This window comes from Taudactylus pleione, unplaced genomic scaffold (assembly GCF_031769625.1).
Source record: "Taudactylus pleione unplaced genomic scaffold, aTauple2 ptg000647l, whole genome shotgun sequence".
Lineage (NCBI taxonomy): Eukaryota > Metazoa > Chordata > Amphibia > Anura > Myobatrachidae > Taudactylus > Taudactylus pleione.
This window is the reverse complement of record NW_028285049.1, coordinates 4,377,501-4,660,438: the sequence shown is the minus strand read 5'-3', so window position 1 is coordinate 4,660,438 and position 282,938 is coordinate 4,377,501. Positions and strand designations below refer to the sequence as shown.

General features: G+C 45.1%; 1 protein-coding gene across 1 annotated transcript; it reads left to right on the top strand.

Annotated features, from left to right (window-relative positions):
- Positions 1-137,167: 137,167 nt before the first annotated feature.
- PLCXD3 (phosphatidylinositol specific phospholipase C X domain containing 3) lies at positions 137,168-244,785 on the top strand. The gene is made up of 3 exons (XM_088455237.1): positions 137,168-137,285; positions 203,914-204,622; positions 242,484-244,785. The coding sequence occupies exons 1-3, from the start codon at positions 137,183-137,185 to the stop codon at positions 242,635-242,637; spliced, it is 966 nt and encodes a 321-aa protein (XP_088311363.1). The 5' UTR covers positions 137,168-137,182; the 3' UTR covers positions 242,638-244,785.
- Positions 244,786-282,938: the final 38,153 nt, after the last annotated feature.

Below are 282,938 nucleotides of genomic sequence, written 5' to 3'. Positions count from 1 at the left end.
AAACTCTGGTATATGAGGGTGCACACTCTGGTGTATGAGGGTGCACACTCTGGTATATGAGGGTGCACACTCTGGTGTATGAAGGTGAACACTCTGGTGTATGAGGGTGCACATCATTGTATGAGGGTGAACACTCTGGTGTATGAGGGTGCACATCACTGTATGAGGGTGAACGAAGGTGAATGAAGGTGCACATCACTGTATGAGGGTGCACATCACTGTATGAGGGTGCGCACTCTGGTGTATGAGGGTGCACATCACTGTATGAGGGTGAGCACTCTTGTGTATGAGGGTGCAAACTCTGGTATATGAGGGTGCACACTCTGGTGTATGAGGGTGCACACTCTGGTGTATGAGGGTGCACATCACTGTATGAGGGTGCACATAACTGTATGAGGGTGCACACTCTAGTGTATGAGCAGTGGCATAACTAGGGTATTTGGAGCCAAGGGCAAATTGAAAAATGGAGCCCCACCACCCGAAAAAAAATGGGCGTGGTCACTGAAAAATGGGGCATGTCAACATGACACACACCCCTTTCTCATCACTCTGGGAACAGTCCCTTCCGTTCCATATGCACCTTAATGCAGTCCCCCCTATGCAGTGCCCCTAGTAGTGGTCCCTCTTATGCAGGCCCCCAGTAGTTCCCATACAGTGCCTCCAGTAGTGGTCCCCCTTATGCAGGCCCCCATTAGTGCCCTTTATACAGTGCCCCCAGTAGTGCTCTTTATACAGAGCCCCCAGTAGTAGTCCCCCTTATGCAGCCCCCATTAGTGCCCCTTATATGGTGCTCCCAGTAGTGGTCCCACTTATGCATACCCCCAGTAGGGATCCCCCCTATGCCGTGCCCCCAGGAATGGTCCCCTTATGCAAGCCCTCCTTTATACAGTGCCTCCAGTAGTGGTCCCCCTTATGCAGGCCCTCAGTAGTGATCCTCCCTATGCAGTGCCACCAGGAGTGGTCCACCTTATGCAGGCCCCCAGTAGTGCCCTTTATACAGGGCCCCCACTAGTGGTCCCCCTATGCAGGCCCCCAGTAGTGGTCCACCCTATGCAATGCCCCCTGTAGTGGTCCTCCATATTCAGTGCCCCCAGTAGTGGTCCCCCCTATGCAGTGCCCCAGGAGTGGTCGGTCCCCCTTATGCAGGTCCCCAATAGTGCCCCTTATACAGTGCCCCCAGTAGTGGTCACCCTTATGCAGGCCCCCAGTAGTGATCCCCCTATGCAGTGCCCCTTATACAGTGCCCCCAGTAGTGGTCCCCCGTGTGCATTGCCCCTTGTGCCCCCAATAGTAAGCCCCTTATATAGTGCCCCAGTAGTATACCCCCTATGCAGTGCCTCCAGTAGTGGTCCCCCCTATGCAGTGCCCCTTATATAGTGCCCTCAGTAGTAGTCCCCCCCTATGCAGTGCCCCCAGTAGTGGTCCCCCCTATGCAGTGCCATCCCCTATGTAGTGCCCTTTATATAGTGCCTTCAGTAGTAGCCCCCCTATGCAGTGCTCTTCCCTATGTAGTGCTCTTTATATAGTGCCCCCAGTAGTAGTCCCCCCCTATGCAGTGCTCCCAGTAGTGTTCCCCCGATGCAGTGCCCCCAGTAGTGGTCCCCAGATGCAGTGCCCCTAGTAGTGGTCCCCCCCAGTAGTGCCCCCAGTAGTGGTCCCCCGATGCAGTGCCCCCAGTAGTAGTCCCTTCTAGTATTGCCCCCAGTAGTGGTCCCCGATGCAGTTACTCCAATAGTAGTCCCCTTCCCAGTATTGTCCCCAGTAGTGGTTCCCTTAATGCAGTGCCCCCTGTAGTAGTCCCCTCCCCAGTAGTCTGCCCCCCAATGCAGTGCCCCCAGTAGAAGTTCCCCCCAAGTAGTGCCACCGGTAGTGATCCCCCCCGATGCAGAGCCCCCAGCAGTAGTCCCCCCCCTCCTCCAGCAGTGCAGAAAACACACATGTAAAAAAAAATAAAAAAACTCCACTTACCTGGATACCCGCTCCCGCTCCTGCCGCCGTCCGCATCTCCGTCCTCCTGGGCTGGCCCGCTCTGCATTATTGGAGAGACATAATGACATCTCTCCTATTACCCACTGCGGGAGCTGGAAGATGGAGCTCATGAGTGAGCTTCTGCCCGGCTCCGGCAGTGGGCGAAGCAGTCAATGAGAGTCTGTCTGACTCTCATTGGCTGCAAATTAAAACAAACACACAGCCGCCGGCACGAGGATGCACACTCTGGTGAACGAGGGTGCACATTCTGGTGTATGAGGGTCTACACTCAGGTGTATGAAGGTGCTTGCTGAGGTGTATGAGGGTGCACTCTACGGTGTATGCAGGTCCGTAGAGAGCCCGGCTGGGTCCAGGTAAAGGAGGGGGCGTGGCCTAATCAGAGGCAGTGTGGCCACGCCGCCTTGACAAAAAAAACCCTTTTGCAGTGCTGCGTAGCGGCGCTGTGCGCTGTGTAGGGGGGCTCCGGCTGCTGCTGCAGCCACGAGTAGTCTTGCACTGCAGCCCAGCACAAGCTGTGTGCTGAGCTACTGTGAGGGAAGGGGGGGCAACGCCCCTCTAGCAAGCTCGGGCCCGGGTAAACTGTACGTCCGCAGCCATCATTATTAGGATTGAAACCAATGCTAGGTGCAAAAGATCTATCAGAAACAGGCGGTCTACAGTATCTGCGCCCGCAGGCTACAAGCGAGCATCTAGGACAGCTTACACGCCCGTGACCCTCTCATGGATGCCACCCAGTTACCAATCAATTTCTCTGAAAGAATGCTCCATCAACAGACTGATCGATCTGTCTGTGAGCCTATGCCCCTGTATAAATACCCCTAGTAATGCCCCTCGAGTATTGCCCCCAGTACTAGTGCCCTCTGTAGTAATGCTCCACCGAGTAGTGCCCCAGTAGTAAAGCCACTTGCAGAAATGAAAAAGAAAACCGAATACTTACCTTGAGCCCCGCTCCCGCTGCCGACTGGTCCGCTCGGCTGCTCCAGCTCCTCTGCACTATGGGAGAGACGTCATGACGTCTCTCCCATAGTGCACTGAGGGAGCCGAGAGCTGGAGCTCACGAGTGCGGGGAGGGAGCCGGGCTCCCGCTGGTTACAAAATCTCAGCAGGCGCCCGGCACATAGAGCCTCCTTGCGGTGCCGGGCTGAGGTGGGCCGGAGGAGGCAGAACTGGTTCTGTCTCCTCCGGCCCTTTATGTGTAGGAGCCCTTTACGTGTGGGGGCCCAGGGACGACCACCCCTGTTGCCCCCCCATTAATCTGACCCTGTCCCTATAGCTTCAACCCTGCTCCTCGTGTCTCCCTATAGCCTCAACCCTGCCCCTAGTGTCTCCCTATAACCTCAACTCTGCCCCTAGTGTCTCCCTATAGCCTCAACCCTGCTCCTAGTGTCTCCCTATAGCCTCAACCTTGCTCCTAGTGTCTCCCTATAGCCTCAACTCTGCCCCTAGTGTCTCCCTATAGCCTCAGCCCTGCTCCTAGTGTTTCCCTATAGCCTCAACCCTGCCACTAGTGTCTCCCTATAACCTCAACTCTGCTCCTAGTGTCTCCCTATAGCCTCAACCCTGCTCCTAGTGTCTCCCTATAGCCTCAACTCTGCCCCTAGTGTCTCCCTATAGCCTCAGCCCTGCTCCTAGTGTTTCCCTATAGCCTCAATCCTGCCACTAGTGTCTCCCTATAGCCTCAACTCTGCCCCTAGTGTCTCCCTATAGCCTCAACCCTGCTCCTAGTATCTCCCTATAGCCTCAACCTTGCCCCAGTGTCTCCCTGTAGCCTCATCCCTCCCCCATGTCACTATCAATAGCTGCAGACCTGCACCATGTGTCTCCCAATAGCCTCAACCCTGCCACTAGTGTCTCCCTATAGCCTCAACCCTGCCCCCAGTGTCTCCCTGTAGCCTTAGCCCTCCCCCATGTCTCTATCTATAGCCGCAGACCTGCCCCCCTGTGTCTACAGCCTCCCCTTACTCACTTACCTGGATGATGAATCTTCTACTTGTTCCTAAAGAGTCCTCCTCATTGCAGTGACGATGACAGCAGGCTCAGCTTCTCACAGTCAGTTTCTCTGTTCTTCTTCAGCGCAGTGACGTCATGACGTCACACGCACAATGCAGAAAAAAAAACGTTATCGTTCCAGCCGGGTCACGTGATCCCGGCCCCATCCAGTACTCAATGCCTGCGTCCTGCTGATTACTGCAACGGGGCAGGCACCGACCAGGGTCCCCTTGAGAGAGGGGGGCCCGGGGGTACTCACCCCCTGAGCCCCTTCCTTAATCTGGCTCTGCTGCCACACTCACTGCAGCACCGACCTTGCTGCCCCCACCCAGAGGGAATAGCCAGAAAGTTGGCAAGCCTGATAAAAAAACTTTCCTTTATATATGCTAAATAAGTTGTCAAGTTTTACCTGTGCTACTGTACATCAGAGCTTCTTTCATTGATATGTAGTGAAACACGAATATGTTATATAGTGCTAGTCAGCATTTTAACTTAAACTGGACCACTGCTGTTTCTGAGACTATAAATAACGTGGAGAATAAGGGTGGAAATCAAAGGGATGGATGGTAAATTTTACACACAGATAAATGGTTTAATTTGGGATGTCATTGATCTGCCATATAAAAGCTGCAACCTTCAACCAGGTCCAGCTTAGGAAAATCAATGTGTCTGTAGACTGCTGCCATGTTTCTATATGACTTATATGGGTGAGACAGAATGAAGAGACAGTTCTCTTCAACATGTTTGATAGATTTTTAAATTGTGTTTCTTATTCCTTACAGTTATGTAATTTAGGAGCAAATTTACTAAGCTGCCGATTTGTATTCGATGTCATCCGAGATCAATCTCGGATGACATCGTCCGTATTCCTGTATTTCATTTTTCGAACAGGTTACTGAATTTACTAAGCTGCCAGGTTGCTGTCATTCGTGTTGTTCGATGGTGTATTCATTCGATATCATTCGTATTATTCATTTGTATTTAGAATTCGAGCTTGACTTAATTTAACAAACAGATGCAAGGATGGTTCAGGGAGATCCGTGACGCATGCATCTGTGTGTCAAAGAATAAATACAGATGCACGGACAGATCAGTGAGACCTGTCTGTCTGTGGTTCTGTGTTTAAAAAAATGAAAACCTGTGTAAAAATAAAATAAAAAACGGCATGGCCCCCTCCCCAAAAGAACAACCAGCACCGGGCTTTGGAAACCCAGGTACTGGTTGTGCTAAATACAGGGGACAAACAATGTAGGGTTCCCCTTTATTAAGCACAACCAGCAACAGGCTATTCAGAGACAGCCCTGGTTGCCAAAATATAGGGGACAAAAGATGTAGGAGTCCCCTGTATTTAGCACAACCAGCACTGGGCTCTGATCCAGTCCTGGTTCTGGAAATACAGGGGACAAAAAGCGTAGGGGTCCCCTGTAATTTCCATAACCAGCACCAAACTTTTTCTAGCGGGGGGATAATGCCACAGCCAGGGGAACCCTTTCACCGGGTCCCCCAGCCAAAGCTTTCTGAGGCCGGGATGTACTGAATGGAAAATGTGGTAAAAACTCAGTTATCGGGGTCTTACCACATTTTCCATATGAATTATTGGCTGGCCGTTGGGGCTCCGATGTGGAGGGTAATGCCAGCATTTGCTGGCGTTACCCTTTAGAAGCCTATGGGCTTCTACCGCATCGTGCTGGTATGAGGGATTCAATCAGATCCCTCCCAGCATGCCCCACGGCTGCCGCGTCACTCTGCGCATGCCCAGATAGACTCCCAGGTCATAAACTTGGAAGTCCATGGCGCAGCGCTGATCGCAAAGGACATTTCTTATCAGAAGAGCTGTCCTTTGCGGTACTGATCGTATATGTTAGTGCATATGTGATCAGTAACAATGCGATACCTGGCGGGATGTACTGCGCAGTGTTAGTACATCTCACCCTGAGAGAGAAATAGAGATGTTGAAAAATGAAGTGCGCTACTAGGCAGTCTCCATGATCCTCCTTTAGGGAAGCATCAGTACCTTACTGAGACGCCTGCCATTTGGTCTTCTGCGCATGCACAATGCCATCTTGTCACTGTATTAGAGTGGCACCATGGGGCACTGAGACCCTGCAATATATCCACTGAAAACCTGCTGCCAGCACTTGTACTGTATATGCACTGATGCCTATACACATCACCGGCTAGTTCTCTGAATGTCCCGCTCAAGCTCCACTTCATCCAGTTACTGCGTGTATGTAACAGTGAGTACAGCTGTATAAACGTATTACCACTCAATAAACCTCACTACTGGTTAAGTCCAGGGCTGTTTGGTGACTTTGAGGATCCGCTGGTGTACACGATTACTCTGCTTATACCATTGACAAATAGTACATTCATATTCAACAAGAGACAATTGTGGAGATCCCATAGCAGTTCATTTATATAATATAACAGTCAATATTTGCAGAAAAGAAGATTATCATTACTTCTCCATATGTATTAAGGGGCAGTCTGGTAAGATATCAGAGATTTCTTCTGGGTTTTTTTCTTAGTGACACCATTGCAGTAGCCAGCGATGGTTGGGGAGTGTGCTGGCTACTTATCTCTCTATCTAATTAAGCTTTTCATCGTTTGTCACGTGACACATGATGACATCTGAGTGTCCTGAGGATTACTGAGCCTCAGGATGCACTTTTGCATTTGCTCGCTCATGCGCAGTCTTCTCGCATTAACAGTTGGCATTTTCTTGAAATCTTGCGCAACAGTGATGCTCACTATGCTGATGCTATACAAGGATAGAGATCGCCGGAGGGGTGAGTTTACGCAACACTTTTCTTTTTGATAAGATAGATTGATACATTGACATGTTAGTTTGTTCCAGTTGCCCTATTTGCCAGCATTAGTTTCTTGCAGCCACTTGTAATTAGTTTCTGGTTAATACACCTAAGATCACCCAATCTTGGGTAAATGGGATATAGTTGACTAAATTTTTTAATAGTTACATGTTCATCAATATGAAACATTAATTGAAGTGGATTATTGTTATCGTTATTTTTTTCTATGATGGTGGCAAATTCATTTTCATTGTATGCCCAAAAGATCAGAAGCTCATCAATGACAGGTTAGTACATAACGATAGGCCACAGGATCTCCAAAACATAATTTCATGGAGGTCATATATAATAGGGCCACCCTGAAAACCATTGCTAATAATTGCCCCCATTATATTAGGAAAAACAAGGAAGAAATGTGTCCAATATATGACTGGCAATTGAGGGTATTAGTTTAATACATTATATGAATATATTTAGAATTATATAGCTTGAAAAAGGGGTACAGTATCTGTGAGCAATATATAACTGGCAAAGGGGTTTTAGCTCTGCAATATATGGTTGGCAATGTTGTTATTATTATTATTATTATTATTATTATTATTATTATTATTATTATTATCCTTTATTTATATGGTGCCACAAGTGTTCCGCAGCACCTTACATAGTACATAAAATTAATAAGTGAACAAAAAAAAACAAAAAACAAACAAGTAACTTACAGTACAGTGAAGGACATTATATACATTGCTGCAATAGCGATTAAAACACTCACAATAAGCAGCAGGGAGTTGGCAGTCCCGTGTTAGGTGCCCTTATGGGGTGAAAGGAGTAGAAGAAAGTGTAAGGAGAAACACATGAGGGAAGAGGTCCCTGCTCGTGAGAGCTTACATTCTAAAGTGTAGGGGCAGACAGACAGGCGTGACACAGAAGGGGAAGATACGGAGGAGAGAGTATTATGTGGGTTAGGATGAGAGTTGGAAGGTCTTGATGAAGTAGTGGGTCTTGAGAGCCCGTTTGAAGATATGCAGTGAGGTGGAGAGTCTGATATGGAGAGGGAGAGAGTTCCAAAGGTGGGGAGCAGCATGGGAAAAATCTTGGAGGCGGGAGTGGGAGGAAGTAATCAGTTGGCAAGAGAGGCGGCGTGCATTAGTTGAGCGAAGTGGACAGGTGAGAGTGTGAAGGGAGAGAAGGTCAGAAATGTATGCGGGAGAGAATTTGGTGAGGGCTTTGTAGGCGAGTGTAAGAACCTTGAATTGGAATCTGAAGGGGAAGGGGAGCCAGTGTAGGGCTTGAAGGAGAGGGGAAGCAGATGTAGAACGTCTGGAGAGGAAGATGAGCCGAGCAACAGCATTGAGGACCGATTGTAGTGGAGAGAGGTGGGAGACTGGGAGGCCAGCTAGGAGAAGGTTACAGTAGTCCAATCTGGAGATGACCAGTGAGTGGATGAGGGTTTTAGTGGCAATCACTGTGTATATCAGTAGCAAAAGGAGGGGGATTTAACCCCCTATTGTACCTCAGCACACTGAATAATACCTGCAACAATATATGAAGACTATATGGTCATAGAAATTCAGAGATATTAGTAGCATGCATTTGCAAATGCATGGGAGGCTGCTGGGCCACGTCATGGCTTCTCTGTTACCAGCAGTCCCTAACACTAAGGGGTTCACGTCCAGGGCGCAGTGCACCCCAAAAAACGTCCAGCCCAGGACCCCCCCAGGGCATCACACGAAAATGGAAAAAGAGTGACAGTGCAGTGTAAAGTATAGCTGTGTGTGAGTAATCATTAAGTGTGGAATGAGAGGTTAAAATATATGTGAAAAAATACATGAATAATAAACAAACATAAAAGGTGATGTGAAAAGCAACTATGTGTATTAAGTGGTGATGCCGGGAGGAGGCCCAGCCAGACCAGTCCCACTTAATACACATAGTTGCTTTTCACATCACCTTTTATGTTTGTTTATTATTCATGTATTTTTTCACATATATTTTAACCTCTCATTCCACACTTAATGATTACTCACACACAGCTATACTTTACACTGCACTGTCACTCTTTTTCCATTTTCGTGTGATGCCCTGGGGGGGTCCTGGGCTGGACGTTTTCTTGGGGTGCACTGCGCCCCGGACGTGAACCCCTTAGTGTTAGGGACTGCTGGTAACAGAGAAGCCGTGACGTGGCCCAGCAGCCTCCCATGTATTTGCAAATGCATGCAACTAATATCTCTGAATTTCTATGACCATATAGTCTTCATATATTGTTGCAGGTATTATTCAGTGTGCTGAGGTACAATAGGGGGTTAAATCCCCCTCCTTTTGCTACTTAGTATAACCCCTCCCTTTCATGCATCTGATTAGTACTGCTAGATTGATTGAGCAGCTGCCATTTTTGTTTTTTTGTTCACTGTGTATATCAGTCTGCAATGTATATTTGCCAGTATAGGTGCACAGATTAAAATAGGTCACACCTATTCCAAGCTTATAGTCTTGGAGGATGTATTTTTTTGTTAGTGAAAATATAGGTCTACAGAGCCTTACAGATACCAGTGAAGGACATGTTAAAGTGATACAGTATACGGGTATTTTATAAAGGCTGAGATTTGCTTTTCAGCACCAGATTTTGCTAGGACAGAATATATGTGGTACACGAGAAACCTGATTGATTGCTAACAGCTCCTATCCAATCATGTATCCCATAATCCCATTCATCGATAGAGCTTTGCATTACCTGTCGATGTTCAGTACCAGCAACCAAAACTCCCTGTTCCTTCTACTTGTATCCGTGGCTGTGCTCAAATGGTTTGAGGTTAGAATAACATAAGGAGTACGGACAGTTGGTCATAAAGTGAACAACCGTGCTAAGTTAAAATAAGATTGTAGTTATAGAAGTGGCTGTCAGCATTGACCAGCAATAATTAATTATTATAGAAATGTAACTCCTTGTCTTCACAGTAGCATGTATATACTAGATAGTGGAAGCCAGTGCTAGAGTCAACCATTCAGTGAACCAGAGAATGCAATGGCAAACAGGCACCTATGTACTGTGGGTATAGATAAGAATGGCCTTATAAGGCTATCCACAGGGCCATTGAGACATCTAGCTTGGCCGTCCCGGGTGCTGTGGGTCGTTGCCACTGGAGGGGGAGCGGTGACCTCCTGTCGTGATGTAAATTCCCATGGTGTACATGCACCAAGGGGGCGTGATCATGGCATCATAGGGGTTATGTCACCCCTGCACTCTTGCGATCACCCGGTTGATCGAGTAAACGCTCCCAATCAGCCTAGTACTGTGTCCCCAGCTTAAACCCATGTGAGCCACCTGCGAGCCCTGTTTACACTGTTCTAGAAATAGCTTAGTGTGCACGAGCTTCTATGGGATCGGGAGGTCGGGCTGATAAATAGTAAACAGCACATAAGATGCGACCTCTTGATCCCGACCGTTGCAGGAGCGTTATAAGCCGTTTATCGGACTAACGCTCGTGCAAAGGTCCTGCATACACACCTAAGATTGTATAGGTGTGTACCCAGCTTTAGGCCCATACAGATGCCTGTCTCTGGGTAATTTGTACCCCCCACACGCTTGGCATACCCTGCTATCCAAGCTACAAGAAGCACAAAATTAAATCATCTCTTCATTCACAATATCTAAATATATCCCTCAATTATCTTGTTCTTTGTGGACATATTTAACTTTTTAACATTGTGCAAGAACATTCACTAATTAAATTACTATGCTATGTATTTATTGTTCTATACAATTCCCCATTTAATAGGAAGGAATAATTAGATACAATGTTTGTTTGTGGTTCCTTTTACTGGATGAAGACTGGGTACAAGTGGATTCATTGTTTTGAAAGTGTCACTTTTTATAGCATTAATTAAAAATATAGATAAATAAATGGTAAATGCAGTACATGAGGAAAGCAAATTGTTGCTATAGCAATTACACCATGCCATTAAAACCTTTAGGTCGCCTGTTTAATGAATATGCAAAATGTAGCGGTGATTTTGCTGAAAAACTCATTTATTTCAGCGAAATAATTATTTCCTGAAGAATGTAAAAAGCTGTCTAATCAGAGTCTCAGTCAGATTCTAAATCCTGGAATTCTTTTATGTTGCGTTATCTTATAAAACCAGGCAACACAACTCAGAGAGAAAGTAATGTACGTTAGGAATGTATCTGCTCATTGAATAAATGAAGTTTGCTAAAAAAAAAATAAAATAGTTTTATAGAAGAACTATGGAAACGACAGAGGCTTATGATATTATGATAAATGATATGTTGTCGAAATGTATTTCTCTTATGAGAACCCGCGGGTAATTTGTTGGTAATTTAGCCAACAAAATGGCCGCCACGGCGAAGAAACATATGGAGGATAGTAAAACATCACTCACAAAATGGCCACAGGATTTCAGAATCACAAGTGCAGGTTGATAACATAGGACAGGGGTCTTCAACCTATAAGACAGTGTGGGCCACATTAAAAAATGAAACGAAGCCCGAGGGCCACTAAGCTATGATGCAGTATTTAGACTCTGCCCCCTCCTCACACAATTATGTCCCATAACTTCCCCCTCCTACAATTTTAATTAGGTCCCAGGACGGCACCCTTACTCCCACAATTATAATTATTCCCCATAACTGTCCCTCCTTCTCCATTAATTATGTCAGATAGTTGCCCCCATCCTCAAACAATTATGTCCCATAAATGCCCCCCTCTGCATTGCTCCCAGTAGAGCCCCTTATACAGTGCCCCGAGTAGTGGTCCCCATTATGCAGTGCCCCCAGTAGTGGTCCCTATTATGTAGTGCCCCCAGTAGTGGTCCTCATTATGTAGTGCCCCTTACAAATACACAGACAACAAGAAAAAACTATACTTACCTGAATCCCCACTCCTGCTCCTGTGCCCGCCACCGTCCGCTCATCTCTTCACCCACTACGGGAGCCGGAAGACGGAGCTCATGAGTGAGCTGCAGTCCAGCTCCGAACACGGGTGCAGCAGCCTATGAGAGTCTGTCTGACATTCATTGGCTGCTAAAACAAACACAACGCTGCCGGGTAGTATGAGTGTACTACCTGGCGCCAGCGGTGGTCTGATTGTTACTGTGTAGTGTGGACCACACTACACTAACTGAAACGGACCTGGACCGTTCAACTGGTGAGGGGGTGACATTAGGGTGTGCCTATGCACACCATTGGTGGGCCACGGGGAGCAGCTCCACGAGCCACCCGTGGCCCGTGGGCCACGGGTTGAAGACCCCTGACATAGGACAACAATAGGAGCTCTAGTGTCCAGTTACATGCATGCACAGTTCCGACATAGATGCCGACGCATGCGCACTGTACACACCCAGATGTCCCTAGGATGCAACCACCAGAGGTTGTGATCAAACAATTAACCAGGGTGATGGATATATCAGGGGTAACAGGATATGGGGCACCCCTTGAAAAATTTGCAGAGGACAAAACACGTTGGGTCACACAAACATTAGCCACCAATTGGACTTTTATATTATTTGCTTGTAAACCCCTTTTGGACCTTCTAGTTGTCCATATGCCCTATGCACTCCCGCAGAGGACACTGCAGACAAATCTAAGACGAGGTGAGGGCGTGGATAAAGACATAAAGAGTATGTGGGACACTTTTAAGATACAGGACATTACAACAGAAGAGCAATGCTAGTACCTTATAGCTAGTACCTTAGAGCACCTGTCGTCTTTTCCTATATTGGGTTGGTGCATCTGTGTTTATGTGACCCAGCTTTGGAGATTCACACATGCCCTTTGAACTTGAAGAGATTACATTGGCATCCAGTCCCACTTCAAATAAATAAATAAATACATTAACAATACTTAAAAAAATAATTTTATATATATATATATATATATATATATATATACTGTGTATACACTGAGTCCAGTATGTAGAAATGCTTTGATTAAATTAATATGGCCCTGTCTCAGTTTCTTACTGTCCCCATACTTGACAAATAGGTTTCCCCATTGTGGAAGTTTACACCCAGAGATCCACAGAAAATCTCTTAAACAAAGGTGACTACTTCCAGTTGTAGCACGTTAGCATTCCTTGATAGTCAGGGAGAAGCCCTATCCAGCAAAACCACCAGTTTTCGAGTTAAATAAATGTAAGAAACTTTATTTATATCTCCTCCCCTGCACTCTTCAGCATGGTTATAAAGTTGCAAACAGTTGAATGAACAAATGTAACATTCTCTGTATCTTTCCCAGCACAGGCTTTTGTTGCTGTAAATCAGGGATGGGGAACCTCAGGCCTGGGGTCTGTATAAGGTCCGCGGAACCATTTGATCTGGCCCTCTGAGCTTTTTTCTGCTAGCCTCATCTGGCTAGCAGGGTGAATGGCACCATGTAGCCAGAATCTATGCAGGACGCTGCAGATGGTCACACTGCTGTCCTTACAGCATCCTTAGTAATCACCGGCGATTGTGACCCCACCCTCGTGTGACGTCACACGCGGAGGGGGCGTGTCCTGTACCAGGCCCGTGAATAATGTTAAATATATATCAAAATGGCCCTCAACAGAAAAAAGGTTCCCCACCCCTGTCAACTCACATCCACAAGACTCCCTGGTTAACTCTTTGTACAAGCATCCATGGTCATCAGTTACTTCACACCCCAGTCTGATGTTTAACTCTTCACCACAGATGGGGGATAGTGCCCAAACCTGCACCTTGGCCATGCCTCCTGAAACCCTTAGGGGTTTATTTATCAAGCAGTGAAAAACTTAGTGAAGAGGACCAGTGGAGAAGTTGCCCATGGCAACCAATCAGCTTTGAAGTAACATTTATTAAGTACAGTCTATAAATAATAGGTAGGAGCTGATTGGTTGCCATGGGCAACTTCTCCACTGGTCTACTTCACTAAGTTTTTCACTGCTTGATAAATAAACTTCCTAGACTGTAATGTTCACCTACAGGCCCTTAGGAAGCATGGCTTCTTCCTCCACACATAGGGGTCTATATACTAAGAGGGGTATTCAATATGAAAGGTTAACTTACCTGGGGAAGTTAACGTTTCATATCGGAGTTTTTTTCTGCGTAAAGGTATGGTGCGCGCTCCCGCTTATCCCCGTATTCAATATCAAATTAACGAAAACGGGAAACTCCAAAGTTGGATTTGCGTAAAGTTACAAATTTTTCCTTAAAATAATTGTAAGACCCCCCTAAAGTTGTAAAAACATGGGGGATCACTATGGGTACCCCCGTTTTAGCCTTTAATTGAAAGTCGGGGATTTAAATAGCCGCAGCAGGTGCTTTTTTCCCGACATTGAAGAAGTGATACAGAAGAGCACTTAGATAATTTTTTTAGTTTTTTTAAGTGGTCCCATCAAATTTGGGGTACATGAAAATGGGTACTAGCATATTTTGGTGTCCCTAAAGTAATTTTTTAAAAATTCTGCATTTGTGCACCTGCCGCTATAAATCTATTCTAGAAAACATCTGCCGCATCCTTGCAGAATAGCCCTGAACCTATTTCCCTATTGTTTAACAATTTTTTCCCATTTTTTTTTTGCACCCCAATTTTTAAATTAATTTTTTGGGGTATCCCTATTTTTTTTTTAAACTTTTTTTGACACAGTTCTTTTTTAAATGTCAATCTCAGGGGTGCAGGCTATTTTTTTTAAGCCTGGACCCATAAACCCCAATTCTGCACTTTTTTTCGACACCTATTCAATGGTGAAAAGTTATCCCCGTTTTTTATCAAAGACTTTTCAAAACTGCGATAAGTCTTTGAAATTGAATAGGGTGTAAAAGTAAAACAAGTGATATTAACGCAAAAACGTTAAAAAGTGCGATATTAACGCAAAAAACAATGTTATTGCACCCATATTGAATACCCCTATAAGCCTTGGATGGAGATAGAATGAACGGAGATAAAGTACCAGCCAATAAACTTCTAACTGCCATGTCGCAGCTGTGTTTGAGCAATGACATTTAGGAGCTGGTCGGCTTGTACTTTATCTCCGTCCATTTTATCTCCATTCAAGGCTTAGTAAATAGACCCCTTAGTATCTATATCAGGCTATCCTGATTACATATGTGGTACCCCCATAGTTATGGGGTTACCCCTTTAAATAGTTAGGGGATATAGTTACCCTGCAAGCCCCTGTCAGTTTTTTTTTAATAAGTTTATTGCACCATTGGCCCCATAGGATAATACAGTGAACTTTTGCTGACCCTACTCGCTCGGACCATACTGAGCATGTGCAAACAGGGAGGTGGAAAGTGCCCCTTGGTCAGCGACCCATTTTTGGAGGGAAAGGATTGGTAGCCTGGGTGTCCAGGCAGATATCCCTGTAGGCGGCCTGTTGCTGGGTCTCCCCCGTCCACTCATAGAAGCCGAACTGACAGGGAGGAGAGAAAGGGAGAGTTTATAAAATAGCAAGAGATGCCCTGATGGGAAGCAGCTGGGCAGTAGGAGCTGCCATGTAGTTAATATGGAGTGTAGAAATCCTGCACTAGGGGTATACAGGCTTGCCTCTCTGTCACGGTGTGTCCTATCTTAGCTACAGGGAAATCGGCCACTGGAGCTTTCCGAACACACCTGAACCTGGTGCTAGTGGTGCACCACTGTACAAACTTTCAGAGCATCACACATACATTACATAGTAGCACAAAGAAAGATTGGCTACTGAACACAAAAGTTAAAAAAAGTATTTGTTCATATACGGTGGCATGTATAAAGTTAGCATACAAGCTGGTACCTGAATATGGGTAAGAATCCCCGATTTAACTTTACTGCCCCCTAGATTCATTTGCCGATCATGGAGACAGGAGCATGACGTCTTTTAATTTGCCAAGGAGACTTCAAGGACCTCCCCACCCTACTATCTTCCTATTGCTTTTCAAGAGATTATTAGAATGTAATACTATCATTAGACAGTAGTATTTCTTAAGCTGCATGACTTTGCCATAGTTGTGGATTTACTGTATGTGCGATCATTATAATTATCTCTGCACTAGTTAGGTGAAGCATGACGAATACACTACTTTAAAGTCTTCTGTTGGATATGATCTTAACATCACTTTATCATGTCACAAATATAAATGTAATCTCTCTACCATTTGCGAATCACTGTAGTTACTTATTTAATTAACTATATACACAATTACCCACATTCCAGTTATTGTCCTTGAGAGATGGAGCAAGTAGTTGGCAACACACAGATGGACAGGTGAGTGAGAGTGCGAGGGTGTTTCAAGTGACACAGGGGGAGATGTACTAAGTTTTGGAACGTGATCAATTGGAAAGTGATAAACTACCAGCCAGTCAGCTCCTAACTGTCATCTTGCAAGCTGTGTTTGAAAAATGACAGTTAGGAGCTGATTGTTTGGTAGTTTATCACTTTCCTATTTATCACTTTTCAGAGCTTAGTACATCTGCCCCACAATGAGACCCGGTGTCTGGTACCTCAAAGGTTAATAAAGAGTGACAGGGGAGGTCCCCTAAGCGCTATCACTAACGCACTGTTGAATTAATCACTGACGGGCACATCACTCAATGCTCATCCAATCGGGGCAAGTGGAGGAGGAAAGAATGTTCGGCCACCAGTTTCTGCTCTGAATAATGCAGGGTTTGGATGAGCCAGGAGCAGTGGCGGGCTGGGCCGGGTGCCATGTGCCCCCCGGGCCACAGCGCCATGCGGGCCGCGGGCAGCCTGTGTCTATGTGACACAGCTGCACCGCGTGTGTAGCGCTGACCGGATGGAGTTCGGTCAGTGCTACACAGTTACAAACACACAGCCGCTGGCTCCGGCAACTGTGTGTTTGTTTTGAGTGGCAGCCAATGAGAGTCAGTCAGACTCTCACTGACTGCTGCTGCGCCCACTGCAGGACCCGCTCCATCTTCCGGATCCTGCAGTGGGTAATGGGAGAGACGTTATGACGTCATATGACGCCTCTCCCATAATGAAGGGCGGTCTGGCCCGGGAGGACAGACGGAGGAGCGGATGGCGGCGGCGGGAGCGGGGATTCAGGTGTTTTTTTTAATTATTTATGACGTGTGTGTACTGTGGGAGGGGGGGGGACCACTACTGGGGGAACTACAAGGGGGAGAACACTACTGGGGGCACTACAAGGGGGAGAGCACTACTGGGGACACTACAAGGGGGATTACTACTGGGGGCACAACAAGGGGGGCTACTACTGGGGGCATTACAAGGGGGGGTTACTACTGGGGGCATTACAAGGGGGGATTACTACTGGGGGCACTGCAAGGGGGAGAGCACTACTGGGGCACTACAAGGGGGGGACTACTACTGTGGGCACTACAAGGGGGGGACTACTACTGGGGGCACTACAAGGGGGGGGACTGCTACTGGGGGCACTGCATAGGGGGTACCACTACTGGGGGCACTATATAAGGGGCTTACTACTGGGGGCACAAGTGGCACTGCACAGGGCGGACCACTACTGGGGACACTATATAAAAAGCTTACTACTGGGGGCACAAGGGGCACTGCACAGGGGGGACCACTACTGGGGGCACTGTATAAGGGGCACTGCATAGGAGGATCACTACTGGTGGCCTGTATAAAGGGGTCCTCTCCTAGGGCACAGGGGGCACTGCATATGTGCACCACTAAAGGGGGCTGCCCCATATCTTTATTTTTACTTTACATTATTTCCATATGGACCCGCCTCCTCCCTGGAACACTTGAAGGGGGGGGGCGCCTAAGCACGCAAGTGCTCCGGGCACCCTGGCTACACGCTACTCCTCTGCCAGGACCACCTGCATGCATTTGCCCCCCAGGCTAAAAGTTGCCAGCCAGCCCCTGGCCAGGAGTGGCTTAAACCAGAAAGCTGGGGGCTGGCTTGGGTGATGATCACATGCAGTCAGTTAACCTATTACACAGTTAGGGGTGTGGTTTTTGCAGAGTTTATTTAAGTTTTGGTTTGCAGGCTTTAGGTCTCTTTCCTGAAGAAAATGTGCCCGCCCACCCATCCCTGGTGCTTGTTTGTTGTGTTACCTATTGTTTTGGGCTTGAAAGTACGGCTTATCATCAGCTCGGGTGCAGTTGGTGTATTGGGTGCTCTCACCTTCTAGTAATTGTGGAAAATACTGTACCACTTTTACGGGGGGCCATCCTTTCTAGTCACCATACAATATTTTAAAATTAAAATGAAATTCTTCACAGAAATAGTTGGCCTTTTTTTAAATTCCATTTCTGTCTCTGTGTGTTTATTTTAGATAAGTTTTGGTTATGTATGATCGCACACCCATGGCACACCTCAGCCGTTACTAAATTTATTGCTTTGCACAGTGGGGGTCATTCAGACCCGCTTGCGAGCGGCAGGACGCTCGCAAGCGGGTCGATGTTCCCCACTGCGCATGCGCACGACGGAGGGAGCTCCGTCGTGCGCATGCGCGAGACCCGGCGAGCGACGGGCTCACCATCGCTCCAGGTCTCGTACCAAAGGAGGCATGCTGTTGATGTTGATTGACAGCATGCCCCCTTTGGTGGGCGTGCCGGGGGCGTGCCTGCCAGACGGAGGCATTCCCATGGGAACGCCTACCATCTCAAGCCGGCCCCACTGACATCACTAGACTCTGATAGAGCCAAAATCACTCCAGGGCTTGCGTCAGCGAGACCCTACTGCAGGGTCTACATCGCAAGCCCGATGGTCGCGATGGTCAAGAGACCATCGCGACCATCATCATGGACGCTCGCTATAGCTGTGGGTGGTAACCCACAGCTATGCGAGCGTCCATGAGGACGCTCCAAAAATAAGTAGGAGGGCCCTGATTCAGAGCAAGCGCTCTGGTCAGAGCGTTCAGCTCTGAATCAGGCCCAGTAAGTGGAAGAGATGTGAGAGGCCTTTTGGAGAGGGGCTGTGACATAAGAAGCTGTATGTTGGGACGTGTTGAAATTATGAGCATTTATGAATGAAAGCCATCTGCTGATTGGAGTAGAGACCAGAGATCTTTTATCAGGAGAGCAGAGGGTGGATTTGGGAACGGTTGCTGCTATTTCCAAGTTGGAGAAAGGACCTCTGTGACGTAGACACCACGTGACCGCTGCAGGAGGCTGGACAGCTCCTGCGTTACCATCCACTAGGGCATAGAGGGGGAATAAATATCTGTGGCGTGCGCAGCGAGCCACCGTGCCTGAAGTGTGGCGAGCGGAGCGAGCCCGCAAGGGGACACTTTTGGTCCCCCGTTACCATCCCCGCCCCTCCCCGTTTCAGGCCGAGTCACGTGGGTGTGACGTCACAGGGCCATCAGCCCTCTATAGTCTAGACCTAACCATTTGGGAACATTACTGTCGAAAGTTACAATACCTTATAATTACAACAATTTTCTAACTTTGACCCTCATTCAGAGCCGCTCGCTATTTGCGGTCGTTCGTTCTAAAACAAGGGGGGGCTATTCAAATGAACCGTTCGCTAATTGTGGTCTGTTCACGCCTCTAAGTCTGAACGAGCGAGCAAAACATGCGGACGTTTATTTGAAAAAAACGCCCCCTGGCCGCTCGCATCATACGTCATGTCCGCTATTTATTAGATTAATCGAGTACATCGAACAGCGTATGAACTGCTCGCTATTCTTGTGGTTGGTTTTTCCTACCACTATATTGCGAGCAGTTCTGACTATAAAACAACCAAGTGACGTGGTCAATGACGCTGCTGTATTAATTATGCACACCCATAAAACGCCCGCTTTGACCTTTAAGCACGCCTGCGTTCTGAATTCCACTCCCCGTTTTCAAGCATCTTCCCCTGTTACCACCCACATACGCCTCCTCCTGTCACTCAAAATAGCAGGCATTCGCTATATAGCGAACAAACGATTTTCGGCCGCACTGACTGGTTCGCGCATGCGTATTAAAAACCGAACGCATGCGCAGATGTGCGAACATCGCTCAGAACGAGCGTACTGCCGCTTACGAGCAGCTCTGAATCAGGCCCTTTGCCTCATAATATTAGCCATTAGAAGAGAAGCAGCAATAGATACTGTAGGTTGGCAGAGATTTTGATATAAATGCACTCAAACTGTAGTCAAGGTCGTTTTAAGACTGTAGGAGGCCCGTGGGCAGAGGTCCATGGGCTCCCTCCCACTTTAAAAAATAAAAAGGCGTCGGCTCGCATAAGATGGCACTATCTTAGCGTCTCCTGTGCCTAAGCATTATCTTCCGAAATATGGCATTGACGCGATATTTTTGGTGATTACTCCGGAAGTACATGCCGCAACATATTTCTGAAGATATCAATGCAATAACGGTGCGAGGCAGGCAGGGGGTAAGGAACCGAAATGGGTGCAGGCTCTGCTTTCCCCCCCTGGGCCCAGTGACCCATGTGCACCACACACCCTGCACTCGTTCTAGATATGCCACAGTGTGTAACTACAGGGATTTTGATTAATATAAGGCAGTTTTTTTAACAAGTGTTACTCTGGTCGATTTCAGGTGGATTTTGAACAAAGCTTGTTGTGTTAAACTACAGTCTGCAGGATTTGGTTGCAATAATTCTTCTTTGTAATGCTTATAGCAGGAGGAAAAGATATAAAAGAGCTCAGTTGGATCACCAGCCGTGTGGAAAGACAGATGCTTGCTGCCGAAAATATTATTTCTCCAAAGAAACGCTGGGGAGTTTTCAGATGGAAGAGCTCTCAGCAGGATCTTCTGTTCACATGGCAGGGGGTTTCGCTGCCGCTCAAAGGCCTCTGGGTAATCAAAACCAAGACATGAAGAACTACTGAAATCTGATGAAAAGCTTCATGGAGAACATGTTTGAAAAGTACTTTGAGGAGGGCCTAAAAGACAAGCTGATGTGATGTGAAAAATGTACAGAACATAACACAAGTAAGGAAACATGCTTTATTATGTGCTGTGCTCATGTGGGCTAACTGAATGCTATTCTGTCCAGTATTATTCCATTTTGCATTTCTGTATCTCCAGGTGATGGTTTTTAATAGACATGAATAGTAAATATCATGTCACTATTGTTCATAGACAAAAACAAATTGATTAGTGTCAAGGCAACATAAATTACTCTGCCTACATGAAGTACTGTAAAAACTTTATTGAACACAAGAGAAGCAGGACAGAAATATCGAGCCAAGCATATAGTGAAAGTCACATCATCTGTACATTGATTATACATTGATCAAGGATCTTCATTGCCCTTTCTATATCCAGTGGTTTAAAAGCTGGTAATATTAGATAAAAAGCTTAATTGTTCATATATCATTATTATTATTATTCAAACATGTAGTGACTATTTTATTTGAATTCATACAAAGCATATATGATACACAGAAGGCTGCAAGCCTAGAACAAAGACTTATAGGGGTATATTTACTAAAGGTCGATTTTAATCCATTTTGATTTAAAATCAATGAAAATTTATGAAAATCGATCAACATTGATGTTGTGTTTATAGGGCTAAATCACACATTACTAACAGATTTTTTTTCTTTTAAGTATTAGTAAATGTGTGATTTAGCCCCAGAAATACATCGATGTTGATCGATTTTAAATCGATCAAAATTTATTACAATCAACTTTTAGTAAATATACCCCATAAAGTTTCTGTATTTTGTTCACAAGAATACAATTTCAGCAATGTTCTAAATCCGGGCATAATCCTGAGCTGGTGGGAGCTGACAAAGGAGCATACAGGAGTCCAGCGTTTTGAATCCTTGTTAAATTTAAAAATCATCCAGTCAACTTTGAATTAGGGGTGTGCACCGGCCACTTTTCGTGTTTTGTGTTTTGGTTTTGGATCTGGATCTTTCTTCGTGTTTTGGATCTGGATTGGTTTTGCCAAAACCACCCTTCCGTGTTTTGGGTTCTGGGTTTGGTGTTTTGGATCTGTATTTTTTTGAAAAAAAGCATAAAAACAGCTAAAATCACAGAATTTGTAGGTTTTTCTGCTCCTATGCTATTATTAACCTCAATAACCTTAATTTCCACTCATTTCCAGTCTATTCTGAACACCTCACACCTCACAATAGTGTTTTTATGTCCAAAAGGTTGCACCGAGGTAGCTGGATGACTATGCTAAGCGACACGAGTGGGCGGCACAAACACGTGACCCATCTAGGCGTGAAACTGCAGTGGCAGACAGGATGGCAGTTTGAAAAACTAGGCCCCAAACTGTACATAATGCAAAGAAAAAAAAGAGGTGCAAGATGGAATTGTCCTTGGGCCCTCCCACCCACCCTTATGTTGTATAAACAGGACATGCACACTTTAACAAACCAATAATTTCAGCGCCAGGGTCTGCCACACAACTGTGGCTGAAATGATTGGTTCGTTTGGGCCCCCACAAAACAAGCTGGCAATTAATGTGTCCCTGCACAAACTGGCTCTACGGAGGCAAGATGTCATCCTCATCCTCCTCATCCACCGATTCCTCACCCTCTTCAGTGTGTACATCCTCATCCTCACAAAGTATTAACTCGTCCCCACTTGAATCCACCACCACAGGTCCCTCTGTACCTTCTGGAGGCTGGTCTCCCTGGAAGAGCTGATAATTCATTTTGATGAACATCATCTTCTCCACATTCTGTGGAAGCAACCTCCTACGCCTTTCGCTGACAAGGTTCCCGGCTGCACTAAACACTCTTTCGGAGTACACACTGGAGGGGGGGCAACTCAGGTAAAATAGAGCCAGTTTGTACAGGGGCCTCCAAATTGCCTCTTTTTCCTGCCAGTACAGGTATGGACTGTCTGACATGCCTACTTGGATGCTGTCACCGATGTAATCCTCCACCATTCTGTCAATGGTGACAGTATCATATGCAGTGACAGTAGACATGTCAGAAATTGTTGCCAGGTCCTTCAGTCCGGACCAGATGTCCAAACTTGGTCCTGCATGCCCTGCATCACCGCCAGCGGGTTGCTTAGGATACCTAAGTTTTTTCCTGGCAGCCCCAGTTGCGGGAGAAAATGAAGAAGGAGCCGTTGACGTGTCACGTTCCGCTTCAGCTGACAGTGTGTTCACCAGCAGGTCTTTGCACCTCTGCAGGCTTGTGTCGGCCGGAAAGAGAGACACTACATAGGCTTTAAACCTAGGATCGAGCACGGTGGCCAAAATGTAGTGGTCTGATTTCAACAGATTGACCACCCTGGAATCCTGGCAAAGCGAATGAAGGGCTTCATCCACAAGTCCCACATGCCGAGCGGAATCGCTCTGTCTTAGCTCCTCCTTCACTTTCTCCAGCTGCTTCTGCAAAAGCCTGATGAGGGGAATGACCTGACTCAAGCTGGCAGTGTCTGAACTGACTTCACGTGTGGCAAGTTCGAAGGGCTGGAGAACCTTGCACAACACGGAAATCACTCTCCACTGCGCTTGAGTCAGGTGCATACCCCCTCCTTTGCCTATGTCATAGGTGGATGTATAGGCTTGTATGGCCTTTTGCTGCTCCTCCATCCTCTGAAGCATATAGAGGGTTGAGTTCCACCGCGTCACAACCTCTTGCTTCAGGTGATGGCGGGGCAGGTTCAAGAGTGTTTGCTGGTGCTCCAGTCTTCGGCACGCAGTCGCTGAATGGCGAAAGTGGCCAGAAATTTTTCGGGCCACCCAAAGCGTCTCCTGCACGCCCCTGTCGCTTTTCAGAAAATTCTGCACCACCAAGTTTATTGTGTGAGCAAAACATGGGACGTGCTGGAATTTGCCCAGATGTAATGCCCGCACAATATTGGTGGCATTGTCAGATATCACAAATCCCCAGGAGAGTCTAAGTGGGGTAAGCCACTGGGCGATGATTTCCCTCAGTTTCTCTAAGAGGTTGTCGGCGGTGTGCCTCTTACTGAAACCGGTGATACACAGCGTAGCCTGCCTTGTAACGAGCTGGCGTTTCTGAGATGCTGCTACTGGTGACGCTGCTGCTGTTGCTGCGTAAGGTGATACATCTACCCAGTGGGCTGTCACAGTCATATAGTCCTTAGTCTGCCCTGTTCCACTTGTCCACATGTCCGTGGTTAAGTGGACATTGTGTACAACGGCATTTTTCAGGACACTGAGGACACTTTTTCTGACGTTTCTGTACAGTCTCGGTATCGCCTGCCTAGTGAAGTGGAATCTAGACGGGATTTGGAACCGGGGACACACTACCTCCATCAATTGTCTAAATCCCACTGCACTAATGGCGGATACCGGACGCACGTCTAACACCAACATAGCAGTCAAGGCCTCAGTTATACGTTTTGCTTCAGGATGACTGCTGTCGTACTTCATCCTCCTCACTAAGGACTGTTGGAGGGTCAATTGTTTAGTAAAAGTAGTGGTGTTCCTACTTCCTCTCTGGGATGATGAACGACTCCCAGCAGCAGCAACAGCAGCAGCGGCAGCAGTAGGCGTAGCAATGCAGGATCCTCCGGAGGAATCCCGGATAGGAGAGTCAGTCATGCCAGTGACATGGCCTGCAGGACTACTTCCGATCCTGACTAAGGAGGAAATTGACGAGGAGGGAGTTGACGGTGTGGTTTGCAGGCGCTTGGATACAACAGGACAACGGGATTTAGGTGTCCCTGGACTGCTTACGGTCTTAGCCAAAGTTTCTGAACTTGACAGTAACTTTTTATGAACGCGCTGCAGGTGCCGTATAAGGGAGGATGTTCCTAGGTGGTTGACGTCCCTACCCCTACTTATTTCACCTTTACATATGGTACATATGGCAAGACAGTTGTTGTCCGGATTTGGATAGAAATATTGCCAGACCAAAGCGGTGGAATGTTTGGTCTTCTGCCCAGGTATGACCGTGATGGGCTTTTTCATCCCACGGACAACAACTGTCTCCCCCGGAGCCTGATTTAAACAAACCACATCACCATCAGAATCCTCCTCGCCAACTTCCTCCTCAGCGCCAGCCACACCAGTATCCTCATCCTGATGTACTTCAACAGTGACATCTTCAATTTGCATATCAGCAAGTGGACTGTGGGTGCTCCTTTCAGCACTTGCAGGGGGCGTGCAAATGGTGGAAAGAGCCACCTCTTCCCGTCCAGTGCTGGGAAGGTCAGGCATCGAAACCACCAACACACTTGGACTCTCCTTGGGGATTTGTGATATCTTCTTAGAAAGCACAGTTCTTCGCTGTGCTTTTGCCAGCTTAACTCTTTTGATTTTTTTAGTGGGAGGAGGGCTTCCATCGTCATGTGAAGCTGAACCACTAGTCATGAACATACTAGGGATCGACCTTAGCTGTTCCTTGCCACTCCGTGTCGTAAATGGCATATTGGCAAGTTTACGTTTCTCTTCAGATGATTTAAATGTTTTTTTCAAGGTCATTTTCCTGAACTTTGTCATTTGGGATTGTATGTGCCCTCTACTATGACATTGGGCATCGGCCTTGGCAGACGACGTTGATGGCATGTTATCGTCTATGTCATGACTAGTGGCAGCAGCTTCAGCACTAGGAGGAAGTGGTTCTTGATCTTTCTCTATTTTATTTTTATCGGAGAAAGTTTGGTCCTCCATTTATGTTATATCGATTTGATATATACGTGCGGCTAAACACAGAAAATATTTTTTTATTTTTGCTGGAGAGTAGTGCACTTTGTGGGTTACACCAGCCTTTAAGAAATGAGCCAGCCGGCTCTTTACTTATGGGACACAGGCGCACGCTTTGCGCTGCTCCTTTGTTGATGCACGTGCGGCTACTGCGCACACAATTCACAAACACAGAAAATAATTTTTTTTTTGGTTTGGACTGGAGTGTACTTTGGGGGTTACAGCACCCGTTAACGGTCAAGCCAGCCGGCCCTTTACTTATTACACAGGCGCACGCTTGGCACTACTTTGTTGATGCACGTGCGGCTACTGCGCTCACAATTAACAAACACAGAAAATATTTTTTTTTTTGGTTTGGACTGGAGTGTACTTTCGGGGGTTACAGCACCCTTTAACGGTCAAGCCAGCCGGCCCTTTACTTATGACACAGGCGCACGCTTGGCACTACTTTGTTGATGCACGTGCGGCTACTGCGCACACAATTCACAAACACAGAAAATATTATTTTTTTTGGTTTGGACTGGAGTGTACTTTCGGGGATTACAGCACCCTTTAACGGTCAAGCTAGCCGGCCCTTTACTTATGACACAGGCGCACGCTTGGCACTACTTTGTTGATGCACGTGCGGCTACTGCGCACACAATTCACAAACACAGAAAATATTTTTTTTTTTGGTTTGGACTGGAGTGTACTTTCGGGGGTTACAGCACCCTTTAACGGTCAAGCCAGCCGGCCCTTTACTTATGACACAGGCGCACGCTTGGCACTACTTTGTTGATGCACGTGCGGCTACTGCGCACACAATTCACAAACACAGAAAATAATTATTTTTTTGGTTTGGACTGGAGTGTACTTTCGGGGGTTACAGCACCCTTTAACGGTCAAGCCAGCCGGCCCTTTACTTATGACACAGGCGCATGCTTGGCACTACTTTGTTGATGCACGTGCGGCTACTGCGCACACAATTCACAAACACAGAAAATAATTTTTTTTTTGGTTTGGACTGGAGTGTACTTTCGGGGGTTACAGCACCCTTTAACGGTCAAGCCAGCCGGCCCTTTACTTATGACACAGGCGCACGCTTGGCACTACTTTGTTGATGCACGTGCGGCTACTGCGCACACAATTCACAAACACAGAAAATAATTTTTTTTTTGGTTTGGACTGGAGTGTACTTTCGGGGGTTACAGCACCCCTTAACGGTCAAGCCAGCCGGCCCTTTACTTATGACACAGGCGCACGCTTGGCACTACTTTGTTGATGCACGTGCGGCTACTGCGCACACAATTCACAAACAGAAAATTTTTATTTTTTTTTGTTTGGACTGGAGTGTACTTTCGGGGGTTACAGCACCCTTTAACGGTCAAGCCAGCCGGCCCTTTACTTATGACACAGGCGCACGCTTGGCACTACTTTGTTGATGCACGTGCGGCTACTGCGCACACAATTCACAAACACAGAAAATAATTTTTTTTTTGGTTTGGACTGGAGTGTACTTTCGGGGGTTACAGCACCCTTTAACGGTCAAGCCAGCCGGCCCTTTACTTATGACACAGGCGCACGCTTGGCACTACTTTGTTGATGCACGTGCGGCTACTGCGCACACAATTCACAAACACAGAAAATTTTAATTTTTTTTGGTTTGGACTGGAGTGTACTTTCGGGGGTTACAGCACCCTTTAACGGTCAAGCCAGCCGGCCCTTTACTTATGACACAGGCGCACGCTTGGCACTACTTTGTTGATGCACGTGCGGCTACTGCGCACACAATTCACAAACACAGAAAATAATTTTTTTTTTGGTTTGGACTGGAGTGTACTTTCGGGGGTTACAGCACCCTTTAACGGTCAAGCCAGCCGGCCCTTTACTTTTGACACAGGCGCACGCTTGGCACTACTTTGTTGATGCACGTGCGGCTACTGCGCACACAATTCACAAACACAGAAAATATTTTTTTTTTTGGTTTGGACTGGAGTGTACTTTCGGGGGTTACAGCACCCTTTAACGGTCAAGCCAGCCGGCCCTTTACTTATGACACAGGCGCACGCTTGGCACTACTTTGTTGATGCACGTGTGGCTACTGCGCACACAATTCACAAACACAGAAAATATTTTTTTTTTTGGTTTGGACTGGAGTGTACTTTCGGGGGTTACAGCACCCTTTAACGGTCAAGCCAGCCGGCCCTTTACTTATGACACAGGCGCACGCTTGGCACTACTTTGTTGATGCACGTGCGGCTACTGCGCACACAATTCACAAACACAGAAAATAATTTTTTTTTTGGTTTGGACTGGAGTGTACTTTGGGGGTTACAGCACCCGTTAACGGTCAAGCCAGCCGGCCCTTTACTTATGACACAGGCGCACGCTTGGCACTACTTTGTTGATGCACGTGCGGCTACTGCGCACACAATTCACAAACACAGAAAATAATTTTTTTTTTGGTTTGGACTGGAGTGTACTTTCGGGGGTTACAGCACCCTTTAACGGTCAAGCCAGCCGGCCCTTTACTTATGACACAGGCGCATGCTTGGCACTACTTTGTTGATGCACGTGCGGCTACTGCGCACACAATTCACAAACACAGAAAATAATTTTTTTTTTGGTTTGGACTGGAGTGTACTTTCGGGGGTTACAGCACCCTTTAACGGTCAAGCCAGCCGGCCCTTTACTTATGACACAGGCGCACGCTTGGCACTACTTTGTTGATGCACGTGCGGCTACTGCGCATACAATTCACAAACACAGAAAATAATTTTTTTTTTGGTTTGGACTGGAGTGTACTTTCGGGGGTTACAGCACCCTTTAACGGTCAAGCCAGCCGGCCCTTTACTTATGATACAGGCGCACGCTTGGCACTACTTTGTTGATGCACGTGCGGCTACTGCGCACACAATTCACAAACACAGAAAATAATTTTTTTTTTGGTTTGGACTGGAGTGTACTTTCGGGGGTTACAGCACCCCTTAACGGTCAAGCCAGCCGGCCCTTTACTTATGACACAGGCGCACGCTTGGCACTACTTTGTTGATGCACGTGCGGCTACTGCGCACACAATTCACAAACAGAAAATTTTTATTTTTTTTTGTTTGGACTGGAGTGTACTTTCGGGGGTTACAGCACCCTTTAACGGTCAAGCCAGCCGGCCCTTTACTTATGACACAGGCGCACGCTTGGCACTACTTTGTTGATGCACGTGCGGCTACTGCGCACACAATTCACAAACACAGAAAATAATTTTTTTTTTGGTTTGGACTGGAGTGTACTTTCGGGGGTTACAGCACCCTCTAACGGTCAAGCCAGCCGGCCCTTTACTTATGACACAGGCGCACGCTTGGCACTACTTTGTTGATGCACGTGCGGCTACTGCGCACACAATTCACAAACACAGAAAATTTTAATTTTTTTTTGTTTGGACTGGAGTGTACTTTCGGGGGTTACAGCACCCTTTAACGGTCAAGCCAGCCGGCCCTTTACTTATGACACAGGCGCACGCTTGGCACTACTTTGTTGATGCACGTGCGGCTACTGCGCACACAATTCACAAACACAGAAAATAATTTTTTTTTTGGTTTGGACTGGAGTGTACTTTCGGGGGTTACAGCACCCTTTAACGGTCAAGCCAGCCGGCCCTTTACTTATGACACAGGCGCACGCTTGGCACTACTTTGTTGATGCACGTGCGGCTACTGCGCACACAATTCACAAACACAGAAAATAATTTTTTTTTTGGTTTGGACTGGAGTGTACTTTCGGGGGTTACAACACCCTTTAACGGTCAAGCCAGCCGGCCCTTTACTTTTGACACAGGCGCACGCTTGGCACTACTTTGTTGATGCACGTGCGGCTACTGCGCACACAATTCACAAACACAGAAAATATTTTTTTTTTTGGTTTGGACTGGAGTGTACTTTCGGGGGTTACAGCACCCTTTAACGGTCAAGCCAGCCGGCCCTTTACTTATGACACAGGCGCACGCTTGGCACTACTTTGTTGATGCACGTGTGGCTACTGCGCACACAATTCACAAACACAGAAAATAATTTTTTTTTTGGTTTGGACTGGAGTGTACTTTCGGGGGTTACAGCACCCTTTAACGGTCAAGCCAGCCGGCCCTTTACTTATGACACAGGCGCACGCTTGGCACTACTTTGTTGATGCACGTGCGGCTACTGCGCACACAATTCACAAACACAGAAAATAATTTTTTTTTTGGTTTGGACTGGAGTGTACTTTCGGGGGTTACAGCACCCTTTACCGGTCAAGCCAGCCGGCCCTTTACTTATGACACAGGCGCACGCTTGGCACTACTTTGTTGATGCACGTGCGGCTACTGCGCACACAATTCACAAACACAGAAAATAATTTTTTTTTTGGTGTGGACTGGAGCGTACTTTCGGGGGTTACAGCACCCTTTAACGGTCAAGCCAGCCGGCCCTTTACTTATGACACAGGCGCACGCTTGGCACTACTTTGTTGATGCACGTGCGGCTACTGCGCACACAATTCACAAACACAGAAAGTATATTATTTTTTTAGCACTTGGGGGGAGCACCCCTGATGGACAGAGCACCCCCTGGACAACACTACAGCACCCCTTTAGGACTGGGACACTGCACAGGACTTTGGAGTGGACACAGCCCCTATGGAGAACTGACTGCACAACACAGTCCAGCCAGCCCCTATGGACTTTGAAGTAGTGGACACAGCCCCTATTAACAACAGCAGCACAGCACAACACAGCCAGCCCCTATGGACTTTGAAGTAGTGGACAACAGCAGCACTACACTACACTACACTACACAGCCCTAACTCCCACCCTCCCTCTTCACTGTCCACAGCCGAGTGAGAAAATGGCGCCAACGCGGGTACCTTATATAGGATCCAAAACCCGCGAGACTCGGAAGGCGGGATGATGACGTTTTGCCTCGATTTCAGATCCGAGTCAGGCGGGAAAAGTCGAGCCTGACTCGGATCTGCATCAGATCGGGGGGCTCGGGGGGGTTCGGATTTCAGAAATCCGAACCCGCTCACCCCTACTTTGAATTAGCAATTCCCAATTAAATTCTATACATTGATAGGTAGACACTGATTGGTTGATATTGTCTAAAAGTTACCTAATCAAAATAAAACTATTGCAAACCTTAGTACATGATACTCAAACCAACATATTAGTTGAAAGGTTAAATAAACAAATTGACAGGGATGGCAAAAGATAGGATTACTTTTTGAACTTTTTTCTCTCCCTTGTTTTCTGTTTAAGTTGTTGTATGGCAGTTTCTCCAGAGTTCTACAAAATGTAAAAGAACCAGTGATGCGCGGTGAGTTAAATGGCTGGGAAGGCACTGGCTGGTATCAGAACCCGATTTACATAATCATATATGGACCCAAGGGTTCATGTGGGCATTATACAAAGGTGCATCAGTATATAGTGATGGATATGTGGTGAGTTTTGATCAGCGATGTGTGGAAAATGTAGACAGGGGAGGCAGTGTTCACCTGCCATACACTTTTTACTCCAGAGTTTTGACTATAAAAATTATTATAATAATACACATTTTTTCTTATCATTTTTATAGTCAAAACTCTGGAGTATACCTAAGTATAACAGGAAAGGCTCTGCCTCACCTGACCACACATCACTGAGAAGAACACAGATCAACCTAAAATTTCCCCATGCTGCAGTGTTGGGGAACATTGGTTACAAATCCAAGAGCGTACCTGTCAGTATTACAGTGGATCATTTCCAAAGTCAATTTTCCTCATTGAATTACCATAGCAGGAATGCCAGGCTCAAAGAACTCTTCTGTGTAAAGTAAATGTTTGTTTGTATTGATTCCAGCTGTAGACCTTAACAATTTTGTCATATTAATCTGTTACAGACCTGGAATGAAATCAGACAAACCTTGTAGAATTAAATGTGGTTAGTCCATTGTCAAATCTTCATAGACAGGTAAGTTAAGGAATTTCTTCCCCATAGTGTCTGTAATGTCAGTATTTGTCCTTGTTGCTGAAAGATTATAGACTTTAAAATGACATTGAACCAGAGCATGTTGTACATTTAAAACCTTCCACGGTGTCACAAGCCAGGAAAAGGCAATTTGTGATGAAGTTTACAAAGCAATTCTTGACCTTGATGTTACTGGAAAGTCTTTTAATAATTGGTTCAGTCCTATAGTACTAATACAGAAACCAGATGGCTCGGTACATTTCTGTAATGATTTTTAGGAGGCTGAATTGTATTTAGAAGTATGATACAATTGTTTAGCCAGTGGTAGATAAGTTAAAAGCAATGCTATGTATGATGTACTAAGCCTTGGAGAGTGCTAAACTACCAGCCAATCAGTTCCTAACTGTCATTTTACAAACTATGGTCTATTTACTAAGCCTTGGAGGAAGATAAAGTGGATGGAGATAAAGGGCCTGATTCAGAGCCGGACGCTATTTGTGCTCGCTCGTTCAGAAAAAGGGGCTGGGTATTTAAATTAACCGTTCGCTCTTTGCGGTCTGTTCACGCCTCTATGTCTGAACGAGCGAACAAAACATGCAAACGTAATAGGCCGCTCGCATCATATGTCATGTCCGCTATTTATTAAATTAATCGAGTACATCGGACGGCGTATGAACTGCTCGCTATTCTTGTGGTTGGTTTTTCCTACCACAATCATGCGAGCAGTTCTGACTATAAAACAACCAAGTGACGTGGTCAATGACGCTGCTTTGTTAATTATGCACACCCTTAAAATGCCCGTTTTGACCGTTTGGCATGCCTGCGTTCTGATCTCCACTCCCCGTTTTCAAGCACCTTCCCCTGTTACCACCCACAAACGCCTCCTCCTGTCACTCAAAATAGCAGGCATTCGCTATTTAGCGAGCACACAATTTTCGGCCGCACTGACTGGTTCGCGCATGTGTATTAAAATCCGTACGCATGCGCAGTTGTGCGAACATCGGTCGGAATGAACCAGCGGCCGCTTACGTGTGGCTCTGAATCAGGCCCAAAGTCCCAACCGGTCAGCTCCGAACTGTCAATTTTCAAACACAACAGAAAAGATACCCTTGTGCTAATTAATAAAAGTAAGAACTAGTATAGAAAATGTCATAAGTTTCAAAAATATATAAACACAATTATTATCATATGTACTTAAATATGTTTTTCATTGACTGGTCAACAAACAGCACGTTTAACACTAAGATAACACATATAGATCAATCTCTCAATAATATGGAAAATAATTAATATGTTTGAAAAAACAATATAAACTCAGTATACAAATATTATTAATAATAAAATTGTAGGAGGTGGATATATATATAAAAAAACAAAAACATTGATAGCAAATGATCACTGTGCCCACACTAAAAATCATGTGGTATTTGTGAAAAGTGTTCTTTTCTTTGCATGATAACGAAAGTTTTTCAGTCTGCGTGGATACACACAATACATCTAAAAGGTAACAGCATATAAATACATATAGCATACTGTAGGTGAATCTATAGCCTTCTACCAGAAAATGGACAATGCAGGGAACATCATAAACAAAACAAGTCTTGGGAACATGTGGTATCTGGTTCCAGAACACAAGGTACACAAAGTCTTAAAGCTGATATAGGGGGTGATCCAAAGGTAGAAGGATTTGAAGAAGATCTCTCAGGAGTCCCATTTGACGCGTTTCGAACATTTGCTCTTTTTCAAATGCGGAAATTTTCCAATCAACTTCGAGGTAGCATTGCTCAATTGCATTCTATAAAATGATAGATAGAAGCTGATTGGTTGCTATCATGGGCAACATCTCCACTGTTTAAAGACTTGATATATTTTCCCCCTTAATTTCTATGGTAACTAAGATGAACAGATATATCCAAATCCAGGACTCATCCAGGTACACTTAGGAGAACGATCTAGTCCCACTCATCATCAATAATATATATGCTAATAACAGTAATATATACTAGCCTACTTTGCTGCCTTCTCCTCTGGATGTGCATGTGCGAGCGGCTGGCGGGGGTGTGCGGACGGCTAGATGGGGGGTGCAGGAGACCTGCCCACTTTATCCAATATGAATATCCGTAGGTCTAATGTGGGGGTTTGTGCATCGGGAAGCAGGATGCCATGCAGCTCATTGATTTTTACACAAGCCACCGCAACCGTCATAATTCGTATTGGCACTTTCACCAGCCCCGTGCTAGGTGAAAGAGCTCCATCAGAAACAGGCTTTCCTGCCCCGTATGCACGACTTAGAACCACACAAAGATTTTGATGCACGCACATGACACTCCAATGGCACACCCACAAGTCAGGGCAGTTCCATATGCTGGCATTATTGTGGCCCATTTGGCACCCCAAAACTCCCAATTCACAGACAGATAGATCGAGCCAAATTTTACCAGACTCACATTAGGACAGACATAGAAACCTATAATGTCATCTGCACAGGCAGTGTGTGCTAAAACCCTCCGTTTGCGCCCTTGCAGAGAGATCCGTCAGACTGGTTGAGTGCTGTTGACATTAAGGACAGCTATTTTAAGTCGATGAGTAACCATGTGTTTCAGTGCCTTCACGTCAGAAAGGTGCCAGTTTGTGGTTGATTCTTTTTGTCTTTGGTTTGCTGTTATTTGCTTCTTACTGTTTTACAGCAGTTACTGCATTTTTTTGTCTTTTTTTTTTTTCAAGAGAGCAATACTTTTTTCCGCCTTTTTCCTTCCTTTCGTTTTGCATTCAAACAGTTGCAGAATCCCCATCAATTGTTCTCTGTCACAGGTGCCCATTATCTTGCACGTAGCTTTTATCACATTTAAGTAATACTTTTGTTTACTTTTTGACATTAGGATTCTTTGGGCACAATGATGGTTTGGAGCTGTGGGACCTCCTCGTCATCGGCCTCCAAGCCCAGCAGCTGCAATGACATCATCAGTCCGGGGAGCATATCCAGCAGTCGTGTCTTATCTGGGAGTCGAGATGATGAGGTTGTGCGGCATTTTTAGGCTGTCACTTCAGGTCATCCTTGTCACGACCAGGGTTTCCTGGTGATAAATCTGTTATTAAGCTATCTACATAAGACTCCATCTTGTCACGAGATGGTGTGTTGCTTTAAGTATTCATAGCTTTAAATGTGTAATATTGCACAAAGACTGATTTCTGCTGAGCTATGAGCTGAAGAACCTTGAATGTATAAACATGCAGATAGTGTTATGAATAAGACTGTGTATCCTTACCCCCCTAACAATCCCACATGTACAAATAACAATGACTGCTATAGTGATATATAATGTGTGAAAATTCTGATATGTTGCAATTACAAGAACACTGCTTTATATTATTGTCTACACGCAAATATAGTCAGAGCAATCTTTGAACACACGACTGATGGATGTGTCTTGATTTGCCTCTCCTGAGATCTCAGTAATGCAAGGGTCTGACGTACACTAATGAACTTGGGCTGGTAATTAATTACAGGCTGATCTATCACCGGCATACAGGCTGATCTATCACCGGCATGGGGGACGATGGGTATTACCTGTAAGGGTGCTGCGACGTGGTCCTTCTGGCAGAGGAGCTGCTGTTTGGTGGCAGGCATTGGCTGTGCGAGGTGTTCTGCAGGCACTGTGTCATTCTGGCTGGGGTAAGCCTGCTGGTGTTTCCATTCCGTTCTGGTATGGGCACTGCCATCTTGCTTCTGGTAATGTGACTTAGTTACTCCAATCCTGGCGTGTCACATGCTCTCTCCGACCATTCACGATCCTGCACTGAGTACTTAAGGGAGTTCAGAGCTCCCCATAGTTGCCAGTGCAACGTGTCTCACAGCGTATGCTGTGAGAGAGTTCTGCCGGGGAGCTGCCTGGGAAAAGTTCAGGGGAAAACGTACACATCGTGGGTTCGTGTGCAGATCGCTATGTGTGTGGGCACCTTAAGAACTGGAGTCTGAACTGGATTTGGACTTTGGCCTAGTTTTGAACCTCAAATGAAACAATTTCTCAAACACTGCAGCTCAGGAAAGTTACTACTCCACCTTCTATTCAACTCCCCTGAGACTGGGTTTGGCGGCAGACTCATGATGCAGCCGATTTGCACTCAACAAACTACTGGATGAGACAAGATCGCACACTGGAGCGAGGGAAACGCTAGGCGCAGGCTGAGTCACAATGCTTGATGCAGTTTACTCCATTATTTTCATTTCTGAATAACTTTACCTTAGTCATTATCAGTAGTGGATCTTACATAGGGACTGCGAGGCTGCAGCACCCCCTGTAAGATCAGCCACTTCGGTGAGCCAGTGCAGTCCGTGACTGCACTGGCTTCACTGTGACTGGAGGTGGCTTTCACCCATTGGAAGTGCCACCTGCCAGTCACACTGAAGACAGGCAGCCCCAGGGGGAGATGTCTCCTCCCCCTGGGACTGCCATTCCGGGCTGCAATCAGGAGAAGCCGCTGCTCTGCCTATCGGGCAGCCCTAACGGGCTTCTCGGGGCTGCAACCAATGCAGCCCTGAGAAGCTGGTGTTATGCGTGCCCATGCGCAGCGCTACCGCCACTCATGCGCAGGTGCCGGTCCCGACGCCTGCCAGAATCATTGAGCAGGGGCCAGGACCCAGGCCAGCAGCAGCGGTAGCCCCCTCAGGTAAGAGGGCAGGAGCCGCTGCTGGTCATTATTATAATGATGTTACTATTCTTTTACTATTGCCATTTTATGTCTTTGTATTCAGCTTCTAATTTTTATTTCTTCTCTATGCCTGGATGTTATACTTCTGCTAATTGAATACTCTGCCAGATGTAACCTACGCAGTGCACCCCAGATGGCTGCCTCCGATGGTTCTTTCTTGGGAGGGATGAACAAACACGTGGATCTATTCATTCAGTGCGTATCATACTACAAACGTTCCAGTCACCCGTATACGTCTTATGATGGGTATGATTCATTATGGATCGCTATAGTGATTACGCACCCAGACGGCCAATTGTTACGTACTGCGCATGCGTATGCATTGCAGTGCGTGAAGGCTCCACTGCGATCGTGCTGAGACTACGCAGACCCATCGAAGAGTGATTGACAGAAAGTGAGAATCTGGGGGTGGTGACGGGGGGGGTGGTCGGCGAAACGCAGACGTGCCTTCTCCGTTTGAACGAGGTTACATGGGCGTGCATAAATTAGCCACTGCGGCGGCATACGCGGCATGAGTACTCACTGTGTGCGACGAGGTTACCAATTTCTGAGTAAGGTCAGACCTGTTGTAATTGTGTGAGGCGCCGATGTTACTCGATGTTCCCAATGTATATGCAGGACTGCAATGCATTACGTATGTGGGTGTCTCTATGCTGGCTATAGGAGTCTGTATAATAGCTTTGTGATTGCAGTCATTAGCATATTATCGCAATGGACCTGTGTGCGTAATTGCAGCTGCGATCACAATAGTGATCCGTAATTAATCAGGCCCACTGTGTCGATGCCGACGGATCCGCTGATGCAGTGGCTGATCGGATAAGCTATACAGACTTACCGATCGGCCGCTCGATGTGTGTTCACTTACTGTACATCACGACGGGCACAGTTGTCAGTCATTGGCAGTCCCTGTCAGCTGATTGCCCGTACACACAGCCAGATGCTTCGATATATCTGCAGATATATCGGTCTTCTGCTGTGCTGTAGAGCAGATGCAATATGTCTGTGAATGAAGTCATTCACAGACATATTGGGGGTACACATCCACCGGCCTGCTTGCGATATATCGGCCTTTCGATTGAACGGCCAATATATATATTGCCTAGTGTGTACCCAGCTTAAGTTCCTTGTATAGCTTATCTTGCACAATGAACCTTGGTAGTGCAACCAAGATGGCTGCCCCTGACTGGTACATTCGTGGGTGGGATGAAAAATATATATGTTATAGCATTATGATTAACTGACAAGACTTAGATACTGTTTATGGTCTAAATTTATACAACGTCCAGGGCATGTGGGTGTAGTAAGCTGGAATTGTGCTGAGGTTTTGTGCCTCTGAAATACAGAGTCTGGCCTTAGCTCACATCACCTGGAGAACAGGGAGGACCAGGCCCAATTTATCAGACGTCTGCTGTCTGGCAACCACTGTGTACATCATCATTCTAGTAAATGTTCTAATAATCAGCCGTCCCCTATTCCCTCCAGCTGCTCCAAAGGACACAATGATTTATTTTTACTGGAAGATCTGTTTTCCCCTTGATTTAGATGGATTATAGTATCCTGTGCATGTGATTATTTCCCCGAGACGTTCAGCAGCAAGCATGTTCTTCAGCAACCAGATCATCATCTGTCAATGAGATCTACAGGTATTTTATTTTCAGAGAACAATTTGTGAAGTGATAAATGGGAATATTATAATAAGGAAACCTTTTCCTTCCTTTTTCTGTAATCAATAGAGAATTACAAGTGTCTGATTTGGTGAAAGTTGGAATGCAAAGTTATTTCCACAGCTGTGTCTGACAAAAAGGGGACTAGAACCCCCAAAGAGTCAGCTGAGGAAAGATTATAGAGTATTTGTCTTATCTCTTCTGGTCTAGTTGCAGTTGTTGGAGTTGCCAGCAGAGCTGGTTCAAGAGGTGCAGTCTGCGTGCCCCCGCCACTCACCATAGTATGCACTAGGCAAACTGTGTGCATGTGAAAATCTCCAAGACAATGGAGCTGGCGCCATTTTACAAGTGAATTTTGTCTTGCGCATGCCCATTCCTCAGAGAAAATGGCTCAGACGCCATTTTCCAAATGATTTCTGTGCAGTGGCATCATGAGGGAGGTGCGGGATGCACCCGGGTGTCACCCTCAGACGGGGCGACACCAAAAATCAACTCCTCTGCAGTGACAGGAGCCGAGTAGTGCAGTGTCAAATTCTCCTGCAGCACCTGACTACTGTCATAGAAGAGCAGCCGACAGTGCAGACTTCCCAGTCTCCGGGGGCAGCCCAACATCTATGGTGAAGCTGGGCTGGCCCCAGAGTGATGATATCAGGATCCCCCGTCAGGGCCGCCGACCGCCGCGCCGGACCCAGGTGACAGGGGCGTGGCCTAATTGCGACAGGCGTGGCCACGCCCACTTAGAAAAAAAAAGAAAATGTTTGCAGCGCCACGAAATGGCGCTGCACGCAGGGGAGGGGGGTGATGTGTGCCCCTCAGCCCGGGACACAGCCAATGGGGGGTGCGATCAGCATGATCGCTCCCCCCATAGGCATAGTAGACTGCTCCGGCTGCTGCTTTAGCAGCCACGAGCAGTCTCCCAGTGCAGCCCAGCACACAGCAGCGTGTGCTGGGCTGTTGTGATATTGGAGGAGGAGCTGTGCCAGACCCGGGTGCCCGCCGGGCCCATGCAGTAATTAGTACCCACTCCCCCCCCTCTGCGCGGCTGTCCCCCATGAGGCCATGCCCCCTTTATTTAGGCCATGCCCCCTTTAGGTTGGGCACGCGCCGGGGGTATCCAGAGTGCGCACCAAGTGTCACCGGACCCAGTGAAGCCTCTATTTCTGTGGCACTCAGGGGATTGGTTAGAATAATCTACTGTAGATACACCCAACGCTGCTCTGCTAGAAGGGATTGAAAGTTAACTGACAGCCCAGCTCTAGAGTATAGTTCTCACTCTGGGCCCAGCTCTAGAGTATACTGTAGTTCTCACTCTGGGCCCAGCTCTAGAGTATAGTTCTCACTCTGGGCCCAGCTCTAGAGTATACTGTAGTTCTCACTCTGGGCCCAGCTCTAGAGTATAGTTCTCACTCTGGGCCCAGCTCTAGAGTATACTGTAGTTCTCACTCTGGGCCCAGCTCTAGAGTATAGTTCTCACTCAGGGCCCAGCTCTAGAGTATAGTCCTCACTCTGGGCCCAGCTCTAGAGTATAGTTCTCACTCTGGGCACAGCACTAGAGCATACTGTAGTTCTCACTCAGGGCCCAGCTCTAGAGTATAGTCCTCACTCTGGGCCCAGCTCTAGAGTATAGTTCTCACTCTGGGCACAGCACTAGAGCATACTGTAGTTCTCACTCTGGGCCCAGCTCTAGAGTATAGTTCTCACTCTGGGCCCAGCTCTAGAGCATTCTGTAGTTCTCACTCTGGGCCCAGCTCTAGAGTATAGTTTTCACTCTGGGCCCAGCTCTAGAGCATTCTGTAGTTCTCACTCTGGGCCCAGCTCTAGAGTATAGTTCTCACTCTGGGCCCAGCTCTAGCGTATAGTTCTCACTCTGGGCCCAGCTCTAGAGCATACTGCAGTTCTCACTCTGGGCCCAGCTCTAGAGTATAGTTCTCACTCTGGGCCCAGCTCTAGAGTATAGTTCTCACTCTGGGCCTAATTCAGAATTGCTCATACTTACCTACTTGTTTCATCTCCTCTCAGGGCACAAGTTATGCCTACATTTTTTAAGTATACTGCGTGGAACTTTATATCAGCCCCTTTATATAGATTTGCCATGCAGCTCAGTGCCATCTTTTCTTTTGACATCAGCCCATAATGCTGCAGAAAGGCCACTGGAAATCTTCTTAAATAGGATACATAATATAAGTTAGATATTTTCCACAATAATTTGAGAGCATTTTAGGGGAGCCGCTAGTTAGTGCCGTCGACAATATTATTATTTCTCTCTCAGCCAGATGTCAATGCTTTTCCAGTGTCATCCGCATTTTCCATTGCTCCGCTCTTATGAATTTTGACATCCCTGGACCTCAAATTGCAGCTAGAATTTGAATTAGGAAATGATTTATGTATGCAGTCTCTGTCTATAAATTTGATTAAAATTCATTTTGTTTTTTGGCTTTCGCGTTCCCATAAGGTGGCTAAGGATATTTTTCAAATATAGGAAAATACAATTTGCATGGCATATTTAATGCGCACTATGCAAGCCAAGCAATCCAATTTATCTAGGGTTCATTTCTTGCAGATCTCCTCAGTCTTACCAGGTCAAGAAACAGAGAAAAAGTTTTCAAATACTTTGCAGAGAAATTGTTTTCACCACTCTTGACACTTATTTATATACAGTATTTGATTTTTCAGAGATAATTGTCTATACATTGACCACGGCAGATAAGTACAGAATCACCATACCATGTCTACAATTAAATACATTTATGGTTATGTATAATGAACCTCTTTTGGGACATAATTATGTCACTCTAATGTTCCAAAATATTGGTTTAACTGTCGTATTCTGTCACTGGTTTATTGCCCCTTTAAGCTTGGCGCCCTAGGCAACCGCCTAAGCCTGACTAATTTTAGCCCCACTTTGAGGAGATTGCACAAATCTTTTAACTGTTTGTTTGAAAACAGTGGTTGGTGCCAGGATTATTTAACTAGAAGTTGATACATTTACCATGGGCAGCAACTTGAGTTGGACAGGAGATGCACATATAAATAATGTATGACTCGACTCCATGTAAAATCAGTTATTCTACTTTATTATTGATCTTCTGATATTCTCATTAGAGAGACTTAGCAAGGACCCTTTTAAGCAGACAGGCGTTAAAGTTATACCATACTGGCCGACTGAAAAGCACATACCCTGGAGGTGGTGCTTGAGCTCTAACCATACTTGCCTACTCTCCCGAAACCCGAAACGGCCAGGAGTCTCATGAATCTTGGGTGGTATTCCTGGCTGCCTGGAAGACCATTCAAGTCTCCTGCAGCTGCCTACAGTCCGCAAGCAAAGTGGGAGGTCTGGGCGGCCGATTACATGATTTGTGCTAAATCCTGACATCATAGATACTAGCTATGCCCCCTCTTTACAATGCCGATAATCTCGGCACTGTATAGCGGGGGCAGGGCTATGAGGATGTAATCGCTCCATCACAGACCCCTCGTGCCACCCACCTATGACACACCATGCCCCCTGCATGCCTCCTGCTCTCCCGGAGGGGGCAGCCAGAAAGTCAGCATGTATGGTTCTAACACTACAGTCGTTTAAACTTTTCCATATTTATTAAACAATGTGCTGTAACTTGAGCTTTTATATGATTGAGAGGTGTGTAACTGGATTTACCTGACATCACAGACAAATGAGAAGAAATAACTTAATGTATAAGTGTATCTCTGTTGCTGAAGCAGTGTAATATGGCAAAAAAATTAAGACACTGACTTTTATGATGTTTGGTGTCCATCATCAGGTATTGGTCTGTATGTCATTCTGTGACACTTATCGGTCAATTGAGCATTTGTTTTGACCCCACGTAAAAGACAGGCATGATATTGACAACTACATTCTCTTATGAAAAAGTTGGCTTTAAACCTCAGGATTTCTGTCTGTGTCAGTGTGTGTGTGTGTCTGGCTGAATGGGTAGATCCAGTTTGCACACAGGTAGCAAGTTTACAGGAGCTGAACACTGCACAGTGGTAATCAAGAGTCACAGGAGTGCACACTGGCTATAAAGAGCACAGAAGCTGAGGACTGCAGAACATCAACAGAATGCCAGGCATGTGTGAGGAATTACTGTATGTCACAAGTCAGAGATTGGTGAAAATTGTAGAAATCTTTATTAAACTTGAAACAACGGTTAGGAATTATTTAAGCTGAACAGTTAGAATCTGCTTTGCACACAGATAGCAAAGTAATGGTAGTGAAAGATTGCAGACTAATTGCATAGAATCACAGAATTTGAGGATTCCAATCTGATTGCAAAACGTCACAGGAGCTTAGTACTACACACTGGTTCAGAGTGACAGAAACTGAAGATTGCACACTGGTTACAAAGAGTAATAAGACTTGGAGATTCTACCCTAGTTACAAAGAATCACAGGAGCTAAGGATTACACAATGGTTGCCAAGAGTCCTAGGAGCCAAGGATTGCATATTGCTTTACCAAGCATCACAACATAAACAGAAGAGGCTGTACCTTTTATAATCAAGTATATTTTATTGTTTTGACACTTTTATAACATCAACAGAGAAAAATAAAAAAATTAAAACAAACACATACCTGACATATTTGAGAAAGAAACTCAGATAATACAGAGTACATAAAGTGCAGTGTACTGTTTGGAAATTACGAAGCTCCTACAAAGCAAGACACAATAGAAGAAAAATTATACTACAATATACTATAGTATAATTGTATTAAAATCAAGTGTAAAGTGTGTTGGCAGCCCTCCATTTAATGTATAGCACTTGACTGTAGGGTACCCTCAGCACAACGACCAAATCTAGACTTGTACCACCTAGACCAGAGCTTATGATACTTGGGTAACATCTTTTTGCTCGTATAGAGGTATCTCGTGGTTAACAGTGTCATTAACTAAAGCTATCCATTTATGAAAATCTGGGGGGTCCTCCCCCAGCCAGGCTCTGGCTATAATGACCTTGGCTAGGATCATCAGCTTCAAAACATATCTGTATATTATAACATTAAACAACTCCTCTAAGGGAAAACCAAAAAGGTATTTTATAGGTTCAAGAGGGGGCAGACAGATACAGTACTTTGAGCACAAGCCCAGACCTGAGTCCAGAAGTGCAACACCTCCCGACATTCCCAGAGGAGATGCCAGAAAGAGGCCTCGAGCAGCCTACACCTTCTGCATGCAAAATCCGTCCTGAGTCCCATATTAAATAAACTATGTAGTGTATAGTATAACAGGCTGTACCTCTTCATAATAGAATATATACAATAGGGCAAATTAAAGAAACAAATACACTGTAAAGCAACATGATAAAATAGTTAGCAGTATTGTTGTCCAAGGTCAAGGGATTCAGATTCAGGAGGATTTTACCACAAGCAAAGGTCACACACAGAGAGGCAAACACAACAAAACAAAGGAAAACCAAAAAAGCTCTAAGTTCAATTAAAATACTATTTCAATAAACTGCTAAAAAAAATTGTATCAGGAATCAGGATGACACACAAATGGTAAGAGTGTCAGCAGGGCATCAGGATCTGTGGAATGCACTACAAAGTACACTGTCGGGAATCAGTGCCATGTGCTGCAAAGGGGCACATTTGTCCACCCCAGCGATTGGCCTGGGCCCCCACCGGGTCCCTTCAACATAACCAGGTCTAAGCAATTAGTACACCCCCTTCTTGGCAACCCTGATTACAACTGTGAAATAGAATAAATTCAACAATGATCTGACCCTGATTGTGAGAGAAGCCAGAGTCTTTAAAGCCAAATAACAGGTGTATATTATGTATTGCTAAGCAGTGCATCAGATCTTAAGTCCAAGATATGCAGCACCTCTGGTGGGAGTATGGTATTACAAGTGCAACACCCACAGCCAATAGAGATACAGAGTTTCAAGTCCTGACTCAGCGATTGGTTAGTAACAAATATGTATTTACAGTAGCTATAGGTGTAACAGTGTTGCTTAGTCATAAGAAGTGCACTGATTGATGAGATTAGATATTTGCAGGGCTGGATTAAGGTCTGTGGGGGCCCCTGGGCAACAAACTTGTGGGGGTCCCTATCAGTGATCCATATATAAATATATATACACACACAGTGTGCCCCCCCAACCCCACAATCAGCAGCACCACACTTAGAAAAAAAAAACAATATTAACTGACTCACCCTCAGGCCGAGGCAATAACACAGGAGCAGTGAGTCCCGAGGCAGCAGCTGCAGCTCCTGTCTATTCAACTCCGTGGGCTTCAGATGCGGCTGTTGAGGGGGTGGGCTGGTGTGGGGCTGCGCTGTGTGACCTCTGATGTCACGCCTGCATTGCCGTACAGTCCCACAGCACAGCCTGCCCACTGGCCGGAGCAGCGCCACGCTCTGAGCCCAAGTGCTCAGTGAGCGCTGCCTGGCTGCAATCACAGAAGACCACAGCGGAGACAGCTAAATGCTGTTGGAGGCTGGAATGTGACCATATGAATTGACCTGTGAACTGAACTGTACTGTAACCAGAAAGAAGAACCAATGGAATCATGCCAACCTGTTCTATTGTATTGCCTATCCCTGTTAGAGTATATATGTGGGCTCTCTGAAACTAGATGCCAGTCTTCTTGCTTTGCTGTTGACGGAGGTTTCATCTTTGATGCCGGGATCTGGATCCAGAGCGCGTGCGTATGTAACGACTGTACCTTGTGACTGTATGATATATTTTGCACTAATTGTATTTATATCACGCGTGTAACTATCTGTTTTTATTGTGAATAATAACCTTTTGTGCTTTGGAACCACAATCAAAGTCTGAAAGCAATTATTTCTTGTGTGACTCATAACGCTAAACAGCGGCAATTTTAGAGTGTATAGATAGGTAGGAATTGATACGGCTTAGAAAATAGACTCTTCAGAGAGAGGAGTTGGGGAGATTACATTACAAAACATAGATATGTCAGAGAGCATAGGAGGATGCTGCCTATTGGGGAATGGAAAGTAATGCAAAGAGGAATTTTAAAAGGCAAATCAAGATCTCAAGGAACATAGTTGAAACCACTAGCATGGTTGAGAACACATTACAAAATATGGAGGAGAGAGAGAACAATATAATACATACAGATGTGCTTTGTATTGTATGTAAGTCACAAAAATTTGTCTCTGTATTGTATGGCGGTCACTGCGATGTTCTGTGTACTGTATGGTGGTCACTGCAATGCTGTATATACTGTATGGCAGTCACTGGATGTTGTGTTTACTGTATGGCAGTCACTGGGATGCTCTATTTACTGTAGTGTGATCACTGAGTTGTGGCTGTTGTAGAGGAATCTTTTATATTATATTCATACCAGGGGTGCCAATTATTGAAAAAGGAATCTTCAATAATATATATATATATATATACTATATTTTATATATACTAGGTGGCTGATATATATATGTAGTAGTCATACGTAAGAATTATGAAACTATGGGCCTGATTCAGAGCCGCTCGTTAGCGGCAGTACGCTCATTCCGAGCGATGTTCGCACATCTGCGCATGCGTACGGTTTTTAGTACGCATGTGCGAACCAGTCAGTGCGGCCGAAAATCGTTTGTTCGCTATATAGCGAGTGCCTGCTATTTTGAGTGACAGAATGAGGCGTATGTGGGTGGTAACAGGGGAAGGTGCTTGAAAACAGGGAGTGGAGATCTGAACGCAGGCGTGCTTAAAGGTCAAAGCGGGCGTTTTATGGGTGTGCATAATTAATACAGCAGCATCATCGACCACGTCACTTGGTTGTTTTATAGCCAGAACTGCTCGCAATATAGCGGTTGACAAAACCAACCACAAGAATAGCGAGCAGTTCATACGCTGTTCGATGTACTCGATTAATCTAATAAATAGCGGACATGACGTATGATGCGAGCGGCCAGGGGGCGTTTTTATCAACTAAACGAGCGTATGTTTTGTTCGCTCGTTCAGACATGGAGGCGGCAACAGACCGCAAGGAGCGAACGGTTCATTTGAATAGCCACCCCCTTTTTCTGAACGAGCGAGCGCTAATTGCGAGCGGCTCTGAATGAGGGCCTATGATTCCAAAGTGAGTTCAGACGTGGAGTTATCCAATATTTATTTACAGACAAAACATATCATACAGAATAGGATATACACAGTAGTGATATATATACTAAGTATATTTATGCTTCCTTAAAACATACATAACAAACAATTTAACAAACTTAGGGCCTGAGTGCCTGATTCAGAGCCGGACGCTCTGACAAGAGCGCTCGCTCTGAATTAGGGCCCTCCTACCTAATATTGGAGCGGCCTCCTGGCCGCTCGCATATGCGAGCGGCCAAAAAGATGGTCGCGATGGACCCTGCAGTAGGGTCTAGCTGCCGCAAGCCCAGGAGTGCTTTTGGCTCTATCAGAGCCAAAAGCACTCCCACTGACATCACTAGTGATGTCAGTGGGGCCGGCCCCAGACGGTAGGCGTTCTCATGGGAACGCCTCCGTCTGGGCAGCAACGCCCCCGGCACGCCCAACAAAGGGGAAGTGCTGTCAATCAACATCGACAGCACGCCCCCTTTAGTGTGAGACCCATAGCAACGGCTTGGCCGTCGCTATTCGGGTCTCGCGCATGCGCACGACGGAGCTCCCTCCGTCGTGCGCATGCGCACTAGGGCACCATCAACCCGCTTGCGAGCGCTCAGCGGTCGCGAGCGGGTCAGAATCAGGCCCTGAATCAGCAAGCAACGCAAAGGAGAGAACGCACTCATTTGGCCGATGTTTTTGTACTGCGCATGTGCAAACTAGCCAGTGCGTTTGAGTAAGCGTACTCAGACTACACGCAGCGTGCACGCAGCCCCTTACCAAAATTGATTGACAGGAACTGTGGGTGGTGACGGGGGGTGGTCAGGCGAACACAGGCATTCCTGTGCTTTAGGACGCCATTTTAGGGGCATCCATAAGTAAGCCAGTGCGGCGACGGACGCAGTGATGAGACTACGTGCACACAGGAAGTTGCCAAGATCCTGCGCCAGGAGGATCAACCACTGGTCAACCACTATTATGCAAATGTGGTCGATGGTTCTCGATATTACCGATGTTAACACTATCTTGCGTACTCATCAGGCTTTGAGTAAAGGGAGATGGGCGACTTAATATAGGGCTGGGCGTCTGCATCTGGTGCTGCGATCTCCGTGCGTATGCATTGATTAGCATATTCCTGCAGAGGACGGGTGCGTGCGTTCTCTCTTTTGCATTGCTTGCTGAATCAGGCCCTTAGACAATTACTAACATGAAATTGTAGACTTGCAAGTATATAGTTACCTTCCTTTAGATCAAGCTCTCTGTGTTTATTCATTTCTCCTTAGCATCCTCCTCCTGCACCAAGCTTATGTTCCTTTGCTTTCTGTTCCTCTGTACTTTCTCTATTGCCAAGTGACTAATATTTCTACCCCTAACTGATCTATTGAATGCAATAGTTAATGATAGGTTTGCCTGAACCAGATTCCAAGGTTTCATAAACAATAAGGCTTGTTGTTCCCCCAGCAGACAGTGTTTTATAAAATGTGAAATTAATATTCATTAATACAGTAATTCTCTTTTGGTTGTGTTTGATGTGTAAATAAGTCTGTTATGCCTGGGGTCCCAAACACCAATATATATGACTTCTTGGTAGAAGCTAACTTATCTACTGTTATCATGACCCCTGTTCTAACCTATACTGGACAATAGAAAAAAATCAGTTTTATAATTAACCAAGGTTTGATTCTGATCTTAATTGTATGCATTTCCTATTTCATTACTGTGGCCAGATGGCCTCAGCCTCCACTCCCGATCACAGCTTGGGTGTGATCCCCACTGGGTCTTGGGGTATCAGGGATTCCCAATTACTGTCAGTATCTGCCTGTCACTGACTCCGCCCACTGCGCCGTGGGCGTGTAACAATCCTGCCACCACCAAACTCTACCATCGGCATTTGGAACCGCTTCTTATGTACAATCAGGCTCCTACCTCCGGCACCTGGAACTGCTGCTGCTGCGTATGCGTCGACTAGCTGTAGCCACACCTCCTGATTGGTGTTGGCTGATTCCTAATGATCCCTCACAATGGTCCAGGCTCTGTACTGTAGCTGGCAGAGGGCTTGAGCTTTGGAGGCGCTTGACTCAACCCAGAACAGCAGGAGAACGGAATAGCGTTTTGCACAATTTTGTTGATCGCAGGATGCAGATTCAGTCATAGTCAGGCAAAGATGTTTATTGCTCGATAGTCTTGAAAAAGACCCTTCCCCTTAGCTTCAAGGGGGTACAGCATACAGAGATGTTCAGTAGTCTTGATATTCAAAAGATACACACAACCCAGGCTCGCAGGCCTGGTATATATGCCACTCCAATACACATTACTACAGGGGGTAAATCCACCCTGTGTTCCTTTAGCCAATAATGCTGGCTCACAAAATATAATTAAGCACTTCTTACATTTTAAAGATACTAACATAATTTCCTCTTCACCACCCAAAGCAGTTGGTTTTCCTAAGCACAAACTGAGTTAGCATACACTGTTTCTGAAAAGGTAATATGTCTATTAAATAACGAGACTGATTAAATAACTCATCTTTATTTATTGGTATTACAAATTTAATGTTTGTCCCCTTCAATATACTCCCCATTTGCGCTAATACATCGCTGTAGTCTTGTTTTCCTCTGGTGGAAGGCATGGAGCAAATCAATTTCTGTTAGTTGTTTCAACATATCTGCCGTTTTCTTCTTTACAGCATCAATTGATTCAAAATGTGTCCTTTTAAGCCAAGGGTGGGGAACCTCCGGCCCGTGGGCCGTATATGGCCCACAAGGTGAAATCATCCGGCCCAGCCGGCTGTCAGTGGCAGCAGCAGAATCAGCGTAGTGTAGCGGCTGTCAGCGGTGGCAGTTAGCGCAGCGGGAGAGCAGGGATGTCAGGATTGTCATCGGCGACAGGTTGCGCAGCGGGGGAGAGGGGATGTCAGGATTGTCATCGACGGCTGGTAGCCAATGACAGCCCTGACACACCCCTTCCCCCTGCTGCACTATCAGCGGCGGCAGGTAGCACAGTGGTGGGAGGGTGTGTGTGTCAGGGCTGTCATCGGCTATCGGTGGCGGGAGGTAGCGCAGCGATGGAGGGTGTTAGGGCTGTCATTGGGCGGATTAGTGCAGAGGCTATCTCCCTATCAGCGGCGGCAGGTAGCACAGTGGTGGGAGGGTGTATGTGTCAGGGCTGTCATCGGCTATCGGCGGCGGGAGGTAGCGCAGCGGTGGAGGGTGTTAGGGCTGTCATCGGGTGGATAAGTGCAGAGGCTCTCTCCCTATCAGCGGCGGCAGGTAGCACAGGGGGACTTCAGGGTGTCAGGGCTGTCATTGAGTGGCATGCAGGGCTCTCTCCCCATCAGCGGCAACAGGCAGGCAGCGCACAAGGGGGGGGGGGGAATCAGGGCTGTCATATGGCTGCCATTGAGCTGGTTAGTGCAGGGGCGTGCAGGGTCTCACCCGAACAACACGGGCAAAGCAGGCAGTGGTGGCACAGCAGGGGGTGTGTACAGTCAGTGCTGTCATCAGGCTGGTTAGGACTGAGAGGACCCCAGGGCTGCCTTATCAATCTGCCTGTCACACATCCATAGGGACTGCCCCTCCAGACTTTGCCTGGCAACATACCAAAGAGAAGCAGTTACTTACAGCCATCGCATTAAGGGTGAGTTAATAACGTTTTTAACCAAATATAGGAGGCAAATTTTAAGTTAATAATTTTGTATGGCCCCCGAATGATTTTCTAAAAATCAAAATGGCCCCTTGGCAGAAAAAGGGTCCCCACCCCTGCTTTAAGCACTGATTTAACTTTTGGGAAAAGATAAAAGTCGCAAGGTGCTAAATTGGGCGAATATGGAGGATGTTCAAGTGTAGTGATGTGATTGTCGGTCAAAAACTGTTTCACAGAAAGTGCTTTGTGATCAGGCGCATTGTCCTGGTGAAGAATGAAACCATTTTCCCACAGTTGCGGCTGTTTCTTTCTGACTCTTTCTCGCTTTTTCAAAAATTCCTTATAATAACGCTGGGTAACTGTTGTGCCTTCTGGAACCCATTATTGCAAAATTACACCCTTGATATCGAAAAAAACAATGAGCATTGCTTTGAATTTTGACTTGCTTTGACGGGCTTTTTACATTCTTGGCGATGACAGTGTTTTCCAGTGCATTGACTGTCTTTTGTCGCTGAATCTTTTGTGCCACTCAAACACACGCGCACGAGACAGGCAGTCATTCCCACAGGCCATAGTAAGCATTTGAAAACATCCTGTTGGTGTTTTGTGCAATTTTACTAAAAATTTCAAATTGACTCGTTGTTCAACTTTTAAACTTAGCATTTTTTCGGCACAACAGAAAACACAACCAAATTAAATGGCGACTCACAATCAAATGAACGTCATAGAGTGTTGCTGCTTGTCATGCAGGTTCAGACAAGTTCAAGGTTACTACGTATGCAGTTAGAACTAGAGATGAGCAGGTTCGGTTTCCAGAGATCCGAACACACCCGAATTTAGCAAAACCGAGTCGGATCCAAGCAGGCTCGGATGTTCCCGCCTTACTCGGATCTCTCAAATCAAGGCAAAACCATAGAGATGAAATCTCGAGGTTCGCGAGCTTTAGTCTCTATGATCAGTGTAGTATATAAGGGACCAGTAGTGTAGTGTAAGGCTGGGAGAGGTGCTGGTGCTGTCTGCTGTGTCCTGGGCTGGTGACTGCTGATCCATTCTGCGCTGGTGCCTGTGACAGATGTCACTGTGCTGTCTCCTGTGTCCATCTGGGCTGTTGCTGATCCATCTGTGCTGTCCGCTGTGTCCTGGGCTGGTGTTTTTCATGTCTGCTGTGTCCATCTGGGCTGGTGCAGAACTGCAGATATATCTGGGCTGGTGCTGTGTCCATCTGGGTCCAAGTTCTGGACTAAAATAAATAAATAAATAAATAAATAAATATATAGTCAAAATAAAAAATCAAAGTGTCTTTTATATTTTTCTGTGTGTTTGTGTGTGTGTGTGCGTGTTAGGCTTAACCGCAGTCCCGCACAAGATCCAGCCAGCAACGCAAGTTGCAAGCTAGTGCTGCCGGACTCCAGTCATGATCAATCTGTGCTCTGGGCCCAAGTTCTGGAGCATAAAAAAAAATTAAAGTCAATTGTCTTTTTTTCTAATAATTTTCTGTGTGTCTGTGCGTGTTAGGCTTAGCCACACAAGATCTAGCAAGTCGGCAACGCAACCTAGTGCTGCCCGACCCCAGTCGTCATCAATCTGTGCTCTGGGCCCAAGTTCTGGACCCGAAACCCCCCCAAAAAATAGTGTCTGTTGTCTATTTATTTTCTGTGTGTGTGTGCGTGTTAGGCTTAGCCACACAAGATACAGCAATGCAACCTAGTGCTGCCCGACTCCAGTCGTCACCAATCTGTGCTCTGGGCCCAAGTTCTGGACCCGAACCCCCCCCCCAAAAAATAGTGTCTGTTGTCTATTTATTTTCTGTGTGTGTGTGCGTGTTAGGCTTAGCCACACAAGATACAGCAATGCAACCTAGTCCTGCCCGACTCCAGTCGTCACCAATCTGTGCTCTGGGCCCAAGTTGTGGACCAGAAAAGAAAAAAAATAGTTTCTTTTGTATATATTATTTTCTGTGTGCGCACGACTGCACGTGTGTGAATTTTGTAACCACACCTTGGCTACACTATTGGCGCTTGTGACACTGCTTCAAGACCGCAGAAAATATGGAGGGCTGTCACATGACAGGAGAACAAGGCCAAGAACCACATGTTGTAGCTGCCGCCAGCAGTCATCATGAGTATCCCAACCATCATCTTTGCACAGTCCTCAACTCTATTAATAATAATTATAGCAATCAGTTTTGAGCCAGCAAGCTGGATGCAACCTTTTGGCCCTTTAACTAGCTGAAAAAAATCAATATTGTGAGCTCTGAGGTAACCAAACTTGACTGGAAACGAGTGGAAATAAATGTTATTGAGATTATTAATACTGTAGGAACAAAAAAAGGCACATTTTATGTGATTTTAGCTGGGTTTTTTTTACTTTTCAAGAAAATAAATCCAGATCCAAAACCAAAACACGAAAACAAAACACCAAGGAAAAATCCAAAACCAGATTCAGATCCAAAACCAGGGGAGATCCAGATCTAAAACCAAAACCAAAACACGAGGGTCAGCGCACATCTCTTGTTAGAACCAGTTCTGACTGCTTTGTTACTAGGTGGAATCACGGGCCCTGATTCAGACCCACTCGCAAGCGGCTGTCCGCTCGCAAGTGGGTCGATGGTCTGCACTGAGCATGCGCACGACGGAGGGAGCTCCGTCGTGCGCATGCGCCAGACGCGACGAGCGAAGGAAAGTCCTTCGCTAGTTGTGTCTGATCAAAGGGGGCGTCCTGTCGATGTTGATTGACAGCACGCCCCCTTTGGTGGGCGTGCCGGGGGCGTGCCTCCCTGACGGGGGGGTTCCCTAGGGAACGCCTACCGTCAGAAGCCGGCCCAAATCACTCCGGGCCTTGCGGTTGAAAACCTCAACCGCAGGCTCCGGCTCGCAGTTTCGATGGTCGCGATGGTCACGACCATCGCGGCCATCAAACTGCACGCTCGTATAGGCTGTGGATGGTGAACCCACAGCTATACGAGCGTCCAGGAGGACGCTCCATTTTTATGGAGGGCGGCCCTCATTCAGAGAGTGCGCACTGCTCAGAGCGTATGGCTCTGAATGAGGGCCACAGTCTCGTTATTTTATAGACATACCTGGTATAAAGCAAATTTTCAATGGCATTCGTCCTTTCACATGTCTGTGACTAAAACCAGTTTTGGCTTTCTGAGTCTTAACACCTACAAGTTCTTCCACACAATAGAAGCTTCTTAAATAGAAACAAATTGCTTTCCCCAAACTTGTTGGGTATTGTACACAGAGACACACAGGAGCCTTCTGCAGTGTATTTCAATGAAAGTGCTGTAAACGAATGGTTTGACCACTTCGTCAGTATAATTAACATATCACTAGGTGGGAATGTCTGAAAAGCCATTTATTTCTAAATGTTACAGCCCTCTAAAACAAAATAACTGCGCCTAAAGGTCCTTTTAAAAATGGTGTCGCAGCATGAGGGTTCATCCCTTCAGTGCCGTGGCAGCAATTTTAATCACGTGTAGTCGGGCTCCGGCCACAATTACTTTATGGCCTAAGCAGGAAAACCTGTTCAAACTCCCCTTACTACAATAATATATTTGATGTACATCAGACGGAATCAGTATGGAATCCCGGCTTCCGCATGGCCGGCAGTTCGATTCCCGGCAGCCCGACAGATCAGCAGAGCCCAGCAGCGGAAGCCCGACAGCGCTGGAAATCCCGATCGTCCCTAAGGTAAGTATAACCTAACCCCCTAACCCTCCTTAGGGGTGCGTAACCCTAACCTCGCCCCAAGTGCCTAACCCTAATCCCCCCTCTAAGTGCCTAACCCTAACCTCCCCCCCCGCTGCCTAAACCTAAGTCCCCCGGGGGGGGCGCCTAACCCTAACCGCCCCCCATGGGTGCCTAACCTTAACCCCCCCTTCCCCTAGCTTAGCCCTGGCCCTCCCGGGGGGTGCCTACCCCTAAGAGCCCCCGGGTGCCCTAAACCTAACCCTCCCCCCCGCGGCTATCCGCTCGTGGCGCCCGGCATCCCTTCGATCGGGATGCTGGGTGCCGGTCTCCTGGCGTCGGGTAAATGACAGGCATCTAGATATAGACGCCGGTCAATTATCCCATGCCAGGATAAAGCAGCCAGGAAGCCGGCGATCGGTATTAAGGCAGCCGGTTTCCTGACTGCATACCCATCAGACATATAAACATGATTATTTAAGTAATTCCCTATTTGATACATGTATACTGTACATATAAACTAATGTAACACATCTGAACTTCTTGCTGCAATATATATCTAAATATACTATTCACTATGGTACAAATCACATTCAATTATTAATGTTATTTTAATCTAAACTATTTCCCCTTATTCCTAATTGCCCTAAATTATGGATAAATATATATATGGCAATACTGTGCTGCTTTACACTGTTACTTTATGTGTTTGGATGCAAATTAGGTATTTAAATGTTGATATTAGAAATAAGGTGTGTGAAACATTCTTTTCTTCCAACAAATATCAATAACTCACAATACTAATTTACTCTCTGATTTAAACACTTTATTAAAAAAAATAACATTAGCAACCAATTTGAAATAGTATAAGTGTATTATCTAATTTGGGACCTAAAAGGAAGCAATACTTTAGCTGGCCATACACCAGACCAACTTTTCTTCAACCATCCAACCACAGTAGTTGGCATGAAAATCTGGTGCAGTAACGGATTGGAACAAATAACAATCAGCCATTGACTCCTAAAAACAGGAAAACAGACGGAAACGGTCCTTCAGACAAGTTAGTTAAATCTATTCTCTGAACAATAATTTATTGTCTGTTTTCCTTTGTTTGGGAGCAAATGGCTGATTGTTATTTGTCCCCATACATTACCAGATTTTCATTCAAAAATTTGGATGGTTGGAGGAAAGTTGGTCTGGTGTATGGCCTACGATTTATGGCCTTAAGATCTATGGGCCTCATTCAGAGCCGGACGCTATTTGCGGCCGCTCGTTCAGAAAAAGGGGCCGGCTATTTAAAGTAAGCGCTCGCTCTTTGCGGTCTGTTGACGCCTCTATGTCTGAACGAGCGAACGAAACATGCGCTCACTATTTTGGAAAAACGCCCCCTGGCCGCTCGCATCACACGTCATCTCCGCTATTTATTTGATTAATCGAGTACATCGAAAGGCGTCTGAACTGCTCGCAGTGCTTGTGGTTGGATTTTCCTACCGCAATCATGCGAGCAGTTCAGGCTAAGAGACAACCAAGTGACGTGGTCGATGACGCTGCTTTGTTAATTATGCACACCCTTAAAACGCCCGTTTTGACCGTTTGGCACGCCTGCGTTCGGATCTCCACTCCCCGTTTTCAAGCACCTTCCCCTGTTACCACCCACAAACGCCTCCTCCTGTCGCTCAAATTAGCAGGCATTCGCTATTTTGCGAGCACACGATTTCTGACCGCACTGACTGGTTTGCGCATGCGTACTAAAACCCATACGCATGCGCAGATGTGCGAACATCGCTCGGAGCGAACAAGCAGCCGCTTACGAGCGGCTCTGAATCAGGCCCAATGACCCATGCAAATGGGAGTTACCTTTTTAAAATGATGGTATTCCTATTCATTGTTAGAACTAATTTTCTAGGCGATATCCGCTCGCGGCGCCCAGCATCCCTTCGATCGGGATGCCGGGCGCCGGTCTCCCGGCGTTGGGTATATGACAGGCGTCTAGATATAGACGCCGGTCATATATTCCATGCCGGGATAAAGCAGCCGGGAAGCCGGTCGTATTAAGGCAGCCGGTTTCCCGACTGCATATCCATCAGACATATAAACATGATTATTTAAGTAATTCTCTATTTGATAGGGCTGCATACAAAAAAAAAATCACAAATCTGGGGCGCGATAGCACCGCAAGGTGAGGGGGGGCGAGTTCCAATGCTGTTGCCGGTGTTTACACAAATTAATTGGATTGAGCCCTTTGTGTTATTGTAGCCAATAGGATACAATGATTAATGCCATTAAATGATGCCATTAGCGATGTGAGGTCGCTTCTGGTAAAGCTTAGCTTTTCAGAGCCTGCTGCATATGGGAAGATTGCAGTCCTCATACAATTAAGAAAACAGAGTGACTGTGGTAGGTATCCTCAATATCTGCTGTGGATACCTGATCATACATATTGGGAAACCATTAACAGGTACGGGAAGGTTTCCCCTCAAAACAACAGTGAAACATCTTGCCTTCAGAGCTCTACCACAACTTTTAGCCAGTCAGATAATAGAACATTAACATGTCTAGACCAAATTGCACCCAATCAGTGCAGTAGAACATCCTCAGGGCTAGAACAACCTACAGCCAATCAGCGCAGTAGAACATCCGCAGGGCTATAACAACCTGCAGCCAATCAGCGCAGTAGAACATCCACAGGGCTAGACAAACTTGCACCCAATCAGCGCAGTAGAACATCCGCAGGGCTAGAACAACTTGCAGCCAATCAGCGCAGTAGAACATCCGCAGGGCTAGAACAACTTGCAGCCAATCAGCGCAGTAGAACATCGGCAGGGCTAGAACAACCTACAGCCAATCAGCACAGTAGAACATCGGCAGGGCTAGAACAACCTGCAGCCAATCAGCGCAGTAGAACATCCACAGGACTAGAGCAACCTGCAGCCAGTCAGCGCAGTAGAACATCCACAGGGCTAGAACGAGCAGCCAATCAAAGCATTATAAAATTCTTAGATATAAAACAACCTGCCGTCTACAAAAGGGCCATTCAGTGTGTCAACATGGACGTTATGTCGACATGTCTATTGCACAGTGTCTACATACTGGCCATGCCAACAGGAATTGGTATGAAATACCGCAGGCAGCATGGTTCCCGGCAGTGGCAGCCCGACATCAGCAGAGATCCCGGCAGCGGAAGCCCGACAGCGCTGGAAATCCCGATTGTGGATAGGTAAGTATTGTCTAACCTAACCCTCCTAACCCTAACACTCTTTAGCGGTACCTAACCCTAACCTCCCCCCCAAGTGCCTAACCCTAATCCCCCCTCTAAGTGCCTAACCCTAACCACCCCCTTCCCCGCCTCCTAAACCTAAGTCCCCCGGGGGGGTGTCTAACCCTAAGTCCCCCCCAGGGTGCCTAACCCTAACCCTCCCTCCCCCTAGCCTAGCCCTAACCCTCCCGGGGGGTGTCTAACCCTAAGTCCTCCCCGGGAGCCCTAAACCTAACCCTCCCCCCCCGCGGCTGTCCGCTCGCTCGTCTCTACATCTAGACGCCCGGCATTTCACCCTTGTCGGGATATGACAGTCGGGAAGCCGGCTGCCGGTATTTAGGCAGTCGGCTTCCCGATTGCATATCATGCCAACATAATGTCCACGTCAACGCTGTGAAGGTCGACATTTTCACTGTTTACATTTCAACCATGTCAACATTCAGAATTGCGATATAACTACATATCCATTCGAACATTGATATAAGATATATTAAAGTTTAAGTCAAAAAAGAGAATATTAGAATATGTATAGGACAGGTACAACGTGTAGCCAATCCGGGCCTTAGAACTAGCCTGTAGCCAATAAGAGCATTAGAGACTTAGAAAATAAACGGCAACAGAGCTAACCGCAACAGAAAGAGCAACAGAATGTTGTGTTAAGCACATCTCTATGTGAACTTAATAAACGATACATGATAAAGGACAAGAACTTTCACTCAAAGTGATGATAAACTTTTATTCACACATATGTAAATAATACATCACACTTTGTTATACAAGACATCTTTTCATATTGAGGTTATTTTTTTTTTAGATTTAAGTATCTGTATTTAAAGATATTTTTTTTTATACACCAGGCTTTTGTTCACTAGTTTTGATCGCTCAGGGCACCATGGGATATTCCCTCTGTGATTAATGCTTCTATTTACAAATCTAAACATCTCTAGTACTTTTTTTTAATAGCAAATGTAGGCGTCGTTATACTCTGCAGATTCTTGTAACTGTCTGTAATTATGTATAATTTATTTGTGCATTCATTGCACTCATGCAGAACTGTCTGGTTTGTTTATGCTGCAAAATGAGTCAGGTAAAGACACTTTAACAACGTGCTTTAGATCTTTGTACGCTGCAGATTACATAGATTATAGATCCATGTTAAAAAGTTCCAAATAACTTCTACAATTATAGTTAACATTTTAGACACCTGTCATCATATTCGTTTGATGTTTCCCATTTATACTACATTTTCATTAAACTCTTTATTTGGAACAGACAAATGTGAGGAATATGAACCAGACTTTTGCCTTGTGTAAAACAAAGTGACATGGTGAAATATTTAAGTGAACAAATTGGGGCAGCATAGATGGAGTAATGGTTAGCATTACTGGGTTCAATTCCCACTACAGCCCTAACTGTGTGGAGTTTGTCTGTTAAAGCGTGGTGTAACCTCCAAAGTGCACTACAAAAAAATAAAAAATTCTTCGTTTCTGTGGTTGTGAATTGTGTGGGCTGTAGCCGCACGTGCATCAACAAAGGAGCAGAGTGAAGCGTGCGCCTGTGTCATAAATAAAGGGCCGGCTGGCTCATCTCTTAAAGGGTGGTGTAACCCCCAAAGTGCACTTCAAAAAAAAAAAAAAAAATTTTCTGTGTTGTTAATTGTCTGCGCTGTAGCCGCACGTGCATCAACAAAGTAGCAGCGCCAAGCGTGCGCCTGTGTCATAAATAAAGGGCCGGCTGGCTCATCTCTTAAAGGGTGGACTCCAAAAAAATACAAAATTCTTCTTTTCTGTATTGTGAATTGTGTGCGCTGTAGCCGCACGTGCATCAACAAAGGAGTAGCGCCAAGCGTGCACCTGTGTCATAAGTAAAGGGCCGGCTGGCTCGTCTCTTAAAGGGTGGTGTAACCCCCAAAGTGCACTCCAAAAAAAATAAAAAATTCTTCTTTTCTGTGTTGTGAATTGTGTGCGCTGTTGCCGCACATGCATCGACAAAGTAGCAGCGCCAAGCGTGCGCCTGTGTCATAAGTAAAGGGCCGGCTGGCTCATCTCTTAAAGGGTGGTGTAACCCCCAAAGTGCACTCCAAAAAAAATAAAATTCTTCTTTTCTGTGTTTGTGTGAGACTTAGTCGCACGTATATATCAATATAACATAAATGGAGGACCAAACTTTGTCCGATAAAAATAAAATAGGGAAAGATCTAGAACCACCTCCTCCTAGTACTGAAGGTGCTGCCACTAGTCATGACATAGACGATAAAATGCCATCGACGTTGTCTGCCAAGGCCGATACCCAATGTCATAGTAGAGGGCATATAAAATCCCAAATGACAAAGTTCCGGAAAATTAACTTAAAAAATCATTTAAATCATCTGAGGAGAAACGTAAACTTGCCAATATGCCATTTACGACACGGAGTGGCAAGGAATAGCTAAGGTCTTTCCCTATGTTCATGACTAGTGGTTCAGCTTCACATGAAAGCACAGCGAAGAACTGTGCATTCTAAGAAGATATCACAAATCCCCAAGGAGAGTTCAAGTGTGGTGGCAGTTGCGATGCCTGACCTTCCCAACACTGGACGGGAAGAGGTGGCTCTTTCCACCATTTGCACGCCCTCTGCAAGTGCTGGAAGGAGCACCCACAGTCCACTTGCTGATATTCAAATTGAAGATGTCACTGTTGAAGTACAACAGGATGAGGATATTGGTGTAGCTGGCGCTGAGGAGGAAGTTGACGAGGAGGATTCTGATGGTGATGTGGTTTGTTTAAATCAGGCTCCGGGGGAGAGAGTTGTTGTCTGTGGGATGAAAAAGCCCATCACTGTCATGCCTTGCAGAAGACCAAACATTCCACCTCTTTCGTTCGTCTGGCAATATTTCTATCCAAATCCGGACAACAACTGTCTTGCCATATGTACCATATGTAACGGTGAAATAAGTAGGGGTAGGGTTGTTAACCACCTAGGAACATCCTCCCTTATATGTCACCTGCAGCGCGTTCATAAAAAGTTACTGTCAAGTTCAGAAACTTTGGCTAAGACCGTAAGCAGTCCAGGGACACCTAAATCTCTTTGTCCTGTTGTATCCAAGGTCCTGCATACCACACCGTCAACTCCCTCCTCGTCAATTTCCTCCTTAGTCAGGATCGGAAGTAGTCCTGCAGGCAATGTCACTGGCATGACTGACTCTCCTATCCGGGATTCCTCCGGAGGATCCTGCATTGCTACGCCTACTGCTGCCGCTGCTGCTGCTGGGAGTCGTTCATCATCCCAGAAAGGAAGTAGGAACACCACTACTTTTACTAAACAATTGACCCTCCAACAGTCCTTAGCGAGGAGGATGAAGTACGACAGCAGTCATCCTGAAGCAAAATGGATAACTGAGGCCTTGACTGCTATATTGGTGTTAGATGTGTGTCCGGTATCCGCCATTAGTGCAGTGGGATTTAGACAATTGATGGAGGTAGTGTGTCCCCGGTACCAAATCCCGTCTAGATTCCACTTCACTAGGCAGGCGATACCGAGAATGTACAGAGACATCAGAAAAAGTGTCCTCAGTGTCCTAAAAAATGTGGTTGTACCCAGGGCCAGATTAACAATGGGGCGGATGGAGCTACAGCTCCAGGCCTCCAAATAAAAATGGGCCCATCATCATGACAGCATGATGTTGACTGACCATCTGCTGTCCATTATAGCGGGTGTATATGCCCATGTTGCTCTGGCCACACCACACAGCACTGGTCACACCTCATCTGCTTTTCAAAATAGGCCCTTAATCATTTTCAGCTCCAGGCCCATGTGGCCCTCAATCCGGCCCTGGTTGTACCCAATGTCCACTTATCCACAGACATGTGGACAAGTGGAACAGGGCAGACTAAGGACTATATGACTGTGATAGCCCACTGGGTAGATGTATCACCTTACGCAGCAACAACAGCAGCGTCACCAGTAGCAGCAGCTCAGAAACGCCAGCTCGTTCCAAGGCTACACTGTGTATCACCGGTTTCAGTAAGAGGCACACTGCCAGCAAGCTCTTAGAGAAACTGGGGGAAATCATCGCCCAGTGGCTTACCCCACTTAGATTCTCCTGGGGATTTATGATATCTGACAGCGCCACCAATATTGTGTGGGCATTACATCTGGGCAAATTCCAGCATGGCCCATGTTTTGCTCACACAATAAATTTGGTGGTGCAGAATTTTCTGAAAAACGACAGGGGCGTGCAGGAGACGCTTTGGGTGGGTCGAAAAATTTCTGGCCACTTTCGACAATTCAGCGACGGCGTGCCGAAGACTGGAGCACCAGCAAACACTGTTGAACCTGCCCCGCCATCACCTGAAGCAAGAGGTTGTGACGTGGTGGAACTCAACCCTCTATATGCTTCAGAGGATGGAGGAGCAGCAAAAGGCCATTCAAGCCTATACATCCACCTATGACATAGGCAAAGGAGGGGGTATGCACCTGACTCAAGCGCCTTGGCGAATGATTTCCGTGTTGTGCAAGGTTCTCCAGCCCTTCGAACTTGCCACACGTGAAGTCAGTTCAGACACTGCCAGCTTGAGTCAGGTCATTCCCCTCATCAGGCTTTTGCAGAAGCAGCTGGAGAAAGTAAAGGAGGAGCTAAGATGGAGCAATTCCGCTCAGCATGTGGGACTTGTGGATGAAGCCCTTCATTCGCTTTGCCAGGATTTGAGGGTGGTCAATCTGTTGAAATCAAACCACTACATTTTGGCCTCCATACTCGATCCTAGGTTTAAAGCCTATGTGGTGTCTCTCTTTCCAGCCGACACAAGCCTACAGAGGTGCAAAGACCTGCTGGTGAAAACACTGTCAGCTGAAGCGGAACGTGACACGTCAACAGCTCCTTCTTCATTTTCTACCGCAACTGGGGCTGCCAGGAAACAACTTAGGTATCCTAAGCAACCCACTGATGGTGATGCAGTGCAGGCAGGACCAAGTTTGGACATATGGTCTGGACTGAAGGACCTGGAAACAATTTCTGACATGTCTACTGTCACTGCATATGATACTGTCACCATTGAGAGATGGTGGAGGATTACATCGGTGACAGCATCCAAGTAGGCATGTCAGACAGTCCATACCTGTACTGGCAGGAAAAAGAGGCAATTTGGAGGCCCCTGTACAAAATGGCTCTATTTTACCTAAGTTGTCCCCCTTCCAGTGTGTACTCCGAAAGAGTGTTTAGTGCAGTTGGGAACCTTGTCAGCGAAAGGCGTAGGAGGTTGTTTCCACAAAATGTGGAGAAGATCATGTTCATCAAAATGAATTATCAATTCTTCCAGGAAGACTAGCCTCCAGAACGTACAGAGGGACCTGTGGTGGTGGATTCCAGCAGGGACAAATGAATACTCTGTGAGGATGAGGATGTACACAACACTGAAGAGGGTGAGGAGTTGGTGGATGAGGACGACATCTTACCTCGGTAGAGCCAGTTTGTGCAGGGACAGATTAATTGCCAGCTTGTTTTGTGGGGGCCCAAACGAACAAATCATTTCAGCCACAGTCATGTGGCAGACCCTGGCGCTGAAAATATTGGTTTGTTAAAGTGTGCATGTCCTGTTTATACAACATAAGGGTGGGTCGGAGGGCCCAAGGACAATTCCATCTTGAACCTCTGTTTTCTTTGCATTATGTACTGTTTGGGGCCTAGTTTTTCAAACTGCCATCTTGTCTGCCACTGAAGTGTCACTCCGAGATGGGCCATGTGTTTGTGCCGCCCACTTGTGTCGCTTAGCATAGTCATCCAGCTACCTCGGTGCAACCTTTTGGACTAAAAACAATATTTTGAGGTGTGAGGTGTTCAGAATAGACTGGAAATGAGTGGAAATTAATGTTATTGAGGTTAATAATAGCATAGGAGCAGAGAAACTCACAAATTCTGTGATTTTAGCTGTTTTTATGCTTTTTAAAAAAAAAATACAGATCCAAAACACGGAAGGGTGGTTTTGGCAAAACCAGTCCAGATCTAAAACACGAAGAAAGATCCAGAACCAAAACACAAAACACGAAAAGTGGCCGGTGCACACCTCTAGTGTGCATGTGGTAGGGACTATCAGGGCCGGATTACCAATGGGGCGGATGGAAAATAGGCCCACAGACTCTGCAGGGCTGCTGGAGACAGGGAAAAAATACTTCCTGTTACACACTAGCTGCAGCAGCCACCGAAGACCCACCCATTGAATCTGCAACACCCCCGCCTGCACACAAACCAGCAGTTAAAGTACCGCTGGGCATAATAGCAGACCCTCCAACATGACCCATTCCATTAGATACAAAATGCTCTGCTCCTTGACTTCCCTCTAAATTGATGTTTGCAGTCACCTGTGCTGAAACACCTGTCTCATCAATTACCTAGTTCAACACAGGTGACTGCAATCATACATTAGGTGGGAAGTCCAGGAGCTTTGTACCTCATGGAACGGGTCATGTTGGAGGGTAGGTAATACAGGCAGTGCAGTGCGCTTCATAAACCCTCCCTGAGCTGCACACACACCTTCTCAGGCTCTCTTCCGCGCCATGTAATGTCACGCCGTGTGACGTCACACAAGCGCCACTGCACCAACCCGCACAACAAAGCCTAGTGGTTAGCTCAGCTCCGTGAGGACGGCTGAGCTGTCCAGTTGCTGCGGCTGATAGGGGATGGGCTGCTGTTACTCCTGACCAGGGATGTGGTGTCCATGTCCTGGAGCCTGAGTCTCAGTGCAGTGCTTGTGAAAATCATATGCTCCCTCCGTAAGTGCATGGCCTCTGAGCATTTTAATAATTGTATTGTGATTTTTATATATATATTTATTATGACAAAACATCATTTTGAACAGTGAATTTATACACAGAAATGGCAGCAAAGTTACATAAATACAAAGTTACATGAATAAAATTCAGATATAAAACACAGAGAAAAAAAATCTTAAAAATAGGATAAAAAGGCGAATTTTTCTAAAAGTAATGCTTATCTGAATTGATGATAAAAAGATTTCAAAGTCAGTCAGGCAAGAAAAGGCAGCTTCCCAATGCGTTTCGTCCTTCTGGGACTTTAATAAAGTCGAAATATCGGTTTAATTAGCAGACACCTATTATTTTAGGGAGTGTGGTTGTGATATATGTCATATGTGAATATTGCATAGAGGAGAGTTGTGATAGGTTGGCGCAATTACCATACTATAATTATATATAATATAATTATATATATATATATAATGTGTTTATGTAATATATATATGTCCACAACAGGCGGCACTCTGAGTCATGGAAGTGAGTGAAACAAATGCTGATTTAATCAGTCATGCGTGCTATATATCAACGTTTCGGGGCCATCTACCCCTTCATCAGGATGACATATGTCTTATGGACATATACTGTGGGGATGCCGATCCCTGTAAAGGAGGGCGCTGGAGGTAGTATTACAATTTTACCTTGTGATTGCCGGATCACTGCTGTTTTATATATATATATATATATAATAACCTGATATATATATATATTATATAATAACCTGATTGCTTACTATAGATACATTGATGACATCATTATAATATGGAATGGTAAAATAGAAGACTTTGAAAGTTTCATGTTGTATCTAAGGGATAACGATTATAATTTAACATTTACACATAAGATAAATACCAAAGAAATTGAATATTTAGATTTGGTACTGAGTGGAGAGGGGAAGAGTGTAATTAGTCGGAATTTTGTGAAGAAAGTGGATACTAATAGTTACGTCCACTATAAAAGTGGACATATGAGAAAGTGGAAGACTAATATACCCTACTCCCAGTATTGTAGGATTCGCAGAAATTGTAGTTCAGATATGGAGTTTAAAGAACAACTACGGATTTTTTCAGATAGATTTCGGGGTAGAGTCTATCCAGACACACTCATTGCAAATGCAGAAGAACGAGCAAGGGACATTGATCGCAAAGATCTCCTTATCTATAAGAACAAGATTTCAAGTGATGAAACGAACGAAGTCATTTTTGTAACCCAATATAATGAAAAAGAAAAGGAGATTAGGAACACTCTGATTAAACTTTGGCAAATTTTGAAAACTGATCCAGTCCTGAGCTCATTCTTGCCAGAAAAACCAAAAATAGCCTTTAGAAGAGCTAAAACCTTAAAGGATCATCTGGCACCAAGTCTTTTAAAACCTAATGTTAACAGTATTAAATCTTGGCTTGGTAACTCAAAAGGTTTTTTTAAGTGCAATATGTGTAATGTCTGTAAGCATGTGAGTCAAAATAGTTATCAGTTTTACAATTTTAATAATACTAAAGAGTACAAAATAAAGAGTCACATGAATTGTGTTACTACTTGGGTTATATATCAGATGGAATGTCCGTGCCATTTGAAATATATTGGCAAAACTAAGAGAGTTTTAAAATTACATTTACAAGAGCACATAAGAGGTATCAAAAACAAGGTGGATAACCATTCGGTACCTAAACATTTCTCGAAGTATAATTCTGATCCCTCTTTTTTAAAATATAAGGCAATAGAGCATGTCCAACTAGGCTCAAGAGAGGGAGATCAAGAGAAAAAACTCTCTCAAAGGGAGATGTTTTGGATATACTCCTTAAATACTATGTGTCCACACGGACTGAATGAATCATATGAAATCACACCCTTTTTATAATTATTACCTAATTTTCCCTTTTTCTTGGATCATACTGACTAGTTTTTAAATGGTGTTTTATTTAACTTCTATTTAAATGTATTTTATGTATTGGATTTATTAATTATGAGTCCTTATACTATGCATTTTTATTAAGGTTTTAGAATGTAATTTATTATATCTCCATTTATTGCAAGTGTAGAACTTATATGGATTATTTAGTAATCGCAATGTTATTAATGTTAATATTGTTTTATTACATGATTTTAAGCATGCACGCATCTATGAGAAAATGGCGCTGCCTATAGAAGTTGCTGGGCTACAAGAAAATGGCAGCCGACATTAGATGTATTGTAGCACAATATTGAAACATATAACACCTGCTTTTCATGTTGTGAGGACATGGGTCGGTCTGTTTGAACATAGGAACGGAGGCGCTTGTTCACTGTGTCCATTTGGTTGTACAGGAGCTTAGCGCATGACTAGTGCCGGGTGTCCTCTATGTTGTCGCGAGATTTGCTGATTTCGCGCATGCGCAGTGACATCCAAGATGGCGCTGTTCGGCATTTGTTGCCGGAAATACCGTAAATGGGTCTGTTATTAGGTTCTACACTATAAAAGGGGCTCACAGTGAGCATTTCCTTTATCCTCCTGACGAAATCCAACCCAGTGAGCTGGGTCTAAGTGATGAAATGCATTGAGGTGCTGCGCGGTTATCCCATGCCTACTGTCTCTCTAGAGACCCACCTACTTTTAATGTAAGAACCTTATTGTCTTTCTGTTTGTTTTTTATGTCACAATAAAATCTCAAAAAAGTATGGCATTTTGAGAGCGCAATTCCTTCTATATATCTGCATGTTACACCATTGAATGTACAGGGAGGAGCAGAACCAAAGTGATTGTTCAGAATTCCGAGGCACATCTGATAAAGTTATCTGCCGACATTGGGATTCATATTGAGAATGAATACACGCTGGCTCCATAAAAAGACCCCTGATGTGCCTGTTTATTAATTGATGAAGGTACTTTTAATACTTATCCTCAATATTCAGATATTTCCTAAATACTACACCAGAGAGCGCCTTTTCTCACCTCCTTTTTAAAAAAAAAAAATATATATATATATATACATATGCCAGGTTACCTCATTTTAAGTGGGCACACCCTGCACCCATTTCTTTAATACTTACCTCTCCAGAGTCCCGGGTCACCGGCAGCAACGCTGCACAAATTTCTGGGAAAATGGTGCAGTGCCCATTTTCCTGCTGTTTTGTGCATGCACAGTAGGAAAATCTACGGGAAAATGGCTACCTCACCATTTTCCTGGAGACCTGCGCATGCGCAGTAGATGCAGAGTCTATTGTGATGCCAGATAGAGAGGAGGGGGCCCCGGATAGAGAGTGCACACTGGCCCCCATCCTCTCTCAATACACCCCTGGCATCTGCAATGTAAATGTAGATTATATATTATATATACATACATACACATATATGTATATCTGTATATATATATATATATATACTGTATGCATATATGTGTATATGTATGTATTATAGGTGTGTTGTAGTGACGTGTCTATCACGCAAAGGACTCCAATGCTAAAACTGAGATTGGCATGGTACCGACAAGCTACGGCTCCTGTGAGCTCAACCCCTGGCGAGGTGTGTGTGCCCGGAACAATCTGGAGCATGCGTTGTGAGCCTACCTGGTGGAGTATATCTCATATCGGGCTCTATTTACTACAATCCGCATTTGTAAAGCAAATTGTAGTGTGATATTACCGACTGAATTTGCATTGCGAATTCAGCCAATATTACAGGGATTTACTACAAATCCCTTGCAAGGACAAAGCTTGCGATAAAGCTCTGTCCCTGCGAATCCCCTCCGCACACTTATCACAGTATTTTCGCAAAAAATACCGTGACAAGTGCCGACGCATGTGCCAACCGACCATCACTAAGCACCGCCCCTTCCCTTAATTACACTTACCTTCAGTCAACGGTACTCCGGTGATGTCCTCCGGGCTCCAGTCAGCTGACATCCCATACTGCACTGGGACTTGGTCAGGTGGCGACTGGGTCCGAGTGCAGGCTGGGAGACCAGCTGACCGGAGGGAGGACATCACCGGAGTACCAATGACTGAAGGGTTTTTTTAACTATTTTTTTTTTTTTTTTAGCAGGGATCAGCATGTGGTCTGTTTAGACCACACAGCTAATCATGGGGCCGGCTCCGGGCTCTGCTCTGGAGTCCGGTAACCGGGGGAGACCCTGGATAACGCCACCTCCAGGTGGTGTTATCATCACAGGGCTTTCCCTTGTATTTTTTCACAATTTATTTTTAATAACTTTGGTCAGATCACATTTCCCATTACAATTATGGGAAATGCCATCTGTTTACTAAAAATAAGTGATATTTAGGGCTTGGAGTAGAATTTTACGAATTCTACTCCAGTAGCCCTGTAATAACTATAGGTGATACTAAAATAATGTGAAAAGGGTGTGATAACACCCTTTTTCACTTTATTTTAGTAAAAAATAATGTTAATAAATAGAACACACATTGTTTTACACTCAGTACAAGTTGATTTCTACCACTGTTTATGGTTGCTTTAGTGGTTTTATAAATAAATTAAATAAAACTCTTAATGTATGGAGCGCCCCCTGTTTGTCTTTTATTAAAGATATATATTAAATAAATAAGCACATATATGTGTGTGTTTGTATACACCCCCACCCCCTCACATCGCTAGCCACACCTTTCTATGCTGGTCACTCCTCCTATGGCAGCACACAAGAGGCCCTTCTTCAATTTCAGCTCCAGATCCATATGGACCTTAATCTGGCACTGGGGACTATACAGTAGATTGTAAACTCCACTGGCGCAGATACTGATGTGAATGGCCAGATATTCTCTATAAAGCGCTGAGGAATATGTGTGCGCTATATAAATATCTGGTAATAAATAAATAAACAAGTTGATAAGAACTAGGGGTAGGGATGGGGAGGACCGGCTGGCAATGCAAAAGATCAATTGTACAAAGGCAGGGGCAAACGCAGTATTTTTACAGGGGGGTATACACGCACACATATATACTGTATAATACATAATACATACACATACATATAAATATATACACATACATACATTTGTCACATATACCTTAAAACACATACACACACCCTATACTAGACTTTTTGGTTGTGGAACCTGGCAGGCTGGAACCATGTCATTAGCCCCTCCCCCTAGCGACAAAATGCCGCTATTGGCGGGTCAATCAGGAGGGGGTGGAGCCAAATGATGTGTTCTAATGGAATCACATCATATTGGCTCTGCCTCACCCCGAATGACCAGCGAATCACGATATTTTGCCATGAGGGGACGGGGCTTAAGAAGATGGTGCCTTCTCTGTCTGTCAGGGGAGTTTCTGGGTACTCAGAAACCCCCCCTGCATGCGCTAGTGCAAAGGGTACTAAAAAATAGTGGTGCTATTAAGGCAATGGGGCATATTCAATTGTCTGCTAGGATTTAACCACAAAAAACCTTGAGGACCTCGCTCCCATTTTTTAATTACCACAGGTATGCGCACAAGTGAGGTTTTCTGTTTAGAAAACCCTGCAGTGTGAGAAAAAATGAACAGAAAAAAAAACTGTCCTGGGGCTTCCGGTGGTCTCTGCGTCTACCGGTCATTTCCCCTCCATCTTTGTAATGGGGAGGGCGCTGCTGGGAGGCCAGGGGGCTGCTGGGAGGGGAGGGGGCTGCTGGTAGATGTAGTTCTCCCTGCTGCTGCCTTCGGGGGCGGGGGTCACAAGGAATCACACATACTCACACACACTCACCAATACTTACACACACTCATGCTGTTGCAGAAGTCCGGAACGCGACGCTGGATGAAGACAGCACTTCAGAAGGTCAGTAATTACTGACTAATTAAGCTAATTGGAGACTTCCAATTGCGTAAATAGTCATTGGGGATTAGCGCTGCCTCAGGGGCCCCAGAGCAATTCCCAACCATTTTTCCTAAAAATCTTGATTTTAGGAAAAATTGGTTGTGCTCGGGGCCGCGAGATAAAAAACCCTCTCGGGGCTCAAAAAAACCGCAACGATTTGAATAGCAAAAATCCCACACCTAATTGAGTATCAAAATCCAAGATTTGGGATTTTTGCTATTTTCGCATCTTATTACACATGCCCCAATGTAATTTCATGTAGGCTGTGGCAGAAAGAGACAGTGAATGGAGCTTTAAATGCAGAGATAGCTAAAGAATGGTTTGGTCCTTCCAAAAACAGCCAAGGAGCCCAGACCTCACTGAGTGGGTCTGCTCTATCGTGAAGAAAGATGTGATGTTTTCTGCACATGCAAAGAACCAAATGTGTTTTTAAACCTATAAAAAGGATGGGGGTTCTAACTACTTCCAATAAGAGGCAATATCCTCTTTTTGGGGAGTGGGAAAGGGGCTGCTTAATAAAGCAGAAAAATACAAAGATCTTTGGGGAACTGAGATTCAACCAAAGAATTTATGAGGTCCATTCTTCATCCCTTAATAGCCCGTTACACATGCGGAATCGCTAGCATCTGCATAATTAAGGAAACGGGCCATTCATCATCAGAGGGCTGATAGTCAGCAAACTCTGAAAACTTAAAGCGCCATCTTCAGATGCCACTTGTTATCGGAACCCCGCTCCTTCATATAGGAAGGAGGTCCGGGAATGCGAAGAGGGATCGGTGCGGATCCCTCCACCGCCTCCTCACTGCCTCCCCAGCGACTTTGTGCAGGTGTGACCTCAGATGAAGCCGTTGACAGGGACAGGTAAGTAAGCAGGCTCCAGTGGTAGCAGCGCATTACTGATTGTGGGGACAATACTACTTCAGATGTTCTAAAGATTTATGAATGCAGTCTTATGAATGTACTTAAGCTACATGTTAGCTATAGTGCCGTGGAGTCATGAGGGGGTGTCCTTCTCGGAGGGTGTGACACCAAAAAGCCGGCTCCTCTGCATTTATAGGACCCGGGTGCTGCAGGAGAATGTCACATTCCTCTGCAGCACCCGGCTCCTGTCATAGAAGAGGAGCCGACAGTGTTGACAGCCCAGTCTCCAGGGGCAGCCCAACATCCCCGGCTATGCTGGGCTGCCCCTGGGGTGATGTCACCGGGATCCCCCGTCAGGTCACGCCCCTTTATTTTACCACGCCCCTTTTCATGTCAGGGTTGCTTAGGGATAGTCAGAGTGGGCACCAGGTGTGATCAGACCCGGTGACGCCTCTGCCACAGTGTTAGCTAAATTGTTCACATGGCTAAATCACATTGACAGTATCTGTCTGCAATAATCTCCGTATCAGATATCAGTCCCCCACCATGATACTGGAGACATCAGGCAGTATAACTGTCTCCAAATACCGGAATACATGGGCTACTTGGGGCTAAAGCCGTTTCACTACAATTTTTTTTTAAAAAATTACTTTTGCTTAAAATGTTCTCCAAAATGTCTTTTTTAAAAGAAATTATGAAAAGTCTGGTAAGGCATTATGAAAATTGATTTCTATATGTAACTTGCAGTTCAAGTTACACCTTCCTGAAGTTAATTATTTTTGCTGATCTGTGTTTATTCATTTCTATTTCCAGATTCTCTTTTGCTTTCAATTTCTACTGTATATTTTTTTATTCGGACAGCCGCTCTCACTGATGCATTATCGCTAAGTGACAGAATGAAGACTATGCTCTGAGGTGAGTTAAGAATAGAATTCGGTAAGGGGAACTCATTAGCAGTTTACGCAGCTGACAGCAGCTAAGAACTTCGATGGCTATTTAAAAATGGAGAGATCTAAAGACCCGTGCTGGTTATTATTTTCCATCTTTAGATCTGAGTTCCAAGAATGTCATTCCTAAAAACAATTGCATTATAATAGCAGAAATCACTGCAAATCCAGACATCGTATGTCATTAGGCTATTTTCACAATAATCTAGAAATGCGGTCTTGACAGATTTGCAGCATAAACATATTTCAATCTTGAAGAATTAGAATTTAGAAAAATACCAGGGTATATACTATACCAGGATATTTATTAGATTCAGAGTTGTACACAAATCCGATGGTTTATGTAAGTTGTCTAAAGGTGCCTATCCACTTAAAGACATCAAAACGTCTGCACGATTACGACATTGTAATCGCTCAGTCGTTTGTCAGTCTGTGATGAGCCTGCACTGAACGAGCAGTCATTCCGTGTAGGCACAATCAATCATCTGCAAACATGCTGAATTTGACGTTATCGTCAGGTTGTCCAGCATGTTTGCCCGATGATAGATGTCTAAACGACACTGTCATTAGTACTGGGCCGCGAGCCAATCAGCGGCGGCTTAACATTAGCAGCCGCTTATCGGCTGGGATCCACGTGGACCCAGCCAATGAGCGGCTCCTCCATTGAAGTCAATGGAGAGCCACAGGTAACTAAAGTTTACTTTGTGGTTCCCACGATTGACTTCAATGGAGGAGCCGCTCATTGGCTGGGTCCACGTGAGTCCCAGCCAAAGAGCGGCCCCTAATGTTAAGCTGCCACTGATTGGCTCTCGGCCCGGTACTAATGACAGCTAATTTCCATGAGCTGTCTTTCGCATACTGTAACAACATGTTGAAGCGTGTTGTTACAGTGTGTCTGTGGCCCTTATTGGATTTCTGCGGAGAACATCGTGGGACAAAAGGTGAGTATTGGAACATTTTTTCAGGTACTTCCATAGGTGACAAGGGAACGTGAACATCTGGCAGCAGGTGAGTATGTGTGTGTGTATGTACAGTATGTAATAAAATTTTATTTTCACGATGTGTGTGTCTTGTGTTTTTTACACAATTCTTTAGAGGTGAACTACAGGTACCAGTGGGCCCTTAATGCCCCACATGCTGGTACTTGTGGTTCTCCAAGTACCAGCATGCTGGGGAGGCTTGCTGGGACCTGTAGTTCCACTGTAAAGACCATGTTATTAATTCTAATTTTTATACACTACATACACAACCTGCCACCCACCACCCTAGGGTGGCGGGGATAACCCCGGGCTATCAGCCTAGGCCAGGGGAGCCCTGGAGAGGGGGACCCCTTTATTGGGGGGTCCCCAACTCCCCAGGGATCCCTGGCCTGGGCTGACTAGCGGTCAGAGCTGATGCTGCTGCTGGAGCATGCAATGAAAGGGCTCCCCCGCTAGTAAGGGTCCGGAGCTGGTTTTAAATATAGGGGGAACCACACAATTTTTTTTCTCCATATATTTAAAACCAGGTCTGGCCCTGCAGCTAGGTGCTGGTTCTTAACGGTGGAACCCTACTCATTTTGTTCCCTGTAATTTTAAGAACATTGACAGGCTGGCAAGTCCGGGGCTGGTTAAGCTTTAGGGGGGGGGGACCCTATGTTGTTTTTTTTTTTATAACATTTAACCCGTTTCTTACAGGTCTTGACACACAAGCAGCCAACACGTATCTCACTGATATGTGCAGGCTGCTAGCTAGGGAGAGATTTGCAGAGAGAAAACACTGCAATCTCGGGGGAGTAATCTCATCTTCACTTGCAACTCTGGGGAGATATCTCGATCTTCTTCACCATCGGTCAACTCACTTTCAGCTAAACTCACTTCTTAGTAAATTGGCGATATGAAAAACGGGAAAATCACCCGAGATTCGGCGATGCAAATCGAGATTAAAAAGCTAAACTCAACCTATCTCGATTCTTAGTAAATTTACCCCTGGCAATCTCCCTGATTGCACCTTACCCCCATTATGGAGCTTTTATAAAAATTACCCCCAAATATATATACATTCAAATTGGATCTGTCAAAGCTGGATAATTGGCTGAGACAAGATCAGTTTAAAATTGAAGCATGCGCGACGCCATCTTGCGAATGGCAGCTAGACTCCATTTTAGAAACAAGAATCTGCAAGACGCCATTTTGCGACCAGCGTCACTTTAAGTTACAACTCACGAGCTAAGAACAGATGGCAATGTTTTTGATAATCTAAATAGAATAGACAATGCACCAGAAACTGTGAGTGTTCTACATACAAATTGGGAATCCCTGTTGGCAATTGTAATATAATCCAGGCATTGATCTACACAATTGGATTTGTCTGAATCCAAACAGGTTTTAGTTTCATACCTAGACAGGATGGTTTAGTCTCACAGCTGGAAGTCACATTTGCATTGCAGTCTGAAACTGTGAGTGAGGAATGATATGTGTGTGTATGTATGTATGTATATATATATACATATATATATATATATAAATATGTTAAGTCCATCATAGATGGAATCTCATGCATAAACACCGCACATTACGCACAATTGAGCTGCTAACATGACGCCCAGTAGTGAATGCACAATTATTACCATCATGCATCTTTCACCATTTCACATACACACATTATGCTTAAGACCCCGAATGAAAATACCGTTTATTAGCTTTATGCGCACGCATCTGCCCCAAGTTAACTAGCGTCCTTATATCAAACCCTGAATACTCACACATTACATATTCACACATAAGGTTTAATAAGCTTTAAAGTGTATGATTTAAGTTGGTTCAGTTAGTTTAAATGCTGAGAAATAAAGATATTTGATAACTAAGGTATTATACATGCTAAACAAGTCGTGTTTGGTTTTGTACTGAAGCGTACTCTTTTTACAGTATTCCGGTGTTATCGGTGGAGAGATCGCATCATGCATTCTCGAGTTATGGATTGCAGAGCCTACAAGCAACAAAATGTATATTTCATGAACAACTGTTAGGATGTTGCAGGGGGTGGGAAGGGAGAGATCCCCAGCTGTTAGAGGCAGGGAGAGTCTATTTGAACCAGCCTGTTAAATGCTCTGTAACAGATGCTTCTCCCCTGGGAACCAATGACATCAGCAACAAACTTCTCTATTGTCCTGTTTATTCTGGGGGGGTATAAATATGTGTGCTCAAACACTGGGTTCTTAGTCCTCGTGCTGAATGCTGAATGACGAGGGGTCTCTTGCTGATGCCTATCTTCGGGTCCGGAAGCGCTGCGTATGTATACTGTACTTGGGTCTGTATAATTTTCTTTGCGCCTAAATTGTGTCTGGATCAATTGCGTGTAACTGACTGTACTTTTACTTGTATAATACTTTGTGCTTCGGAACCACATGTTCTGAGTCTGGAGTCTCTATTTATTGTATGACTGCATACACAAATTAGCGTCATCCTTAGAGGTTTATAGGAAGGATTTTAGAAGGTACAGGGTACAGTACAAGGTACAGTATATAGAGGTTCATTTTAATATTCTCAGATCATTAGTGTCATTTCCCCGCATTGGTTATAAGGCACAATGATCCCTATGGCTGCATTTTCTGAAAAGTATTAGTGTGTTTTCAATCATCAACAATTAGATCTTATTAGCTGCTTTGGGACTACTGTAGATTACATGTGGATGCAAGTCAAATTTATGACACACCTCTCAGATGTAGCTGTGCTTCAGGGCTGTAACTAGGGTAGTGTGGCCTGTGCCTTAGCACAGGGGGCGCTGTTTGGGCCTGTCAATTTTCCTGTTTATTATCATTCTTACTTGTAGCTTCCTCTTCTTTTATCCCCAGCATCTCCTGGCCTCCCCTATCTCTTCCCTGGCCCTTCCCCATGAGACCATGGCCATTTCTGAGGTGCATTATGTCCCTATTTTAAAAATAGGGGGGGCGAAAATGCTTTCTGGCACAGGGCACCAAAAAGTCTAGTTACGGCTCTGCTGTACACGTCCACGTTACCGCCGCTCTCATAGATGTTGCATTCACAGTCTCCCTGAAAAGCTTTTTCAAAAGTAGGCAAGTATGAGCTGACATGGTTGCAAAGGATCACATCACATTACATGTCGGCATGCTGGGCTCCACATAACACAGTCCTCAGGGGCATTTTAGGAGAGGAGGGGGCCTGTGTGCAGCCCATGGTTGCCGACTTTCTGGCTGCCCCTTTCAGGAGGGAGCAGCCAGATCAGCATGACAGGGGGCGTGGCTGGTGCAAGGGGGTGGAGCCAACCAGATTGATGTAATTTGCGGGTGGAGCCACATAACCGCGTAATTTTGGCCCTGTCCCCGATACACAATGCCGATATTATAGGCATTGTGAAGCAGGGGGCGGGACTAAAATGACGTCTCCTCCCAATACAGGGATTTCTCAGGTAATCGCGGAGGGGTCAGTGGCCTCCAGGAGGCTTGCCTGCCTTTTCGCATTATTTTAGTATCACCCAAAGTTACTAAAGGGCAATTGGAGTAGAATTCGTAAAATTCTACTCTAAAGCCCTAATATATTTTTATTAAGTAGATCCCATTTCCCATAATTGTAATGGGAAATGTGATCTAGCCAAAGTTACTAAAAATAAATAGTGAAAAAATACCGGGGAAATCCCTGTGATAATAACCCCACCAGGAGGTGTTGTTATCCAGGGTCTCCCCTGGTTACCGGACTCCTGCTCCACTCTAACATGCAGAGCAGAGCCTGGAGCCAGCCCCAGTGTTCAGCTGTGTGGTCTAAACAGATCACACGCTGATACATTGTAAAAAAAGGAAAAAAAAAATAGGAAAAAAAACTTACCAGAGTCCAGGGACCGGTGATCGGGCAGCTGGTCTCCCATCCTGCACTGTGACCTGGTCATCAGCTGACCGGGTCCCAGTGCAGGATGGGATGTCAGCTGACCGGAGCCACGGTGGACATCACCGGAGCACCAATCACCGAAGGTAAGTGTTATTAAGGGAGGGGGGGTCGCGGGGGGCAGGCTCAACGGTGGGGGCGGGGCTTAGCAGCGGACGGTCGGTGCATGCGCGGGCACTTGTCACCGTATTTTTTCAGCAAAAATACCGTGATAAGTGTGCAAGTGTGCATAGGGGATTCGCAGGGACATAGCTTTATCGCAAGCCCTGTCCCTGCAATGTGATTTCAGTCGGTAATATCACACTACAATCTGCATTCAAATACGGATTGTAGTAAATTAGAGCCCTAGGTGAGAATCGCAGAAGGGAACAAGGAAGATAAATAAAGTGATTTAGTAGAAGTTGCAGGAGGTCAGGTATAACCAGTGTCTGGGCTCCTGGCTCTGCAGCTGGTGCGCCTGTGCAGCCCAGGGAAGAATGATTGACAGGCAGGCTTGCATGCATGAGAGTCTGAGGTTAGGTAACCACTTTAAAAGTGTATTGATCACATAAATGATATGTAAATCAGGGATTTCAAACTAGAAGTGCGCTGTGGGATATCATATAGAGATTTAGGGATATGTTCTGACCACTGCCTGTTCTCTGCAATCTGCCTGGCCCTGCTGCTAGTAGGTCATCATGACCCCCAGCTATTGCATTGTGGGAGGATTGTCAAACCTTCGGAAAACCGACAAGAGGGCTCTGGCAGAAGATAAAGGGATTATGGTGAAAAGAAGGTACTGTAAACCGCATTTCTACTGAGAAGTGCAGAATGATCTGGAAGCAGATTTACAGCGTCATAGACACAAGTTTACTTTACAGTCACCATATTTTTATATTTTTTATATATCCATCCTATTATTTTCCCTTTGCATTTGTCTAATGCACATAATAAATACTAGTATGAAATACATTTTAATGTTTCCCTCAGCAAATCATGTTGTGCCATGTATGAAACAACATTGCACTGTGTTAGGGATGGACATCAATGATCGATGGTTACAGACCATTTACGTTTTTCTTCCGATGTTAGTTTTTACTATTCGATGGTGGCATTCCGATGGTTGCCACCATCAAATGGTAATGATTTGATGGTGTTCCGATGGTTACCTTATTTTTAAATGCTGCCGCCCCCGGCTAATACCTGGCTGCAGCTCTCATCATAAGGGAATCTTGGTCCATTGGAGACTGTCTGTTTCTGTCACGAATCCTGTGGGTGTTGTTGTTGGAGCCTCCCATCCCATGCAGCAGCAAGGGGGCGCAGCGACGGGTGACGGGTCATTTTCCCCTCTTGGGCTGCTGTAGTTTGGTTAAAGATTATTTAGGGGTCTATTTACTAAGCAGTGTTAGGAGACAGAGTGAAAAGTGGTAAGAAAGTGATAAGGTGCCAGCCAATCAGCTCCCAACTGTCATTTTTCAAACACAGCCTGTGAGATGACAGTTGGGAGCTGATTGGCTGGCACCATATCACTTTCTTATCACTTTTCACTCTGTCTCCTAACACTGCTTAGTAAATAGACCCCTCAGTGTTCAAGACTTTTGGTACCTCTAAGATAAGCATATAGGGCTTCATTCAGAGGCGGTCGGAGGATGCAAGCGGTCACTAAGAAACTGGGCGGCCGCTTGCATCCTGACCGCCCGCCTCTGTTTCGGTCGTTAGGCTGTGGGTTTACACCAACAGTCTAACGACCGCTACGGTGATGGTCGCGATGGTCAAAGACCATCGCGACCATCGGGGCTTACGACGAGACCCTAGGGTAGGGTCTCACTTGTCGTAAGCCCCGGAGAGCTTCTGGCTCTGTCAGAGCCGGAAGCTCTCCACTGACATCACTAGTGATGTCAGTGGGGCCTCCCCCAAATGGCAGGCGTTCCCAAGGGAACGCCTCCATTTGGGCTGCCACCCCCCCGGCCCGCCTTCCAAATGGGGCAAGCTGTCAATCAACATCGACAGCTCGCCCCCTTTGGAAAGAGACCCGATACGACCAGCGCTGTCGGTCGTAGCGGGTCTCACGCATGCGCACGAAGGAGCCGGCTCCCTCGTGCGCATGCGCACTGGACAAACATCGAGGCGGCCGTGGGGTCGTAGACCGTACGGTCGCCTCTGAATGAGACCCATATTCCTTATGAATTATTATATTCATACGTGTTTAAGAAGGCATTTGTATAGATAAGAGCCATAGCTAGGAGTGGGCGAGCAGTGTCGTCTCCCAGGGCGCTGGTCCCGGCAACGGCACATCGCAGCAAGTAGCGCTGCTGCAGAGTTGCCCGGAGCATCCATTGGACAATCCTGATACGCACCCTGCAGCCTGTAGATGCTCTACTTCATAGGCTGGCGGCCCCGCCCCCTCTACCTGAAATGTTAGTGATGACACTGTTTTATTATATATTTAGGTGGCAAGTTTTGTGGGTTTTAAACAATTTTTAGACAGGGCAGGTTGTTTTGTTATAGTTAAACCTTTTCCACCCACGTGTCACAAATGCCCAAGTGACTCTTAGGGGTAAATTTACTAAGATGGCAGTTCTATTAAGAAGTGATGTTGCCCATAGCAATCAATCAGTTCCCAGGTATTATATTCTAGAAGGTGCTAGATAAATGAGAAGTAGAATCGGATTGGTTGCTATGGGCAACATCCTTTCTTAAATAGAACTCCCATCTTAGAGGTATATTCAATTGGGCGCGAGGTTTAGCAAGGCTAAATCCTCGCGCCACTCGCACCCAATTTCAGAATCCCGTGGGTATGCGCGCTCCCGATACCCGTGGGATTCAATTAAAAAAACAGTGGACGCGGGTTTTCATCACTGAAAACCATGCGCCGTGTAAATTAAATTTTAAAAAAAAAGTAACTTACCTGCCCGGGTCTCCACGGCTCCTGGTGGCATCCATTCTCTCTTCTAACGGGAGAGGGGGCTGCTGGGAGTCCCGGGGGCTCCAGGGAGGCTCCAGGGGCTGGTGGGTAGGGCAAGGGCTGCTGGGAGATGTAGTTCTCCAGCACCCATTACGGGGGGGGCCACAGTGACACTGGTGGGGGGGCACACTGACACCGGGACATACACACACACACTTATGCACACACAGTCACTCATACACACTTACAAACACCACACACACTCACATAATCAAACCTGCTGCAGAAGAGCCGGCTCCCGACGCAGGATGAAGAAGACAACGCTGCCAAAGGTAAGTAATTAAGGACTAATTAAGCTAATTGGATACTTCCAATTGCTTTAATTAGTCCTCAGGGGGAGGGGTGCCGTGGGGGTGTCACAGCAAGTCCCGGTGATTTAACCTCAAATCATCGATTTTAGGAAAAATCACGCTTGCCCAGGAGGTGCGTAAAAAAATACCTCCCGGGACGTGTTTTAAAACAAAACACGCACCTAATAGAATAGCAAAAAACCCGCACCTGATGGAATCTTGCAGGTGCGGGTTTTTTGCTATTCTCGCAGCCTATTGAACATGCGCCGTAGTCATACTTGCCTACCCTCCCGATTTGGTCGGGAGCCTCCCGAAAATCGGGTGCTGCTCCCGGCCTCCCGGGAAGGCAGGCAAGCCTCCCGCAAGGTGCCGACCCCTCCTGCCCCCCCCCCCAGCGATGAATGAGAATACCCGGCAGCGGGGGGCCTGTGACATGATTCATACCGAATCGTTTTCATTTTGGCCCCGCCCCCTGCTTCACAATGCCGGGATTATCAGCATTGTGTAGCGGGGGCATGGCCAAAATGACACGCGCACGTGACCAATCCCCCCGCTCCGTCCACAACAGCCGGCCACGCCCCCCTATTTTGCCCGGAAGGGGCAGTGAGAATGTCGTTATGTCTGTAAATTAGTAAAATTACCCCTTATAGTGAAAAAAACAAAACTGAAAATTAGGGGTGTGCACCGGCCACTTTTCGTGTTTTGTGTTTTGGTTTTGGATCTGGATCTTTCTTCGTGTTTTGGATCTGGATTGGTTTTGCCAAAACCACCCTTCCGTGTTTTGGGTTCTGGGTTTTGTGTTTTGGATCTGTATTTTTTTGAAAAAAAGCATAAAAACAGCTAAAATCACAGAATTTGTAGGTTTTTCTGCTCCTATGCTATTATTAACCTCAATAACCTTAATTTCCACTCATTTCCAGTCTATTCTGAACACCTCACACCTCACAATAGTGTTTTTATGTCCAAAAGGTTGCACCAAGGTAGCTGGATGACTATGCTAAGCGACACGAGTGGGCGGCACAAACACATGACCCATCTAGGCGTGAAACTGCAGTGGCAGACAGGATGGCAGTTTGAAAATCTAGGCCCCAAACTGTACATAATGCAAAGAAAAAAAAGAGGTGCAAGATGGAATTGTCCTTGGGCCCTCCCACCCACCCTTATGTTGTATAAACAGGACATGCACACTTTAACAAATCAATCATTTCAGCGCCAGGGTCTGCCACACAACTGTGGCTGAAATGATTGGTTCGTTTGGGCCCCCACAAAACAAGCTGGCAATTAATGTGTCCCTGCACAAACTGGCTCTACGGAGGCAAGATGTTATCCTCATCCTCCTCATCCACCGATTCCTCACCCTCTTAAGTGTGTACATCCTCATCCTCACAAAGTATTAACTCGTCCCCACTTGAATCCACCACCACAGGTCCCTCTGTACCTTCTGGAGGCTGGTCTCCCTGGAAGAGCTGATAATTCATTTTGATGAACATCATCTTCTCCACATTCTGTGGAAGCAACCTCCTACGCCTTTCGCTGACAAGGTTCCCGGCTGCACTAAACACTCTTTCGGAGTACACACTGGAGGGGGGGCAACTCAGGTAAAATAGAGCCAGTTTGTACAGGGGCCTCCAAATTGCCTCTTTTTCCTGCCAGTACAGGTATGGACTGTCTGACATGCCTACTTGAATGCTGTCACCAATGTAATCCTCCACCATTCTGTCAATGGTGACAGTATCATATGCAGTGACAGTAGACATGTCAGAAATAGTTGCCAGGTCCTTCAGTCCGGACCAGATGTCCAAACTTGGTCCTGTCTGCCCTGCATCACCACCAGCGGGTTGCATAGGATACCTAAGTTTTTTCCTGGCAGCCCCAGTTGCGGGAGAAAATGAAGAAGGAGCCGTTGACGTGTCACGTTCCGCTTCAGCTGACAGTGTGTTCACCAGCAGGTCTTTGCACCTCTGCAGGCTTGTGTCGGCCGGAAAGAGAGACACCACATAGGCTTTAAACCTAGGATCGAGCACGGTGGCCAAAATGTAGTGGTCTGATTTCAACAGATTGACCACCCTGGAATCCTGGCAAAGCGAATGAAGGGCTTCATCCACAAGTCCCACATGCCGAGCGGAATCGCTCCGTCTTAGCTCCTCCTTCACTTTCTCCAGCTGCTTCTGCAAAAGCCTGATGAGGGGAATGACCTGACTCAAGCTGGCAGTGTCTGAACTGACTTCACGTGTGGCAAGTTCGAAGGGCTGGAGAACCTTGCACAACACGGAAATCATTCTCCACTGCGCTTGAGTCAGGTGCATACCCCCTCCTTTGCCTATGTCATAGGTGGATGTATAGGCTTGTATGGCCTTTTGCTGCTCCTCCATCCTCTGAAGCATATAGAGGGTTGAGTTCCACCGCGTCACAACCTCTTGCTTCAGGTGATGGCGGGGCAGGTTCAAGAGTGTTTGCTGGCACTCCAGTCTTCGGCACGCAGTCGCTGAATGGCGAAAGTGGCCAGAAATTTTTCGGGCCACCCAAAGCGTCTCCTGCACGCCCCTGTCGCTTTTCAGAAAATTCTGCACCACCAAGTTTATTGTGTGAGCAAAACATGGGACGTGCTGGAATTTGCCCAGATGTAATGCCCGCACAATATTGGTGGTGTTGTCAGATATCACAAATCCCCAGGAGAGTCTAAGTGGGGTAAGCCACTGGGCGATGATTTCCCTCAGTTTCTCTAAGAGGTTGTCGGCGGTGTGCCTCTTACTGAAACCAGTGATACACAGCGTAGCCTGCCTTGTAACGAGCTGGCGTTTCTGAGATGCTGCTACTGGTGACGCTGCTGCTGTTGCTGCGTAAGGTGATACATCTACCCAGTGGGCTGTCACAGTCATATAGTCCTTAGTTTGCCCTGTTCCACTTGTCCACATGTCCGTGGTTAAGTGGACATTGTGTACAACGGCATTTTTCAGGACACTGAGGACACTTTTTCTGACGTTTCTGTACAGTCTCGGTATCGCCTGCCTAGTGAAGTGGAATCTAGACGGGATTTGGAACCGGGGACACACTACCTCCATCAATTGTCTAAATCCCACTTCACTAATGGCGGATACCGGACGCACGTCTAACACCAACATAGCAGTCAAGGCCTCAGTTATACGTTTTGCTTCAGGATGACTGCTGTCGTACTTCATCCTCCTCGCTAAGGACTGTTGGAGCGTCAATTGTTTAGTAAAAGTAGTGGTGTTCCTACTTCCTCTCTGGGATGATGAACGACTCCCAGCAGCAGCAACAGCAGCAGCGGCAGCAGTAGGCGTAGCAATGCAGGATCCTCCGGAGGAATCCCGGATAGGAGAGTCAGTCATGCCAGTGACATGGCCTACAGGACTACTTCCGATCCTGACTAAGGAGGAAATTGACGAGGAGGGAGTTGACGGTGTGGTTTGCAGGCGCTTGGATACAACAGGACAACGGGATTTAGGTGTCCCTGGACTGCTTACGGTCTTAGCCAAAGTTTCTGAACTTGACAGTAACTTTTTATGAACGCGCTGCAGGTGCCGTATAAGGGAGGATGTTCCTAGGTGGTTGGCGTCCCTACCCCTACTTATTTCACCTTTACATATGGTACATATGGCAAGACAGTTGTTGTCCGGATTTGGATAGAAATATTGCCAGACCAAAGAGGTGGAATGTTTGGTCTTCTGCCCAGGCATGACCGTGATGGGCTTTTTCATCCCACGGACAACAACTGTCTCCCCCGGAGCCTGATTTAAACAAACCACATCACCATCAGAATCCTCCTCGCCAACTTCCTCCTCAGCGCCAGCTACACCAGTATCCTCATCCTGTTGTACTTCAACAGTGACATCTTCAATTTGCATATCAGCAAGTGGACTGTGGGTGCTCCTTTCAGCACTTGCAGGGGGCGTGCAAATGGTGGAAAGAGCCACCTCTTCCCGTCCAGTGCTGGGAAGGTCAGGCATCGCAACCACCACCACACTTGGACTCTCCTTGGGGATTTGTGATATCTTCTTAGAAAGCACAGTTCTTCGCTGTGCTTTTGCCAGCTTAACTCTTTTGATTTTTTTAGTGGGAGGAGGGCTTCCATCGTCATGTGAAGCTGAACCACTAGTCATGAACATACTAGGGATCGACCTTAGCCGTTCCTTGCCACTCCGTGTCGTAAATGGCATATTGGCAAGTTTACGTTTCTCTCCAGATGATTTAAATGTTTTTTTCAAGGTCATTTTCCTGAACTTTGTCATTTGGGATTGTATGTGCCCTCTACTATGACATTGGGCATCGGCCTTGGCAGACGACGTTGATGGCATGTTATCGTCTATGTCATGACTAGTGGCAGCAGCTTCAGCACTAGGAGGAAGTGGTTCTTGATCTTTCTCTATTTTATTTTTATCGGAGAAAGTTTGGTCCTCCATTTATGTTATATCGATTTGATATATACGTGCGGCTAAACACAGAAAATATTTTTTTATTTTTGCTGGAGAGTAGTGCACTTTGTGGGTTACACCAGCCTTTAAGAAATGAGCCAGCCGGCTCTTTACTTATGGGACACAGGCGCACGCTTGGCGCTGCTCCTTTGTTGATGCACGTGCGGCTACTGCGCACACAATTCACAAACACAGAAAATTTTTTTTATTTGGTTTGGAGTGTACTTTGGGGGTTACAGCACCCTTTAACGGTCAAGCCAGCTGGCCCTTTACTTATGACACAGGCGCACGCTTGGCACTACTTTGTTGATGCACGTGCGGCTACTGCGCACACAATTCACAAACACAGAAATTTTATTTTATTTGGTTTGGAGTGTACTTTGGAGGTTACAGCACCCTTTAACGGTCAAGCCAGCCGGCCCTTTACTTATGACACAGGCGCACGCTTGGCACTACTTTGTTGATGCACGTGCGGCTACTGCGCACACAATTCACAAACACAGAAAATAATTTTTTTTTTGGTTTGGACTGGAGTGTACTTTCGGGGGTTACAGCACCCTTAACGGTCAAGCCAGCCGGCCCTTTACTTATGACACAGGCGCACGCTTGGCACTACTTTGTTGATGCACGTGCGGCTACTGCGCACACAATTCACAGACACAGAAAATAATTTTTTTTTTGGTTTGGACTGGAGTGTACTTTCGGGGGTTACAGCACCCTTAACGGTCAAGCCAGCCGGCCCTTTACTTATGACACAGGCGCACGCTTGGCACTACTTTGTTGATGCACGTGCGGCTACTGCGCACACAATTCCCAAACACAGAAAATAATTTTTTTTTTGGTTTGGACTGGAGTGTACTTTCGGGGGTTACAGCACCCTTAACGGTCAAGCCAGCCGGCCCTTTACTTATGACACAGGCGCACGCTTGGCACTACTTTGTTGATGCACGTGCGGCTACTGCGCACACAATTCCCAAACACAGAAAATAATTTTTTTTTTGGTTTGGACTGGAGTGTACTTTCGGGGGTTACAGCACCCTTAACGGTCAAGCCAGCCGGCCCTTTACTTATGACACAGGCGCACGCTTGGCACTACTTTGTTGATGCACGTGCGGCTACTGCGCACACAATTCACAAACACAGAAAATAATTTTTTTTTGGTTTGGACTGGAGTGTACTTTCGGGGGTTACAGCACCCTTTAACGGTCAAGCCAGCCGGCCCTTTACTTATGACACAGGCGCACGCTTGGCACTACTTTGTTGATGCACGTGCGGCTACTGCGCACACAATTCACAAACACAGAAAATATATTATTTTTTTAGCACTTGGGGGGAGCACCCCTGATGGACAGAGCACCCCCTGGACAACACTACAGCACTCCTTTAGGACTGGGACACTGCACAGGACTTTGGAGTGGACACAGCCCCTATGGAGAACTGACTGCACAACACAGTCCAGCCAGCCCCTATGGACTTTGAAGTAGTGGACACAGCCCCTATTAACAACAGCAGCACAGCACAACACAGCCAGCCCCTATGGACTTTGAAGTAGTGGACAACAGCAGCACTACACTACACTACACTACACAGCCCTAACTCCCACCCTCCCTCTTCACTGTCCACAGCCGAGTGAGAAAATGGCGCCGACGCGGGTACCTTATATAGGATCCAAAACCCGCGAGACTCGGAAGGCGGGATGATGACGTTTTGCCTCGATTTCAGATCCGAGTCAGGCGGGAAAAGTCGAGCCTGAGTCAGATCAGACTCGGATCGGGGGGGTTCGGGGGGGTTCGGATTTCAGAAATCCGAACCCGCTCACCCCTACTGAAAATGGAGTAACAGGTCAACAGATTTTATATATATATAGTTTATTTTTATATCTTATCATTCTGCGCCCATACTTTTTATTTTTTTATTTTTTTACAGCAAGTCAAGCTGTTTGTAAGGAAGCCAAGAGGGCAAAATAAAGTGAAAGGTGAAATTAAAAAAAGAAGGCTAAGGGTGATGATAAAACTAATTAGAGAGTAAATTGGAATAGAGGTGATTAAAATAACTATTAGCTAAGGAACTGGAATTTGGTAATTAAAATAATAATTGAGGCAGATGGGAATATGTAAATATTGTTTTGGGCAGGTGGAAATCTCCCACGCTTGAAGAAAGCGTTAACCTTCTGTGTCTCAGGAAAGAACATCACCCTTTTCCAATTAAGAGGAGATCAGTCAGGGGGAGATATGGGTGTGTGCACCTTTGGCACCTCTCTGTGTACTGGATACTGCATACCCTGACTTCATACTTGCCGACATTCCTGGGCAGCTTTCCGAGAGCAGCAGGAGGGGACCTGCTGCTCTCCTCTTCGGGGGCGGGGCCAGATGATAGATTGCATTAGGCCCTGCCCCCTTTACAGAAAACCCACGCGATTCGCGGGTCCGTGAGGAGGGGGCGGGGCTAAATGTCACGGTTTGCAACGTTTAGCCCCGCCCCTTCCCTAAGGACCCGAAAATTCCAGGTTAAATCTCCCCATCCTGCCCACTTCACTAGGAAGTGGGCGGTATGCAGGAGATATGCCTACTCTTCCGGGGGTGCAGGAGGCTACCCAAAAAATCGGGAGCCTCCCGCGACTTACCATGTTGCTGTGTCCTTATGAAGCTACATTGCTGCGTTTCTAAGTTTCCCGTTTATACTCCTGTGTAAAGGAGGGTACACATTAGAGGATATGTCGCCTGACCCAGTGGATCGGGCCGACATATCGTCCCACATCGGCAAATCTGTACTCACTATGGACGACCATGCACGCTCCCGCAGGCCGTCTTTCGGGGCCGTTCCGTCGGCCTGCATATAGGACCGACAGAACGACCCAGCTGCCGACACCAGGCAGGTAAATGGAGCTGGTGTCTGACATGTCGGGCGGTCGGGCATCAGATCGTGTAATGTGTACCGGCCGCCCGATATGTCGTCCGTCGCATCACCGGGTACACACTTCGATAAGTGTGTGCCCAGCTTAAGAAGTTACTGCACTGGCTGTACCTTTCTGCTGGAATAAAAGCCTATTTGTTTTGAAGCACCTCAGTCTAGTAGTTTGTACCTTAATGCTGGAGTGGTGAGGGAGTGCTCATACTGTAAGTGCCAAATTAAAATTTTTTTCTTTTTACAGATATTGTATGAACACTGAAAGCAGCAGCCTTCTACACATCAGGTTGTGCTTGAAATTAGAACCCCCCCCCCTCCCGTGTTTTGGTTTTGTCAAAAGCACCCTCAAATGTTTTTTTTTTTGATAAAGTGTTTTGGTTTGATTTAACATTTGGTTTTGCTAAAGTGTTTTGGTTTGGTTTCACATTTGGTTTTGGATTTCTAAAAACAACTAAAATCATGTAACTTGACCTGTTTTTGTTCCTTTACTATAATTAACCTCAATAACATTCATTTCCAGTAAATTTTGACCACCTAGCAGCACCTGAAATCACGAGCAGTGGCGTAACTAGGGTATTTGGAGCCCAGGGCAAATTTGAAAACGTAGCCCCCCCCCCCCCCCAACACACCGACATGCGCGGGAAAAAATGGGCATTGTCACTTAAAAATGGGGCGTGTCAACATGACACACCCCTTTATTTTCACGCTGAACATTCCTATCCATATGCACCTTAACCCCAGTAGTACCCCTTATACAGTACCCCCAGTATGCAGTTGTGGTCCCTCTTATGCAGGCCCATAGTAGTGCCCCTTATACAGTACCCCCAGTAGTGGCCCCCCCAAATGCAGTGCCCCACGTAGTGTTCCCCTTATGCAGTGCCCCCAGTAGCAGTCCCCACAATGCAGTGCGCCCAGTAGCAGTATCCCCTTATGCAGTGCCCTTTATATGGTGCCCCCAGTAGTAGTCCCCCCCCTATGCAGTGCCCTTTATATAGTGCCCCCAGCAGTAGTCCCCCCCATGCAGTTTTCCCAGTAGAGGTCCCCTTATGCAGGCACCCTGTAGTGATCCCCCCTATCCAGTGCCCCCTGTAGTGGCCCTTCCTATTATTGCCCCCAGTAGTGGTCCCCCGAGTGCAGTGCCTCTAGTAGGCCCCTTTCATAATGCCCCCAGTGGTAGTTCCCCCCCAAGTAGTAGTCCCCAGTAGAGTAGGTGCTCCCAATGGTCCCCCCAGTAGTAGCCACCCCTCCCCCAGTAGAGGTCCCCCCAGTAGTAGCCACCCCTCCCCCAGTAGAGGTCCCCCCAGTTGTAGTCACCCCTCCCCCAGTAGAGGTCCCCCCGGTAGTAGCCACCCCCCTCCCCCGTTGTGCAGATAGGTTACAAAAATATATATATATATCTATAAAAATATACTTACCTGAATCTCTGCTTCTGCTCCTGGTCCTGGTGCTGATCGCAACACCGCTCCCGCCCGGGCGGGCACGCTCAGCATTATGGGACAGACGTCATGACGTCAGTCCCATTACCCACTGCAGGAGCCGGACGGAAGTCCGGCTCTTGCAGTGGGTGCTGCAGCAGTCAATGAGAGTCTATCTGACTCTCATTGGCTGCTGTTTAACACACGCATCGCCGCCAGCGCTGGCGGCGATGCGTGTGTTATGCACAGCCTGAGCCCGCCTCCTGGGGGAGGGAACGGGCTCAGGCGTGCAGCACAGGACCGGCGCTGGAAGCCTAGCGCCGGTCCTGTGTAAATGTGTAGCGCTGACCGCACTCATTGCGGTCGGCGCTATACTGGCTAACTAGGGCGGGCGGGCCGGTACCGTGGCCGGCGGTGCCCCCCCGCGCCGCCGGTCCAACAGCACCCAGGGCACGAACCCCGCCCGCCCGCCCTGCCCTAGTTACGCCACTGATCACGAGGAAGGGACTTAAATGCCATCCAAATGACTCGAGATACGGTTTTTAGATCCGAGTTCCAAACTTGGCGAGAAGACCCGAGTTGGCAGTCGGTTCTACTCGGAACTCCCGAAATTCGTGTGTGTTCGGTTTTCAGCAAAACCAAACCGCTCATTTCTACTTAAAATGACTGATTTATAATGTGACCGCATTTTCAGCAGCCATTAATCCAGTGTCACAATAGCAAACTCTCTTATGTGGAGTGCAGAAATATGCAAGATGCCCTCTGCAAACAGGCATATGTCAGCTTTGGCTCAAATTGTTTCACCAATCAATGGTCATCCCTGTTCTTTGACTGACTGGCCCGTGGGCCAATCAGAACCTGGGGGTGGGGCTTTGCAGGTGTCGTGGGCGGGGCTATGTTCCGTGTCTTGGCACCTTGCAAAAAAAAAAAAACATTCAGTAATGCTTTACCATCGATGGAGGGAAACCATCATCAATGGTAAAAGCATTCGACAAAGGCCATAAACCATCAATGATTATGGCCATCCCTACTTTGTGGAGTTCTAGCAGAGTCTTACAAGGGTAAACCACCCTCCCATATCTCTTCCCCTTCAGCAATGAAGTGGGTGGAGCCATGATGTCACAATTTGATGCAAATTGTGTCATAATGCTAGCGCATCCCCCAATGCACAATCCCTCAAAATGTTGCATTTTGCAGCATGGCAGACCGAGGCTTAAATTACTTAATTGATCACTGATTATGAGCTTATATATGTTCTAATCTATATACAGTGATTGGCCTGGTGCTCCAGTGATTGTTATTTAGTAGGTACATTGGGCCTTATCCAGGTTGGATCATAAGGCTGCATTTGCACGCAGCCGGTCGTTTTTTGTGCTGTGCGCATGTGTATGGATCCCAGTGCGTGTGCGCCAACCATCCGCTGCGATCGGGAAGTGATCGTAGTGAGCACGCATTCCCATCTCATAGTGATTGACAGGAAGTGACCATTTGGGGGTGGAGAGGGGAGTGGTTGGCAGAATGCAGCCGTGCCTTTGCGTTTGAACGCCGTTACAGGGGCGTGCATAATTAAGCCCATGCGATTGCATACGCTGGCAGAGGTCTAGATGGCGACAGGAAGTTCAGCAGATTGTGAGGTAGGTTCAGGTCAACCACAACTGTGATGGGTGTCTTGGTATAGCGCTGCGCTTGCCGTGCGATTGCATTCATTAGCATATTTTTACAGCAAGCGGGGTGCGTGCGATCAAGTGACTTTCCCTGTAATATCACACGCTTTGGTTTGTGGCTCCAAACAAATCTGCTCCACAAACTATCGCCTGATACAGATAAGTTCTTAGATTTCTCTGCAGAGATAACTTTGTCCTGCAAATGGAATTTCCGTCACTCACACACAGGATAGATGGGTGCAGTTGAGCAGAGGAATTGATATTGATTTACCGAGGAACATGGACTGAGATTTATAGTAGAGTAGATGAAGTATAGATTGGAGAACTAGAAGTAAAATACCTGGGATTTAAATGGAACATTTGAAACAGTGCTGACATTTCTATATTGTCAGCGGTTTATTCCACTTAGGGCCTGATTCACTACGGATCGCAATACTGTGTACGCACGCAGTTCAACGGTGATAGCAAGCCAAACCACTGCGATCGCAATGCAAACTCGGCACCACATAAGGACGCCCACTTCACTATACGCACATCCGTAATACTTAGCAGAATAGCGAAACCATCGGTACAATCGAGTACCATCCAGTACCATAACAGCCACGAACGCTATGAGACCTCACACTGGCATGGCTTCGCAGTGGATAATTTATGCACGCCCCTGGAATGGCGTGCATACGCACTGGCAAGCCTGCTTTCTCCCGACCCCCCCCCCCGTTACCACCCACAAACTGCACTTACTGGGTCTGCGTAGTCCTAATCACAGCGGCCGGTTTGCGCACGCGCTCTGCGATGCGTGCGCAGTGCGAAACACTCGGCAAATTGTGTGAGTATTCGCAGTTGCATCCAGTAGTGAATCAGTCCCTTAATCTACATGTTGTAAATATTATCTGTTCATTTTTTATTTAGATTTATTTTATTTGCACCAGGGTAATTTCTGAGTAACAACCAGGAGAACAGCAGGTTAATAAAATCCATTCTGCTATAACTGTGGCTGGCCAGCTGTCAAGGAACTACAAATCCTAGCCCATTCTGCCAGCCACACACCCAACAATCATACAGCAGTGAAATGGGCCAAATTTGGGTTAACCCATAAAGGACTAGTTGGGTTTCATTAAATAACCATCTTGAATGTCATTCTAGCAGCTGGGCACTGGAAATGCTGGGAGGTCCCACACCCCTCAAACATCTTAGAGGATACTACTGTGGGACTGACATACAGTGTTGCCTATGCATATACTGTAGCCTCATATACTGTATATTGTAATAAGCGGCAGAGGGAGAATGTGGGGTTGTGACAATGCTAGCTGCGAATGATCGGTCTAAGGCAGGGCCGGCTCCAGGGGTCGGAGCACCCTGTGCCGACCCTATCTTCACCGCGCACGGGCGAAAATGGGGGTGTGGCCTAATTACCATAGGCCATGCCCCCTACGTGACGTTATTAGGAGGCGTGTCCACCTGCAGATAACGTCAGGCTGGGGGGAGCCTACTAGCTGGGCTACCTCCAGCCCTCTCCCGTCACTGAATGGATGCCACGCACTTGCACGCAGCATCATTCAGAGTCTGCGGGGTCCGGCACCGCTGCATAGCTGCGGCAGTGGGGGGTCCCCAACCTCCGGATTTAACTTCCTGCAGGCCACTTCGGCCCACGGGTGGAACAGCGGGGTGTGGCCTCTATGGGTGGCGCCCCTGTGCGACCACTCAGGTCGAACACCCCTAGAGCCGGCCCTGGTCTAAGGGGTCTCTGTTCTGTGTTTTGGATGGAGATAAAGTACTCAACCATTCAGTTCCTAACTGTCATTTCTCAAACGCAGCTTGTAAAATGACAGTTAGGAGCTGGTTGGTTGGTACTTTATCTCCGTCCACTTTCTCTTTCCAAGGGGTCAATCCAATTAGGTACGAATTGCGAGTTGCTATTTTCTTTTCGAATTCGCCTAGCGAATTAATTTTGCAATACAATTAGCAACTCACACTGAACCAGTCAGACAGAGGGCCTGATTCAGCAAGGAACGCACGGATGCGGACGCATATGGGTCCGATGGTTCTCGATGTTACCGATGTTTCCGCTGTCTAATGACTAATTAGGCAATTGGAAGTTTTCAGTTAGCTTAATTAGTCCAATAATTACGTAATTTTTTGGGGGAAGGGGAAATTGTCCTCAAATTGCCCCCAAATCAACTTTTTCATTAGTTTAGGTACCCCAAATTTAATTTAAATATTTTTAAATTGAAAAATAATTACATTTTTTTTTTTTTTTTACAATTTTACAAGGTGCTGTCAAAGTACCCCAAAATCACCTGTTTTCCCTTACATTTTTCATTTAATTTGTTTGAGATTAAACAATTTGGCTTTTTATAATTTTTTAAATGGTGTCAAATCAGACATTTGACACCATTTAAAAACCTTCCTAATGCAATCAAATAGCCTTCTATATGGTCCTGCTAATGAAATTATTAATTTTGGGGGGTCCAGGATGGTCTCCCCACTTTTTCATGCACTTCTCTCACATCGCATTTGGCAGTCAATTTGCAAACCTCCGCTGTGAATACCATGAATAGGCATTTTTAATTGGATTGGAGAATTCTCGGGAGCATGAACTCTTGCGAGGTCTGAGAGTTTCAGGAAACAAACTCGTAATTCGCACCTATTTGGATTGACCACCAAGACTTAGTACATAGACGTTTTGTAGCTCCATGAAAGGAAAGCACATAATCGGAATGACATCAATATAATAAAATTAAGCTATGCGCATGTTGGACCGGAGAATTAAATTGTCGGCAAGTGTGATGCATATACTCAGTCTGACACATCTAACAATGCGTTCCATCAGAATCAGCAAGCACAGAATCCACGAGACATGGTTTGGCAGTGTTAATAATAAAGTCACATTACGCTATTTGTATACTATATAATAATATAGTGCTAATTTTATTTATTATTATTACTATTACTATTAATAATATGGTTTATACGAGAAAGTATGTACCAATCAGCTCCTAACTGTCAATTTACAGCATGTGTTTGAAAAATAACACTTAGGAGCTGATTGGTTGGTACTTTATCACTCTCTGCTTTATCACTCTCTGCTTTATCACTCTCCAAGGTTAGTGCATCTCCCCGATGGAGAGAGATAAAGTAGACAGAGATAAAGTACCAACCAATCAGCTCCTAACTGTCATTTTGCAGGCTGTGTTTGAAAAATGACAGGAGCTGATTGGTTGGTACTTTATCTCCATCTACTTTATCTCTCCAAGGCTTAGTACATAGACCACAAAGTGTCATAACCAGAACTGAGAATGGTGTCTGTACAGTAATAGTAATAAAAGTGATAGCTTTTGAGATCACTGTGACTCTCACTGCCACAACTCCTAGATGGGTAATGGATGCAAACCCGTATTTGGGATTGGCGAGACTTATTACTGAAGCGCGGAGTCTGACAGGCCGGCGGTGTTCACCAGGGACCCCTGTAAGGAGGTATGGATTTGGCTGCGTCTGACACGCAGGTCACGGCCCTTAGGCTACGTTACCCAATACAGGTGCTGGTGAGCTCTGGATGGAGCACAGTATGATGACAGCCCCGGTCAGAACCAAACGGACAAGACGGTAGCGGGGAACAAACTTATACAGGTCACGGAGGATAGCCAAGGTCAGAACCAGAATACCAAGCGCAGTACCAGGGAGCAGACGAAATCGGGTCACTGACAAAGCCAAGGTTAGGAACGAGCACTAGGAGGTCATACACAGGAACGCTGGAGTAAGGTATGGGAGCCTATACTCTGGCACAGTAATGCTCCCAAGGACTTCCGTTATAGGCGTTATATTTAGGCGCCTCCTGTGATGTCACTAGGGAAGTGTCTGGCCCTTTAAATTTAATTCAGGTTGGCGCCCGTTTGAGGAAGGAGATTCATGCAGCAGCAGACGCCGGGGACTCCCCAACCCGCTGCCCTGCCACAGACCAGCACCGCCGGACCCGGTAAGTGCGTACCGGCTTCCGGAGCGCTGTGACACTCACTACAACATTAACTCCAATACATCCCCCATTACTCCTATGTGGTTTAGTCCAGCAGTCTCCCTGGGTTTCAATCTCATTAGCTTTTTTTCATGGATTAAGGATGGCGTTAGGGTGGTATCTGATCTCTTCGAGACGGGTGGGTGCACCTCTCTGGGTTCCTTACAGAATAAATTTGACATACCTTCTATCAATACTTTCGCTTACATTCTAGTCTGACACTTCATTAACTCCCTCTCCCTTAACTCAATTGATAGATGTCTAACCTCCTATGATTCTTTGTGTCTCCACAATCCTCTCATGAAAGGTATCATATCTGTTATTTATAACCTCTTGCTCTATGTTAAACTACCGGACACACCAGGTCAAAAACTCAGGTAGGAAAAAGATCTAGGGAGCCCACCTGCTGAGGACACATGGTCTGTGGTGCGGGAGAGGGTATCTAAGTCCTTTATTTCCTCCTTAATCGAGGAGAATGCCTACAATGTTTACTCTAGATGGTACCCGGTACCTGCCCGTTTGTACAGAATGTATCATTCAATCAATCAGCCTCTGACCGGTATTGAAGAGGTTGTGGCGAGATGGGTACTTACATACATAGTGGTCATGCCCTAAAATAGCCCAATTCTGGGATGGGGTTGCCGGTCTCCTATCAGACGTTCTTAAAGTACCACTGACTAAGTCTCCCTGGTCTTTCCTCCTTGGCTGTCCACTTGAGGGCCTTAACAAATATGCTGATAAGCTCTCTTCACATATTTTAAATGCAGCTCGATGTGTGATTGAAAGACAATGGAAGGGTATTGACCCTCCTTCTCGCCAACAACTTGTAAATAAAATTTGGCATGTGGCGGCCATGGAGAAGGTATCGGCTTATCTCGACAATACTTCTCATAAGTTTCTTATGGTTTGATGTGACTGGTTCTTATATAACAACGCCATGCCACATGGGACCCTGCCCTCAGGCATTTTTGGATCTCCTGCTTTAACGATTACAATTTTTTATTCTTCATCCTGCCATGGTGATTTTTGTTTAGGCTTTCCCAATGTGTAACATAGACCCGGATTAGGCCTCCTCCTACTTACCCTGCCCCCCCACTCCAATACCCTCCTCTTCCTTTTCTTCTTCCTCTCTCTCCATTTTCCTCTCCTCTTTTCTATGGTCTTACGATTCCCATTTGCTCCCTTCTTATGCTTTGTAATGCTATTTACAGTTTATTTCAATATTTGCTTTGTTATTTAGCAGTTTTCATTTCTCTGTATTTTATTTTTCAGATCAGTCTATTGCTATATATGTGCCTATACGTTACTATGAAATTCCATATCTTTTGTTTTTGTATTCCCGATATCTTCTTTGCCCATGCACGTATTGTACTATTTTACTTTTGCAAAATTCAAAATAAACTTATTAAAAATAAATAAATGTGATAGCTGTACTTATCATGTAAAATATAATTAAATACAAACGCAAAAAAATTCAAGTACAAATATAATTTAGCTGAATTAACTGGTATTAAATTACACACTGTGCAAACATCTATTATTTTCCTCTCTAAAAACCGCAGTTCATATGCAAATATCAGTTAAGTAACACGAATAGAAGAGCATGGGGTAATTGTAATAGCCTGCAAATTGCTGGCATCAGTGAGATCCCGGCAAGTCGGGCAGACGTTTTAAAAGGGCAGTCATTGAAAAGGTAAAATCAGGTTGGTTTAAGTAAGGGAAGAAAGTAGTTATTTCTGTTATTTCATATGATTTCTTAGTAATTATTGAACCATAAGTCAAAGAATATGAGCCCTCATTCAGAGGCGCTTGCAAGAAACGGGCGCTCGTTCTGAATGAGGGCGGCCACTTGTGTGTTTTAGTGCGGCCTCCTGGTCGCTAGCTAAGCTGTGGGTTACCACCCACAGCTTTAGCGACCGACCAGGTTGATGGTCGCGATGGACAAGACCATCGCGACCATCGGGGCTTGCGAAGAGACCCTAAAGTTGGGTCTCGGCAACCGCAAGCCCCAGGGAGCTTCCTGCTCTGATCGAGCAGGAAGCTCCCCACTGACATCACTGCTGATGTCAGTGCAGCCGCCCACAAAACGACAGGCGTTTGTGAAACCACCCCCCTGCCCCGCCTACAAAACAGGGCGAGCTGTCGATCAACATCGACAGCTGCCCCTTTTGTAGTGAGCTTCGGAACGACAGAGTTTCTCTCTCGCTCCGGGGCTTGCGCACGTGCAGTGCGGCCGCTGCGCATGCGCAGGGGATAAACATTGACCCGGTTGCGAGCGCTCAGCGCTTGCGACCGGGTCTGAATGAGGGCCATAATGTGTTGAGAATGCCTCAAAAAATAAAATTTAATTGAGACAACACCACTCATTCTACATGTCATATGGAGCATCCTAGATTACAGAACTTGAGAAACCTAATACAGAAAAATGTTGTAGCTCTGCGAGCAGAGCTGTAGACCATCAGAATATCTATAATGGGTGCAGGGTGTGCGGCGCACAGGGGCCCCTGGGTCCAGGGGACCCAGACCACTCGCCCTGCTCCCATGCTTAATACTTACCTCTCTGGAGTCCTGCATCGGCACTGCAGCAGTAGTGCAAATCACTGGGAAAATGGCACGGTGGCCATTTTCCTGGAGAGTTACACATGCGCAGTATTGGTGTCACCAAAACCATTGCACGGGCACCATGTTACTGGAGACGGGCGCATGTGCAGAGTCTACTGCGCAGCTGGAGAGGAGGGGCCCACATGCAGTAGTCTGCACATGGGCCCCCTCCTGTTACACCGCCCCTGCCGTAGACATATATATAAACCAAAGGGACACAGGGCCTGATTCAGACCCGGTCGCTATGAGCGTACGCTCGCATGATGCGTATGCAAATATTTGAAAGTGATGCGGCGGGGTGCGATCGCTCACCAAGGCATAAGCACGCCCATCGTACCTGTATGAGCGTTCACTTTGTGTATGCAGACTCCCCTTAGCAAATGCAGAGACGCCCACTGCCCCACGTCATCTCCTGGAAGTTTATGAAAACATTGGTACATCGACCACTATCGGATGTGAATGCAGTGCTGTGGTAGCTTTTTTCTACCGCAATCATTGTGTGGAAAACTGAGGAAAAAAATGGCTGGTGACGTGTACTATGACGCTGCCTGTTAATTATACACTCGGGCACGCCTGCGTTCGCATCTCCAACCCCCCATTCTTACTGGACTGTCCCTGTCACCACCAACAAATGGCCTCTCCTGTCACTCACTCTGCTGGGCTGGCTTTGCTTGGCGAGCGAGGGATCTGTGATCACCCAGTGTAATTCGCACATGCGCACTGCGATGCATACGCATGCGCAGATTAGCAACCATCGGCAATTGCGAATGGACTGCAGATACCGTCCTGGTCTGAATCAGGCCCACAGTCCGAATACAAATCTCCTTTAACTACTACACTGATGGTGCGTACACACGGTACGATCAGTCAGCGATAACGATATCGCTGAATGATCTCCCTGCACATTCCATCAATATCGATCATCCAGCACACCACCAACCCACCAATGACGGGGGTCCCTATGTAACCTGGTTGATATCGACCAGGTTGGCCTGCATGTATGGGCGATGGTTGATATATCGTTATCGTCCATACTTGCCCGCGCATCGCTGGTCGTTTGAGGGTTGGTAGGCACACAAAAATTTACAATTTGAACGATAACGATATGAACGAGATCGTTATCGTTCATATCGTGCATTTTTATCGTATCGTGTGTACGCACCATTAGATTCTCATTTGCCCTCATAGCTTCTTCTATATATTTCTACTCTATTTGGCAGGATGGCAATCTGCCAACGGAAATGTGTATTGTGGTTTTCATTGACCCAGAATAAGATTTCTTATTAACTCATGGTTGAGTAAACACAAGCCAAAGATCAAATTTAACTTCATCACTTGTAATTTGATCAATTGTTGAAACATGCAATTCAGCAACATTCTCCTCAGGCACAGAGACAACAGTACATAAACCTGCATCTTTGTACATCTCCATAACACCTTGTTACAGAAATCAACAACAATTCCCACTAAACTAAGGGCCTGATTCAGAGCCGCTCGTAAGCGGGCGCTCGTTTGCTCTGAGCGATGTTCGCACAACTACGCATGCGTATGGTTCGCAATGCGAATTTGCAAACCAGTCATTGCGGTCGGAAATCGTGCACTCGTAAAACAACGAGGGACTGCTAATTTGATTGACAGAATGTATCGTTTGTGGGTGGTAACAGGGGAAGGTGCTTGAAAACGGGGGAGATGACGTGTAATGCGAACGGCAAAGGGGCGTCTTTACAAAATAGCGAGTGCATTTTTTGGATGTTCGCTCAGACATAGAGGCGTCCACACACCGCAAAGAGCGAGCGCTCAATTTAAATATCCGGCCCCAAATAGTGTCCGGGTCTGAATCAGGCCCTAAGTGCATCAAATCCCAATATCCCAATATTGTCATATCAAATTATGGGCAAATCCAAAATAAACACTGAGAACCTCTTAACTTCGATGTTCTCCTCGATGGACCTCTTAACTTTGGGTCCAAAGGGCAGGGCCGCCAAGACATTGAGTAGGCCCCATTGAGTAGGGTGTGGCAAAGTGTGGGGGTATGGTCAGCTTCCTGAACCCTTTGCATAAGCTGTGCGTAGAGTAGAGATGAGTGGTTCGTTTTGTACTCGGTTCTTTTCGCCAAATTAGTGCAAGCTCGGATTAGTTCGGATTTATCTTATTGGCTATCCAAAACACGTGAGAGCTGGATAGTCTATATGACAGCGATTTTGAGATCTGAACATGACCGAGTAAAACCGAACTTCTCATCTCTAGAGTAAAGGGGATGTAGCTGTACCTTCATGAGGGCATGGTTACACAGCCTTCCTTACAATCGCAGACCCAAGGGGGGTTCGTGCCTCCCTAGTGCCCCTGCCGCGAGGGGCGATGTTCTGGATATTCTGTGTACTCGCATGCACACGCTTCATTCTGCACGTGCGCGAACTGCATTCTGCAATCGCAACCCTCTCGCTCACCCAGCAAAGGCAGCCCAGGGTAATGAGTGACAGGAGAGGCCGTTTGTGGGTGGTAACAGGGGCAGGACACTAATAGCGGCGTGTTGGAGATGCGAACGTAGGCGTGCCTGAGTGTTTCAACGCTGTTTTAGAGGCGTGTATAATTAACAGGCAGCGTCATAGTACACGTCACCTGCCTTTTTTTTACACTGATTTCCTTGCAATGCCTGCGGTAGGGTAAAGCAACCGCAAGCACTGCGTTCACATCCGATGGTGCTCGATGTACCAATATTTTAATACACTTCCTGGAGATGACATGTGCTGGTGGGTGGCTCTGTCTGTGCGATTGGGCGTACGCTCAAAGTGGCCACTCGCTAAGACATGGTGGGCATGCTTATGCCTTGGCGAGCGTTCGCTTCCCGTGGCGTCACTTTGACAAATTTGCATACACATCCAGCAAGTGTACGCAGATAGCGAGCGGGTCTGAATCAGGCCCTCAGTTCTAGCTTTCCATGGCTTATATGCTGCTGTTTGTCCTTCCAATCTGTACATCTGATTATAATAGAAGTATTAAAAGGGGCTTCGGAACACCCAGGCTGGTACCCGCCAGAGTACAGCAGTCATCAATGCTTTCTTCGTATTCAATGCCCGACTCCTATGCCCAGGATTTCCTTCTTGATCAATATTTCCATTACGACATCAGTATTGGCAATAGCCACTGCAGGTGGTAGCCCTTGATAAACAGCACAAAGTCCTAATTCATTTTCATCGGAGTTAGGGGTTTTTAGGGGTCTAACAAAAAGACCCTTAAATCTGGATCTGTTAAACTCTGTTTAATAGATGACTCTTTCAGTGCAGTATAACAATTTTTCAAATATCCTCTGACAGCTCATCTATCGGCACCAAACTTACTTTTGATTTACAACCGTTGTTACTGTCATCATCTGGATAGCGATCTCTCTCTTTCTTTGTCTCTCTCTCCAGCTCTCTAATACATTGATGACGGTGTTTGTATCTTTTTTCATTTCTCCTCTCCTGAAAATTAATAACTGCCATAAAACATTTGCTACCTATTATTAATGTAACCCCCTACTCAGTGGTTACCATTATCTAGGTAGTTGGTATAATCTCTGTAATGTACTACTTCTTTTTGCCAAACTAGCACAAGTTCGAGAGACTGTGTAAGGCTCTGTGCATGGGCTCCAGTGAACCACAGGGAACTCTTGTGCCTGAGGGCCTGATTCAGCAAGAAACGCATCTGCTAATACGCACGCAATCGGTAGATTTTGCACTGCGCATGCGTGAACTAGCAATTGCGTTTGCAGAGGCTACGCAGACCCAGTGCAGGTTGTGGGTGGTGATGGGGGGGGCGTGGTCGGGTGAACGCAGGCGTGCCAGTGCGTTTCAATGCCGTTGCAGGGGCGTGCATAAATTATCCACTGCATGGCCATAAGCAGCCATAGCACTGATAGCGTGCGTGGCTGGTAGCAATTTCTGAATGAGGTCAGGGCTTGTGCAAGTGTGCATACAGTATGGGTCCGATGTTACTCGATGTTACCGATTGTTTCGCTATGTTGCCCTAGTATACGGTTGTGAGTAAGGGGAAGTTGGCGTCCTTATGTCTGGCTGCAATCGCAATGTGAATGCAAACATTTAAATAGCACCGCTCATATTAGCAACTGCGCTGCGTGAGTGTAATCCGTAGTGAATCAGGCCCTGAGTTGGATAACGATACACCCTCTTCAATTCTTCTGGATGCCCTTTGTGCCACTGCCTCAGGCGGAAAGAGAGGGACTCGAGACAGAGGAGGAGAGCAGCGTGGGCACCCAGGGGCCAGAGGATAAAAAAAATTGAGAGTCCCGTCTGAGGTAACAACGGCTGACTACCTTCTACTGAGTTGCTGTAGTGAGCAGAGGATTGCGGGGCCCCAGTCTCCATTGGTGAGGAATAGTGGTGTCTGCTTCCTGAAGCCCCGTGCATGCTGGGTGAGCATATTTGTAGTATGGGGAGAGCGATTCATAGAAGCATGGAAAGCTCAGCTTTCCTTTTCGCTTCTAAAGCTGGCCACACACTAGACCAACTTTCATCCAACCAGCCAACTAGTTGATTGGTTGGAATGAAAATCTGGTAACATATGGGAGTAAATGATGATCAGCAATTTGCTCCTAAATGCCAGAAAACAGATGAAAAAGGTCGTCAGACAAGTTTGTTAAATATATATGATCAAAAAAATTTGTTCAAACAACAGTTTTTAGTCCATTTTCCCACGTTTGGGAGCAAATTGCTGATTGTCATTTGCTTTCATCCCTTACCAGGTCTTCATTCCAACCAATCAACTAGTTGGATGGTTGGATGTAAGTTGGTCTAGTGTGTGGCCAGCATAAGAATAAATTTGCCACCTCAGGATAGTATAAAGAGCTTTCTGAGGGGAGAAGAGCAGCGAAGACCCCCGTCCAAGAAAGTTGAAGACAGGATCGCAAGCTATATATCTAATCATTGCCGTGATGCGCACATAGCATCATGCATTGCGGCATAGCAGAGCTCTCACCGGGCTGAGACTAGGAGTGCCCGGCGCACGCCATAGACATGGACATGCGAGTCGCGCCATCCATGCCGATGAGCGTTGCTATATCTGTGTATAGTGAAAAGTAGCAATTCAGGGCCTGATTCAGACCTGCTCGCAAGCGGGTTGATGGTTGGCCAGTGCACACGTGTGGCGTGTGCTATGCGCATGCGTGAGCCCCGGAGCAAGTGAGATCTTCACTCACCCCGGGGCTTGCTACAAAATGGGGCGGCTGTCGATGTTGATCGACAGCTCGCCCCGTTTTGTAGGCGGGGAGGGGGGGGTGGCTGGACAAATGGAGGCATTCCCAAAGGAATGCCTGCCATTTGTGGGCGGCCCTACTGACATCATTTGTGATGTCAGTAGTGAACTTCCTGCTCTATTAGAGCAGGAAGTTCACTTGGGCTTGCGGGAACTGAGGCCCTGATTCAGAGCCGGTCGCTCTGACAGAGCGCTCGCTCTGAATCATGGCCGGTCTTTTTTTTTTTTAGAACGGCGTACTGGCCGCTCGCATAGCTGTGGATGGTTAAGACCATCGCGACCATCGGGCTTGCGACTAGATCCTTGTGGTAGGGTCTCGTTGCCGCTAGCCCTAGAGTGCTTTCGGCTCCAACAGAGCCGAAAGCACTCCCACTGACATCACTTGTGACACAGACAGTTTGGCTGGTTTCACTGATGAAGTCTGGTTGAGTCCTTTGCAATGGTGGAGGGTTGCTGCTAATTTTGGAGACTTGATGGACATATTCTGAAATGCTTTGCAGAGAATCTTGGTATCCAAGCTCTGAGCCAAGAACTGTGATTCAGCTATGGTGCCTACAGCTCCCTTTTCTACAGCGAGAAATTCTGTAATTGCCTCTAAGAGGTTTTTTTTCCATATCTTTTTCTGCCTCCAGATGTGACTTTTGTAACCATTTTCCACTTCACATGATTCTATGTCAATCAATAGTCATGTACTAAAGTGTAGGTTTTTAGAAGTGGAGATGTTCTTCATAGCAACCAGATTCTAGCTATTATCTTCTAGAAGGTGCTAGATAAATGTTAGGTAGAATCTGATTGGTTGTTATGGGAAACATTTCCACTTCTAAAAACCCACACTTTAGTAAATATACCCCTGGCACACAGTATTATATTAAAATATAGAGTTACAAGCTCTCTGGGACTTGCGGCCACGAGACCCTACCACAAGGGTCTCGTCGCAAGCCTGATGGTCGCGATGGCCTTGAATTCATTGGTCTGCGCTTAACAGTGCAGATGGACAATGACCCGAAGCATACTGCAAAAGCAACCAAAGAGTTTTTTAAGGTTAAAAAGTGGAATGTTATGCAATGGCCAAGTCAATCCCCTGACCTGAATCTGATTGAGCATGCATTTCACTTGATGAAGACAAAACTGAAGGGAAAATGCCCCAAGAACAAGCAGGAACTGAAGACATTTGCAGTAGAGGCCTGGCAGAGCATCACCAGGGATGAAGCCCAGCGTCTGGTGATGTCTATGCGTTCCAGACTTCAGGCTGTAATTGCCTGCAAAGGATTTGCAACAAAGTATTAAAAAGTGAAAGTTAGATTTAGAATTGTTTAGTTTGTCCCATTACTTTTGGCCCCTTAAAAAGTGGGAGGCACATATAGAAACCGTTCACCTGATTTGGATGTAATTACCGTCAAAATAAATCTGAAAGTCTGCAGTTAAAGCACACCTTGTTTGTTTAATTTCAAAGCCATTGTGGTGGTGAATAGAGACCAAAATATGAAAATTCTGTCAATGTCCCAATATTTATGCACCTGACTGTATGTTGCATGGCTTTCTGTCTTAGCTGAGTCCTGATAATACATAGAAGAAGCCTGTAAATTCTGCTTACAGAGCTTTATTTCTGCTATTACTCCCTATAGTCTGGCTCTAATTGTACCCAGATAACACCTGTCTTATCTTCACGGTCTGTTTGCAATTCTGGTACAAAATACAAGGATTGCGTACAGACTGTCAGGTCAGTGCCAGCTCACGGGCATTACCTGTTTGGGCGTGGTGATGCAGTGGCGTGGAGCACAGAGATCCGGTGTGAGTCTGGGGAAGACGGCGGGGGTCCCAGCTGTAGCACCTGGGAGCTAAGGCCGGCGAACTGGGGTCTGGATTTTATCTGGCTGTGTCTCCATGTGGCCAGCATTCCTGTGTGCCTGAGGGGTCTATTTACTAAGCAGTGTTAGGAGATAACGTGAATGGTGATAAGTTGCCAGCCAATCAGCTTCTAACTGCTTTGTCACAGGCTGTTTGAAAAATGGCAGTTAGGAGCTGATTGGCTGGTACGTTATCACCATTCACTTTATCTCCTAACACAGCTTAGTAAGTAGACCCCTGAGTCTGTGGGCACTGCCATTTTGGAGACCATCAGCTGACTGCCAGGGATCCAATGGGTGGCCAGAGGGAACTCTAGGACCAATCAGCATGCTGCTGCACCTATAAAGCAGGTTGGATCCTAAGAGAGGGTGCCAGTGCAACAAGTCACTAATCCTAGTTAGCAGCTTGTTACTGTGCTCCTCAAAGTGGTCTCTGCGTGGTCCTAACCTGGTGTGGTGTCCTGCCAGCGCTCAGTTAGAGATTCCAGTTCTCTTTGATCAGTACTGGGTTCTTGTGTCATTCCCTGCAGCCTGTGCCCAGCACCTCCTGTATAGTTGGTACTGCCTTAGCAGGATAAAGACCTCAGTCCAATAAAGGTGAGCCAGGGTTACATTAACATACACATCAATCTGACGGAGAACAAAAGTGTGGGCACTATCTTTGCCTATGGACAGAGGTTGGCTGGAAATTTGTAGTTTGAGGAGCAACTGCAAGCAAGTGATCCTGGCTTTTTAAACAGAGCACCACAATGATAACATTGGCACCTAGGGTCCAGGAGCTATTGGGCAGCACCATGACCCCCTTTGGCACCAGCAGGGTTGCCATCAGAAATTGTGATGCCCGAGACTGACAAAATTGGCAGGGCCCCCACCCACCCTTCCACCTCTATCTTATTCCTACAAAAAAATTTAGCCAAAAAATATCAAGCCTGCACTCTTCTGTGTCCAGCCAGCCCTCCCCTTATGTGCATCCAGCCAGCCCCCCTTTCTGTGCATTCAGCCAGCCCCCCTTCTGTGTGTCAAACCACGCCTCTTATGTGTATCCAGCCAGCCCCCCTAATGTGTGTCCAGGAAGCCCCCTGTGTGTCCAGCAAAGGCCTTTTATGTGTGTCCAGCCAGGCCCCTGATGTGTGTCCAGCCAGGCCCCAGATGTGTGTCCAGCCAGGCCCCAGATGTGTGTCCAGCCAGGCCCCAGATGTGTGTCCAGCCAGGCCCCAGATGTGTGTCCAGCCAGCTGTCACAAGCCACCGATGCGAACGCCGGGTGACCATTCACTGAACTCCTCCTACCAACTGTCCATCATCCCTGGTCTGTTGTGGATTGGCTCCTGCGGCTATTTCCTTCTGGTGCGAAGGCTGCTCTGATGCCGGTGATAGCGTTTTCATGTGTTTCCGTTTCTGGCTTAGTCTCCTGTCTTCAGTCGAGTATCCAGTTCTCCTGTCGGTCTTGTAATTCCTGCCGTTTGTGTCATCCAGGCGACACGGTCTGCATACCAACAACCTGACATTTGTGTCATCCAGGCGGCACGGTCCGCATATCAACTCTCTGCCGTTTGTGTCATCCCAGTGGCACAGACTGCACTCCTGTGTCCAGAGTGCACAATCAAGCGTCCAGCTGCTTGTGGCAACCCGGTTGCACAGGCCGCACTCCAGCGTCCAGAGTGCGCACTCCAGCGTCCAGCTGCTGGTGTTAACCCAGCGGCACAGGCCTCACTCCAGCGTCCAGCGTATGCAATCAAGCGTACTCAAGCATACCCCTTGTGTCAACCCGGCGGCACAAGCCATACACCAGCGACAACTAGCCACGGCTTACCAGCCCACAAGGCTGCTTCACGGACCAAAGGCCACATCTTGTTCTACAGCTCACAGGCCACAACTAGCCAAGGCTTATCAGCCCACAAGGCTGCTTCACGGCCCAAAGGCCGCATCTTGTTCTACAGCCCACCAGCTACAACTAGCCAAGACTTACCAGCCCAAAAGGCTGCTTGAAGGCCCAAAGGCCGCATCTTGTTCAATGGCCTACTGGCCACAACTAGCCAAGGCTTAACAGCCCACGGGGCTGCTTCATGGCCCAAAGGCCGCATCTTCCTCTACAGTCTCCTGGCCACAACTAGCCAAGGTGTACTAACCCACAAGGCTGCTTCACGTCCCAAAGGCTGCATCAAGTTCTGCGGCCCACGGATCACAACAAGTCAAGGCTTACCATCCCTGAAGTCTGTTGAGGGACTTCCCATAATATTATCCCTGTCCTTAACACCAGGCCCCTGATGTGTGTCCAGCCAGGCTCCTGATGTGTGTCCAGCCAGGTCCCTGATGTGTGTCCAGCCAGGCCCATGATTTGTGTCTAGCCAGCCCCCTGATGTGTGTCCAGCCAGGTCCCTGATGTGTGTCCAGCCAGGCCCATGATTTGTGTCCAGCCAGGCCCCTGATGTGTATCCAACCAGGCCCCAGATGTGTGCCCAGCCAGGCCCCAGATCTGTGTCCAGCCAGCCCCCTGATGTGCGCCCAGCCAGGCTCCTGATGTGTGTTGAACCTCCCCTATCTCTCACAGGCACAGCCTAGCCTGCAGGCAGCTCATTTAAACTTACCAGCTTCAGAGCACTGCCTTCTGCTCTGCTGAGTACCGGCATTGCCGTGCCTGTGCATGCATGTTGCTGCGGTGGGTCCTAGTGCCTGCCAGCTCAACGGCTCAATCTAAACTGACGGAGACAGAGCTGCTGTTGCTCTCCATAAAAAAAAATTACAGAAACGAAGGGGAGGGGGCGCGGTGGGAGCGTGTGGAAGAAGCAGGCCCCCCCTTTTCTGCTAAGTGTCTGGGCCCGGAACTCCAGTGCCGGCAGTCCCCCCCTGATGGCGACCCTAGGCACCAGAATTTGTCTTGTAGGGTGCCTGGAACAGAACCTTGTAGCCTAGAGAGCCAGCCAGAGTGTCCTTAGGAGGATGCTCTGGTCATCCAGTGTCTTCTTGGTCCCTGTGGCCCTGCTCCCTTTCTTTGACATCATGATGTCACAAGGTTGGAAGAGAGGTAGGCACAGGGTGGAAATTTGCCCTGCTACGGCCCTGTAACTACTTTAGGTGCAATCAAAACATCTCTGTCTCTGATGAAACTGCCTCTAAGTACTGTAGATGGAGAAGCCAGTTAAAGTTGTGTTGCCTGGATGTCTGTAATCTAATGATTTGAACAGCCACTCGTTCCTTTCTAAACATATGTGAAAATAACTGACAGCTATAATATCATAGTCAGACTTGCATTCTGCAACCACTGGGCAATTATCCTGCTCCTTACCAGGTAGAATTATTTTTGGCTGCTTTTATTAAATATCCAATTCCATTGCACAAAATGGTATTTAATAAATGGTCTTTATTGTATGAGTGGATAATATACATACAAGCATCCCATCTTAGCCATTGGTTATTTATTGCAATTGGATTATTATATTTCATTACAATTTAATTTAAAAAAATGTTCTATGTTGATAATCAAAAAAAGTAAACAACTGATAAGCCATATGTCTTTTTTTAATGTGAAACTTACCAAACCCTATAAAAAAATAAATATGCAAATTATTCATAAAGAAATAAATCTAGTATGAAGTATTATTTCCGGTGGCAATTAAAATATTTTGCATGTGGTGATACTGATAAAAAAAAAAATATATAGTCTCTATTAATGCAACTCTCTTTCCCCTAAGTAAATGTATGTGCAATTTATTTTTGTTGCCTAGATACGAAAAAAAAGATTTGCATATAATGCATTTAAATGGTGTGCCTTACCTACAACGTACCTGATTGTTGCTACGACAACATTACTGGATTAGCAAGAGGATCATAAAGCAGGCACCACCATTAACCCACATTACAGCTGTGTTTATAATGTACAATGAATCAGCGCTCACACTACTCACAGCCATATGAAGCTGTATTATGTGGTGGATACGTTTATAGATGTAGGGCTATATTTATCAAAGTTCGTTTTTACTTTAGTTTTGATGTTCGATTTAGCTCACCTCAAATCGAATCAAAACCAAAGTGCCAATCCGTCTTCAAATCCCACATTTACTAAAATTTGATTTTAGAAGCATTTTCTAAATCAAATTCGATTTGGTTCGTTTTGAACAGTGATTTGCTGTTCGTTTTTGCATGTTCATGAACAAATAGAACAGCAAATCCCACTTCAAAATGAACTTCAAAGCCCTGACTGAATAGAACTGCTTCAAGCTTTTAATTTTCATCATGAGCAATTTTTTTCACACAGATACGTGCATACATCAGTGAGATGCCCGCATGTATCTTACTGTAAAAAGCTTAGAAAGAGTTAAAGTAAAAAAAAAATTACGTGGGGTACCCCCCCTAAAACAAAACCAGCCCCAGACTTTTCACAGCCAGTCCTAGTTGTGTAAGTACAGGGAAAAAATTGCATAGGGTTCCCCTGTACTTAGTACAACCAGCACTGGGCTGTGTTCCGGTCCTGGTTCTGGAATTACAGGGAACTTCTCACTATCTAAGGACTTGTGACTTCTCCTGTTGCTGACTACAGCTTGGCTTGGAAAAAACGGGAGGTTTGCTTCCCCCACCGCCAGCTGGCGGCTTTACCATCTACGTTTATCACTGGTTTTAACAGACGGGAGACACATCTATCCACCATCAGCTGACGCCTTCAGTAAACAGCGTCCACTGCGCCTTCCATAATAGGAGAGACGGGAGTTAATATTCTTCAATATCAGCTGGTGACTCTGACATCGTGTTTGGCTTCGGCAGACGGGAGGTCTATTCCCCTCACTGCTATCCGGAGCCGCCGTTTAAACAGCTCCCACTGCCGACCTCCTAGTGAGCGGTGTGTTACACGTGGATCCCAGACGGAGTGCTTATACCGACCAGAGAGGTTAGCGCCATGCTGTACGATCACTGGTGTCAGCTGCCGGCTTTCTACATTGAGCCACACAAGGATCATTAGTCTCACCAATAGAGACTGTGTTGCCTTTATTACAGGTACATTATCGACCTTGATACAAGTTGTCTACAATATTGCAACTGATGCTGGTCAGCCAATTGATTTTTATTAGTACTTTTGGTTGTCATTTGACATTTATTTATTATCAGTTCCACCGGTACAACAAGCTGACCACCAATATTTGTGACTCTACTATTGGTCGGAATATTTAATGTGATGGGCATACAACACTAAGTCCTACTACAAATAAAGAGAAGTCCAGTTAATATGCCTTTTTAAATTGGTATTATCAGTATACTGCATGTTATAGCCTAATCAGGCTTTCTACATACATTGTTGTTATTTCTAACACAGCGTTATTGGAGATTTTTTGGAGCCTGATCAACTCCTTATGTCTCTCCATACTGTGTTATTTTAACTAGATATTGTGATATGTGCTATTTACTTTAGCGGAGGCACAATTTGTGTTTATCTTTATGTGTATACATAGTACTTTCTTGTACTGTGTAAAATAGATAATAAACTGGTATATTGACTTACTACACGCTTGTGTTGCTCCTTGTCGCAACTGTAATTTCAGAGCGCAGTATATTTTATTTCTTGGTATATTTAGTGAGGTTGGCAATCACCTCTATACATACTGCTGCACTGACTTTGAGACTCTGACTGGTTAGCGCTAAGGGCTTTTTTGTGTCTGGAATTACAGGGGAAAAATGCATAGGGTTCCCCTGTACTTAGTACAACCAGCACTGGGCTGTGATCCGGTCCTGGTTCTGGAATTACAGGGGAAAAATGCATAGGGTTTCCCTGTAATTTCCACAACCAGCACTGGACCGTTTCTAGCGGGGGCTGATGCCACAGTCAGGGGAGCCTTTCACCGAGCCCCCCAGCCGAAGCATCAGCCCTGACTGCTAGTAAGCCCATGCTAGGGATCCCTGGGGAGTTGGGGACCCCCCCAATAAAGGGGTCCACCTCTGAGCATTCATTGGCTGAGAGGTCAGCCCCTGCCTCTCTTAGCCAATGAACGGCTTCCTCCATTGAAGTCAATGGTGGGAACCGCAGAATCAACTTTAGTAACCCTGCGGCTCTCCATTGACTTCAATGGGGTGAGCAGTCTTTTCTGGTGCATAATGACAGTGATAGTAGTGCCTTATTTGCTCCTAAATTTACAAGAGCCCCCTGGTGTGAAGACATGCATTCAGGTTGATGCTATTTGTTCCTATGGGCGATTGTAGGCTGTTTGTCTTTTTGCAGATTGGGCCTGATTTGTGTTTATGTGGCTGTGGTAGGGAAAATTAGATTGTAAGCTTCACAGACAGGGACTTGAATAAAGTCCTGTGATTAAACAATATATTGGTTTTATATAAGAATGATACTACTACTACGGGTGTAGTATGATATGTAGACAATCTAATGTCGGTGTTGACCATGTCAAAATTCATCTTATAGACACTGATGAAATGACTACATGCTAGAATGTCAACATATCATCCCTGATGGCCCAGCGGTCACTTACCTGCACCTGGCGACTGCAAGCTTCCAGTACAGCTTCCGGGTTCCAGCGGCAGGGGCGGATTGGGATGCCGGGACGCAGGGCCAGTTCCCACTGGGCCGGTCCTTTTGGTGGCCGCGGCCGCCCAGCCTATAATTCATTGATTGACACCCCCCCTCTCCCCTGGACCTCCGCTCCCCCATCCCACTGCCGCGACTGGAGCTCATCTCCGATTGGGCACTTGTACAGCTTCTGCTCGGCAAGTTAGCTCTGATGTTAGAAAGAAAAAAAAAAGCCGACGGTGCAGCTGCTGCCCATAAGCCTTTGCGGAGCCGCCTCCAGCCTTCTGCATTGATGTTATACTGCACAGGCGCAGTGAGCATGAATTGAGCAGACGTAGCAGCGCAGTGCGAACAGCGAGTATCTAAACCAGAGGAGGTGACACCGGCGGCCGGAAACAGTAGCAGACGCTCGGCTCTGAGTATATTCTGCCCACTCTCCCAGACTTAACCTGCCCCCCATGTGACATACAGAACTGCCCCCCACCCCTGGGACATGTGCTACCCGCCCGATGCTGATCTGCCCCCTGACCTAGTAAGTATAATGATATGTAAAATAGATGTTTGCCATGCCAATATGACCCCCCTGCACAGATACATGTACTACCCACCCAATCCTGGCACCCCCCCCCCCCACCCTCGGCCAAATATAATATGATATATAAAATAAATATGTTTTTCATATAAGCCCCCTACCCAGGTACCTGTACTGCCTGCCCGACACTGATCCCCCCCACCCCAATAAATATAATATACAATACATTTAAGTTTACTTGCCATGCCCATATAACCCCCCAGCCCGGATGCATGTAGTACCTGCCTGATCCCCCCGTCTTAATAAATATAATATATAAAATAAATATGTTTCATTGTCATGCCCATTTAACCCTCCTGCCCAGGTACATGTATTACCCCTCCCCAATCTCCTCCTCCCTAATAGATATAATATATAACATAAGTATAAGTTTATTTGTTAAGCCCAGTGAGGTGATGACATAAGAGAGCATATACTACCTGCCCACTCCCCCAGCCTATACTAAACAACTATCCCCCCCTGACCACATAAACCTAAACTATCCCTCAGGGGCCATACATTCTCCTCCCTATGCCCTCACCCTCACCCCTGGCCCAAGAGACATACACTCCAACCCTCTCTCCAGCCCCAGATACATACACTACCTGCCCTACTACCACAACCCACCTCTCCGGCCCCAGGGACATACACTACCCCCAAGCCCTCTAGACGCCGTCTTCCCTCCCAACCCAGGTTACATACAATGGTACTGCTGCCAACCTGGGCACCGCAGTGATCACAATAAACTACAGTGCCCAACACCTCTTGTACTAGGAGCTAAACACACATCGTTCTAGGGGGCAGGAGCCAAGCATGTCAGCAAGTGCTGCAGACAGGTCAGTCTCTTGTGGGGGACTGGCATAGGCAAACGCAGGGGGGGGTTTCCGTCTGCCTGGAAACCCCCCTCCCCAGCCCCACACCATGACCACAATAGAAATGGTAGATTGTTACTAGTGCTGCATGTTCTCAGTATCACAAATGAAATAATTAGCACCCCCTGTGGATCTTTTAACATGTATCAGCCAGTAATAAATAACTTGTGCACCGCCACCAACTAGAAGATCTGGAAAACATGCACTGTTAGAGAAGCACTGCTATAGAGCCCAATATGTACATATATGTCCAGGGCAGTGCTAGGTTCTTCTGCTGCTCCTCCAGGCTTCCAGACTTGCTCTAATAGTCTGGAAGGTGCCCACATCTAAAATAAATACATTCAGCTCAGGCAAGATGGCCCTACTGCCACATCTAATGGCTTACTGTGATCACTGGTCCTGTATATGCTGGAATTATTACACTTTGTATGACACTTATTAAAGCTGGTTAAGTACTAATTCTGCCCTCTTCAATAACAGGCCGCACTCGCTCTAAAATTAAGCATTTGGAAACGCCCCTCTAGAAATCCTGCGTTTGCCACTGACTGGGGCAATGTGTTTTACCTTTTCCTGTTGGGGCCAATGTGTGTTATTATTTTTCTGTGGGGTAGTGTACTTATTTTTATTTTTTTTCCCTGTAGGAGCCTATGTGTTTGTTTTTCCCTGTGGGGCCAATGTGTTTTTTTTTTTATGTTGGTGGCCAAAGTGATTTATTTTTTTGTTGTGCGTGCTAGTGTTTTTTTCCCTGTGGATGCCAATGTTTTTGTTTTTTGTCTGTGGGAGCCATTGCATTTTATTTTTTCTTATGCTGTGTTTTTAGTCTGAGCATGCGTCTACGTTGTACCCAGGGCCGGATTAACAATGGGGCGGATGGAGCTGCAGCTCCAAGCCCTCCATTGGAATAGGCCCACAGGATCTACAGAGTTGCAGGAGACAAGAAAAAAATATTTTCTTATTTCAGCCTGGCTGCTGCCGGCCACCCAATACCCGCCCACTGAAAGCGCAACTCCCCGATTCCCCATCTGCTTGCCTTACAGTTCAAGTACCGGTGTTGGGCATAATTCGGCAGTGCAGTGGGAGGCTTGATAAGGTTCATAAGCTCTCCTTGCACTGCACACATGGTTTCCCAGCTCCTCTTCCCCCTCCACACCATGTGACAAGTGCCACCGCACCCTCACACCCGACAGTAGCTGAGCTAAACTCAGTCATCTCCATGAAGGCTGCCCAGCTTCTGCTTCTGATCGGGGACGGGCTGCTGCTGCTAACCGGGGACAGGCTGCTGCTGAGCCTTATTAGGAACATGATGTCTGTATCCTGTAGCTTGAGCCTCAGTGCAGTGTCTCTGAAAAAGGTATGCTCTGCTCCCTATGGGCTCTATTTATTAACATTATTTTTACTAAAATAAAGTGAAAAAGGGTGTTTTCACACCCTTTTCACATCATTTTAGTTTCACCTGTAGTTATTACAGGGCAATTGGAGTAGAATTAGTAAAATTCTACTCTAACCCCTAGTATCACTTATTTTTAGTAAAGCAGATCGCATTTCCCATAATTGTAATGGGAAATGTGATCCGACCAGGGTTGCTAAAAATAAATTGTAAAAAAATACCGGGGGAAGCCCTGTGATAATAACACCACCTGGAGGTGGCGTTATCCAGGGTCTCCCCCGGTTACCGGGCTCCCACTCTGCTCTAACGGGGAGAGCAGAGGCGGGAGCCAGTACCAGTAATCAGCTATGTGGTCTAAACAGACCGCAAGCTGATTGCTGTAAAAAAAAATTAAAAAAATTGAAACCTTTTTTTTTACTTACCTGAATCCAGGGACCGGTGATCGGGCCTCCGGTGATGGCTCCTCTCCGGTCAGCTGGTCTCCCATAGTGCACTGTGGCCCGGTCATCAGGTGATCGGGTCCCAGTGCAGTATGGGAGATCACCTGATCGGGAAGCCCGGAGAAGATCACCGGAGGCCAGTAGGATGCAGGTAAGTGTAATGAAGGGAGGGGGGGTCGCGGGGGTCTGCGATCGCAGGGGGTGGGGCTTAGTGTCGGTGGGAGGTAGCAGCGACGGTGGGTCGGCGCATGCGCGGGCTCTTAGTCGCGGTATTTTTTCCAAAAATATCGCGACTAGAGTGCGGATGGGATCCGCAGGGACAGAGCTTTATCACAAGCTCTGTCCCTGCAAGGGATTTATAGTAAATCCCTGTGATATTGCCTGAATTCACAATGCGAATTCATTCGGTAATATCACACTACAATCTGCAATCAATATGCGGATTGTAGTAAATAGAGCCCTATGAGTGCACTGCTACGTACTGTGAGTGATATATATTGTGATGTAGGTATAGATATGTACAGTATGTATATTTTGATACATATAAATATATATATATATAGATAGATAGATATACTGTGTATATATATATATATATATATATATATATAAATAAAATAAATAAATATATATATATATATACACATATACATATACTGGAGTACCTGAATCTCTGTACTGCCCTCTGCTCTGGCTGGCCACACCCCTTATCTGCTGTACCGACTCTCTTTGCTTTGTCCTGACACCACCCTCATTGCTCTGTCCCACCCCCCTCCCCGTTTGCTCTGTCCTGCCTCTCTACCCCTAACTCCTTCCCACCCACCCCCCAGCTCCCATACTTACTTGTTCCCAGGGGCTGGTCGTCCTCTTTCAATTTCTGTCCTCCTTGCCTGGTAGCCAATGGGGTGAGAGCCGAGGCTTCAACTGTGCCCGCACTGGGGGACTGGGCAGACCTTACACAATTATTGTGTGTGTGTGTGTGTGTGTGTATGTGTATACAGAGACAGATATAGATATATCATTTTTTAAATATACTCACAAACACACATATATATATATATATATACGTGAGTGTACAATAGGCCCTTTCTCAATTACAGCTCCAGGCCCATGTGGACCTTAATCTGGCACTGGTTGTACCTCACATTTGTATCAATAGTGTTTGCACAGATTTGCAGTAAAGATTTAGATGTACGAACCAAGAAGTGTATTAGGAATGTGTTGGGTGTTCCTAGACGATTACAGGGGGTTGGCTAATCAATCACAGATATAGCTCAGTATGGGCGGGTTATTGTTGTGACATGGGCATGTTGCTGATACTGTGTGCGTATAGAGATGCTGAAATGCTCACATTGCAGGCCATACTAAGATGTATGATTTGCACCTAGCATTGGGCTGTTGAAAGTTTCAGTGGTATGACCGATGGACAAAGCATGATTGCAGTGTCTGTAGAAACTGACAGTGGGTTTCTCAGTCCTTGGATGCATGGATGTACACCAGGGAAGGGCATTGTAGTGGTATTAGCATAAAGTTGCCAACGTAACAGCAGCAAAAGACACCAGGAAGGCCGCAACTGTATCCAACTCAGAATCAGGCCCTTGAGGGATCCCGCCCCCCTCAACAGACCACACCCCCTAAAAAGACTCTGCCCCCATTAGGGCTGCTTCCATTAAATTTCCTGGGCTGGTTTTTCATCCCAATCCGCCCCTGTCCAGCGGTCACGTGACCTTGACCGCTGGGTTATACCTCTGATGGTTCAGGGTTCCAGTGAGTATCTTTCCCCTATTGCTAACTCTAATCCCTAAACCTAACCCTATTTATAGTGGCTAACCCCCCCCCCACCATATCCTTCCCCTGCAGCCGCCTGCTTGCAGCCAAACCCTAATGTCGACATTCTGACAATGTCAACATTTCACATGTAGGCACTCTGGTCAACATTGTGATGTCGACATTATGAATGATAATAATAAATTTGGGTAGAAGTGACCAGGGAGTTAGTACAATGAACAAGGATTTAGTACCATTGACACTTACCCCTTGGCCTGATGATTTCCTCCACAAGTTAAGCCCCATCCCTTGAAACTCAATTGCACCTTGATCTGCCCAGAAACGTACACTTTGGGGGCAAAACGCTGACCTTTTTGACTGTCTCATTAAGTCTGGACAGTTGAGAATAATGATAATGGATAATTATAATAATAATAATAATAATAATAATAATAATAATAATAATAATAATAATAAACTAAACCCATCTTGGAGTACTTACTGTATGGTGTTTCAGTTCTCTCCTAAGTTCAGCACTTCGAGTGAAAGCACACACCATATCACTTCAATTCAAGCAGGGCTTATAAATATACAAGGGCTTCTTTTGTGTAAGATATTCAGGAATGGCCGTCTAACATTCCCTCTCACACGTGTAAATAACAACACACAAAGGGAATGTCATGAAACAGATTATTGACAACTGTCAGGGTACTGCTGTAGAGAATGATAAACACTAGTCCTGTTGGAGAGCTGAGCCTGCTAAGCTGCAGTGTGTTTATAGAGTACAGACAGTGCTGAGCACCTGCTCTCCACTGCTTCCAGACACCTGTTTTTAGCTCGTGGTTTAACAGTGGAGATAATTTACGAAGAGGATTCCATATTGTGAGAGAACTCTAATGAATTTTCAGAGATGGAGGGTGTACATTTTTTTTTAAGCATTTATGTGTCGGTTGTTATCTACAGACCCTTTTTGCTCCAAAGTATCCAACTGACAGAAGATCAGGCACTTGGGGAGATGTATGAAGGGGCGTTATGGGGTTTAGCGGTATCAGCGCAAGGTATGTGTGGTGATACCGCTTCTCCCCCATGTATTAATGTGGGGTTGAGTGATAATTGGCTCTGCTATCTAAAAGTTTTCATCTCCTCGGTTCTGCTTCCTGCTTCGCCTTGGTAAAGAGGCGAAGCAGAAAGAGCTAAAACGGCATGATCCGTGCCATTATATTACATCTCCACCATTATGCAGACCGGATTCAGTATGATTTACCGCCGTCCGCACTGGAGCAACACTGAAGTCCGGTGATAAGTATCCCCAGCGGCGAGTTGGATACTTAATCGTCCAGCCCCCGATGATAATTAGACCTCCAAGTGTCTCCGGAATCATCTGAAAGGAAAAAAGGATGTTACCTCCCCAACATGATCCCACCCCCACTCCTATAGTATGAACTTCCCCAGGACCTGTCACTCCAGCATTCACTATAAATATCAACCAGTGTCAGATTTTACACCTAAGGCCTTCACCCCCCCACCAGTAAAACCCGCCACCTGCAACAGGCAGGGGGCGTGACCAGCCGGGGAAGTGTGGTCAGACCCACTCAAGAGTCCGGGCCCGGGTAAATAGTACCCTGCTAATCACCACTGGACAGGCAGTTTCCCCCTGGAACTACCAGTCCAGTTTGCGATAGCAGAGAGAATGCTTCCTATTGGAAGCCACTCCCCTGCTATTTCGACAGCCCTTCCATGCTTCTAGGGGCTTCAGCCGATGAGGTCCATAGAGGCCGGCCACTTAGCTAATTTGTGCGCAAGCGTGCGATTGGGATCTTGGACCTGCACACAGTTGCAGACCTCTGGCCAGACAGCTAAGTAGCCGCTGCTGTTATCAACCCTAACCTAACCAAGCCATTTCACGTCTCTCTTTCACAAATCAGATGCCTTCACTCTTATGCTGGGTACACACTGACAGATACATTGGCCGATCAATTGATCGGCCAAAGTATCTGCTGCCTGTCGGTCAGTGTGTACCTGCCATATGTTGGTGAACATCGCCGTTCACAGATATATCGCATTGGCTGTGCTGCACAGCCAATGGACAGATATGTCTGCAGAAATATCTGTCCATCGGCAGGTGTGTACCCACCTTTACTCAGCTTTCCGTTATCTAAATATCCTTATATAACAGAATCTAAGCCAATTTACTTTTTTTCTTTCTTTGTACATATAAAAAAGAGAAATCACATCACAATTGGGGGATCATTATCCACTATACGGATCAGATACCATGTAGTATATGAGAGAGAACTGTGGATCTGAGATTTAATAGCAACAGATAGTGTTGCTATGTAACTTTCCCAGACCACAAAAAATTGCACAACTTTCGTCTCCCTTTCCAGTGTGGTTCCCACCAACTCCATTCTAAAGAGGTAAAAAAGTTTAGCCTTAAAAAGGAATACAGAAGGGAGTTCAGGATGCGACCAAGTTTTCAGAATAGCTTTCCACGCCGCTGCCCTCACTGCTAGCGATAACTTCTTACACCCCTTATGCTGGCCATACACGGGACGATAGATCACACGATTTGGGCAGTTTCTACAGGTTGGACAGACCAATCATTTGAAAATAGTAGTATTTTGAGTCTTCTGCGACCCCGATGCGCGCCCCTGCCGTTGTCTAGTTGGAATCGCAGATCAGATGGTTTTGCAGAGAGATCTCAACTGATCGTGAAGGAATTGACACACACGTTATGTGATGTGATTGATCAAATCGTATGGTCTTATGTGAAACAGTTGCATTTTAAATACAAATCGTCCTGTATCTGAAGGGATGAATTTTCAAGGGAAATCGTACAACTGATCTGACCAACTTTTGAATCTCACCGTGTATGGCCACCTTTAGTTATGTGCAGACTCTGTGGAAGAATTCCGGTGTTAGAGGTAGATAATTAAGGGCCAAATTCAATTCGGTGTGATATAGAATAGCCGCGGGAGGGAGCTCCCGCAGCTATTCAATACACCGCGCTGTTTGGCAGGCTAAAGGATTCTTCTCACACCCCCCTGGGGATGCGAGGAGACATCCGACAAAAGTGCCGACTTAGCGCGTCGCTAACAGCCGCACGCCCAGCACTTTAGTCAGAGAATGCCGGTTACCGCGCCTTAACACCCAGGTTAAGCCGTGAGAACCAGCATTCTCTGACTTAACCAATTCCCGACCAGGCAAACAGCGCAGTGTACTGAATAGCTGCGGGAGCTCCCTCCGCGGCTATTCATCTTTGCACTGAATTGAATTCGGCCATAAGTGTTCTACAGAATAAGTGCGTATTTGTACTTGGCGGATCAGGGGATATGCCCAAAGGCAGTGCAACAAATCAGCTTAAGGTGCGCCACACTTAAAACATATTTAATCAGCTTTTTAATATTTTGCAGGTCTTACAGTAGATTAGGAAAAAGCGAACACCGTATAGACTGTGAGATACAGAAAAAAATAAGTAAGGTGGCTGATAAAATTAGAATTAAATATATTTATCAGGCTCATCCCAAAGTCTTAATGAGGACAAATTACATTATACAGCAAGTTACACATGGCGACCATGAGTTTGAGCACTGAACAGAACTAGTATAAATTCAGCAATAAAACACTTTCATAATAATTTATTTTTAATAAAACAAAATGTATAAATAAAAATAAACCTTAGGCAGCTGGTGCTAACCGTTCCATGATAATAAATGGCACCCTTCACAGTGGCTCAGTGGAGGTAGCGCTCGGCTGGGACTCAGACAGGAGTCATTTCTTTATCTGATTGGCAATTTGATAGGGTTTTGTACCAAATGTTTAAGACACTTTCTTTATCCCTCTGGAACTGTCTTGTGTTGTTCCTTAATACCCAGTTTATTATAGTTTGAACACTACTTCCTCGCTTTGGAAGCGGCAATCTCATATTTTGGCCCCCAAGGGAATGAAGCGACTTCATATAATTTGTTTTTCAATTAAAAATACAGGTTTATATGTTTCAAATGATGGATCATCCTATCTCACCGAGAGCATGAACAACAGGATTTATAACTCTACAAGAAATGCTTTTCAATTTAGATAATCTGCTTTTAAATGCATTGCCAGGGACCTTAGGGCCTGATTCATTATGGATCACAACTGCGAAGGTATGCGAATCTCTGCGATCGGGTATGTAGCCAGTAATGCATATGACAAAAGGACACTGGAAAAACAGTGTACAGTGCGACTACTATACACATGAAGTCAGAGCTGGATTAAGGGGTTGCTAGGATCATCTTGGTGGCAGGTCCCAGCTATAGTTGTAACTGGGATACTGCATTTTGTCCTTATCTATGTTCCGGCTGTTGCAGGCAGCCGGATTCCTGTCTTGTCTGTATACAGCTCTAGCTGTTTGTCTGTGTGCTGGATACAGCTGCACACTAATTAATAATGTCTTGTCTGTGTGCACAGCTCAAGTGCACACTAGCAGTCATTAGCCAAGACTCTCTGCAGGAAATGCCTTTGATTGGATCTTGCATCGCATAAGTTACAGCCAGCCCTTCACTCTATTCTGGCTATAGCGTTTGTTATGACTTCCAGTTCTAGTGAGAGGTTCATCCTCCTGTATGTTCCAGCTCCTCATTTGTAGTGTCTGTGATCTCCCTGCAAGTTACATAATTCTAAGCAGTGGCTGCCACTTCCTAGCGTGTGTGTGAACTACCTGAAAGTGACAACAGAGCAGAGTCTGCCACATTTCAGTGTCCGTGTGGATTCCCAGCATGTACATTAGCAGTGTCTGCTGCACTTCAGTTCTGTGAACTTTTGTTTATTTATTCCAGCACTCTCAGCAGCTTCTCTGTGTCTGTGTGGACAATCAGCTAAATAAACACCCAGCTGTCTGCACTGCTATTCAGTGCTATGTGCACTATCTCCAATTTGTAACTCCTCTGTTTCAATCGCAATTCATTGTCTGTACTGTATATTCATGCAAGCAATAAACTTTTACAGCAATTTCTGATATCCCTCCGTGTATACCAGCTATTCAGGCTGCAACTAGCCAAGTGCATACCAGCTCTCAAGGCTGCAACCACCCTCAGCCCTTAAGGCCACATTCCAGTCAGGAGCCATGAAATCCTCACAACTCCTTATCAATCGACTCTTTATCAATTGACTCTTTAAGTATCTATTAACAATTGACTCTTGATCAACCAATTCACTATACTCACCTGAGCTTCATATTCCTGGTATGATTCAATTGTGAATCTTCTCTGAGATTCATAGCAGTGGTCTATTTATCAAGCAGTGAAAAGTGTGGAGAAGTGGACCAACCAATCAGCTCTGAAGTAGCATTTATCAAGTACAGTCTATAAAATAATAGGTAGCAGCTGATTGGTTGCTATGGGCAACTTCTCCACTGGTCCACTTCTTCACACCTTTCACTGCTTGATAAATAGGCCCCTAAGGCTGTGAGAGGCTTGAGGCCCTTAATTCCAGGGAAAGCTAAAGCAGATTTGCTTACACTGGGCGAAAAGCTCCAAAATCTCGAGTGAAGTGGATGGTCCGGATGGCCTGTGGTGTAATTTGTGCAGAATCATGTCTTTGTAGCACTGTCCCCCACTTTACAATGCTGATACGCATGTGTCATCACACCGGCTCTGCCTACCAGAACGTATGAAAGTATGAACTAAAGGGGATGTGATCCTTGCGCTTTTGGTATGAAAATGGCCATGGCAGGGCAAAATGTCACACCCCTGTTTCACAGGGGGGGCATACACAGTGCTTCCCAGCTGCTGGGCTGCCTGTAGGTGTGACAGCGGGATAATTCCCGTAAAGTGGGACTGTTTTGATAAAATCGAGTGGTTGGTGAGGTATGCATACATACTGGACCTCATTCAGTGGCGCTCGCAAAAAGCGAGCGCTCACTCTGAATCAGGGCGGCCGCTTTTTTTTTTTTAACCGGGCCTTCTGGCCACTCGCTAAGCTGTGGGTGACCACCCACAGCTTTTGCGAGCGGCCAGGTGATGGTCGTGGTAGGGTCTCATCTGCCGCAAGCCCCAGTGGTAAGGGCCCCTGTAGTGCCCCCAGTTATAATGCCCTTGTAGTGCCCCCAATAGTAATGCTCCCTGCAGTGCCCCCAGTAGTAATGCTCCCTGCAGTGCCCCAGTAGTAATGCCCTCGTAATGCCCCCAATAGTAATGCTCCCTGCAGTGCCCCCAGTAGTAATGCTCCCTGCAGTTCCCCCAGTAGTAATGCCCTTGTAGTGCCCCCAGTAGTAATGCTCCCTGCAGTGCCCCCAGTAGTAATGCCCTTGTAGTGCCCCCAGTAGTAATGCTACCTGCAGTGCCCCCAGTAGTAATGCTCCCTGCAGTGCCCCAGTAGTAATGCCCCTTGAAGTGCCCCCAGTAGTAAGGGCCCCTGTAGTGCCCCCAGTTGTAGTGCTACCAATAGTGCCCCCATATGATGCCCCTGTTGTGCCCCCTGTAGTAAGCCCTCCCATGCACACACATACACACACACAAATAAAATACTTACCTTAAACCACGCTCCAGTGCCTGCTGCCGTCTGGCCCCGGCGCTCGCTCCTTGGAACTATGGGAGTGACGTCATGACGTCACTCCCATAGTGCACTGCGGGACCCGGAAGCCGGAGCTCAGGAGTGCGCTCCATCCTCCAGCTGCCGCTGGCACCGGGGGGGGAGAGAAGGGGCCGGGCACCTGCTGGTAGCACAATCTTAGTGGCCGCCCGGCAAATGGAGGGTGCAGGGAGAGCGATCGCTGGGCCGGTGAGCCCCTTAAACCACCGGGCCCCATAGCAACCGCACCCCCTCCACACTCCATAGTTAGGTGGACTCAGAAGTGCCCTCTAGTGGTCGGCGCCCCAAGGTAGCTGCCTAAGCTTGCCTAGTGGTAGCGCCAGCCCTGAGTGACACACATACAGACAGACAGACAATATAGTGTTTTCCCCTCTTTCCTTATAGGCTAGATAGTCCTCATCGCTCTGGGTATGCTGTCTGCAGCAGCTCCTGCCCTCCTCGCTCTCATGCTGCTTGCATTGACTGTACAGTGCCGTGTAGCCACACCCTACTCATATTCCACATTTTTGTTGCTCAAAATGTGCATTTTATTCGCACAAATAGAACAACTGGGAGCGACAAAACTACATTGCTGGCTCCGATGTGAGTGGCTGTGGCTTTCTCTCACACCAAGTTCCTCTGTGCTTCCTCTTCGACTTTGTACATGTTAAAAATTAATTCCTGTGAGGTTAAAGTAACAGCCCTGTGTCCGTACTATACTGTGATCGGCTTTTCCCTGCTTCTGGAAACGAAATCAAAGACAAATACAGTACGCTACTCTTCTCAGCGTCTCAGTCATGCCAGGTGTCTTGTGCTGTATGGTTAGATGTATGTGGACATGTCTGTAGCATAAGATGGTATGCCGCAGTCACCCGCATTTGTCCGTGCGACCCAGAATCAGGCATACTGTATATGTTAGTATTCTGGAACAGACTTAGGAGTATATTTACTAAAGGTCGAAATGAAATCGATGAACAAATGGTCCATTGTCATTTGTAGCCATGCATTACTAGATTTCCATTCCAACCAGCCAGATTGGACAGGTAATCTTATAGTGTGCACCTAGCTTAAGACTGATCAATTTAACTGTCCTTCCTTAAGCTGTAGAAAGTAACAAGCATCCATTGAGAGCTGTATAGTTGCTCGTTTATGTTATGGATCAGTAACATGCCTCAGTACAGGTGGGCTTACTTGTGGCTCTTGGTGGATCACATATATCTTGTGTACCTGCTTATACAGATACACCTGGGGGGCTGCTTACACTACTTCTTTCCCTTTGGGTGACTAGAAAATTCCAGTCTGCACTTCTCAGTTACACATAGGATAAGCTGCTTGCTGGAATACATTTTTTAGTCCTATGGGATTTACATGTTAGAGTTGCCCAGGCATGAAAAATAGGATCATGGTAGAACAGGAGTATAGGATAATAATGATGTCTGTACATGTTTTTGAAGGTTATGGAATGTAGGTAAATTTGTTAATGTTCAATCTCATGTCATGTGTCATTATTCTGCCCTTGATACAGGATGAGTTAATATCGGGATGTAGTCAGCATCCTGGTGGTCAGAATACCGGCGCCAGAATACTGACCGCTGATATCCCGATGGTAAGTATTAGGATTAGGTGGAGAGTTAGGTGTAGCATTAGAGGGGTTAGGGTTAGGTACAAAGGGTAGGGTTAAGCTGCAAGGGCAGAGTGTTAGGGTTAGGCTGCGGGATGGGAGGGTTATGTTTAGGCTGCGGGAAAGGTGGGTTAGGGGGAGGGTTAGCAGTTAGGGCATTTACCAAATTTTGTCGGGATTCTGACCACCATCATCCTAACTGCCGGGATCCCGTACCCAACCCATTAATTTCTAACGGTGTGTCATGCATATGGTGTGCATGTTGTAAATGTACCTAATATATTGTGTTGGGAACAGGCTAGGTGGTGCTAGTTGGCCAACTGTTCCGGTTTTAGAGTTTAGTATCCTCCCTTACACAATAATAAGAGATGCAACCACCCAGTACAGAGCTCGGTAGAGGGCTCAGACAGCACAACAGAGAGAGAGAAAGGATGGTAAGAGGCCAAGCTGTCCAATTATTAGAGAAAGATCAATCAGATATAGTGCCCTGCATAGGTGCTACGTATTTAATGTTTTCAAGTGTGGTAGAATTTGTTGCAATTCAGAATATTGACATGGACAGGAGGTTGACATGTCAAATGTCAACATTCACAATGTAGATGTTGCTAGAGAGTCGACATTGCGAGTGTTAACAGGTGGCATTGTGACCATGCAGATTTCTAGTCCGGAGGTGAGTAGGCTTAATCCTAACCCTAAACCTAACACTAACCCTAAACCTAAATCTAACACTAACTCTAAATCTAACACTAACCCTAACACGAACCCTAAATCTAACAGTAATCCTTAATCTAACACTAACCCTGAACCTAACACTAACCCTAAAACTAACCCTAAACCTAACACTAACCCTAAAACTAACCCAAAATCTAACACTAACCCTAAAACTAACACTAACCCTAAACCCCTAAACCTAACACTAACTCTGACCCTAACACTAACCTTAAATCTATCTCTAACACGAACACTAAATCTAACACTAACCCTAAACATAATACTAACCCTAAGTCTAACACTAACCCTAACATGAACAATAAACCTAACACTAACCCTAAATCTAACACCCTAAACCTAACACTAACCCTAAATCTAACACTAACCCTAAACCCTAAAACATAACACTATCCCTAAAACTAACCATAAATCTAACACTCACCCTAACACGAACCCTAACCCTAACACTAACCCTAAACCTAACACTAACCCTAAATCTAATACTAACCCTAAACCCCTAAACCTAATACTAACCCTAAAACTAACCATAAATCTAACACTAACCCTAAACCTAACACTAACCCTAACACTAACCCTAAACCTAACACTAACCCTAAATCCTTCACTAACCTTAAACCTAACACCAACTCTAAACCTAACAATAACACTAAAATTAACCCTAAATCTAACACTAACCCTAAACCCCTAAAACTAGTCCGGAGGTGAGTAGGCTTAATCCTAAACCTAACACTAACCCTAAACCTAAATCTAACACTAACTCTAAATCTAACACTAACCCTAACATTAACCCTAAACCTAACACTAAACCTTAATCTAACACTAAACCTTAATCTTACACTAACCTTAAACCTAACACTAACCCAAAATCTAACACTAACCCTAAACCCTTAAACCTAACACTAACCCTAAACCTAACACTAACCCTAATACTAAATCTAATACTATCCCCAAACCTAACACTAACCCTAACATGAAACCTAACTCTAAACCTAACACTGACCCTAAACCTAACACTAACCCTAAATCTAACACTAACCCTAAACCCCTAAACCTAACACTAACCCTAAACCTAACATGAACCCTACATTTAACACTAACCCTAAACCTAACACTAACCTTAAATCTAACACTAACCCTAAACCTAACACTAACCCAATATCTAACACTAATCCTAAGTCTAACGCTAACCCTAAACCCCTAAACCTAATACTAACCCTATATCTAAAACTAACCCTAAATCTAACACTAACCCTAAACCCAACACTAACCCTAAACTCCTAAACCTAACACTAACCCTAAAACTAACCCTAAACTTAACACTAACCCTAAAACTAACCCTAAATCTAACACTAACCTTAAACCCAACACTAACTCTAAACCTAACACTAATACTAAATCTAACACCAACCCTAAATCTAACACTAACCCTAAACCTAACACTAACCTTAAATCTAACACTAACCCTAAACCGAACACTAACCTTAAATCTAACACTAACCCTAATCCTAACACTAAACCAATATCTAACACTAATCCTAAATCTAACGCTAACCCTAAACCACTAAACCTAATACTAACCCCATATCTAAAACTAACCCTAAATCTAACACTAACCCTAAACCCAACACTAACCCTAAACTCCTAAACCTAACACTAACCCTAAAACTAACCCTAAACTTAACACTAACCCTAAAACTAACCCTAAATCTAACACTAACCTTAAACCCAACACTAACTCTAAACCTAACACTAATACTAAATCTAACACCAACCCTAAATCTAACACTAACCCTAAACCTAACACTAACCTTAAATCTAACACTAACCCTAAACCTAACACTAACCTTAAATCTAACACTAACCCTAAACCTAACACTAACCCTAACACTAAATCTAATGCTAACCCCAATCCTAACACTAAACCTAACCCTAATAACAGTAATATAAAATAATGGCTGCTCAGATCAGCTCCTTCGCAGCTGCTTGAAAAGGGAGAGGTTTACTCCAGACTGCTTAAAATATCTTTGCAACTGCAATTATCATGTAGTATTCAAATAATATTGTTGGTCTTTTGCAGTGAGCTGGGGGAAATTTATTTTATTTTTTAGAGTCTAAAGTAAAAACCTCCCTTTCCAAGCACCTGTGAAGGACCATTACGTTTATTTGAGTAGCCACTATTTTATATTACTGTTCTGAGAGACATAGATGGGACCAATTTTTCAAATAGAGGCATAAGATGCGCACCCTAGAAAGGGCCATGGCCTCATGGGGAAGGGCCAGGTCTGAGATAGGGGAGGTCAGAAGATGCTGGGGATAAAAGAAGAGGAAGCTACAAGTGAGAATGATAATAAACAGAAAATTGACAGGACCAAACAGTGCCCCCTGCCCTTCGGTGCCCTGTGCCATGGCACTGGTCGCACTATCCTAGTTACAGCCCTGGTCCCTGTAGTGCTATTTGGGGGATACTGGGGAACCTCCAGGTGAGTTGGCTCTCAACTTAGATATATTTATGTATGTGCTATTAACATGTGGAGTAATATCCAAAGTGGGTTTCTATTATCATGCATCTTAGGGACACTGGTATAGAGAAGTCTTGAAACTCCCCGGTGCTTAAATATATGCAACAAAGATCTCTGGATTTTTATTATCATGTAGTATTCAAATATTATTGCTGGTCTTTTGTAGTGACCCAGGGGGATTTTTTTTTTTTCTAATAACAACCTAATCTTAACCCAATGCCTAACCATAATTGTTTTAATATGTGTGTACTATTTGTGATATACACAAGTTGAATAAATGTAGACACCAGTGGAATCAGTATTTGAGACAGATCAGGCAGTGAGACTTAACCAGAGGTTAAGGTTTATTGCAGTGCACAAATTGTACTCACAGTAACATCAGCAGACAGCAGAGTAGGAGCGGAACATACAGCAGACCATCTGGTTGTGTATGTACAAAAGCAGTATAGGATAAAAAAGGGGTCTCCCTGAAGATGAATGCTACATGACCGTGCAATACTGTGGTGCTCAAATACAGTGACAAGATGGTGTCGCAATTGCACAGTAGCGCTGTCGGCGCCCGTCTTAGTAAAGGACTGATGTTTTAGTAAAGGAGCATCATGAAGATAGCACAGGAGCGCACTCCACATATCAACAAATCGCAGCCTAAGACTTAACTGATCCAAAAATAGTCTATCGATATGCTGTTGTCGACATTCACAATGTCGACATTATCTCATATCGACATTCTGTCATTGTTGACATTGTGAATGATGACATTATGACCTTATACCAATATCTTAAAAGCATTTCTTACAATGAAAGAGTTGTGAGGCTGATACAGATGTATTGTAAATACGATGACAATCTGTCTCGCTGTGAATTTTCTTTGCATGTGCTAATTTTCTGACCATGCACAATGCGAAAATATGCAGAACTCTGCACAAGCCCACTTGTGTTCTAAATATCTGAGTATGTCAATGGGTGACCCTTATTGTGCACCAAAATCAGGACTGCTACCTGATCTAGTTTCCTGATCACAAAATATATGTATGGTATGATTCAAATAATTACAAAGAAAAATATACAATGATGACAATAGATCTGGTCAACATAGAATGATAATTGTGTGATGTTTAGGTGATAATCATGTTATGAATAATTAATGTGCTAAAAAAATAATGATGTAAAAAATAAACAAATGTGACAATAAAATAATAAAAAAATGATGATAAAATAATAAATATAAATTAAAAATAACAGTGCAAATATAAAAAATGAAACAATATAATAAATCATTAAATTAAAATAAATATAAAATATTATTAGAATAATAGCAAGGAAAATGCCTGAAAATTGCAGATGGAGGTATAAACAAAGAACAAAGTGTCTTCCAAAATTAACTTGTGTTCATCATTTACTTTTTACTTTTTACACCAATTAACCAGTAGAGAAACCTATTATCTTATGATTTGCTAGTAGAGAAACCTATTATCTTATGATTTGCCAGTAGAGAAACCTATTATATTATGATTTGCAAGTAGAGAAATTTATTATCTTATGAGTAGACTGTCTGATCCTTCACTATGTCTGCTCCTAAACTAACAGTTATTACTTATTATGTATTATTTATGCACTCCTCAACTCTTTATCCTGCAAAGAGACAATAATAACAACCACAAAACAACAATAATATTAATAAGAAAAGAATAATAAAAATAATATTATTCATAGAATTATTATTATGATTATTATTATGATTATGATTATTATTATTATTATTATTATTATTATTAATATGTGTACCTATTATCATTATTAGTAGTTACAGTAGCAGGAGTAGTAGTAGTAGTAGTGTTATATAGATTACTGATCTTTTAAGTGGACCACATATTTTCCCAGAGGACCTGACAAATGACCGTAATTACATGCCACAGTGATGTCACTGGTTTTTAGTAAATGTTTAATTCACATTCTTTCTTTGCAATGAGTCCAGAACCCAAAACATCCACAATTGGTACCATAACAGTTAAATGACTAATACAGATCTGGATATACATAGTCTTCTATTTTACTATTTGACAAATAAGCGACCACTATCCTGTCTGAATTATTTTTTGCTATAAAATGTGATAACATATATATTCCTTGTACATTAACTTTTAAACTGGACTTTGACATACTGTATGTGTCAAGAAGCTGTATCCATCACCAACACAGTATAAAATATATGCACACTCAATGGATATTTTACAAGTGACCAATGTCCTACTGTAGGTTCCCCACAGTCACTGCTTTATCAGTAAGTCTTCCCATTGGTGTTTTAAAATCAATCTCTATTTGTAACATCTTAGGAGGTGATTATTATAACAGATGAGGATTCCAGATGGCTGCAGTGTGGAATATATATCTTATCAGCATGCATAGTAGTCTATTTCCAGCTTAGGTTATTTGCTTATTTTGATAAGTGTTTTTTCTTGATGTGCACTATAATTATCACCATATGGGGTCAGCTATCATCATAAAGCTTTATTAAAATGTATTGAATGAGAAAGATATGTTGATCCAAGATATAAAATCCAGTAAATTATTTACATATATCCGTAAAAGGCAGCAAATCACAATATTATGCCAAAACATTTCTACAACAATTTTATGCTATAGATGACTGCTATTTTTTTTTATTATTTAAAATTTAATTTAAACTATATTCTGTACAATTACACACAAACAGTGAAAAAATACAGGTTACTTAACTTTATACTCAAGAACTTACAATTTACTGCAGATAACAATGAAGAATTATGTAGAAGTGATAAAGGAATAGTATATTGCAAGTGGAATTGTTTTGTTTAATTTTATTTCATTTAAATATTACCATAAATTAGTAAAGAGTGAATAAAGCTTTTGCACTTCCATTTTTTTTTAAAAGCAGATTGATGTACTAACTGAAAGTATAATTGTGGAAATCCCCATACCGTACTTAATGAAAACCATTCTGGGGCTGATTCTGAGTACGCACAAAGATTTGCTAACCTTAAGCTAATGCCAGTATCTGTACGGCTTCATCTTTATAGTCAAATTGTCCGCTGTTTTCCGTCTAAAGTCGCAACGGTCATCATTAGTATCGCCACTTATACCTACCCCATGCTAGATGCAAGGGATCTGTCAGAAATAGGCATCCCGATGGCATACACACTTCTCAATAGCACAGAACTCTGGCTACCAGAGTCGTAACAGGCTACGGTTGCGCCCTGTGCCGGCCCTGCCCACTGAATGCTCAAAGTCATGACATTGTGTGCATGATGTCATTACATCACACAGAAGGGGGCGTGACTGGCAGCTCCAGTAAGTGCAGTGCTGTTTATATTGTGCATGGTACCCGTCTGAAGTCCTGTTGGCTATATGCTCGCACAAAACTTCTTTTGTGTGCGTTTGCAAGGTAGCTGCACAATTGACACCCAGAAATGCTCTTTCACAAGGTGTGTTTGCTAAGAATCGCTAAATGTGTATGCTTTTGAACATGCATTTGACTAAGAATCAGGCCCTCTATCTTTAAAAACTATTGGTCCGATACCCAAGATCCTAGGCATGTGCCCCCTCACCCTTAAGGCAGCCTCAGCCCCTCCTCCCCGCGTATGAGCTAGTTCCCAGGTAAGAGGCAGCCTATTTTTAATCCAACATGGCCGATGCAAAACTGCAGCACAGATGGTGAAATGGATAGCATTACTGCCTCACAGCACTGAGGTCATGGGTTCGATTTCCAACGCGGCCTGTGTGGAATTTCTATATTCTCCCCGTGCACCATGGGTTTCCTCTGGGTGCTCCGGTTTCCTCCCACAAGCCAAAAATATACTAGTAGGTTAATTGGCTCTTGACTAAGAAATGAACCCTCGTGTGTGTGTGCATGTACATGTGGTAGAGAATAGATTGTAAGTTCCACTGGAGCAGGGACACATGTGAATTGCCAAATATTCACTGCAAAGCACTGTGGAATAACTGGTAATAAATAAATTAATAAATATCCAATAGAGCAGTTTCACATTGGCCATCTTTGATTCAAAACGAGGCTGTCTCTTCCCTGGGAGTCGGTTGAGATGCAGGGAGGAGATAAAAGCATTGACTGCTGCCCAGGTGAGTAATCAATGTCTTGGCAGGACAGATAGGGCAAATTGTCTATTTCCTGGGGGTTGTGGGTGGGGGGGTGTAGGGTGATCAGCATATGTCCTTAGGAGGGGGGGATATCGTAACACACCACTTGTCCTGAGCCTGCACATGCCTATGCCCAGGACACCCATAGCTTTGGGGCCTGGATTTGTCAATCTTGAGAATTTTTAATACAAACAATGCAGTGTGAAGTTGTCAGGAATAATCTGATTGGATAGACTTGAGTATTATGTTTTTAAAACAAGTCTGTTCTATGCGCCTCATAGTGTAACTCATAGGCAAACGCAGGGGGGTTTTCCATCTGCCTGGAAACCCCCCTCCCCAGCCCACACCATGAATAGTAATATAATGGAATTTTACTAGCGCTGCATGTTCTTCTCAGTATCATAAATGAAATAAATAGCACCACCTGTGGATCTTTTAACATGTATCAGCCAGTAATAAATACACCTGTGCACCATTTAGGAGATTTGGAAAACATGCACCGTTAGTGATGCACTGCTATAGAGCCCAATATTTACATATATGTTCAGGGAAGTGCTAGGTTCTTCTGCTGCTCCCCCAAACTCCCGGACTTGCTCCCATGCCCTGGAATGGTGCTCACATCTAAAATAAAAATATTCAACGCAAGCAGGATGGTCCTACTGCCGCATCTAATGGCTTACTGTGATCGCTGGTCCTGTATATGCTGGAATTATGACACACAATACACTTTGTATGACCGCATATTAAAGCTGGATAAGTGGTAATTATACCCTCTTCATGGACTGGCCACACTCACTCTAAAATCAGGCATTTGGAAACCCCCCTCTAGAAATCCTACATTTGCCACTGTAACTGCAGGTATCCTGGGGTCCAGTAGGAATAGACAACAGAGATGGCATTGCAGACAGATGTCCTCTTTGGGCCATTGACCTTCCTGACTGTGAGTAAAGGTGAAATCCCTCTATTTCCTGCAGCCTGAAGGATAGCAGAGTAAACAATTGGGAGAAGCGTAAGGAGATGGGCACAGATCAGACACTGCATGTTTGCCATGTGGACTCAATGTTAGAGCCTTTACCCATCCGTACCTTACTTGCAGAGTAAGGCTAAGCCTCTAGTTATAATAGTGTGTCTGTGTGGTATATTTAATAAGTTGGGCTTTTCCCATAGTTTTGGTGATAACAATATTTAGCAGATGTTTTTGCTGTGCTTTGGAATCTGTTGTCGATGTCCATCAGTTTTTAAGCCCCTATCCTGTTGCTTATCTGTTCCAAATCCGACACAAACCCAATGCGGTTTGTAAGCACAGCTTCTTACTGTATATGAACACCGGCTTTTACAGTATATGAAAAAATATGTATACATTTGCAAAATTAAAAAAGATGGTGTGGGCTCCATCCAAAATCATAACCAGCCCTAGGTCTTTAACCTTAGGGTGATAGCAGGGCTGAAACTAGGATTTTTGTCACCCGGGGCAAGACAGTAATTTGGTGGCCCCCCCCTGGTAATTCCCCTATAGTATTGCCTCCTGCAGCAGTGCCCCTATAGTAATGCCCCTTTCAGCAGCGCACCTATGGTAATGCCCCTTGAGGTAATGCCTCCATAGTAGTGCCCATATAGTAATGACCCCATAGTAATGCCCCTGTAGTAGTGCCCATATGGTAATGCCCCCATAGTAATGCCCCTGTAGTAGTGCCCATATTGTAATGCCCCCATTGCAATTCCCCTGTAGTAGTGCCCATATGGTAATGTCCCCATAGTAATGCCCTTGTAGTAGTGCCCATATAGTAATTCCCCCATAGTAATGCCCCTGTAGTAGTGCCCATATAGTAATGCCCCCATAGTTATGCCCCTGTAGTAGTGCCCATACAGTAGTGGCCCCATAGTAATACCCCTGTAGTAGTGCCCATATAGTAATGCCCCTGTAGTTAGTGCCCATATAGTAATGCCCCCATAGTAATGTCCCTGTAGTAGTGCCCATATAGTAATATGCCCCCATAGTAATGCCCCTATAGTAGTGCCCATATGGTAATGCCCCTGTAGTAGTGCCCACATGGTAATGCCCCATAGTAATGCCCCTGTAGTGCCGCTTGCACACACAAAAAAAACATTACTTACCTTAAACCTCGCTCCCAGATCTCTCCCATAGTGCCCATGGGGAGAGCCGGAAGCTGGTGTTCAGGAGAGAACTCCAGTCTCTGGTTACAGCGGCGCTGCAGGGAAGAAAACGGGCACCCACTGGTAATATAATCTCAGCGGGCGTCCAGCTTGAAGCCCCCCTGCGGCGCCGGGCTGGAGTACATTTGCGGTGGGTGCCTCGGCGCACCAGGTACACGTGCACCTCCAGTCCCCCCCTAGTTGCGGCCCTGGTGATAGTAATAAAACCAAGGGACATGCGCAGAATGCAACAATCGGCCATTCTCTTGCATAATCGCAATTGCAATCGGTAGTGAATCACGCCGTATGCTCGCAAAGGAAAGCCAACTCATTGAATGAATGATGATTATGACCTCAACTGATGAAGATTATGACCTCTACCTCTATTATGTAGAGATTACATTGTTTCAGCACCACAGTGTGGGACAGTGCACATCAGGGACTGGTTCCTTCTGTTATACTGTGTAGTGGAAACAGTCACTCCATCCACATCATTATCTCACAGATGGCAAACATGAACTACTGCATACAACCTATTAATTAATAGTGGAACAGTTTAATAATTCCTCTCAAGCAATTCACATGTCTAGCGTATTAGGCTCTGCTTATCTAGCTTGATACCAAGGACAATATATTAAATAAAGAGAGATGTAGTTTCCCAGTAGTGAGACTTTTATATTACCCAACAACAGAAGCATGTTCAGCACTGCCTAGGAACCACAGGCTTAGATTGCTCCCTATGAGTGAGGATGTGCTGTGTGACATGTAATGGAGATTACGGCAGCCTACAGTACAATGTCTTCATTAACAACAGGGGTTACTTTGCTATGTTGTATTTTATTGTATATAATGCAAATGTAAAGACAATGCAAGTCCATGTGACTGGCTGCAAATACAGTACTTTGTCAGTATGTGACATTATAACTTCATAATGGATAGAAAATAGTAACATGTTTGCATGGTATTTATAAATAAATGAAAGGCAGACAGTGGTATGTCAATTAACACAGAGTAGTAATGATGATATTATACATGGAAAATTAACAGGGAAGTGTATGCATCAGCTGTTACATGTCATTGTTCATTAACGTGACTTTCATGTTGGGTGATCACTGCCTTGCAAACTGCAAATTCTACTCGACCAGGTGTTTAATGTAGTCTATTCAATAGTGTGAGGCAGAGCCAAGGAGCTGTACAATCTGCATGCAGCGTAGACATAGTCAACCTGTAGCTCTACGAGCTGTTGCTGCACTACAAATTTCAGCATGACCTGCCAGCTTCTGCAGCAGCTCACCTAAGCCTGGCCTGTACTTCTCAACCAAGATGATAATTCTTCTGAAGAACTTAATTGTACTGTATTTCCTTTATTCATCTATACATTGTTATCGCTAGGATCCATCATCAACATGCATTCACAATATAGTGTATCATAGTTCACGGATTATATTGTTTATCATAGTTTACACAGTATAATGTATCATAGCTCACGCAATATAGTGTATCATAGCTCACACAGTATAATGTATAATAGTTCACGCAATATAGTGTATTATAGCTCATGCAATATAGTGTATCATAGCTCACGTAATATAGTGTATGAGCCTTAAGCTCCAAAAACCCTGTCAACGTTTCACCGATGGTCCTTCCATGGACTACTTTTGGTAGGTAATAACCAACGCATACCGGGAACACCCAACAAGTCCTGCTGTTTAGGAGATGCCCTGTTGTCTAGTAATCAAAGTTTTGCCCTTGTAAAGTCGCTCAGATCCTTATGTTTGACCATTTTTCCTGCTTCCAACACATAAACTTAAAGGACTGAGTGTTCACCTGCTGTCTAATATATCTCAGCCCTTGACAGGTGCCTTTATAACAAGATAATGTCAATCACTTCACCTGTCAGTGCTTTTAATGTTATGGATGAATGGTGTATATATATATATATATATATATATATATTACCCACACAATGCCCAGCACTCCAGTGTGCTGTAAGTAACAGCTGCGCCCAGGTGCCCTTTCTGTATAGTAGCATACACCATAAAGCAGATGGACGGCACTCACAGCTAATGACTAATAATAAGCACGCTTGGACTACCGTTAAGTCATCAGCTGGGATTGCCATCCATCTGCTTTATGGTATATATATATATATATATATACATATATGTATATGCCCTGCTATTTTTCAGCAGGAGCAAGCAGGGACTCAGGACCTTATTCAGAGTCGGTCGCGAGCGCCGAGCGCTCGCAACCAACTCGATGTTGGTCCACAGGGCATGCGCACAACGGAGACTCCTCCGTCGTGCGCATGCGCGAGCCCCCGCTAACGACGGATCACCCGTCGTTAGCGGGCTCGAAGCAGACGGAGCAAGCTGTCGATGTTGATTGACAGCTCGCTCCATTTGCTGGGTGGGCAGGGGGCGTGCCCGGCCAAACGGAGGCGTTCCTTTCGGAACGCTTGCCGTTTTGTGGGCGTCCCCACTGACATTATCAGTGATGTCAGTGGGGAGCTTCCTGCTCAAACAGAGCAGGAAGTTCCCTGGGGCTTAAGGTTGACAAGACCCTACCCTAGGGTCTCGTCGTAAGCCCAGATGGTCGCGATGGTCTTGACCATCGCAACCATCTCCCTTAGCAGTCGTTAGAGCTGTGGGTGTTAACCCACAGCCTAATGACCGACAAGGAGGCGGCCGTTCAGGATGCAAGCGGCCGCCCTGTTTCTGAGCGACCGCTTGCATCCTACGACCGCCTCTGAATGAGGCCCTCAGTATCTGAACCTCTCATTAAGGCCGGTATGTACGAAGGGCAAAAATGATGTTTTCAGGGGTTTTACTGCATTCCCCAAATGCACCGAGCACCAGAATGCGATGCATTCCAGCGCTTTGTCCTGATGGGTAACACCACTTTCAGGTGATGTTACCCAATAGGAGCCTATGGACTTCTTATCGGGACGCTCCAGGTGGGGAGGGATCAGATCAGATCCCTCCTATCACCCCCCGGGCCCACGGCCTTGGACACCAGAGGGACTTCTGGGTGTTAAACCTGGAAGTCACTCTGTCCGGGGCCAGGGCAAAGGACAAGCCATGGCAAAGGACAGCTCTTATCGGGAGAGCTGTCCTTTGCGATATTCTTGGTACATACCACGGTCATGAACAGCGGTATGTACCCGAAGTCAGGGGGGATCTACCGCATTGCGAATACGATGCTTAGTACATCCCGCCCTAACTATGGACTAATGTCCTGGATGAAAATGCATTTTCCATAAGATAAGTTTAATATTAAAGTCCCTTTAGAGTGCCTTCTTTTCTAAGTACTACATATGTGTATAGATAATATATATAGATAATAGATAGATAGATAGATAGATAGATAGATAGATAGATAGATAGATAGATATAGAATAGACATCTCTCTCTCTCTCTCTCTCTCTCTGTCTCCCCCCTCTCCCTCTCCAATACAGTGCTCTCCCAAACATTAATCAATGGTATAGACCGGTGTTTTCCAAACCCATTCCTCAGGGAGCACTAACAGTGAATGTTTTCCAAATCTCCTCACAGAATCACAAGTGAAATAATTAGCTCTACTTGTGGATCTTTTAAAATGTGTCAACCATTAATGAATACACCTGTGCACCAACTAGGAAAAATGGAAACCATGCACCTCTAGTTCTCCCTGAGTGAGTTTGGGAAACACTGGTATAGACTATAGGGTTGGGTACGAGTTCCTGACGCATGCACGTAATTACCATAACCCCCTAGCCCTCCCCCTAAACCACCCTTCCTACAGCCTAAACCTAACCCTCCACCCCCACCCGCATGGCCTAACTTTAACCCTCCCCGTAGTGCTGGCAGTCGGGATTCTTGAGCCAGGATTTCAACTGCTGTCTGGATTTTGGCGTCGTGATCATGACCGCCGACATCCAGACCGCCAAGATGCCGACTACCTCCCTAAACTGTAGAGTAGTAATGAGCAGTGTAGCTGACCAACATGCCAGAAGTTCTATTTATATGTTTAATTCACAGTTCATAGTAATTAGATGAATAAAGTCCCATTATGTAACAACATACTGTGTTAAGTCTAATAGTTTGGCTTTAATACCATACAACATGTAGTATATCAGACATCAGACACGATATCACTGATTTATTATTAGATACAGTAGTTGGAAGTGAGTAATGTGTTTGTTATCCAGCAAAACATCGAGGCTGAGCTGCCTAAACCTGTAACTGGGAGCTTAACACCTACATATTGACAGTTACCTTATTGTTACTAATACAGGAGATACAGACACAGTAGGAGCACTCAGGTTTATATTGATCCATATAAAGCCATGTGTGCAATGTGCATTTACAGTAATATTATACTATGCATGCCAGGTATAGGCTATATATGAGCTATAAAGCAGGTATTGCACACAGTCATAATGTAGGATGCACTGTACAGGAAAGCTACAGAGTAATGATAATGGGGAATAAGCATGTGTGTAATGTGCATTTACAGCAATATTATACTATGCATGCCAGGTATAGGCTATATATGAGCTATATAGCAGGTATTGCACACAGCCATAATGTAGGATGCACTGTGAAGGAAAGCTACAGAGTAATGGTGATGGGGAATAAGCATGTGTGTAATGTGCATTTACAGCAATATTATACTATGCATGCCAGGTATAGGCTATATATGAGCTATATAGCAGGTATTGCACACAGCCATAATGTAGGATGCACTGTGAAGGAAAGCTACAGAGTAATGGTGATGGGGAATAAGCATGTGTGTAATGTGCATTTACAGCAATATTATACTATGCATGCCAGGTATAGGCTATAGGCTATAGATGAGCTATAGAGCAGAGCCTGCACACGGCCACTATGCACCCAGCACCATGGACAGGGGTACGCTACTGAGTGATAATGATGGGGAATTAGCATGTGTGTGTGCGCCAGCATCCTGTGGGTGTGGTGCAGAGAGCAGGCTAGACTCCGGAGCAAACACTGCAAGCCGAAGGAACCAGGCAGGCAGAAGAGTCAGACAGACAGCAGAGCCAGGGAGAGAACGAGAGAGCACAATGGCTTCATCCCAAGGGAAGAGCGACATGCAATACGCTGAGTGGATGGCAAATTTGCCAGAGAGGATCTATAGGGTCCCACTTACAAGTTTAGCTATCCCAGGTAGGTCCTTGCAATGCTTCCCACTTCGTATTCTGCAACTTTGTCTCACCCCTGACTGTCACCGCAGTAGAGGATGTGATCTTGCTAAATGATTATTGTGCCCTTCACAGTCTGCTGTCTATAGATGCAGGAGGCTCTATATCTATATATGCCTATAATGTGATTGCAATACTATTAGATACTGCCAACATCGTTCTGTATGAAGTACCTGAAATGCACCTTTATATAGTACTATGATTTTCTCACTCCTATAGACTGCATTGCACGTGGTTACAGGAGCCAGTACACAGGTATTTGGATGGGGGAATTAGGCAGCATGTGCTTTATTTTTGGAGTATCACCTGGTCTGGTCTCCCACTATAGCTGATTTTTGGTTTTGTTGGTCCTTTGTCCTCAGATCTGCAAGGGCTCTTTGCACCAGTTGTGTGATTGTGTCTGTATGATGCTTTGGAGAGATGAAGCAGAGGAGAGTAAAGGGCTGCCACATGATTTGGACTAGAGTGTGATTCATATAAAGCACCTTCTAAGTTGAGTGACATTCTCATAATGCCTCTGCAAAGTCATATATATATATACTATTGTGTTATAGCATTACATTTTCTGCCAAGCGAATAAACCTGCAGTTTGTGTGACATGAGTCCTGTCTCCTGTGTGCTGGGCTGAGCTCACATAACGATTTTTGCTGCACCTTCAGACTGTCTGTGAATCATTAATATTCTCCTCAAGTCTCAGCTAAATTGAAGTTACACACAGCTCCATGTTAGTCCGTAAGCAAAGGTTGCATTACAAGAAAGAGGCTCTGGCTTTGGTGTATTGGGTCAAGCATGAGCAAGGTAAATAGATCTGACTCCAGTGGCTGCACATTGGGTATTTATTTCTAAGTACAAAAAAATCCCATACGATATGAAAATGAATCCAACACAGCCCAGGATCCTTGGGGTTCATAACACTCTGCAAAAAAGTCTTCCTGAAATCTGAAATCAACAATTTATGGCTGAAGAATAAATTTATGTGAAGCTGTTGCCTTGGGCTTTATTGCACTCTGTGTAGTCCTTCCAGTGACTTGCACACTAGCAGCGAATCGCTGACTAATTTGTAGGATAGTGAAGGTTACGCTAGATTACTTGGGGTTTTTCTTATACAGTCTTAGGTGTTAACCAGTTAGCTGCTATTGATTGGGGAATAATGGATTTTTAATGTATGTCTGAGCATTATTACACATACATTATAGATGGCAGGAAGGAGATATTTGCATTATAATATGGGTTATTGCTTTGTGTTTTTAGGTTTTTCTTTTTATAGTAGACAGTTTCATTATATAATCCTCACTTGGCTGTTTTGTGATTTTAATCCTGGCAAATGCAATACAGACGCATTTGTACCCAAGGAGCACTGAATACAGTATCTGTTTCTGGAAGTCTGCTGTTAGGAGTCAGATGTACTGTCTGGCATAGATTAAAAGGAGATCTGCCAGCTAAAACAGGCAAAGATTGCATTTTAAATTAGCAGAATCTAAGAATGAATAAACCAAATGGAATAAGCTGAGTAGCTATATGAAAGCCATAAAAATAAACACACTGGTATATCATGTTAAAACCCCAGAGAGATGGAATTATACCCCTTTTACACACAGTGCAAAAACCCGGGATTTTGCACATGAACCCACATTGACCCGGGTTTTTGCTATGTATAAATGCAAATGACCCGGGTCAAAGTCCCAGGTCCACGATCCTGCTCTGTACCATGGTCAGGGACTGAGACCAGGGAAATTCACAGGTTGATAAACCCGTGTTATTTCCCGGGTTGTCAGACCCCTTTCACACTGCCATGAAATAACCCGATACTGCACATGAACGCGCAGCAACCCGGGTTACTGCGCAGTGTGAAAGGGGTCAGTTGAAATAACCCGGGTCGAGAGACCCGGCATTTCAACTCGGGTAGCTAGCAGGGTTGAAGACAAGTTCAACCCGGCTTGCGGTGCGGTGTGAACGGGTAACCCGGGTCGAGGTCCCGTTCACTGTATAGGGAGAGCCAGCACTTGGAGATGAGATCATCTCCAAGCGAAGGCTCAGCAGCCATGGCGCCAGTCTGAAAGGGGGCTCAGGCGGGTTGCACCCGGGATCCACGTGTGCACAAATCCCGGGTGCGACCAGCCAAATGCGATGTGTAAAGGGTGGGCACTGAAACTTTGCTAATCGTTGTGTGTTAAAGAAAATGTGTGTGTATATATATATATATATATATATATATATATATAATATATATATTTAACAACATTATGTTAAATAAAATCCAAGAAAAATAGCTCGCCTAACTTTTTATAAGATAAGGTGGGATAAAGACATCCTCTTATACTTAATAAATATGGTATTTTTATAGACATACTAGCTCACCTAGAGGTCACTTCCCATGCCTCCCGATGTGCCCCCCTATTTGTGTACACTCCTAAGGAATATGGATTGTAATTATAATGTTATTAATAATACTTTTATTTCCAAACTGTAAAATAATCCATGTTATGCGCTGTCATTTTTATTGTCATTTAGCTATATTTATGTGATAAGCAATAACTATATCCAAAATAATTAATCATTCATGTCTACTTTCTTTACTGTCATCATTCATTATTAAAATTTTGATACTTTACAACAATCAGAACCAGATGTATTGGGTAAGAGAAAAAAATGGGAACAATGTATTCTTGTTTAACATTGTATTCACGGAAAGATAATTGTTGTTTATTAAATATATGGTGATAAGCTTGATAAGCGTGATGCTCTGAAATAACAGCTGGAAGATGCAGATGCTGATTTATTTATTTACGGTAACATTACTAACTGATTGTAAGATGCAGATTTTTCTCTCTGCTTTCTCTGGGACAATAACTAACATGATAATGACTGAATGCCTTTCTTGACCACCAGCCTATACCAAAGTGTCATACAGTTATATTAATATGCAATATATGCAAAACTTTCTGGAACTTAGAAAAAGGATATCTGTGATAAAGCTGTGACCATGGAGATACCGTTTATTCCTATGCACTGCAGATTTAGTAATAGGCATTTTAGGGAACATTTAGAACCTAATATTGCTGATAATAGTTAATGATTTCTTGAGCTCAGCCGGTGCCATTGCTGCCATTAGGGAAACTCTGGCAGTGGCCTAGATAATCAATATTCTGGGGCTCCCTAAAAACTGAGGTCCTGATTCTGAGTCACACGGAATGCCGATGTCGATGGAGTTTATAGATTTTTTCGTTACTGCGCATGATTCTAAATCGCAACGTGCATGCCTCCTGATTGTGTTCCCAAAGAGTTGTAGTTGTGATTTCAAATCTGCACACACTAAGGGATTTGAGGTGGTGACAGTGAGGTGACTAAACAGATGCACTTATGAGCATGTTCAGGCCTGTAAAGAGCCGGCCAGGGCCCCAGTAATATAGGGGGTGTGGCCTAATAGTGGGAGGCGTGCTCAGCGGCAGCAGCCTCCCTGACCCCACTGCAGCCCAGCACACAGCAGCGCGTGCTAAGCTGTAAAGACACAGGCTGCTGATAAGGTAAAATGGAGGGTGAGGGAGGGGGCAGTGGTGGACCCGGGCTCCCACCGGGCCCTTCCATCATGCCCGGGCATGGATTATTAGTACCTGCTCCCCCTCTCTCAGCGCCCCTGGGCATGTTATGGGAGTGTCGCGGTGTGTCACTGAAGTGTCAGTGTACTCGGATGTCCACATTGGAGGCTATACTCAGAAGGAAAATCTGCATCTGCTATAGGGCTGGTGCAAGTTTTGATGGTGCTACCGATGGTGGAGTCTAAAGACACATAAGATGGTAATAAAGCATCTACCGACAGCGAAAGTGGGCGTCTCAGACCTTGCGCATTCATACTCACCGCTGTACACCAGGGAAGGGCGACCGCCTTCGGGTCAGGCCCTGAATGAGTGATATGTCGCCATACCATAGTTGCCTACTCTCCCTGTAGGCAAGGCCTTGTAGGCCGGCCTGCACTGTGTTATAAACCTCACTTCTGTCTTGGTATCTGCAGTGCCAATTCATTAAAGAGACTGGATTCTACTATGATTAAGTGTGGTCACCGTGCGGGCGCAGCCAGAATTTCATTTATTTAGTTGTACAAATGATTGTACAACTCCTGGGATAACGTGTTGCTGTGATTATTTAATTTCTCCATGCAGATAGGGAAGCTCCTCTGTTTGGAGTCTTTGTACGTCCGTTCCTCACGATTTTTCGGGGAACCGCCCACCTCCTAGTGAAGCGGGCAGGATGGGGAGATTTTCCAAGCAATTTGCGGGTCCGTAGGAAGGGGGCGTGGCTAAATAAAGCAAATTGCAACATTTAGCCGCGCCCCCTCCTCACAGGCTTTCCTGTAAAGGGGGCAAGCCTAATGATGGCTATAGTCACACTCCGCCCCCTGAAAATGACAGCAGCCAGGTCCCCTCCTGGAAAGGTGCAGCAAAAAGTCGGTAAGTATGCGGCATACATTGCTCAATAAAAGACAGAATGGACGTTTTTGCCCATATGCAGAGTTGTACACATATGGAGATGGGTCTGTGCATGTAGCATCTGCACCTGGTTTGCTGCTAGGTATGATTATTAGTGTGCACTTGCACACGCCTCCAACAGACGTATTCACATTTGCATAGCCAGCATTTGCCCAAACATGCCCTAGCTCAGTGGTCAGGGAACAGGGGTAAATTACCCCACATGGGGTAAAAATTAATTTCCTGGGGGTAATGGACGGACAGCCGGGCATGCAAATGAATCATTCTATAATATAGAATGATTCATATGCATGCCAGGCTGTGCCGCAGGGAGACTTTAAGCCGGACAACCGCTGAGATGTTATTACCAGCGGGCGCCCGGCTCCTTCCCTGCAGCGCTGCATTAGCCGGAGGCTGGAGTTCTCTTCTGAACTCCAGCTTCCGGCTCTCTCCATGCGCACTATGGGAGAGACGGCATGATGTCTCTCCCATAGTTCCGAGGAGCAGCCGGGGCGGACAGGACGGCGGCGGATGCAGGAGCGGGAATTAAGGTAAGTGTTTTTTTTTTGTACAAGCGACACTACAGGGCCATTATATGGGGGCACTACTACAGGGGCTTTATATGGGGGCACTACTATAGGGGTATAACTATGGGGGCACTACTACAGGGGCATTATATGGGGGCATTACTACGGGGACATAACTATGGGGGCACTACTACAGGGGCATTATATGGGGCGCTACTACAGGGGCATTATATGGGGGCACTACTACAGGGGCATTTTAAGGGGGCACTATTACCAGGGCATAACTATGAGGGCACTACTACAGGGGCATTATATGGGGGCACTACTACAGGGGCATTATATTAGGGCACTACTACAGGGGCATAACTATGGGGGCACTACTACAGTGGCATTATATGGGGGCACTACTACAGGGGCATAACTATGGAGGCACTACTACAGGGGCATTATATGGGGGCACTACTACAGGGGCATTATAAGGGGGCACTACTACCGGGGCATAACTATGAGGGCACTACTACAGGGGCATTATATGGGGGCACTACTACAGGGGCATTATATGAGGGCACTTCTACAGGGGCATAACTATGGGGGCACTACTACAGGGGCATTATATGGGGGCACTACTACAGGGGCATAACTATGGGGGCACTACTACAGGGGCATTATATGGGGCACTGCTACAGGGGCATAACTATGGGGGTTCTACTACAGGGGCATAACTATAGGGGCACTACTACAGGGGCATAACTATGGGGGTTCTACTACAGGGGCATAACTATGGGGGCACTACTACAGGGGCATAACTATGGGGGCACTATTATATGATTTCCTTCCTTTCAAATCAAGGGGGTAACATCGGCGTATCTAAATATATTTTGGGGTAAAAGGTAAAAAAATTCCCCGACCCCTGCCCTAGCTGAACCTTCCCTTTTTGAGTTTTGGACTGCACTGCAGCCCCACCCCTGGAACCACCACTGCATTTGACTCTGCTTTACCCATCTTGCGTGCACCCATTTTCGGAGCATGAAATGTGCGAATTCACCCAAGATACAACCAATGTTCCACAATAAAATGATAGGAGCTGATTGGATGGTGCTTTATCTCTCTCCTCTTTTTCTCTCACCAAGCTTTGATAAATAACCCCCTTAGTGTTTTTATTTTTCCCTTGCAAATGTTGGCCTTCCATATCTTTCCTTTTCTCTCTTGCAAAGCTGTAACATTTTTTTATTTTAATTATAGAGGTGAACCCCCTTCCCGTAATAAAATGTCATATTTGCGACACCCACAGTTTTCGAGTGCCAACAAAGGAAAAGTGACCTTTATCAGCAGCAGCAGAGGGGTGATTCTTGGGAAGTGCTGGTGAGTTTCTTGGGGATCCTCAGGGTTCAGTCAGTTGAAGAGAGAGATACCTGATGTGCCTAGATTACCAGAATTATAGTTCAGATAAATTGCCATTATCATTTTACATGGGAGCTGAGCACCAGTACTGGGGCCCACATCCTGATCCTAATGTCTTTCTAAGCTATTAACATGTATCACATAGTCAGTTAAGCAACTGAAATGCCTGCTAAATGTCTCTTCCAAAATCACTTTTGACCTGTGGAGGATTTAACTAGGGGCTGGAGGGCTATAGGACCCAAGTACAATACGCCATCCCCCAGGAGACAGAGGCCCTGATTCAGAGCCGGACGCTCTTTCAGAACGCTCGCTCTGAATCAGGACGTTTTTTTTTGGAGCCGGCTTCCTGGCCGCTCGCTAAGCTGTGGGTGACTACCCACAGCTTTTGCGAGCGGCCAGGTGATGGTCGCGATGGTCACGACCATCGGGCTTGCAACGAGACCCTTGTGGTAGGGTCTCGTTCCCACAAGCCCCAATGAGCTTCCTGCTCTAATAGAGCAGGAAGCTCAACTACTGAGACATCACGAGTGATGTCAGTAGGGCTGTCCTCAAACGGCAGGCGTTTGGCCTCTGTTTGGCCAGCCACCCCTCCTCCCCGCCTACAAAACGGGGCGAGCTGTCGATCAACATCGACCCGTTTTGTTGTGAGCCCCGGAGTGAGTGATTTCTCGCTCGCTCCGGGGCTCGCGTGCGCAATGATCGGCCATCGACCCGCTTGCGTGCGCATAGCGCTTGCAGCGGGGCGGGTCTGAATCAGGCCCAGAGAGCCTTATGGCAGTAGAAGGGATTTCCTATTAGAAGCATTCCCTGCTAATCACAGCAGGACAAGCAGCCCCAGGGGGAGGTGCTTTCTCCAAATGAGAGACCAATAAGAATAGCGTTTTCCCTTTGTAGGCTTGTCTTTTATTCAGTGACTGTAATGCTTGTTTTAAACCAGGCGTTTTCAGAGAATGCCACTTTATCGCTTTCTGACAGATCACATGGGACACGTAGAAGCTTCGGTTGGGAAACACAGTTTCCCTCCTTTAAGGAGAGATTCTTCAGTTGGTTTCAGCTGTGACACATGTACAGTATGCCTCTACACAAAGGGAGGGACTGTAGACTGGGAAGATACTGGACTCAGGCGTGCTAGATGAGGCATGTGTGGAACATGCTTCTGGGTTTGTTGAAAATGAGAAGGAGAAAGACGTCATACGTTTTCCCAATGACACAATCCTTCCTCTAGGACCCACTACCAAGCCATTGTTTATAAAATAAATATCACACATAAATTAGACTGGGAGATTAATTCTGGGGCAAGATGGGTAAATGACACAATTCAGCATGTAAGATCTCATGAAGGTCCCTCTACCCTCTTAAGCTGCATACACACGTAAAGATTTTCTGTCAAACCATCCAACTAGTTGATTGGTTGGAATGAAAATCTGGTAAGGAATGGGAGTAACTGATGATCAGCAATTCGCTCCTAAATGAGAGAAAACAGATGAAAATGGTCGGTCAGACAAGTTTGTTAAATGTTTGATCTAAATAATTTGTTTAAACAACAGTTTTTGTCCATTTTCCGGCGTTTGGGAGCAAATTGCTGATTGTCATTTGCTTTCATACCTTACCAGATTTTCATTCCAACCAATGAACTAGTTGGATGGTTGGACAGAAAATCTTTACGTGTGTATGCACCTTAAGTCTCCCTCTATCCTTGCCAGCAGTTTTCCTTGTTTTTTGTCTCCTTGTCCCCTTCAGCAACTCCGAAACTGTTTGCTCCCCCATGCGATGGGTACAGGATCATTGATGAACAGTTGCTTGCTCATACAGGCAACAAGAGGTTGACTTACAGTTGCTCCTATACTTGTCCTTCCCTTGTCGGTAGATTTATTGTAACGTCTTATTTTCATTCTATTTACTAATGCGATGGTTAGCCGTTATGTATTGTACTTGTACTGTGCTATTTGTTTTTATGTATTGCCCCATGTGCAGTGCTATATAGACTATAGTGGTAATTACTAATGCGATGGTTAGCCGTTATGTATTGTACTTGTACTGTGCTATTTGTTTGTATGTATTGCCCCATGTGCAGTGCTATATAGACTATAGTGGTGCCTAATAAACAAAATAGCATAATAACAATAATAATATCCTGCATTTATTTCAGAATACTTCCAGTGATCAAATGGAAAAGGGAAAATGTGACTAAATACTTTATATTGCCTTTTCATTTGCTAAATGTCTCTTATATGCATGATATGTTACTGTTTATTAGGTTTTTGGTGTTACAAAAAAAATTGTGGTACTGTAGTACACATGTGAGCTTCACTTAACATAGGCATTCAGTGATGTTTAATAAATGCTTTTCTAAGCCGCTATGTCTTCAGTGGTTTCAGCAGCTGGATTTAAAGTGCCAATAATATTAAATACAAAATAAGCTCGGTTTTGTATTTAGTATTATTGCCCATTTAAATCCAGTGGCTGAAGACGCGGCTGCTTTGAAAAGCGCCGCTGAGTAAATTTATCCCTAGGAGGCGAATAGGAATAAATCACGGAATTTCAAGTGTGTTTGCTGAATCTTCTAAATATATTCATATATCCTAAGGAAATGACTAAAACATCAAAACTGGTATTTTCAGTATGAAGAACGTAAGGTGGAATACCCAGAGAAGTCATCCAGCCACAAATCATTTCACTAGGACATTTCAACACAAATTATTCTTTACAATTCATTCACCACAATGACCCTCAAAGTGGATCTTCCAAGGTTGCAATTTATGATTCACTTAGATGCATCTAAGTAGAAAATATGACTTGCTAGGGACATCTTTCTCAGTTGGAAAAATACAGGATTTCTAAACAAGAAGCCATTATTTTATTCATGTAGCTGAATTTTGGGCATACGTTTAGGAAGCCGGCGGCCGCAATACTGACCGCCGGCTTCCCGACTCCTCAATCCCGGCTAGGGTTACATGACAGGCATCTAAAATCTAGACGCCTGTCATTACCCCTACGCTGGGAGACCGGCACCCGGCATCCCGATCGAAGGGATGCCGGGCGCCGCGATCGGACAGCCGCGGGGGGGGGGGAGGGTATAGGTTTAGGGCTCCCGGGGGGGACTTAGGGTTAGGCACCCCCCTGGGAGGGTTACGGTTAGGCTAGGGGAAGGGGGGGTTAGAGTTAGGCAACCCCCGGGGGACTTAGGTTTAGGCAGCGGGGAAGGGGGGGTTAGGTTTAGGCACTTAGAGGGGCTTAGGGTTAGGCACTTGGGGGGAGGTTAGGGTTAGGCACCCCTAAGGTAGGGTTAGGGGGGTAGGCTAGGTTAGTTAGTACTTACCTGGGGATGATCGGCATTGGCATCATTTTTAATAGAACTTACCTCTTACTATCCTAAATCAGGTTGTTGATCCAGGAGGCCACTATGTAATTTTGGATGTAGTCATCCACAGTATTAAATTTAGACTCATAAACGTGTATGCTCCTAACACAGATGCTTTTTCTCTTTGTTTAGTGCTTTGCTTCAACTTCTGGCCCAACAGGACAATTTCCCATTAATAGTTGGTGGAGACTTTAACACCGTATTGGACCCTCTTCTTAATAAATCTCCACCAGCTGTTAGACCACTCTCCCCAACCTGGGGCACTATGCCTACTATAACCATGACTCTCAAATTATCTGACCCCCTGCAGACTGCTCAATTCCGCAGATAAGTCTTATACTTTCCATACAGCTGTTCACCAGTCCTTTTCGAGGCTAGATTATCTCTTGAGTTCTGATCCCCTGGTGGATGAACTGGTTTGTTCCTGCCTCCATGACATTCTTATTTCGGACCGAGCACCAGTTTCCCTCACTCTTGGATTCCCTCTCCCTTGGACTCCCTTAGTTGATTGCCTTTGGAGATTCCCATCTCATTTTACGGCATCTGATGATTTCAAGTAATTTCTCAATGCCTGCTGATCGTAATTTGTGGATGACAAAATTTGAGCATTGGGATTCTCCTGTTCTGTTTTGAGAATTCTCGAAGGCAGGCATGAGAGGCCATATAATCAGTCGCGTATAGTCAGGAGGCTGTGACTGTTTACCGTTCCCTTAGGGAGGAGGTGTCATTGACGTTTGAGGCTTAATCTTCCTCCCCGAGTGATAGAAAATTAGCTAGCTCCACAGTATGTCCCCAATGTAATCCAGGCCTTTATGGCTTTTGATTAGGATAATCTGAGTAATAAACTGCTCCTACATAGCCCTGTGACTAAAAAGGGACCTATTCATCAACACTAAAATAACGTTTTTAAGGACATTTTCCTTAATTACCATTATTTTAGTATTCATGAAGACAATTAACACAGGAGATATCACTGACATCTCCTGGTTAAGTCCCCCTGTGTTAGTTTCCACACTCCCCATACATTAGAACATTAGTATGGGGATATGGAAATTAGGCTATTCATCAAATTCCGAAAATTAGGTGTTACTATACGTTACTCTCAGGTGGCGTATAGCAAGTTACACTTACCTGCTGTCAGCTGGGCAGGTCTTCCGCCGGCTCCCTCCGTCACTCTGGTCGCTTCCCAGGCTCCGTCTGCTGAGCTGACACTGTGTTCTCCCGGCAGAACACAGTAAAGTTTAGAAAAAAGAAACGTCAACGTCATCACAGCAGACAGAGCCTGAGGCGGCTGCAGCGGCCAGGTAAGTGGGGGACAGGGAGGTGAGTGGAAGGGGGAGTTGGGGGCAACAGAATTAGCGCAGCAGTAGGCAGTGCTACGCATGCGCTGCATTTACGGATGTAAAAGTAGCACTGATTACAGCTGCGGTAAGTTAGAGCAGATAGGGAAAAGTATCTATTTCCCAAAAAGTTGTCATCGCAAAAATGACAGCTTTTCGGAATAGAAATGTATAGGGATGAGGAATTGTGAATTCCTCCGGTAATTAGGTAGAACTCCATGCGAGTTCTAAACCTAATTACCTCCAGATAATTTTTAGATATGATGAATAGGCCCCTATATCTTACTTCTATGTTTTCTCAAGGCAGCTTGTAGGAGGCCAATCCCGGGCTTTTTTTCAATCCTGGTATTGGTTTAAAAAAAAAAAAAAGCCCCCCTCCCAGACCCCATAGTTACTTACCGGCAGGGCTTGAAGCAGCGGCGGGGCTTGCGGCAGGTATGGTCCAGCCGGTGTCAGGCTGCGTAGCGTGACCTCGCATCACGCTGTGCACAGTGCCAGCCGGGGGAAGGGGGAGCCGAGAAGCGTCTGAGCACTCCACTAGAGCTGTTCAGTGCTGCCCGGCCTCCCTAGCAGCCTGTTGACCACAAATCATACTTGCCTACTTTTGAAAATTAGTTTCAGGAATATTATAGTCGTTGGTAGTATGTGCCATCGAGGGGGTGTGCCATGCTCCACCCAAAGGGCATGTCTAGCTTTACACATGGGCGTATATATTGCTACTCAGGGGGTGGGGTGCCAGCAATAATGGAAGATCAGGATTGGATACTGCGGAATGCAGGTCCTTGGGGTTGTGGGTAAGAGTCGCTGCTGTCCAGTTGCTGTGTGTGGGCTGTTGTCTCACTGCTGTTGCAGCGGTGCAGGATGTGTATAGTCTTCTCATCTCAATATAATAATAATACCACATATAGTATGTGCTGGGAGCTGTTTTATTACACCTCATATAGCACTAAAATCCCCTCTCCTCTGTATAATAGTACCCCATTTCAGTGTGTGCTGGGAGCTGTGTTCCCTCCCTTCATATATCACTATATAGTCCTCTATATTGTAAATAATAAAAATAATGCCCCATGTCAGTGTGTCCTGGGGGGTGATGGTTAATACGGACTCCCTCAACTAAACCATCTCAGGCCAGTGAGCAGTCTCCACAGTGTGTTACTCACCGGTTCCTCATGACTCCGGATCTCACTGCTCCGTCAGTTATAGTGTGGCTGCTGCCATAGAGGAGGAAGCAGGTCCTGCAGCATTGTGAACAGGAGCCACCAGAGAGGAAAGGTAACCATATGATATGAGAAGCGCTTGCAAAACAAAAAATGGTGTATATCTGTATGTTGTCTTGTGGTAGTTAAAATATCTTTTGGTCCATTGGCTTTTTAAATTTTGTAATTTTATTACTGTTTAAGCAGTGGTGAACGTCCCTCGACATGTAGCGTCTAATCACATCTCCTCCCCTTCAGTCATATTTCAAAATATAGTTGTAGTTGGGAATCGAACCTGTTACTTTATGCTTCGCAAATCAGACAGCTTACCAATGAGCCATCTGCTATTTCAAGGGAACACTGTGAATTCTAACTATATTAAGCTACTTCACATTCTTATTAATCTAAAATATAGTCTTATCTAGGATTTGAACTTAGCACCTCATGCATTGCAGTCAGTCACCTTATCAATTGAGCCACCTGCTACTACAGTGAAATCCTGTGAATTCTAACGATATCAAACTATTTCACATTCTCCATAATCTAAAATACAGTCATGCCTGGGATTCAAACTGCAATGGAAAGGAATGTTCCCAGAGTGACAAGAAACAGTGGCGTGTCATGTTGACACCCCCCCATTTTCATGTGGCCACGCCCCTTGCGGCATGTAGCCACGCCCATTTTTTGGCACAGTTGGGGGGGGCGTCATTTTTCATCTTGCCCTGGGTGCCAATTACCCTAGTTACGCCTCTGCTGTTAACTTTTCATTGTTAATTCTATACAGAATGTATTTATTGTAACAGTTGATTGATCTTCCACGCTTAAATAAAAAAAAAGAAAGAAAGAAAAGGTAATTCAAAATTAATCAACAAAAACTTTTCTGTAATACATCCTATAGTTACCATAAAAGGTATTCCAAATAAATACTTCCCCAACGTAAGTCACGGAACCCTGCAGTTCAATTACTATTGAAGATTCCAAAATGAATGTAAAACCATAGAAATTATTTAAAAAATGGCAACAAATGTTAATATAAAATAGTTCAGCCCCAATAAACATCAAACGTATATGTACATATATATATATATATATATATATATATATCAATGTCTCTCTATATATATATATGTATATATATTTATATATAATAAAAATATATGTGGTTATATACACTTTATAGACAAAAGTAATTGGACTGTGACAGCAAATAGATCAGCAAGATTTTATTGACGTCAGTACTTTGTAGGTCCACCACGTGTAGTGATTACTGCAGACACCCTTCTTGGCAAACTGTCCACAAGTTCCAGGATAACAGCAGGCGGTATGTTTTGCCATTCTGCCTTAAGTACAGTGACCAACTGTCACACTAAAGAAGGTCGACCTGTCACTCCAATTTGTCCCAGAGGTTCTCAATAGGGTTAAGATCTGGACTCTGAGCTGGCCAGTCCATCCAGGTTACCCAATTTTCTGTATACCAGTCCAGCGTTGCCCTGGAACTAGACAGATGGCATTGTTGTCCTAATGAAAACATTTGTTGTTTCCGTAGTTCTGCAAGTACATGGGCCTCCCTACGAAGTGCTCTTGTGAAAACATTAGTGGCCATTTGCAACTCTTGTGCAATGGTATGCATGGGACTATTTTACTTAAGCAGGGGTGTCCAATCACTTTTGTCTACATATATATATATATATATATATATATATATATAAAATCAGATGTCCTGACTCACTGACTGACTAACTCATCAACGCCCAGTCCAAACCCCTGGATCTAGAAACATGAAAATCGTGGAGTATATGCCTTCCATGACGTAGGTGTCCACTAAGAAGGGCTTTTTTTTGAAAATTCTACTCCTAAGGGGGTGTATAGTGGTAGAATGTTTCTCCACCTGTGCAATGTCCTGACTGACTGACTCATCGTGGCTGTAGCACAGTTCATATTCTAACACCAACTGTCATCCCAAGTGCTGCCAAACATCATTGGCAGTTGGTGTGGTTCCCCCATTTGAATAGTGAGGGAATGGAATGTGTTACTACAAAGATGAGAGAGGAAAATGTGTTACAACAGCAGTGAGGAGAATGTGTTACTATAGAGGTGAAGGAGTGGAATATGTTACTACACAGATAAGGAAAGGGAATGCGTTACTAGAGAGGTGAGGAAAGGGAATGTATTGCTACACAGATATGGGAAGGGAATGTGTTACTACACAGGTGAGGGAGAGGAATGTGATACTACACAGGTGAGGGAGGGGAATGTGTTACTACACAGGTGAGGGGAAGGGAATGTCAAATGTGTTACTATGGGGTGAAGGAGGGGAATGTGTTACAACACAGGCGAGGGAGGGGAATTTGTTACTACAGGGGTGAGCAGGGGTAATGTGTTACTCCAGAGGTGATGTAGGGGAATAAGTTACTATAGGTGTGAGTGAGGGTAATGTGTTAATTTGGTGTGAGGGAGGGATTGTATTTCTACACAGGTGAGGGAGAGGAAAGTTGAATGTGTTACAACACAGGCAAGGGAGGGTAATGTATTACTACGGAGGTGAGGGAGTGGAATGTGTTAGTACACACGTGGGGAGGGTAATGTCTTACTATAGCAGTGAGGGAGGGAATGCATATAGTAGATTTGTGGCCGACTTGTATGTGACTGCGAATCAGCCCCACGTTGAGAAGGTGAGGGGTGGCCTAGCATTGCCAGGGCCCTTTCACTGCAGGTCCTACAGTAGCTATAAGTAAGCGTTTGCATTGTTAATCAATAAATGCAGAGCCAGCCCTAGGCATAGGCATTCTAAGCAAATGCCTAGGGGCGACTGGAATGCCTAGGGGCATTCCAGGGCTCTGCCGATGCCCTTCACCCCCAGTGTTCGCAAGTACGCGCTATAGCGCGTATTTTACCCGATATTGGGCACTGGGGACTCACTTTTTTAAAGAACCTGGGGACGCGCTGTGCTGTGGCCAATCCTTGACAGCTGGCTGCAGCACAGCGCGTCCCCCTGTAGAGACAGACATAACGCTGTCTGTTAGAGCAGCCAATGAAAGTCAGATAGACTCTCATTGGCTGCTGCTGTGGAAAGCCGTGCTGGGATCAAGTGTCTGATCCCAGCATCAGCACAGTGTCCATGCCCACTGCTGGGACACTGTTTGTTCCCAGCGCCGGGTAAGCCACCGCGGCTGGTACCTGGTGAAGGGACCGCCTGGTCCCTTCCACCAGTGGCAGCAAGAGAAGCTTGGCTCCGGGCGCGAGCTGAGTGGAGCTCGCTGCCTGGAAGCCAAGTAGCGGCGGCGGTGGTTTGGCACTGGCCGCGAGCTTTTGACTCGCGGTCTAGCAGCCAATAGGAGGCAGACGTGACGAGCCAATCGCGGCTCATCACGTTATAGCCCCGCCCACTTGCGGCTTCTTGAATAGACGCTGCTGAGCGGGAACGTTCAGTTTGTCGGAAGAGGGGAGGAATGAAGACCTCCCGAAGACAAGTGAAGAGTGGCGCGGCACAAGAGGCCAGAAGACGGCGTGATCAAGAAGGAAGAGGTGGCGCTGCTGGCCAGGACGGGCCTGCGGCAGAAGACTGAAGCTGAGGACCGGAGAGGACTGTGGGGGTGGAAAGTAAAAGAGCTATTGAAGCTCCTCCCCGCAGCCACTTCCACCGTGGGCCACCATTATTTACCCCTCCCTAGACCACCAGGGTTGTCGGGCACTAGGCCCGTGGCATAAATTCAGGCAATAGGCCTGTAGGTATATAGGCAGGCACAAGGCCCAGGCTACATAGGGGGCATTAGGCCCAATTGAAGGAATCTGCTCCCCCCAAATAGGTGTGTGACCTGGGCATTAGGCCCAGGTCACTAAAGGGCAAATAGGTGGATCCCCAGTAGTTGACCCACCAATTTGCCCTTTAGTGATCTGAGCCTAATGCCCAGGTCACTCCTATTTAAGGGGCAGCTACCTCCACTGCATAGGGGGTTTGAGAGGCATATGGGGGACTCCTGGGAGCACTGCAGAGGGGAACTATTACGGGGGGCACTGTAGAGGGGGCTACCACGGGGGGCACTGCAGAGGGGGGCTACCACTGGGGGCACTGCAGATGGGGGCTACTACTGGGGGCACTGCAGAGGGGGACTACTACTGGGGGCACTGCAGAGGGGGACTACTACTGGGGGCACTGCAGAGGGGGACTACTACTGGGGGCACTGCAGAGGGGGACTACTACTGGGGGCACTGCATATGGGGACTAAAGGGCATACATGTGTGGCATCATTTGTAAGGAGTATTACTGCATGTCATAATGTGTAAGGGCTGGGCATTGCTGTGTGGCATAATGTGTAAAGACCGGGCATTAATGTGTGGCATAATGTGTAAAGGCTGGGCATTTCACTGTGGCATAATGTGTAAAGGCTGGGCATTGCTGTGTGGCATAATGTGTAAAGACCGGGCATTAATGTGTGGCATGTGTGAAGGCTGGGCATTGCTGTGTGGCATAATGTGTAAAGAGCATTAATGTGCTTCATAATGTGTAAAGACCGGGCATTTATCCTTTGATATATATGCTTATTACCTAAAGCGTTATTCATAGGCTAACCATACTATCACTTTAAAACAGGACAAATGAGTTAATTACAAAGGTTCTGTGACTGGCTGACTTCATGCCTGGATTTCACCTGGTTTAATGAGCCACAGGACCTGTGTAATCCATGAGTGTCCCAGTTTAAAGTGATGATATGGTAAGCCTACTTATTCACTATGGGTTTTGTGAACAGAAAAGTCATATTACCTGAAAGATCGTGGAGACATTAAACCATGCATTTAAGGGGTTTGTGGGGATATCTGATGCTATTTGGGGTATCAGATGGGCATTTTAGGGGGATGTGGGGAGGTCTGAGAGGCATATGGGGAGCTCTACAGCATAAATTATGATGGGATCCAGAAATGGTCAGACAGGACCCCATTTTTTTAAAGTGGTGGGTCCCTAGGAACCACAAATTTTGTCACTCACCGCTACACCATCCCCCAGAGCTGGGGGAGCACTGGGGTTAAGTACCCCCGGGCCCCCCTGTGAGGGCCCCCCGCCAGAGATCGGATCTCTACAGTGATCCGATCACCAGCGCTGCGCACACGTCGCGCAGCGCACCTGCTTGACGGTCACACCCGCCGGGGCCACAGAGAGGTACTGGGCAACTGAGCGATGGCTCAGCTGTCCAATGGCTTGTGCAGCCTGCGGCTCAGTGACTGGCAGGCTGCAGGAAGAAGGGGGCGGGAGGAAGGAAGCTGTTTGTCCTCTGAAGAGAGGAACGTGGCCATGCAGTCTGCCGGCTAGAGAAAGTAAGTCAGGCAGCTTTTATTTTTTTTTTACTAATTAAATTTGAAGGCACTGGGACCTGTGTGTGTGTGTGTGTGTGTGTGTGTGTGTGTGTGTGTGTGTGTGTGTATATAATATGTATGTATATTTATAGGATATGTATGCATGTGTACAATACATTTGTGTGTACATGTATATGTGTATATATACAATATATATATATATATACACACACAATATATATATATATATATATATATATATATGGGATCAGTATGGTATGCCGGCGGCTGAATAGAAGGAAGCTCGATCACTGAAGACCCCGACAGAGGAGATAAATACCCTCCCCCTCTCCCCCCCTCCCTTAGTGATGCCTAACCCTGACCTCCCCTTTCCTGCACCCTAAACTAACCCAACCCTCCCAGGGGGTGCCTAACCCTAACACCCTTCCCTGTAGCCTAACCCTAATACACTCCAGGGGGTGCCTATCCCTAATCTACCCCCCGGGAGTTCCTAAATCTAACCCCCCATTCTGGGGAAACTTAACATACTTACCCAGGTATGGACGTTAGGGGTTCTTGCATCAGTATATGGACAGCTGGCATCCCATCTGCCAGCAATATAACTACATCAGCCAGTGGCGTAAGTTCATCTCATTTAGTGACCCCCTACCCCACATATTTACAGCCCTAAGAGGAGTGAATATATTGTGGGTGATGGAGGAGGTGCCCCTTCAGTGCTGGCGCCCGGCGGCAGGTGCCTCCATTGTCTCCCATACTTCTGCCCCTGACATCCGCATATAAATACTTAGATTGCTGGTGGGATTATCTGCTAGGGGGCACCAGTCAAAATTTTGCGTAGGGCGCCAAATTACCTAGGGCCGGCTCTTGAGTAAATGCGTGTTTTTAAATATCAGTAGATCCATAAGTAAAATTGGGGTTTGTTCACTTATAGTTGCTTTGAATGAAAGATATGATTTAAAAAAAAAATGTTTTACACATTTATGAAAAACATCCTAAACATGAGTAGTGTACGGAGAGAGAATACAGTAAATGAAAGGGTAAAACCCATTTCTTAGCAGGAGTACAGATTGTAAAGATTTTTGTACTTATAAGTAAAAGAAGGAAAAACCAGGTTAGGCTACAGGTACTGTAAGGAAAAATGTGAAGTTATTTAATAGTCTCTTCATGTCATATAAGAACATTAAATATAGAGTGAAGTATTGGCATGCGAGAAAAACGAGAGTATATCTGTCCCATCCAATCCTAACAAATATCCTGCTTACATTTTTTCTTTATTTTCTGGGTATAATAAAAGATCAAACCCCCCAGAAGCAGAGACCAGCCGCAGAAAGTAAAGTGCCACAATGTAAAGAAATACTAATGATCTAAGTATTGTATTCTTCCTCACGTGCTGCACATTTCAACTCCCTTTATGTCTTTTGCAAATCAAGACCAAAGGCTAATATTGTGGCTTCCCTTCTATTAAGCAGCAACATTTTACATTTTGATTTTTTCTTTATACATTTGTGTAATCCACACATTAATGTACTTCCTGTATAGCATTCGTTACTCGAGACGGAATAAAATGAAACCTTTATGAAAGTAATGGCCAAGTTCTGATTCTCTAAAAGGCTTGGGCAGGGGTGTAGCCAGAACTTTGTGGGCCCCATAGCAACATTTTTAAGGGGCCCTTGTCCCAATGCTTTCCGAGAGTCACCTTTCTCTGCAGCGGTTGTTCATTTAATGAACTATAGTAGTGCCCTGGTTGATGTTATGCCCCTTAGTAGTGTAGTGTTTCATTTTATGCCCCATGGTACTGTAGTTTCCTAGTTCATCTTATGCCTCATTGTAGTGCCCTAGTTCACATTATGCCACACAGTAACCCAGTGACCCCAGTTCATATTATGCCACACTGTGATCTCAGGGCCTGATTCAGAGACAGACGCTCTGAAAGAGCGCTCGCTCTGAATCAGGGCTGTTTTTTTTTGTCCGGCCTCCTGGCCGCTCACATTGCTGTGGGTGGTCACGCGAGGGGCTTGTGACGAGACCCTTGTGGTAGGGTCTCGTGGCCGCAAGCCCCAGAGAGCATCTGGCTCTAGTAGAGCTGGAAGCTCTACCACTGACATCACTGGTGATGTCAGTGGGGCCGCCCACAAACGGCAGGCGTTCACATGGGAACGCCTCCATTTGTGAAGCCACCCCCTTGCCACGCCTACAAAACAGGGCGAACTGTCGATCAACATCGACAGCCGCCCCTTTTGTAGTGAGCCACGGAGCAAGAGAATTTCTCTCTCGCTCCGGGGCTTGCACACGCGCAGTGTGGCCACTGCGTGTGCGCAGAGCACACCATCGACCCGCTCGCGAGCGCTCATGCGCTTGCGAGCGGGTCTGAATCAGGCTCTCACTTCACATTATTCCACACAGTGCTCCCAGTTCATATTATGCCACTCTGTAGTGCCCCAGTTCGTATTGGTAGACATCTATATGACCTGGGTGAAGATGAACTAGGACAGCGAAACCTCTGGGGCCCATAGCAATGGCACCCCCTGCAGACCTGCACCCATTCTCGCTATGCACATGGGCTTGTGGAATCCTGCTAAATCGTGTATGTATCTAAATCTGAGCAATATCCACCCCCATAACTATTGGAATATACCATCCCATACAATGAAATATCATTTTTTAATTAAAAACCTTAATGGCTTATGTCGGCTATGTACCACTAGGCAGTGCAATAACAAACTAAGGGCTCTATTTAATACAATCTGCATATTGAATGCAGATTGTAGTGTGATATTACAGAGTGAATTCGCATTGCGAATTCAGTCAATATCACAGGGATTTACTACAAATCCCTTGCAGGGACAGAGCTTGCGATAAAGCTCTGTCCCTGCAAATCCCCTTTGGAGCCTTATCACGGTATTTTCACAAAAAATACCATGATTAAGTGCCCGCGCATGCGCCGACCGGTCACCGCTGCTACCCCCCCGGCACTAAGAACCGCCCCCCAGCGCTAAGCCCCACCCCCGCAATCACGGACCCCCCGCGACCCCCCCTCCCTTAATTACACTTACCTGCATGCTCCGGGCCTCCGGTGATGTTCTCCATTCCTCCGGTCAGGTGATCTCCCATACTGCACTGGGGCCCGATCACCTGATGACCGGACAGCAGTGTACTATGGGAGACCAGCTGACCGGAAGGGAGTAATCACCAGAGGCCCGATCACCGGTCCCTGGAGTCAGGTAAGTGAATCTTTTTTTTTACTATTTTTTTTTTTCTTCTTTTTACAGTAATCAGCTTGCGGTCTGTTTAGACCAGACAGCTGATTACAGGGACCTACTCCCGGCTCTGCTCTCCCCGTTAGAGAAGGGCAGGAGGCCGGTAACCGGGGGAGACCCTGGATAACGCTACCTCCAGGTGGCGTCATTATCACAGGACTTTCCCCAATATTTTTTCACATTTTATTTTTAGTAACTTTGGTCGGATCACATTTCTCATTACAGTTATGGGAAATGCGATCTGCTTTACTAAAAATAAGTGATACTTAGCGGTTGGAGTATAATTTTACGAATTCTACTCCAATTGCCCTTTAGTAACTATAGGTGATACTAAAATAATGTGAAAAGAGTGTGAAAACACCCTTTTTCACTTTATTTTAGTCAAAATAATGTTAATAAATAGAGCCCAAAGGGGGAGATATATCAAGGATTCTAAAGAGTGCAGTAGTGGACAAGTAGAGGAGTTGCCAGTAGCAACCATCAGCTTTGTTCAAGCATTTATCAAGTACAGTCTATAAAACAATAGGTAGAAGCTGATTGGTTGCTATCGGCAAGTTCTCCACTTGTCTACTTCTCCGCTCTTTTGAAGACTTCATACATCTCCAACTTAAACTTTAACATATAATGACTCAGACAACAAGAGCTGGCCATAAATTTGATTATCAATTTATTGGTAATAAATAACTATAACTAGTATGGTGGTAAGGAGAAATCAAGCAGATCATAGCCTCACACTGTGGCCCTGCAATCCAGCAGCAGACACCCATACACCCAACGGTGCCAACAATGATTTCCGCCTACTGCCTCATATTATGCCTAATGGATGACCCACCTGGCAAAGTGGTGTCGCTGACCTCCGGTTAAGGTCTATAGTCAGACATATTCCTTCTGAAGAGAGTGTGCTACTGCTATCATGGCATCATTTGTAATCTGGTGCCGACTCATGCTGCCAGGAAGAAACATAGGAGGGAGGGGAGGGGGGGGAGTGCATGCCAACCAGGCACAGACTCTGAGGGGAAATTCAAATGTTTGTGCCAGCAGCTCTGCCTAATGGGCGCCAGACGGAGAAATTCAATTTCCAGCGTTACTGCTCACACCATCCTGAGGTGGCGAGCAGAATTGTGCGAAAAGCCCATGGTTTGGGCGCCCTAGATGGATTACGTGGCTAAATCCTGTCCATTTGGGTGTGACATGCACAATAAAACATTGGGTGCCCAAAAACAATTTAATATTTCCCCTTAATTTCCCTGCACTTTAGGTGATTGAAAAACAATTCAATTGCCCCCTAATATAGGATCCCTGACTCAAAACCCCTCCCATCCCATTGTAGCGTTGCCATATTTCAAAAATTCAGGACGCAGTCTCGGGGATCCCGCTGGCGCAGTCAATTTGGACCGTTCAGGGCCTCATTTATCAATGAGTTTTATCATTATTCGGTGAGTTTTAAAACTTGATGATAATAATGGTGCTCCAGCCAATCAGCTCCTAACTGTCATCTGTTTGAAAAATGACGGGAGCTGATTGGGTGCGACTGAGTCTGAATCTGTGTAAAAAGGGCTCCTATACTAGCGGCTGCGTCTTTTCCTCACGACAAATCCTGTTGTGCTTTATCCGCGACTTTGCATGTGTGTTGTACCAATTCCTGAGCAACTGCAAAATGTAGAGACAAATGTGGCTATGCCCCTTAGACAGGCTTGCTTACCCTCCCGATTTGGCCGGGAGCCTCCCGATTTTCGGGTGTTGCTCCCGGCCCCCTGGAAAGGCAGGCAAGCCTCCCGACATTCCCCAACCCTCCCAACCTCCCCCCAGAATCCACTAGAGATCCTCACAGCAGGGGGTGGGGATTGGTGACATGATTCGACGCTGAATCGCATCATCGTGGCCCCACCCCTGCTTCACAGTGCCGAAAATAACGCCATTGTGAAGAGGGGGTGGGGCCATGAAGACGCAACCGCGCGGCCTCGTCCCCGGCTCCGTCCCCAACATGTCACAGCTGTCCGGACACGCCCCCCGCTGTTAGCCGACAATCAGGAAGGAGGGAGCTGATTGTCGGCAAGTATGCCCTTAGATGGACACAGCGAGCACTTAGGCCAGGAGCACTAAAATAAATGATATGAGGGTACACAACAGACAGGCAAGTCCCGAGTCAGGGGGAAGGGGTAGGCAGTGCTGGACGTTCATTGGACCCAATCAAAACAAAAGACTTTGAAAGTAAACCATCAACGATGCGAAAACATTGCAAATTCATCATATATGGCATAATATTGAACATTAGAACAAATCATTGATGGTTCCAATGTTTCATCATTCAGTTATCGGAGGGGGGCAGCCCAGGGGTGCCGGGCCCATCTCCCCTCTTACCCCCGTAGGGGCCACACCACCCCTGCCATGGCTATAGTTCCGCCGCTGCCGTCTGCATCATCAATACATATATTTCTCAATGTTTTATCATTTTAGATTCCAATGACATTGTCGTCATTTTTGGCTTCCTGCTATACAGAGTGGTTCAGTGTGTATTGAGCACATGGCTGAAAGGTATGAACGGAACAAAATGTGTATCTCTTGCAATTAATGCCTCCAAAAAATACAATTACAAATGGAAATTGAAAACTCGCTTTCTGCTTACTTTTTTTTTCATACCTCAGAAGTTGATAATGGTAAATTAATTTGGCTTATAAGGATTCTGCTAGACAGTAACGGTTCAGTGCAGGACATAATTATCTTTCTTATGCTGGAAGAAAAAGTTTAAAAGTATCTCAATTATCAAAAAAAACCTCCACTAAGAATAGAATAATTTATTTGACTTGACATTGCTTTGTGCTAGTAAGTCAGAACGATGTGTAGGCAGTATTAGAATAATGATTACACTGTGTTCTTCATACCTTTTTTCTCATATGTATTGTCCTGCAGTACTACAGCCATGGCCAAAAGTTTTGAGAATGACACAAGTATTGGTGTTCACAAAGTTTGCTGCTTCAGTGTTTTTAGACCTTTTTGTCAGATGTTACTATGGTTTACTGAAGTAAAAGTGGAAGTGTCAAAGGCTTTTATTGACAATTACATTAAGTTTATGCAAAGTTTCAATATTTGCAGTGTTGACCCTTTTTTTTTTCAAGACCTCTGCAATTCTCCCTGGCAATCTGTCAATCAAATTCTGGGCCACATACTGACTGATGGCCGCCCATTCTTGCCTAATCAATGCTTGGAGTTTGTCAGAATTTGTGGGTTTTTGTTTGTCCACCCGCCTCTTGAGTATTGACCACAAGTTCTCAATGGGATTAAGGTCTAGGGAGTTTCCTGGCCATGATGATGAATAATTTTTTCTATTGATGGCTAAGAGTCAATGGTCCTTGCACATCGATGAACTAGTGGGAGCCTATTTTTTTTTTCCAGACGGGACAGAGCTTAGCCCTGCCCCTGACACCACTAAGCCCCAACCCTGTTTTTTAATTGGCCCACCATTCTTCCCCCCGCAGCAGTGGCCAACGATTCAACGAATCATTGATGGTTCACCATAGATGGTTTGTGTGCCATCGATGTTAACCACCAATGGACCCATCGATGGTAAACATTGATGGACACCCCACCGATGGCCATCTAACCTCTACTATTACTGCAGTTCCTCTGTTATAACAATTCATCCTGTGGGCCGACCATGTGGGACTGTTCTCATGTGATCATTTAGAGCCAATCAGTTGGAAGCTGGCACTCTTCTTTATTTTCGTATCACAGAATGTATATCGGGTGCATGCATTTCACAGTGCAAGGAATCTTCACTTTATTACTATTACACAAGAATGTTTTAAGTATCTAGCTAACTTCAGGCAGACAGGTAAACAGGTCCATTTAGAAGACACAAGAAGGCATTCAATGGGGTATATTTACTAACGTGCTGGTTTTTAGAAGTGGAGATGTTGCCCATAGCAACCAATCAGATTCTGTTTCACATCTATCTAGCACCTTCTACAAGATAATAGCTAAAATCTGACTGGTTGCTATGGGCAACATCTCCACTTCTAAAAACTTGCACGTTAGTAAATATACCCCAAAGATTTATAAAACTGCCCCATTGCACTTGTGATTGATATTTGTGTACTTTACACCATATTCACTATACCGTATCATATACTGTATATATTCATCCAATTTACAGTACTTCTAGATGTACTTAATTTAACTTCACATAATAATGATATTGCAATTTATTTATTTTTATTTAATATTTTTCATTTGTTTTATTTAATTTTTTTTTTTTTCTTTTTACATAGCCCTCGCCCTGAGATTTTTATTGCACTATTGTGTATTTTGCGAACATGGACCAGTTTAACCACTGTTTATTGTTTTCATCTCAATACCACGTGCAAGTTAATTCTTTAGCTATCAGTCAAACATTTTCAACCTATTTAAAAGGCATCAGTCAAAGGCATTCTGGAACAAAAAATCACCTACGCAGACAACGGAAATCTTTTTACTTTCTATGGGGAAAATACTATATTTGTATTTAATGGAGCCATTACTTTCTATGTGGAGCCTACTGTCATTCAAATCAGCAGGGAAAGAACGGTCATTGAAGTCAATTGAGCAGTTGTCGCCGTAGCGAGGAAAGTAATTTTTATTCGTCTGTGTTTTGTTTTTATTACAGTGTTTGCAGGTGGATTTTTTTGTTTCTCATAGAAACGTTAGTCCCTCCTCATTTTCCTTCACCCTCCTCACTCTCCTGCTTTTCACTTGATCTGCATTATCAAAAACAAACATTTCGCTTGCCATATGGTTCAGTATATGTGTATGCAGAACACTGGCAATTTTAACTATTTCATTCAATCGCCCAGTAAAAGGTAATCTGTGCCATTTAAAGCTATGCCTACGCCATGTGATTTTCCGCGCACTTGCGCGGCACAGTACGCCACACTGCAGGAGCATTCGCAAGAATGCAATCCTATGGATTTCCAGTACAAAAGCAGCACACGTACCCGCTAGCGGACACTTATTCCAGCCATGCGTGCTGCGATTTGCCCCAGAAGCTGCAAGGATACAAGAGGACACATCTGTATAAAACTGAGTGGTAATGTTACTTTTACAATTTTTAAATGGGCCCCAAATTGTGACATTAACTCTCGGATTCTGTGTTCTGTATGCTGAAACTAGGATGCAAACACCACTCTAATTACATTCTGTGAAATCCACTATATTTTGTGGCACATTAAAATTATAATTCAGGAACTCAACTACCATAATAAATCATGCATGCCTACACTGTAATTATCCATTTGTGTTCATGTGTGGAATGCATAGTAATATATATTTATTAGACTCAAACAGCTACAGCCCCTATAATTTGGAACCTTATATAGCTGTCAGGTTCTTCATCACATCATTATGGAGCCCTGGTAGAATGGAGACATCATGTGAATTAAGTCTACCCCCCATTTCATATTCAGAATTATGCGTTTCCCAGCAAGAACAAAGGATCAAGGTGAGAGCCTTTTTGGTGATAGTGCAGCGTGTTTCTGTTCAACACCATCAGAGATCCCAGGAAAGAATGTGACAATATAAGTTTTCAGTTGCCGTAGCAACAGATTTCGAACGACATTAGCAAATGACTGGTAAATGGTTGGGAAGGCTATTATTTCAGAAAAACAAACTATTCTGGAGCAATTCATAGGCAATGGGTTTGTTTGAACTTTTTAAAGATGGGGTATATTTACTAAAGTGTGAGTTTTTAGAAGTGGAGCTGTTGCCTATAGCAACCAATCAGATTTTACTTATTTATCTAGCACCTTCTACAAGATAATAGCTAGAATGTGATTGGTTGCTATGGGCAACATCTCCACTTGTGAAAACTCTCACTTTAATAATTATACTCCATATTATTTTACTGTATTGGATAGGCAGGAAACCTGCAATACTCCAGGGGGTACATTAACATATCGTCTAAAACTTGCCTGGGACAATTACCTATACAATGATTAAAACCGTATCATAATCTGTTCAGTGGTTGCGAGTTTATCGCAGTCAGACAAACTAACAGACGTTCTTATTTCTAAGATATATAGAACAGATATATATATATATATAATATATATATATATATATATATATATAATAAGTGGAACCTCTTAAATACATTTGTGCTTAAATAACAAGTGGTAGCATAGACCCTTGTTTTGTTTTCATTGATTTAGTCATCCTATTTCTGAGTGGAAAATGTTACTATTTGGACACAGAAGAGTAACTGTACATTCTACATAGATGGCTTGTTTTCATTTTGTGTGATCTTCTATATTTGCTAGATGATCTAATTATAACTGAATACGACAGAGAACTGCAAACAGACAAAGGCCCTCATTCAGAGCCGCACGTTAACAACAGTACGCTCGTTGCGTTCCGATGTTAACTAACCGCGCATGCGTCGGTGTTACACTGCGCATGTGCGTACGGCAGATTGCGAGCTTTTTTTCTCTCGTTCCTAAAATAGCGTACAGGAAGTGACATGTCAAATGTGATTGACAGAACAGGGCGTTTTTGGGTGTTGACGGGGGTGGAGATGAAAAAACGCAGGCGTGGCGAGGCGTTTTTGGGGCGTACATACATTAGCAGATGCGAACGTCAAATGTGTTCGGACCGTCTCATACGTCACTGGAACATCCGCTTTCCCTTCAAAATGCTCGCACAGCTTAGGGTCAGGATTACTCGACCACATTGGCGATGGCCTTCTCCTCCGTCCCGGGACTCAACGATGGTGCTGCGATTAATCGCGGCTGGTCAGTAAAGTAATTAGTGTTGGATTGAAAACCGGCTTGGTATGTGTTTGGAAAGCAGTTTATTGGGATAGCACAAAAGCGTACGCAGGTGGAAATCAGAGCTGCTAATGTCATGATTACACAATCAATTAGCGTACATTTTGGGTGTTTTATTTTGGCCACAATTTGTTGGTTATGGCCTATTGTAACAATAATGTCATCATGTTTTAATTAGCTCCCCTTTTTTTTGGTTTACTGTGGAATTTGCATCGCTATGTGATTTTTTAAACGTTCCTTAAAGAGGCCTTTTTTTTTTTTTAAGAGGGTCAGTTTTTGCCTTTAGGGCCAGGATTAAATGTAACCCATTTGTACAATAATGTCACAATACAATGTCAGTTTTTTGTTTTAAATTTATTGTTTAAACACAAACAAATTGGCCTAATATTTTTTGGCCTTTTTTTTGTGGCAAAGATATTTGTTAAAATAAAAAAAAAAGCCATAACTGGTAACATAAACGTAAATACCAAATTTAAAAAAATTTCACAAGAAAGGAGAGGGAAGTTTTGACCAGAAAGGAATATGAGCCAAGCACAGAAGGAGTGTGGGCAAAGTCGCCATTGCTGTCACCGTTTTCTCGCCCGTTTGGCTGGGTGAGGGTGGGCGCCAGACCGGGTCCGGGATGCCATCGGGCTGGCCTGTCCAGAGGCAGATGTTGTGGCCTCTGGACTAGGCACAGGGCTAGGCACATTTGGAGGATTGGCTGATGTTGTGCCAGAGGTGGAGGATCCGGATGTTCCGGCAGGAAGGGAGGTCGGCTCCACCATGTGCTGGCGAACGAGCTGCTCCAGGGCATCGGCGATGCGGATGTTGGCCCTGGTATTTTCCGCCAGGGCCTGAGCAATGGTCACGTTGGCCGCAGCATTTTGCTCCAGGGCCTCAGCCACCCGTATCAGACTGGCGTCCATCCTCTGCAGAATCTCCGTATGGAAATCCGATTTAAAATTGAGTTCTGTGAGGAGGCCCACTGCCTGCGAGGGGGCACGCCCTGGACTGGCTTCTGCAGGGTCCTCAGCCGGATGTACTGGTTCCTCCCCTGCAGAGCCAGCAGAAATTCTGCGGCCAAGGCTCCCCTCTGGAGCAGACTCATCCGCCTCTGTCTCTGTTAGGAAAATTGCGAAAAGACTCACATTAGAATCTACATATTGGCACAATAGCATTTCAGAGTTGGTGACATCACAAGACTTACCTTGGCCAACACGAGGAGCCGCAAAGTCTGGCATGTCCGTATCCATGTTGGACACGCCAAACACCTCCACAGCCTGCACACACCCCTGTGCCAGCTCTTCTAAGTCTGTCAACTCCAATGACACAGGGGTGGGACCCCCACCTGTCCCCCTTGCATGCCTAGCCCTGTCGGCAAGTTTTTGCTTGAGACGATATTTGAAGTCTGCCCATCTGTGGAATGAAATTGGAACCATTATCCTTTGTTTTACAATGGGGTTTGTTTATAGGATGGGAAAGTGTTTACTTACCGCCGTTTGACATCCCGGGCTAGACGGACATAATCACCCACCCTATTGACAGCAACGGCGACCTCCTCCCACATTCTCCACTTCTGGCTTTGGCTCATATTCCTGGCTGCCTGGGGCAGGATGTCAACGCACTTCTGGATCAAAACCTCCATCTCCTTGCTTGTGAAATGTGGCTGCCTTTTTTTTTTGGCAGCTTTGGCGGGTTGACTGGGGCCAGCAGTCTCTTCCATGTCATCCTCCTCACCTATTTGGGTAAATATGCAGATTTAGCCACTTCACAACTTGCACAATATTATGTTTTAAAAGAATCATTGAGACAAAATGCATGAAGGCCTTACCGCCGGAATTTTGGCCATTGTTTCCCTGGTCTGAAGCCATGTCTCTGCTTCCAGAATGAAATCAACCAGAAATTAAATGTGATTTCGTGATGTATTTATACATGCGTCCTTAGTTTGCGGCCGCATCATTGATTGTGCGTCCCTATGATTCATCCTTAATTTGTGCGGGAAAATAAACACTATTTATGGCTTGGTGTGTGTGGAGTCGAGGTTGCGTTGTTGGATTGTTGGCGGTTAAGTTGGAGGATTTGGCGGAGTTTGTTTTTTTTGTGTTTTGCTACAGTTGTTTTGGTTTTCCGTTCGCATTTTTTTGGTTTATTTTTTTCCATCGTTTCCTGATTTGGTAAGTTTTGTGCAGTCTAATTTGTGGCCAATTGATGTCTACTTCTGGTTTTTGGTTTATATATTTTTTTTTACACTAATTTCATCTATTTTAGTTTGTTTTGGCTTTCGGACCCAAAGACCTTTTTGTTGGAAATCTTATATATTCGAGTTGGGTAAGTCCATTTTTTTTCTTGCATTTGCGAACTAATTAACGCATTTTTGACTGTTGGTGTAGTGACTTGCATTTGCGAACTAATTAACGCATTTTTGACTGTTGGTGTAGTGACTTGCATTTGCGAACTAATTAACGCATTTTTCGAGGCTTATTCATCATGTAAACCAGTTTTGCTTTTCCCTTTTCCATTTTTGGGGTCCATTTGACCCCTATTTGACGTACGGTGTGCAATGTCGTTTTCATCGATGGCCAAATGTGTGTTTCGCCTATTTTATGTGTTGGCTTGCACCAATTTGACAAACAAAAAATCACCCTCTAAATTTTTGATGTCTCATTTTTGGCTTTTTTACAGTTTATACGTATCATGACAATACCCCGGCATGTAAGCAGCTATGGATGGTATCATAAAGCTAAGTTGTTTTATGTTACTTTTGGGGTGGCTCAAAAGCCTTACATTGTAAACTTTGAATTTCAGGTAGATCTGGGGCGAATTGTTCTGGCCCTGCTCCCGGAAGACGACCAACCTCAAACTCGTCCCAGGCATAGGCATCGTAGGCATGCAAGGCCCCAGATATTTCGAACACGTGTCACCCTTTTTGGAATGCCCGATGATGAGGTTTTAAGACGCTACCGTCTACCTCCCAAAATCATCATAGACACTCTCTCATTAATAGAAAGTGATCTTGAGCGGCAAATTGACAGTCCAACAGCAATACCACCACTGACGCAATTTATGGCGGTGTTACATTTCTGTGCCTCAGGATCGTTTCAAACAACGGTGGGAATAGTGGCGGGCATCTCCCAATCCTCCTTTTCCCGGATCCTGAGGGCAGTGATGGAGGCACTTTTCAAGCACCTCCATCATTTTATTAAAATGCCTTTGGATATGGGTGCCCTTAGTGTGGCCAAGGCCAATTTTTACCAAATAGCTGGCTTCCCACACATCATAGGGGTTGTGGATGGTACTCACATACCACTTCAGCCTCCAGCACGGCTGGAGGCAATATTTAGAAACCGTAAACACTATCACTCCCTGAATGTAATGGTGGTATGTGATGCCTCCCTCCAGATCCTGTCCCTGAATGCTAAATTACCAGGAAGTGCTCATGACTCCTTCGTCATCCGGCAATCAGGGATATGGCAGAAATTAACCAACCTACAAGCTGGTGATGCGTGGCTTCTGGGTAAGTGGAGACCTTTAGTACATAACAATGTTAAGCTTGATACACAGTGTTCCTGATGTTGGCTATTTTTTTTCACAGGAGACAGTGGATACCTTTGCATGTCCTGGCTGCTCACTCCTTATTTGGCTCCCACACCAGGGCCACAAAGTGCGTATAATTCCACACTTACAGCCACCAGGCAAGTGGTGGAGCGCTGTATCGGCCTTTTAAAAGGCCGATTCAGATGCCTCCACCGCTCTGGTGGCGAGCTCATGTATGTGCCGGATATGGTGTCTAAAATTGTGGTCCTGTGTGGGATATTTCACAACATTGCCATAAGGAGTGGTGTCCCAATGCAGCCAGAGGATGCCTTACCTGAGGATGGCCCCCCCGAGGTTGGTCGGAGGTCAGTATGTGGGGGGGCCATACGCGATGATGTGGTGGCCAGATTTTTTAGGTAAGTTGTAACAAAACTACAGTGTTTATACCTAATGTGTTTGTGTTTGTTTGCGAACATCTAATTTTGTGTTTTTTTTCTCACCATCTTCTGTTTGTTCACATAATCTTTGGCACTCCAACGCTCACTACTTCCTGCTACCCTTACCAAACCTGGATCTGGTCCTTTTGGGCATATATTCTGGAACCCATATTGCAACGCCATGTTTGTGGAATCATGTTGGCATGGTCCTTCGTCAACCAGTTCTTGATTTTTTGTTTTTATTTAATTATTTCTTGGTATGTGTTGTATTTGAATTTATCACTGTGTTCTTTTTTTGGGAGTGACCACTTTGTTTTCTCTGTTATGTTGTGAATAAATGTTTGGAGAGTGAAATGGTCTTCCTTTTTTGGGACGTTAACAGCAAGTGTAACCAGGTTAACACAAGTTACATTTGACTAAGGGGTAATCCAGTACTGACGCCAGTTGAGCTAAACTGAAATATGTTTTCAGCTTCCCAACCCACACCAAAAGGAAGCCTGGCCCAACCTTGGGATTTGTAAGATTGGCCTAAGCAGCTTGCGCACCAACTAGGAACCTGTAAAATGTAGAAATATGTAATTGACACTACACCCAAAAAGGGAAATGACATTGTTACTGTTATGTGTTTCTTGTGTCTGTTTGACATACAAAGACAAAACACAATCTAACTTTTAAAAAAGGGAAATCCTTGCAGGAACAGTCTACTTATGTCATGCTAAACTATCTTGGTTTTGGATTTAAAAAATGAGCCAGAACGTATATTTGTCTGAATAAATTTATTTAGAAACGTTAACAAAAATAAAAAAACTACTGGCGAAGGAGGCCAGACAGCCGGTCGAGGGCCACCAGAATGCCGATTACATGTTGCCGCATCTGGCCAACACAATCCGCCACCTCTTGCCGACGCCTCTGTTCCTCTGTGGGTGAGAAAAGTGTGTGGGTTAATACAACAATAGGGAATCCACATTAAAAAAACAAAAACACAACGAAATCACTCCTAAACCTAAAAAAAAAAAAAAAAGGGGGGGGCTGCCAAAAATACAAGGCCTATGAACAAATTCCCACAGGTGTGATATGTGTATGTTGAAATCACCAGGAAGAGGTAAAGGCAAACTGCAAAATCACCAAAAGTCAAGCCACAAAAACACGAAGAAAGGCACGACACATGATTACATACAAACAGTTTGTGCTTTAAAAAAAAAACAAAATAAAAACATACCGGGAGCCAAAACGGGAGCTCCGGAAATGCCTCCATGATCCTCCTCGGAGGATCCGTCATTCCCCAAAGAATGGGGAGTTATGATGGACTCCGGGGAGGGGGTAATTGGAAGAGGGGTGGGTGGAGGAGAGGGGGAAGTGGGACGGAGGGGAAGGAGGCCCGACATTTCCGGGAGAGGGTCTGGGAAGGATGGGGAGGAGTGGGGAATAGGGGAAAGATTTGGGGTGGAGTGTTGGCTGGGGGTTGGGGATAGTGGCCGGGAACGCCGTCTGGACGGACGGTGACGGCGGAGTCTTGGCTGTCCCCCTAAAATATGTCAAAGAAATTGCGGTTAGTTTATGGACAAATCCGGGGACCAAAACTAAAAGAAAAAAACAACCCAAAAAATAAGCCAAATAGGAGTAGAATGAATAAATCAGAAATAGAGGGAAAACATGCACACGCAGATATGAGTACAAATAATAAATAGGACAGACAGGAAAACATGCACACGCAGATATGAGTACAAATAATAAATAGGACAGACAGGAAAACATGCACACGCAGATATGAGTACAAATAATAAATAGGACAGACAGGAAAACATGCACACGCAGTTTGCCCCACAAACACAAACATTAAAACCACAATACATAACACTTACTTTCCAGGATCTGCATGCGAAAGCATGCCAGCAAGCGGGGCGTTCGCCGTTGCAGGTCGGACCACCTGCGCTCCAGCTGCCCGATGTTGCGGCGTGAGCCGAAGGACCGCAGGCGGGACCGTGCCTCCGCATACGCGGAGCGCTTCTGCCGGTTGGTCATGGGTTGAGGTTGGCTGGTGATCCGGCGATCCATGACCTCCGTAAGCACCAGCAGCTCGCGCCTGGTGAATGCGGAGGCTCTCATGATGGCAATGGTGTTTTTCTTAAAAATCATTTTTGATAAAGTGTGTAAAAATTTTCTGATTGGCTAATGTATTTTGGAAATTAACAGGAGCAATTTTATTGGTTAGTGTATGAGTCATGTGTTCGACAGGGCCAGAAATCTCTGGAGAGTTATGATAGGCTTGATGCAGTGACATGCGTAAGCAAATTTAAATAAAGAAATGAACCCAGGGAAATATGCGGGGATCCACAGCAATAGAACAATTGTTTAATTGTGGTTCACATGTTTTTTGAACAATAAAAGCGAATGTTTCATCCGTACGTATTCTGCGGGTAAACACAAACACGGACAAGAGTAAAGTTTCTTGCATTGTGTTGAAAAAAAAAAAACAATTAAGCTAATTGATACATTGATTGGCATGATACGATTGATGGAGGTAGGCAGAATAAAGGAGCAGGTAATCGACATCTGACAAGGCCACTTCCTGTTTATACTTGTGCGTGCGTTCCTTTCAAGCCATTTCGGGGATGTACGCTCGCTATTTCGTACGCTCGTTAGTTAGAGGAGGGGTCGTCAGAGTTTAGGGAGGAATTTTAGATGCGAACGAAAATACGAGCGAGCCATTGAATTTAAATATTTTTGTACGTACGCCTAACGTACGTGCGCCCGCTTGCGAGTGGGTCTGAATGAGGGCCAAAGACCACAAGTGCTAATTTGAAACATATGGTGTATTATGTTAAAAATGGCTGAGAATAACAGAGGTAAATTAAGTTTTCTCCCCCAAGGAACAGAAAGTTACCAGTGTCATGGGTTCAATGCTTGGGCTGTTCCTCTTCAGTAGCTCCAATAATAATGTCACAGATGGGTTGAAAATAACTAGACTTACAAATAATATAGGTACATCTATAAAACTGTGGCCAATAAATTAGAGATGGTTTTGACACTTTTGGATTTAGGTTCTAATTGTCTAAAGGGGAAATTTATCATCTCTCTCTATATATAAAATAAAGGGCCTGATTCAGAGCCGGACGCTCTGACAGAGCACTCGCTCTGAATCAGGGCCGTCCCTCTGTTTTTTTAGAGCGGCCTCCTGGCCGCTCGTTTAGCTGTGGGTGGACACCCACAGCTATAGCGAGCGGCCATGATGATGGTCACGATGGTCAAGACCATCGCGACCATCGGGCTTGCGACGAGTCCCTTGTGGTAGGGTCTCGTGGCCGCAAGCCCTGGAGTGCTTTTGGCTCAAACAGAGCCGAAAGCACAAGTGATGTCAGTGGGGCCGGCCCCAGACGGTAGGCGTTCCCACTCAACATCGACAGCATGACCCCTTTGGTACAAGATCCGGAGCGACGGTTTGCCCGTCGCTATCCGGGTCTCGTGCATGCGCACGACGGAGCCGGCTCCGTTGTGCGCATGCGCAATGGGCCACCATCAACTCGCTTGCGAGCGCTCAGCGCTTGTGAGCGGGTCTGAATCAGGCCCAAAGTCCCCGGTTTAGGGGTCTGCCTATTAGTTCGGGCTAATCTCTTGAACCACTGGACAGATTTTGATGGGTTTTCTACTGTTCTATACAGCATTGGTCAAAGAATGTTTAGGTGTTTGAACCATTTATCTGTGACAAAAGGGAGCCAAGCAGTGACGATTTTAGTGAAGCAAAGTCACAGAAAAAGCTGCTGTATAGGAACTGGCCAGGGTGCTGAAACAGAAAGAGACAGAGAGAGCCAAACAGATATAGCAATGTGCCCTGTTGATTAGAAGCAGCCTAGAGAGGGGAGGGAGTCAGGGACTGAGCAGGGTCACGTCTGAGGCAGACGGAGAGTGAAAGACAGCCTCCAACTAACTCATGAACATGTCGTGATGCAGACACAGTAGCCAGGACAGAGCCAGGGGAGGCATTGCTATCAAGAATTTAAAAAAGCAAACTAACAACCATCAGAACACCATTGAATGATTTATATTCCATGGTGACAAACATAAAAACACCACCATTAACTGGTAAAAACACTACTATCGGAACAAAAACATCAATGGTTAGACGCCATCAGATTCCGATATCCATTCCTACGTTGAACCTGCAGGCAGACTCCGCCCACCACTCCTCCACCGTGAATGCTCCCACTCCAGTGTGATGTGCTCGCTTAGCCACACGCCCTCAGACACCTCCCATGGAAGTCAATGCTGTTCTCTGACAAGGGCACCACGGTGAGGAAGCTCAAAAGTAAGCCCAGAAAATACCGGGTATATTGTGCAAAGAAGACATTGCTCATCGCCATGTTCGGCAGCTAAGGAAGGGTGCGCATGGAGGCTGTGGAAATATGCACAGGTGCCCCGCGGACATGGTGCTGATGGGGTTGGGGTGACACCGGTGAGATGCAGGGGGCAGCAGTAAGAAGCAGAGAGTCTCCCTGACAATCAGGGAGAGTTGGCAAATATGGTGAGAACTCACTAATGTGGCAGCTCCTATTCTTTGCCTGTAGATACCAGTGTATCATGGAGATCTCTCCAGAATACCTATGGCTGCTGTGTCCACTCTCTCATCACTGCTCTGCATGGCATCTAAACAGTGCAGCCCATCTGCTTTTGGAGAGCTGGGCACGCCCCCAGAGTGACCAAAATGGGAGCATGCTCCAAGGCCACTTCTCTTTGCCGCTAGGCCAAACCCATTTTTTGGTGTGTTTAGGGCGCTCCACTTCTGTACTCCCATATGTGAGGAGGTATGCAAATGCTGAAGTCATGTTGTCAGGGATAACAGCCGGGCACATACTGAGTAATATCTATAGCATGGGACTAGAGAGTGATCACACATTAATCAATTGTGCATCCTAAACTGGAAGTAAGGAAAGAACCATACATACATATGCAGACTTAGGCCCTGATTCAGAGCCGGACGCTCTGACCAGAGCGCTCGCTCTGAATCAGGGCCCACCTCCATTAATTTGGAGCATCCTCCTGGACGCTCGTATAGCTGTGGGTCACCACCCACAGCATATACGAGCGTGCAGGATGATGGACCATCGCGACCATCGATACTACGAGCAAAAGCCTGCGGTTGGGTTTTTCAACCGCAAGGCCAGGAGTGATTTTGGCTCTATCAGAGCCAAAATCACTCCCACTGACATCACTAGTGATGTCAGTGGGGCCGGCTTCAGACGGTAGGCGTTCCCTTGGGAACGCCTCCGTCTTGCAGGCACGCCCACCAAAGGGGGCGTGCTGTCAGTCACCATCGACAGCACGCCCCCTTTGATGAGACACTCCGAGCAAAGGAAAGTCCTTCGCTCGTCGGGTCTCGCGCATGCGCATGATGGAGCTCCCTCCGTCGTGCGCATGCGCAGTGGGGACCATCGACCCACTTGCGAGCGGACAGCCGCTCGCGAGTGGGTCTGAATGAGGGCCTTAGAGCCCTGTCTATCAATAGTGGCAGTGATCTGGTGATAACAATCACTAGGTAAGACATCAGTCCCTGCCGCAGAGGAGCTTACAGTCAATATTCCCTACCACACAGGCACACAAGGGTTAATTTTTTTCAGAAGTCAATTAACCTACCGGTATGTATTTGGAATGCGGGAGAAAACGAGCACACGAAGGAAACCCATGCAGGCACGGGGATAACATACAAACTCCACACATATTGGCCCCTGGGTCTTCTCAAACTCTCTTGTGCCACATGGTAATAGGTTTGTCATGAAAATGTGTTCCAGAATTGAAGTCATTTCCATAGAAATCCCAGTACTTTGCTCTTTGGACAGAGATATATTGACTCTTCGTGTAATAGAAGATTCCATTATCTAATATAATGCTGTATTTAGAATTAGTCATTACTTCAGGGAAATAATCTCCGTCCTTTTCTTTTTCTTTTTACAAATAAATGCTGCTTTGCTGTCACAATGTTCTAGGGCTCTTTGAGCATTGTGCTGCAGTTTTGAATGGAAAAATGTATTGTACGGAAGAAAGGGGATGATAGAAAGGGATTGTAACAGTCTGTGCGCATGTTGTTGGTTAGTAAGCTGAATAGGACTTGTGCATCATTTTTTACAAGACAGAGAAAGAATTTTGAACCAATGGTCTGTAGGCGTTCAGAGCCCCAGCAATGTTATATACTGCCAAACATAAGGCTCTGTACATATCAAAATGGCGCATGGATAGTCAGTGACTTTTGTCATGTCCAAGTGGCAAGTGCATGGGCGGGGCTATCTGATTTGCACCGTGCCCCTATGAATTGTGGAATCATGTAGCAGGGGCAGAACCATGACGATGCAATTTGCAGCTCCACCCACTTCTCTAGGGAAGGATTCTCACCTCTCTTAAGATAACTCCCTGAAGTTTGGAAGGCTTCCCGGAAATTACAGGAGAGTAGAATGTAAGGTTACACCTCAGGGAAGGGGGGGGGTATAAATAACTTTACAAATTGGGTGTATGCATATTGACGCCTCTATACATATATTGCATTTCAATGAAGTTCCCGTCTCATTAATATAGTACAGAGGTATCCAAATTCCACCATTACATTCCAGGTTTTAAGGATATCCATGCTTGAGTCCAGATGGTTAAATCAAAGTGACTGAGGAACTAATCAAGTCACCTATGCACAAGCATGGATATCCTTAAAACCTGGACTGCAACTGTGGGCTTTGGAAACCTCTAATATATTTTTGCCTTGTGTATGAGAGACCCCCTATTCCTGGTAATCCACAGGACACAGGGCCTGATTCAGAGATGGACGCTAATGCGATTGCAGCTGCGATTTCATACGCAAGGCACCAGTGAAAATATCCTAATGTTAGCAAAGATCACCCGAGCATAAAGACGCCCGCTGCTGCCTTCTTACCTGCGTGCGACGACGCATACCTATGTAAATATCGGTAACATCGAAGCACATCGGCAACTCTGACCTGCCGCAGCCTTGGGAGCTCTCCTGACACACAGAGCTGTGCATGCACTCGCAGTGGCTAATTTATGCACGCCCAAACAGGCATGCCTGCGTTTTTCTGTTACCACCCCCAAACGCTGACATAATCACAATGTGACCGCTGCGCACGCGCAGTGCGACTTATATGCATGCGCGATGGCAAACAATCGCTCAAGCTGCGTGAAAATTGCGTTAGCGCCCATCTCTGAATCAGGCCCACAGTTTGGAAGCCTCAGAACTTTTCCTTTTACTTGTTTGTAATAATGTATCTACTTGTGACTTGCGTCTCTACCCTTTCCAGAATATTTGGGCATAAATACAGTATTTAGAGTATCTGTGTGTGTGTGGGTGGACGACATGTAGGCCACTTATTATAGGCTTCTAGTAACTACGATTGAGGGGTTCTTCTAGCTGAAAGCGTTTGTGAGCCAGCTGGCTTCTCCAAAGTATTGTTGTCTGCGTTTTGACGGAAAATGCCTTTTTAGGTGGAATTTCTACAAAATATTGCTGAAATGAAGAAAAAAGGCAAAATGTTTGGGAAAAGACATACAGGTGTCTATTTACTAAGCAGTGCTAGGAGACAGAGTGAAAAGTGATGAGTGATAAGAAAGTGATAAGATTTTTCAAACACAGGCTATGAGATGACAGTTGGGAGCTGATTGGCTGGCACCTTATTAGGATTGCCCCTCTTTGTACTGCATATTGGAGATCATTAGTGTGTATCACTTTTTCCACTTCTTCCTTTGATAAAGTCTTCAAAATTGGCATGATTTAGCTAACATTACAATAGCATGTCATGTAGTACATGTTACATTTAGAGAATTGAGAATGACTATGAACCGAATGGGTATGAAGTCCCAGCCGCTGAATAGCCATCGGTTCATATCCCGATATCGGCAGCCCGAAGGGAGAAGATCCCGACAGGGCAGGTGAGTACCCTATCCCTTTCCCCCTCCCCCCCCTAACCCTCCCTTAGTGGTGCCGAAACCTAACCTTCCCCCCTAGTGCCTAACCCTAGCCTCCCCCGGGGGTGCCTAACCCTAAACCCCCCTTACCGCACCCTTAACATAACCATACCATGGGAGGTATGGTTATGATACCCCCAGGGGTGCCTAACGGGTGCCTAACCTCCCCCCAGGGGTGCCTAACCCTACCCCCCTGCTATGCTCCCCAAACCTAACCCCCCCCCCCCCGCACAGCTAACGCTAATCCACTTCATCTCTCTCCAAGGCTTAGTAATAGACCCCTGTGTATTACAGATGCTCCAATCCACAAGGGTGGATGTAGTCAGCATCCCGGTGGTCAGGATGCCGGTGACCACTGACATTCTGACGGGGAGTATTAAGGTTAGGGTTAGGCACTAGGGGTAGGGTTAGAGTTAAGGTTCGTATCCACTTGCCGACAATGAAGGACTGAACGATAACGATATAGTTATCGTTCAGTCGTTCATTATACTGTGCAGGTCCCACACTGAACGATATGTCATTCAGTGCAGGCACCCTCCCTCATCCCCGAACATGCACAACCTGCAGGTTGACCAGCATGTTCAGGTGACGATAGATGTCGAAAACGACCAGCGGGAGCGCGCATCGCTGGTCGTTTTCGACATTTTGTTGCATGATTTAACGGACGATTGATGAGCGATTGAATGATAACGATGTCGTTATCGTTCAGTTGTTCATTTTAATCATGTAGTGTATACGCGGCTTTAGGCACTAGGGGGAAGGTTAGAATTAGGCTGTGAAAGGGGAGAGTTAGGGTTAGGCTGCAGCAGGAGAGCGTTAGGGTTAGGCTGCAGCAGGAGAGCGTTAGGGTTAGGCTGCGGTGGGAGGGAGGGTTAGAGTTAGGCTGCGGGAGGGAAAGGTTAGGGTTTGGCTGCAGAAAATATGGGTTAGGGGCAGTGGTGGCTCCAGAGATGTGGCTGCAGTGCAGTCCAAAATTCAAATAGGGGAGCCACACCAACTGCCACCCCAAACACTGGCAGACATCACCGGCCGGGACTCACTGGCAGTTTGTGTTGCTCCCCATTTGAATTTTGGACTGCTCTGCAGCCCCACCTGGTTAGGGGGAGGGTTAGGGTAAGGGTTAGTATACTTACAAAATTCCATTCTGACCGCCATTTTGACCCAACCCACCTGTAATAAGTTTGCATTGTCTATTGCGTTTTTAGCACTCTGAAACCACTCCTCCAGTCATAATCCAGCCGCAGCAGGCTCAGGTACGGGAAGGGGAGGGAAACAAAGGTATAGTCTTATGAATACAGCTAACTCTAAGTAAGTCGCAAGAGTGCAACTTTTGTTCGGATGCATTTTGCTGCTGCGTTTGCTTCAGACTCTGAATAAAGCTCCTTCCATCCTCGCGTTCCAGGCTGTACTGACTGTCACCATATGACCACCTCCGTTAGTAATTATTTCCTTATACTGTCTCCAGATTATTAATGTCTATGGTGGTATTACGCAGTTACAGTATGTCTCTTGCTTAAGCACACAGTATCCGTCAGCTTCTTTATACTGTAACTTAGTAACAAAATGTCACGGGCAGGATACAAATGTCTCTTATGCAGAAGGTTTCCCCATGTAACGTCGCCAGTCTCGTATTGTCCCATAGGAGCCGTACACTAGAGAGCATTATGTACATGACAAGCAGAAGCTTCTGCCTAATTGAATTATACTTCATGTATTATTTCATTAGATGTAGAGTCACATACAGCACAGTAGCAGAGATGATGGGCACCCAGGCACTCTAGAGCGTATTGGAGACGATATTAGAGAGTCCTTATGCAGAATCACAACTGAAGGTTATTGTCTGTATTTGTATCAGATTGAATCAGATAACTCTGAACATTTCTCATAACTGGGCATTAGGGTAACAGAATAATGTCTCCTAGTTGCCAACAGTTCAACAGTTTTTCATTTAAAGAGACATTTTTTTTATAAAAATGACTATAATAATGCTGTAAGGCCTGTCCTGTCTTCATCATGCATGCCCAGAGGGAGCCAGGGAGCACTCCCCCCTCCAATAGCTCCCACTGCCAGGGAGATGGGACAGAATAAGAACTAGTCACAGTAGAGGTTCCGCTGGGCTTCCTGAACGCGGTAAGTATGGGAGCGTGCCGGGGGTAAGTGGGGGGAGGGGTCAGGGGCGGGTTTAGCAGGGCAGAGCCAGGGAGGGGGACCCATAGATCTCCTGAACAAGATAAGTATGGGAGCGAGGGGGGAGGGGTTTAGTTTAGCAGGGCAGCAACGCAGCAGAGAGGGGGACCTGGACGTAGCAGTGGATAGAGTAGAGGCGGGACTGGGCAGAGCGAAGACTGGGGTGACCCGGCATATGTATAATCATTTTCTAAGTCTGTCCTGTCTTTGACATGCTCAGTATGTGGCTGAACTGTCAGGATATGACATAACGAACTCTGGTGGGAGGGGTCAGAGTTCAGACCAACCGTCAGTAACTATATGGTAGCTGTTACTTATGCTGGGCATACACTTTAAGATTAAAACTCACCATCAGACAGACAGACCAAGTATCTGACATTGACATACAGGGCCTGATTCAGAGCCGGACGCTCTGAAAGAGCGCTCGCTCTGAATCAGGGTGTTGTTTTTTTTTGGTGCGGCCTCCGGGCCGCTCGAATAGCTGTAGGTGACCACCCACAGCTATTGCGAGCGGCCAGGTGATGGACGCAATGGTCTCGACCATCGCGACCATCTGGGCTTGCGACGAGACCCTTACGGTAGGGTCTTGTTCCCGCAAGCCCCAGTGAGCTTCTGGCTCTTAATAGAGCTGGAAGTTCACCACTGACATCACTCGTGATGTCAGTGGGGCCGCCCCCAAACGGCAGGCGTTCCGTCGGGAACGCCTCCGTTTGGCCAGCCACCCCACCTGACCACCTCCAAAACGGTGCGAGCTGTCGATCAAAATCGACAGCCGCCCCCTTTTGGTGCGAGACCCGGTGCGACGGAGCGCCCGTCGCTAGCAGGGTCCGGCGTGCGCATGCGCAGTGGCCAAACATCGACTCGCTCGCGAGCGCATAGCACTTGCGAGCAGGTCTGAATCAGGCCCACAGTACGCTGTCAGATAATTGGTCTGTATAATGATGAGCAGCAATTATTACATCTTTTAGGAATGCTAAAAGATTTCTCATGCCTGCCAGAGCGATAACTGCTGCTCGGTCGTGGCTCTACACTGTACAATGATCAGCCGATAATTGGGGTTGATCGGGCAGATAATTGTACAGTGTATGGCTGCCTTTAGTAATGGTGTGTTTTGGTTACATCGTTCATTAGCACCAATCTACATACACAGTGGCAAGATGGAGAGCATTCTAGGAAGCAATTTTTTTTTTTAAAATATATTTTTATTGAAGCAATGCACAAAAAACATAAACATTTCTTACAATGTGATAGTACATGTACAAAATCAGATACAGTTAGACCCAATGAAACAGTTATTACATAGGGCATAAAAATAAAGCTGGTGAGAATAAAACAATACGCCTTCATTTTTGTTTGTTTAGATATTAAAGTACATACATTGTAAATCATCGATTACTCAATTAAACAAAATAAACAACACATAATACAAATAGAAATAAACTGAAGAATAAGAAAATAAAATAAAATTTAATTAAAATAAAATAAAATTTAATTTGCTCTCTCCTCCCCCCACTCCTAACCCAAGTCAGGGATCGGGATCGGTGGAACACCTTCAATCTCCCGCAAAAGATACCAGGATGTATATTGTCTGGAGTTTCGAATTTGGTCTTGAATACTCGTGGAAAGAGTTGAAATAAAACTTTCCCACATCTCGAAAAATGTTTCAGTTTTAATCTCTTTGTCATGCACTGCCTCCACCCAGGCCATACGAAACAAATAGAACAGTTTTGCTTTGAAGAGGGATAGGGTGGGAGGCTCTGGGTGTATCCACACCTGCAGAATAGACTTACGAGCGGCCGCGCTGACCGCCAATAATAGACGACTAGCACCTCTCGTAACTCTAGTCCCACTAAAATGCCAAATAAGGCCCATTCAGGGGTCATAGTCATGTGATTAACCAGGTGTTCTTTAGAGTAAGTTAATACTTGTAGCCAGAATGTACGAATTAATGGGTACAACCATAAACAGTGAAATAAATCCGCTTGAGATTGACCACACTTAAAACACGAATGAGATGTTGAGAGACCAATCACAAATCTTCTATGAGGGGACAAATAGGACCTGTGCAGAATATTTAAAAACATCTCTGTATACATGGTGGAAGATAAATTATAATAAGACTTGTGATGAGCTTTTAATAAGTCTTCCACCTGCAAGTTAGGAAGCTGTAAGATCCATGTTTGAGGCCCTCCCTGAGAAGTAGAGTAGTCTAAGAGATGTTGGAAATGATTATAAGCTATAGAAATCGCCTTTTTTCTAAACAGTGCCTGTTGTAGCAAGGTATCCAAAGGGTTTGACCAATCATTTTGGGAGAAACATCTAATGGTTTGGCTAACATAATGTTGGGCTAGAAGAAAGGCTACAGGGTAGGCAGCCAATACTGGGAATATCTCTGTTGCCTCCTGAAACATGAGGGGCCGTTTTGCCAATATATCCACCAAACATCCAATGTTAATCACTCCCCCCACCCTCCATATGTCAAAGGGATGTCTAGCCACTCCCTCCTGGAAATCGGGATTACGCATAAAAGGAAGATAAAAGGATTTATATGCATTTCAGTTATGTTTATGTCGCAAACTATGCCACAGCCTCCTGGGGGGCCAAAGCAGCGGGTTCTCTCTCACGTGGGTCGGAACCTCCTGACCATGAAGGTGCAAGAAGGACACCAAGTCTCCCCCCTCTAGAAATTCCCTCTCCAGTGAAGTATTTGAGTAGACCTCTTTGTCGTGTAGCCAATCTTTAAGGTAACGTAGAAGAGCGGCTTGAGAATACCACTGCACATTTGGGAAATTAATTCCACCGTTTGATTTAGGTTGTTGTAGTTTTAATAAGCCAATGCGCAGTCTTTTTCCATGCCAAATAAATTTTCGGAAAAGAAAATGACCATGGGTAATGTCTTTGGGAGTGAGTGGCAATGGTAGGACCTGCATTAAATACATGAGATGGGGAAAAGTTATCATTTTGATTAGGTTTGCCCTGCCAATGTATGAAACAGGGAGGGACTTCCAACTCTCCAGCTCCGCGACCATCCTACTTAATTGTTGGGTATAATTAAGACTATAAATGAGACCTGGTTTTATAGGAATCTTCACTCCCAGATAAGTAACGTGATCAGAGCGCCAGGAAAGTGTGATATTATCTGTCCCCACATTGTTAGATACATTTCGACCCAATCGAAGAGCAGTTGACTTAGCCTTTTCCCCACTGCGCATGCGCAAGACCCGGTGAGCGACGGGCTCACCATCGCTCCGGGTCTCGCACCAAAGGGGGCGTGCTGTCGATGTTGATTGACAGCACGCCCCCTTTGGTGGGCGTGCCGGGGGCATGCCTGCCAGACGGAGGCGTTCCCATGGGAACGCCTACCGTCTCAAGCCGGCCCCACTGACATCACTAGTGATGTCAGTGGGAGTGATTTTGGCTCTGATAGAGCCAAAATCACTCCAGGGCTTGCGGCACCGAGACCCTACCGCAGGGTCTCCGTCGCAAGCCCGATGGTCGCGATGGTCAAGACCATCGCGACCATCATCATGGACGCTCGCTATAGCTGTGGGTGGTAACCCACAGCTATGCGAGCGTCCATGAGGACGCTCCAAAAAAAGGTAGGAGGGTCCTGATTCAGAGCGGGCGCTCTGGTCAGAGCGTCCAGCTCTGAATCAGGCCCAGTGGTCAATGAGTGCCGAAGCTCCAGAAGAGACCAGGGTAGATTCAGCCTGCATTAAAGCACTAAGGGGTCTGTGTACTAAGCCCTGGAGAGGGATAAAGTTTATGGAGATAAAGTACCAACCAATCAGCTCTTAACTGTCACTTTACTGGCTGTGTTTGAAAGATGACAGTTAGGAGCTGATTGGTTGGTACTTTAACTCCATCCACTTTATCTCTCACCAAGGCTTAGTACATAGGGCCTGATTCAGACCCGCTCGCTAGGATGCTTTTGCACGTGGCCTGCTGATGTTTGCAATCTGCGCATGCATATAAGTCGCAGTGCACGTGCGCGAACTAGTCCATGCGATCGCGAAGCGCTCGCACCCTGTACACAGACACCTTACTAGAATGAGTGGCAGAACGTGCCATTTGTGGGTGGTGACAGGGGGTGGTCGATGGTACCGGGGATGTGGTGGTGTGAACGCAGGTGTGTCTGTGCGTCTTATCGCCGTTTCAGTGGCGTGCATAATTAAGACGCAGCGTCAGCATACACGTCACATGGCTGAATTACACACTGCTGCATTCGCAGTGCTTGCGGTAGGGAATGGTCAGCCACAAGTGCGGCGTATGGGTCCGATGTTACTCGATGTTACCAATTGTTCCATACACTTCCTGGAGATGACGTGCATTACTAAGGGAAAGTGGTCGTCTTGTGACAGGCTGGTGGACGTCTAAATACATACCGCGATCGCACGGCAAGACATAGTGGGCGTGCTAATGTCTTGCTAGCGATTGCAGGATTTGCATAATTTGGTAGCTGGCGGCTGTATGCGAACGCATCCTAGCGAGCGGGTCTGAATCAAAAAACGCATCCTAGCGAGCGGGTCTGAATCAGGCCCATAGACCCCTAAGGATATTTACTCTGGAACTACACCCATCAACACATGGGACACATTATTTGGAGTGATTAGCATTGGAATTTGCTGAATGGAAATGGTGCCATCAGTTTCTGTATTTTTGCAATATCAGTACTAAAGTAAGCACCTTATTGTGTGATTCCCACACGTCACTGCCCATTCCTTGTGCCTCAATACTACACTATTTATGGCCCTTTCTCTTCTCCATCGTTGTCATTATTTGGCGTTCCCATATATACATATCTGCACTCTGAGCCAGCTTGCCTTTACCCTTCCCTACTAACGTAACCAATTATTTGCTAGCAAACCTCTATCTTTATCTCTGGCATGTCCACGATCACATGTAATTTATACACAGAGTCGGGGATGGGCGACAGAGAATCGATGCTGGGTTGTGGGCGGAGTAGGGATGGACCTGGACCTGTCGTAGGATGGCGCATTCTACTACCATCTACAATCTCCCTGAAACTAGTTTCAAATGTAGTCACATACTGTATGATATATACAGTACATATGTTACGAAGTCCTGTGAGGGCTATCTGTGGTGAGGCAGTTATATACTTACTCGATATGTGTGGAAGGCACCCGGGCACATTGTTTATGATTTCCAGAGATGTATATTTTGGGACTTCCGTATCATTATAACAATTATTGGTGCACTTTTACCAGTATATTCCACAGTTAGGTCCTGGAACAAGTCCCAACTTACATGCTTTGCCACCGACCAGTCTCAGAACACTATTAGCTCAATGTCTTCCATAAGCACTAAAACCTCGGATATTAGTTCTGTGTCTTCCCCTTTCTACCCGAATTCACTTGTCTGACTGTACAGGTGTCAATACAGGAGATGTAGTTTGGAAGCCGACGGTCTAAATCCCGACCGTCGGCTTCCCGACGTTCTAATCCCGGCGTGGTACTAATGACAGGCTTCTAAATCTAGATGCCTGTCATTAACCAGACGCCGGAAGACCGACGCCCGGCATCCTGATCGAAGTGATGCCGGGCATCGGCCGAGGACAGACGCGGGGGGGGGGGGTTAGGTTTAGGCCTCCCGGGGGGGACTTAGGGTTAGGCACCCCCCCGGGAGGTTAGGGTTATGCCAGGGGAAGGGGGGGGGGGTTAGGCACCCCCGGGTGGAGGTTAGGTATAGGCACACCCCCGGGGGACTTAGGTTTAGGCGTCGGGGAAGGGGGGGTTAGGTTTAGGCACTTAGAGGGGGGATTAGGGTTAGGCACTTGGGGGGGGTGGGTTAGGGGGGGAATTAGGTTAGCGATACTTACCTTAGGGACGATCGGGTTTTTCACCCTTGCCGGGCTGCTGCTGTCGGGATTTGAACCGCCGGACATGCGTCCAGCAGTAATACTTACTACACCCCAGGTGATAAACATCAGTGTATCAATTAATGGTGGCCTTGCTGAGGTATTGCACGGGAACCAACAATTCTTCCACGTAAGACCATCTTGGTGTGCTCTTTGTATTTCTAGGCTTTTGAATTTTTTACATATCAGTAAAATTTCTTGCATTTGTCTGAGCTCTTAGTTTTGGAACCCTGTTAAGTGTATCTGTATAGTGTATTTGTTTCTGACGTTGATTTCCTGGATATACTTAAATGTTAAATGCATTTTTAAATATATTTAATGATTGTAACTTGTTCTATTTGTTACTCAGGTACCCCAATAATAATATCGGCAGGGAATTGATTTTGGCTAAGAAGGCATACCTGTGTACTGTATTTGCTAGATACATTTTCTTGCAGAGTATATCTGACTCTTACCTCTCATGCAAATTCTTCATTTATAGAACAGTTGAGTATATTCAGTCACCTGATGTTATGGGGTCTCAATCACCGACATTGGCCAAATAATGCACCGATCGGGGCCATTGCTCTTATACAACAAGGTGAGAATCTCATTCCTGCGGACACAATCATAGGATTAGCAAAGAATGGCCGATTAATTTGACTTTACCCGTCCTCTCCAGCAGATGTCCTTAGTCTCAGACATGACACAAGCAACGTCTTCTACAGTACAATCAGTGCAGAGTGGTAAGGGAGAGGGTGAGAGAAGTATACAGATTAGAGAGTGGGAAGAAGTACTCTCCTCATTTAGAGGGAGATGTAGCAAAACTTCAATAGAGATAAAGTGGAGAAGTTATCATAGCAACCAATCAGCTCCTAGCTAATATTCTGGGCAAATCTAGTCGCATTTGTGCAAATGAAAAACAAAGTGCATGGTGAAACAAAAAATGGTTTTGCACTGTGGATTTAATAGGACCGCAGGCATCTTATGTAAAACGCATACGCTGTATAATTTCAAATTACTTAAGATACATTAATAGCGAAAGATGTGCAGACGTCTTTTGGACACACAGACGTCCATGCCATGCATCCTGCCATTTGTAAGTACAGCCACTGAGGACGCTCCATGCTACACTTCCCAGGGTTGGAGGTGGGGCTTGCACAGGGCGCTTGGAAGTCACGTTACAGCACTGAGGCACTGATTCAGAGCGGGACGCTCTGACAGCACTCGCTCTGAATCAGGACCATCCTTATCTTTTTTAAGAGCGGCCTCCTGGCCGCTCGCATAGCTGTGGGTGACCACCCACAGCTATAGCGAGCGGCCAAAATGATGGTGGCCAAGACCATCGCGACCATCGGGCTTGCGACGAGACCCTTGCGGTAGAGTCTCATTGCCACAAGCCCTGGAGTGCTTTTGGCTCTATTTTGGCTGCCATGGGGGGGCACACATGCACTAGAGCTGGTACCATTTTTTTATTGGACGGAAGGGGTGCTCACTTTTTTTTTTTTTTTTAGGAAATTCAAGTTGTGTGCTGATGATCATCAATGGAGGAAGCCACTGCAATAGATACTGTATGTCTCCTAAGAGACTGCTCTTCCTTTGCTTAGGGAATTAGGAGCATTAACACACCCTTACCCTTCTCAGGCTATGCCAGCCTGCCCCTTCCCTCATCCATCTGTCTTTCTAAGCATAGAGAGATGCCTTGGAAGATACTTTTCAGTTAGCAGACACTGCTTTATTAAGCCCTACATGAGCCCTTTTGTGTTTATAGAATGAATTCCAGAGTGTACCGCGCATGTGTATTTAATCCAGTATTGTTTCCCAACATCTTGGTTGACATCGACCTGGAATCAACATCCTGCCTATGTTGCAGAAGTAGAGGAGAATCCTCCTGGTGTTGCGGAAGTAGAAGATAATTATCCAGAAGTTGCAGAAGTAGAAAAGAAATATCCAGATGTTGGGGTAGTATAAGAGAATTTTCCCAATGAAGCGGAAGTAGAATTCTACAGATGTTGCAAAAATAGAAGATAATTCTCCAGATGTTGAGCAATAGAAGAGAATTATCCATATGTTGTGGTAGTAGAAAATAATTCTCCAGATATTGGGGTATTAGAAGAGAATTCTCCAGATGTTGTATTAGTGGAATATACATCTCCAGATGTTGCAGAAATAGAAGGAAAATATCCAGATGTTGCACAAGAAAACTCCCCAGATGTCATAGTAGAAGCCAGTTCTCCAGATGTTTGACATTAGAAGACAAATCTGCAGATATTTGACTTTAGAAGCTTCTCTAGATGATTTAATAGTAGCAGACAATTCTCCAGATGTTTGACTTTAGAAGCTTCTCTAGATGATTTAATAGTAGAAGACAATTCTCCATATGTTTGACATTAGAAGACAATTCTCTAGTTGTTTGACATTAGTAGACAATTCTCTAGATGTTTGACATTAGAAGACAATTATCCAGATGTTTGACATTAGAAGACAATTATCCAGATGTTTGACATTATAGGACAATTCTCCAGATGTTTGATATTAGATGACAATTATCCAGGTGTTGACTTTAGAAGACAATTGATGGTTGACATTAAAATACAATTTTTCCAGATGTTTGACATTAGAAGACAATTCTCCAGATGTTTGATATTAGATGACAATTATCCAGATATTTGACATTAAAATACAATTTGCCCGGATGTTTGACATTAGAAGACAATTCTCCAGATGTTTGATATTAGATGCCAATTATCCAGATGTTTGACTTGAGAAGAAAATTATCCATATGTTTGACATTAAAATACAATTTGCCCAGATGTTTGACATTAGAAGACAATTCTCCAGATGTTTGATATTAGATGACAATTATCCAGATATTTGACGTTAAAGTACAATTTGCCCAGATGTTTGACATTAGAAGACAATTCTCCAGATGTTAGATATTATATGCCAATTATCCAGATGTTTGACATTAAAATACAATTTGCCCAGATGTTTGACATTAGAAGACAATTCTCCAGATGTTTGATATTAGAAGATTCTCCAGATCAATCAATAGGAGAAAACAATTCTGTAGATGTTTGACATTAGAAGACAATTATCCAGATGTTTGACATTCGAAGATTCTATATTAGAAGATAATTCAATAGTTGAAGATAATTATCCAGATGCTGTAGATGTAGAAGAGAAACTCCAGTTGTTGTAGATGTAGGAATAAATTCCCAGATGTTTCAGAAGTAAAGTCAGGGTGGGCATGAATATGCCACAAACATGCATGATAGTTTCCTGCGCTATTAATAGTTCAGAGAAAGAAGGATGGGTAAATAGATAAATAACGGGTGTTTGAATGTAAAAAGCTGTTGTTGTGAAATACAAACGGGCCAGATTAGCATATTGCTGATCTGTATAAATATAAATCTGGTACTAAAAATCTTGTAGCAGCCCTGCAATAAAATATGTGCATCTCATTATTACTACATTTTTGTTCTGGTTACTATTTTTGCTGCAGTGTTGATACATTATTAACATATAACAGGTGTAACTTTCTTTCTTACTATATTTTTCACATTTTTATATTTCACATAATTCCAGACTCTCTTTCTCCCCCATTTGTATGACTGGAGAACTAATCTCTTATCTCTATACACAAGTCATACCTCTTCCATGAGAGCCTAGCTCAGTGCATCCGTAGCTTACTATCTCATAGTCCCGCTTTGTGGTGAACACTTATTATGTGAACAATAGCCTTGTTGCTATGTCGGAGAGCTGCCTGTTCCTGCAGTGTGACAGAACACAGACAGTAATAAGTAGGATTCTGATGATCATTTGTGATGTAAAATTTAACAGCGTTATGCTTGGAGCAAAATGTAGCTTTGATTCACAGAGGTCCTGATCTTCTTTATCCACTCAATGAGCAATGCTCAAATTGTGAGGCGGGCTGCGCTGGTGAGGCTCGTCTTCGTGTAAAGGGAGGCCCATTTAACTCAGCTAATTAGAAACACATAGGTTAAATTGAAAGAAACGGAGAAGCAACACATGGCAGAACAGCAAAAGACCTAAGAGATATATAGATACTATACATATAAGTGATTTATTGATTATGTGAGGATTTAGAAGCCATTAAATTGATAACTTGCACCAGTGTCCTATAACTATTATCTGACTGCTGTAAAGAAAAAGATGATATTTGTCAGCGTGATGGCATCAGTGGTGTTACGATGGGGACGGGGTAAGGGACATGCAGGATTGGCAGCCTGACAGCTTTTTGAAAATAATATAATAACATTTAAATTCTGTTTTAATAGATAACAGATTGTTCTACGGTAGGCCAGGCTTTTTAGTTAGACATATTTTATATATATATATGTCTATGTATGTGTGTGTGTGTATATATATATATATACAGTCAGGTGCATAAATATTGGGACATTGACAGAATTTTCATATTTTGGCCTCTATTCACCACCCCAATGGCTTTGAAATGAAACAAACAAGATGTGCTTTAACTGCAGACTTTCAGATTTAATTTGAGGGTAATTACATCCAAATCAGGTGAACGGTGTAGGAATTACTGCGGTTTCTATATGTGCCTCCCACTTTTTAAGGGGCCAAAAGTAATGGGACTATCAACTCAAAAGCTATTTCATGGACAGGTGTGGGTTATTCTCTCATTATTTCATTATCAATTAAGCTGGTAAAAGGTCTGTAGTTGATTCTAGGTGTGACATTTGCATTTGGAATCAGTTGCTGTTGACTCTCAATATGAGATCAAAAGAGCTGTCACTATCAGTGAAGCAAGCCATCATTAGGCTGAAAAATCAAAACAAACCCATCAGAGAGATAGCAAAAACATTAGGTGTGGCCAAATCAACCGTTTGGAACATTCTCAAAAAGAAAGAACGCACCAGAGAGCTCAGCAACACCAAAAGACCCGGAAGATCCACGGAAAACAACTGTGGTGGATGACAGAAGAATTATTTCCCTGGTGAAGAAAAACCCCTTCACAACAGTTGGCCAAATCATTAACACTCTCCAGGAGGTAGGTGTATATGTGTCAAAGTCAACAATCAAGAGAAGACTTCACAAGAGTAAATATAGAGTGTTCACCACAAAATGTAAACCATTGGTGAGCCTCAAAAGGAAGACCAGATTAGAGTTTGCCAAACAACATCTAAAAAAGCTCTTGCAGCCGTCGCTATGGGTCTCGCACCAAAGGGGGCGTGCTGTCGATGGTGAGTGACAGCACGTCCCCTTTGGTGGGCGTGCCGGGGGCGTGGCTGCACAGACAGAAGCGTTCTCTACTGTCTGGGTCCGGCCTCACTGACATCACTAGTGATGTCAGTGGGAGTGCTTTTGGCTCTGATAGAGCCAAAAGCACTCCAGGGCTTGCGGCAGCGAGACCCTACCGCAAGGTCTCGTCGCAAGCCCGATGGTCGCGATGGTCTTGACCATCGCGACCATCTTTTTGGCCGCTCGCATAAGCTGTGGGTGGTCACCCACAGCTATGCGAGCGGCCAGGAGGCCACTCCAATAATAGGTAGGACGGCCCTGATTCAGAGCGAGCGCTCTTGTCAGAGCATCCGGCTCTGAATCAGGCCCTTGGTCCCGATAGCTACCACCATCTTCAGGCTGCTTTTATCATCGGACAGGAATCTTCGGGATTCCACCCCTGCGGCCTGTAATGCTTGCATGTGTGGCCATTCACAGGATAGCAAAAGTTAACACTTTACTTTTCAGTCTTCACCATACTGGGCAGTTATTGCACCCACTGTTCCAGCAAGAGGTTTTTTCTTTCAATATATGGAGTTTATTTACTAAGCAGTGTTAGGAGAAGTGAAAAGTGAAGAGTGAAAAGTGATAAGGTGCCAGCCAATCAGCTCCCAAAGGTCCTTTTTCATACACAGTCTGTGAGATGACAGTTAGGAGTGATTGGCTGGCACCTTATCACTTTTTACTCTTCACTTTTCACTTCTCCTAACACTGCTTAGTAAATAGACCCCTATAGCTCTTAAAAATCATCGCTTATCGCTGCACTATTATTTTCTGGGTTATAATGCGACGGGTCTTAAACATACTTGCCTACTTTTGAAAAAAGCATTTCAGGGAGATTGTGAAAGCAACACCTATGAGTGTGGAGCATACATGCCTACCCTCCCGGTTTTCGCGGGAGGCTCCCGATTTTTCGGGTAACCCCCCGCACCCCCGGAAGGGTAGGCATTTCTCCCGCATTCTGCCCACTTCCTAGTGAAGTGGGCAGAATTAGGAGAATACCCGCGGCAATCGCGGGTCTCCGTGAAGGGGGCGGGGCTTAAGCTGTGATTCTGCATGAATCACAGCATTTGGCCCCGCCCCCTATGTAAATTGTGCCCAATTGCGGCAATTTTACAGCGAGGGGGCGGGGCTTAATGACGCAAATTGTCAAGCCCCGTCGGCCCCCTGCTGCATCTCTTACCCGGGCTTCTCCCGGGAAGAGAATGTTAAAGGTAGGCAACCCTGGTGTGGAGGTAATGTTGGCGTGTACTGCTACATCTGAGAGGTGTGTCATAAAATTGTCTGATATACAAATGTAATAGAGCCCCAAAGCAGTTAGTACTATATACTTGTTGATGAAAACACACTGATATTTTTCAGAAAATGCATGTAGCCATAGGGATCATTGTTCCTTATAACCAATGCAGGGAAATGGTACAAATGATCCCATTTTAATATATACAGGTTGAGTCTCCCATATCCAAAATGCTTGGGACCAGGGGCATTTAGGATATGGGAATATTCTGTATTTTGGAATATTTGTATACCATAATGAGATATCTTGAGAATGGGACCCAAATCTAAACATAGAATGCATTTATGTGTTATAAAAACCTTATACACACAGCCTCCAGGTAATTTTATACAATATTTTAAATAATTTTGTGCAGAAAAACAAGTTTATGTACATACATGAAATTCATTTATGTTTCATATACACCTTATACACAGAGCCTGAAGGTTATTTTATACTGTATTTTAATAATTATGGGGGTCATTCAGACCCGGTCGTTAGCGCCGATGCGCTCGGACCGGGTCGATGGCCCCCCACAGAGCATGCGCACGACGGCGTGAGACCCGCTACGACCGACAGCGCTGGTCGTAGCGGGTCTCGATCCAAAGGGGGCGAGCTGTCGATGTTGATTGACAGCTCGCCCCGTTTGGAAGGCGGGCCGGGGGGGTGGCAGCCCAAACGGAGGCGTTCCCATGGGAACGCCTACCTTTTGGGGGCGGCCCCACTGACATCACTAGTGATGTCAGTGGAGAGCTTCCGGCTCTGACAGAGCCAGAAGCTCTCCGGGGCTTACGACATGGGAGACCCTACCCTAGGGTCTCGTCGTAAGCCCCGATGGTCGCGATGGTCTCTGACTATCGCGACCATCACCGGAGCGGTCGTTAGAGCTGTGGGTGTTAACCCACAGCCTAACGACCGCAACAGAGGCGGGTGGTCAGGATGCAAGTGGCCACCCAGTTTCTGAGCGACCGCTTGCTTCCTCCGACCGCCTCTGAATGAGGCCCTATGTGCTTTAAACAAAGTTTGTGTACATTGAACCATCAGAAAGCAAAGGTTTTACTTTCTCAGTCATGCTAAAAATATTCCATATTTTGGAATATTTGGATATGGGAGACAACCTGTATATGTTATTTTTTTATAAAATAGCTTCATAATGGGGGTAAGGTGCAATCAGAGAGATTACTAGACTCTTTAGGGAGTCAGGGAGAGCTACTATTTTAGGGAGTCTCCCTGACAATTAGGGAGAGTTGGCAAGTATGATCTTATGGCCTTATTCAGAGCCGCTCATAAGCGGCCGCTCGTTCGCTCCGAGCGATGTTCGCACAACTGCGCCTGCGTATGGGTTGTAATACACATGTGCGAACCATTGATTGCGGTCGGAAATTGTGTGCTCGCAAAATAGCGAATGCCTGCTAATTTGAGTGACAGGATGAGGCATTTGTGGGTGGTAACAGGGGAAGGTGCTTGAAAACGGGGAGTGGAGAACCGAACGCAGGCGTGCCAAATGGTCAAAACCGGCGTTTTAAGGGTGTGCATAATTAACAAAGCAGCATCATCGACCACGTCACTTGGTTGTCTTTTAGCCTGAACTGCTCGCATGATTGCGGTAGGAAAATCCAACCGCAAGCACTGCGAGCAGTTCAGACGCCTTTCGATGTACTCGATTAATCTAATAAATAGCGGAGATGACGTAGGATGCGAGCGGCCAGGGGCGTTTTATAAAAAATAGCGAGCGCATGTTTCGTTCGCTCGTTCAGACATAGAGGCATCAACAGACCGCAAAGAGCGAGCGCTCTATTTAAATATCCGGCCCCTTTTTCTGAACGAGCGAGCGCAAATAGCGTCCGGCTCTGAATCAGGCCCTTAGACACAACACACAACTCCTTCCTCATTTTGATATTAACATTAGGATTCAGTTATAGGTTGTTACCTGGCCCAATCTTTAGTAACAGGATTTATTAATTATCCCAATCTTAAAATCTGAATTTGCTGCCTGCGTACTGGCTGCTTTTATTAGTGTAAATGGTTGATGATTAACATTGTACCTTATAAAAATCAAGAGTGATGTAATGCTCCAGCTGCTTTGTACTATCTGCCATTATAATTGGATGGCTTAGGTGTCCTAAGGCGGTTATGAAGCAGCGGTGTTGTTACTGAAGGCATTGTGAAACCTATCCAGTTACCGTTTCAACAGAAAAAGTACATATCTGATATTTTCTAGTGCCCACACCTGTAATAATATATTGCAGATCATTGCCATGCTGATTGGTATCATATTTATGCACAACCAATTGGCGCAGAACTGACATTTTTGTTGCCTTTCAAGCTATTGGGGCCTATTCATCATACCTTAAAAATCAATGGAGGTAATTAGGTTTAGAATTCGCATGGAGTTCTACCTAATTACCGAAAGAATTCATCATTCCTCCTCCCCATAACTATCTATTCCGAAAAGCTGTCATTTTTGCGATGACAGCTTTTCGGGAAATATATACTTTTCCCTCTCTACTCTAAGTTACCGCAGCTGTAATCAGTGCTGCACATGCGCTGTTACATTCGTAAACCCAGCGCATGCGCAGCACTACCTGCAGCGGCGGTACGTTTGTGTGCCCCCCCCCTCCTCCCCCTCCGCTCACTCCCCCCCCATCCCGCACTTACCTGCCGCGCAGCAGCCTCCGGCTCCGTCCTGCTGGTCTGACACGTGGTCTCCCAGCACACCACAGTACTGTTTAGAAAAAAAAAAAACTTTTTTTTTTCTAAACTTTATTGTGTTCTGCTGGGAGAACACAGTGTGTGAGCAACCACCGGAGACAGAGGAGGGACCAGAGCGCCGGTGGGAGCTGCGGGGGACCTGTCCAGCTGACTGCAGGTAAGTGTCACCTGCTATTCGCCACCTCATAGTGGCAGATAGTACCTCCATCAAATTCCGAAAATACATCTATTTTCGGAATTTGATGAATCCCATAATTTCCATATCCCCATAATAATGTATGGGGAGTGTGGAAATGAATGCAGAGGGACTTAGCAAAGAGATATCAGTGTTATCTTCTGTGCTAAGTGTCATCATGAATACTAAAATAACGTTATTTAAGGAAAATATCCTTAAAAACTTTATTTTAGTGTTGATGAATAGGCCCCTAAGTCTTGATCAAAATATATACAATCAGTTCGTAATTACTTGTTCTGTGCAAAAACAAATGTAAATAATGGACTCCAAGATGTGTTTGTGTGCCAGCAGGAATCAAGGATTTAACTTGCCCCAATCGTGTGCCAATTATTCAATTTGACTCACCATTCACATGGCCAAATTGGCGAGAGGTCTAGTCATTGAATGGTTGTACAGAACAAATGCATCTTCTGTCAGCAGGTGACAAGTTTGTATAAAGAAATGAGTGCAGCAGTCCTGGCTATTTTAGAAGAAACTGTCCCCAAACAGATGTGTGTAGTGATCTAAAACAAGCGCTGATCCCTATTAACATGTTCTCAGCATCTAGAAGATGATGACCCCAATTGTCTTATAGTGCTGCAGGGTCATTACTGCAGCCTGGCACACGGGCCTCTTGGTCCAGGGTGGCCACGCCACATATGCTGCACCCACACAGATGCCATGGTCCTGTAGACACTGGCACAGTCTACTAAGCAATTGTGCTGGTGAGGGGGGGTGGGGTCCGCACAAATTCTGCACATATGCCCTCTCCCCTCCTAAACGCTCCTGTATGGCTGTGTGTGTAGTCATTGTCAAACTCCTCTTGAATTTAAATTTACGTGTTAATCATTCAAATTAAAACAATTGTCACACAAAGGTCCGATAGTGACACTGTAAAAACATTACAAATAAATCTTTATAAAATATGCCAACCCAAAGTGTATATAAATAAATTAGGTAATGACATGTTTTGCCAGTATGGATGCACATAACCACGTTTGTGTTGTAGATATTTCCTCTTTAAATATTTTGCTGGGACGAAAACCACAGATTACACAGATACAATTGTCGCTGCCTTTGCGAAGATTATCAATAAAAATATATCATATATACAAGTAACCGTACCCGGCTAGGAGAGAGGATTGTGCCTCCATGTGTCAGTAGCTGGCAGATAGGATTGATGTTGCTGTATTGTTTCTTGTCTAAATATATATATATATATATATATATATATATATATATATATATATATGCTTGTTCTTTACAGCTGCCGTTCAGGCTTCTGGCAGTGAAATATTAAATGGGCATTATTATTATTATTATTACTATTATTATTACTATTATTATTATCCACACAACTGCACGAATCATTACTATGAGCTATTAGAGTCATTCACCTTATTTATTGTCATTGTCAAATAGCATTGATTCATCCATCAAGGATCTGTCAAATATGGCTGCACACAGGCTCGGTGGGGAACTATGGGGGCGCAATTACTGCTCCTGTCTGTTTGCAGACAGTTTTAATAGATGTGCGACAGGGAATAAATGACCATCTTGATCTGGCAGAACTTGGACAGAGAAAGCATGCATGCCCCGATCAGTATACACTGTATGACAGGGCTGTTCTGTCAACAATGAATCCCATCCATTCCAATTGCATTATTTATCGGCAAAATGATCAGTTTGACCCCAAATACAGGGGTAGACACAGGATTTTTAAGGGTATATATGTATATATATTAGGGGTGTGCACCGGCCACTTTTCGTGTTTTGTGTTTTGGTTTTGGATCTGGATCTTTCTTCGTGTTTTGGATCTGGATTGGTTTTGCCAAAACCACCCTTCCGTGTTTTGGGTTCTGGGTTTTGTGTTTTGGATCTGTATTTTTTTTAAAAAAAGCATAAAAACAGCTAAAATCACAGAATTTGTAGGTTTTTCTGCTCCTATGCTATTATTAACCTCAATAACCTTAATTTCCACTCATTTCCAGTCTATTCTGAACACCTCACACCTCACAATAGTGTTTTTATGTCCAAAACGTTGCACCGAGGTAGCTGGATGACTATGCTAAGCGACACGAGTGGGCGGCACAAACACGTGACCCATCTAGGCGTGAAACTGCAGTGGCAGACAGGATGGCAGTTTGAAAAACTAGGCCCCAAACTGTACATAATGCAAAGAAAAAAAAGAGGTGCAAGATGGAATTGTCCTTGGGCCCTCCCACCCACCCTTATGTTGTATAAACAGGACATGCACACTTTAACAAACCAATCATTTCAGCGCCAGGGTCTGCCACACAACTGTGGCTGAAATGATTGGTTCGTTTGGGCCCCCACAAAACAAGCTGGCAATTAATGTGTCCCTGCACAAACTGGCTCTATGGAGGCAAGATGTCATCCTCATCCTCCTCATCCACCGATTCCTCACCCTCTTCAGTGTGTACATCCTCATCCTCACAAAGTATTAACTCGTCCCCACTTGAATCCACCACCACAGGTCCCTCTGTACCTTCTGGAGGCTGGTCTCCCTGGAAGAGCTGATAATTCATTTTGATGAACATCATCTTCTCCACATTCTGTGGAAGCAACCTCCTACGCCTTTCGCTGACAAGGTTCCCGGCTGCACTAAACACTCTTTCGGAGTACACACTGGAGGGGGGGCAACTCAGGTAAAATAGAGCCAGTTTGTACAGGGGCCTCCAAATTGCCTCTTTTTCCTGCCAGTACAGGTATGGACTGTCTGCCATGCCTACTTGGATGCTGTCACCGATGTAATCCTCCACCATTCTGTCAATGGTGACAGTATCATATGCAGTGACAGTAGACATGTCAGAAATTGTTGCCAGGTCCTTCAGTCCGGACCAGATGTCCAAACTTGGTCCTGCCTGTCCTGCATCACCGCCAGCGGGTTGCTTAGGATACCTAAGTTTTTTCCTGGCAGCCCCAGTTGCAGGAGAAAATGAAGAAGGAGCTGTTGACGTGTCACGTTCCGCTTCAGCTGACAGTGTGTTCACCAGCAGGTCTTTGCACCTCTGCAGGCTTGTGTCGGCCGGAAAGAGAGACACCACATAGGCTTTAAACCTAGGATCGAGCACGGTGGCCAAAATGTAGTGGTCTGATTTCAACAGACTGACCACCCTGGAATCCTGGCAAAGCGAATGAAGGGCTTCATCCACAAGTCCCACATGCCGAGCGGAATCGCTCCGTCTTAGCTCCTCCTTCACTTTCTCCAGCTGCTTCTGCAAAAGCCTGATGAGGGGAATGACCTGACTCAAGCTGGCAGTGTCTGAACTGACTTCACGTGTGGCAAGTTCGAAGGGCTGGAGAACCTTGCACAACACGGAAATCATTCTCCACTGCGCTTGAGTCAGGTGCATACCCCCTCCTTTGCCTATGTCATAGGTGGATGTATAGGCTTGTATGGCCTTTTGCTGCTCCTCCATCCTCTGAAGCATATAGAGGGTTGAGTTCCACCGTGTCACAACCTCTTGCTTCAGGTGATGGCGGGGCAGGTTCAAGAGTGTTTGCTGGCGCTCCAGTCTTCGGCACGCAGTCGCTGAATGGCGAAAGTGGCCAGAAATTTTTCGGGCCACCCAAAGCGTCTCCTGCACGCCCCTGTCGCTTTTCAGAAAATTCTGCACCACCAAGTTTATTGTGTGAGCAAAACATGGGACGTGCTGGAATTTGCCCAGATGTAATGCCCGCACAATATTGGTGGCGTTGTCAGATATCACAAATCCCCAGGAGAGTCTAAGTGGGGTAAGCCACTGGGCGATGATTTCCCTCAGTTTCTCTAAGAGGTTGTCGGCGGTGTGCCTCTTACTGAAACCGGTGATACACAGCGTAGCCTGCCTTGTAACGAGCTGGCGTTTCTGAGATGCTGCTACTGGTGACGCTGCTGCTGTTGCTGCGTAAGGTGATACATCTACCCAGTGGGCTGTCACAGTCATATAGTCCTTAGTCTGCCCTGTTCCACTTGTCCACATGTCCGTGGTTAAGTGGACATTGTGTACAACGGCATTTTTCAGGACACTGAGGACACTTTTTCTGACGTTTCTGTACAGTCTCGGTATCGCCTGCCTAGTGAAGTGGAATCTAGACGGGATTTGGAACCGGGGACACACTACCTCCATCAATTGTCTAAATCCCACTGCACTAATGGCGGATACCGGACGCACGTCTAACACCAACATAGCAGTCAAGGCCTCAGTTATACGTTTTGCTTCAGGATGACTGCTGTCGTACTTCATCCTCCTCGCTAAGGACTGTTGGAGGGTCAATTGTTTAGTAAAAGTAGTGGTGTTCCTACTTCCTCTCTGGGATGATGAACGACTCCCAGCAGCAGCAACAGCAGCAGCGGCAGCAGTAGGCGTAGCAATGCAGGATCCTCCAGAGGAATCCCGGATAGGAGAGTCAGTCATGCCAGTGACATGGCCTGCAGGACTACTTCCGATCCTGACTAAGGAGGAAATTGACGAGGAGGGAGTTGACGGTGTGGTTTGCAGGCGCTTGGATACAACAGGACAACGGGATTTAGGTGTCCCTGGACTGCTTACGGTCTTAGCCAAAGTTTCTGAACTTGACAGTAACTTTTTATGAACGCGCTGCAGGTGCCGTATAAGGGAGGATGTTCCTAGGTGGTTGACGTCCCTACCCCTACTTATTTCACCTTTACATATGGTACATATGGCAAGACAGTTGTTGTCCGGATTTGGATAGAAATATTGCCAGACCAAAGAGGTGGAATGTTTGGTCTTCTGCCCAGGCATGACCGTGATGGGCTTTTTCATCCCACGGACAACAACTGTCTCCCCCGGAGCCTGATTTAAACAAACCACATCACCATCAGAATCCTCCTCGCCAACTTCCTCCTCAGCGCCAGCTACACCAGTATCCTCATCCTGTTGTACTTCAACAGTGACATCTTCAATTTGCATATCAGCAAGTGGACTGTGGGTGCTCCTTTCAGCACTTGCAGGGGGCATGCAAATGGTGGAAAGAGCCACCTCTTCCCGTCCAGTGCTGGGAAGGTCAGGCATCGCAACCACCACCACACTTGGACTCTCCTTGGGGATTTGTGATATCTTCTTAGAAAGCACAGTTCTTCGCTGTGCTTTTGCCAGCTTAACTCTTTTGATTTTTTTAGTGGGAGGAGGGCTTCCATCGTCATGTGAAGCTGAACCACTAGTCATGAACATACTAGGGATCGACCTTAGCCGTTCCTTGCCACTCCGTGTCGTAAATGGCATATTGGCAAGTTTACGTTTCTCTTCAGCTGATTTAAATGTCTTTTTCAAGGTCATTTTCCTGAACTTTGCCATTTGGGATTGTATGTGCCCTCTACTATGACATTGGGCATCGGCCTTGGCAGACGACGTTGATGGCATGTTATCGTCTATGTCATGACTAGTGGCAGCAGCTTCAGCACTAGGAGGAAGTGGTTCTTGATCTTTCTCTATTTTATTTTTATCGGAGAAAGTTTGGTCCTCCATTTATGTTATATCGATTTGATATATACGTGCGGCTAAACACAGAAAATAATTTTTTTTTTGGTTTGGACTGGAGTGTACTTTGTGGGTTACAGCACCCTTTAACGGTCAAGCCAGCCGGCCCTTTACTTATGACACAGGCGCACTCTTGGCACTACTTTGTTGATGCACGTGCGGCTACTGCGCACACAATTCACAAACACAGAAAATAATTTTTTTTTGGTTTGGCCTGGAGTGTACTTTCGGGGGTTACAGCACCCTTTAACGGTCAAGCCAGCCGGCCCTTTACTTATGACACAGGCGCACTCTTGGCACTACTTTGTTGATGCACGTGCGGCTACTGCGCACACAATTCACAAACACAGAAAATAATTTTTTTTTGGTTTGGACTGGAGTGTACTTTCGGGGGTTACAGCACCCTTAACGGTCAAGCCAGCCGGCCCTTTACTTATGACACAGGCGCACGCTTGGCACTACTTTGTTGATGCACGTGCGGCTACTGCGCACACAATTCACAAACACAGAAAATAATTTTTTTTTTGGTTTGGACTGGAGTGTACTTTCGGGGGTTACAGCACCCTTAACGGTCAAGCCAGCCGGCCCTTTACTTATGACACAGGCGCACGCTTGGCACTACTTTGTTGATGCACGTGCGGCTACTGCGCACACAATTCACAAACACAGAAAATAATTTTTTTTTTGGTTTGGACTGGAGTGTACTTTGGGGGTTACAGCACCCTTTAACGGTCAAGCCAGCCGGCCCTTTACTTATGACACAGGCGCACGCTTGGCACTACTTTGTTGATGCACGTGCGACTACTGCGCACACAATTCACAAACACAGAAAATAATATTTTTTTTGGTTTGGACTGGAGTGTACTTTCGGGGGTTACAGCACCCTTAACGGTCAAGCCAGCCGGCCCTTTACTTATGACACAGGCGCACGCTTGGCACTACTTTGTTGATGCACGTGCGGCTACTGCGCACACAATTCACAAACACAGAAAATAATTTTTTTTTTGGTTTGGACTGGAGTGTACTTTCGGGGGTTACAGCACCCTTAACGGTCAAGCCAGCCGGCCCTTTACTTATGACACAGGCGCACGCTTGGCACTACTTTGTTGATGCACGTGCGGCTACTGCGCACACAATTCACAAACACAGAAAATAATTTTTTTTTTGGTTTGGACTGGAGTGTACTTTCGGGGGTTACAGCACCCTTAACGGTCAAGCCAGCCGGCCCTTTACTTATGACACAGGCGCACGCTTGGCACTACTTTGTTGATGCACGTGCGGCTACTGCGCACACAATTCACAAATACAGAAAATATATTATTTTTTTAGCACTTGGGGGGAGCACCCCTGATGGACAGAGCACCCCCTGGACAACACTACAGCACTCCTTTAGGACTGGGACACTGCACAGGACTTTGGAGTGGACACAGCCCCTATGGAGAACTGACTGCACAACACAGTCCAGCCAGCCCCTATGGACTTTGAAGTAGTGGACACAGCCCCTATTAACAACAGCAGCACAGCACAACACAGCCAGCCCCTATGGACTTTGAAGTAGTGGACAACAGCAGCACTACACTACACTACACTACACAGCCCTAACTCCCACCCTCCCTCTTCACTGTCCACAGCCGAGTGAGAAAATGGCGCCGACGTGTGTACCTTATATAGGATCCAAAACCCGCGAGACTCGGAAGGCGGGAAGATGACGTTTTGCCTCGATTTCAGATCCGAGTCAGGCGGGAAAAGTCGAGCCTGACTCGGATCGGACTCGGATCGGGGGGGCTCGGGGGGGTTCGGATTTCAGAAATCCGAACCCGCTCACCCCTAATATATATATATATATATCAGGGATGTGCAGGCTCGGATAGGTTCGAATTTGCACGCCGAGTTCATATTTTTCCCTCAAAAAAACGGGTCTCAGAGAGAGACAAAACGTCATCTTGCATGGACAAACATCATCATTCCTGGACAAAAGTCCAGGAACGATGATGTTTGTCCATGCAAGATGATGTTTTGTCTCTGTATGCACTGCCTCGTGTTTCTTCCCTTTCAATAGTCCCCGTATCCACTACACAGGTAATCAAATTCTAAAAAACAAGTAGAAGGGGTGCCATAGTGCATTATCTCCAGTTTTTATTTAAACATGTTTCAACAAACATAGGTTAACGTACCAAATAGAGCGGTCAAACCACCGCAGGTGTACAGCACATGAAAACCACGTCTCCGGGAACAATCAGGTTCACTTGTCGCAGGACTCGTAACACAAAGCAACGCTAGGCCACGCCTCTATGCGTTTCGTCACTTGGGCTTCGCCAGAGGGCTGACGAAGTCCAAGTGACAAAACGCGTAGGGGCGCAGCTGCAGGACAGGTAGCAGATGGGGTCGGCCAGGCACCATGTAATTAGGTCCCTCCCCCTAGTGACAAAATACCATGATTTGTGGGTCAATCGCGAGGGGGTGGGGCCAAAATGACACAAATCTAATGAAATCGTGTCACATTGACTCCGCCTCCTCCAGATTGACCAGAGGGGACGGGGCTTAATAAACATGGTGCCTGCTCTCTCTTCTGTCAGGAGGGGGGGTTGTGGGTACTCAGAAACCCCCCCTGCATGCAAACAACCATATATACTGGGGAAAGATTTATCAAATCCTGGAGAGTGATAAAGTGGAGACGTTGCTCATAGCAATCAATCAGCTACTAACTGTAAAGTGACAGTTAGGTGCTGATTGGTTGGTGCTTTATCTCCTTCCAAGATTTGATAAATCTCCCCCTATATACTGTCCTCACAATAATGGATGCCCTGCAATTACATCCCATGCCTCCTGCAACACAGAAATAAGAGCACATATTTTACACTCCATGTAAGATATATATTAATTTTCAATTTATAAATGATAAATAAATTATTATACATATATTGTACTTTTATTTAGGTTATACAGTTTCAGTCTTTGCTGTTGTTTGTTATTGTTATTATTTTTTTTAAATCTTCTACAAAGCAATAATTAAGGGTGTTTTTACTTTGTACTGATTTACTGTAACTGTTATTAGGTGATTGTTTTCAGTCTGCGCATGCGTCCGAGTTGCTTGTTGCATGTATCCCGAAGGTTAATGCTGGGGATGCAGAGAGGTGGAAAATCAGTGAGCGTCTCTGGGTGGTAATAGGGGGCTGATTAGCAGGACGCAGGTGTGTCGTAGCCAGCGACTGTGACATACTGCTCCTCCATTGGGTGCAATGACTGATGATTCGTTGCGAATTGGCAGATTATCGCCGCAGCCTGCTAGCGTCTCTGTACAAATTTCATCAGCTGTGGCATTAGCATAAAGTCGCAGTAGCGCTGCATAAAAAGTGGCAGCCACGCCATCATTCCTGTCCGCCTCTGAATCAGGCCCATAGAATGTATTCCGTTGAAATGTTTGTCGCATGCAGTTGGCCGATGTTTTTCAAGCTTTCCTGTCACATAACGCATGCGTCCCGATAGTCAGCGTTCAGAGATGTAGTACAGAATCGGATGCAGGGTCCGTGAATTTTAGTGTGCATTCCTGGGACATAACGGGGTGGCTAAGCTGGTGCGGGCGTGTCGCTGAAAGCGGCTGCGTCCAAAGACGATGAACCGCTTACATAGGGGGCCATAATGAGAAGGAGAGACTGCGCCTGCCACAGGGCTGGTGCCGATGGTGGCATCTAAGGGCGCACAGTGACAGAAATGCGCTTTCTCAAGACGCTGGAAGTGTCCGTCTCACTTTTGGGAAACTATATTAGTATTGTTATTATTTTTTATTACTATTATTACTTTATTCAAATTTTTATTTTATTTATATAGATAAAGTACCCTCCAATCAGTTCCTGTCATTTTTCAAACACAGATTGGTTAGTACTTTATCTCTCTCCGCTTTATCTCTCTCCAAGGCTTGGCACATCTCCCCCATAGTGAGCATCTTAAAACGCCTCATCTACTCAATTATTTCAAAGCTTGAATGAATATTAATGACACAATTTCCTTCAATTTCAGGGTCACACGATTCTTTCAGCTTCTACATTGATGAGGCGTCTCCAGTTGGGCCCGAGCAGCCAGAAACTGTCCAGAACTTTGTCTCTGTGTTTGGTACAGTTGCCAAGAAGCTGATGAGAAAGTGGCTGGCCACCCAAACCATGAACTTTACCAGCCAAATGGAGGCTGGAATAAGATATTTTGATCTGCGGATTTCGACCAAACCCAGAGACCCGGATAATGAGTTGTATTTTGCTCATGGTTTATTTAGTGCCAAAGTCAAAGAAGGTCTTAATGAGATTAATGCCTTTCTGTCTAACCACAGCAAGGAAGTGGTCTTCTTGGACTTCAACCATTTTTATGGCATGCAAAAATACCATCACGAAAACCTGGTTCAGATGCTTAAAGACATATTTGGGAACAAGACGTGTCCCGTTATTTTTGCCCAGGAAGTAAGTCTCCAGTATCTTTGGGAGAGGAATTACCAGATCTTGGTCTTCTATCACAGCCCGGTGGCTCTCGAGGTTCCATTTCTTTGGCCTGGGCAAATGATGCCAGCACCCTGGGCCAATACCACAGACACAGAAAAATTAATTCAGTTTCTGCATTCGTCAATTACTGAACGGAGGAAGAAAGGTTCATTTTTTATTTCTCAGGTGGTATTAACACCAAAAGCTAGTACTGTGGTCAAGGGAGTCACAAGTGGTCTGAGAGAAACCATTACCGAACGGTAAGTGAACCATTGAGCTTTAACTGTAACTTATACCATGGCCGTGTGGGAAACGTATCAAACATTATAAAGACTAGGACATAGCAACCAATCAGCTTCTAGCTATCATTTCATAAAATGTAATATGTTAATGATAGCTAGGATCTGGTTGCTATGGGCAACTTCCCCATTTGTCCTCTTTAGAAGGTTTGATATATTTCCCCCTGTTAGAGGTCATTCTTAAATTGTTAGTAAATGAATGTGTTGTTGATATGCCACTACTCCATACATGCCTACTCTCCCAAAAGTTGCGTGATGCTCCCGATTTTTCGGGTAACCCCTTGCCGGAAGAGTAGGCATATCTCCAACATCGTGCCTTCTTCCTAGAGAAGTGGGCAGGATGGGCAGATTTTACGGGGAATTTTCAGATTCGCGAGTAGCCCCGCCCCCTAATCACAGGTCCGCAAATCGCAGCCTTTTCCTGTGGTGGGACAGGGCCTAATGACGTATACAGTTCAGCGCCGCCCCCTGAAGATGTCAGCAGAATCTCCTCTCCGGGCTTCTCCCGGGGTGGAGATTTACAAAGTCAACAAATATGCACTATTCTGGTTTATATGCACAGTCACCCTTCTAGGTGCGTTTATCGATAGAAAAGATGCACCCAACGCTCTCACCAAGCACCTCTATTAGTCTAGTGAACTCCAGAAACCAGCATTTTGTGTCACATGTCTCATTTGGAGAGTGATCTAGATATTCTGTTCATAGAATGCGCAACAATGATCGATAGGGGATACTTACATATGAGGGTTAACACCTACACGATTGCTTGTACACTATCAGAGGGCTATTATGTAGGTACAGAAATAAGCCCTCCTCCCACTATCACCGAAGCAATTTATCAAATTGACGTTCTCTTCCTAGAAATTGTCATTGCAAGCGCTCATGGAAACTGTGGGCCTGATTCAGAGCCGCTCGTAAGCGGCCGCTCGTTCGCTCTGAGCGATGTTCGCACAACTGCGCATGCATATGGGTCGTAAAGCGCATGCGCAAACCAGTCATTGCGGTCGGAAATCGTGCGCTCGCAAAACAGCGAGGGCTGCTAATTTGATTGACAGAATGTACCGTTTGTGGGTGGTAACAGGGGAAGTTGCTTCAAAACGGGTGAGTGGAGATCCGAACGCAGGCGTGCCAAACGGTCAAAAGGGCGTTTAATGGGTGTGCATAATTAGTAAAGAAGCGTCATCGACAACGTCACTTGGTTGTCTTTTAGCCTGAACTGCTCGCAGTGATAGCGGTAAGAAAAACCTACCACAAGCACTGCGAGCAGTTCAGGTGCCTTTCGATGTACCCGATTAATCTAATAAATACCGGAGATGACGTGTGATGCGAACGGCAAAGGGGCGTCTTTACAAAATAGCGAGCGCATTTTTCGTTCGCTCGCTCAGACATAGAGGCATCAACAAACCGCGAAAAGCGAGCGCTCAATTTAAATATCCGGACCCTTTTTTGGAACGACCGTCCGCAAATAGCGTCTGGCTCTGAATCAGGCCCTCTGTGCAATGTATAACATTGACAATGCAAGATGGAATACACAAGATGATAATAGTAATAATAATAATAATAATAATAGTTAATGCAACACAAATCAGACCCATGATCACAGTCTAGACTCTGAATTCAAGCAGCAAAAAGGAGTCAGCTAGAGAGATGGTTGACGTGATCCACGCCAAACAGTACTGTCAATGTCTCTACATAGGAAGTGACATTGAAATTCAAGTTCTTAGCTTGAAATTCATTCATTAGTTTGAAGGTTCAAGCAAAATAAAGGTTTAGATACCAATACTAATATAATACAAAATTGCTTTTACATATTAAAACAGTTTTTTTCTATTTGCTCTGTATTCACATTTTATCGCTTTCCAGTGCCAGAAAGAACTGCAAAAGTCACCACTAATCGGGGGTATTTATTGTTCAAATGTGATTCCTATTTATTGGTCAGATCGATGCTGGTGCTCGATAATGGAAAATTAGGCGCTGGGTCCTGTTTAGGAGACAAATTGGTGTTGCATTACAGTATCCTCCGACAGTCAATTTACTGACGGCCAGTAAATCTTCATCAACAAAATCTTGATTAGTAAAATGTGACAGTCCTAAATTCTGCTTAGCCCCCTATTGTTAGCCCCTGGGGCCCCTTCTCAGGAAATGCTACTAGTTTCTGGGGCCTATTCATCAACACTAAAATAACGTTTTTAAGGACATTTTCCTTGAATAACGTTATTTTGGTATTCATGAACAGACTTAACACAGGAGATATCACAGATATCTCCTTGCTAAGTTCCCCTGCGTTAATTTCCACACTCCCCATACATTAGTACATTAGTACATTAGTACATTAGTATGGGGATGTGGAAATTATGGTATTCATCAAATTGATGCAGTTACTATTCGCCACTGTGAGGTGGCGAATAGCAGAATCCACTAACCTGTATCCGCGTGTGCAGGTCCCCCGACGAGTCCCTCCGGCGCTCTGCTCCGTCCTCAGGCTCCGGAGGCTGGTCAGACATGTGTGCTCCCCAGCAGAGCACAAGAAAGTTTAGAAAAAGAAAAAAAAATTTTTTTTTTTCCTAATCTGTCATGTGGTCTGCTTGGAAACCACATGACAGACCAGCAGGACGGAGCCGGAGGTTGCTGTGCGGACAGGTAAGCCGGGGGCGGGGGGGAAGGTGAGCGGAGGGGGGAGGGGAGGGGGGGGGGTACAAAAATTAACGCATCTGTAGGCAGTGCTGCGCATGCGCTAGTTTTACAGATGTAACAGCGCATGCGCAGCACTGTTTCCAGATGCGATAAGGTAGTGTAGAGATTGAAAAGTATCTATTTCCCGAAAAGCTGTCATCGCAAAAATGACAGCTTTTCGGAATAGATACTTATGGAGAGGTGGAATGATAAATTCCACCTATAATTAGCTAGAACTCCATGAGAGTTCTAAAGCTAATTATCTCCATTGAATTTTTACGTTTAATGAATAAGCCCCTCTGTCTTTTGTACATTTTAGAACTCCGTAGATAATGTGCCTGTAAAAGAATGTTGTCAGTCAGTAAATTTTTCAGTAAAGAACATTTTCTAGGGTTGATGATTTTGCCACCAGGAATATTTTCCTGACAGCACCAGTTCTAGAAAAATACCCCAGTTGTCTTCCAGACGAGTTAATGTTCCGATTTGTGGATACATCACAAGACTGTGCACGCTGTTTTCAGAACCATCCACATCTATAGAATTAGACGGCAGAAGGGGTGATTGGATGCACCTTTGTGTCGATTTTAAAAAGTCTATTACTAACCCAGCCAAAAGTCTGTATTATATGACCCGGTGTTGGATAGTACAGCTCTGTTGTTTTCTATTAACCTTACAGGACACGGTTCACAAGCAGTCACTGCGATGATACATTCAATAAGAAAAGAATAATTGTGCCGATGTGTAACACATACGGAGTGACTGGGGAGAGTTTACTCAGCCGAACAAGAGATCACATAATTACTCATCAATCACATAACTCATCTTTCCCATTCAGACATCTACAAGTCTTGTATTAACAGGGGGCACAGAGTTGAGATAGTGGTTTATTCAGATTGTCGCTGTATAATCCAGTCAGTGTCTGGAAATATGAAGACTGAAGGGGCTGTGGGGGGGAATATTATTCAAATGCATTAACACAGATGAAATTGCATTGCGTTCTGTAAGAGAGGAGGAGAATATTCCACATTTGATTTTTTTTTTCATTAGAAGTTCCCTATTTTATATAGCAGTCCTCTTAAGGAGCTAATCTAAAAAAAAAATCCAATTTACGTTATCAGCGCGAGAGTGAAAACGCACATTCCTTTATTTTTCAGATGGAAATGTATTCTGCAGGCTGCAGATAGATCTCTAGTTAAGACGCTGATTAGCAGTCAGTGGCAGCAAAACGCATCTCACACTTCACAATTATATCTTGGTGCTCAAATATTTGTTTCTCGAAGGTTTGTCAGCAATAATGTAAAGTCCATTGTTTGTCTAATTAATGAATAATACCACAGACATACAGAAAGCTAAAAGAAATATGGGCCCATAGCACGAATATTGTTTTTTCATTGTATATAATATTTCAACTATTTTTGTGTCACAATGGGATAAGCTGGGCATTCCTTGCTCAATATGGCACCTGCTTAGGAATGCATTCAGGGGTGCAAGTAGCTAAGGGGTCTATGGCCCTGATTCAGACCCGCTCGCTGCCGGAGGCAGCTTGCATGTCTGAAGGGCGTTTTTTTGTGTGTGTGTCCAGCCTCCTGGCCGCTCGCTAAGCTGTGGGTGACCACCCACAGCTTTAGCGAGCGTTCAGGTGATGGTCGCGACCATCGCGGCTTGCGACGAGACCCTTGTGGTAGGGTCTCGTCTGCCGCAAGCCCCAGTGAGCTTCCGGCTCTAATAGAGGCGGAAGTTCACTAATGACATCACTCGTGATGTCAGTAGGGCTGCCCCCCTCCGTTTGGCTAGCCACCCCCCCTCCCCGCCTACAAAACGGGACAAGCTGTTGGTCAACATCGACAGCCACCCCGTTTGTAGCGAGCCCCGGAGCGAGAGAATTTCTCTCTCACTCCGGGGCTTGCGCACTGCCCGGCCATCGACCCGCTTGCGAGCACATAGCGCTTGCGAGCGGGTCTGAATCAGGCCCTATGTACTAAGCCTTGGAGAGAGATAAAGTGGATGGAGATAAAGTACCAACCGATCAGCTCCTAACTGTAATTCTTCAAACATAACCTGTAAAGTGACAGTTAGGAGCTGATTGGTTGGTAATTTATCTCCATCCAAGGCTTAGTACATAGACCCCTACATGTTTTACAGGTGCTCTCTTTCTGTGCCGCGTGCACACATAAATGGGCGCGGTCACTGTCGACATGCCCCCGTTTCTTGGCACTCTGGAGGGCATGCCCAACGCTCTGGGAGGAGAAAGGAAAAGTCGGTAAGTATGTATTGTGAGCAGGGGCTGGTTGGCAACTTTCAGCCTGGGGGGCAAACACAAGCAAGTGGCCCCGGCTTTTCTACCAGTACATTGTGAAAGACTCCGAAGCTTGGCCCCAGTAGGGTAACGCCATCTTCAGACGGCGTTACTCTATAGTAGTCTATGGGCTTTAGCAAATTCTTCTGGAGAGGGGTGCTCCGGATCTCTCTCTGTTGGCCCATGGTGACATACGCGCCGGCTGACAGCCGGACATGCACAGAGTGCACTGAGGACCCAAATCAGAAAGCTTCCAGCTCTTCACCAGGGCAGGATCTTATCGGAGCCCGTCTCAACGGCAAGAGGATTTTAGTAAATTTGCATGAAAATATTAATTTACACATTGCGACTTTGGGTGTAAAATATTTATCACATCCGCATGAAAAATGCGCATTGTGATAAATATGCCCCTTAGTAACAGAAAATTGTGCCTACCTGCCATCCTTAGGGTCAGTTTTGTGGTGTTGAATGTGATTGGTCCCCTGTCCATCCACGCCAAATCTGATCGCAGCCACCAGCCAAGCGGTAAAGGGGGCAGAGGCAAACACGCTTGTAGGGGGCATAGGCACAGATGGGATGGGGGGCAGAGGTACAGATGGGAAGAAGGCAGATACATATATGGGGAGGGGGATGAAGCTCAAATTTTTCAGGCAGTGAGAGAGACCGTATAGGAAAGGTGACAGTGGGGGAGACTGCAAGAGAAAAGTAGATAGTGGGAGAGACTGCAGTGCAGGGGATTAGGGGACATTGGGAGAGACTGCAGAGGAAAGGGGACAGTGGGAGAGACTGCAGGGGAGAAGAAGTCAGTGGGAGAGACTGCAGGCGAGATCACGCATGCGCACAGGGAGGTGGTGATGAGGCAGCAGAGGGATCCGCTCGGATCCCTCTTCGCATCTCCGGAACTCCTTCCCATAGGAAGGAGTGGGGCTACAAGAGCAAGCGTCATCTGAAGATGGTGCTTGTTCTCGAGTTTTTTGAATACCAAGGTGGTCCTATAGGACCCCTTATGATGAACTGCCCGGTAACTTTAATATGCGGAAAGTAGCATTTTCGCATGGTTACCAGGGCCATTTATCGTTTGATGAATAGGCCCCTAAAAGAGATAGACTCACAAGATGATGATGCCATCATATCGCGAGACCACAGTAGCTCCTCCGCAGCGATGACTGGACTGGAATAACCCCCATCCCACCCTCCCCGCGCTGCAGCTTGACAGCAGTGCAGCAGCGGCCATAGTTCTGCACAATTGTACCGGCACGGGGAGCAGATGGCACCCTGCCCCCCGGCGCCCATACCGCCCCCGATTATGAGCAAGAGTGTCTGTTCATGTGTTTGGGGTCTAGTGGTGGTTCTACTACAGTGGGTGCATCTGCTACAAGGCCAGGAGGTATGGGTACCAATGCTGGGCAATAGGCTAGTCAGTGTCTAATGAAAAACAAAACAGTGATGAGCTGACGGGCACAGTGGGTCTGTAAGACTTGTCAGGTCTGCAAACCTCAATGCTATTGTTTGTAAACACAGTTAGAGATATGCGCGTGTTTTGCTTTTGGTTCTAAATCATCGTCGTGTTTTGGTTCTGGTAAAACCACCCTCAAGTGTTTTGGTCGGATTCGGTTTTGGATTTCTTTAACATTGATACAAACAGATAAAATCATGTAATGCGGGCCTGTTTTTGTTCCCTTAGTATTATTAACATTAATAACATTCATTTCTAGTCATTTTCAATACATTTTGACCACCTCACAGCACCTGAATTCAGAGACATAAATGCAATCCAAAACACGCCAAATCTGGTTTTTAAATCCACGTTCGGAATTGCGACCGGAGTCAAGCCTAGGTTCTACGCGGAACCCCAAAGCGATTTTGAACTGGGTCTCGATTCGACCTGGAACCCCTAAGTTCAGGTGTGTTTGGTTTTCTCAAATTCTCTAAGCACAGTGTATGTTACAGGTGGTGAGTGGTTGCTTATTAGAGGCTGTATGTTATTACTTTGCAGAGAAGGTGCTGTTTGGCGGAACAGCCTATGGGACCTATTTAACCAATAATGTGATTTAGCTGCATTACATTTCTTATCGCAGTATATCACAGCTATAACAAATGATTTTCTCTGCTTATTGATCAATAAACGACAGCAGCTTGAATAAGATCCTGTTTTGGCAAATAGTCGTTTACTGCCAGAATCTGACCCTGGTTATGGCCATACACGCATGGAAAAGATTGCGGTACAAAGGTGGTGAGAAGCATGGATCCTCCTGGGGTGGGTCAGGAGCAGTGGCTGATTTTACCTGGGGGCTGCAGTCCCCCTTCATGGTAAAATCTGCCACCTCAAGTGAGGTACTGGCAGTGGCATCCTATTAGAAGCGCTATTGTCTAATCACAGCCAGACAGGCAGCCCCAGGGGAGGTGTTTTCTTCACCCGGGGCTGCCAGTCCGGACCGCGATTAGCAGAGAGAGCGCCTGCAACGGGAAGTCACTCTCCTGCCTTGCCGTGAGCCCTATCCGGTTCCTGGGGGCTGCAGCCAATGCAGACCCTAGAAGCCGGTGCTTCTGTACATGTGCGGCCTCTGGTCAGGAGATCCCTCTCTGGCAAAGTTTTCCTCAAAAGAATATGGCAATAGTAAAGCTAACGTTTTCAGAGACTGGAGAATTGGCCCAGACTGCAGTCCTCATTGAGACTGTGGTTTTATACAGAACTTACAGTAGCTGCGGGGTGTATCAATAATGGGTGCAGGGTGTGCAGTGCACACGGGCCCCAGGTCCAGGGGGGCCCGCACCACACACCCTGCACCCATATTATTTAGAACTTACCTCTCCGAGGTCCCGCGCCGGGTGTCAGCGCTGTACAAAAAGCCTCCGGGCACACTCTAGTGCCCAGAGTCTACTAATGCTCCGGTGTCCAGCCAGCCGTGTCAGTCAGCTGCCGACCGCCAGGCCCCGGATGGGGAATGCACGTGGACCCCCTCCTCTCTAAAGACGCCCCTGAGTAGCTGAGCGCAGAACACCGCACAATGGGCTGAATGCAGCAAAGGTAGACATGCAAACACCGAAAATGCGGGTTTGGCCGCATTTCTCATATGCACCAAGCCCCGGAATGTGATGCACTCCAGTGCTTGGTTGTGGCGGGTAACGCCTATGGGCTTCTATCGGGAAAGTGCTGTGAAAGGGATCCCTCACAGCACCCCCTGCAGCGTGTGCGTCTTTCTGTGCAGAAAGATGCCAGAGGGGCTTCTGGGTCATAGACCCGGAAGGCCCTCCATCGTCGCAAAGGGCCCTTGTTACAGAGAGAGCCAGCATGCATGCGAAGGGTGGCATGATCATCGCGTCATGCATCCCCCAATATCTCCTGCATTCAACTTATTTGACTTATAAATAGGCTCATATACTGTAAGCCACATTGACCTTACAGCCACCGGGACTTGTACTGAGGCGCCCACCTGAGCCATCGCAGCTGTACGCAACTGTGTACACATACGCAGCATCGGACACAGATCATGCAAACATCGACTCCTCTAGGGAGTCTATGTCAGTCAGAATAGCCGCCATAACTGAGACACCGGAGCCCTTTTTCCTGTGTACAGGATCGCAGATGCAGGATGAGACACCCCCCCGAAACGGTTGTGGCACACCTGCGTTTTTAGCCGACACACAATAAAGACTCGCTGCGCACGACTACAATAAAGTACCTTGACGCATGCGCAGTGGGAAAACAAACACTCTATTTGTGGAAACATCTGTATTGCGTACAACCTGGAATCATGTTCATATTCTTGCATAGGGCTGGACTTGTCAAATGCTTGGCTTAAAGTACTTTTCCTTGCATTGAGTAATATGGGCCTGATTCAGCAAGTATCGCTGATGCGATCGCGCACGCAGGTCTGCTGCGAAAGTATGCTAATGCTTGCAATCGCAAAGCGCTTACACGGACAACATGCAGACAGCCACTTCCCCCCCATCACATCTGTAATACCTTCCAAACCTCCACAAACATCACAAACATTGAGTACCATTGACCCCTCACGCAGAATTACTGCAGCCCAGACCTTACCTATAAATTGCTAGCCTCGTTGCAAGCAGTGAAAGCACAAGCTGCGTATGCATTGGATAATTTATGCACGCCTCTGCAACGGCGTTCAAATACGCTGGCACGCCTGCGTTTTCCCGACTACCCCCGTCACCAACCCAAACTGTACTTCCTGTCAATCATTCTGAGATGGGTCTGCACACTCACTGCGATCAGTCCCGATCGCAGTGAGGCATTTGCGCACTGCGATGCATACTCAGTACGCAACAATCGACCGCCTGCGTACGCTTTAGCAGTTGCGATCCTGGCTGAAACAGGCCCTATATTCGCAAGTGTAATCTGCTGATTTACAGTACAAACAATAATGTAAAGATTAACAAGAACTCACATTAAAAAGCTTATTCAGGCTACTAAGCATTGAGTATACAGTAATTAGTGTTTTCAGGTCAGCATCTTATAGCCAAGCACATATGACATACACTTACTGAGTGGCCTCATTACAGCACATCACAGATGCTGCATGTCTGCATAAATATTACATAGAAAAACGGATTCCCTTTTAGCTAATCAGCACAGTGTTGTCAGTGTTAGAACTTAGTGAACTTATTTTTCTGCTTTTTTTTTTTTTGCACTGATTTCAACCCCTCTTTGTGTTAGCCCATATTGCCTCTTGGGTGTTACTGGGATATCATTTGCTCAGACATTGAAGGTGACAGAACTTAGGGCTTGATTATCGGGAATCAGCGCGTGCAATGGACCCTTTCTGCGAATGTGATTGATAGGCAGAGGCATTTAAGGGGCTGTGCAGGGGCGAGGACGGACGTCGTTCCTGGAAACGGGGACGTGTCTGCCCCGTTTTCGGGGGTGGGGGGGTGGCAAGACTAGGGGCTGCGTCTACGGACGCAGTTTCCTGGCCTCGCAAGCTGGCCAGCCAGAGAAAGCCTCAGCTTACTGAGCTGACCGGCGCCGCCCACCATAGCAACCGATGGTCGCGGTAGTGATCCCAGCCTGGGACCTCGGTCGCAGTACTGTGATCGCAAATGCACTATGGGGTGTCATACACCTCCTGCTGCATTTGCATATTAGCAAGGACGGAATGGCGTGCAGCTTTGCAATTCCGTCCGAAGCTGAATCACCCCCTTAGTCGTAAGCTCCTCTGGCAGTATATACTTATATGTTATACTCAACATGAACCTTTAAAAGACAAGGCTGTTGCAGCCGGAGAATACAGGTCACATCGATCATACACAGACACAGCTCAGCAAATTCCTTTTCCAAGTGACATAAGTACCCTGGGGCAGCTTGCCGAAAAACTTCTCTTTCAGCATGAAAACTGTCAGTTGTGCGCCAGATGTCTCTGCAGTGTGTTCTTCTCGCATACAGTACAGGACATGTCACACTATCAAAGGTGAGTATTTATTTTTTCCATCTTTGGCTCTGAAGAGCAGTTAGTGTTATTTCTTCCATGTGTTTTTATGTGGGATGGGATGTATGTATGTATGTGGGATGTATGTATGTGGGATGTATGTATGTATGTAGAAAACATCCAGGGATCAGAACTGAACCCTGAACTCAATGTTTTTTCTATCTCATCACTAATTTCAACAGCGCTACTTATTTATCCGACGCTTTCCGCTGTGCCCTTAGACCTCTATGGCAACAACAGACAAAAGTTACCAAGCTGCAAAAAGATCACGATGGCACAGGAGACCAGGTTCCATGATAAAGTCGTCTTTAAAAATACAAAATTGGAAAAAAAAAAAAAATCTTCATTTTAATAATCATTATACACCGTGGGGGTACATTTTGGATTACAGTGGTGGTACCCAGGATGGATGGGAACAGGATGCCGGCGCTCAGGATCCCAGCGGTCAGAATCCCGACAGGGTTAGGATACCGACATTTGTCGGTCGGTAATCTATCCCTTCCCCTCTCCCTACCTCTAGCCCTAACCCTCCCTTCCTGGTGCCTAAACTTAACCTTCCCCCCTAGTGCCTAAACCTAACCTCCCCACACACTAAACCTAACCCTCCTCCTTAGTGCCTAACATTAAACCTCCCCCTTAGTGCCTAACCCTAACCCTCCTCCTTATTGCCATACCTAACCTTCCCCCTTTGTGCCTAACCCTAACCTTCCCCCCCCCTAGTGCCTAAACCTAACCTCCCCACACCCTAAACCTAACCCTCCTCCTTAGTGCCTAACCCTAACCCTCCCCCTTAGTGCCTAACCCTAACCCTCCTCCTTATTGCCTAACCCTAACCTTCCCCCTTTGTGCCTAACCCTAACCTTCCCCCCTAGTGCCTAAACCTAACCTCCCCGCACCCTAAACCAAACCCTCCTCCTTAGTGCCTAACCCTAACCCTCCCCCTAGTGCTTAACCCTAACCCCAGTACTTACAGTTAGAATGCCGTTGGTCGGGATGCCGGGATTCTGACAGGGGTCTGGATTCCAGCGCTGGCATTCTAAGCAACGGCATGCCGACTCTTGGGATTTTGCCCGGATCCCCCCAGGATAAACTGTAGGTCAGTGGTTTCCAAACTGTGTAGCGTGGCACCCTGGGTGCCTCGGGACACTTGCAGGGGTGTCTCAGGTTAGTGGTCCAGCACCAAATCAAATTATTTATGGTCAATGTTAGATGCAAGAACGTAAAATATGTGGACAAACAGAAGCGCAGCCCTATACACCACCATACAACTGAAGCTTAGGATGACAGGTAAGTATAATTCACTTAATCAATCATTTTTTCCTGAATTTCTCAATAATAAACTTTTGGCCTAGGGGTCCCGTGAAACAATTGCTGATACCGTGCCGTGATTCAAGAAAGTTTGGGAACCACTGGTGTAGGTCTTTTTTGCCTATAATAATAAATAGAGCCATAAGTCACATAATAACTAAAAAGAGGAGCATGGTTACTTAAGTACCAGATTCCATAATGATTGATTAGTCTTTGTCACCCGATTTGGAAGTGTACTCATATGAACAATATCCAGGTACGTTCACAATGTTACTTTTAATATCTAGAGTTTATGGCATGTAGAATATTATTCTCCTATTTTTGGAAGCTTGGCTGACAAGCCTTTTATATGGAAGCTGCCAAGAAAAGGAATTGTATTCATGCATTGTCTACTTCACCGATCACCAAGGAGAACTGTTGCAGTAATGGCTCAGAGCAAGTTCTAGGGCTCTGCGTTTCTTAAATGTTATTTATAGACTTTTCTGTTAAATATATTCGATGTGTATTTGACAATGCGTCCTACCAGCCTTGCTCATTTATTTCTTCCAGTGTACCAATGTAGCTAAACAAAAAGGCTTTTCATTTCATGTAGTGATTAGTTAGCAGAGTTTATGCCAAGTCAGAATTTGGCAGATGAATCCTCTAGAGCATAAAATGTAAAAAGAAATAGTACAAGACACAGTGATATAAATACTCTATTAAAAAGAAGTGATTCTCACCTAGTAACTCTTTATGGAACACTTTCTAGAAACACAACCCTGTAGAGATTCTAAAGCAACCATGTGGCCTGACCTTTATGTTTGAGGTCAGTTTTTAAACTGTTTATTTTCAATGGATGCAAGTAACGTATATTATACATAAACAGTAATAGAAAATATATGATCCAAATGATTTGTTCAAGCATAAACAGGAGTAGGAGAGGGTAGGGGTAAAGGACATCAAAGGAATAGGAGAGGAAAAAGGTTAATGGATAGTTAGTAAGTAAAAATCGGGAAGGCAAATGCAGGTGAAATCATGATCACAATAGCAGTAGTATAAAATAAGATTTTACTAGAGCTGTGGCCGCAACATACAGTGTATTGGGTGGAACAGAGCTGCTATACATGCCAAGTGGCAGCAGCTTCTCCTACCAAGGGGCGGATTCAATTAGCCGCAAAAAGCCGAGATCGTCGAAAAGCGCAATGTTTTCGCCTCATTCGCGTGTTTTGAGGCAAAGTTTTTTGCCTGCTTACTCAATGCGTACACCCGCTTTTCGCCCTATTCAATTGTAAAACAGGTCGAAAGCGCATATTGGCGAATGCAGCGAATAGTGGAACTGGCGAAAAGGTCAGTTTTTTGGGGGGAAATCAGTATGTGGGGCCTAACTCACCCGGGGAATCAATATAGAAGTGTATTAATAACCCTAATAAAAGTAATTAGGGTACTTAAATGGAATCAAAGGGCTGTTAAATGCATATTTGTATAAGTGTGGAAAAATTATGGAAAGCATTTTTCTTTTTGTGAAAAATAATTGCTGTAATTAAATTGGGGGTACATTAAATGAGTACAAGTATATTTTGGTGACTATAAAGTGCAGATTTAAACGTTTAAAAAAAAATTACCTGCTGCAGCCACCTGCAATCCTAAATACACCTGTCCCATCCATACAGCACCCCAAAATATCAGACATTAGACCCATTTTCCAAAACTTTTTACATTTTTGCCCCAAAAATTATATGTCTTTTTTGGGATGAATTAAGATAAATTTTTTTTCTGCCTAATTAGTCCCTAGGGGGGCGCCCAAAGGGTTCTGAACCAAGTCCCAACATTTGAATTCCAAAATATGGATTTTGCACTTCTTTTCTCCTGTATTTTGATGGAGAAACTTTTTTGAATGTTTTTGCCTATGGAGTTTTCGCCTAGGCAAAAACGTCCTGCAATTGAATAGGGCGATACTTCGGAAACAGGCGAAAACTTTTCGCAGATCGCGGCTTTTCGCTCCTAATTGAATTCGGCCCCCGAGTCTACTGTGTATGTGTGTGTGTGTGTGTGTGTGTGTGTGTGTGTGTGTGTGTGTGTGTGTGTGTGTGATGGCTCAAGTTAGCATACTAGATCAGAGAGACTAGAGAGAAGCTGCTAGCAAGAAGAGGCTGGCATCTCACCATGAGGTGGGAGAATGTGTGCTGAGAAAGCTCAGATCTGTCTCCTACTGGTTACATTACTATGTACATTTATATTATGTATGTACAATTTTTGTAGGATGTTTAACCTGACCATTCCAGATAATAGCTGTCCTTTGCGATAGAGAGACCCAGAAGTCCCTCTGGAGTGCTGACGCCCGCACTGCGGGGGGGGGGGGGTTGGGAGGGATATGATTAGATCTCTGTCAGCTAGGGTTGCAAATAGAAGCCAATAAACTTCTATTGGGTATCTAAAGATGGCATTACCCACTGGGTTTAAGCTCTGGATAGTGTCACGTTCCGGAGCTTGGTATGTATGAGAAATGTGGTCACCCCCCGAAACAGCATTTTCATGGGTTTGGCCGCATTTTTGCCAATAGTACCTCCATTGCCTGTTACTGAGAGGACAGTCAAGTCTTACTAATATGGAACTGTTACATTCCAGCAATAAAAAATAATTTCATTCATTTAGAATGTTACCTTACAAATGCAATATATATATATATACTAGCTGTTGCCCGCGGCTTCGTCCACGCAGAAGTCATCTCAGCCAATATTTTTTTATTAATCGTACATTATTGGATGGTGAAAGTGTCATTGCACATAACATGTCTGATGTCAACAAACTTCTGGTCATGAATAATGGAATTATGGAAAAAAGACCCTGTTGTTTCCATGACCACCGTAGGAGCTGATAAAATGTTTTCCAGCTGCCATTATAATGGATGAAGAGTAAAACACGACCAGCTTTTTTCACATCGTTTCCATAAACAGTTCAAATATCATTATATGTGTCTGGCATACATTTCTTTTGTGAAAGGGTTGATATTAACATTGCGTTATCATGTTCTGTGATATTTTTGTTTTGGAACAGACAGGTCTTCTTCATATATTCACTGCAAATCAAATCTATATGTTTTCACTTTATTTTAGTAAAAATAATGTTAATAAATAGAGCCCTTAGTGAAAACAACTCCCTTCTCCTGTGATCAGAGTAATTACAGCCTTAGGAGCATAGTTACTAATTGTCGGGACATTATAGGGCCTATTTATTAACACTATTTTTACTAAAATAATGTGAAAACTGGTGTTTTCACACTCTTTTCACGTTATTTTAGTATCACATGAATTTACTAAAGGGCAATTGGAGTAGAAGTCGCAAAATTCTACTCCAAACCCTAATTATCACATACTGTAGTTTTAGTAAGCAGATCGCATTTCCCATACTTGTATAGGGAAATGTGATCTGCCCAGATTTACTAAAAATATATTGTGAAAAACACCGGGAGAAGCCCTGTGATAATAACGCCACCTGGAGATGGCGTTATGCAGGGTTTCCCCCAGTTCCCACAGTCCTGCTCTGCTTTAACAGGCAGATCAAAGCCAGGAGTCGGGCCCCAATGATCAGCTTTGTGGTCTAAATGGACCACAAGCTGATCACTGTAAAAAAAAATAAAAAAACCCCAGTTATCTGCATCCAGGGACCAGTGATTGGTGCTGCGGTGATGTCCTCTTGGGCTCCGGTCAGCTGATCTCCCAGCTCCTGCACTGTGACACTGGTCAGCTGTTGCATAGAGCTCCAGAGGACATCACCGGAGCACCAATCACCAAGTTATGTGTAATCTGACGCAGTGTCGCGGGGGGTGGGGGGGCACGAGGGAGGGGTTGCGGTATCCGGCGGCGGGGCATATGCAGACACATTCTTCCTGTATTTTTTCCGAAAAAGTGTGTGGACGGGATTCGCAGGGACAGAGCTTCATGGCAAGCTCTGTCCCTGCATGCGGATGTTAGTACATCCATTTGATATTTCCTAGGTATCAGTCCTACAGTCAGCCCTACATCAGGTTGTCTTATAAGTCTGCAACCTGCTCTATCTGTACTACAGTATATTTGAATTCACAGCAACAGTAACTGAACAAAAACAACAATTGTAAGACTGGTGCTCAGCTTTTAAATTAGATTTCACCTGGCGTTTGCACCCATAACACATGTAGACACATATTACAGTGTTGCTAGCCATAGCTAACAATTCAAAGCAATTATCCTGCATAATATTGCAGTCTTTCAAAACATTCTGCATTAGTCAATAATGGCACTTTTAGATGATCTAACACAAACAGCAGCTTTTGGAATAATGAGCTGATATTAATTATAAATTAACCAACAACGGGTGCACTCAGTGTCACATATCGGAAATCATTGCATTCACCAGCTATAGAACTATGTTGTTTCTGAATTTTTAGTGGCTGCACTGTAATTATGTCTCCTAGCAAAATATTTTCACATGCTGAAGAGTTTATTTTTAGTACTTGCAGGACACAATTTGTGCTATATGAATAAGGACAGAAAAAAAACCCAGCAGTAATCCACTTCACAGAGACAGTTTAGTTGATTGGATTACTTTATATAAAAGTGCCAGTATAACACTGCTCTGTACCATATGGGATTATGTTACAGATAGATTGTATAAAGTGATTTTAGGGAACAATTATATATTTACTTGTAATCTAAGAGGAAAGGGGACACACATGACAAAAGGTGTTGGCAAGTAAACAAGATTGAGGGGGTCTGTTTAGTATTTTCCATCCATAAGAAAGATATTCTATCCCTGTGATAAGCCCCTATAGAGCATCTTCTGTCCACGGCATTTACCAATAAAATTTCAGCAATACTCAGCTCCCCAGGGATACTGGTTGGCAGCGGTAAAAAGATTCTTACAACCTCACTGGCTAGTCTTCTTGGACTTGGGTTTCCAGTACCAATACATATGCATACATAGGCAAAACCGTCTGCTCATTCCCGGGAAAGAGTGACCAACCATTGGTTATGAGTTTGGTCTGCATTGTGTTCTGGCCATTCAGATGAACCAGTGGCCAGACACTCTTGAGAAACATCATACATTTGCCTCCTTATAATGTGTTGTCATTGACCATGTACCTAAATTAGTCCGAGGTGGTGATAGTGCCAGAGTTTTTTACAGAGAGAGGCGAAATGGATATTTCGGTCCTAAGGGACTGAATAAAAACAGTCAACCCAAATGTTTCCTAATAAAAAAAAAATACTTAAATTTTTTAATGCAAATAATTTGAACGGAAGTGAGAAGGCCCGCCTTAGTATTGTAAAGTCATATATGATTATATGTGTACATACGTTTATTTCATGTGTTCGTCTCCATACTAATTTTTTTCCTCTTAATTTTTACATTTTTTTATTTTTTTGCTATATCCAGGGAATAATACTTTTTTTTGTGTTTGCTAATTGATTTGTGGTATGTGTTTTTATTTAATTTTTTTTTTCATTTTTATTTTGTATTTTACTGGGTATATGGAATATTTGGATAAGCTTCTATATGATATAATATTTGAATAAGAGTAATATTCAATATTTTATTGGGAATATGTAGATTTTCTTGTATCTGTTCTAATATATTCTAGTTATGTGATGGGTTAATAGGGAAGAAATATTTTGTTGACAGTGGGTTAAGTTATCCCTGCCTGGGGCTGCGCTTTTAGATATACTCTCAACTATATATGCTCTGTTTGTAGTTGTGCATTATCTGTTTGTTTGTTTGTTTGTTTGCTTTTTTAAATCAGAGCCTGGGAGGGTTAAGTTACCTGCTGCTGATTTGGGTTGTGATGTTGCCATGAATAAGGTCCCTGTGTGGACCGAAATGTCCATGTGCGGTCTTGTATGGCTGTAATTCTGGGGAGAGTCTCATGGCACATCCGTCTAACATGGACGCCAAGGAGAAAGAATGTGCAAGGAAGCAATGCATGCACAGTAGCACATCGGAGGTCAGGCCTCCTAAAAGAGCCGTGGTGGGTCCTAGAGACCACCAGGCTCTCAGTAATGGATGGAGGCAGTGCAGATGCTCCTAATCCAACAAGTGTGTGTGTTGGGGCCGGTGTACCAGACATCTTTTGTGGGCAGGATATGGCACATAGGCCGCCAGTTGGACAACCCTGCCCTGGGATATTGCTGTTGTATAATTTCACCTCTTATTGGTTAGACTAACATAGAACTTTGGGTTATTCAAATGATACTAAATGGACTATGCGTGCTATGATCAGATTGCCACTTAGGTTGTATGTGCTTTGAACCTGAAGTGTGCAATTAGGTTGTGATTGATTTGCATGTTTATGGGCATTCATATGGGCACTTAAGTCATCACATTGTAATAATAATAAATCAGGTCCATTACACAATAAGAAGCAGTTACAGAAATAATGTCAAATAATAACATGATCATATTTCATAGGCCGCACATCCTGCAATCATTGTGACAGTATGTAACTATTGACTCATTTTCTGTAGTTGCCTTACAACCAAATCATGCACAGAGGGCCTGATTCAGACCTGGTAGGAAGCGCTGAGCGCTCGCAACCGGGTCGATGGTGGCCCAGAGCACATGCGCATGACGGAGCCGGCTCCGTCGAGCGCATGCTCGAGACCCAGATAGCGATGGGCAATCCTTCGCTCCGGGTCTCGTACCAAAGGGGGCGTGCTGTCGATGTTGAGTGAACGCCTTGTGAACGCCTTCGTTTGGGGCCGGCCCCACTGACATCACAAGTGATGTCAGTGGGAGAGATTACGGCTCTGTTAGAGCTGAAATCTCTCTGGGGCTTTCGGCAACGAGACCCTACCACAAGGGTCTCATCGCAAGCCCGATGGTCGCGATGGTCTTGACCATCGCGACCATCTTCCTGGCCGCTCGCTATAGCTGTGGGTGGTCACCCACAGCTATGCGAGCGGCCAGGAGGCCGTCCTAAAAAAAAAAAAGACCGGCCCTGATTCAGAGCGAGTGCTCTGTCAGAGCGACCGGCTCTGAATCAGGGCCAATATCCCTACAACAACGTCTGAAAATCTAATTAATAAAGTTACATTGAAGTTACATTTATTTGCACAAATAACATTTAACTGTTATATATCTTCAGCCTAAAACATATATTAAAGAGTATACTCACACCATATAATACACAAGTGATGTTAATATATGAATAAAGGCCTGTTTACATCCTAATTTAAATCTTATCTCCCCCCCCGCAGTATGATATGATGGGTAATTATTTGTGAAATGACTTGGCATTTTTCATTTTACACGTTTGCTCCTGACTGATTTATTTGGCATCGTAAAGACTTATTGGTTTTTTTTTCTGTTTTTTTTTGCCTGTAAATTTGTTCATCAAAATGCAAGCAAATTACTAAGGTGTATCATGCCGAGAAGAGCCCGGTATGTTTCAATTCAGTTTCTGAAATTTGCATTAAATGTGTTTAGAGGTGCTCTTGTGGGGCTCTGCGGCTTTAGGCTCTAGTAATTCCATTCTCAACAGGATTTTATGCCTTCGGAATTGGCTTGATAAAGCCTCTTTTGGCATAGGGTTGCATCTCTGCTCTTAGAGCCGCAGCGCACTTGAAAGCAGAGTGGTTTTCTAATCTATTTAGAAGAAACACAAACACCATAATTCTATTTGCACCGGAAATGTGTTGTATAATAAATATTACCAGTGTTTTGTTTGCATCGGGCAGGTTTGATATACACATGTAAGGAACATCCAGGGATAGATTAACAATGGGGCGGATGGGACTACAGCCCTAGGCCTTAACATAATATTAGTCTCATCCTCAAGACAGTATGATGGTAGCCAGCCGCCCAGATGGCCACTTGGTCGGCCATGAGTCATAAGTATTAAAACTATTTCTATTTCCCTCACAAAATGATGCATTTATATTATTTAGGGCTGATAGTGTGGGGGTGTACACTCCCAAATGGCACTGGCCACACCCACACAACACTGGTCACACCCACACAGCCAGGGCCGGATTATAAGCAAGGCGGACGGGGCGGTCGTCCAGGGGGCCCCCCACATTGCTGCAAACATTCCCGGCCACTCTACATCCTCCCCTCTGGCCGGCTCCTGACAGCAGTGAGTCAGTGACAGCACAAGCACACTGAGCACAGTCATCCGTGGCTGACAATGAAGCCCCGCCCACTCGCTGACATAATGCCGCGATTCGTGGGTGTGTGGGTAGGGGGCAGAGCCTAATGTTAATTTCTCATCCCCATCAGAAGCCTGATAATGCTGCAGCTGCAAGAGTCTTCAGCAGATAGTGTGTGTGTGCTCTCTGTCCCTACCAGGGCCAAAACTAGTATTTCTGTCACCCGGGGCAAGACAGTAATTTGGCACCCCCCTGGTAATTCCCGCATAGTAATGCCCCCTGCTGCAGTGCCCCTAGTAGTGCCCATATAGTAATGCCCCGTAGTAGTGCCCATATAGTTATGCCCCTGTAGTATTGCCCCCATAATAATGCCCCTGTAGTAGTGCCCATATGGTAATGCCCCTGTAGTAGTGCCCATATAGTAATGCTCCTGTAGCAGTGCCCATATAGTATTACCCCTATAGTAGTGCCCATATGTTAATGCCCCTGTAGTAATGCCCATATGGTTATGCCCCTGTAGTGCCGATATGGTAATGCCCCTGTAGTGACCATATTGTAATGCCCCTGTAGTGCCCATATGGTAATGCCCCTGTACTGCCGATATAGTAATGCCCCTGTAGTGCCCTTATAGTAATGCCCCTGTAGTGCCCATATGGTAATGCCCCTGTACTGCCGATATAGTAATGCCCCTGTAGTGGCGCTTACAGAAAAAGAAAAAAAAAACATTACTTACCTTAAACCCCGCTCCGACGTATGCCGTCATGACGTCTCTCCCATTGTGCCCGTGGGGAGAGTCGGAAGCTGGCGTTCAGGAGAGAACTCCAGTGTCCGGTTACCGCGGCGCTGCAGGGAAGGAGCTGGGCGCCCGCTGGTAATAAAATCTCAGCGGGCGTCCGGCTTGGAGCCTCCCTGCGGTGCCGGGGTGGAGGACACTGGCGCCGGGCGCAGCGGCTCACCCGGTGCACATACACCTCCAGCCCCCCTCTAGTTGCGGCCCTGGTCCCTACCACTCTCTCTCCCTCCCACCTTTTCTCTCTTTCTCTATATCTCCCTCATGAATTCTCTTTCTATCTCCCTCCCTCTCTCTCTCCCTCTCTCTCTCTCTCTCTCTCTCTCTCTCTCTCTCTCCTATAAAGCCAGTGCAGAGTAAATGTTACTGTTTGTGCTGGAGGATTGTGAGCACTGAGTCACACCTGATGGTGTGCAGTTCTATAATTATATTCTACTATAACATCTTTGCAACCCTGATATTTACTTCTATTACCTGAACTATTTCCACACTTTTCCTGCCTACTAAGGAATTTTATGCTGGTGGATTTGAGATCTATCTGTCCTAATTTATCTGCTTTGCAAAGTTATATTGTTCAGGGGTGATGTGATGACAAAGACTGTCGCTTTTAGCATCTTTTTTTTTTAAGATCTTATGTGATTCTTTATAATGCTATAACAGATCCGCTTATTGTTCTGTGTTTTACTATATTTTATGTATGATTATTAAAAGTGATTAATTTTGTCAATTCACAGATTTTTAAGTTTTCAGTAAATATGCATTATTTATAATATTCCATCATTTGAGATGCTTTTATGAGATTTTTCAGCGCTGTTTCTATCTTTTGTGGTCGCTCATCGTGAGCTCATCAGAGGCTCCGGTTCTAGCTGTTGTGTTAAATTATCCTAAATAAGCACTATACAGGATCATTATAATTGATTATTTTGTCTATCAATTAATGAATCAAGAATTTCTAAGCACATCGCATATGTAAATCTGGTGTAAAACCGCACCCTCCATCTCTCTGTCCCCTCCTCCCTAACTCTCTTTCTCTCTCTCCCTCCCCACACCCTCTCTATGGGGCCTATATGGGGCCTATTCATCAACACTATAATAGCAGTTTTAAGGACATTTTCCTTAATTACCGTTTTTCTTGTATTCATGAACACACTTAACACAGGAGATATCACTTTAAGCCATGTCCCCATTTTGGGACGTGCGCGGCGAAGGGCTCTATTAACAGAGCCGGCACAGGGTGCTCCAACCCCTGGAGCCGACCCTGATTAGTATGGGGATATGGAAATTAGGCTATTCATCAAATTCCGAAAATTATGTATTTTAGGAATTTGATGGTGTTGCTCTGCGCCACTCTCAGGTGCCGTATAGCACTTACACTTACCTTCTCTCAGCTGGGCAAGTCCTCCTCAGCTCCCTCCGTCACTCTGGTCACTTCTCAGGCTCCAGCTGCTGAGCTGACACTGTGTTCTCCCGGCAGAACACAGTACAGTTTACATTTTTAAAAAAAGTTGTTTTTTGGTGGGGACACAGAATTACCGCAGCTGTAGGCGGTGCTGTGAATCCGCTGCTTTTATGGATGTAACGGCGCATGCGCAGTCCTGATTACAGCTGCTGTAAGTTAGAGCAGACAGGGAAAAGTATCTATTTCCTGAAAGGCTGTCATCACAAAATGACAGCTTTTCGGAATAGATAGTTATGGGGAGGAGGAATGATGAATTCCTTTGGTAACTAGGTAGAACTTCAGGCGAGTTCTAAACCTAACTACCTCCAGAGAATTTTTAGTAATGATGAATAGGCCCCTATGTCTCCCTTCCTCTCTCTCTCTCTGTCTCTCTCCTTCCCTCCCATCCTCTCTCCCTCCCCGACCTCTCTATCTTACTCTACCCAGCGCCGTAACTAGGGTGATGCTACATATGCCATGGTATAGGGCACTGCAGGGCAAGGGGGCGCTGTTTGTGCCTGTCAAATGTCTGTATATTATCATTCTCACTTGTAGCTTCCTCTTATTTTATCCCCAGCATCTCCTGGCCTCCTCTATCTCTTCCCTTGCCCTTCCCATGATGCTATGGCCCTTTTTTGGGTGTGCATCTTATGTTCCTATTTGAAAAAGAGGGGGAGGGGGACACACCAATGTTCTTTCTGGCACAGGTCACCAAAATGTCTACCGTAGTTTCTCTCTCTCTCTCACTCCCCGTACTCCCCTCTTTCTGTTTGTCTCTCCCTCTCTTTCTCTGTTTTGCTATATCTCCCTCCCCCCTCCCTCTCTGTCTCACTCCCACCCTCTCTCTCTCCTTTTCTCTCCCCTCTCTCTCCCTTCTTGTCCCTCCCTCTCACTCCTTCTCCCCTCTCACTCCTTCTCCCCTCTCCCTTCTTCGCTCTCTCTAATGCCTCACTCAAAATCCTGTGTTTGATGTCCGCTATGCTGGCGGGAGTCAGTTCCAGCAGTGTCGCGGACATGATGTAGTATGCTGCGACCTTGTCGGTCAGTGTAGAGTCCGGAGAAGAGGTAAGGGGCATAAATGGTCGCTGCGTGGGGCCATGGCAATTTTTTTTGATAGGGCCCCCACAACTTAGTTGTCTCGGGGCCCCCACAAGCCTTAATCTGGCCCTGCACACAGCGCTGGCCACACCCGCACACAGGGCCGGCTCCAGGGGTTGGAGCACCCTGTGCCGGCCCTTAAGTAGGCGCCCATACATCGCTCACGGCGAAGCGCGTCCGAAATTGGTGGAGTGGACTAATTACCACAGGCCACACTCCCTACGTGATGTTGTTTGGAGGCGTGCCCGCATGGCATGCCTCCAAATAACATCAGGCTGGGGGTAAAGCCCAGCCCTCCGTCACTGGCTGGGCTTCTCCCAGCCCTCTCCCTTCAGTGAATGGATGCCATGCGCATGCGCGCAGCATCCATTCACACTCCGGGGGTCCCCAACCTCCCGATCTGACCACCCGCGGGCCACTTCGGGCCAACGGGTGGAACAGCGGGACAATACTGTCCCGCTGAAATCTACATGCTGGGGAGGGGTGCGCCCTCTACGGGTGGTGCACCTGTGCGACCGCACTGGTGGAACACCCCTAGAGCCGGCCCTGCCCGCACAGCACTGGTCTCGGCTCCTCCACTTCTCACAATAGTCCCAGGTCCATATGGCCCTTAATCCAGCTCTTTGAACGTTGCTCTTTCATGCTGCAAACATGGAAATCAATAACAGCAAAGAATCGTCTTGTCCATATAGTGTTCTCTTTATGTTTATATTTTTTTTGGAAACGGGGGGATATTTGTTTGTTTGTGATTTAGTTATAATTACAGCAATATGTTTGTCCCGGGTATTCTTTAATTATATTATTATATGAGTCCCAACTGCTGGGAGACTATCCGGAATTGGTATGAAATACCGTCGGCCGACAGAAGCAGAGTGCGACGCAGCGGAAGCTCAACAGCGCTGGAAATCCCGATCGTGGATAGGTAAGTATCCACTAACCTAACCTAACCCCCCTAACCCTCCTTAGGGGTGCCTAACCCTAACTTCCCCCCCAAGTGCCTAACCCTAATCCCCCCTCTAAGTGCCTAACCGTAACCACCCCCTTCCCCGCTGCCTAAACCTAAGTCCCCCGGGGGGGTGCCTAACCCTAAATCCCCCCCGGGGGTGCCTAACCCTAACCCTCCCTCCCCCAAGCCTAATCCTAACCTCCCGGGGGGGTGCCTAACCCTAAGTCCCCCCCGGGAGCCCTAAACCTAACCCTCCCCCCCCGCGGCTGTCCGCTCGCGGCGCCCGGCATCACTACGATCGTGATGCCCGGCGCTGGTCTCCCGGCGTCGGGGAAATGCGGGCGTCTACATCTAGACGCCCGGCATTTCACCCTTGCCGAGATAAGACAGTCGGGAAGCCGGCTGCCGGTATTTAGGCAGTCGGCTTCCCGATTGCCTCCCATCTATCCCATTTGCCCTTCTGTTTTTCCTAGTATTACATTTCAGTCTTCCAACTTCAAAGTAGGGGTGTGCACCGGCCACTTTTCGTGTTTTGTGTTTTGGTTTTGGATCTGGATCTTTCTTCGTGTTTTGGATCTGGATTGGTTTTGCCAAAACCACCCTTCCGTGTTTTGGGTTCTGGGTTTTGTGTTTTGGATCTGTATTTTTTTGAAAAAAAGCATAAAAACAGCTAAAATCACAGAATTTGTAGGTTTTTCTGCTCCTATGCTATTATTAACCTCAATAACCTTAATTTCCACTCATTTCCAGTCTATTCTGAATACCTCACACCTCACAATAGTGTTTTTATGTCCAAAAGGTTGCACCGAGGTAGCTGGATGACTATGCTAAGCGACACGAGTGGGCGGCACAAACACGTGACCCATCTAGGCGTGAAACTGCAGTGGCAGACAGGATGGCATTGAAAAACTAGGCCCCAAACTGTACATAATGCAAAGAAAAAAAAGAGGTGCAAGATGGAATTGTCCTTGGGCCCTCCCACCCACCCTTATGTTGTATAAACAGGACATGCACACTTTTACAAACCAATCATTTCAGCGCCAGGGTCTGCCACACAACTGTGGCTGAAATGATTGGTTCGTTTGGGCCCCCACAAAACAAGCTGGCAATTAATCTGTCCCTGCACAAACTGGCTCTACGGAGGCAAGAAGTCGTCCTCATCCTCCTCATCCACAGATTCCTCACCCTCTTCAGTGTTATGTACATCCTCATCCTCACAGAGTATTAATTCGTCCCTGCTGGAACCACAGGTCCCTCTGTACGTTCTGGAGGCTGGTCTCCCTGGAAGAGTTGATCATTCATTTTATGAACATCATCTTCTCCACATTTTGTGGAAGCAACCTCCTACGCCTTTCGCTAACAAGGTTCCCGGCTGCACTAAACACTCTTTCGGAGTACACACTGGAGGGGGGGCAACTCAGGTAAAATAGAGCCAGTTTGTACAGGGACCTCCAAATTGCTTCTTTTTCCTGCCAGTACAGGTACGGACTGTCTGACATGCCTACTTGGATGCTGTCACCGATGTAATCCTTTAACAGACAGACGCACGCTTGTCGCTGCTGCTTTGAGGATTCAAGTGCGGCTACAGCCCACACAATTCACAAAGATAGAAAAAGAAAAAGAATATTTTTATTGTTTGTGGAGCACACTTTGAGGGTTACACCACCCTCTAACAGACAGACGCACGCTTGTCACTGCTGCTTTGAGGATGCAAGTGCGGCTACAGCCCACACAATTCACAAAGACAGAAAAAAGAAGAAGAATATTTTTATTCTTTGTGTAGCACACTTTGAGGGTGTCACCACCCTTTAACAGACAGACGCACGCTTGTCGCTGCTGCTTTAAGGATGCAGGTGCGGCTACAGCCCACACATTTCACAAAGACCGAAAAAAAAAGAACAATATTTTAATTGTTTGTGTAGCACACTTTGAGGGTGTCACCACCCTTTAACAGACAGACGCACGCTTGTCGCTGCTGCTTTAAGGATGCAGGTGCGGCTACAGCCCACACAATTCACAAAGACAGAAAAAAGAAGAATATTTTTATTGTTTGTGTAGCACACTTTGAGGGTGTCACCACCCTTTAACAGACAGACGCACGCTTGTCGCTGCTGCTTTGAGGATGCAAGTGCGGCTACATCGCACACAAGTCACAAACACATAAAAAAAATAGTTTTTTATTTTTTGGAGCACTTTGAGAGTTACACCACCCTTTAACAGACAGACGCACGCTTGTCGCTGCTGCTTTAAGGATGCAGGTGCGGCTACAGCCCACACATTTCACAAAGACCGAAAAAAAAGAACAATATTTTAATTGTTTGTGTAGAACACTTTGAGGGTGTCACCACCCTTTAACAGACAGACGCACGCTTGTCGCTGCTGCTTTAAGGATGCAGGTGCGGCTACATCCCACACATTTCACAAAGACAGAAAAAAAAAGAATAATATTTTAATTGTTTGTGTAGCACACTTTGAGGGTGTCACCACCCTTTAACAGACAGACGCACGCTTGTCGCTGCTGCTTTGAGGATGCAGGTGGAATCTAGACGGGATTTGGAACCGAGGACACACTACCTCCATCAATTGTCTAAATCCCACTGCACTAATGTCGGATACCGGACGCACGTCTAACACCAACATAGCAGTCAAGGCCTCAGTTATACGTTTTGCTTCAGGATGACTGCTGTCGTACTTCATCCTCATCGCTAGGGACTGTTGGAGGGTCAATTGTTTAGTAAAAGTAGTGATGTTCCTACTTCCTCTCTGGGATGATGAACAACTCCCAGCAGCAGCAACAGCACTAGTAGGAAGTGGTTCTTGATCTTTCCCTATTTTATTTTTATCAGAGAAAGTTTGGTCCTCCATTTATGTTATATTGATATATATACGTGCGGCTAAAGCGCACACAAACACAGAAAATATTTTTTTATTTTTGCTGGAGAGTAGTGCACTTTGTGGGTTACACCACCCTTTAAGAAATGAGCCAGCCGGCTCTTTACTTATGGGACACAGGCGCACGCTTGGCGCTGCTCCTTTGTTGATGCACGTGCAGCCACAGTGCACACAAGTCACAAACACAGAAAATATATATTTTTTTGGTTTGGAGTGTACTTTGGGGGTTACAGAACCCTTTAACGGTCAAGCCAGCCGGCCCTTTACTTATGACACAGGCGCACGCTTGGCACTACTTTGTTGATGCACGTGCGGCTACTGCGCACACAATTCACAAACACAGAAAATAATTTTTTTTTTGGTTTGGACTGGAGTGTACTTTCGGGGGTTACAGCACCCTTTAACGGTCAAGCCAGCCGGCCCTTTACTTATGACACAGGCACACGCTTGGCACTACTTTGTTGATGCACGTGCGGCTACTGCGCACACAATTCACAAACACAGAAAATAAATTTTTTTTTGGTTTGGACTGGAGTGTACTTTGGGGGTTACAGCACCCTTTAACGGTCAAGCCAGCTGGCCCTTTACTTATGACACAGGCGCACGCTTGGCACTACTTTGTTGATGCACGTGCGGCTACTGCGCACACAATTCACAAACACAGAAAATAATTTTTTTTTTGGTTTGGACTGGAGTGTACTTTGGGGGTTACAGCACCCTTTAACGGTCAAGCCAGCCGGCCCTTTACTTATGACACAGGCGCACGCTTGGCACTACTTTGTTGATGCACGTGCGGCTACTGCGCACACAATTCACAAACACAGAAAATAATTTTTTTTTGGTTTGGACTGGAGTGTACTTTCGGGGGTTACAGCACCCTTTAACGGTCAAGCCAGCCGGCCCTTTACTTATGACACAGGCGCACGCTTGGCACTACTTTGTTGATGCACGTGCGGCTACTGCGCACACAATTCACAAACACAGAAAATATATTATTTTTTTAGCACTTGGGGGGAGCACCCCTGATGGACAGAGCACCCCCTGGACAACACTACAGCACCTCTTTAGGACTGGGACACTGCACAGGACTTTGGAGTGGACACAGCCCCTAAGGAGAACTGACTGCACAACACAGTCCAGCCAGCCCCTATGGACTTTGAAGTAGTGGACACAGCCCCTATTAACAACAGCAGCACAGCACAACACAGCCAGCCCCTATGGACTTTGAAGTAGTGGACAACAGCAGCACTACACTACACTACACTACACAGCCCTAACTCCCACCCTCCCTCTTCACTGTCCACAGCCGAGTGAGAAAATGGCGCCGACGTGGGTACCTTATATAGGATCCAAAACCCGCGAGACTCGGAAGGCGGGAAGATGACGTTTTGCCTCGATTTCAGAATCCGAGTCAGGCGGGAAAAGTCGAGCCTGACTCGGATCGGACTCGGATCGGGGGGGCTCGGGGGGGTTCGGATTTCAGAAATCCGAACCCGCTCACCCCTACTTCAAAGGGTTATCTCTATCTAGAAATACAGTACTCTTAAAAAATAATGTCTTCCTTAGCTATATTTAAATCTTTCTTTCATGTGACGTCTGTCCTGTCAGTCCCCTAAGTTGTATATTTTCACATTTTGGACTGTAAGTCTTCCCTGATAGGGATATGCAGCTCATGTTCCATTTTAGTAGCCTCTTTCTGGTTTAGTTTTACATTTTATTAATATGTTTCTGGAAGTAGACTGCGTGCAGACTGATTGGACAGCGCGCAGTATTCTGGCTGATGTCTGAGCAGCGACCTGGCAATATAACATCACTGTTTCTACTACTAACACCCAAGTGTGACCGGATGGCTTCCAGCCCGGACTCCTGATCACAGGTTGGGGTTTCTCCACTGGACCTTGGGGTATCAGGGATTCCTGCTTACCATCAGTGACTGCTTCCCACTGACTCCGCTCACTGCGCAATGGGTGTGTATGTTGCTGCCACCACCGAGCTCCTCCTATTGGCACTTGGAACCGCTTACGAATATCCAGGCTCCTACCTCGGCACCTGGAACCGCTTCTGCTGCGTATGCGTGGACTAGCTGCGGCCACACTTTCTGTTTGGTGTCGGCTGTTCACACCTGATGACTCGCAATGGACCAGGCTCTGCACAGTAGCTGGCAGGGGCCTTGAGCTTCGGAGACGCTCGGCTCAACCCAGAACAGTAGGAGAACGGAATAGCGTTTGGCGCAATTCTGTTGGTCGCAGGATTCAGATGCAATCGAATAGGCAAGGGTGTTTTTGCTCAAAGTCTTAAAAAAGACTCGTCCCTTCGGATTGAAGGGGAATGTCAGCATACAAATGATGTTACAGCAATTCTTCTCCACACAGGATATACAAGGATGTACCCATACACACAGGCCCTGTATATATACTCAGAAAACATAATACAGCATGGTGCAATCCTCCCACTTTTGGTTTTGTAAACCAATCAGACCGTCTATCCCAAATGTATTTACAACTCACATCCCACAGGAACTGATAATTTACTTTCATCCTTTGATAAATGTATCACACAGTGACAAAATAGAATAACCAGCAATAGTATTCGCTTTCATCTTCCTGCAATATTCAGGAAATCAGGAAAAACAAACATTTCTTCCACAGAAGTGCAGACACACAAGATACGATCTCAGGGACATATCAAAGGATGATTTGGCCATTTGATACTCTTCACACCTTCACACAGAAAGCTTCCATCCAGGTCTCATCTGGAGTGCACAGACCACAACAGGTCTTTTCATTCATCAGACCTCCTGCTAGGAAATGACAATCAGCATCTAATTTCCTGCAGTCACAGAAGCTGGTCATGTCTTATACAGGCATATCCAAGAAGTGCATTTAACCACATATAAAATACAAATACATTCAAACATGTCATAGACTATACTACTCTGCTTTATACACCAATGCATTGCAGATGCAGTGCTCTACCGCAAAATATGTGTATATTAATACAGTTTATTATAACCCATGTGCAGTGTTTTTTTAAACTGTGTCCACTTTAACTGTTTCAGTGCTGGTCACAGTGTCAGCTGGCTCTCCCTGTCCCCCAGCATGCAGCCACACTCCCCCAGTGCAGCAGGTCCAGGCTGCGGCATATAAAACATTAAAAGCACACTTATTAACACTCAGCGCCTAGCTCAGAGTACACATTTACAATGGGCGCCTCTACATTTCAAATATGGCACCTCAGCACGAGAGTTAACTCTTTCAGTGCTGCTGTGGATATTTTACCCACGTATGGCCGGTCTCCAGCCACACCAAGTATGGCTTTTCCCACTGCTCACTTTCCTTCAGATCCTTTTCCTCTATTGTTGTTGACTCTACATCCCCATCTTCTTTAGGATTCTCGCGTCCCACATTTATTGTTTTACATTGTGACGTGTTAAAGTAGCATACTGGTTACCAGCCCTATGTCTCAGCTTAAGCTGGGCACATACCAGGGCGACGACGTCTCTAATCTTCTGCTCATTTCAAAGACGCAACATCGAATCATCTATGTGAACATCGGACATCTGAGTAACCCTCGGGTTACTTAGGATGTGAGGAAAAGTTACGCTGCCGAGGCCAGTAAATATTGAATTGATATAAATCTGTGAATTAGGCCCTATACAGTATGTACAGAATATTTGTGTTACCTAGAATACCGCGAGCTGACCCTTGTCCCTGGTTTTACATCGGTGTGCCATAATAATTTGTTGGAGACTGCACACTGGCCTCCTTCTCTCTTAATACGCCCCTGCACTGCTCTTTATTCCTTTCTAATTCCAGAGTGGTTTAATATCGATACATATCCTCAATAAAGCAATACGCATTCAAAGAGCTAGAAGAGGAGGCATAGATTAGATTCATTAACGTATAAATCAGATCCAGAGACTTTGGGAAGAATGGGATACTGATGTGTTTTGTAGTCTTAATGGTATTGCAAAACACGTAATTAAGAGCATAATCACTACATTTACATAAGACTGATATTATCTTGAGAAAGACACAGAAAGCCTGATTTTGCCTTTTAAACGATTGTTACTTAAAAACATCGGAAAAACTCGTAGAAAATGGCAGATGCCTGCAACTCTCAAAGCCACTCACCCAGGGGGTCATACTATGATGGAAAAACTACTTGTACCATAGGGCTGGAGCAAGTTTTGATGGTGATGTTGAGGGCTAATGTCACGTTATGATGAGGGGGACTTTCAGATGATGATGTCAGGGACTGTAGCATGGTGGTGAGAAGGACAATCAGATGATAATAAGAAAGGGACTGATTAGATGCACTGTCATATGATGTGAGGGACTGTATTTTGCCATTACCTTCACTGTACTGCAATTTTGTGTACTGAATTGCATTATATTGCTTCTATTACAACATATCACCTTTTTACTCTCCCCTTCCTTGCCATGCTGCCCCTTTCCAGGACTGTAACTAGGGTGGTGTGACTTGTGCCATGACACAGGGCTGTTCAGGCATGTCAATATTCTGTTTCTGATCATTTTCACTTCTAGCTTCCTCTTGTTTTATCCCTGGAATCTCCTGCCCGCCCTAATCTCCTCCCTGGTAGACTACCCCTCAATGTGGCAACCTCCCTCTTCAGTCACTTTCATTTAACACATGCATTTCAAAATACTGTTGTACCTGGGACTCAAACCTATCATCTCTCACATGGCAGTAAGACATCTTACACATGGAGCTATCTGCCCTGCAATTTCTGGTGGCAGCCCTGAACACAGTCACCAATTCTTGACCCAGGTGTTACCAGCACACCAGGAGTACCATTGCCGTTGAGTTCAGCTGCTGGCGCAGGGTGCATACATTTGTCTCCCCGGTGCTGATATTTGCTGCATATACACTACATGCAGCACTCTTTCTAGACCTTCTGTCGGTGATCTACACTGTCGCCTCCAGTTTTGTGCTCGGCTGCTCAGATGGACAAATCCTGCTGCAGGTGCAGCTTCACCAATTCCCTTCTACATCTAGAGCTGGTGAGTTATACTACATAATTATTGTGTATCATCACTGCAGCCATTGGATTCACATTGTACTTGGCAGTGACACCTGGATAACAGTGGTACAATGGGATCAGTACCCCTTCATCATCATACAGGATAAAACAGATTTGTTATGGCCCTTCCCCATGAGGCAATGCTTTTTCAGACACGCGCCTTATGTCCCTATTCTCTTTCTAGCCCAGAAACCAAAAAGTCTAGTTACGGCTCTGCCGGTTTCCCCCCTCACCTCACGTGTAGTCACCTTTTATTCTGATCTCCCATCACCTTCTCCTGCCACGTACACTCTGATCCATCCCTGGTTGGCCCCACTGCCACAACCCATTCTTCTCTCTCATGCCACTACTCATTGGCAGCAGGGCCGTTTCTAGGGGCAGACGACCCGTGCAATTGCACGGGGCGCGCCGCCCAGCAGGAACAGCCTGTTAACTGCCGGGCGCCCGCTGAGATTCAGTTACCAGCGGGCGCCCGGCAGAGCAGGGCAGCCGGAGAGACGGAGCCTCCGGCTTCCGGCTCCCCCAGTGTGTACTATGGGAGGACGTCATGACGTCTTTCCCATAGTGCAAAGGAGCAGCCGAGCGGAGCGGACGCTGGAGCGGGGCTGAAGGTAAGTATTAGTGGGGTTTTTTTATGTGCAGGCAGCCTGGACAATACTCTGGTGGCACTTCTGCTAGGGGAGACACCACTACTGGGGGTACAGGGCACTACTACTGGGGACATTACTCGGGGGGCACTTCTACTGGGGGCATTGCTTAGGAGGTGCCACTACTGGGGGCATTACTCAGGGCCCAGGGGCACTACTACTGGGGGCACTACTACTTGGGGCTTTACTACTTTGGGCACTACTACAAAGGGAGCATTACTATTGGGGGCACTAATACAGGGGGCATTAATATTTCAGGCAATTACTATTGGGGGCATTACTGATGGGGGCATGACTACAGGGGGCACTACTAATGGTGGCATGGCATAGGGGGCACCACACCTGGGGGCACTACTACTGGGTGCACTGTATAAAGGGCACCACTACTGTAGACTCTGCATAAGTTGCACTACCACTGTGGGCACTGCATAAGGGGCATAAATACAGGGGACACTGCATATGGGAACAACTACAGGGGGCGCTGCATAATGGGCACTTTTGCCTGAGAGCCAGTGGGGGGGGGGAGCCTAAGACCTGTCGGGATGGAATAGCAAGGGAGGGGGCTGGAATGAAGTGTGTATTATGTGAATCTTGTTTTTTCAATGTGTTTTATGTGGTTCTGGATTTAATAATGTATTTGAGGTGGATGTGGTTTTAAAAAGTAGTTTATGTGCCTCTGGCTTTTCCAATATATTATGTGGTAGTGGTTTGTTGCAGTGTATTTTATGTGGAAGTGGTTTATTGCAGTGTAATATATGTGGATCTGGCTTGTATTTTCAATGTGCTGGATTCGCTCCCAACGCACTAAAAATGAGTGTGATGCAAGGTCATACTTCTGCAAATGTCACACCAAAGGCATGCACACAGAAATTCAGCGTGGGCTTGTGACAGCTAGGCCACACCCCATTTTTTGAGGGCACGCCTACGGCGCGTGCATGCTGTCTGGCTTTTGTTTAGCTACATATATTTTTCAGCACTTTGCCTCTGACAGGTTTGCCCCCCCTGGGCTCAGTAGTCACAGTGGCTGACATTCTGTGGTCTTTCGTGATCACACTCCCTTACTGTGATACCACACCCCCTCACGATGAGGCCACGCCCACGCCACAATATTACTGCTTTGAAGGGGGGGGGGCGCATTTTGAGTGCTCGCACTGGGAGCCTCAAACCCTAGAAACTGCCCTGATTGGCAGCATTACTTGTATCACTTCCCCTAAGTTCTCCTCTTCCTATAACTCTTTCTCTCTCTACCCCCTTCACACTTCTCCTTGATTAACTTTAAACCCATTCACATATCTACCTCCCCCTGCTGCCTTACCTCTTTGGCTATCCCCATCTGACAAAACTTTGTTGGCTGCTTTCTTATTCAGGGATTTTTCTCCCACAAGCCTTTTTCTGATGACTGACATTAGATGTCCTTCACTCTCAAACCTTCTCCTTCTTCGAGGACTACTCTGCCTGCCTCTACCACCTGTTCACCTTTCTGCTATGGTCATCTACTGACCCCGGGTATCATTCCTCCTTCCTATCCCTAGATAACTTTGCTGTCACGTCCTATTTTATCACCATCTCTCTCTTTTCCTGGGTGACTGTAATATCCCACTTGACAATCCTATGGATGCTGCTACCTCTAAGCTGCTTTCCCTCACCTCCTCCTTTACCCTCCCCCAATAGTCCTTTCGCCATACCACTCCAGCAGCCCTTGCTTAACAACAGTAGTTTTCTATCACCTTTGCGACATTTCTGACTTTAATAAACCCCGCCTCCCTCTTTCTAAACACCATCTGTTCTCCTTTTGGCCTTTCCCTTACACCTTTACCTTCCTTGCTCCCTCCCTCCTAAGGTTACTCTGACCAAGCACATCCTTGGTCAGGTTTTGAACCTGCCCTTTTCTCCTCCTCACTGGACACCTTACTCACTCATCTCCACTGCTTGCCCTTCCCTGCTCTGATCAAGTTGTTTAATGGTGGGTACACACTACACGATATGCTCCCTGAGCGATATCGTGTAGTGTGTCCCCGACATTGAGCACAGCCGCTGAACAATATCATTAACGATATCGTTCAGCGCCGGGCTCTCCCCCCGCATTCCCTGACATGCAGCAACCTGACGAGATCGTCAGGTTGGCCTGCATGTCAGCCCGATGAACGATGATGACGAACGACCCGCGTTATAGTTCATCTTGGGGTTAAAAATGGACGATAAAGTGGACGACAGAACGATAACGATATCGTTATCGTTCAGTCATCCACTATATCGCCCAGTGTGTACGCACTACAATTCTGCTTTTGACTCTGCTATAAGTCTCTAGCTTCATTGGTCAGAACCCCAACTTTGGCGCTCTAAAGTCACTCGCTTCCTACAGAAATGATCTCACACAGCTGAACAGTACTCAAGATAATAACACTCTGGCTACCTCCATTGCAAATTCATGATCTTCCTACAGCTTCACCATCTCTCATGCCAAACAATTCTACTTCAAATCTTCTCTCAATCTATTATGTATGACTCCTCTTTGCTACCTTCAACTTCCACGTCCTCCCCCAGTGTATGCCTGTCCTGTTGTAGCCCTCCCATACCAACCGTCCTTTTCCTATCCCACTGCAACCCTCCCAAATCTGCCTTCTCACCCACCACCCCACAGATGATATCTGCATTCCCTCCTCCTCCTCTCATCTCTTCCATCAATCTGGACCTTCAATTCAATTCCCTCCCACCTCCGATGCTCTCTCTCTCTTTCTCTCTCTCTCTCCCTTAAAGCCTGCTTCCATCTCGCACCTCTCTTTAACCTGTCCATTTCTTCTGCCTCTGTCCCCTCTATCTTCAAGAATGCCTTATTGTCACCAATCCTTAACAAGCCCTTATTTGACCATGACTCTAACATGATGATGAGAGGGACTACCAGATGGTGATGAGAGAGACTGAAGCTGCTTGCCTGCTTTCATGGCTTCTTCTAAACTACATTTGTGTAATGTTTTTAGGCGGTAGGCGTTGCAACACTGTGTGGCTGCTCCATACAGTGTATGTTCTTATATCCGTACCATCATGTCAGTACACACCAGATTGAACTCTGTCACACAGACATGCAGAACATTGAGCGGAGAACCAGACATCCTTCATTGTGACAGAATAATTTCTATCGGATGTTGGTGCTAGGGGGTTTTCTGAGCATCTCTGTGCTCCCTTTTAATCCAGATAAAGTATAAACAGTAATTTTAGGGACTGTGTATTATTTAGATAAGGAATACAGTATTTTATTTGCATCAATGTCCAGCAATGGGTCATTAATTCATCTGAAATGTTGGTAGCTAATTTGTTTGAATAGTTTCTTTGAATTTTCTGAATGATGTCTCAGCGTGATGGTGTCTTGAAGCAATGTATGAAATAACTAAGTAAGTTTACCTGTAGGGTGTTTACTCATTATTCATGATAATTTAATTTGAAGCTACTAAATGTTACATAACTTTTCATGTACGCAACAAATCTTCCTGATGAATTAATTTCATCTGATGCTTAAGGGACAGTTTATCAGAGATGTGAGCAAATTCTCTAATATGTAATCTCCATGCATATTAAAATGCAGAGCTCAACCACTGTGTCAGTATTATGGAAAATACTAAGCTCCTCATTGCTGTAATTTTATTTAGAGTATTCGGTATCATGCAGTTCTGTTCATAGATTATAATTATTATTATTTATTTTTTTTGTTGCTGATGGTATTATTTCCTGCAGGGCTTAAGGTGTGACTTCAGCCAGAGAAACCAAGTAAATAATTTGCATGGTCGATGTTTACAGTGACTTTAGTTGGATGGTGAATAGTATGTTTGACAGATTAATGGGTGATTACTTTTTTAGGTTTATTATACTTGGGTCTGGAGCGGTTTAAGAAAGGAGGGGGCCCATGTGTGAGCTCGGTGTCGTCTCTCTCCTCTCTGGCAGAGCAATATTTGTGCCAGAATGTATTGTGCGGGTGTCTGGGAGCATGGCACTTGCACCATATTCCCGGCGACTGTTCTACTGCATATGCGAGACTCCAGTATAATTATATAGGTGCAGGTTGTGCAGTGTGTACCCTCCTGGACCCAGGAGCCTCTGTTCACTGCACACCCTACACCCATTATAATTATGCCAGTGACTTGCGTGTTTAAAGCTAAACTATCAGATACAATTTTTCACCGCATTAAATTGGCTACAGAACAGGGGATGTGTGTTTCAGGACTATTGAAAAGTCACAGTATCCACAATTGCTGCTTCTCATTGGTCCTCTTGTGCACAATCCCCCTCCAGGACGTCATACAACCCTAGCTTTCAGCCACGGCTGTGCAACTAATCACAGAAGGGAAGATGTATCAAACCTTAAAGAGAGATAGAGTGGAGAAGATGCCCATAGCAACAGCTTTTAGCTATCATTTATCTAGCACGGCCTATGAAATGACAGTTAAATGCTGATTATTTGCTGTGGGCAACTTCTCCACATTATCTCTCTCAAAGGTTTGATACATATCCCCCAGAGTTTGGCGAAATTGGCTAACGGTGAAGCACCTCCAGGGATTATTTAGAAGTGTAGCTACAATGCTCAGACCTTAGTTTTAGAACTGCTTTGAAAGCATTCATGAAAACAATGCTATGCAAAAAAAATGCTTGTGACTTTTTAGAAAAGTAATACAGTCTCAAAGTGAAAATACAAAATATATCAAAATAGAAAACATTTACAATATATAAAGAACTGGAGAAATACTAAATATATACAACTGTATATAATAAGTATATAGTTCTGTCTGTATATTTATACCATTGATGTTAGAGGTTATTTTCCATTGTAATCATTGTTTTGATATAGATCTACAACATTAAGATGTATATATGGTGCAATATCCTCTCCAAGACATTATTTATATATTTTTTTATGGGTTGGTCTGTGAATTTAAGCCTTACTACTGGTAAATATTGTAGAAAATGCCTTAAATTCAATTACATTATTATTATTATTATTTCTATAAGAAACTATTTACTATCATTCAATTTTCAAAAAAATAATTATACAAAAATATAATAAAAATATTTTTTTCAGTTTTTTTTCATTTTGGTACATATCTGTTCTTATTTGTAAAGTATTTATGTCACTTTGTTCTTATTTTTAACCCCTGTAGAGCCCTCCCCTCCATGATGCAGTGGGTGAGAACACAAAAGCCGGGTGAGAGTGGAATTAATATCGTTACGGCAGATTTTGTAGAATTAGGAGACTTTATCAGCACTGTCATCAAGCTGAACTTTCTGTTGGATGAGGAAGACAGCACTACTTGATAATGCAAGAAACCTTTCCAGAAACATGAAATGCTGCAGTGTACTTGTCTTAGCAATTGTTTTATTGTAAAAACACAGAACTCTTCCTATCACATTATCAATCTCCAAGTTGCTTGGGTCCTGTAACTAGAAGGCCAACAAGAATAGCCAAAACATTTAATTTCCTATGTCACAAAATAAAAAATTAGTTTAAACCTGAATATGTAAAAAATATTAACATTTTCCAAGAAAGGAGGGGACTTGTGTTTACTGTATGTTGTTTGATGAAATGTTATCTTTTAAACCAAAGCATATAGTAGTTACAAAGTCTAAGTTACAGTTCTTTGGACTTTATTTAAAAGAAATTATGTTGACGCATGCAGTCGTTAAATCTTTTGATAACGTTTTATAGAAATTCAGTGAACCTGTTAATGTTGAAAAAAAATTACTCTTTGTACATTGGTTGCAGAAATGTAAATTGTATTTTTGTTTTAATTTAAATGTTTATAATACTAAAGGCAAAATCCACTGCATTCTAAAGGCCAACAAGTCCATTGAAGGCTACTAGATTTGCTATAATTGTGGCTAAAAGTTGGTTGTTTAGCTCATTAAGATTGAGCTGATTAGTTACATGTTAAAACAGGATTTACAGTAAGCACAATAAGTCATTGCCTAAGGTCACACTCATGGTGACCTTTTTATGCTATTTATCTGTTGATTCTATCTACCCGTATATTCACCATTCTAAACAATTCTGTGAGCAAACCGTACTAGTGAAAATGTTTTTTCTTTACTATTTTTTGTTAATAGATTTGCAGTTCTTGCAGGATTGCTTAAACTAGCCCTTGAATGCAAAAAATATATTTTTGTTTATCCAAATAATGTTTGTTTTTTCTTAACTCTGGAAAGATTGACTATAAGGTGGACCAATGTATTGTATAAAAATATAGGTGTTCATTATACTAAGAAATATTACATCTGTTTTTGTCTTTATTCTGTCGTAAGTCTAAGGACTGACTGGCAGTTATGTGATAGATAGATATAGTTTTTGTGTATGTCCCTTTAAGTACAGTTTATGCTAACTCCGTATCGCTTTAATTAGCCCTAATGGCCCGGTTACTCATTTTTTTCTCTATTATGGAACGTTCCTTTCTGGATACTATTTGTCCATACAGTGACGTATTTGCACCATGTCGAATGTGAAGCCTGTCTTCTGTTGATAACTATTAGTGATGCTCTGAATCACAAGTTGGATCCTATGCAGCAGATGCTGGTTTGTGATGTCATTAATCTATTTATGTTTTAGCAGTGGAGTTTATTGATGAATTAATTTTATAACGATAAGACCCAATGAAGATATGGCTCAACAGACGTGGAGGAAAATGCAAGCTAATAGCTCTTGCCACTGCATCTGCTGTAAAAAGGGGAAAAAGTGCATGGTATACTTATTTAATAAACAATCTAGATAATTTACAGTAGCATATAATTTATATCTGCAATAGAGCACCAAACACATATATTTCAAATACTGCTATAACCATGGTTTTCCTGTTTTGTGTTACATCAAACGAGTGTATTTATTTTTTAATGCACTTTTCAAAAATGTAATAACATGAAATATTACAGTAAGAGGATATATAAACATATCAGTCCTTATATTAACAGTAACCATAAATATTAATGAATTGATAGACGTACAATAATCCATATCACCACTTTTAAAATGTAATGTTATGCCTTGGGTATGGTTTACATTCCTAGAGCTCAGTATTTGCAATGCAAAAAAAAATTTGTTTTTACTTATATCCCAAGGCGTACAAATATGGAGTATGTATTGACATTTGTAAGATTCTAAATATTTGTTTTATTTACTTTTCACAATTAATTTAGTTACATTTATAAAAAATTGTTTCTAAATGATTGATGGTAGAGAGGTCAAATAATTGAAACATTTTTTTTTTCCTCCAAATGGTCACATAATTGTAAGATTTAGCTTGGCTGTCTTGTATTTAACACTTAATTTCCAGGCAACACCTATTAATGTTTGGCTGTTAACACAGTTAAGTGACCCTATTGCCATATGTACATTATTAGAATAATTTGAAGAATATGTATCGTACCTAGTAAACAACAAAAAGAAAATAAAATATATACAAAAAATAAATCTGTATGTGTGTGCATGTGTGTACAGAGAGAGAGAGAGAGAGAGTGAGAGAGAGAATATTTGTTTTCCAATCTACATATATTAATATTGTAGGATACATGTTGCACCTAACCCAATAGTTCTGTGTGCATTTAAACTTATTATTATTATTATTTGTCATTTTGGCTAGAATTCACAATTATAGTCATTACTACAGTGTAATAATATAGAAATCTGATATAAAATTTGGAGCATAGCTACAAATATAATGACATCTTGGCATCAAGCTGTTAGGGTCCACCATGATAAGACCCAATGGCTAGTACACTTTATGATAATATGATAACATGCACTGCCAGTTGTTAAGAACCAGCATGCTGGTGTCCACTGCTATTTTCATAAAAGGGAATTATGTATTTACAGTGGATCTATCACTGTAAATTATTTTTTATGATTCTGTTACACATAAAAAGTTAGTTGCATACCAAAAAGGCATACATCCTTGTTTATTTGTATTTTTTTTTATCAGTTTAGTCCTTCTCAAATGCCAAAGTTAATTATAGAACAGCAGAGATAAGAAATCATATTTGTAAGCATATTTTACTGTTTGTCTAAGCAATTTTCATAGGCTTTCCTGATCAGCATTACATATTATTGGATTGGTTGCATTTACTACCATTCAGAAGCATCTTCTTTCCTTCAAAGCTCTTCACAAATACTTCAATCTAATAGCACTGTATTCTCCAATATTAATCATATAATACAAAGGAGTGGAAAATGTTAGATGGCTAAGAAAATAATTATTATAGAAAGTCTGGAAAATTATATCTATTAAATGGGTAGGATTAGAAATCATTTTGGAGGAATTTCCTAAAGGCATGTCTTTTTTTAACATACAGTACAATGTGATCCCAATTTTCCTGACCTCCAATCACTAAAGTTATTCAATCACTGAATGAGAGAGACAACTCTGGCAATCAAATGCATATGTATAGATAGTTGATAAAAGTAATTATCCATCTCGGTATAATCTTTCCCAGTGCTGCATTAACACATTACATATTTTTTTAAAACTTAAGTTTTAGAAACCTTACTTATGTAAATACAATAACTTTATGAGACTACTTAAATTGACAATGGTAAAATAATATATTTTATCTAACTGGTGAGTAAGCACACAATGAAAATCTAAAATACATCTGTCTTTCATCACATCATATTTTATTTTGTTAAAATAAAATAAAACGTTTCACCTGCTTCATAATCCTAATCTTATTAAACCAAATGAGTGCACTTACCATTCGAGCAGTCAGTTAGAATATTTTATTCACAAAAAAGGAATCATAATCGGTCAATGTTTTAGCCCCAAGGGGTCTTTATCAAGACCAGTGCAAAGAGGATGTCAGCACAGCAAGCAGACAGGAAGCATAGATATATATATTATGATGACTATGCCTACATTAAAGTACTTTGTACCAATAAAAAAAACATGTCCTCCAGAATAGAATTTTGAAACTTTGTTCGTACTTATTTTCATATTTTTTTATTTTTCATAGAGTTTTATTTGATATTATGTACAGAAACTATTATTTTTAATTTTAGTTTGCTTAAAAAATATGTACACTGAAAATACTACTTGTAATGCAATTAATAGTGAAATAAAATAATTTTATTTTATAATAATGCTGGTTTGCATGTTACAAATATAATATATGAAATTGTATTTCTTTATATGTGAATGTAACATTTGAAGTTTGTGTAATAGTTTAAAGTTAAATTAATATATAATTATTTTTTAACAGTTGTATGTATATTATGTAAACATCTTTGCCTTTTTATTTATTTTTTAGCTAAAAAAAGTACAACTACTGTTTAAGTTTGGTATTTATATATATTTTAAAGTTGTTTTCCTTACATAATCTTTCTTGTAATAAGATTTTGAAAAAGTTATAACAACACTTTAAAATTGTGCAAGCTTTGGTATATTATTCTTTCATTAGAAAGAAGAAAATGTAAGATTTTCATGATGAATATGTTGCCTCTGTTGTCTTTGAATGTTCACCATTTTGTTTAAAAAATGTAAATGTATGACTACAAACCTTGTGGTCACATTACAACTAAAAAATAATTTAAAGCACTGTTTATCAACATTTTACATGCATTAGTATCTCATATTTACTTGCAAATTATGTAAAAAAAATTGTATTTTTTTTAATTGTTAATTCAATTTATTTTTCCGTAGTACTGTTACAGCCTCAATGATGTTTTGATATTGCTGACTGTATTTCTGGAAAATGTATCTATACTATGCCATCAAGAAAAAAACATAGTTCATGCCATATGATGTTAGCGTTTTCTACGTTTGGTTGATTTGTTGTTTTATATATAATAATGATATATGTTTGTCTGTTTGAGAACGATAATGTAACATATCTTAAAAGCAAAAGGTTAGCCTTGTTGAATTTGCCTTAAATTATGGAAATGGACCTATTGGGGATGCTGTGCGACTACATTTAGTGTGTCAAACCTATACAGTTGTCAAAAAGTTTATTGATCAGTAAAATAAAGCCAGCTTTGCATATAATTTAATTAAATAATGTAGACTGAGTTATTTAAAAGGAACAATTAATAAATGTAATTCATTTCTCAATTGATTTCATAGTAATGAACTAATGAAACTGACTACGCCTTGTAGGGAAATATAAAGCTCAGCTGCCAAATTCCTCCAAATATGTCAAACTTTTGAACAGTTCTTTGTAGTAGTGGGAGGGGGTAATTTTTTGTGTGTATTTTTGAATGCCAAAATCCACAAAATCTATATTTTAAAACACAACATAACTACTGCTGGAATATAGGTGGATGCAGCACAAGATATTTTGCTAATGAGCACAAATCTAATTATTCCCTGAAAATGTAGAGTATTTATTCATGTAATCTCTCAGAATAATTTTGGAATAGTTTAGCTGCTGCAAACGGTTACACTCAGAGGGTTTATTAGTGTAATTATATTGTTTTTTAAATTGACCAATATTACTTCTACTGAAGGAGGCACTGACTTAAAGCCACAGGCTTAACTGCACTTTAGTCTTTAAATTAAAAACACAATCACAAGGCTACAAGAAGTGAAAGTTTAATAACTATAGGAAGTAACATCATTTTACATTCTCTAGTAATCATTTTCATTATATTTATTTATTTTCATTCCTTTCTCAGCTAATTAAAAGTCATTTATGAACTGGAAAAATGCACCCCTGCCGTGTATTCATTATGTACAAATACGCCTACGGTACTTGTCAGCCTCTCATGCAATGTTGAGTACCCACATCCTGGAAAATTACTATTCAATTACTTTTGCAGGATTTTGGGTTATGCAGCATTTGTATAATGACATCATACAATCGCATTTACTTGAGGGCTCACATTTTTCCAGTTTCATACATGAACCTTGATGTCTTTTTTTTTTCTTCTAAAAATGTAATTAACTTATGTAAAGTTGAACATGTTTATTTCCAGCAAGTGGCATAACCCTAGCTTGTTGCATAGCACACAGGGTGCATCATACCCATTGAGGTTCACTACATTAATTTGCACCAAGTGGCGGGACGAATATGGTGCAGTGCCGCGCCTTATCTTTCAGCTAACACGGTTGTAGGGCTCTATTTAGAATAGGGGTGGGCAATAAGTGCCCCCCTAGTTGTTGTAGAACTACACATCCCAGCATGCCCTCTCACAGTTTTGCTATTTTAGCATGCTAAAACTTGCAAGGCATGCTGGGATTTGTAGTTCAACAACAGCTGGAGGGCCTGCTGGGATGTGTAGTTCAACAACAGCTGGAGGGCCTGCTGGGATGTGTAGTTCAACAACAGCTGGAGGGCTGCTTATTGCCGATCCCTGATTTAGAAATATTTTTTTGGAGGTAGTGGTAATTTTTGTAGTTATTCAAAAATAAATTGTTACCTTCTGCAGTATCCTCATCCCCCGGCAAACCTCTAAAATGCCTTCAGTAGGGATTTTCACTGATCCCTGACTGTGTGTCAGTAGAGCGTTTGTGTGGGCAGGAGAGCCCGCAAGTGCGCACTTAATCGTGACACCTTTCTCCACACTGGACTTGCATGAAAAGATTAGGTCACGCATGCTCAGCCAAAGCATAAATTTTCATTGGTTACAGCGGACATGTGAATAGTAACTCGCAAACACAGTACCACTTTTGTCCAGTATCGCGAATGGGTAAGTGTAGCATAATGCCATCCTGAGATGGCAAAATGTTTTCAGCTAAGACTGCGGTTAGTAGTAATTAATGCAGGACTCAATACTGAATTGTGTATAGGGAAGCAAACAGACAAAAACTGGTATCTCACTACATGTATAGTACAAAGCTGTAAGAAAGTCTCATCACTGATAAAGAATATTCCACAGCTTTTTAAATAGAGCCCTTAGTCACGCTGCTTGTCCCAAATTAATGGGCCCCTAGTGTAGTTACCTACAATTTATAGCAGATAGATAAATATCAGATTGATTGGAAGATATAGGAGATTGATAGATATCAGATTGACTGACAGATAGATATATTACTTGGCTATGCATTCATGTTAAGTTTATTTTAACTTCAATTGGCTTCAAGAGTTTATATATCCCTTTTTGTAGAAGAGCCCTTTCACTCATCCATAAAATTTAGTATTTTGTAAATGTGTGCATTGTAACCCATCACAGGTAAACATTCCAGCCTCAGGTTACATGCACAGTGTAAATGCAAAGCAATATAAAACTTTTTTTTTTAGGATGCACCTATGTAGAAGTAGAATTTGGGTATTTACTATTTGAGTTAAAAAAAATTGCATTTGCAGCAGCTTTAAATATGCACAATTCACACACGTAATTATAAAACCTGAATTTACCTGAATCCACATTTCTATACATGTGTCAAAGGGCTTTTACAAGTGTATGCAATAAGTTTAATTATATAACATATAAACATGAATCAAAAGTTTAGATATCTCTCATATATAGATATATATATATGTAGATCTATAATATACATGGTATGCAGTCGGGAAGCCGGCGGACCTAACCCCGACAGCCAGCTTCCCGACTGTCATATCCCAGCAAGGGTCTAAAGACAGGCGCCGATATGCTGACGCCTGTCATTAGACATACGCCGGGAGCCCGACGCCTGGCATCCCAATCAAAGGGACGCTGGGCGCCAAGTGCGGATAGCCGCCGGGGGGGGGGGGGGGGTTAGGTTTAGGGTTCCCGGGGGGAACTCAGGTTTAGGCAGTGGGGAAGGGGGGTTAGGTTTAGGCACTTAGAGGGGGGATTAGGGTTAGGCACCCCTAAGGGAGAATTAGGGTTAGGGGGTAGAAATTGGTTAGTTAGTACTTACCTTAGGACGATCGGGATTTCCTCCTCTGCCGGGATGCCGCTGTTGGGATTCCAACCGCCGGGCATGGGTCCGGTGGTAAATCATACCGATTCCATATACATTACATATCTATATATACATCTATATCTATCTATTTGCATATGTATATATATGTAGATATATAGCTATGTATATGTAGATATATAATGTATTTTATATATATATACAGTACATATTTATATATACAACTTCGGGGGGTGGCACCTGGCTTTCAACTCGTTAGGCCCCACCTCTGTCATTTGAAAATGCAGTGATTTACAGGTCCACAGGGAAGGGACGGGGCTAAAATTACTCAATTAAGTCATGTTAGCCCCGCCCCCTCCCTAAAGACCGCATTTCCTTGTGGTATTATCTCTCCATCCTGCCTCCCACTCCATCCATGAGATTAGGCAAGAATGATTTTATATATATATATATATATATATATATACATATATATACATATATATCCAACAAAGAAGAGGTGGCATTTCGGGGACCATATCCCCTTCCTCAGGACAAGTAAAAACACACTGTGTCACAATTGCAGTGTGTTTTTACTTGTCCTGAGGAAGAGGATACGGTCCCCGAAACATAGATTGTCAATAAACACCCTGGTTTAGGGGTTCACTGGTTTTCAAGTCTCCGAGTGCCGCCTCTCTTTTGTTGGATGTATTTTGGGGGTGCATACTCTCTAGGAAGGTCCCGGAGCAAGCTATTCCAGTTGGAGTCTGGAGTGCTGAGGGATATATATATATATATATATATATATATCATCCCTTTAATTCGGGACACATGTTACACAGGTTTTGTGGCTGATTAAACCAGGTGAAATAAAGACTTGATGTCAGCCAACGAGCCACAGAAACTGTAATTCATATGTGTCCCGAATTAGAGGCGTGTGTGTATGTGTGGACTAGGTGTTTCCAGTAAAAATAAAATTCTTTAGCTCTAACATTAAATCATTAGATGGTAAAATTCACAAACCCCAGTTGCTTGGAATATTATACGGATTCAGTTATGCAGTAGTTGTGTCATGCCTTAAAGGTCTTCAACATAATTCAAAGTTTTACAATGTGTTTGAGTTGAAAACATAACACATAAAAGTAATTGCAAAGCATCACAAGGGGGATTTGTTTTTGTTTTCTCTACCTGCTCATTGGCTGTAAAACGCATTGTTGTTCTCTATGTCTTAGGTATTGTAACGTAGGGAAATACCCTCTGTAGATGTCAGTATGATTTGACGCTTGAGTGTGGGTGTATGTGTATAGTAAATAAAGGCTGTGCCTTTCCTTTAGGAACAAGTAAGTATGTGCTACTTTATACATAACCTATATGTAAAAATGCCGCCATGTAAATTTCTATGAAGAGAATGTGCATTAAATGTCAAACTTTGTATTCAGTGAAAAGTCAAAATAAACTTGGTAATTGAAGCTGTCTGTCCCTGTGCTGAGTGCTTGTAACGGACGTAATGAGAATTCAGTGATACATATTGGAAATACAGGTGTGTCCTCATACCTAGCGGCTACACGCCATATGGCGCAAGATAGACGCTCGGCGCAACTGAGCCACTCAGAGAAAGCGTCTATTTCTTAAAATTCTACATGTCATTCGCATCGCAGACCCAGCTTTACACCACTCACAGCGTACCAGTGACGCTGGGCTACGACATTAAAAGTACGGGAATTAGATTTACACAAAGTCGCAGATGACGCACAACAGAACTTGGCGTGAGAAAAGCCGCGGCCGCTGCATCATAGCACTTCATATACGGGTTCAGACTCAGTCACACACGGATATACAAATGTCAGTGTAATCTAGCAAAGTAGTTTTGTCGCTTCACATTTTGAGCAAGAAATATGCTCGGCGTAGCCAAGTCGCCTAGGACCTGGCGCGCAGAGTGGTGGTGTTTGGCGCGACTAAATTCACAGTGTATGAGGAGGACATATCTGTACAGGCGGATATAAAGAAATGTCAGACATGATATCACTAACTGCTGTACTGTGTGATTGAATAGCAGATTATTTTACAAATGGTTTAGTCTCATTATGTCAAAGTAGATATGTTTGGCATCATGAATTTATTATAGATACTGGATGGAGCCACAGCTGATAGCATTGTGTCAGCCCTTTGAGGGGTGTGGTTTGATATGTTGCTAGTCATAATGTCAACATTTATCAAGCTGATATGGTCATAATGTCGACATTGACATTATCAGCTTGATAAAAGTTGACATTATGACTAGCGATATATCCATGCCATTCATCTTGTAGACAGTGTGAAATGTCGACATGTTAGAATGTCGACATACAGTATCTTCCCTGGTGGCCCAGCGGTGACTTACCTGATCGAGGGGGCTGCAGCGGCTCCAGTACAGCTTCTGGGTCCTGGTGGTCATGTGACTGTAACTTTCAAGTCAGACCTCCCATCCCTCTGTGTTCAGGCAAGTATTTTTTTTGCTAATCCTCATCCTCCATCTAGTGCCTATCCCTACCCCCCCCCAAGCAGCCTACCCTCTCCTCGCAACCTATCTCTAACCTCTCCCCGCAGCTTAAACCCTAACCTCCCCCACAGCATATCCCTAAACTCACCCCACAGCCTATCCCTAACCTCCCCCGCAGCCTAACCATTTTCTTCTCCCGCAGCCTATCCCTAACCTCTAGTGCTACCAGACTTCAGGCTACAGCTGTCATCGCAAGGGCTTAATTATGCACGCCCCTAAAACACAGTCTAAACACACAGACACGCCTCTGTTTGCCCGTCCACCCCCACAAAACGGCACTTCCTGTCAATCACTTTTCCCTGGGACTATGTTGCAGTCTCTACTTTGCATTCCTTGCTGAATCAGGCCCTGACTACGCTCAATTCTTCCTACACACCCACACCACACCCTCAGAACATTTAGTCAATGTGCAAACACCCCAATGCCACACAGTTACATCAATTAATATGCAAGTGGAGATGCACGGGGCCCCCGGGCCTGCCTTTTCCATGTGCATGTGTGAAGAATAATAGTATCCGAGTTCAGCCTGTTTAGACAAACACTGACGCACTGAATACTGGCTAAAGTTTGCTAAAGACACATAACACAATAAGATCATAAAACAAGACCACATCACCCAAAGCAACCTCCTGTTGTAAGAAAACACACACTCACACACACATTACACACACACATTACACACACACACACACTTTACACTGAGCTTTAGATTCTGTCAGTAAGAGACAGACATGAATGGCAATTACACTCCATCTTGCTAACTAATATAGAAAAAAATGTAATTACTACTACGAATACGTATAGTTCAATATTTATAAGTATTTAATATTTAATGGTGATCTCTCCCAGGAGAGGAGCACCGGCAACGTGGTATACACTATTTTATCATTATGATTACTTATCAAAAAAAAAGATAGACACATCCAGTTTACCTTTAATATACCTGTAAGTTGTTACATACAAATAAATGTTACCAGTCTGCAGACTGCACTCAGTGGCTACATTATTATGTACACTGACTGTAACACTGGGTGGGACACTACCTACCTTCCCTCCTTTGCCACAGAGCAGCCTGAACTCATTACATCATGGGTTCAGCAAGCTGTGGAAGTAATTCCTTGAAGACTCTGGTACATATTGACATGACAGCATCACACAGTTGCAGCAGGTTTGTTTGCTGCACATTCTTCCTGCGCATCTATTGTTCCACCACATCCCAAAGATGAGCTGTAGTGACTGAGGAGGCCATTGAAGTACACCGATCCCACTGTCATGTTTCTGGAACTATCTTGAGCTGACATATGGTGCATGGTACTGTGTGGCTGGAATTAGCCATTAGAGGATGGGTAGACTGTGGCCATAAATGTGTGAGCAAGGTCATATTAACCATGAGCTATTGGTATTAAAAGGCCTAATGTGTACCAAGAAAACATTCTCCGCACCATTACACCACCATCTGATCCATTGCACAAGGTAGGATGAAACCATGGATGGGAAGTTGTTTACACCAAATTCTGACCCTACATATAATAATAATAATAATAATAATAATAATAATTGTATTTATATAGTGCTCTCCTCTCCAGACTCATTATATGCATATTGCAGCAGATATTGAGATTAATCAGAAGGTGGGCCTGATTCACTACGGATCGCTACTCATCTTAAACGCACGCAACTGCATTGCTAATAGCTGCGTAATTTAAATGTTTGCATTCGCATTGCGATCGCAGCCTGACATAAGGACGCCCACTTCCCCTTACTCACATCCGTATACTGTAACAAAATACAGAAACAATCGCTAACATCGAGTAACATCGGACCCATATGCACAGTTACTGAAGCCCATACCTCTCAGGAATTGATAACTTCAGCGCACGCTATGAGACCTCAGGCTGCATACGGCATCGCAGTGGATAATTTATGCACAACCATGCAATGGCGTTAAAACGCAATGGCACGCCACCCCCCATCACCACCCACAAACGGCACTTCCTGTCAGTCACTCTGCCATGGGTCTGTGTATTCAGCGCAGTGGCTAGTTTGCGCGCGCACCGCGATGCTTACGCATGCGCAGTACACAACAATCGTCCGATTGCATGCGTATAAGGAACTGCGTTCCTTGCTGAATCAGGTCCAATGTTTTGGTGGGCCTATGTCTACTACTGAACCAGATTCATGTTCATATCTTATTGTAGTGGAATACAGTACGGTGTCCTGCTGCTTGGACCCATATACTTCGGTAGCAGCAGAAGACAGTAGAAGGTTTGATGTGCTGTTCCTTCAGGGATGCTTTCATATATACAGTACCAATGTTGTAATGCAGGCTGATTTTACTTACTGTGGTTTTTGTGTTAGCCTGAACCAATCTCCTCAGACCTCTCTCATTAACAAGGTATATCTAATAAAGTGGTCACTGTGCGTTAAATGGTATACTGTACTAAACATAAGTAGCGTTCCCGCTAGGATGTTTTAGCGGGGCGTGGCGCCCTGCCCTCTTTCTGGAGGGCAAAAAGCACCGTCCTCCAGAAGGAGGGCAGAAAGCGCCCTGCCCGTCTTCACCCACGGGTCGTAGTGTCCCGCGGGTGGAGAAATGTGCGGTGACCCGCCATGCGCCCGCCATCTATTCTCCCTATCTGCAGCGCTTGGGGGCTGCCCGGGGTGTTCGTAAACTTTTTTCTCAAACTAATTAAAACGAAAATGCAAAAAAAAAAGCGGGAAAAAAGGTTATTTTGGGGTACTTTGAGGTCACTTTTAAAAAAATAAAAAAAATTCAATTAAACAAATACTGTACTTAAATCTGGGGTGCCTAAACTAACGAAAAAGTTGATTTTGGGGTCATTTGATTTAATTTTAACTCCCAAAAATTACTTGTACTTATTGGACTAATTAAGCTAATTGGAAACTTCCAATTGCCTAATTAATCATTGAGGGGGAGGGTCCAAGGGGTTCAGCCCGGTGTCCTGACATTTTAACCTTAAAATAAAGATTTTCCCTTCCATCTGTCACCCTCAGGGAGGTGCGAATGGAAAAATGCAAATTCACTCTGACTGGTTCAGTGTTGGTAATTGGATTGCAATATTTATTTGCTATGCGAATTAGAAGAGAAAACAGCACCTCGCACCTCACAATTGGATTGACCCCTAGGTGTCCACTCTGCGAACATTCTAGAGTATTCCCATCCGTATATAGTAGGGATGAGCGGGTTCGGTTCCCTGAGAACCGAACCCACCCGAACTTCGGGGATCCGGGGCGATCCGAGCCCAAGCTCGGATCTCCCTGTCTGCCCCGGATCCCTCTCCCGAGGCAAAACCTCGAGATCTGCTGTCGGATCTCGAGGTTTTGCCTCGAGCGGCCATTTAAAAAAAAATGCCTTTGCCTTTAATGGGCAAAGTGCTGATTGGCTGACAGAGCCGTCTGTCACGGCTCTCAGCCAATCAGCATTATGGTGCTCATTTGCATGTAGCACGGACTCGTGAGATCCGTGCTACATGCATCTGTGTGATTGACAGTGACACAGAGCACAGATGGGTCAGTGAGACCCGTCTGTGCTGCTGTGTATTTCAATGACACAGATGCACGCACGGACCAGGAGATCCGTGCTACTTGCATCTGTGTCATTGACACAGAGCACTAACGGGTCCGTGAGACCCGTCTGTGCTGCTGTGGTAAATAAAAAAAAAAAAACCTGTGTAAAAAGAGAAAAAAATGGCGTCCTCCCCCCCAAAAAAAGAGCAACCAGCCCCGGGCATTAGTGACCCAGTGCTGGGTGTGCTTAAATACAGGGGACAAACGACATAGGGGTCCCCTGTACTTAAACACAACCAGCACCGGGCTAGTCAGAACCAGAGCTGGTTGCCAAAATACGGGGGACAAACGACGTAGGGGTCCCCCGTATTCTGCGCAACCAGCTCTGGGCTCTGATCCGGTCCTGGTTCTGGAAATACAGGGGAAAAAAATGAGTAGGGTTCCCCTGTATGTTCCAGAACCAGCACTGGACTTTTTCTAGCGGGGGGCTGATGCCACAGCCAGGGGAGCCCTTTCACCGGGCCCCCCAGCCGCAGCATCAGCCCTGACCGCTAGTCAGCCCAGGCCGGGGATCCCTGGAGAGCTGGGGACCCCCCCAATAAAGGGGTCACCCTCTCCAGGGCACCCCAGGCCCAGGCTGATAGCCCGGGGCTATCCCCGCCACCCCTGGTGGCGGTGGGTGGCGGGTTGATTGTGTGGTGTGGTGTAAATAAAGAATATCAAACATTGTCTTTACAAGTAGAACTGCAAGTCCCAGCAAGCCTGCCCCGCATGCTGGTACTTGGAGAACCACAAGTACCAGCATGCAGGGCATTAAGGGCCCACTAGTACCTGTAGTTCACCTGTAAAAAAATGTTTAAAAAAAACACAGGACACACACACCGTGACAGTATAAGTTTATTAAACATACATACACACACACACACACACACACACATGTACACATACTCACCTATGTAACCCTGTAGCATCGGTCCACTTGTCCGGTAAAGTATCCATAGGGGACCTGTGAAAAAAAACATACTCACCATCTCCTATGCGAGGTTCTGTCCTCTTCGTTCCAAAGTAGGCATCCCCGGACTTGGCAAAAAAAAAAAAACGAAAACGCGATCCACGAACTTAGTACCGTTCTATAGAACGGTACTTCCCGAATGAGAGCTTAGCGGCGGGGTATCACCATGGAAACCCCGCTGCTAAGCGTTCATTGGCTGAGAGAGGCCATCTCCCGTCTCTCTCAGCCAATGAACGGCTCCCTCCATTGTAGTCAATGCTGGGAGCCGCAAGGTTATTAAAGTTTACCCTGCGGTTCCCACCATTGACTACAATGGAGGGAGCCGTTCATTGGCTGAGAGACGGGAGATGACCTCTCTCAGCCAATGAACGCTTAGCAGCGGGGTTTCCATGGTGATACCCCGCCGCTAAGCTCTCATTCGGGAAGTACCGTTCTATAGAACGGTACTAAGTTCGTGGATCGCGTTTTCGTTTTTTTTTTTTTGCCAAGTCCGGGAATGCCTACTTTGGAACGAAGAGGACAGAACCTCGCATAGGAGATGGTGAGTATGTTTTTTTTCACAGGTCCCCTAGGGATACTTTACCGGACAAGTGGACCGATGCTACAGGTTACATAGGTGAGTATGTGTACATGTGTGTGTGTGTATGTATGTTTAATAAACTTATACTGTCACGGTGTGTGTGTCCTGTGTTTTTTTAAACATTTTTTTTACAGGTGAACTACAGGTACTAGTGGGCCCTTAATGCCCTGCATGCTGGTACTTGTGGTTCTCCAAGTACCAGCATGCGGGGCAGGCTAGCTGGGACTTGCAGTTCTACTTGTAAAGACAATGTTTGATATTCTTTATTTACACCACACCACACAATCAACCCGCCACCCACCGCCACCAGGGGTGGCGGGGATAGCCCCGGGCTATCAGCCTGGGCCTGGGGTGCCCTGGAGAGGGTGACCCCTTTATTGGGGGGGTCCCCAGCTCTCCAGGGATCCCCGGCCTGGGCTGACTAGCGGTCAGGGTTGATGCTGCGGCTGGGGGGCCCGGTGAAAGGGCTCCCCTGGCTGTGGCATCAGCCCCCCGCTAGAAAAAGTCCAGTGCTGGTTCTGGAACATACAGGGGAACCCTACTCATTTTTTGTCCCCTATATTTCCAGAACCAGGACCGGATCAGAGCCCAGAGCTGGTTGCGCAGAATACAGGGGACCCCTACGTCGTTTGTCCCCCGTATTTTGGCAACCAGCGCTGGTTCTGACTAGCCCGGTGCTGGTTGTGCTTAAGTACAGGGGACCCCTACGTCGTTTGTCCCCTGTATTTAAGCACACCCAGCACTGGGTTACTAATGCCCGGGGCTGGTTGCTCTTTTTTGGGGGGGTGCACGCCATTTTTTTCTTTTTTTACACAGGTTTTTTTTTTTTTTTTTACCACAGCAGCACAGACGGGTCTCACGGACCTGTCATTGCTCTGTGCCAATCACACAGATGCATGTAGCACGGATCTCCCGGGTTCGTGCTACATGCAAATGGGCACCATAACGCTGATTGGCTTCCTGTCTGCCACTGCAGTGCCACTCCTAGATGGGCCACGTGTTTGTGCCGCCCCCTTGTGTCGCTTAGCATAGTCATCCAGCTTCCTCGGTACAACCTTTTGGCCTAAAAACAATATTGTGAGGTGTGAGGTGTTCAGAATAGAGTGGAAATGAGTGGAAATTAATGTTATTGGGGTTATTAATAGCGTAGGAACAAAAAAAGGCCCATTTATGTGATTTTAGCGTTTTTTTTTTATTTTTTAAGAAAAAATCCAGATCCAAAACACAAAACCCAGAACCCAAAACACGGAAGGGTGGTTTTGGCAAAACCAATCCAGATCCAAAACACGAAGAAAGATCCAGATCCAAAACCAAAACACAAAACACGAAAAGTGTCCGGTGCACACCCCTAGTATATAGGTGATCAGCCACCCAACCAGCAATCAGTTGACAGTTGTCTATTGTGTTTTTCTCATCTGTGTATCTCAAAAATTAGAGCCATGTCATTTTTGGAATCAGCACCACAAAGTTACTCCAAAATCACTCTAATATGATTGCCAATAACATAGGCAAACGCAGGGGGGGTTTCCGTCTGCCTGGAAACCCCCTCCCCAGCCCACACCATGTCTACAATAGAAATAGTAATAAAATATAATTTTACAAGTGCTGCATGTTACTCTCACTATCACAAATGAAATAATTAGCACTACCTGTGGATCTTTTAACATGTAATAAATAACCTGTGCACCAACTTGGAGATCTGGAAAACATTCACTGTTAGGGATGTGCTGCTATAGAGACCAATATGTACATATACGTCCAGGGCAGTGCTAGGTTGCTCCCAGACTCCCGGACTTGCACTAATACACTGGAATGGTGCCCACATCTAAAATAAAAACATTCAGCTTAGGCAGGATGGCCATACTGCCACATTTAATGGCTTATTGTGATCACTGGTCCTGTACATGCTGGAATTATGACACACAATACATTTTTTAGGACTCATATTAAAGCTGGTTAAGTGCTAATTCTACCCTCTTCATGGACTGGCCACACTCACTCTAAAATCAAGCCTTTGGAAACCCCCCTCTAGAAATCCTGCGTTTGCCACTGAATAAGATGAATGTTGATCAGCAAAAGAAATCAAAGCAAAAAATATTCAAAATGGTCACTAGGTGGCAGGATAATTATAGAGAAGAAAAATAAATGCTAGCTACGAGAAAATACAGTGTTATAAGGCTTACAGAGCCAAATCAGTGCTTTGGAATGGAACATGAAACATATTTGAGCAGCAAACAAAATAATAAAGTATTCAGAGGCAATGACAAATGAAAAGTGCCACAGACCTCAAAAGTGTTACATGATGTGTGGCCTGGCCAAGACACAACTGTGCATAGCTGCACCAACAGGGGGGAGTCAGCAGTTATACAATCAGGGCATACAGTTACAGCAAAACAGTGCTGTCCAAACATGGTAGTGAGTCACGTGGCACAAATAAAGAGCCAGGGGGAGATGTATCAAAACTTCTATAGAGGACAGGTGGGGAAGTTGCCCACATCAACCAAGCTTCTAGCTATGATTTTTTTTTTATCAATATATGTTTATTGGTAGATTTTTTGTTGTTTTTTTTTGCTTCCAAAAACAGTTTGTGACAAAAACAGCATACATTCGGTAACATGACTTGAAATATAAACCGCACATAACAAGTACTAGGTAAAAAAAATAGATCCACACCTTAACAGCAATAATCAAAAACAAAAAAAGAAAACACATATAAATAAAAGTCATATAAAAAATAAATAAATGAATACATAAATGAATAACAACCTAACACAAAAAAGAAAAATACAAATAAAGGGGGAAGTAGGGCTAAGTAAAAAGAATGGGAAAGGAAGAAAGAGGGGGGTGGGGGGGGAGAGCTGGTGGCTCATAATTAGAAGGAAGTAGGAACAGCCTTTTAAAGGAAAAGCCTTATAGCAGAAAAAAATTAGATTAGAGATGACAGGAAAATAATATCAGAGCTCAATCCATGGATCTTAAATATGTACTAGAAGACTTAAATTTCAACCTTGGGTGCCAGGTAGAAATAAACTCCTGATTTTTCTCCGGGCCCATTCGAAGATCCTCTATACGGGTGAACCACTCCTTAAGCGTGGGAGGGGAAGTTGATCGCCAACCCCCCGGGATCACAGCTTTGGCAGAGTTATTAAGAAACTTTAACAGGGACGTTATAGTTTGAAATAGGACCAGGGAATAAATTGAGAAGCCAGAAGGAGGAGTCAGAGGGGTTATCCTCACCCACTATCGTCTTAGTAATAGAAATCACCTGGTTCCAAAAGGGATGTAAGAGACTGCAGTCCCACCAAATATGCAGTGGGGAGCCTGTCTCCATGTCACATCTCCAACATTTGTCCGATAGCCCCGGAAACATTTTTGCTAGCGTAAGAGGGCATCGGTACCATCGGGGACAAAACCTTAAATTGTGTCTCAATCACAGAGCAGCTAACCGAGCAAGCAAACATGTTTTGAAGAATTTTGTTCCAATCACTCTCCTCTAAATCAAGGTGTAGGTCTCGCTCCAAATCCTTGGCGTATTTGGGAAGAGTAGGGTACAATCAAAAGTGCATAACCCCGTGAGAGAAAATGCGCCGGGCACAAAGGTGTCAGGCACAAATCCTCAAAGGGAGTCAAAGACCTAGATCCGACCATGCGAACATCACTCCTTTGTAGAAAGTACTTCAATTGGAGATACATCCAAATCTCAGCCTGGGGAAGCCCCCATGTAGCCTGCAGAGCAGAGAAGGAGAGCACAACTCCCCCCTCGATCAGCAGGCCAACTCGCTGCACTCCCTGACGTTTCCAAATAGCAAACGTGATTCCGGCAACACCCGGAGGGAAATCAGGGTTACTGAAAAGGGGTGTCAAGGGGGAGAGAGTAGAGGACATGCACGTTAGTTTGCATAATCTATTCCATCAGGCTAAGGTGGGGCCAATAGTGGGATGGGAGACAACCAGAACCCTGGATCCCCAGGGTACTGCACAATGGGAATGGGAAGGGAATGATTCTCAAGGTGAACCCACTGTTTGTCGTCAGTTGTCCGAGACCATTCCATTATCCTACCCAACACAATAGCGTCATAGTAGACTAAGAAATGGGGCAACTGAAGGCCTCCCATATGTCTGCGTCTGAAGAGAACTGCATGTTGAAACCTAGGTCTGTTGTTTCCCAATACAAAGTCTCTGACAACATTATGTAGCTCCCGACACCAAGACTTGGGGATATGTATGGGCAGGGTTTGGAGGAAAAACAAAACTCTAGGTAGAACATTCATTTTTATTACACTAATTCTACCGAACCATGAGAGCCGCCTGGTATGCCAGTCCCTAAGATCTGAGCGGAGAATACAGAGCAACCGTTTAAAATTGACATCAAATAGACGAGAAGAATCAGTATGTAGAGTAACTCCAAGGTACTTGAGACTAGTGGCATGCCATGTGAAGGGGAAGGCATGTTTGAGCTGCAATAGAGTGAGGGGGGTGCCGACAGATTCACCGCCATGGATTTAGAAAAGTTTATTTTAAAATTGGAAAGGGAACCAAAGTGATGAAACTCGGCCATCAGGTTAGTCTGTATCACCCACCTTCAATCCTGTGATATTAGGATCAAGTCTAATGGTACACGCGAGAGCCTCTATACATAATATAAAAATGACAGGAGAAAGGAGGCATCCATGTCTAGTACCATTATTGATCTGAACTGGGTCCCAAAGGGTACCATTAATCTTAATCCGAGCAGAAGGGAAGCGGTAAAGCGCTAATATCCATTGGATACTCGCAGGACCCAGACCCAGGTGTCGCAAAACCCCTTCCATGAATATCCAGCTAATTCTATCAAATGCCTTCTCGGCATCTGTTGAAAGCATCACCATAGGAACAGGGCCACCTGAAGCCAGATGAATAAGATCTATAGCTTTAGTGGTGTTGTCCCGTGCTTCCCTCCCGGGTACAAAACCTACTTGGTCCGAGTGTATTAAGTTAGGGAGCAGCATCTTGAGTCTTACAGTTATGTGGGCCTCTACTGACTGAGGAGAGAACCCACACTTGTCTGTAATAGCATTAAAGGCTCGGAGCATTTTAGGCAAAAGGGAATCCTTGAAAAGTTTATAATAAATTATAGAAAAGCCATCCGGACCTGGGCTTTTTTCGGAAGGCGTGTCTTTAAGAGCTGTCTCAAGCTCCAAAAGGGAGAAAGGAGAGTCTAACCAGGCGCTGTCTTCTTCTGATAATCTAGGAAGGCAAGATTCTCAAAGGTATTGGGCCACAAGATCCTAAGAAGAAGCTAAGGATTCTGGGGACAATGGATCCCGTAGGTTATATAATTTGGTGTAATAAGCGTGGAATGTGTCCCTAATAAGATGACGCTGGATCCCTGCAGAGTCCTTGACTGTTTGAATATACAAAGTGGCTCTCTGGGCCCTCAAAGCTCTGCAACTTGCCCGGCTTATTTCCCCATTGATAGAACCGGTTTCTACAGAGTTGGTAATCTTTTTTAATGTCATCAAAGAGTAAAGCATTAATGGCAGACCTAGTCTCAATCAAATCAGATAGGATTTGAGGGGAAGGGGAGGACATATGTGTTGTTTCTAACACTCTAAGCTGCTGGAACAGGGCAATTTTCCTACTCGTTTTTTCACGTTTGAGCATTGAACCCAGTTGGACAAGTTTCCCCTATAAAACACATTTATGGGCCTCCCACACTATGACCCCTGAGACCTCAGGTGTCTCATTAAAGGAGAAGTAATCATTAATTGCCTCAACCAATTGAGACTTACATCGTGGGTCAGCTAGAATTTATTCATTAAGACGCCACATGCATTGCTTTGAGTAGGGGCATAAGGTCTCAAGGGTCAGAGAAATGGGGGCATGGTCAGAGCACATAATAAGGCCTATGTTAGTGGAATTAATCAAATGTAAAAATCTCTGTGGGAGCAGAAAATAATCTAGTCTGGAGTACACGTCATGGGGTCTGGAATAAAAAGTGTAGTCCCTGTCCCCCGGGTGCTGGAGTCTCCAAGTGTCAACCAAATGGTGGTCATGGAGGGAGCGTCTAACCTTGCGATGGGAAGTCAGCGAGAATCTAGCAGGTGTTCCTGAAACATCCACTTCCGGCTGGAGAGACCAATTCAGATCACCCCCAAGAACTGGAATACCTATGACCAGCGGGGCAATCCGATCCAGGACGGTTGAGAGAAAAGATGGCTGATTCTGGTTGGGGACATAAAGATTAATAAATGTATACAGTTGGCCAAATAACGTGCACTTAACCAAAAGTGTCCTGCCCACTTCCAAAGCTACTGAGGTCACATCTTGAAAAGGGAGGCGCTTAGATAACAGAATGGCAACTCCTAGAGATTTGCCTTTAGTGTTATTATTATAAAAAGAGACTGGGAAATTGCAATCTTTAAGGATAGGGGCATCAGCAGACCTAAAGTGCGTTTCCTGGAGGAACGCCACATTCGCCTTAGCTGCGAACAGGTCACGTAGAACCCTAGATCTTTTCACTGGCAAATTTAGGCCCTTTGCATTGAGTGAAACCACTTTAATGGTTGTAGCACGTGTATGAACCGCCGTCATCTATCATCTGTGACAGTGAACATAAATCATGATGGAGCCCACCAACTCTTCCAGGGAGGGGAATCACATTGGGGTAATCAAAATAAAAAAACAGGAAGAGAAAGAAAAAGAAAGAAAACAAAAAAAAGAGAACACATAATAAGGAACATACAGAATAATAGCTTGTAAACACTACCGCCACTTGGGAGCTCGGGCATGAGAAGCATGACCGAGACCAAGAGAAACCGGGCGGTAAGGGGGTCATCGCGGATCAGTGACAAACAGTGACCCTAATAAAAAACCAGTGCATACAAAACTTTTTAAATACATTGCAGAGAAGACATTGCAGATACAATCAAATTGGTGTCTTGTAGTACAAAGAAAGAACTTTGAAAAAAAAATTCTAAATAAATCGAACCAAGGGTGCCCCTTGGGGAATGGTTATTGGTAATATTTAACTGAAACATACATGAATTATATAACACTAATAATGCGATAATACATTATAAAGGATGTGCAATCAGAGGAGGACCAAAGGGAAGGATTCGGCTCGCCAATTTCCATACAGGGCATCATCCAAAAAACCTAAAAAACAAGATGAGAAACAGCAAAAGGGACAAACAAAGAAAATTCTTTCTCAATAGAAATGTCTGGAAAGTACATTGAGTCCCCTTGTAGGAGAATGGAAGACGGCTCAGATTATATGAAGACCATCACTCGGGAGCCAGGGGTACAGACTTGCGGTGGTTAGTAGGAGGTTTTGGGTTGCGACACACCAGACGTCAGTCATTGTTGGGATGAGAGAGCTCTGGCGGGAAAGAACCCAATTGCCAATCTGGAAGGGACACCAAAGGAATGCTCAGGGTGGAACAGAAAGACGGGGGGTCAGCTGATTCTTTGAAGGTAGACAACTTGCCCTTATGGTAAACTTGAAGGCTGAAAAGGAATCCCCATCTGTATTTAATATCGAACCTCCACAGTTCAGCAGTAAGAGGATATAAAGCTCTGCGTTTTTGGAGTGTCGACCAAGACACTGAAAGATCTGAATCTGTTGATCTTCGATGTTTATGACATCCAAACGACGAACCTTGCGTAAGATATCTTCCTTCTGGGAATAATAATGCGCCCGACAGATAACATCTCTCGGGCAGTCTGACGGGGCTCCTCTGGGGCGCAAGGCACGATGGGCTCTATCAAACTCTACCTGAGAGTTGGGATCCCGGCCCAGGATGTCATTGAAGACCTTGGAGAGGAAGCCGACAAGACCCTGTGGTAAGATATCTTCCGACACCCCACTGATCCGCAGATTATTCCGCCTCCCTCTATTGTCCAAGTCATCGAGGCGAACTTGAAATTGCTGAAATACCACCAATTGTTTGAGGACGGACGCATGGAGGGCATTGTGTGCAGCCGCGGAGTCGGAAGTGAAATCTTCTAAGGAGGCAAGACGATTGCCGAGATGAGATACATCTCCTTGAATCTAAGGAATTTCAGAGCGAACAGTTTCATGAATCCTACATTCCAACTGCTCAAAATCTTGTTTAGTTGGCATGGACCGCAGCATCTCCAGGATCTGTGAGATCCCACCCAGCCCCGGAGCAGCGTCTGGGCCCATGGAACAATCTTCAGTCCAGGATGGAGAGTCAGAGGCCAGGGAAAGTCTGGGAGATGGCGGGGCAGATGACTCCCCCAACTGAGCAGAGCCCTGGGGTCTAAGATACTGTCACAAATCTGAAGTAGGTATAAGGCAGGCAGAGTCTTTCTTCTGGGGTCTCTTCTGTTCCATCTGAGAGCTTCTCCTACCTCTCCCCATGGGGCAGGTAGCAAAGAACAATGGGAGGGTAAAAAGGAAAAGATAAAACCAATGGTTCCAAAAGCGTGAGTATAGTATATTGCGGTCAGGGTTAAAGTTGGCCCATCTCCCCTAGAATATGTCTAGGCCGACATCAGCATATGAAAGAGACCATCCCAAGGTTGTGAATGGGAAATGGGGGTGTCCACACTCCAACCCCTGGCTCGTAAAATAATAACCGGAAATAATGGTAAGCAAGGAAAGTCATTGATTTCCATAGTATCAAAGAACCCCACCAGGTGTCACCGGTGCACAGGAGATGACATTCAGAGGCAAAACCGGTTTCAGTATAATAGATTAGTAAAGCCAGAGTCAGTATAGTGAAAGAATAATGGTGATACCCCCTGTAAAATAAGCAGCACCTTGAAATCCGGAATAGATGCATGTAACAATATATTAGGTAGACCTGGAGGATAAGCAGGGATCAGCCTCCCACAGGACTCACCAGGAGCAGGGTTATCAATCCAGAAGCCAGGCTAGCACTGTCACTTTCCTGAGGCAGTTGGGAGCTCAGTGTCTCCAGGGGGCCATCCGAGGTCCAGAGAGAGCCACACGCTGCTGGCAGCTCGGCACTTCCAGCTCGCGGGCAGCGGGGGAGTACTCCAAAGGTCCAGGCACCTGGTAGCAGCAAGCGGAGGAGGAAGCCCGGCGAGCGGCATGCCACCGGAGTCCAGGAGGGAGAGCAGCAGCAGCAGCCGGACAGCGTGGGAGTCAGACCGACGGACCCAGTGCACTAATTGAGGCACACGCTGCAACCCGCAGAGACAACCGGAAACATCTCCCAATTCTGCAGACCTGGGCACAAAGTGGGTGTATGGCAGCGGGGCAGAAGCAGCCAGAAAAGGGGATCTGGGCAGCACTTTGAAAGGGGTCCAGGGTGGGTTATCAGGGATGTCGGGCAGGAGCTCTGGAAAAAGCGCGTCCAGCTCATATGCCAGTCAGGCTACGCCCCCCCTCTTTAGCTATGATTTTATAGCAATGGTTCCAGGTAATAATGGCAGAGTCTGGGAATGTGGCACACCCCATACAATTGCTAAGATGAAATAAACAGGAGTCAAGTGAGTGTTCTTAAGGGCTTCCAGATCATGCTGGGAAGATCCAATATTAAGCAGGGTTGAAAACACGTGTGGCACACATACAAGTTGCTGTAGATAAATATTGCCTCCAGACACCAAGGGGGCGATTCAATTCAGCAGGAGTTGAATAGCACCAGGAGGGAGCTCCTGGAGCTATTCAATTCACTGCAATGTTTACTCCGACTGGAAGCAGTAAAGCGAAAGAATTCCAGTTCTCGCAACTTAACCTGGGTGTTTAATCTCGAGAACCGGCATTCTTCGACTAAAGTGCCAGCCACGAGGCTGTTAACACTGTGCTAAGCCGGAAAACAGCCTAGTGACCGGCACTTTAGTCAGATTTCTCCTCGCACCCTCAGGAGGGTGCAAGAAGAAATTGTCATTAGGACTAAAAAGCGTGCTGAATTGAATAGCTCCGGAAACTCCCTCCTGGCGAAGAGAGCAAATGTGACTGCATTAATGCAGAATGAGGCAGGACCACCAGAAGCCAGACACTCTGGTAAAGTCAGAGTATATGCTGTTGTACAGCCGATGTAGTGTGAGGCTCCAGCAGGAGGCTGCAGAGTTATCAATGAATCCCAGGCGGTGTGCTACAGATACAGTCCAGATAGGGTGTGGAGTGACTTACCGAGGGGGCCAGGAAGGTGGAAAGGAACCCTGATCAGTTCAGCGTACAGACTCACAATGGGAAGCAAAATCCACTCTAGGTTGCAAAGGACATAGGATGGGCCCAAGCAGCGCTGAGATGGAAGCCAGTAGCTTAGTGGCGGAGGCTACATTATATAGTAAGAGAAGGAGCTGCCAGGTGGTTCAGATTAGGGTTGTCCATCGATATCAATGTTTGGTTGATTGGGGGCCAGTGGTCCAAAAACAGTGGCCATTGGTTTTCCCATCATCAATGGCGGGCCGATGGTTTCCCACTATCAATGGTTTTAAAGTGAAGGTGTACCAAGCTGTGATTTTCAATAATAGATAATAGTGGCAGAGAGATTAAATGTTGTTCAGACTACCCATTTTGACTGGCTCCTAGGGTAGTAAAGTGGGTAGCCCAGGGATGGGACTTTGGGCATCAATGTTTAGAAACATTGATGTTTTCCCACCAATGTTTACTTGTCAACAATGGCAGGTAATGATGGCAGCCTCTTTGATGAACAACCCTACTTCAGATCCTGCAATCTCAGTCTACTAAGTTCACACACAGAGGCAGGTTTGGACCAGTTCTCTTCCAACAAGCCAAGCACCGAAGTAGGTACTGGTCACCAGCAGTCTCTAAAGTTGCAGGTGGGATATATAGTCTGCTTCCCAGTGCAGTCCAGTATTCAGATTGGATCCTCCGGGCTAGACAAATGTACGAATTTGCAGACAGCAGCAGTTTGAATGTAGGTGGACAGTACAAAAATAGCTTACCAGGTAGTATACCACCTCGATCTATTTGGTGGTAGCAATCTCCCCTGCAGGTCCAAATAATAGGGCCGGGCTCCAGGGACGAAAAATTAGGCTCTGCTATCTCCAATTCTACTATCTCCACCAGGACTCACAGTTTGTGGTGAAAGTGGACAGTCAGAAGAGTAAGCACAGCATAAATGGCTGTCTCACATGCCCTGTCCACTTTCCAAATACTTAATACAGTATTAGCTCTTAGCAGAGGACAGTGGTCTAAATAGTGGAAGCAGTCATCTCTGTGGGTGCAGTGGGTGGGTGAACTGGGGGGAAGCCCTGGTACGGGAAATGGGGATGAGGGTAGTGGCAAAAGTCTTGAATTTGGGTGATGGGGTTGAAGCTATGGCCCTGGAATTGCTGACCAGAAATATATGGAGATTAAGGGAATGATTCTGAGTTGGGAGCAAAGTAAAAAAACGTGGGTACAATTTAGGGTGTGCTGGGCTACTAACAGGTAAGACGGAGAGGGGTGGTGTCAGACCCGGGCCCCCACCGGGCCCCTCCAACAAGCCTGGACCCGGGTAATTAGTACCTTCTCCCCCCCTCTCGGTGCCTCTGCACACTTGCTAGACAGCTTTATTTTTACACTGCAATTTATCTCTCTGCACATTTTAAATCTGTCCTGCCTGCAGCGCCACATGGTTCTGCCCCAGTGCAAAGTTACTGTACATGCTTTTTTCTGCTTTGCTCTAAACTAAGAATCAGCCCCTTAAAGAGAATTTTCCATCAGGTTTTCCTGATATTTTATTTCTTGTGGAGATGCTGAGAGACCGGTATTGTTGGAGGGGCCTGGCGAGGGCCTGGGTCCACCTCACTGTGCTCCTTCTTACCTGTCAGTGGCAGCAGCCTCTATTCCCAGCCCAGCACATGCTGTTGTGTTCTGTGCTGCGGAGGGGCTATAGAGGCAGCAGTCTTCTCTGCCTGCACCTGCATGATGTGCAGGGTGGGGCAATTGCACTGATCGCCTGGTCATGGATCTGCCATGTGCAGATCCGCAACACTCTACTCCACGCCACTGTCCTCAATGCATAACTCCTCCCACATTGAATGTCATATTTCTTACTTTTCCGAGGTATTACACACTCTCTCCAATAGCAGAGTACACAATAGGCACACCAGGGAGAGTCACATGTCAGTGCGCTAACAGCAAGGCTTGCTTTGTACCACTCATAAACAATGCAGCATAAAATTCCACACTAAGAAATAAATGCATGGAAAGGGTTCTCAAAGTCTCCCACCCCCGTGAAAGCAATAAAAACATTCATATCATGATAACAATGATCTTCAAACAAGGAACATAGTAAAAAAGAAAAGCATGAAATTAATGCTCCCTGGTGACCGTATTACTTTCCCAAGTTTTCTCGCAACATATCAAAGTTTACAATCAGTCACAGCTCTCTTTGTTGGACAGTTCACTTGCTGACTTGAACAGTTCAGTTAATGTTCTTAAACGTAAAGTCAATAGACAGTGGGCCTTTCCTGCTTTAAGACCCACCTGCCTTGTTGTGTTTTAAGGATAGCTTGGGCCGCTCTCAGGGACCATCTGTAGAGGTCATACAGTATCTGTATTATGGTCTGTGAGACCATCTTTGAAAGGTGAAATGAATAAACACATATCTGAAAGCAGTACCTTACAAGAACCACAATTTATAATGGCCTCCCCCCCTCCTGAGATCCATGGAACACCCACAACACATCAACCTAATACTGATACATTGTGTCTTACCTCCTGGCCAGCCCCACTGCGCATTGCGTGAGATCCTGTAAACAGCACAAGTTCTTATGTCCAACCTGAGACCCCCACAGAAGCCATCCCGTCGGTGCAAGTTAGCACACTCACCGGCAGGACTAATTCTGCCGATATGTGCAAAAAGATAAGCCACAAAATTGTGAAATGTTTGCAGATAACCTAGAGAATAGTGATCTTACCTTATATTGGCACACAGTGTTCAAGACAATCACCAAGACGGACTGCAGAGCATCTCCAGACACTAGACGCGATGACGACACGCGGGGCCATTCCTGATGACGTTGCGCACTCGATACAGTAATATGCATCTACTGTAGGGTCACTTTTAGGGACAGGGACTTTGCAGCACAGTAATAGAGAATAGAGATGAGTCCACATACATCTATCCTCCGTGCGCTACAAGTTGCACCACACATAGCGCAGGAGTGCTGTGTGACTCGGTAGTGCCGTGCATCTTTTATGCGTCTTTTTACCTTAAAATGCGTCTTATAATCTGCTGATTAAAATGATATGCAGCATGCCTATGTTCTGTGAGCCAGTACGGGTGTATCTGCAAGCAAATCACTACGTTAAAGTGTTACAGTCACTGTTAGTGTAACGTAGCATTTCGCATGCAGATACACCTGAACTGGCTCACAGAATATAGGCAAGCTGCATATCATTTTAAACAGCAGAAGCTGCTTGTGCTACCAATTCGCATCACTGTGTGATTCAGGCGCGTTTGAAGGTAAAAAGTTGCATAAAAGACGCTCACGCTACTGAGTCATGCCTTATTAGTACAATACATGTAAACACATTCATCATGTCTCAGTGAAAGCTGTGCATGCCTGTGAACCCTCTCTGAGCCCATGAGACAAATATATATATATATATATATATACAGTACATATATATATTTTTTAACAGTACAGGACTCACACACATACTGTACTGTTATTATTTAATACTTTATTACACATTCTTCTACAGCCCTGATTCCATAACCAAAATGCTATACTATAGTGTACCGAATCACAGCTTCTGTCAGTCAATCATCGGGCGGTGATACAGAAAATGCATTGGAAATCTGATGCATGTGAAGTGTAGTTTAGGAAAAGTGACACCTGGTGGACAAAAAGATCTATTACACGACATGACTTTATTCCAGTGATACGCTACATTCCGTTAAGAAACATTCTGTGTGGCGCGACTCAAGGCTACTGTGTGGCGCGAGATGCATGGCGCGCTACATGGCTATACGGAGCAACAAACTAGCTAGGCACATCTGTATATACTGTATATATATATATATATATATATTAGAGATGAGCGGTTCGGATTCTGTGGAATCCGAACCGCTCCGAACATTGGGGATCCGAGTCCACCCGAACCCTGTTCGGGTGTTCACCGCCTGACTCGGATCCCCGTTCGGGGCCGAACGGCGGCCGCCTGATGTCGGATTCTCACTAGAGAATCTGACATCAGGGCTCCTATTGTGTAGGGCAGAGCGCTGTGATAGCGCTCTGCCCTACACAGACACAAACACACAGCCGCCAGCGGCAGCTGTGTGTTTGTTACAGCAGCCAATGAGAGTCACACAGACTCTCATTGGCTGCTGCACGGAGGGAGCCGGCTGGAGCTCACACATGAGCTCCGTCTTCCGGCTCCCTCCTCAGCGTGTGACAGCAGAGCGGACGGCGCGGGAGCGGGGATACAGGTAAGTTTTTATTTTAATTTTTTTTACTTGTGCAAGGGCCGGGGGTGCTACTGGGGGGGTCTGCTACTGGGGGTCCATACTACTGGGGGGGCCTGCTACTGGGGGGGCTATACTACTTGGGGGGTCTGCTACTGGGGGTGGCTATACTACTGGGGGGGCTATACTACTTGGGGGGGTCTGCTACTAGGGGGGGTCAGCTACTGGGGGTCCATACTACTGAGGGGCTATACTACTGGGGGGGCTATACTACTGGGGGGTGGTCTGCTACTGGGGGGGTCTGCTACTGGGGGGGCTTACTACTACTGGGGGGGCATACTACTTGGGGGGGCTTACTACTATATGGGGGCCATACTACTGGGGTGCCATACTACAGGGGGGGCTACTACTGGGGCAGCCTACTACTGGGGGGGGCCTGCTACTGGGGCAGCCTACTACTGGGGGGGCATACTACTGGGGGGGCCATACTACTGGGGGGCTGCTAATGGGGGGCATACTACTGGGGGGCTTGCTAATGGGGGGCATACTACTGGGTGGCATGCTAATGGGGGGCATACTACTGGGGGGGCCTGCTAATGGGGGGCATACTACTGGGGGGCATTCTACTGGGGGCACTGCATAGGGGACCCTACTACTAAGGGGACTGCATAGGGGGCACCACTGCTGGGGGCATTGTGTAAGGGACACCGCTACTGTGGGCATTGTGTAAAAGGGGCACTACTGTGGATATTGTGTAAAAGGGTCACTACTGTGGGCATTGTGTAAAAGGGGCACTACTGTGTGTCGTAACATAAATAAGAGACACTACTTTATGGTGTAATGTGAATCAGACCCTATGAGCGGTGTAATGTGAATAAGATTGTGCACTGTGACTCCTTGGGCCGTAGCCCACTATGTAAACAAGTACTGTGACTCTGCTGGCCGTACCCACTGGGTGGGTGCACTACTTTTCATTTCTGCCACTGCTGTGTGGCAATGTGTCATAGATGTGCTTTATACTGTGGTGTCTGTGTCGTTGTGCCGCTGCTTTGTCGCTTAGTAACCAGTCAGCTCACTGCAACCTTTGGCCAATAATGTTGAAAACAATATTATAAGCTGTGATATGGTCTAAATTGACTGGAAATTAATGTTATTGAGGTTAATAATACTCTAGGAAGAAAAAAAAGACCAATTTATGTGATTTTAGCTTTTTTTGTCAATTTTTGTAAAAAAATCCAAATCCAAATCCAAAGCCAGTCACCGCAGTTTGGCAAATCCAAATCCAAATCCAAAGCCGGACGACGAATTAGAACCAAATCCAAATCCGGCAAAAATGGTCCGGCACACATCCCTAATATATATATATATATACACATACGGTCTGCTTGATCGGCACTCCATATACAATGTCCAGCATCCAGGGTGCAAAAATCCTAAGAGGTAAACACCACCCAGATAATCCAATAGTTCAGGCAGCACTCCAGTCCAGCACGGACTTTTCGCTCCAAATTGAATACCCCCCCATAGTTTCTTACCTTATATAGGCACCCAGTGTTCAAGACAATCACCAAGACGGACTGCAGAGCATCTAAGGACACCAGGCGCGATGATGTCACGCGGGGCCATTCCTGATGACGTTGCGCACGTCAGCGTGCGCACGCACACACGTCAAACAGAGAGGCTCTCCACTAGCACCACTAACGAGTGAAAACCAATCACCATGGAAACAATACAGCATGCAGCCACACATACATAGCAAAATGCTGTACATCACAACGCAGGACAGCACCAAAGACACATTATTTAGACACATGCAACAATATCATAATAACACAATACAAATACATATGACAATAGCACAAAAAATGTCAATCAAACTTATACTTTGAAAAAAGTCAAAATAGGAGGAAAAATTCTTTGTACCACATAAATGGCTCACATGTAAATAAATTGCATCATGTATAAACCATGTATGTCACTATGACAGGGCTCACTCGCAAAAATAATGTAATGAAAAAATATAAAACAAACTAATAATGAAAAATTCAAAAATTACTAATGTACACCATGTGTATCACTATGAGAGGGCTCACTCACAAAACTAATATAATAAGGAAATATAAACAACAAAAATTATAAAAAATAATTCAAAAATGCTAGATGTACACCATGTCTAGTACATACAATATATTAACTAAATATAATAAGTAAATCAAATCATGTATATGTAAAAAAAAAATCAAAAACAAGCCAAACTAAAATATTCATTGAGGCCCATAGGGGCCACTGTATTCAACCGATGGATCCAAGGGGCCTCAAGTTGCAGCAGCCTCCTGTCTCTGTCACCAGCTCTAACCATCGGTGGCACATGGCCAACTAATTTGTATTTCAGGGTGGCAAGAGAATGCCTAGCCAATACAAAATGTCGGGCAACTGGCTGGTCACTAGTCTATCCCTCAAGGGCCAATCTAATGGCTGACCTATGTTGGGCAGCCCTCTCTCTAAAACAGCAGACCATTTTCCCTACATACGCAAGTCGGCATGGACATTTAATAACGTATATATAACGAACTTGCTAGTACAAGTATGCAAATGTCTAATCGTAATTTTAAATCCTGAATGAGGATGTGTAATATAAACACCTACTTCCAGATAACGACAGGTTGCACAGCCAGCACATCTATAACAACCAGTGGTCCTAGACAAAAAATGCTGTGTTTGCATAGCTCTGTCAGTGACATCATTTCTAACAAGCCAATCCTTGAGGATTTTGCCACGCGTATAACAATTTATTAAGCGGGATTTACTAAGGGAAGGCATGTTGACGTCGGACGACCGGCCAAAATCTCTTAGACATTTTGCTAATCACTCGACTAGTAGTAGAAAATGTGCTAACAAAGGGAAATACAGGCTGTTCTGGTTTCATATTCTTACATAAACACTCATTACGATGAATAGAGATAACCGTGTTTCTGGCTGCCTCCAAATCCTGCCTGGAATAACCCCTTGTCAGAAATTTAGTGAACATGATATCAATATCTGTTTTAGCTTGAACTGCATCAGAGGTCACCCTCCAAACCCTAACAAACTGTGAGAATGGCAATCCCTTTTTCATGGGTACAGGATGAAAGCTTTGGGCATGCAACAGAGTATTCATGTCTGTGGGCTTAGTATAAAGACAGGTAGACAAACCAGTATCAGTTCTAAAAAATTTTACATCAAGGTAGTTCACAGATCTTTCATCACAAGTAAACATGAATTTGATGGTACTATCCATAGCGTTAATGGCGGACATGAGGGACTCAAATTCCTCCCTCTCACCCGCCCACAACACCAGGATGTCATCAATGTAGTGAGTGAAAAAAAAATCTACTTTTCTGAAAAGGATACATTATCCAAGAACAATCTACGCTCAACAACATACATGTAGGCATTGAAAATGCCAGGGCTACATTGGACCCCATGGCACAGCCCTGTTTCTGTAGGTAAAACCCACCATCAAAATAAAAAGGTTCTAGTAAGCGTCTTCTCTAGTAATTCTAGAAAAAAAGGAAACCAATGGACCCCTATATACATGATTGTCATCTAAAAGCAGCTTGTAAACCCAAGTTGTGTGGTATACTAGTGTACAGGCTTACTACATCTATGCCGCAAAGAAGAAATTTATTGGGCAGATTTCGTAAACCTTTTAGCTCTAAGAGCAAATCCAGAGTCCCTCAAATATGTTTCCTCTGCCTGAATCACAGGTTGTAAATAGAAATCCAAGTATTTGGAAAACACTGAAAACAAAGAGTCTCGTGTAGAAATAATTGGCCTCCCAGGAGGATCAACAAGACTCTTGTGGATCTTTGGTAGTGAATAGATCAGTGCTACAGGACAGTAGCAATTATAAAAAATATCTCTATAGACAACTTAATGATTTGAATGTCTGTACTAAACTTGAGTGTGACCCTACTGTGAACTATAAGAGGGAAATTGATTCTTTATTGACATCAGCTCTTGAAAAATCCATTATTGATGTTACCACCATGAAAGCTCTCAGTACGGAACATCCTAGAGTACCTCTGATCTATTCACTACCAAAGATCCACAAGAGTCTTGTTGATCCTCCTGGGAGGCCAATTATTTCTACACGAGACTCTTTGTTTTCAGTGATTTCCAAATACTTGGATTTCTATTTACAACCTGTGATTCAAGCAGAGGAAACATATTTGAGGGACTCTGGGTTTGCTCTTAAAGCTACAAGGTTTGCGAAATCTGCCCAATAAATTCTTCTTTGCAGCATAGATGTAGTAAGCCTGTACTCTAGTATACCACACAACTTGGGCTTACAAGCTGTAAAGCTGCTTTTGGATGACAATCCTGTATATAGGGGTCCATTGGTTTCTTTTTTTCTAGCATTACTAGAGAAGACGCTTACTAGAAACTATTTTTATTTTGATGGTGGGTTTTACCTACAGAAACAGGGCTGTGCCATGGGGTCCAATGTGGTTCTTGGATAATGTATCCTTTTCAGAAAAGTAGATTTTTTTCACTCGCTACATTGATGACATCCTGGTGTTGTGGGTGGGTGAGAGGGAGGAATTTGAGCCCCTCATGTCCGCCATTAATGCTATGGATAGTACCATCAAATTCATGTTTACTTGTGATGAAAGATCTGTGAACTACCTTGATGCAAACTTTTCTAGAACTGATACTGGTTTGTCTACCTGTCTTTATACTAAGCCCACAGATATGAATGCTCTGTTGCATGCCCAAAGCTTTCATCCTGTACCCATGAAAAAGGGATTGCCATTCTCACAGTTTGTTAGGGTTTGGAGGGTGGCCTCTGATGCAGTTCAAGCTAAAACAGATATTGATATCATGTTCACAAAATTTCTGACTAGGGGTTATTCCAGGCAGGATTTGGAGGCAGCCAGAAACACGGTTATCTCTATTCCTCGTAATGAGTGTTTACGTAAGAATATCAAACCAGAACAGCCTGTATTTCCCTTTGTTAGCACATTTTCTACTGCTAGTCGAGTGATTAGCAAAATGTCTAAGAGATTTTGGCCGGTCATCTGTTCTGACGTCAACATGCCTTCCCTTAGTAAATCCCGCTTAATAAATTGTTATACACGTGGCAAAAACCTCAGGGATTGGCTTGTTAGAAATGATGTCACTGACAGAGCTATGCAAACACAGCATTTTTTGTCTAGGACCGCTGGTTGTTATAGATGTACTGGCTTTGCGACCTGTCATAAACTCCTACTTCCAGATAACATTACACATCCTCATTCTGGATTTAAAATTCTGATTAGACATGTGCTTACTTGTACTAGCAAGTTTGTTATATACGTTATTAAATGTCCATGCCGACTTGCGTATGTAGGGAAAGCGGCCTGCTCTTTTAGAGAGAGGGCTGCCCAACATAGGTCGGCCATTAGATTGGACCTTGAGGAAAAGACTAGTGACCAGCCGGTTGCCTGGCATTTTGTGTTGGCTAGGCATTCTCTCACCACCCTGAAATACAAATTAGTTGACCATGTGCCACAGATGGTTAGAGGTGGTGACAGATGCAGGAGGCTGCTGCAACTTGAGGCCACTTGGATCCACCGGTTGAATACAGTGGCCCCTTTGAGGCTCAATTAATATTTTAGTTTGCCTTGTTTTTGTATTTTGATTTACTTAATATATTTAGTTAAAATATTGTATGTACTAGACATGGTGTACATCTAGCATTTTTGAAAAAAAAATTATCTTTAATTTTTTTTAATGATTTTTTTAGTTGTTTATATTTCCTTATTATATTAGTTTTGTGAGTGAGCCCTCTCATAGTGATACACATGGTGTGTACTTAGTATTTTTGGAATATTTTTCATTATTAGTTTGTTTTATATTTTTTCATTACATTATTTTTCTGAGTGAGCCCTGTCATAGTGACATACATGGTTTATACATGATGCAATTTATTTACATGTGAGCCATTCATGTGATACAAATAATTTTTTCTACTATTTTGACTTTTTTCAAAGTATATGTTTGTTTGACATTTTTGTGCTATTTTCACATGTATTTCTATTGTGATTATTATGATATTATTGCATGTGTCTAAATAATGTGTCTTTGGTGCAGTCCTGCGTTGTGATGTACAGCATTTTGCTATGTCTGTGTGACTGCATGCTGTATTGTTTCCATGGTGATTGGTTTTCACTCGTTAGTGGTGCTAGTGGAGAGCTTCTCTGTTTGACGTGCATGCGTACTCTAACACGTGCGACGTGATTAGGAATGGCCCCACGTGACGTAATCGCACCTGGTGTCCGGAGATGCTCTTCAGTCCATCTTGGTGATTCTCTTGGACACTGGGTGCCTATATAAGGTAATAAACTATGTATGTCACTTATGCCTTGATGAAAGATGCTGTAAAGCATCTGAAACGTTGCTACACACACTGAAGTCTTTGTCTTTTTTTTGTGGAGTGCTGCCTGTACTATTGGATTATATATATATATATATATATATATATAGATATATATATATATATATATTTTGTAACATGGGGTATAGAAAAGAGGACTCCAGACAGACAGGTACTTGGTAAAACAGTGTATTTTAATGGTGCCAGACACTGCACCTTAGCATACGTGAGCATAGGCCTGGATACACACAGGCACATAACAGAGAATAAGCAAATAAATCTAAAAGTAAATGTCCCAGCACTCCTTGCGCCATTTTCTCACTCGGCTGTGGACAGTGAAGAGGGAGGGTGGGATTTAGGGCTGGCTGGGCTGTGTAGTGTAGTGTAGTGTAGTGCAGAGTAGTGTTGTGCTGTGCTGTGCTGCGCTGTGCTGCTGTTATCCATAGGGGCTGTGTCCACTACTTCAAACTAGTCCATAGGGGCTGGCTGTGTTGTGCTGTGCTGCTGTTGTTAATAGGGGCTGTGTCCACTTCTTCAAAGTCCATAGGGGCTGGCTGGACTGTGTTGTGCAGTCAGTTCTCCATAGGGGCTGTGTCCACTCCAAAGTCCTGTGCAGTGTCCCAGTCCTAAAGGGGTGCTGTAGTGTTGTCCAGGGGGTGCTCTGTCCATCAGGGGTGCTCCCCCCCAGTGCTAAAAAAATAATATTTTTTCTGTGTTTGTGAATTGTGTGCGCAGTAGCCGCACGTGCATCAACAAAGTAGTGCCAAGCGTGCGCCTGTGTCATAAGTAAAGGGCCGGCTGGCTTGACCGTTAAAGGGTGCTGTAACCCCCAAAGTACACTCCAGTCCAAATAAAAAAATATTTTCTGTGTTTGTGAATTGTGTGCGCAGTAGCCGCACGTGCATCAACAAAGGAGCAGCGCCAAGCGTGCGCCTGTGTCCCATAAGTAAAGAGCTGGCTCATTTCTTAAAGGGTGGTGTAACCCACAAAGTGCACTACTCTCCAGCAAAAATAAAAAAATATTTTCTGTGTTTGTGTGCGCCTTAGCTGCACGTATATATCAATATAACATAAATGGAGGACCAAACTTTCTCCGATAAAAATAAAATAGGGAAAGATCAAGAACCACTTCCTCCTAGTGCTGTTGCTGCTGCTGGGAGTTGTTCATCATCCCAGAGAGGAAGTAGGAACACCACTACTTTTACTAAACAATTGACCCTCCAACAGTCCCTAACGGTGAGGCTGAAGTACGACAGCAGTCATCCTGAAGCAAAACGTATAACTGAGGCCTTGACTGCTATGTTGGTGTTAGACGTGCGTCCAGTATCCGCCATTAGTGCAGTGGGATTTAGACAATTGATGGAGGTAGTGTGTCCCTGGTTCCAAATCCCGTCTAGATTCCACCTGCATCCTCAAAGCAGCAGCGACAAGCGTGCGTCTGTCTGTTAAAGGGTGGTGTAACCCTCAAAGTGCGCTCCACAAACAATAAAAAAATTCTTCTTTTTTTTTCTGTCTTTGTGAAATGTGTGGGCTGTAGCTGTCTGTTAAAGGATTACATCGGTGACAGCATCCAAGTAGGCATGTCGTACCTGCACTGGCAGGAAAAAGAAGCAATTTGGAGGTCCCTGTACAAACTGGCTCTATTTTACCTGAGTTGCCCCCCCTCCAGTGTGTACTCCGAAAGAGTGTTTAGTGCAGCCGGGAACCTTGTCAGCGAAAGGCGTAGGAGGTTGCTTCCACAAAATGTGGAGAAGATGATGTTCATAAAATGAATTATTAACTCTTCCAGGGAGACCAGCCTCCAGAACGTACAGAGGGACCTGTGGTTGTGGATTCCAGCGGGAACGAATTAATACTCTGTGAGGATGAGGATGTACACAACACTGAAGAGGGTGAGGAATCGGTGGATGAGGAGGATGAGGACGACATCTTGCCTCCGTAGAGCCAGTTTGTGCAGGGACAGATTAATTGCCAGCTTGTTTTGTGGGGGCCCAAACGAACCAATCATTTCAGCCACAGTTGTGTGGCAGACCCTGGCGCTGAAATGTTTGGTTTGTTAAAGTGTGCATGTCCTGTTTATACAACATAAGGGTGGGTGGGAGGGCCCAAGGACAATTCCATTTTGCACCTCTTTCTTTTCTTTGCATTATGTACAGTTTGGGGCCTAGTTTTTCAAACTGCCATCCTGTCTGCCACTGCAGTGTCACTCCTAGATGGACCACGTGTTTGTGCCGCCCACTCGTATCTCTTAGCATAGTCATCCAGCTACCTCGGTGCAACCTTTTGGACATAAAAACACTATTGTGAGGTGTGAGGTGTTCAGAATAGACTGGAAATGAGTGGAAATTAAGGTTATTGAGGTTAACAATAGCATAGGAGCAGGAAAACACACAAATTCTGTGATTTTAGCTGTTTTTATGCTTTTTTAAAAAGAAATACAGATCCAAAACACAAAACCCAGAACCCAAAACACAGAAGGGTGGTTTTGGCAAAACCAATCCAGATCCAAAACACGAAGAAAGATCCAGATCCAAAACCAAAACACGAAAAGTGGCCGGTGCACACCCCTACTTTAGACGCAACCATCTCCATCACTCATACTAGGTGCAGATTCTCCATCAGAGTATGGCCTCCAATGCAAGTGATTAAGCTTCTGAGTTAGCAACCAGTTCTGCGACACGCCCGCGACACTCCCATAACACCCCAATCAGACAGCGGATCTCCGTGCGTCAGATTCGCCACCTCCCAGTCACTGCCCAGGAGCGCCCAATACATTTGTAATACACTTCTGAGACGTTCTGAGAAGTTGCGTCTCAGTTGCTAATGCGCCCCTGTGCGCACACACGGGGGAACGCTTTTGCTGTGCAACTTCTTAGTGATTTAGGCGAAAGCACGATTGAAAAACATCATTCATTTGCATGAATATGTGCATTGTGTGCGAAGCACAATCAGGCCCCTTGTGTTTTGGATAAACTATACACCTAGATTGCATCCATCTTTCATGAGAGTCACGAACACACAAGGCACAATGAGACTTATTAGGGGCCTATTCATTGGATAAGGTCAACTGGTCAACAATAGAAAGGTCGACACTCAGAAGGTCGACACCAGAAGGTCGACACTTCCTGCATTTTGACAGTAAAAAAGGTTGACGTGGTCATTAGGTCAACCATCATTGTGTAGACATGTATTTAGGTTGACAGGATTAAATGGTAGACACAGTAAAAAGGTCGACATTGAGGGCCTCATTTATTAATGAGTTTTATCACCAAAATGAGTAATAAATGTCATTGTGTATGATAAATGGTGCTCCAGCCAATCAGCTCTTGTCAACTGTTAGAAAAATGACAGTTGGGAGCTGATTGGCTGGAGCACCATTTATCATACACAGTGACATTTATCACTCGTTTTGGTGATAAAACTTATTAATAAATGGGGACCTTAATGTCTAGACGCTAAAATGTCAACACATTTTTTCTCATGCTTTTTAGGGTTTGGGTTTGGTTCAGGTTTAGAGTTAGGGCTAGGGGTTAGGGTTAGACTAAAAAAAACAAAGAAAATGTGTCGACATTTTAGTGCTGACATGTTAAATATCGACCTTTTGACGGTATTGACCATTTAACCTTGTTGACATAAAGCCTAGTCTTCACAACGATGGTTGACCTAATGACCTTCTGGGGCCAACCTTCTGAATGTCGACCTTTTATACCACACCCCAATTCATTATCCTGTAATTTCTACAAAAGTAGGTGAATATTTGGAGCTGCTTCTGAGACTCTGCTTCTACAACTGCTTTAGTGTCTTTTGCTGTAGTTGCATCTGCAACTTATGCTAATGCTAGTTCAAGCCATGTCCTGGTGTACAATGTGCAAGGACTGAGATGCACAGAAGCCAGCACTGAGGGTGCTGCAGCGGGAGGAGGAGTCCAAAAAGATCCCTCTACGTACCTGCACCTCCTTCCCATTGGAAAGAGCAGGGGTCTGGGAACTGTTGTCATCTCATGGAGTCAGCTCCCGCAGTCAAGTTTTGTATTTCCAGAGCTTGATGAATTTAGGTCCCCATACTATATTATGGGGCAGCATGCCACAACGGGACTGAAAGATAAGCAGGAGAAACTGTATCCGCAGAGCAAATGCCTAGGGGCGACTGGAATGCCTAGGGGCATTCCAGGTTTCTGCCGTGGTTCTCACCCCCCCCCACCGGCGCTGCATGCCCCTCCCCCTACCCTGCTGCTGCCGTGATCGGAGGCTCAGCTCCGATCAGGCAGCACAGTGGCCAGTTGAGCCGCCCAGGTCAGAATGAGCTTCTGTCCAGAAGCTCATTCTGGCTACAGGAGGAAACAAGATGGCCGCGGGAGGGCCCAGCTGCGTCCACTCCTCCCATGGGCCTTTGCGGAACAGAGCCGTGACTCACACGGCTCCG

What these genes read in the sequence shown, in the direction of transcription:
- PLCXD3 (XM_088455237.1), top strand. Translation starts at nt 137,183, where the DNA reads ATGGCTTCATCCCAAGGGAAGAGCGACATGCAATACGCTGAGTGGATG. An exon ending in TACAAGTTTAGCTATCCCAG is followed by an intron (nt 137,286 to 203,913) that starts GTAGGTCCTTGC and finishes CTTCAATTTCAG; the next exon opens with GGTCACACGATTCTTTCAGC. An exon ending in AGAGAAACCATTACCGAACG is followed by an intron (nt 204,623 to 242,483) that starts GTAAGTGAACCA and finishes TAACCCCTGTAG; the next exon opens with AGCCCTCCCCTCCATGATGC.